The 275,122-nt window shown below is 42.1% G+C and overlaps 10 protein-coding genes, 1 long non-coding RNA gene and 2 other non-coding genes across 19 annotated transcripts; 4 read left to right on the top strand and 9 right to left on the bottom strand.

Moving 5' to 3' along the window:
* Positions 1 to 6,286: 6,286 nt before the first annotated feature.
* Positions 6,287 to 14,936, bottom strand: LOC134873247 (cytotoxic granule associated RNA binding protein TIA1-like). 2 transcript variants are annotated; one of them, XM_063896716.1, is made up of 12 exons: positions 14,691 to 14,936; positions 13,838 to 13,934; positions 13,499 to 13,597; positions 11,697 to 11,751; positions 11,375 to 11,462; positions 11,093 to 11,168; positions 10,783 to 10,891; positions 10,592 to 10,687; positions 10,341 to 10,425; positions 9,577 to 9,715; positions 9,013 to 9,167; positions 6,287 to 7,668 (listed from the first exon to the last, which is right to left on the bottom strand). In XM_063896716.1, exons 1-12 carry the CDS (start codon positions 14,714 to 14,716, stop codon positions 7,530 to 7,532), a joined length of 1,164 nt encoding a protein of 387 aa, XP_063752786.1. In that variant the 5' UTR covers positions 14,717 to 14,936; the 3' UTR covers positions 6,287 to 7,529. The 2 variants fall into 2 exon arrangements, with proteins under 2 accessions (XP_063752786.1, XP_063752787.1); XM_063896717.1 differs by having other exon boundaries at positions 9,013 to 9,164.
* Positions 14,937 to 15,516: 580 nt separating this feature from the next.
* On the bottom strand, positions 15,517 to 15,587 carry trnag-ccc (transfer RNA glycine (anticodon CCC)). Its single transcript has one exon. It is a non-coding gene; the product is annotated as a tRNA-Gly (tRNA).
* Positions 15,588 to 16,142: 555 nt separating this feature from the next.
* LOC134873469 (uncharacterized) lies at positions 16,143 to 21,645 on the top strand. The gene is made up of 3 exons (XM_063897096.1): positions 16,143 to 16,306; positions 17,175 to 17,693; positions 20,492 to 21,645. Exons 2-3 carry the CDS (start codon positions 17,235 to 17,237, stop codon positions 21,125 to 21,127), a joined length of 1,095 nt encoding a protein of 364 aa, XP_063753166.1. The 5' UTR covers positions 16,143 to 16,306; positions 17,175 to 17,234; the 3' UTR covers positions 21,128 to 21,645.
* Positions 19,404 to 19,477, bottom strand: trnai-aau (transfer RNA isoleucine (anticodon AAU)). The gene has a single exon. It is a non-coding gene; the product is annotated as a tRNA-Ile (tRNA).
* Positions 21,461 to 34,067, bottom strand: skic3 (SKI3 subunit of superkiller complex). Its single transcript, XM_063897094.1, has 40 exons — positions 33,920 to 34,067; positions 33,436 to 33,536; positions 33,154 to 33,297; positions 32,867 to 32,958; positions 32,655 to 32,730; positions 32,416 to 32,562; positions 32,164 to 32,262; positions 31,976 to 32,084; positions 31,732 to 31,872; positions 31,533 to 31,631; positions 31,278 to 31,402; positions 31,026 to 31,112; positions 30,775 to 30,878; positions 30,484 to 30,610; positions 29,731 to 30,035; positions 29,396 to 29,646; positions 29,213 to 29,315; positions 28,921 to 29,103; positions 28,607 to 28,754; positions 28,446 to 28,524; positions 27,771 to 27,832; positions 27,619 to 27,675; positions 27,466 to 27,534; positions 27,000 to 27,074; positions 26,668 to 26,809; positions 26,491 to 26,584; positions 26,084 to 26,161; positions 25,871 to 25,995; positions 25,672 to 25,795; positions 25,251 to 25,475; positions 25,071 to 25,143; positions 24,914 to 24,967; positions 24,619 to 24,730; positions 24,228 to 24,356; positions 24,022 to 24,146; positions 23,714 to 23,878; positions 22,906 to 23,058; positions 22,515 to 22,645; positions 21,969 to 22,092; positions 21,461 to 21,840 (listed from the first exon to the last, which is right to left on the bottom strand). The coding sequence occupies exons 2-40, from the start codon at positions 33,523 to 33,525 to the stop codon at positions 21,760 to 21,762; spliced, it is 4,707 nt and encodes a 1,568-aa protein (XP_063753164.1). The 5' UTR covers positions 33,526 to 33,536; positions 33,920 to 34,067; the 3' UTR covers positions 21,461 to 21,759.
* arsk (arylsulfatase family, member K) lies at positions 33,834 to 37,726 on the bottom strand. Its single transcript, XM_063897095.1, is given in 9 exon segments — positions 33,834 to 34,747; positions 34,867 to 35,082; positions 35,219 to 35,381; positions 35,383 to 35,444; positions 36,117 to 36,288; positions 36,388 to 36,670; positions 36,911 to 37,070; positions 37,173 to 37,302; positions 37,499 to 37,726. Coding segments are annotated over 9 exon segments (1,569 nt in total). The 5' UTR covers positions 37,607 to 37,726; the 3' UTR covers positions 33,834 to 34,472.
* A 1,250-nt stretch (positions 37,727 to 38,976) lies between these two features.
* arrdc3a (arrestin domain containing 3a) lies at positions 38,977 to 46,950 on the top strand. The gene is made up of 8 exons (XM_063896431.1): positions 38,977 to 39,510; positions 41,621 to 41,702; positions 41,803 to 41,950; positions 42,186 to 42,288; positions 42,442 to 42,698; positions 43,199 to 43,355; positions 43,444 to 43,586; positions 43,976 to 46,950. The coding sequence occupies exons 1-8, from the start codon at positions 39,231 to 39,233 to the stop codon at positions 44,042 to 44,044; spliced, it is 1,239 nt and encodes a 412-aa protein (XP_063752501.1). The 5' UTR covers positions 38,977 to 39,230; the 3' UTR covers positions 44,045 to 46,950.
* A 2,134-nt stretch (positions 46,951 to 49,084) lies between these two features.
* On the bottom strand, positions 49,085 to 51,390 carry LOC134873046 (uncharacterized). Its single transcript, XR_010166907.1, has 3 exons — positions 51,337 to 51,390; positions 49,640 to 49,772; positions 49,085 to 49,438 (listed from the first exon to the last, which is right to left on the bottom strand). It is a non-coding gene; the product is annotated as an uncharacterized LOC134873046 (long non-coding RNA).
* Positions 51,391 to 68,258: 16,868 nt separating this feature from the next.
* adgrv1 (adhesion G protein-coupled receptor V1) lies at positions 68,259 to 178,529 on the bottom strand. The gene is given in 95 exon segments (XM_063896298.1): positions 68,259 to 68,739; positions 73,170 to 73,347; positions 76,958 to 77,143; positions 86,893 to 87,014; positions 93,800 to 93,957; positions 96,811 to 96,989; positions 102,568 to 102,684; positions 124,052 to 124,152; positions 124,346 to 124,506; positions 126,169 to 126,308; positions 126,399 to 126,645; positions 126,761 to 126,933; positions 127,177 to 127,584; positions 129,885 to 130,127; positions 130,285 to 130,456; positions 130,541 to 130,658; positions 130,774 to 131,037; positions 131,701 to 132,269; positions 132,930 to 133,068; positions 133,247 to 133,418; positions 133,561 to 133,704; positions 133,806 to 134,085; positions 134,162 to 134,382; positions 134,650 to 134,799; positions 135,751 to 135,990; positions 136,070 to 136,289; positions 136,663 to 136,861; positions 137,273 to 137,421; positions 137,885 to 138,120; positions 138,223 to 138,408; positions 138,495 to 138,633; positions 138,722 to 138,845; positions 139,098 to 139,218; positions 139,307 to 139,471; positions 139,850 to 140,029; positions 140,113 to 140,295; positions 140,644 to 140,820; positions 140,994 to 141,196; positions 141,356 to 141,611; positions 141,728 to 141,874; positions 141,961 to 142,165; positions 142,267 to 142,489; positions 142,829 to 142,951; positions 143,993 to 144,257; positions 144,345 to 144,425; positions 144,513 to 144,659; positions 144,756 to 144,937; positions 145,067 to 145,194; positions 145,306 to 145,481; positions 145,833 to 146,098; positions 146,371 to 146,512; positions 146,774 to 146,912; positions 146,995 to 147,073; positions 147,983 to 148,070; positions 148,157 to 148,320; positions 148,410 to 148,589; positions 148,681 to 148,780; positions 148,949 to 149,079; positions 149,436 to 149,645; positions 149,726 to 150,035; positions 150,595 to 151,093; positions 151,395 to 151,576; positions 151,664 to 151,908; positions 151,995 to 152,210; positions 152,291 to 152,506; positions 152,583 to 152,826; positions 152,915 to 153,280; positions 153,437 to 153,576; positions 154,243 to 154,323; positions 154,545 to 154,674; positions 155,032 to 155,225; positions 155,745 to 155,925; positions 156,253 to 156,432; positions 157,858 to 158,087; positions 158,090 to 158,230; positions 160,238 to 160,972; positions 161,118 to 161,341; positions 161,484 to 161,610; positions 163,167 to 163,427; positions 163,675 to 163,798; positions 163,886 to 164,049; positions 164,522 to 164,702; positions 164,916 to 165,101; positions 165,475 to 165,601; positions 167,290 to 167,513; positions 167,625 to 167,801; positions 168,269 to 168,595; positions 170,916 to 171,186; positions 171,271 to 171,608; positions 171,828 to 172,058; positions 172,365 to 172,478; positions 172,627 to 172,731; positions 174,642 to 174,737; positions 177,529 to 177,678; positions 178,344 to 178,529. Coding segments are annotated over 95 exon segments (18,618 nt in total). The 3' UTR covers positions 68,259 to 68,620.
* Positions 178,530 to 192,206: 13,677 nt separating this feature from the next.
* On the top strand, positions 192,207 to 196,247 carry lysmd3 (LysM, putative peptidoglycan-binding, domain containing 3). Its single transcript, XM_063897999.1, has 3 exons — positions 192,207 to 192,364; positions 194,081 to 194,358; positions 194,562 to 196,247. The coding sequence occupies exons 2-3, from the start codon at positions 194,092 to 194,094 to the stop codon at positions 195,270 to 195,272; spliced, it is 978 nt and encodes a 325-aa protein (XP_063754069.1). The 5' UTR covers positions 192,207 to 192,364; positions 194,081 to 194,091; the 3' UTR covers positions 195,273 to 196,247.
* Positions 195,978 to 199,876, bottom strand: polr3g (polymerase (RNA) III (DNA directed) polypeptide G). Of its 2 annotated transcripts, none has more exons than XM_063898000.1 (8): positions 199,807 to 199,876; positions 199,196 to 199,330; positions 197,849 to 197,978; positions 197,190 to 197,255; positions 197,060 to 197,116; positions 196,912 to 196,976; positions 196,620 to 196,748; positions 195,978 to 196,516 (listed from the first exon to the last, which is right to left on the bottom strand). In XM_063898000.1, exons 1-8 carry the CDS (start codon positions 199,843 to 199,845, stop codon positions 196,427 to 196,429), a joined length of 711 nt encoding a protein of 236 aa, XP_063754070.1. In that variant the 5' UTR covers positions 199,846 to 199,876; the 3' UTR covers positions 195,978 to 196,426. The 2 variants fall into 2 exon arrangements, with proteins under 2 accessions (XP_063754070.1, XP_063754071.1); XM_063898001.1 differs by lacking the exon at positions 199,807 to 199,876 and adding an exon at positions 199,518 to 199,777 and having other exon boundaries at positions 195,985 to 196,516.
* Positions 199,877 to 199,945: 69 nt separating this feature from the next.
* On the top strand, positions 199,946 to 203,181 carry mblac2 (metallo-beta-lactamase domain containing 2). The gene is made up of 3 exons (XM_063897810.1): positions 199,946 to 200,494; positions 201,628 to 201,842; positions 202,518 to 203,181. The coding sequence occupies exons 1-3, from the start codon at positions 200,053 to 200,055 to the stop codon at positions 202,689 to 202,691; spliced, it is 831 nt and encodes a 276-aa protein (XP_063753880.1). The 5' UTR covers positions 199,946 to 200,052; the 3' UTR covers positions 202,692 to 203,181.
* Positions 203,182 to 203,651: 470 nt separating this feature from the next.
* Positions 203,652 to 270,248, bottom strand: rtkna (rhotekin a). 5 transcript variants are annotated; one of them, XM_063898294.1, is made up of 12 exons: positions 270,116 to 270,248; positions 269,746 to 270,009; positions 214,067 to 214,328; positions 213,483 to 213,536; positions 210,677 to 210,794; positions 210,288 to 210,512; positions 209,586 to 209,680; positions 208,899 to 209,005; positions 208,611 to 208,742; positions 207,413 to 207,578; positions 207,180 to 207,284; positions 203,652 to 205,975 (listed from the first exon to the last, which is right to left on the bottom strand). In XM_063898294.1, exons 2-12 carry the CDS (start codon positions 269,854 to 269,856, stop codon positions 205,260 to 205,262), a joined length of 2,091 nt encoding a protein of 696 aa, XP_063754364.1. In that variant the 5' UTR covers positions 269,857 to 270,009; positions 270,116 to 270,248; the 3' UTR covers positions 203,652 to 205,259. The 5 variants fall into 5 exon arrangements, with proteins under 5 accessions (XP_063754364.1, XP_063754363.1, XP_063754365.1 ...); XM_063898293.1 differs by having other exon boundaries at positions 269,746 to 270,138; XM_063898295.1 differs by lacking the exons at positions 269,746 to 270,009; positions 270,116 to 270,248 and adding an exon at positions 247,746 to 248,296.
* Positions 270,249 to 275,122: the final 4,874 nt, after the last annotated feature.

Here is a 275,122-nt window from a genome sequence, read left to right as displayed (position 1 = left end):
ATGACATCTAGTCTTTGATCCATGGAGCTCTCTGTGTGCTGGCGATGAGCGATGAGTCAAGTCAGAGGTTTTTTTCTTCATTTGGAGCGTTACAGACAGTTGTAATGGGGGGGGGGGGGTTCGCCTCAGGCTGTCTTTGTCCTACATAGGACTTCTTTAGGACTCCCACTAGAACCGTGAGCTCACAGGAAGTGGCTCGGGCTGATCTACAGCCAACCGGTGTCCTTCATCAGTGTGCCATTAATAGAATAAAAGCATTCCTTCTGATGTGTTGAACTAATTACGTAAATGTTTTGGCTAATCAGTTTTGTAAAAAGCCTGGTGTTGTTTGTGTAAGTCCTATAGGTCTGTAAGTCCTTCGTAGGTTACTTTTACAATCAGTCCAGTTTTAAGATCTTTACACTCGCCTTCTGTCGGTCAGAGAAATGAATTCAAAATACTGCTGCTGGTTTATGAAGCTCTGAATGGTTTCGGGCCAAAATACCTTTCTGCTTCTACATTTAGAACCATCCAGACTCTCAGGTCTTCTGGGACTGGTTTGCTTTCTGTCCCCAGAGTTTAAACCAACCATGGAGAAGCAGCGTTCGGTTATTATGCTCCAAATGTCTGGAATAAACTACCAGTTTTTCATTTTCTGGTAAAAGCACTTTGAATTGCCTTGTGTTGAAAGCTGCTATGAATAAACGTTCCATGCCTCACTTGTGAAATTAGATCAAAAATAGTCCCAGTGTACAGGCTTTTCTTTTTTATAATCTAAACCTGTAAGAGAAAATGTTAGCTTGGTTAAACTATGAATCCATTAGTTTGTCTTACAGTTACTAGCCAATTTCTAACTAGTGACTTACAAAAGAAGGTAGCACCGCCACAATTTAAGAAACTAAGATAGTAAATATGAAAGTGTAGTAAATAGATAGAGGAAACATACAGTATGTAGCTCGGTCCAATCTAAAGTGTAGTATCACAAGCTTTCAAATAACATTGAAAAATTCAACTTTAGGGGGTTATTCATTTGAATGTTTGTCTAAATTGAGCCAATTTTAGTTCCTTTTTTAAATACTGGGTAGAGAGAAGAGAGAGTACAATATCACGTGTTTTTATATTTCCAAAGTATGAGTGTTTAATAAAAGTAGGGGAGTAGAACGTACAATATTTGCCCCCAAAATGTAAAAGGATACTGTATTTGGCATGAAATGGTAAGGTTCAATTGAAGAACAAGTATGTCAAAAATAAAAATTAAATACAATACTTGAGTAAATGCACTTTGTCAAATTCCAATACTGCACGCCAACACGCACAAGCATTTTGCACACTGCACGGACACAAACCCTAAACACATACATTATCCACACGGTCCTGACCTGCATACAGTGTGTTTCTGTAGTGTGTGTGCATGCATGCATGTGTGTGTGCGTGTTTTCATTGGAAGCAGTCGCAGCTCGAGTGTACCCGAGAGCACAGCTTCATCTTTATTTGCCTGCTGGATTATTCAGCTTGTGTTTGACGTACTGCCTATAAATCAGTCATGACTGTCTAGCGAGCTACAAAATCACCTGCAAGTCTATTTACACATGCCAGGGATTTGACTTGCTGCTGAAGCTGTACACAAAGTACACAATAAAGCTGTCAGAGTTATGAACACAGCGGCAGAGCTCTGAACGAGGCTTGGCACAGCAAAGTTTGTGGAGTTAGTCTGATATAAAGGTTAGACATTCAAATGATTTATGAAAACAGGATCGCAGCCAGCCTGACTGTCTGTCAGACCTGGAATGACACCTGCCTTTCGTCTTCAAAAACTGCTGACCTTTCTTTCCAACTACAGTATGAAGCCATACAAAGACTTCTAATTGCACATATCCAATACCAGTCTGGCCACAAAAATGGAAGTGAACAGGATTTCATTCAAAGTATTCAACAGCGATATCATTGTGTATAAATCAGGGGCGCCCAAACGCTTTCCCCTTGGAGGGCTGAGACTAAATTTAAGGATTGGAAACAGACAAAAAGCAAAAACCTACTGCATTTGATCTTATTGCTAACATGCAAAATGGTACTGCTGTAAGTAAATTCTAACTAGAGCACCAAAAGTGTCTCAATTTGCAGTAAAAATAAAAGATCAAGCTTAAACCTCTGGGTCTGAAAAGGGAAACCAATATGAAAGTGCCTTGATCCTGCATCCTCTCTCATACCCAGCAGGGGGCAGCATCACTGGTTGCAGAAAGAAGTCATATTGTATAGAAGTGTAGGAAAAAAATACCCTTTTTCTCACTTATTATACATTTCCCTGAATGTTTATGGTCGTAATTAAGTCTTCTTCAATATAGTATGGTTGTTCCGATTAGTTGACAAATAAATCAAGGAAATTAAACTACTTTTAAAATTGCTGCTTTAATCTATTTTAAATGATGTTAGGGTGTCGGAATTGAGTATTTTACTTCAATCCTTTTAGTCGTTTTTTCAGAGAATACCTACAGACTTCCCTTACTGTAAGTAACATGATCAATGCAGGACTTTTACTTTTAGGTGGAGTATTTTCACATTGTTGTCTAAGTGTTTTAACTGAAGTAAAATATCTAATATTTAATTAGATCCTCCACTACTGATTAAATTGCATTTCTTAAAATTCTTTGCCACTATTATTACATGAAGACACAATTAAAGGAACACATGTTTCAGTTCAGAAACACTTGAAATTAAGAATAATCATCCAGTGTGACTTTTAGTCTCTTTTGGTAGTGTGTAATGTATTTCCCCTCACACACACACACACACACACACACACACACACACACACACACACACACACACACACACACACACACACACACACACACACACACACACACACACACACACACACACACACACACACACACACACACACACACACAGTGCTGAGTGCGCGGTGTGACAGAATGCCTTAATTATGGATTAATTGTGTCATTAGCAGGTTTCTGCTGTTGCCACCACATTGGGCCTGTCAAGGTTAATTACTGGAACATGTTTATTTGCTGTCAGCTGCTGCCGCAAGCTGTCACTTGCATGGAAACACAGACAAACACACACGGACGCTGCTCACTCACACAATCCACAGGGCACCTCGTTTCCCTTAAGCCCTGCAACGATTTCCTCAGCTCTTTAGTTTCTACTTCTGCACACTTTGTACAATACTCCGTCAGCCACCTGAAAAACAAACACACCGTGATCCTCCATTCAGAAGTATTATCCAGCAGTCGCAGAAAGAAGGGCTTGATCGATATGAGTTTATCAATGGGCGATGCTGTTTAGAAATCAGGCCAATATTTCTCATATAATGCTGACAAAGCATAATTAAATAATACCAACAAATGCAAAATTGCTGAATTGAAATGAACATTTATTTAACATTTGCATTGTCTCTGATGGATCTGTACTCCTGTGCACTTATATTGAACAAACAAAACTTATACATTCCCACAGGTACTAAAATAAAAACACAAGTCCAATAAATTAAAGGCACTCAAACAGTTTATCTATGCATGTGTATAATATAAGATGTACCTTTATTAATCCCTGTGGGGATAATACAATACGATTAAATACAAATAAAAAGGATGTACAGGTAAATAACTGTTAAAACAACTAACTTAAGGAATGAAATGAACATATATACATTTTGTGTGCAGATTGTTAAATATATCTACATTTATACACAGATACTGATGCAGCTAAATTCAACCCTGTGTATATGGTCTGTGTGTGTTTGTGTAACCCTTTATATATGGGTTAAATGTGTGTGTGGGTGTGTGTTTGTGTACTAAACCCTGTGTATATGAGCTATATGTGTGTGTTTAACCGATGTGCTGTATGTGTTTGTATATCATACTCAGTCTATGCGGGTTCTATGTGCGTGTACAACGACCTGTGTTTATGAGCTTCATATGACCTTTTACCCTGTGTATATGATCTGTATATAGGTTTGTGTGTGTGTGTGTGTGTGTGTGTGTGTGTGTGTGTGTGTGTGTGTGTGTGTGTGTGTGTGTGTGTGTGTGTGTGTGTGTGTGTGTGTGTGTGTGTGTGTGTGTGAGGGCTGTACTTGTGTGTCTGTGCCCTCTTCAGTCACAGTTATTGTGTCTGTCTGTCTGCAGTAACAGGCAGCACAGATGACAGGCTGATAAATGCTTTGTCTCTTCAGGGCTGCTCAGCCAGGACCGGCTGGCTTTAATGGACAGAGAATCTGTTAGAGAGAGGAGAGAGATGTCAGGAGATGAGTAAGTGAGCAGATTACAGCTCAAATCAATCAAAGCCTCCACCCAGGGTTTCTCTTTCTGTCTCCCGTGTCTCCTCTTTCTTCGTCTCCTTCTTAATATTTATGTTTCAAAGTTCAACCTTTACCTTCACAGCATTCATCTTCAATGATCTTCCTTCCTGAATGCAGGATGTGTTGTTGTTACAGAGTATTACTACACTCTGGTAATAATACTTTGACTGAGCAGCAGAGCCACCTGCTCCAGCAGCGTGCAGGAACAATGAGCGGAGGGCGCCATCTAGTGCCCACACCCACCATCACAGGTACCATCATATTTCACAAGTACCTTTAAGAATAAATTAACCTAAAACTTCAATTTTCATGCAGCTTTCGATTTCTTCTCCACAGCTTCATCTGGCAGCATTATTGACTCAAACACTTATTGCACAAAAAACCATGAAGACTTTGGCTTTAATAGCAGCATCAAATAACTGATTTTTCATAAAGAAAAAAAAATAATGCCTTCACTTAAATATTTGCAGATTTTCCATCTAATTATTTGAATATTTGGTTTGATTTTGAAGTTTGTACTTTTGACAGTGGTGGAAATAAACTGACTCTATAAAACATTTGACAGCAGATTCACAAACACATAATTATTTCTTACTTTCACTGAAGACACGATTCCAAAGCAGGCTCATTAGGTGTTCCTTTGTCTGTGAAAATAAAATGAAACTCTCTTTCTTTTTATGGAATGTGTCGGTCCAGACGATTAAATTCATAATATGGTTACACTATCAGCCAACAAAGTCTAAAAGGTGGATGCTACTAACAAAACAAACAGACAGGCTTCACGTACATGTGTATTTGTCTTAGCTTATATAAGTGTAAAGTACATTTTCATCACGTCTCATATTGTTTATTACACAGCGGTTTGTGCTGGGGTAAAGCAAAGACTCCTAAACTTCTCAGATGTATGAGTAGTATAATGGCAAATGAGGTTGCCCGCCATGTCTTCATCCTAGATGTGCATACCATAAACCAGGGGTGTCCAAACAGTTTTCACCGAGGGCCACAAACAGAAAAATGTATGGAGAGCTGGGCCACTTAGAGGTGAATGTTGCCTCAAAAGTTCAGTTATAAGTTGAACAGCCTACATCCCGTCTGTCTTTAGGGTTTCATTTATTCTCTTGGCAGCTCATTCCTTAAAACAGAAGCCTCAGATTGCTGATAACAGTAAATATGAAGGTTACATTTCAAGCTCGTTATAGAAATAAGTTATTGGGCTTTTTTTAAACTAAGATTTGTTAGAATATGTTTGAAATTCTAAATGACTGCATTTGTTTAAAATTGGGCTCATTAATATATTTGAACATATATATTTGAGAAGTACAAAATAAGACAAGCAGAAGTTTAATTTGAGGGCCGTATTGCATTATACTTTTAGAATTTGCAGAGGGCCGATTCACAATGGCCTGCGGGCCGCATTTGGCCCCGGGCCGTTGTTTGGACACCCCTACCATAAACAATGACATCTTCTAAAGGAGCTAATGTCCAGGCATACATTGGTGTAAAGTAAGAAGGCTACAGGAAAGTCGACTTAAACAATGTTGTGATTATTAAAAACGGTTGCCTCAAAACGTGTACTTCCTGTTTCAAGTTTTGAGAGCAGAAGGAAATTATTTCACCCAAACAGACTTTTTAATAAATCGAATTAGCCCTTCACACTAAAATATAATTGACCCCGTGCCAGGTTGTTTTGAACATTCATTAATCTTTAAATCCCATAAGGCATGTGTGTGATATTGTCTTAATTAGCATGAGTTATTTAGATATTTCCAAAAAGTGGTTTTGTGAGAAAGTTACATTTGTCCACTGAGATCAGTTCATCCTTGAGTGACAGAGGACAGTTTGTGTCCTATTTGAAGACATTTCCTCAAGATGTTCCTGTGATGGAGGACCAGAACACAGAGGTATGCAAATGGATTTTTACATAATTTTCTCAAAAGCAGTTTTTGATAAAAGCAACACCAACATGAGAAAAAGGAGAACACGGCGTGGTTTATGTGCATTAGCATTTTAATTTGACAAAGCAAGAAAACATTGATTACAGTAGCAGAGTCATCAGTTCTCAGGGCTAACACCTTTCTCAACAGAAGGGTCTGAAAATGTCTGTAGGCACTGCCTAATTAAAAAGAGGATCTTGTCAGCTAAAAGAAACCAGCTCTATAAGGCAACAGTTACAATGTAGGCCTCCCCATTTCTCTGGCAAAAACAGCAAGTGTAAAGGTTGAATCCACTCAGATTTTTGATATAAAATACTGGCGTCTCAATAGATATTTAAAAACCATCCAAAGGGTAAAACATGTTTGCCCTTTCACATTTGAATCGTGTTAAATTTTAAGTCTGCACTGCATGGCAATGCTGTTTAATCCCTGCATGGAAGAATCGCGTGTTGCACGGCGCCAGAGTCACTGTACGCAGCGCCACTCTGCTACGCACAATGTTGGAGTTAACTGTCAAGTTATCAAAACAAAAAAAGAAAGCAAGCACCCACAGTTAACAGTAGCATTTTACTTACATGGTTTCAAATGGATTCATGGCTATTTACATGTGGCGAAAAAAGATTTGAGGCTGTCCGAAAGATATGAAGGAGAAATGGAATGCAAAAAAAAATAAAGATAGGAAAACACTCTTGGTTGTCAAATTTGTCCCAAAGTACAAGAGAGGAAAAAACTGTGCAATATTTATCTGCTCTTACAGAGAAACAGCAGTGGCAACAATCCCTGCAAAAGATTTTAATCCAAGAGGAACAAAATTAAAACAGATTTCCATTTCTCAAATAATAACTAAGGTTCATAACTTAGACTTTTTAACAGCTTCTTTAAAAAAAGAACAAAAGAAAAGCCTCTCAGAGTCAGAGAGGAGAGATGTGAAAATGGAAGCAATTTGTAAAACCCGAAAGAAAACAAAAATCCCAAAGTTTGTCCTTTACAGTTTTATACTCATTTACAGTTAACTTAAAAATGGAAAGAGCCCTGGTTCGTGGCCAGGCTTCCCTACCACAAAGGGTGTAAATACCTGTGTGGGTCAAAAATCGCTCCTCCCTGGCTCCCATTACCCCCCTCCCCCCCAATGTAATCCCATTTACATCTCGTACAGACGCCAACCTTCCCATCAGGCTGCACGTCCCAGTAAAAGTCTTAGTCCTGCCACAGGTGGAGGCGGTGTTACACAGCCCCGCGGGGCACCGTGGAGCCAATAAGAGGCCGCGGGTTGACAAATCTCCCACCCTGCCCACTTATCAGTGTGTGGGGTATCCTGCGGCTCCCATACCGGGCTGGTTGGCTAGCATACTCCCATTCAATCCCTGTGTAGGCTCCATAACCCCACCGTTACTGATGGCGCTCATGCCAGTCCACCCAGCACTGGCCGGTAAGTGACTGCAAAAAACGAGGTAAAGAGAGAGAGAGAGAAGGGGGGAGGGGGGGAGACAGAAAGACAAAATGCCAGCAGGTTAGAAGAGACAAGGCGAAAGGGAGCCAAAGGGACGGTTTATATTAGAGCTACTAAGAATGAGAACAAGAAGGCAAACAGAGTTATCAGAGGGTGTGAGGGTGAGGCAGGCTGGGTAAAAATCAAGCTAGCGAAAAATTAAAAACAGAAAGTGGAGGGCTCTTTGGAGGGGTGTCATTTGATTAAAACATGGGTGGACAAGCAGACAAAGAGCATAGAAGCTAAGCGCAACGAGCTAAATATTCCTTCCTACCCCCCTCCCAACAGCTGTAAGCATCATTCTACATGGAGGTACTTCCACTAATTCACACGCATTCTGAGTCTTTACGATTTAATAAACCTAAGTTAGAAGTTCAGTGTGGAGATACGACAGCTTATACAGGATAAAGTATGTTCAGATTTCAAGTCAGGAGAGGCGCAGCGCCCTCCTCTGGGTATTGTGCATTTACTGTGCATTCCACGATCACACCTGTACAGAGCCTATTCATACAGCTGCTCACCAAGAACTTTAGACTGTCAACAACATATGGCCTCTCCTTTATTTTTCTTAGGTGCACAAAACGTCACAGCACATAGGCTGTCTAAATAAAAACAAAATTTGATAACAAGCTACAAAAGATATTTAACATGTCCTACCGACATTCATTTACAGATCAAATCCTCAGATATATACGTCGAAATAGATCAATGAATCCAAAGAAAAAAAAGAATGTAAAAAGCTATGACATGGATGAAGACATACAACAAAAACCAACTGAACAGCCTTAAAGAACACAGTCCTTACACAGAGTAGGGGATCGTACAAAAAGGGGAAGTTAATCTTCGTCACCAACGTCCCCGGGTCTGGACAGGAAGTGAAAAAAACTTTGTTCTGGACTGTAAGCATTTACATTGTTCATTCACTTTTAATTAATTAAATGTATTGAGGTTCAAAAAGCTTCGCGCTAATTTAAGGCAGTTGTCTTTACAATCATATTTTGGAACAGTTTAGAGCTAAGTGACGAAAACTATATGGAACAGGAACCATCAGCTGTTAGGATGGGAAACATGATGACAACATAAGTAAAGTTCAGATTGTTCTGTGTATGTCTCTGTGTGTGTGTGTGTGTGTGTGTGTGTGTGGGGTTGTGGGAGGGAGGTCTGGGCTCCTTTCTGTGGCCAATGCCGGCTCTCGCTGCCCCGGTCTTGTAGGGGTTGGGGGTGGGGGCTCTGGTGGTGCTGGAGTAGTAGGAGGCGGTGGAGGGGAGCCCTGTGCACACCGTGCTACTTACTTGAAGCCCTGCTGGTTCCAGGCCTGGCCGTAGACGCCGTAGGTGGGGACCTGCCACCCGTTGGGGACGTACTGGCTGATCTGGGGCCCGTTGCCGTACCACTGGCCCCACTGGCCGTAGGGCTGGGCGGCTGCAGGGAAGCTCATCTTGTTCTGCTGCGGGGGGGGGGGGGGGGACAGGGTTTAGGAAATGTGAGCAGGTTTTGATGTTTGTTAGAATGTTTTAACCCCTGCTTTCTTATTGTTTGTGTGGTTTAATAACATTCTATCTCCGTTTATGGTCTTATGACTATTTATACATCCATGTGACATCCCTGCAGCTTAGATCTGCTTCTAGCTTAGTTTGTCCTGAAAAGAGAAATGCCACGCAAAAACGTTGTATTTCAATATCACGATAAATCTATTAAAATGCGTACATCACAATATATGTAGTGGGGTATTACCACGTTTATAGTGTGCTTGATTTAATTTGCTTTAACGTGCTGATGTTGCCCTAAGACTACAGGAACCAGGGGCTCTCTCTAAGCATCGTGTATACATCATGTTCGGTACACGGTGTCCTCACCTGGGGGATGGGCATCTGCTGCATGGGGCTCATCATGTCCGGGGTCTCTTTACCCCAGTAGCATTTGACTATGTGGCCCTCTATTGAGGTGCCGTTCACGGACACAATGGCATGGGCTGCTGACTCATGGGAGTTAAACCTGCAGCACAAAAACACAAGCAGAGGACACGCCGAGTTCAGAGGTAAACCTTAGCATGACGCGAGACAGGAGGAAGAACATTTATTATAAGAATGTATTCAACGTATTATTATTTTTCTAAATACAGGGAAATGGACTCAAATACTTCAGAAGTATTATTTAAGTTACCAGGAAATGTTGTTGCCATGTTGACATAATTCCTGCTGCTTATTCAGGGCTGCACATTATTATTTTCATTAATGATTCATTTGTAGTAAAGAACCCCAAGGGATATCTAATGTCAGTTCATCTGATCTTGCCAGTCCACAAGGAGTAAGATATTCACTTAAATACGATATGAAGAAAACAGAGAAGAGAAGCAAAATCTGCATAATGGTAAAAGTAAAAACATGAGCTTTCTGTAGTTATTCAATTAGTTAGGGATTATTTTATCTATTTTTAATATATACATATTTTAAATAAACACATGGTACAACAGTGGTTCTGATTAAAGGTGTCGAGTTTTAAAACCAAATATAAAATGAGAAGAATGCCAGATTTCTGACACCAGGATCAAAACAATTACGTTATACTTCCCCTCGCTTTACAGAAAAGAAAAAAGGTCGGGTAATATGAATCAACTTACCTCACAAATGAATAACCTTTGTCGGGGAAAACTCTGATTTCCATGATTGGTCCAAAGGCAGAGAAAGTTTGTCTCATCAGTTGTTCTGAAACAGAAAGAGAACATATGGATATCAGATATCGCTTTCATTTGGATTGATGATTTAAAAAAAGGGATAGCTGCTTGAAAACGCTGAATACAACACCTTAGGGATGACATGAATTTAGAAGACTCGCGCTGATGCAAGCAATGGTACTGATAGTATGAATTACCTGTCAGTCCTGTGCTGACTCCACCACAATACACAGTGCAGTTACTGGGGCTGGACTGATTCACTACTTCTTCGAAGGATAGGTGCTTTGAGTTATCTGCCGGGGGAAACGGAGACATCTCTACTGTTAAAACAAGAGTCCAGCATGCTGTGTAACCAGGAAAAAAAATACACAAATTCATAACAACGCACTTTCATAGGTGGCCTTTGGGGCGGGGGGCTTTCTTGTAGCCCAATTAGTTCGAATCTGTCTGCCTCCTAACCACTGACCGCCCATCTGCTGAATGGCGTTCTCTGCATCCTGGAAACAAAGAAAAGGTCCGGTTATTTTAAAAAGCAGGAGCATCATAGCGTTACTTTATTATTAAATTACATCCCTTTAGAAACAAAGCCAGGTTAAAAGGAGTCCTACATTGGTAAAACAAGACGGACGTGGTCCTGTTTTCAGAGCCTGTTTAATTTAATACAATAGGATTTGCACATTTAACATGACTCTGCTTACCCATTTGTTGAAGAAAGACACAAAGCCGTAGCCTTTAGATTTCCCTGTAGCCATATCTTTCACAACACGAGCATCTCTGTGGACAAACACACCAACAGGACTATGATCAGACAGGAAGCACAACAGTACTACGAGTTTAACGATATATATCATTGCCCTCTATATATGGAATATACGCATGATATCTACATTTTATTATTATGAGGCGGAACAAGGGACGTCAATATTTCCTGGTCATTTTTCCCATAGAGATCTAAATCAGTCAATCCTCCTGATACTTACGATATCCTGCCGAATGGACCGAAGGCAGCTTTGACGTCATCTGTAGTAATTTCTGGGCTGAGGTCTCCAACGAAGACATGAAAGTGATCTATAAGGGAGTTAAGTATGTGAGAATACAGCCATCTTTTTCAAGCTTTTTCCAAGATTGCGACTTCCTGCAGAGGGGTGCTGATTTTTATCAGCGTTTCTTAAGAGGGGAAGGACAAAAGGAAAGACATCTCGGCAAAACCAAGACAAGGGATAAAATGACTACATAAAGACATCTAAGCAGTTACAATCGTCCTGTGTTAAAAAGACTCCATCAACGCTGACTTGTACTTACTACTTGTGTCTTTTTTCTGGCTGGTTGGCGTCGTGGCCCAGTTGACTTTGACCTCCTGCAGAGAGGGGCAGAGAGAGAACAGAACAGGTGGGGTATGTTTACATCATTCACAGAAGCAACCTCCAGGATAGAGTTTAACTTGAAAAGGTGGAGTCTGCGATTCTTATCCGATACGCTCAATCAATTTGATCGGATATTTCTCACGCGTCGAGAGCTTTCTGTTTCGTGCGAGAGCTGAAAAATATCCAGCGTTCATACAAAAACACGGGTTGATAAACTAAGTGTAATGGATCGATACAGTAGGGCTGTAGCAAAAGTTTTTTTATTCTCAAATTTGGCCATTTTCTTTGGGTTTTCAAATGACACTTCGAATGTCTGTAGTTCAGAAGGTGCGTTACTCTGATAGTGCGTACGGGGCGAAGGGAAGGTTTGTTTACGCGCATTAAAAATGTAGCTTCACTAACGTTGGAAAGTATGGATTCAAGCAGAATATTCAGCTAGATTAAAACGTAATGGGATTTGGGAAATTGAACAATCTTTTTTTATCAATCGATTTCCAAAGACAGTAAGACGAGGACGTGCACCACTGTGTGTGTTTTTGATAGAGGGGAACAAAAAGTGAACTATTGCACAATGTCTGTTTAACAGTGCAGTGCGAAAATCAAGGTTCAGAGATCATCAACTACAAACATTCAGATTTGAATTTAGAAAAATGCTTCATGGACAATCGGGATATGTCACTAATAATAATTTGAACTAAGGAGTAAATGCTTCAAGCGCAGAACTATTTGGTACAGACGCAAGTCCACAACACTTTCCCAGCAGAGGAAAGGCCATGGATGATCAAAGAGAGAAGGTTGAAGCGAAAGGGACGGTAAGTGATCAAATATCAACAATTTTTCTTCAGAATCACAGACTTCAACTTTAAAAGCGGAGTTTAAATTCCTAAAATTGCAGAATCGACTTTAAATATTATTTTATTTGGTGCCTTTGACCTAACTTTTTTTCTTTGTATGTCAGGAGACAGAAATGATCTTACATCTAACGTTTTAGCTCTCAATCTACTCAACATAAACTGCTATGGGTCTACCATTTGTGGCCAAAACTATTTTATGAACAGATGCAAGAACTACTTAGAAAAGCAAAAAGGGGGGCATCAAGGCTATTTTGAAACATTATATAGTGCGGCATTAGAAGTGCAATTTACAGAACTCCTCTGCGGTGGTTGCCAATTAAACACAACTCACCTATTGTGGTGGTTCAGTTCAGTGCATGCAAAGTAATTTAATTTTTGAGTTTATGTCCTAGCACTGAATTCATAATCCCATTACTTTAATATTCTTTCACACGGCCCCTGGGCTTTTTAGATGTTAATAATTTGCTTTGTTATTGTAGATAACACAACTTTCTCGAGCTCCTCTCAGAACTTTAGTTTTGTCATTTAGTTTTTATTGTAGCTTACAGATTTTTGAAAACTAAAAAGGACAGCACTTTTTTTCAACGAAATCCTCAATTAACTTGAAAAACTTAGGCCACAAAATGACAACATTATTCATACCTCACACACAGCTACATATCTCCCTAAACCATTGGGTTCAACGGGTCCTAATTTTACTTATAGAGATAACTTTCTGGCTCAAAAAATGCTCAAGATATGATTTTGACCCAGGCTCCAGGAGCTTCCCCTATTGCTGTGTTAGCAGTCCTGTGTTTTATTGTTTTTTATTAGAAGGCACATAATCTAAATGTCCCATACCCAAAGTCCACCCATCGCCACTCACCCTGTAGACACGATAGCTTACCTTACCCATTATTTTCCTTCCATTCATGGCTGCCAATGAGGCAGCAGCATGCCTGTGGTCATAGAACTCCACAAAGCAGTATGGATCATTCCCAGCCGTCTGTCAATGGAAAACAAAACTGATATTAAGTCCACAGCAAGGGTGACATTTTAATCACTGCAGAGGACAAGGGCCACATACTGTTAATGGGGAATTAATGCCAGATATGATACACTGGGAGAGGGAAATGAACAGCAAGTATAATGTGGATTGAGACTTTCACATGCAGCAGAACCACATTTCAGGCCCCTGATGAATGCCATTTCCCATAGTGAAATAATAGATGTGGTTAACACTCACATCTACTATCATTTTACAGCTCTTGCAAGGTCCTATCTGTGTGAAGACCTGCAGGATGAGGGGCTCGGTGACATCCCTGGACAGATTCCCAACATACCTGCAAACAAGGAAAGAGATGGGGGAAATTGAGTCTTTGTCAAACAGGAAGTAGCATGCAAACAAAGGCTAGTTAACCGGGCTAGCCACAACCCACAACAATACCTTATATTTACATTAAAAACAACAATGAAAGCAGGGGTAAATATAACTGGGGGTAGTCTAATTTCTACACAGACAACTCGGATATGATCAGGTTTATTGGGGCTGTCCCGGGCCGTTGCTCCAAGCGTTGACGTGGCTTGTCTTGCCAGCTAGCTAAAGCTAGCCAGTTAAAAGAGGGCCTCATGCTAAATGGATTGGCAACTAATGGCTATACAATATCGTCCCCTTCACAAGCTGACGCATGTGAACTCCTGATAAAACACATCTATTGAATAATTTAATATATATTTCAAGTAAAACGGGTGCATTTTAGAAGCAGTGACTGGCTATGTACGTTAGCATCTTTGGCTAACGTTACCTAGCATTAGCCTAGCATAAGCTAGCCGCTCAGTTTCATTTTCAAGCGAGCTACGGTTCCGTCTATTTATATAAACGCCTAAATCAAACGGAACCTAACGTTTAAATCAAAAAAGCAATACTGTGTTCACAAATGTGTCTATTTTGACCATGAAACTACAATGTTGAATAAAGGTGACTAAATCACAGGGTCGTTTCTTTTAAATTGAAACAACAACGTGGAAACATTTCGCCGGTATCTACACGGATCCTTCTTTTCCATTCCAGGACATAGACGGGGCCCGATGTTACTCACAAGGTTCTGGGTTGATCGTCGTCCATCGTCAATGTTTTAGTGGTCGCGTCCTGAGAACTCTTTAATCCAATGACATACAAATGGCGTGTGCTTAACTTGAGCGACCGCAAACGTCAAGAGGTATATCTACTATTTTGTGATAAATCGGCGGCCGTTTCGCTCTCACACACACACACCGCAGACAGCCCCAGTCTGATGCAAACAATAGGAAGTTGAAGATGGCGGAGGAGCAGCGTCAGCAGCGTCAACCTGCGCGCTGAAATGAAGCCAAAATCAAGCGCTCTTTCTCCCACACAAAGATGTTGCTTCATATTTTTTTGCGGCATATGCAGCAAAAACAGTGAGTTTTGTAGCTTTGCAAAATTATACAAAACTGCTTATTCGTGGTCATATAGCTTTAATGACAAGATTCCAAAATGTTAGAGAAATTAGAATTGGAAACCTCTGGAAAATAAGGTAAGATAAGATGGACCTCTATTGATCCCCGTAGGGAAATTCAGGTGTTAAAGCAACAACAGCATAAAATAGAAACACAGATAGTACACATGACAATATAAACATGTATATACACGAGATACAGCTACAGTCACCAGTTTGGGTGAACATCGTATGTGCATACAGTGCAAATATTACTTTTGTTGGGTTAACCATGCAACCTATCAAAACTAACCTGCACTGAATATTAATAATAATAATAATAAATGCACAAAATCTTGCAAGTTACACTTCAATATTATAAATCCTTTAACAGGTGATTATAGTTCATCAATTGCCGGTGCATCATTATATATGAATTTTTATCTGAAAGTTACGGAAGCAAAAGACGTGCGCCGCCCGGGAATCGAACCCGGGTCGCAAGAATGGGAATCTTGCATGATACCACTACACCAGCGGCGCAGATGCAATACGAATGGAGAGCTTTATATATAAAGTTAGTCATACGAATTGGTGCCAACTATATTATTTTATTTAACTTCCTCATCATATTTATATATCTCTCTCTTTATGCATTCATTTATGCATACTTATATCATGATCTATCTATCTGATTTCTGTATTAAGTAATGCATTTAGTTATTACAGCATTTATATATGTATTCCTGTATTTTTTTTAAATGCACTTATTTATACTAATGTAATTTTTCATTTCTTGAAATACATGCATACCTCATTGGAATACAGACACAAAAGAAAAGGTGAGTGAACGTAAATGTCAAAATACAGCAAAGATATACAATAATGTCTACTTAATAATTATTTATTTGTACATTCATTTATTTCCGTATTTCTACATACAGTTGTTTATGTATACTTGTGTATTGTTCTGGTCTTCATAGCCCTCGTCGTATTTAGATAAACACTGATTTGCAGCTATTTACTCTTTTTTAAATAGCATTTAATTTCTTTTTGGAACTTTGGTGAATTTTTACCAACTTTGAGTGAGAGAAAATATGCAGCTGGCCAATACGGGGATCGAACCCCTGAACCACGCTCTGACCAACTGAGCTAACCGGCCATGAGTGACTCCAATGGTGACGTAATCAAACTATCAAATAATAAACGAAACCCAGGGAACCGAAAGTTAAATCTTTTTGGCTGGCAACTCCATACGGACGGTAAGAGTTCATAGTTTTGACATGTTAATGCGTTTTGCTTTGCTAGACTAACAGAGGAAGTCAATAAATTAGCATTCAACAGTTTATGGCTGTCAGATTGTTAGTATTCAGGCTATGTGTTCAGGCTGACAAAAGCTTATATGTTTACTCGTCCTGTGTTCACACACACGGACTGTAGCTATAGTTGAATAAGCTATCAAGTAGTGTGCGAGTTAGTGTAAAGTTGAATGTGATTTATAAAGGCAGACGACTAACTGAATAAGAGTGCCACCAAAGCAGCAAGGTTAGCAACAATTATTACAGGCTCAAACAAGATGGATTCACTTCTGACAAGGATGCAAACACAAGTGATTTAGTTTGTAAAAATGAGGAGGAGAAACAGGGCAAAGCAAGTTAATGTGTATAAAACAAGCTGTCGTCCTTATACACAGTATATATGTCAATATACAGAAGGGATCCGAGCTAACCAAATGGTCTCATTGCTTTTGCTTGCCTCTTTTAACCCCTGTCGTGTTTTGGTCAAATCTGACCGATTTATCACGTTCATCAATCATAAATATCGTGTTTTACATTTGATTGCTTCAAGTCCTTTTATTATCCTCCACAGTAGGCATTTTAACATACCATTGCTTATCACCACCAGTGAATTTTAAGTGGTTTAGTCAACTTTGTAACACCTATGGTGTTCCCGGTCAAAAATGACCACCATAGAAAACCAGATGGTACCCAAATCGACAACCATGTCGATTTTCGAATACATTTTCTGTGTCTATTTTTTGTTTATTCACTTCAGTAATTCAGTTAAAGTAACGTCCTGATTGCTCTTAATTCTAACATAATGCCACATCTCCATTTACATTTCTTACAGAACTTCCAATCTTTACAGCACATTTACAAAATCCTCCATTAAACACATATCTGAATCAGGATGTCAGTGCAGTTTTCCGGCTGGGAGGTGTCTGACGATGGTGCTTCTTTTCCTGGTATGGAGCTGGAGTCATCCCAGAAACCCAGAAGCAGGGGCATCTACACCATGTTCCATGGGACCAGCATTACCACCGCACGAGTCATCATTGCCAATGGTTTTAAACAGTCCTCAGATGGCATGCTAGGAATGGGCGTGTATGTCAGTCGCAATATAAAAAAGGCAACGGCTTATCCTATGCGATGTAGTCCTACAGACAAAGTGGTCCTTCAGTTACATGTGCGCGTGGGCCGTGTAAAGCGCATTGACAAGGACAACCATCCTATGCAGAAAACCTGGCACTCACATGGCTACGACACTGCTTGGGTGCCCCCCAAGATTGGCCTCCTAGCAGTGCGCAGCGGCCTGGAGGAGGACTGTGTTTTTGATCCCAAAAGAGTGAAAGTGGTAGGCATCGCAAAGGCACCAAATGATTCCATCCAGAAAGAACTTCAACAGCTGCTATTAAACCCATCTGGAATAGAAAGTGATGGTGCTGCAGAGGTGTGTTCACTGTGCAAGAGAAAGACCCAGCAGGGCTCTCAACACATCAAGCAGCAGTGCTGGGAGTGTGGGAAAAACATCTGCATTCTCATGTCCAAGCATTTTTGTCCAGCCAAACCCTGACAGGGGTGAGGGAAGGGGGTATTGGTTTAGATAAAAATAAATTGTTATCAGGGTGTAATCATAATTTGGAAACAGGAATCATAACATGTATCAATATGTACTGCTCTGTGTTTTGGTGATCTTTTGTAAGTTATCTACTAGGAGTGGGGGAAATAATCGATACAGCATAGTATCGCGATACTTTGCATGGCGAAATAGTATCGATACACGGACGCCAAGTATCGTTATTTTATTATATATACTACTCATATTACAAATCCAAATTAATGTTATCATTGTGTTCCTTTCCGGTGTTTGTGCAGTAAAACACAAAGCTCTCAGATTTTTGAGTTTTTCCGAAATTCTCAGAATTTTGTCTTTATGTTCAACTTGAGACTAATTTAAAGTAAACTGTAGCTTGTTCGTATTATAGTTCTACATATTAAATATTTTATTGATTATGCTCTGTTATCGGCATACCATTTTGATTGCAAAGGACACAAAGCAAAAAGGATTTTTGACATTCAGTTTTTTGGAATATATTTTTATGTAAAACATGGGACTGAAATAATTTGCGAGAAGCCAATAAATGTTTTTGTCATTTAATCGAACCCATCATGTGTTGTTGTTTTAAATGATTCTATATTGTTAATAGCCTAAGTAAAGCCGTAGTTTTACGATTTCATACTTTTTATCTGTATGTTGTGTAGTGTGAAGAATATTAAGCAGCATTGGAAACATTTGTTTAACAAGTCCCAATAGGACATGCAAAGAAATAAGAGAGTCAAAAAGTGGTGCTGAAAAGAAACACGTTTGGAAATATTCAATTTCATTTTCTGCTCAAAGGAGACAGGCATCCCAGCTGCAGTCTGAAGTCTAACTTAAGATAAAGGAAGTAAGAAATTGAACATGGCCTTGCTCGTAGATAAGCTAAGGAGCTCCTACTGTAGGCACACAATACGTCTTCCCCTTCTCCTTCAAGTGCAGTACTTCACTGCTATAAAACTACACGATGTGGTAATATAATTGAAACAAACTAAACTTTGAATATGCACAATGCAATCAGAAAATCCTCAGATAATTTAGGCCAAATTCTTAAAGCTATAGCCATATATATATATATATATATATCGCTACTCAAAACACACCTGTTCCACTCTGCCTATAATTCTTAACCACCACTTTTCCTAATTCTGTTTTTGTTCTGTCTGACTGTTGTATTGTGCTGTTCTATTTACAATGTATCTACTTTTCTGCGTTTTCTTGTGTTTCTGTGTTTTTATGTATTTTAATTACTTATTTTTCATCTGTAAAGTGTCTTTGAGGGATTGAAAAGCGCTTACAAATAAAATGTATTATTATTATTATTATTATATAGACAACCTCATGGACTGAAGCGATGGTATCAAATCAGCAGTGACTGTAGGTCCTTTTCATTACCGAATTTTCTGTTCCTTTAAATGGTATTATCTGCCATTTTTGTATTGCCTTGGGGGACAATGATGGATGCTAACAAAAAAAGCATGTTGGCCAGTACGGGGATCGAACCCGCGACCTTGGCGTTATTAGCACCACGCTCTAACCAACTGAGCTAACCGGCCACGTTGGAGCGGCTTCAAAGTAACATTTATAATCAGAACACTCAGGCTCATCACATCGAAAGTAGAAACGCTAAGAAAAGACAACGGAAAGTGAAAGTTATTTAGTTTAGAAACGACACACCCACGGTAAGTTTTTTTCACTTACATTTAAACGTTAATTCATAAACTTATATATTAATTATAGCTCATTAGATAAAGAGAAAAACAGTTTTAGTAGCATGACGTTACAATACTTAACAATACCAAAGAAGTTGGTCCAAATCCATCGTTGTAACGTACACGACATCTTAGTATACTAGCATATGGCCTACATAACCTGAGGGCTAACTTTTCCTAGCTTAGCACGACAAACGGCATCCTGTTGTTGTAAAACTAGGTGTGAAAACTTTAACAAATTATGAGACGATATAGTATCAATAATCTACATAAACAACGTTTAGCAGCGGATGTTAACCATTATGAAAGACCATAACATTTCTGTCAGTCAAAGATATCAACAATTGTGACCCTGTTTATAATTATGTAGGCAAGTTTTGGGAACAGCTGATATCAAAGTATATTATGTGAGAGTTCAAAAAATGTCAGCAGCAAAATAGAACAACTAATTGGGACAGAATATTATGGTTGACAGAATGATGTGCAACACTGTTTAGCTACCACCTAACACAATTTCCCACTTTGTCGCATTTATTTCTATTTGTTCTTGCACTATTTTTATTTCTTTTTATGTGTTAAGTTTATTGTATTTTGCATTGCTAGAGGGGCCTGAGACATTCATTGCCAAAAGTATGCTGTAGCGTTTGTCCTGTTGTCAATAAAGCCTTTGAATCCTGTGGAAACATAGGAATCTGAGCTATATCCAAGACATTTTAAAACATGTCAGGAAAAGTCACACCCAATCTGTCAAAAATGTTACAACATTATGCCATTTTTGCTTTTATTCTCACAGAGCTTCTGGTTTTAAACAGCATCCCTTGTTAAAAAAAGATGTCGCTGCCATTCTTTGGCTGGGAGGTGACCTACGATGATGAATCTCCTCGTTTGGAGCTGGGGGCTTCTCAGCAGCCAAAAGACAAGGGAGTCTACAAAATGTACCATGGCACCAGCGTCGCCAATGCTCGGCTCATCATAACCAATGGCTTCAAGCAGTCATCAGGTGGCATGTTGGGCAAGGGCGTGTATGTCAGTCGAGATCAGAAAAAAGCGGAACGTTATCCTTTAAATAACAACCCTTCAGACAGAGTGGCCCTTGAGTTACGTGTGCATCTGGGCCGTATCAAGCGCATTGACACGGATAACCATCCCATGCAGTACACCTGGAGTTCGCAGGGCTACGACACTGCCTGGGTGCCCCCCAACTGTGGCATGAAAGCAGTGCCCAGTGGCCTAGAGGAGGACTGTGTGTTTGACCCCAAAAGAGTGAAGGTGGTAGGCATCGCAAAGGCTCCAAACACCGTGCTGGCAGAGCTACAGAAGCTTGTGGATAATAGTCTAACAAATCCCAGCGGAGGAGGTGATGGTGCTGTGGATGTGTGTTCACTTTGTAAGAGGAAGACCCAGCAGGGCTCTGCACACATCAAGCAACAGTGTTGGGGCTGTGGGCAAAACATCTGCACGCTCATGACCAAGCATGTCTGTTCAGCTACATAGTGAGAGGGTGAAACAAGTCGATCCACGTCCAAATGGCCTTGTGGAGGGGAAACCATATCTAAAATAACTAAAAGAGTAAAATTCAAAGCTCAGGGTGTGACCATACTTTTCAAACATGAATCAAAGTTTCTACTTTCCTTCCCCATGTTCAAACCTTTTTCACTTCCTCAATAAACATCTGTAACTTGCTACAATAGCTACAGCTGCACATGTCTCTAGGGGATCTCTGTGTTATTTTCAAAGTCATCTTGTATGAATTGGAGTAGTTTCTGTACTGTATTCTTGACACATCAGCAAGCATAAGGAATATGTGCAATCATGATGAGACAATCATTTAGTTTAAGCCAGATGCCTTTATTTCAATCTGAACATCAGTTACTTGAAGTGAATTTCATTTTGAAGTAATATGCAATAAAGATCATGATTTCTGCAGATTGTATTTGATATCCTGAATGCTGTATAATGTACAACCAAAGAATCATGTAAGGACAATAAACATTGTGATATGTGACACATAATATGGAGTTTGATATGATTTCATATTTATTTAACAGAAGATAAAGCTACATTTTGTAAATGAACGCTGCTCAGCTACATGATTTCATAGTGACGCATTTGTAGAATTAGACAACTCAAGCTGACGAAGAGGAAAGCAGTGAATGAAACTCCAGCAGTCTCTGATCTCTGTTCATTTTGGCATGTTGTAAAAGGACCTGTAAAAGATTAGAAAAAGTTGTGGGGAAATGAATATGTGATTAAACATGTAAGATTAGTTTCAGCTTCACACACACTTAGGGATATCAAATTAATATACATCCAGTTATAAAGTAGCTCTGCTCACATTCATTAGCTCCTGGTCGTTTTTGCTATGCAAGTGTCTGAGGAGGTACCAGCTGGCCACCTGCACCACCGTCACCGGGACGTCCTGAGAGTACGCCAGCCTCTCCAACAAACGCCTTGTTTCCCTGCAGAACACAAAGGTAAAACATGAACCTTGTTACTTGCTAACCAAAATCACTACAATAGTCTGGATTTTTTCATATACTCAAGACTACATTTAGGAGTGGAATATGTGAATGAAATGAGCAGGAAATATTGTAAAAATGCCTATGGTGCTGCTTTTGTTGTTGTAAATCACACATGCTAATTTGCTCTTAAGATATATGGAATAAGATGATGTCTGTCTCAAAAGTACCAACATCTTGAATAGACAGAAGGGAGTCATAAATCTGAAGCTTCAGGAATCCCTTTAGCAGGTATACTTCACTTACGAGCCAATGGGTTAACCTAATTTGCATATTGACGCAGAACATCCCTCGCACAGGCAACGTGCTCAGGCATTTGCACACGACCTGCTGCAGAGGATAACACCGTGAGAAGCACTGACCTAGCAGCCATCTTGGTCACAAACTGGAACAGGGCCTGGAAAAGGAGGGCCACAGAGGAGGAACCCAGCTTCAACACTTCAGTAGTGGCTTCCGCTGTCATGTTTGTCCAGTCGTTTCCAGGGACACCCGCCTGAAAGGTCATCACATGATTAAGAACAATGCTAGCAGCGACAGTCCTACACAAAGTTATGTTTTATTAATCTACTAAACCTGTAAACCTGCTCTTAACCAACTGCCTGCTGTGCAGGTAAATGCTTTCAGGAGCGATGGCTGCGATCATTGCCACAGTATCGCAGGAGAAAGATCTCAGATAGTTGTGCTGTAATAGCTGTACTTAAATCAGAGATATTCTGGCTCTAGATTGAGGTAACACATTACGCAGGAACTCACCATACAGGGTCCCAGGGCCAGCAGTGCTAGCCGAAGCAGGCTGGAAACCTGGCTGCTGTGAAGGCCGAGCTGAGAGGCGATCTGCAGACTCTGCCTGTAGGCCATGACCGCCTGCACCAGCAGACCCTGACTACAATACACCTCGGCCAGCCACTGAGAGGAGGAGAGGAAGGGAGGAGGGGAGGGTTATGAAATCAAGAATGAGTGGAGTAGAGGAGAGAATGTGTGGGACAGGTGGGAGGAGAGAGGAAGGTAGAGAAAGGATTGTTAGAATTTTAGAAGACAAAAAAAAAGGTTAAAAATTGATCTTTTTTCTTTAGTGAAGAGTTTGCATCTGATAATCACTAAAAAATAACCCTCTGCCTCTTGCTTAAAGTTAAAGCAAAAAGAGAGCCTTTTACCAGTATATTTAAGGACTTGCAGAACACCTAATCGCCTAGCATTACATTATATTATATGCCTGTAAATTCTGAAAGGACCATATGTTACATTATTGGTCAAGGATCCATCTGCCAATATATGCACGGCTTTAAAAATAAATAGCCGGTAGCATCCATTTGATGTGAGTCATATGAGGTATGAAACAAGGCACAGATGTGGTCTTCTTGGGTCTCAGTTGAAGCGATAGGCAGATATTTCTCATTATTTCGCTGACTCAACACCCACAATCGTAGGCTGAGAATATTAAAGCCTCTCTATAGACTTCAGTCTGAGTGAACAATGTCCTATTGTGTTATAAACAACTAGAGCAAAAGCTTGTCATTGAGTCAATGCGATACAAAGACTGGTATGATATGTGTCCACCTACATGCCAGCCCCCAAGGTTTGTGGGGTTCATCATCACAGTGGCGTTCAGTTGCTCCAGCACAGAGTCTGGGAGGACAGTGTCACCACCGGCCAAAAGGAGGCGCTGACACTGCACCTGCCTTAGGGACAGCGTCACAGCCGGGTGCTCTGGAGAAACACTCAGCACCTGGGAGAAAGAAGGCAGAGCATGAGGGTAAAAAGCCTCAAAAGTAACTAGTATTGCTTCATCTTTGACATATGTATTACAGGAACAAGTCTACATTGAAATAACTAATGGAAGTTGTGAAAGGAAGTGTGTTTATATGTCACCTGTGTGCAGAGGGCTTCTGCCTGCTCCAGCTGTCCTCCCAGCATGAGACCCGTCACTGCCTGTTGGAGCACCCAGCCTTCCAGAGTCTGTGCAAGCGGGCGCTCTATCTCCTCCACATTATGCACTGGGAAACACAAAGGAGTCAGTTATTCTCTCAAACAAACACAACATAGTGAAGTCTATAAAATGCACAATGCACACACACCTTTCTCTGAAACCACTGACATGAGGGTTTGCTCCAGTCCTCGTCTGCAGGGAGCAGAACCTGAGAGGTAACAGGAAGTGTTTTCTGTGTGACAGGCAGCCATTAATCCCGCCCACGTGGCAGGATCATCTGAAAGTAGAGAGAAGAGCGGAGACTCAGATCACACAAGGACATTTCCCTGTTTAATAGTAGGTGGGTAATGGTGGTACACTTAATCCCAAAATATTCACAACTGTATTTCCTGTTTCTGACAATTTTCAACACTGATTTGCTTTCAAAGACACCTTTTTTTTTCTTTCTGATGAAAACTGTGTGGTTGTTCATGTGTTAGTTTCATTTGTGTGTGTGTGTGTGTGCGTGCGTGCGTGGGTGGGTGTGTGGGTGTTTATACCAGGACAAAGCATCACAGCTCTCTGCATAGTCTTCAGTGCATTCCTGTGTTTGTCCTCTCCAGAGTGCCTCCCATTGGCCAGCTGGTTCACTCCACTGTACAGCAACGCTCTCTGCAGGACACATCAGTTTCCTTTACAAACCGCTGGGGCAAAGATACCAGCTTTGTCCGTTCAAATGTCTTTTGCATGCGGACATATCAACAGTTTTCCACGTAAAATAATTAAGCTTGAATTTATAATGCCAGTCAAGGTAAACAAAGACTTTGAAATGTAAATATATAATCAATATTTCACCTTTCCTAGCGTCATACTGGAGAGACAGGCAACGTGACCAGCCATCGCTCCGCCCTTGAATACATAGAGGAGAATAACATCACTTAAACTGTTTCCAGAGAAAAGGTTGATCAGGTTATACATGAATATAAAATGTAAGCATAATAGAGTTCCTTACGTTTGCTTTCCTCGGGTAGTATTGTGGTACCAGTCTTGACAGCAGGGCCCACAGAGACGGGTTTCCAGGATTGCTGTGAATCACATAAGCTTTGACATTTCTATCCACGATGGACCCAAAACTAAGGACAGAAGATCAAGCGATACATGCAGTAAAGATCTTCAATCTGTCACGCATTACCTGTGTACAGCCCTGGAAGCCTCTCTTTGCACGGCGCTGTAGTTCCCCTGCAGGGCGAGCAAGGAGCAGGTGAGCAGACAGCGCTGCTCTATCACACTCCCAGAGGCGGGACCTTGCTTCAGCAGCTCAGTGAGCGCGGCAGCAGCTAGCGTAGCATCGCTGTGGACCAATCCCAGGGCACATAGGCAGAGCAGGGACTCCGGGATTGGCTCCTTTAGCATCGAGCTGTGGAAGCGGAAAGCAGGACGGGTGTTTACTGGTGTATATTATGTTTCTGTTAACCAGAGAACCTATTTCAGACACCTAACCAAGAACACGTTGGAAAAAACTTTGACATCAAGACAAGGGGGACAGGAAGTGGTAAAACGCTAACTCATTTCTGCACCACTCATTCATTATCACAAAACCACAGTGGACTCACCATTTGAACAGCAGAGTCTTGGCCGAGTCCAGGTTCCCCTGCCGGTGCTGAAGCAGCGCCAGAGCTGTCAGGATGTAAGCCTTCTCCTTCTCACTGGAGGCCACAGCCAAGGCGCGTTCATAGGCTACAGAACACACACAGTAATTAAGTCACAGTCCCTCTGGCATGTAAACACTCTCAGATTTGTCCAAGTCCTCACCGCTGATGCTCTCCGGGATGAGTCCCTCCCTGCAGTAGGACAGAGCCAGGCCAGTCAGATCACTGAGCTCCTGCAGGGGAGTGGAGTTATACACACGCACCGCCTCCTCCGACTGCCCTGAGGTGCTGCAGGGGACACAGAAAATATGGAGTTTGGGGTATTTTGTCAGTCCAAGATGGTTAAGTAAATTGTAATAAGAAATCTGGTTGTTACCACAAAGCACGTCCGTAACTGCCCAGAGCAAACGCCAGCGCTTCTTCGGAGGACATGGACTGGAGAAGTTCAACAGCTCTGAGGAAAGAGAGCTCAGATTAAGTAAGGCGTAATGCACTCAATTAATTGCTTTACAGATGAAAAAGAGGTGCCAGATATTTTATTTAGCCTGGGAGACATTGGGTTTCCTCACAGTTTTTCCTCTAAGAATAAAATGAGAATGAATGTGCCATAATATATCAAATTAAATAAGATATTCCATACATTTACATAGAATGTCCAATAAAATATCAATAGAAAATGGACTTCCTGTGCTGCATCTTAGTGGAATGAGTCTTTCACTGAAGCTACTCCAGTGTGTTCCTTTTCTTGGTACAGTGCTCCATCAGTGAGAACTCTACAGCCACCTTTTGTAAGCCTGTACGGCCTGCCTCTTCAGCTGCAGATGCTCATTCAGGAAGCCGAGCATAATGAAAGCATCGGGGTCGGACTGGATCCTCTCTGGGAGGGATTCAAAAGAAACTTCATGTCAGACAATGTCCGCCTCAAAATAAACTGAGGGGTCCGAGGGTCAGACGCTGTACCTGTGTACTTGCTGAGAGACACCTGAGCAGCGGAGACGGCGTTCATTTGGACTATGTTGTAGCGGTACAGCGTTGAGTCTCTGTTGCTCTTATCCAGCAGGGTGGAACATACCCAGTAGGCATAACCTTTCACTCCCTCCATCTGCAGGAAGAGAAGCAGATAAGGAGGAGAAGAAAGCAGAGAAATGTTAGGAATACACAGATTACTTGCCGGTTGTAGCAAAGGGCTTATTCCTGGAGATTTCGTAGTAACATTTGGGGCAAATATTTGACTGCCAGAGAATGAGGTGGTATCACAAAAGAAACCACAGGGATTGTGGAAGGTCACCCACATGTGTGCTGAGCTCCGTGGTGTGTCTGAAGAGATCCATGGCGTCATAGCTTCCCACTTGCTCTGCTATCAGCGCCTGGGAGGAGATCAGAGGGGGAACACTTTCATTTCGACAGATAAACAGGATCAAAGACCAGTAAAGAGTAAGATACCTACAAGCGTATGACATTTCTATTAGACTAATCAAATCTTTTACTCTATTCAAGGCATATGCTAACAAACAGAATCAAATACAGTCAATTTAAGCCAATCAAGAACAAGGTAGTTCATTCTGTTTCTAATAAAATGATATCTAAATGTATGCTTCTCTGTACTTAGATACATTTCATCAAACACTTTATGAAGCCTTACATGTCTGTCATATTACTTACTGTTGCAAAGTAAATCTTATTATCCTTTAAATTGTTAGTTAAACAGTTTTTTCTCCTGATGATCTAAAAAAAGGTTGTTTTATGATGTCTCTGTACCTGTCCAATCCAGCAGTTGACATAAAGCGGCTCCAGGGATTGGGCGATCTTGAAGGCCTTGTGTGCAAGCTAAAAAAACAAGAGCAAACTTTCACATGGAAAAAGGCAACCAACTACGATAAACATACAAACCAAACAAATGTTTATACACACCTCTATATTGTCTTTTTTCAAATACAGCGTGCCAAGGTTGGTCCAAGCAACCACATTCTGTAACACACAGTAAAAACACATCAGAGAACATCAGAATCATTTCCGGGAACACTTTTGAATTTTCATGACCTGAAAGAGTGTTTGCTCCATACATTTGGTTCGACTTGGATGGACTTGATGAAGCAGTGTTGAGCCAGAGCGAAGTTCTCCAGACCTGATGGAACAGGAAGAAAGAGACAAGATGGCATAAGATACCAAGCCACCTTTCTACCAAACATTTTGATGATCATAGTTATTAGGGGTGGGAATCCCCAGGGTCCCCACGATACGATACTATCGCAGTATTGCGATTCTAAAGCTCCCTCTCATCCACTTTAACTAAACTGAGTACTCTGCAGCAGAACGGTACGTAGGTTTTTAGTATATTTAATGTAAGAAATGTTCTATTTCTGAACGTATCTTCTGAGTGCAACTGTGTCTCTGTTAAACAAAAGTCAAAATTGTGAGAATTTCTGAAAAAAACCCAATTCTAAGAATTTCTAAAAAAACTTCTGAAATAAATCAATGCTGTACCGGTTATTTCACCCACCCCTAATAGTTAGTTGAATCATGACAGTAGACCTGCTTTGTAAAGCAAAGCGATGACAGTAAAACTGCTCTTTAAACAAATATATATTTCAATTTTAAAATGTGTTTTATGATCAACTCAAAGAAAACAGTTGATGATAAAACATTTTCTGCACATGGAATAAAAACATTTAGAAGAAAATGTCCACCTGGTATGTCACACCTCTATTCTTCATAAGAACGTAGCAGCATATTATTACCTCTGCTCATGGAAATCACACCCAGGGCATTCCAATAGTTATGGTTCCCACTGTCCATCATGATAGCCTTTTTCAAACACTGAAAACAAACGAAAAAGTATCTTTAAAAAGACCTCCTGCTGGGAGTACACAATATAAAACTGCAGGACTGTGTGAATCACCTGCTGGGCCTTCTCTAGGAGCAGAGAAGAGGAGTTCTGGTCTTCCTCTGTGGGGCCGGGCAGGCTGGACTGGTGATAATAGTTCAGACCTAGGTCATACCAAAGGCTGGGCACCGCAGACATCAGCTGCAAAGCACGGGCGAAACACCTGCAGACAAAAACAGACATAGTTCAGTGTTTAATTTCTATGCTTGGGGGGCAGACACAGTTCATATGGCATCAAAAATACACAACACATTTATAAATGTATGCTTTGATGGAGTAGAGATGGTAAAGGCAGCTTGGAAGACATCGATGCCTGTTCATGGTCTTACCTCTCTCCCACTTTGAGTGTCTGGGCCTGGTTCAGTGTGGGGCTCTGGGTGTTGGGGTCTAAACCAGCGAGTGGGGCTGGCATTATAACTTGAGCTCTGTTTGGCGACACAGAGCTGACGGCGGTGCAAGCATCTCCCAGCAGCTTCCACAAACAGGACAGGTCTGGACGCAGCTCCACAGCTCTGAAACGTAAAATGATAGGTCAATTAAATCAGACAAAGAGTCCTTTTGGAACTTCAATGTGAGGAATCCCACACAATGCCTCATTTCATTTTGATGTGTAGTCATTACCTGAAGAGGTTCTGTATGGCTTGCTGAATGAGGTCAATGGCTCCCCCATCTCTGCAGTCTTCCATTAAACCTTTTGCAAGAGACAGCTGGCACTCCCCAAGACCTGAACATCAGATCATTTAACCATGATTACATGACTCAGAGGTATGCATCACAAAGCATAATGTGAAAGCAAACACCCACCTTTAAGAGCAGGAACATAGTCCTGCTGCGCTGTGACCTGCAGATACTCTGCGGCCGCCTCTCTGAACTTGCCCAGGGTCTGTTTGATAGCAGCAGCCTGGTACACGCTGTAGATGGAGTCGGGTTGGAGCTGGTGGGCTTTACCGAAGGCCTTCAGAGCAGCTGTGAAGCTGCGGCGGTTTAAGTAGGCCTCACCTAAACACTCCCAACACACCCAGTCCTCGGGATCTGCTCTCAGAGCTGCCTGCAGGCTGGAAACATAAATTAAATGATGTTCATATATCTATTATAATGCAGAAAACAATAAATAACGCTCTGAGATATTAAACTCTTACTCAGATACAGCTTGTTGATACTCTCCAACCTTCAGGTAGTACAGCCCTCGTCTCATCCACGCCCATTTAGCCGAGCCTGGAGTGGCTTTCTCAATCACGGACTGAAGGATCGCTAAGGCAGTGTCCATGTCGTCCTGCTCCATACTGAGGTCCACTGAGGCAGCTCCAGACTCGGCATCATCGTTGTCCATCTCAAAGGCCTTCTTATAGCAGCCTCGGGCCCGGGCATGATCCTTTGCCACCTCCCGGTAGTAATGTCCGAGGTAGCGGAAAACACAACCGAGGTTTGGGTCTAGCTTTGCAGCCTGAAATGAAAAATTAAGCTTTGAATAAATAAGCTGTAATTCAGCACAGCAATTGAATTCTGACTAGGACTGCACGATTTGGCAAAAATAACTCATTTAAATGATTTTGACTGATACTGCAGTGCAATATGACCTATAATATAAGAGGGATTGATCTTTTAAAAATATACAAAAATTATAGATTTTTTTATCTTCCAACGAAATCTTTTGTAGCACTAAAATACTTTATCCAGAATTACAGTTTCACTTATTATGCCTCTACTAGATAGTGTGCTTACTGGGATTGGGATGTTGCACCAGTCCATATTGCAATTTGGATAACATTTTGATTAATTGTACAGTTTATTTTTGTTCTTAAACGGGTGATCTTTCGTAGACTAGACCATAGTGAAAAATGATTCCCATCAACAGCAGAACATGACAATATCTGAATAATAATTGTGCTAACCTTGAGCAAGTGAGTATGGGTTTTGCGCCGGTCTTTACGGGTCTCTTCTCCCATGTCCCAATAGAGTCGTCCGAGCAAGAAATAATACTCTCCACAGTCTGGGCTCTGGCTCGCCGCCTTTAGGAAACTGAACAGAAGGGCGATAGAGAAAACTTTCACCCAGGAGAAGAAAACAGTTTTGCACTTTTAAAATTCACTGTTGGATTTTACTTTGAGTTAGGAAAGTGAAGTGCCAGAGATTTAAACCTCAGATTTAAACCTCAGACTAAACACGGTGAAATCAGTTTTTACCTCTCCTCTGCTAACTGAAGTTCACCCTGCACCAAATGGGCCTGTCCTCTCAGAACCAGCGCCTGGGTCAGGTTAGGGTTAGAGGCCAGCAGCTCTGAGGACACCTAGAGAAGACATTATCATTTCATTTGAATAGTGTTCATTTCTGTTATTTGCCCAAATTAACACATAACATAATTTCATTTGACTGTAGCCCGGTTATTCCTATGGTATCATAAATCAAATGAGACATTTTCCCAGATGTTTTGTACCTTAAGTGCTTCGTCAACTTGTCCCTTATAGAGGTATGCATGTCCTCTAAGCGCTACGAGAACAGGGTCTTTTTCAGCATCTGGAATCTAAAAAACAACAAAGATAAACATTCATTTTATGCCGACATTAATAAGCTCTTCACATGTACAGCATGGTTTAGGTTACAACCTCAAAATAGCTTCACCAACACAGATACAAATAAATAAACACTTTTAACTGCTACAATACACATTCTAAGTAAACCACATCACCTGGGAGAAGGTCTCCAAAGCCTGGTCTGCAGCCTCCTCTCCTCCACTCCTGACCAAAGCCTCTAGCTTCAGCTTTAGCAGTTTGACCCTCAGCTCTTTGTCTCCGGGAACACACAGCGTCAGTCCTAACAGAAGCAGACACACAGCAAGGTTCACTATCTGCTTCAGGGAATAAAATAGCTGTACTTTTTTCATTAGCTGGATCAGTGATTACATCCGGGTAAATCATAGTATTGCAAAGCAGACATAACATACCCTGGGTGCATGATGAAGCACTGTCTAAATATCTCTGCATTTTAAACTGCGCCTCAGCCAGACTGCACCATCCTGTGCTGGAGCTCGTTTTCTTCAACCCTAATAAAACAGAAGAAACACATTAGGTGAACTAAGCACAAACACTTTAAATCACATACATGTAACAAGAAATACAATCTTTGATGTTTCATGAACGCACCTTGAGAAAGGTCCCTGATGGCGTCTTTAAACCTTCCTTCCTGCAGTGCTTTGGTGCCCAGACCCAGGTGACCTATTCCACTGCTAGGGGCCAGATCCAGGAGCCGGGAGAAACAGCTGACTGTACCCTCATCCTGAAGACCTTCAAATTGAAATACAACATGCATAAAGAGACAAGACTGACTGTCACAACCTCATGGCATTCTGGGATTGCTGATTTATTGAGCAAGACAACAGTATGTTACCTGTTTCGAGGTAGTGAGAACAAAGCATTTCAAGAGGATAGCTTTGGTTTGGGTAGAGCGAGAGCATGGACTCACAGGCCTCTTTCATTTTGGTGTCTTCCTGTGGCAGCTACAGGAGGGGAAGATTCATGATGAGCAACAACATCCTTCATTTTCTGTGTTTCTGACTTCAGATGAGGTGAGCTTACTTTAGAAAGACATTTGACATAGTCAGCTGACATCTTCTTGTGTTCCTCCCCTGGGACAGGATCCATTAGCATCATAGCCTTTTCATATGCTGTGATTATCTGAAAAGCACAAACAAAACAGTTACAAAAAAGCTCCGATAGGTTAGAGACAGGTGGTTTTTATGTAACTCAGGGATAATATTGTGTACAGAGGTGGGCTAGTATGTAATGCAACTCTTTTATACACAAAAAGAAATTTGGGGAATATCTTACATATTGTTGAATTTCCTTGTCCTGCACTTCCCCGTTGAGGCAGTCAGAGAGGAGTTTGGTCAGCTGTTGCCATAGCTGCAGTAACTCTTTCCTGTCCACTCCTTCTTCCTCCTTCACTTGGATGAGCAGCAGCCTAACCTTTGCCAACTATATTCAAACATAAATGCATTAAAATGTGTAAAAAGAACAGAAAATATGTTTCTTCTTCAGTTGAACACATGTGTTTTAATTTAACATACCTTAGAATATTCTTTGTCAGACTGATAGATGTTGGTGAGCTTACTGATGGTCTCATAACATTTATTTTTGTCAGAGCTGTGAATGATGAGGATATTAAGAATCAATAACATCACAAATCAAATATGTAAAATTAGTCAAAAGTTGCTAAGAAATCAGAACGAGGGTACAAGCTTATAATGCAGTTTTAAGACGCATCCCGAAGAGGTGTTACCTTGTATACAGCTCAACAAGCTTCTGATAGACGTTAGGTAGCTCCACTTGGAAGTCCCACTGATCGGTCTTTTCATAAAGATTTGCCAAGCCCTAAAAAACATAGTTCATAATTACTGCACACGGGGATAGGAGTAGTATCATATGCAACACATCAGTGACATCAAAGGGGAAATGACTTGGTTTAATTAGGTGATACCCATTAAAGGTAAAAGATTGCTCATTGCAATGTGTAGTAGGATGTTTAAAGAACCAGCTAGTCCTGAACACTGAATTTTCCACCCTTACCTGCCATGCCAGCAGCTGCTCTGGCTCCAGCTCCACAGCCTTTTTATAAGCTGTCTGTGACTGCTCTGGTTGCTCGAGTTCACTAGCTGCCAACCCGATGAACACCCAGGCATTATAATTGTTCTTCTCAAGTTTCAAAACATTCTAAATAGGAGAGAAAGAAGTCTTTTATACAACGTCTCTGCTGGGAAGACACATTGCCTGCTTGAAACAGGTTAATATCAACCATCAACACCTCATTAAACTTCATTTTATCTGTAGTGTGTGTCTCAAATACTTTACCTTGCAGTGTTTTAGAGCCTCTTTGAACTCTTTGTTTTTAATGGCATCCCTGGCACTTTTAAGGCCTGCTTTCACTTCTTTACTAGACATCTTGTAAATATCTAAAGGGAGCAAAAAGACACATAAAAAAGGAACATCGTCACATCCCTAACAATAAACACAAGGTATAGGTATATGAACTTGAGACGTACGGGAAGATATTAAGAGCAAATCAATGTCAACAAATACCTACTGAGTTACGGGTGTAGCTGACAGTCAAACACACAGATAACTTAAGAGTTGAGACTTATATTAGCATTTTTGCTAGCTAAATGTAGCATCAGTTGAAAGCTTGTCATAGCATCAAAACACTGTTTAACTTTACTACTTTTAGAATGAGACATGGTTTCAAACATTCATTAAGATAACAGTTTTTTATTAATGTTTTGGTTAAGCTTTGAACTACGCAGTAATTGCAAATGTGAATAAATATTAGGGAACCCACTGTTTACGTGGAAAACTTCCTCAGCTCCTCCAGTTGGCTGACACGGAAGTGAAAGAGAAGAAGCCACGCCCCCTCTGGACTTTCAAAATAAAATGACTTGCAGCGGTTTGGGCCACTCTAAATACATCTATGGGTCCACTTAAATGTGTGTGCAAATACAAGCAAAAGAAAAAAATAACAATACAAATTGAACAAAAATATTCAGTTATTTCAGAAAAAGGAAATCGCTAAATACTGGGAGGAATTCATTAAACTTTTATGTCATTGACATGTTATGTTTGGTCCCATTAAAAGTCATTGCAAATGAACACCGATGCTACATAAGTAAAGATCCAGATTAAGTGTCAGTTTATGACATTAAATACAGCCTATTACTCTGGGATGATCCATAATCATAGCAGTTACAGTATAAATCATTAAGAGCAATATATAAAACCATTTAAGGCTCTCATTGTAAAGAATACAAGAGTCCAATTTGAATCAAAGATTGAGTCCAGCTCATCCAAAACAAAAAGATATCCTACAGTAAATATCATTTCGACAAAGCTAAATATCACAGAGAGCCATAGAGCCACTTGTCAATAGCTCTTTCATAGGCTAACGCATCTTTTTGCCAATCCACATGCCACCTGAGGTCGGCAATGACCTGGCTGTAGTTTGACCCCAAACTCTGGCGCCATGCATTAAATTCGTTTTTATTGTAGAGATGGACAGTTGTTGAGACTTCTGGATAGTTCACAATGCCACGCAAAAGCTTGTCCAGGCGCGCCTGCACATCTGGGAACTTTAGAACAACATTATGAAGTTCTTCCTTGTCCAGTGTTACATCTGCAAAACAAAGAGGACAGCACATGCAGAGGATGACAGTTTAATGATTGTTTCATTGTTCTTGAAAGCAAAAGAGGATTAAGTTACATTAGGTTTAGTGTCTGAGGCTGTGAATTCACCAAAAAGCTGTGGGGGGACAGTCAGGCCGTCTGCATAGGCAATATATTTCCATCTGCCACTTCTGAGCATGTATGTTGAGGCATTGACATTACAGCCATGATATTCACTCAGAACCCAGTCTGGATGTTGCTTCTTGAACAACACTCTGACCTTTGATAGCAGAGGAAGAAGGGATTGACCACTGAGATTTCCCACAGCTGGAACATCTGCAATGTCTGCACAAAACACACGGGTGACACATTAAGTTTGAATACTAAAATCTAAACATAACAGGGCTTTTATTCTGTTGCTTTTACAGACAGTAGGCAGACCGCTTAGATTCTAATCTATGTTTTCTGTCTACTTCCTTACCCAGCACAGTGGGATAGAGATCAACCAAGGACACAAGTTGGTTGAGCTGCAGGCCAGACTTCAGCCCAGGCCCCATGATCATCAGGGGAACATGGGAACTGCCCTCAAACATGGACATCTTGTAGAACTGCCGGTGCTCCATGGCCAGCTCTCCATGGTCAGCCTGTAAAGATCACCACAGTGTTGTTGAGCAGGTCAGTCTCTCTCAGCGCTGAAATCACCTGGCCTGGTGAGACAGAGCAAGCAGGGGAAGGATAAAGTGGCAGATAACTCAATCTCAATATCTCTTAAATATCATTGTGCCTACAAATGAAGTCAGTAATTGTTTGCATTTATTTATTCATGGGAGTTTTACTGAGAATAATTGAAGTTAAAGCAGCTCCAATATTCTTTAAGGATTCACAGAAGCAGATGTAATACTGCTAAAGAAATCCAAAAATAATTAACATGTTGTTACCAGGTACGCTACATCTTGTTTTATAGCTGGCTTTGCTGGAAACCCTTTTACCTCTCTAGCACTATTTTACTTAAGTACTGTTAGTATTTTAGTCTATGTTGAGATCCCGTAAGAATAAGACTGCTACTTGCAAGTTTATAGCTGCCTATTAGTTAACTTGGCATCAGTTTGGTTTGAACTTGTGCCATTTTGTGAGTGCAAAAGTCTGCAAACAAACAAAGCAATATCTACTTTCACAATTTAATAATGTTAATACTAGCTGCTGGATCATCACTTTGTATATGGTCACTACCTTCTATAATTCTGCTACCTACTTTGTATACAATGCATCTGTTTTTCTTAAGAAATGTGTTTGCCTGTCCCTCCACTGTAACACTGTGAAATTGTGACGGATTTCTGATTCAGATTCTTTCTCCCGGTGAATCACTGCTGTCAACTAACCCAGCATGGCATCTGCTTCAGCACACATGGCGTAATAGAAGGCCCTTATGTTTTTGATTTCCTCCACAGTGAAAACACCACTGCAGTTTTTGGTGAAAGTGGAGTAGTAGTCGACGGGGTGCATGGCATCAACAGGAAGCCATTTAGGAACAGTGATGAGCTCTGAAGACACCTGTGAGGAAAACACAGTTTAGACTAAGTTATATAAAACACATCCACTATAGTTCTGCAATAATTAGGAAAAAATGTTAAGAATCAGGGAATGAAATGCCTTTTTCAGCCAGTAGGGAGAGGTGAGGAAGGTGGATCCTCCTGCAGGGGGACCCAGGGATTCAGTTTTATAGGGGTGGGGTAAATTGAGGCCGAGATAAAGAGCAAAGGGCTTGTGTGAGGAGGCAGCTCTCTGGTGGATCCACTGTGCAGCCTTGTCGGTGTTTTCCCAGTCTTTTCTCATGATCCTCACTGTTGACGTGTTCCCGACAAGTTGTGTAACAGGCCGGCCCTCTTGGCGCAGGAGGAACTGAACATCCCGTGTCCAGGCCTCAACTCGATTACTGCAGAAATTGGACAGATGCGTAAAAGAAAATGCAGGTCTAGACAATACAATGGGAAGTGGAAAGAAACAGGAAGGACAGTCATCCAAAAATAGGATTCACACTGTTCTGAGGAATAGTTGGTAATAGCTATTACTCATATGGCAATTCCCAAACACTGCTGTTGTTCGTACGGGCATGCCTTTTTGGTAAATATGGACCAAAAATGTAAAGTAAAGGTGTTTACCTGACCCTGCTTACCTGACAGAATGACTCCCGGAGGTGTAGTCCAGCTTGCCCATCGACTTGGTAACATATCCATTCTCCTCCAGCAAGTCCATCCATGTCGTTGCATTAGCATCGAGGCATTTGTAGTTGTTCCATGACTGAGTGAGGTGAACAAACTGACCGCTCCACATTGCTGGGGAACAATTATTATACAGGTGAAATACATTACAATTCCACTTTTATTCAATAACTACGATATGATGGTCCCCAGTGTGTCTTTTAGTGGGTTAATTACCTGCTCTTGAGGGGCAGCAGATGGGGGAGTTGGTGTAAGCATTGAGAAATGTGGTACCAAGCTCCCTGAGGTACTTCACATATGGCAGCTGGACAACTTTGCTGCCAGGGTCAAAGGTCAATCGCCCGTCCTGCAGAAAGAGGAAACATTGAGGCACAAAAACATAATTAAATGTGGGGGAAAAGCCTCTCTGTACAGTGTTTCATCTTAAATAAGACTGTCCTTTCATAGAGATTAAGCATAAAACAAATACACCCAAGGCTATTCTTATTATTGCAGTTACTACATACACATTGGTAGAGCAATGTGTCATAATTCATACTCACAAATGCATCACTCATCACCATCACAATGTTGGGTCTGGTTCCATTTTGGCAAAAACTTTGGCCATAAATTTGAAACAGGAATATCAAAGATAACACTTCCTTGTTCATGTTTCAACTGCTCCAAAACCACTGGTATGCTATCGTTAGAGATATGTGTCTGCAGTTGATGCATAAAAGTGTTCCTCTTTGACAGCAAACGGGAACTTGTCGAGTCTGAGGGACTTGATATAAACTTCCCGGTTACGCTTTCAAAATAAGAGCTTTTTTTTTCCAATTTAAAATGAACACTGCTAACGTGTAAGGATTCACTTCAAACTCTAGAGGGCGACATTCACCTGTTCATCAAAACCTGTGTGCTGCACAATTTTGTTGAGCTGGCACTAATGACGCATTATGGTGACACACAGATGTACAGTATGTCAATAGGATATGACAAACTATATATATCATAGTTAAATCAAATAGAATCATTTTACTTTTTAACAGGATTGTATGAACTAATATTTACAATTCCATTTTTTTAAATTGGGTTTTAATTAACCACCATTCAATTTAAAATACCATAGATCTTGCAACCATGGACCTCTACAAATTATATCATGCACCTTCTTCCTTTGAATTGAATTGGATCAGAATTGATGATTTAATATGGCAAATACAAATTAATTATTTAGAGATGAAGGGGTGCTTTTTCTGCACGAGTTGAATGAGTTGTTATCATTGATGTTCAACAGGTGATGCTGCAGTTTATTTTAAAAGGCGTGGATGACCACCAGATGGCGTGTTGAGTTCCAGAGTTGTTTTTGTACAAACTGTGACTTGAACACAATGAGAAATCCCAACCCCCCATATGTGCAAGGATCATTTTAATCTTACAACAAAAACAATATATCTAAAATATCAATATATAGGTGGCTTTAGGAGAAGATTGTTCCCAAATTTAAATCCTAGTGCTACATTGAATCCAGGAATTTTACATGGTGTGTCAATGCAGCAAGCACCATCCAAGATGCAGCTCTGTTGTTTTCTGTTTGGTAGAGGCTCCCTGGATATATGAGACCATATGTGGATTATTTCACAGCTGAATTTTTAGGGATTTAAAGGTCTAGACATGAGGCTTGGGAGTGTAGATTTCTGAGGTGATGCACCCATTTTAAAATCTGATCAGACACTCGTGTATAATAAAAAGTAATGAGGATTTGACAGTGCATCACCAAACATGTTGATTGAATAGGTCTCAAACTACTAAAAAGTAAGGTTGAGACTGTTTTTGTTTATATCTGTAAATCCATGTAAAGAATAACCTATTAATCTGGCGTTGTGAACATTTCTTTGTGCAGTCTTTCAGCTGTTAGACCCAACTTGTCATCTGGCCCAGAGCCTTGTTCCAGAAGGCGGAAGGAGGGGGCAGTCGGAGCCCTGCGCATGCGCGGAAGGTTGTTTTTCACACAGCCGCTCGCTTAAAGTGAGCTGAGCTACGGGGGTTTCCTTGTCTTTGACTGGAGACCAACGAGCAGAGAGGAGGATGATAACAGCATCCCTTTGCTGTTATTCAGCCATCACACATCTCGATGAACTGCCCGCACAGAAACCACTGATCGTGCCTTCTGCTTTTTGCAGGGCAGAGATACTGATCAGTGTCTGAAAGACTGCATCCCTTTTTATATGAAATTATTTTTTCATATACTCCCTTTTTTTATTTCAAGGTCTCTGTAGCCTGACTCTTTCCACCATGGTGCTAGGAAAGGTAAAGAGCTTCAGAGTAAGCTACGACTGTCTGAATGACAGCAATGTCCCCGTGTTCTCCAGCGGGGACTGCGTCTCAGGGAGGGTGATCATCGAAGTCACCGGAGAAATCCGAGTCAAATCTCTCAAAATCCACGCCAAAGGATTTGCCAAAGTTCGTTGGACTGAATCGAGAAACGCTGGATCCAACACTGCCTACACGCAAAACTACACAGAAGAAGTGGAATATCTAAATCACAAAGATATCTTAATTGGGCACGAGAGAGGTAAGAGAGTTTTATTTATTATAAGACAAGTTTTATAGAAATTGATGCTCTTTGTGCTGGAGGATGCTGTTTGTCCTGAATGTCAGTAACAAAGCTAATTTTATATAATAATTGATTAGAAATGATAACCTCTTTTTAATGCGGTTGCGTACAGAGTTTGGTGACTTTGGGTACATTGAGCTCCATCGTTACTTGTTTGTGTCAAGGTGTCAGAATGAATGACAGCAGCTTGGAGCATCTGTTTTTTTCAGAGTATTTCAAGCATAAAGCGAGCAAAATGCGTACCTAATACACAGGACGATATATACATATCTTGCAGTGATGTGTGTGTATCTTTGTTAGGCGTTTTCAATGCAGAAACGCATCATATTTGGTGTTTCTTTGTAGCTTTTCTTAAGTTTCCACCCATTGTTCAAAGCGGTTCAATCCTGTTCAGAAAACTGGACCGGGAGGGGGCGGAGCTAAGACGTAAGGCCCCTCCCTCACCCGTGTGTGATAGGCTGAGGTGCTCATGTGTGGCCAATGACATCACCTTTTTTTGCAGAGAGTGACAGAACGGTCTGCAACTTTTTAATTAAGAAACACCTGCAAAATGGAAAGGCTCGATCGAAGCACCTGTAGTTTGTTTCAGATTCTATGAAACGCTGTAAATCTCTCCGCTATTTTGCATTGAATGTGTTTCTTTTGCACCCAATAGGCCTATGTTTAATTGGAAAGTAATAAGAATACTGTAGGTTGGGCTTTATTGTCGGAGGGTTTGTGCTTCAGACATATTGGCGTCACTTTATCCGCACAGGGGTTGACGTTTCTGATAGTAAAATGCATACTTTGTAAGTGCATTTGTGGGCCTTTTTTTCTTTGAATGGTTTGGGTTTGTATTTGCCCATCTGCAACATCTTTTTTTTTTTGCAATGATATATCTGCAGCAAAAACATTGAATAAACATGCTATTTTCATGGTTCATTATTATTGTGTTGATTCTCGGTATTTTTTGCTGCAGTGTTCTTAGTAAAAGCGGTTATATATTGAGGTGCATTTTCGATTTCAATTATCAGTGTTTGTCTTTGACGTTACGAAGAAATAGTTCCTCTGCAGCAGCCTTTTTTTTGTGTGCAGCAGGAGATGTTTGTCTGGCTGTCATACTGCTCGGAATTCAGTCATTTTAAGGCAAATGGCAAAGCAAATTGTTAATTAACAGACGAGCTGAAGGTTAATTAAGGAGTATGCATTGTTACAAACTAGTGCAATGCCACGCCATTCGCCAATAATGAACTCTGACCGAATACATTTCGACAAAACGTTGTTTATAAAACATTCTCTGTGATGTTTAAGTGGATAAATCGGTGAAATACTGCGGTAGTTTTTGGTAGAAACCGGCTGGTTGTTGTAGTGATGACTGCGGTGTCGCACAGTGAATGCGTAATGAGCGCAGCGGCTGTGGAGCTGCTCGCACCGGTTTAGGCCGGTCTCCTCCTGCTGGAGTCTGCCGTTTGACTGACAGCTCTGCACTTGTTTACCACACGGCGGCTGCTGCTGCTGCTGCTGCTGCTGCTGCTGGGGGAGGTACTGCTGAGCTGGCAGAAACACACCCGGCCTGTCGAACCAGCTCCTGTTGTTTTTAATTAAAACATTTTTTACAATATGTAATTTTAAAGATTCGTGACGGTTACAACATGTCCTTTCCTCCCTCTGGATGGAAACGGTGCTATGTTGTTTTTCCCGAGATAAATGACAAACTAATTGATGGGAGAGAATAATCCGTGATAGGGATTTTATTGTTGCCCCATATAGCAGAGATTCCCCAGTAATAGTCTGTATTTCCATTACATTTTCCACAATGGGATCTCTGGGACGAGTCTTCTTTGTTGACGCAAAAGCACAATCTTGCAAGCTCAGTTTCTGGCACCTTAAACAGTCTTTGGTTTGCTCTCAATAGTAGTCTCAACTCTATACACATATTTTTTTTCAGACCGATATGATAGTAAAATCCGCTATTCTCTTTTGTCTCCCCCACCCTGTGTTTTTGGTATGACTTTCAGATGCCTTCGTAGAGCATTTTGCCCAGGTATGGTATACATGTGTTTGGAATATTGTCCTCCTTGTTTTTCAGACGATGACAACTCGGAGGAAGGACTCACCACTATCCATTCAGGAAGACATGAGTATGCATTCAGCCTCGAGCTTCCACAGACGTGAGTGTCTTAATACTACCCCTGAGTCACAGAATACCAACCTCATTATTCAGCTGTAAAAATGTTAACCCTTTCGCTTCTTTTTTTGTCTTACATGTAGACCTCTGGCTACCTCTTTCGAAGGGAAGCATGGCAGTGTGCGCTATTGGGTAAAAGCAGAACTCCACAGGCCTTGGCTCCTGCCCATGAAGACCAAGAAGGAATTTACAGTCTTTGAGCACATTGACATCAACACTCCATTATTGCTGGTAAGTTAGGGTCAAAAAATCTTTGAAATTGGATGAGACTTTGTTCTTGGGGTATCTGAATTCAGTGGGGCTCAGTTCAACATGATTTTTTAGTGTCAAAGTGACATTTTTTGGCTGAGTGTCCTATGGAAACGAGGAACAGAGTAGTTTATAACTTATAATACCAAGTTTGGGGTGGGGAATATAGTGAGAAAACTCCAGAATTTTGCTAATGCATCTTCTCTTTTCGCTTCAGTCACCACAGGCCGGCACGAAAGACAAGACGCTTTGCTGTTGGTTCTGCACCTCAGGTCCTATTTCCCTAAGTGCCAAAATTGAAAGGAAGGGATACACCCCAGGTAAGAATAAGTAAAAGATTTATAATGCAACTTTGAGTCATCTATTAACCAGATACCTTGATGCTGCATTGATCGGCAATACCACAAAGATGATGACATCCATTGATAGAAAAACATCAATTGACCTCTCCTCTACCATCTCTATTTCTGTAGGAGAGTCGATCCAGATCTTTGCAGAGATTGAGAACTGCTCCTCCCGCATGGTGGTGCCAAAGGCGGCCATTTACCAGACCCAGACCTTCTATGCCAAAGGGAAGATGAAGGAGGTCAAGCAGCTGGTGGCCAACCTGCGGGGAGAGTCTCTGTCCTCGGGTAAAACGGAGACCTGGAACGGCAAGATGCTGAAGATCCCACCTGTCTCCCCCTCCATCCTGGACTGCAGCATTATCAGAGTGGAGTACTCCCTCATGGTTAGTACAGTCTTGCTATATTTGGGCTTTGTCCTACATCACATTTAGTATAGAGATCATTGGCACAACTCATGGGTCATTACTGCCTCTCCTCTGGTCCCTATTACCACCATTACTCAGCACAGAATCAATATTTCCTAGTAAGCCAATAACTCTCCTGGTGAAGGATTTGACTGACTCGCCAGGATTTCACCAGGTGTTATCTCCACATGCTGCTAAGAGCATTAGCCCAGAATATTCTTAGTAGCGCCTGTCCTGAGGGTGCTTATAACCTCTTTACCTTGCAGACAGACAGCCACCAGGCTACAGCTTTTCCTTGCATAATCAACCCTAAAGTCATTGACCCACATTTTGCAGAGCGACTGCACAACCCATTTAGCCCAGTATAGTGTTTTATCTTAAAGAAGATTGTACGGATGTCTAATTTCATGCTAAATGCTCATCTCCAAAGCCCTTTGCTTATTCTAACCTGCACTGGTGTCTTTTTTTTCTGTGCTCAGGTTTACGTTGACATACCTGGGGCGATTAACCTGTCCCTGAACCTGCCCCTGGTCATCGGCACCATCCCCCTCCACCCCTTTGGCTCCCGTACCTCCAGCGTCAGCAGCCAGTGCAGCATGAGCTGGCTTGGCATGGGGCTCCCAGAGAGACCGGAAGGTAGGTTGGATCTCAAGGTCTTGATGCAGATTTCATAACTTATTTTTTAGCTAGGATGCTAACATGTGGTTTTGCGCCTCCTCTGCAGCTCCTCCAAGCTATGCAGAGATTGTGACAGAAGAGCAGAGGCAGAGCAGTCTGGACGTCCCTGCAGCCCGCGAGGACCTGAATGGACCGCTCTTCGCCTACATTCACGAGTTCCGCTTCCAGCCTCCTCCTCTGTACTCTGAGGTAAGCACCAAATTAACCTCGATCATGTTAAAAATCCCAATGTTATAGAGAACACACGACTTGTCTACAAAACGTATGCATTTAATAGTGATTGCAATTTATCAGAACAAAGAAAAAACAACAATTAGCTGTAAATAAGCCTGAAGGGAAATTCAGGTGTCTTTGCAGCAACAGAAAAAGCACTGTTTAGAGTTCGTCATGGATAACTGGAATAACAAATTACAAATCTAAGTGACAGTATTGATTAGAATCAAACGGGAGCGCTGCCAAAACAGGCTGCCACTCACAGCGGTGCCGCTCTGTACTAAATAACATCAAGCAGAGCTTTTTGTATTTGTATTTTAAGTTCATTTCAAACAAAACATTTTTCCGTCCTCTCTCCACTCCAGATCGATCCCAACCCAGAACACGCCAGACGCACGGAGGAGCGCAGACTGGACGCCTGCCCGTCACGTTGAAGGGTTTCTCTGAAATTCCCCTGAGCGACTCGGGGATCCCTAAGAAAGAAACCGGCTTGCAAGGCTCAGCTTTGTTTATTTTTCTCCAACAACAACGTTCCCACAACGCTGTTGACGTCGGAGGAAAAACAAAGTGTCCAACCAACCGACAAAGACTTGGACCTATGTCCACAGTCGAGTTGGACAAATCTGTTCCTGCCTTCCCCCAGCGAGAGAAACGGGAGCCACTAGTTTGGGGCATCGCTTCCTTCCTGTCAGCCTGCTGAGGGGGGGGATGTATACAGGTGAACACATATTCAGTCTGTATGATAAAACACCCCACTGGTAGCCAGAGCCCCGGTGATAGTATTGACGATGAAGACGAGGCTCGGCCTGCTGAAGCTCCTCTTTAACCTTTTGATTCTTCTGTACTCATGGCACATAAGGACATGGCTCCTCACACAAAGGGCGAGACTAATCATGTCCCGACTTCAGCAGAATCAACCTAAAGAAAACGGGGCAAAGAGAGCAACACCGCAGTCCGTATGAATGAGAGCGCTCAGCGGCAGCAGTCAGTACCAGAGCAAAGACTAATTCCTCCTGCCTCATTTTGGATTTCTGTTTTGCACATTTTATTCTTTACTTGAGTTGTGTGGCTCTGTTTAATGAAAAAAGAAAAAAATCACTAATAGTTTGGTTCCAGCCTTGTAACGCGCCAGACTACAAATATAAGACTGCAAGGCTTACATTTTTTTCCTCTTCATCACTTCGAGCAATGCTGAGAACAGGATTTGCTTTTTGTTTGTTTAAAAAAAAAAGAAGAAGATTGACAAGGACAAGAACAATGCACTGAATTAGAGAAGATATTTCTTTTTCTCCCTATGACTTTTCCCTCAGTGACTTATAACAACTAGACTGGACTTTTTTCGAAAACTGCAGCACATTATTTCCATCTGGAAGCTCTTTACGATGTTGCCGCTTCAGCTTGGATCCATGTGTGGCTTCCCTCCGCTTTTACTTCAGTTCTGTTAGTTTGTATTTCGACTCCAATCCTAGAATGGCTTCTTTTTGTGTTGAGGTTGCTCTGAATTTGGACTAGGAGGGTTGCAGACCTTGCATTTGCCACTCAAATTGTAGCTGAAAAGTGTGTATCTGTGTGTGTGTGTGTGTGTGTGTGAGTGAAACAGAGAGCGTGGTGTATTGTGGAGGGACTCGCCTCACCCTTATTACCTGCAGCCCCTCTACTCCTAATCTCAGGGCTAACCAGGCTTGCATAACTGCCCAAAAAGCACTGTCTCAGGTGGTCGTCTCACATGCCAAATGTTTGGTGGAGAAAGAAAAAAGGTAAAGAAAATGTTTTAAGTTTTTAAATGCGCTGCTAATAATAATAATGAATACTTTTCCAAAAACTAGAGAGTAGACCCGCAGTGACGCAAGCTTTCTGAGATGAATCACATTCCCTTTATTTTTGTCCTGCTGCACTTGCCCAGTTCATCCAACCAGACCAGTGAAACCAGAATGCTAGCTATTAAAAAAAAAAAAAAAATGGAGAAAGAGGAGTGACCCTGCTTCTGTGTTTTTAAAGAAGCAAACCCAGCACAAATAAATATAAAAAAAAAGAAAAGCTGGGGACGTTGCGAAACCTTTGTTCAGTTTGGTCAGAACAAGTAGTAGTAGGCTGACATGAGTAATACATTGGTTTTCTAACTCATTCAGCACAAAAGACCAGCTGCAACAGAGGTTTGGCATAGTCAGGAAGAAAAGAAAAGCAGCACTTTTTTTTGATAAGAAAATAGAAATAATACAAAAAAAAAAGCATTCAATGGTGAAGGTTTGGAGAAATTGGTAGTTATTACCATGTTAGGACTTTTTCAGTAAAGCACTGCTTTGTAGGACGTTTTTTGTTAAGATTACCAACTTTTCTTTAAAGTTTACATCTTTAACGTAGCTGACACAGGTTTGTATGCGTGTGTGTGTGTGTGTGTGTGTGTGAATGTGTGTGCACGCTCTTACGGAGATCCAGTTGGCAACTAACTAAACCGCTTCAGAGAGTAATCGACAGACTGCAGATTATAAAAGTGATCTTATCTTAGTGGCCTTGACACAGAAAAGACCTGATCATGACTCTTCATTTTTCAGCGTCTACGTTAACTCTTGTTTATTTTGTCCGTACACACCTGTATTTGTTTTAGACCTTTCCATGTTTCAAGGACAAAAAGGGAAGAGGATTAAAAAAAAAAAAAAAGTCCTTTTTTAGAAGCAAGATCCTGGACAGGCCTCTGAAGATGATGAGGGTTTTTTTTGTATGTATTTCTGGGCATTAATATAGTTTGCTTCCTAGTTTAAAAAGCAGCCTTCCTGAGTTAGTCTCCCTGACCTCTCCGATCCCCCTCAGGTGTGGGGGTGGCAGCTGTTGATCAGCACCCCTTCCCTCGTATCATTCAAACATTTCGATAGCCTGGGATAGCAGACACAACTTCTTCCACAGTAGGCTATCCTTTTTTTGAAGTTTCTTTGTTTGGGTTTTATCTTAGGGATCGAGCTACACACTAATGAATAAGCTTACATATTTGTTTCAGGTTGGTCAATTCCATAGTCCATTTGCTCGGGTCGCAGAGTAGTCCAGTGTCAAAACTAAGCTAAACTCCTGACCTGATTTAAAAGGCAGGAACTGAAATGTTCACAGATATAAAAAAACAAAACAGCAACCTGGGAGACAGGATCTGAAACATTTTAGAAACAAAGTGCAATATCACTCACTGAATTTTCCTCATTCTCCATTTGTATGTTTTGTTTTTGATCTTTTGTTTTGGTCTTTTGAACATGACGATGTATAGATATTCTATGAATATGCTATGTTCTGAATGGTTTAACCTTTTGTCTAGTTCTTCCTTTGATTTGAATAAACATTTTGTTCTAAATTACAATGGACTGTGACTTGAATTTCTTGGAACACCATCATACAAGTTCACCCTACACGCTTTTATTGTATGAATTCGTGACGATAAACTACATTTTGTTTATCCGAGCAGCAGTGTTGAAATAACTACGACCCGTCCAAAGCACACAGAGTCAAAGCTGCAACTAAATTAATCATTTACCCACGCTTTACCCCCAAATCTACTTTATTTGGGTCATTCCAGTTTCAGATTAGAAGCAAACAGGTCTCCACTCTGCTGGATACAGATTATCCTTTTCAAAAGTGGAACAACACTGCCCCTGGAGGCGGTTTAAACAACTGCACCTGGCCTCTGCAGGCAGGAAGTTGGACTGGATTGAATACGTTTTAAAATGAATTGAAAAACAAAACCTACTTATAATTAAAGACTATTTATTGGGTTTTTGTCACACTTTTAATGTCAGAAACAGATTTTACCGTCACAAAAGACTGGCAAAGACAAGGGGAGTTTAGCAGCATTCAACAAGGCATTTCAAAGTGCTTTACCAAAACATGAAAAGCATTAAGACAGAGTAAACAAGAAACATACAATATCTCATTCAAATACCTTTTAAAAATAAATCCCAAGAGGATGTTTCCTGATGACTTTGGATACACTGGACCATCCTTAACCAAAGGAAAGGAGTTAACGCTGTCCCACAATTCCTTGCAGCCGCACCTGACCCATCCTCCGACTGTTCAGTAATGGAAATCATCAAACATAGATCAGAAGTAACAATCCTTATCAAGCATTTTATAAAGCCAAGAGGATAGATATTTAAAAAAGAGCCAAAATTGAATAAGACTGGATATAAAATACATGAATAGTGCATGAGATATGAATAGTTATTTGATTCAATAAAAGGCAGCAGCAGACGGAAAAATCTCCAGCCTGGATTTACAAGCCATGATTTGCAGCAGCAGTTTTCTGATAGTTTGTTCCAGATATATGGAGCATAATAAAACTAAATGCTGCTTGTCCATGTTGAGTCTTGACTCTGAAGCAGACCTGGATGATTAGTAATGAAGCAGGAGATCAGAAATGTAATTTCCCCCTAAACGCCATCAGTAGTACTTCAAAGTCATACGGCTCAGGACTTTTTTCTCTCTGTCTGAACATGTCCACCATGGTCTTTAACAAAAGGAGTTCCATGGGTTTACTGTGACGATCCCTCGGGTCAGAAAAGGAGAAGCAAAGCTTAGAAAAGCTGCACTTTCCTATTGGCGTAAGTACCACTTGTGTGAATTATGTGACTGCTTCAGGCCAAATCATTTACACTGCCTTTCTACCTTTTATTATCGGCTCAGTTTGGCTTTATTGGTAGAGAAAAAATGTTCCTCATAGGTGAGATGTTCCTTGTATAAGAAAATAGCTTGTTCTCAAATAGTCCATTTTAAAGGGGCCCTATTATGCTTTTCAGGGTTTTCCCTTTCCTGTAGTGTGTTATATATGTTTGTGTGCATGTCAATGGTCTTCAAAGGCTAAAATCCCAAAGTTACTCTCCCTCGCAATCTCGCCCCTGCCTGAAACGCCTCCATTGAACTCCTTTGTTTACCTCTGTTACATAATGACACCACTGTGTTACACTTGAGCTTCTATTGGATATTGCTTCAACACATTGTACATGACAGGCTAAGGGGCGGGACATCTCTTAGAGTTGATCAATCACAACAGAGCTAACCAATCAGAGCAGACTGGGCTCTGGTTTCCGACAGAGGGTGGAAAGAGGTGCTGCAGCACAGGCAGTATGAAAACAATAAAGAGCTTTTTGAACATTAAAGCATGGAGACATGTCCCAGGAGAGACACTACATACAAACATTGACCTAGATGTAATTATGATCCATATGATGTTCGTCAAAAATCATAATGTTGAATCATTTCTGAGCTGTTGCCCCCTTTGAAAAGTAAAGAGCTCGAGGATGAGTCACCGCTCCCCTCTCGAGGAACCTCAGTGAAACCTGAGAGGAGTCCATGGCTTCAAGTCAAGTGAACTACAGTCACCGGTCCCCATAAAACAAAACCCATGATTTATTGATCCCTGCTGAAAGATGCATGCACAAGAGCGGACACGGCGGCCTGCATCAAAGGCTAATACACAATGTTCAACCATCAGACTTTTATTAACTGTTTTTTTAACTTCTACAAATGAAATGCCTTTCCAAAGTTTCATTTTTGTGTTGGCAAGTAATAATATTTAACGTGCTCTATCTTTAAACAGGGTTGTTTGTCTATACTACACACAATGTTCAACAGTGTGTTTCGTGAGAAGTCAATCAATTTAACTCGTACCCCATCGGCTTATGTGTGACGTCCTCCCGGCTTTACACTGATTGATTTTCTTGGAGAATACGAGCATGTATGCACAAATGAGCTCGGCAAATTCGATCAGGCAGGATGTGAATGAATGCACTGTGTTGCTGCATGTCTGGTGTAGACCTATAGGTCAAGCTGGAACAAAATGCCCAGTGTGATCTCTGAAAAAAAAGAAAAGAAAGGACGAATGTCAGAGCTCTTGCATAAGTGAACTTGACAGATTTTGATGTCTAAATGTCCTCTGTGACGCACGACTCTGCATTAACGGTAGTGTGAAGAAGAAAGGAAAAAGCAGCCTCCAAAGCGTTAGCCCAGACACGGACATGTTGAATACAAAGTGACCGCTCATCAAACTTACTCACAATTTCTGCAAATTATCAGTTTGAGCCAGCATCAGTGATGACTCAGCAGCCCTGTCAGCTTTGACCAAGCACTTCAGTTTGCCTTTGTCCCCCCCCTCTCCGGCTTTTGTGGGCCTTTGTGGGTGCCTGACCCCTGTGAAAAAAAGGAGGAGGGGATTATTGAGGGAGAGCATAGATTGGGGCGGCGTGCATGTGTGTGGAGGGAGCGTTGATTAGCAAGTGCTGACGCTACACAGGCCTCAGCTGTTTCCTCTCACCAGCTAATCCCACTACCCAGAAGCCCCCTGTGATCCAGAGGTTCTCACCAGCCTGCTGTGACCAGGCACGTTCAGCATGGATGGGAATGGGCGGGGTTTGGACAGAGGCCCCTGAACGCTTGCCTGCCAGTGCATCATCATCATTGTGACATAATAGAAATAATAGAAACACACACACACACACACACACACACACACACACACACACACACACACACACACACACACACACACACACACACACACACACACACACACACACACACACACACACACACACACACACAGATCTCCACATTGAGGCCTGGAGCGCAGCATCGATGCAAGCCCACATATTCCTCAAAATAAAGGAACACCCTATATTACTACAGGTCTGAAAATATTTAGCATGAACTGATCCAGAGATACGGATGTGACTTGATGAAAGCATCTGAGAAATTTCAATATTTTAATGTTTGCATTTGTTAAATATTTCTTAAAATTATAAGTGATTTTGATGTTTTGGAGACACATCCAGGTCATGGCCGGCCTCTGCGGCTCATTACTTTTAATATTTGGCAGAGTTAAGCTTCTGTTTGTTTGTCATTAACACGCTGCTTCCTTCCCTGTAAATCTCAGAGCTTTGTGTCAGACATTAATTGGTTCTTACTTATTTACTAAGCTGCAGGAAACGTTCAAAAGGAAGGTCACACACTGTATTTCTCCAGGAATCTAATATTCAGATTTTTTCTGTGTTTATTCCTGAACAAATGTGTATATTTTCAATCATTTCTGATCAATCCTATGTAACGAAACAAGGAACTCTTACTCTTTGCATCTAATCAGTCGATTCTTTTCCTTCTCAAAAGATATTGTCACCCTGCAAAAAAAAGTCTAAAACACTCTATTGGCTATCCTCATTAGCTCATCATAGCCTGTCTATTCTCCTCCTACCTAGCACCCTAACCAGCAACCCTTTCCTTGACTAGCTGAACACCCTTAACTTATTAAACTTCAAATATTTAAGCCAATTGAAGAAATTATGATCAATCATTGAATATCTTTAGCTTCAGTATTTGCCCTCAAGGCTTTGATTTTACATCAAGTCTACATTACACTTGTATAAATTGCATGTTTGATCCCGATTCAATATGCAAACAACTCCTGATGTGATGTCAAAAGCATGTGATGTCAAAGTCACGCACGCCACGTTTTAAACAGAGAAAACGTTCCTCTTTCAGTAGATGAGTGTGCAAACAGCCTGCACACACACCATCCTGCACAGTGAAGGTCAGGCCAACTGAAGTAACAATATGACACATTTTTCCATGAGTGCTGAGGGAAATCACCGATGCTTCAAAAAGATCTGAGTTTGCAAGCATTAGTTTAATCATATAAGAAAGTACATCAAGGACCATAGTCACTGGACTTCTTTATCAGCCCTTCATAACAAACACTCACACACAGCAGCAGCCAGCTCTCCATCTGTCCATCTGAGCCCACACTCGCTCTGTGTTTCTCCACAGGCACAAAGAAAGGCAAAGAGATAGAGCTTCAGATAGACTGTACAGAGCGGCGGAGGGGGGACTTTTTTTTTTCTTTCAAGGGCTTCTCTTCATGATCTTTCTCGGCAGCTGGTTCATTCCAGTTCGGAGCACTTCTGCACGGAGAGGCTGACAGCGGAGGCTGCTGCTTTTTCGTCACTGAAAGCCGGGCTGTTTTTCGACCTTGCCAGGAACAAGTTGTTTACGTTCCCTGAATGCACCACATTGGACAGCTGAGAGAATATCTCACCCTGACACAAAGCAAGACCTTTCACTTTGTTTACCCTGCTGTAATTTCACATTAGATTAACCTTGGCGATGCCTTTTGTCCCTGGATATTGTCTCTATACACACACAAGTCTTAACTTTGAATAATTAATACAGTGCACACAAGTAGTGTCTATTGCTTGTGAGTTTTGAGACTGACAGTAAATAAGTCCTTCCATGAAATATCCGATTCCTCTTTTAAATCACTGCCTTAACGCTTCAAAAACTCTTCTAAATTTCTATGAATCAACATAACTATTAATATCGTATATATAGGTTACACTGGAACCTTTATTCTTGTATTATATACCTGTCTTCACTTTGTATTCTGTTTGCTTTTTATGTTTTTCATTGTCATTTTATGATGTGTTTCTGTTGCACTACATCTCAATGTTTTTTGTAAAGCACCTTGAATTTCCTCAGGTTGAAATGTGCTATATGAGTACACGTGCCTTGCCATGCATATGTGTTACTGTGCTAAAACAATTTTTTAAAAGTAAAGAAATGGGACAGTCTGTGACCAACAGTAGCAATAGCACACCAGTCTTCATACATTGACTGAGTGTGATTTATAACGATGGTGTTAATAGAAAATCCCTTTTCGAAATCCCCAGTAAAGCTCTAGGCTGTAGTAGGCCCTCCATATTTAGTACGAACAGGAACCTGCAGTGAGTGACACTCAGCGTGCTATGTTCACATGCCAGGACTCCCATCCCTGCCATACCAAAGTCCCAGCATGGTCAGCATTCCACCTCCAACCATCCTTCAATCACAAACACTGCACTCCACTGGCATGTTTGCAGCTCTTTCGCAGCACCACAAGTTCAAGACCTTGCCATTACTACGGCCGGGCAGCGTCCTGCACAGTTTGCATCAGCCAAAATAGAAGGAAGAGGGTCAGGTTCAAGGGACTGCAGCTAATATTAGGGGAGGTTTTTTAGTTATTGAAAGACAATTACTGTATGTCCTGAGCCGGGCAATCTTTATCTCCAAATGCACTTGTGGGACATAAGATGAGAGGTTGAGTAAATCCAGCCCCACGGGGGATCATTGTAACTGAGCCACATGCAGAAAAACAAGCCTGACGGAGAATGACGTCAGGTTGATTTCTGTTTTTCATGCTGCAGAGGGATTAAGCCTACAGCTATGTACTGTTGCGTAGGTAGGATGTCTGCCATGCTCCACTGCTTATACTGTCATCACAGCCAGAACAGGGACAGTAAACAGAACAGTTTGTCAGGTTTGCTTATAATACTCACCACGATGAGCAACGGCGTGTGCTCTCTCCGCTCTATTCTGAGCGTTAGAGGGGAGGAATGTGAGATATTTTAACCAGTGGTACTCTCTCACACTCTCTCTGTTATATCATAGAGGATTCAGCTCCAAAACATAGCGTGGGTGTTGCCTACATATAGACCACGTAGATGTTGCAGTTAATACCTTTTAAAGTGGTGATGTGCATTAATTAGACTGTTTAAATATAGTATCTTTTTCACCACTTCATTAAATAACATCTATCTGAGAACATCGAAGCAGGTGATGGACAACAAATTGTTAACACATCTTGAAAAATTGAGACCCCAGGTGATTTAGTTACGTTAAAGTCCCTTGTTTTTCAGACCTATTTGTGGCGTACAAAATATGATATCTGCAGGCGAGCTACCGGGTCAAACCACCGGGTTACACAATGTGAAACCTGATGTGTTTTTTATGCAACACCCTGCCCAAAGTCCTTGGTCAGTTTCTGTTCTGAGGGGCCGAGCTAAGGAGTGCTGCTTCACCACTTATCTTATTTTACCCTGCCGGTCCCCCGATGAAGTCGCTTAGTTTCCTTTTTTAGCAATGGCTGACTCATAGCATAGCTCCCATTGCCCCCCTCTCTGCTCCCTCCCAATGTCCCTGCTCAGCTTTAACTCTCCCTCTCAGTGCCTGCTCAGATTCTCCTGAGTCACAGGGAGCAAAAGACACCCCCTCCTTCCCACTCAGACCCCCCGGCCCACCCCATCGGTGCGTCTCATTGCTGAAAAACAACAGGTGCAGCGGGGCCTGAGGGGGCGGGCTGTCTGGTGGGCAGCGTGTCCAGGCCTTCCTGTACCTTCTCACTGTTATATCATACATCCAATCTGTCGTCTCCTTCCCAATCCTCAACCCAATCTCGCTAAACCCTTTCACCCTATCTGTCCGTGCCCCCCACCTCTATATTTGATCTTGTTCCACCTCTGCCTCTCCTCCAAAGTCAAACTCCAGCTCCTCTCCCCTAGACTGGTTGCACATTCTCTCCAGGAAAATGATGCTCAAAGTTCTGAGGGTCACTTTAAGAAAGTGATTATAATGTCTCAGATGTGGGGGTGTGTAATGCAGATGTTTTCTACAGTGTCCATGCTTCTCCGTGTGGCCTCACATTATCAAACAGTCACCTGTTTTGTGGGACATAAATATATGCTCTTTGTATGCAGCCTAAAGGTTTCTAGGCCATCATTGCGCTGACATTAGCATCCAGATATCACACGGGCCTTCTTCTCTAACCCAGATCCCTTTGTGTAACACCCTCCGAGTGATATCCCTCCCAAAATAGCACACAGTCCTTATCTACACAGTGAAATTGGGCAAGTTGTACAATGCAGCATGACAGGGGAAAGTACACTTTAACACACCTGAAAAGGCTTTGATAGTGATCTTAGTTTTTCTTCATTTCTAAATAAAGGATGCATGCTGCGTGGGGAACTCTGCTCCCGTGCTATTTCGGGTTTAAACTCTCGTGTAGACTTTAGATCTGCTGTGGCATCGTCGTGACATAAACCCTCTTTACTGCAACCGGGAACTCGTAAAAAGTTCTCTTCGGCCTTGCTCAAAATAGGACTGGGACACAGTTGATTAGTCTATATATGAGCTGACATTAAAAACGACCCTGCAGCAGCATCGTGCATTCAAAGAGCCGAGGTGAGGGATATGATTCATACAATTTAGACCCCCTGCAGCATTGAGCTGTTCCTCTTTGAAGTTTTATTATAGATTTGAAACGGGAAACAGGGCAAAAAGGACCTTTCCAGAGATGTGTTTTGCTCTCTCTGACATATCCGGTCTTCATTAGCATCGAAAGCTAGAGTTTAAAAGTCAAAATGCCTTCAATAAGACACAAGCAAAATGCTAATCTTTAAAAGCTATTAATGGAGCACAATATCATAAAACACTCCACTTATCTAACATTTAATCAACATCTCAGGTGTAAGCATGGCCCATTTCTGACACCACTTAAGTTTCCGCTCCTAAATGTGTTGTCAGATATCTCAGGACTGCAGCTCATGTTCCTGAAGTTTCCACCCAGTCGTCTGCTCTGGACCGGACTGGACCGGTGGGCATTTCCCCCAAGTTCGCCTCTTAGGTTCAGACTGACACGTAAACAACATGGTCGCTCACCCCTGATGGAGCATGTACAGCAGAATGGACAGGAATGACCAGGTGTAAGCACACTCACACACTCACACACTCACACACATTCGCATCTTTAAAAAGCTGAGTTGTGCATCCTATTTGTCCCCCGGCTACACTCTTGGTTGTGTACAAAAGACAATTTGATGAAAGCCACAAAAGATGTTAATCACAACAGAGTGGGAGCTGCTGAAATGTTGATGGGATGTGCGTTGGCTCGGTGACAACGGAGAGCATAACAGAGTGGAGTTACACAACACAGAAATGACTCTTGACAAATTATATATTATTATAATTTTCCAGTTGCATGAAATAGCTCTTACGTGATGCTTACTCTGCATTGCTTTCGAGACGTATTGACATCATGAATTTTTTTCCACTAGTTTCAGTGCCAGACTGATAGAAAGTCAAAGCCAATGTTTTTATATAAAATTCATGCTTGAAATTATGATTTGGAAATACCGTAAGAGGATTCTGAGTGATGCTCAGCCAAACAGTTTTGCCAAACGTCTCTCAGGAGTGCAGACAGAGGGATATTAGAGATTGCTTACTCAGGGAGAGGCTTAACTACTTTCTGGAACTTTCTGAGACTCAACCAAATTCATATTTTCCTTTTGGATTAATCTGACAATCTGGTGATGTTGTGGAATGTCATGTCTATTCAATTTCCCTTTCAGTTCAGTTTTTCCGTTTTTCATAAAAACGTTTTGGTTTTGGTTCCTTGTTTCCCTTTACCATTCCTCTCTTTGTTGTTAGAGCAATTGCAGTTTTACAAGTCGTGCTATGGGACAAATAGGATTCCTCATTTCGGATTTTCTGATATCCCCTCCCCTTCTTTCCTCTCAGAGCATTGAATCCCCCTCTCTCCTGTGCCGGGCTATGGTTAACTGTAAGCTGTCAGAAATCAGCCAATAGGAAAATAGGGATGGACCACACCCGCACTAATTCCTCCCATGCATGGCTACTCCAACATCTGACTGCACACACACACACACACACACACACACACACACACACACACACACACACACACACACACACACACACACACACACACACACACACACACACACACACACACACACACACACACACACACATGGTTTCCCCTCCACGTGGTACCAGTCAGCAAAGGTTTGCTCTCTGCTTTCAAAGTAGCAGCCTCACTAACACCCCCCCACCCCCCCCTGTTGTTTTATAAATATTTCCAGTCACTTCTTTTGTTCTGTATTTTATCTTACGTGCAAAGACCTTACCAGATAATATATGTATCACTGGTTGGTCTTGCCACTCTGTCCACAGCTTTTTGCAAGTGACGTACACACATGTGAGTCACTTCAGGACAAGGGCAGCCCGGTCCGGTCTGCTCCAGTTCTTTGACTCGTATTAATCATTTGGAGGAGTTAGTAAAAGGCTTCTCTCATTTCATCTAACTGATTCAGTTTTTGGCAGCCTGTCTCTTTTCCCTCCAAATAAGCGTCAGTGAGCTGCGGCACTGAGAGCTGAGCAGACAGGCAGGAATGTGTGACACATTTCAGCGTTATCGTCCTCTGACCGGTTCACCATGTGCTCGGGTGGTCTGGGTTCACAGGAACTTTTCACAGCAAACTGGGTGACATGTGACGTCAAAGGTTTATGATAAAGTTTTGAAACACTGTATTACAGTTTTTCACATTTTGGACATCCATGAGAAAATCAGCTCTGAACTTGTTTTATGAGCTCATAGGTTTGGTTTGCAGACTGGGAAATAGTCAACATTTTAAAGAGGTGAGCGGTATGAGGTGATCTCGATGTCAAGGCTGTTTCAGGGAGACTTAGTTCCCACACACTTCATGTTTCTTATTCAGTAAACCTCTTTGAGCATTGTTGCATTTTGTCAACTTGAGTCCAAATCTGAAGTAGTATGGGATGGGAGGTCGTAAGGAATGTAGCCTGAATACTTTCCTTTACTTAAGATTACCTCAATATCAGATGCAATGCAAATACGTGCCAGAGAATGTGTAATATTTAGGACTTTCAAGATTCTAGAGAACACTGTAACATTAGAAAAGAACCAAGATACTTAGTTTTAAAAATGTGTCCTCTGTACAGTTTGGGGGTTTTGTACTTTTTTATTAAGCATATAAGGCCAGTAGTCTATAGACTAACAGATAATGTTATGTTAAAAAAGCAAAAACTAAATCTGAGCAAACAGAAAATGCTGCGTTTCAGTTTTATACAGAAGATGAAGAAATGTTCCATCAGTGAAAACATCCTTTAAACTACAGTCCATGTGAAAGAACAGGAAGATAAGCTATGGTTTCACTCGAGTCTCTTTCCTCTTTGAGACTCGTTTAGTGTTGTTATGTGTAATCCGTTACTCTCGAATCCTGAGTATTTAACAAGCTGAGTCCAGGAGTGTTTGAGGGTGAAGCAGGATTGATTCACTCAGGCCAAACAACATAAACCTCTAAAAATGATAACAGAATTAAATCATGATGGAAAGGGAAATGTATTCATTTGTTAAGCCATTAATGAAGTGTGATTTACAGGAAAAAACAACACAACCAGTTCCTTATTGTGGTCAGTTACAGATCCCCTGCATGTGCTTCTCACTGGTGTTCTCCAGGCATGCCGATAACAGGTGGGCCACTTCAAACAATATGACCAGCAAAGCATGCAACGTATTAAAAGGTCACATTAACTCTGAATAAACGCTTCCGGGTAAAGACATTCAAAGTACTATAAACAGCATGGCATTGATGTGAATGATCTGCTTTAAAGGATGCACTGGATTAGATTTTGGGGGTGAAATAAGGTTGAAATTGCTCTTAAGTCCTCCTCCTTTTTATTTAGATTTGGACTTAGAGCACATTGCTGAAGAGGAGTCATGGGAATGGTGGAAAAGGAATGAAACCTCAAATTAAAACACATTATCTTAATGAAAGAACTTGTGCTTTTGTTCATATCTGACGTGTTCTTCGCCTCGTCACAGTGACTCCATTGTTGGGCAGCGACCCTCAGGTCTGTCTGCGTTGCATTAGACATTTCATCAGGGACACACAACAATAACTGATATTGTTCCTGGTTGCAGTCGGAGCCTGATCGGGCCGGCTGACTCTGCCTCTTCTCGTGCTGCTGCTGTTGAACTGCTGGATGAAACCAGCTGGGTCTGGCTGACTGCACACAGAGGAACCAGTGTGAGATGATGACTCGCTCCCTCTGATGTGTCGCTTCCTTTGCTTTAGAAAGGTCACGCGTCCCTCCACTGAGGTCACCACCATCGGTTTCCCTCTGTATCGTTTCACTCCAGAAACTTTCTCCACACTCCCTTTCTCTTTTTTCTTTGTTGTTGTCCTTTTTCCGGCCGTCTGTCAGGCTAACAGACGTGCTGTGAGTGATATCCAGCCCACATTTCCACTTATTGTGTTAAGATTGTGGTATTTATGGAGTACTTCCTTTGCTACTGAGGTCAGAAAGTGCTCTTCTCACCAGGCAAACAACATTTACTCACTCGAGTGGCAAGGCAATGTGTCTACAGGAAGTTAAACGTATAGGAACTCATTTGACCGGTAACAATGTACCATATTTTGTTCACTGGAAATTCTGTTTCCTATTGTCCTAACAATGAAGATGGAATTTTACAATTCTGAGAATAGTGCTTGTGTTGATCCTGTGGATGAATATAAGGATGATGTTGATGATGATGATGATGATGATGGCCATAAGAGGTTGTGGAGGGCAGCTATCTGCCAGAGCATAAGCGGCTGTTGGGTGATAAGCCCAAACTGGTCAGATCCTGCTTGACTGAGAGAGAGGGTGGGGGGGAGTGTGTTACCGACTTTACTCCTTGCCACAGATAGCTGGCGACTCTGAAATACTTTATCAACACTCTGCTTGTCATCAGTTCCACTGCATGGTCAACAGAGTAGGAACACACATTTACTTCACACTAATGAACACAAAAAAACCAAAGGATTTGCGGTGAATTCCCTCTTTAGAAAGTATTGAAAAAGCCACACACACACACACACACACACACACACACACACACACACACACACACACACACACACACACACACACACACACACACACACACACACACACACACACACACACACACACACGCTTGATGAACACAACATACAAATTAAAATTGGAGGTAAGGTTTTTGTTGAGCACTAACTCTTAGTGGCTTTAAGCGAGGTCTTTATGTCCAGCGAAAAAACTCATCTGTCCAAACCTGATGACTATTTCAGGCAATAAATATATACATATGGCAACCAGCCGCTTTAAAGCTCCAGTGTCAACGTTCATATACTTAAAGGAACATTATGTCGTGAGACACCTTTACACACATGTGCTAATCACCACATGCCGGCTACACACACATATAAGACAAGCTTATACACAGCCGTATTTTATAGCACATATAGTACAGATAAGCACATGCCTCAGAGGGATCTTGCTTTTCATGCCAACCAGACAACATAGTGAGAACAAGATTTGCAGACATGATATATCTACTCTTCTGGCCTTTGGTCAGCCATGTTGGCAAGGCCACCACTGACAGTGTTGCCTTTCACTTTGCAGAATCACATTTCATAGAGCAGCCTTCAGCTACCACACACGGGTATTAAAGAAAGACCAGAGAGAAAGTGTGTGTTTCTTTTCTTCATTACATTTTAATTTGCCGTTGAGGCTTCACTGCTAGACTCCTCTGTCAACTTCAATCAATAATCGGCTCATTTCAATTCACATGCTGCATTGATCTGTGCAGTGTATGTGGCTCAAGACATCCTGTTTGCTCTCCTGCTCCTGGCTGCAACTCCACAAGGCTCTCTTTTAATCTGCCTGACCTTTGTAGTCAGCGGACGGAAAGAGTCAAAAGGTCAGGTTATCTGACCCACGTGTCAGCAGCTTCAAATAAAAAACAAACTGTCAGACTCCCGGAGAATATGAGCAGCGTTCAGCGGCTCAAAAAGTGCATTTCATCTATTGTAATTAAATTAATACAGAGCCAGGGACATTCATTTCAACAGGGTATAACGTTTGCAAACATGAGACTGGAATGACGTTGCTAGTCAACAACTTTTAGTAGTTTCAGAGGCAGTGGTGGCCCAAGGGGTAAATAAGCATCTACCAATCAGAGGGTCAGTCAACACGTCCTTGGGCAAGATACAAAAAAGCTACTGAGTAGTTGTGGTTTTATGGGAGACAGCTTGCCAAACTAGTCTTAAAAAAGAAATAACTGTGACTTTAAACCTTAGGATCTTTTTCTAACTGCACTGGAGGTCCTATCCTCCCAACTACTTTCAGTCACTGTATTCCCCTATCCATGTAGAGACTGGACCCTCAAGTCGTTGGTTTATCAAACAAGATAACAGCTAGAGAAAAAAACACAAGTTAGTTTAGCTTTGGCTTTAGCTAAGGCTTTCCATTTTACTTTAACTTGGCCTAGGGTTAGCTCTCTTGCTTTACAGTAAGTTGGCTGTCTATCTGATGGTGGTATAGACATTATAAAGCCATGCAGACTAAGAAAAACAAAACCACACAGCCAGAATGTGAGTTGTGTGTTCCGTTTTGTGGTAAATCTATAATAATAATAATGATATTTCTCGTAGAATAACTGATGTAAATGGTAAATGGACTGCTTCTATACAGCACTCCCAGTCAGAGGTTGCCATACAAGGCGCCACCTGCTCAGGGAAACCAAAATTCACACACGGTTGGCCATTAGGAGCAACTCAGTGTTAAGTATCCTGCCTAAGGACATATCAACATGTTGATCGGAGTGGCTGAAGGTCAAACCAATTACTTTCAGACTGGAGGACGAACATACACCTCCTGGAAAGAAAATACCTCAATTTTGACCAAATATGTAGGGTGGTACTGTTCTTTTGAAATACATATGAAATATATTTGTTTACTTAGGTTTTTCTGATTATTACAACTTACTAATCAACTGACGTACAACAATAACAACAAGGTTGGTTTTAGACGGGCAAAGTCTTCATCCAATCACCCACGAAAACTAACATCTACTCAAGTTTTCTAGCAGTGTCACGCCACTGGTGCTGCTGGAGCCACCGGACACCCTGCAGGAGTCGCCACTGATGTCAGACACGGTGCGGCGGCGATGAGTGCGATGTAACGGACCTCCGATGACAAGATCACTTTGGCACATGGAAGCGTAGAAAGAGGAGCACACACTGATCTCATTATAGAAAGGTCATCATGATTAGGGACTATAAATGTGGACATACTGTGAGCTTGATCACACACACACACACACACACACACACACACTCACACACACACACACATTATTGTATGTTTGTTCCCACAGATGTGAGGAAAGATGGGGAGATAGCTTGTATGCAAACACGTGCACAAAAGCACACTCTCCTCAGCACCATCATCAAACACGCTTCCTGTGATGCGTGGGTTAGAGACAGTGAGAGGGGACATAGGCCTTGTGTTCCTACACATAAAAGAGACATTTTTTTTAAAGGATTTCGTGGCGGGAAGCACCTTTTTGGAGCTGGACGAGGAGGGAGAGATAAAACTGAACTTTGACAAAAATGGACACTGAGACACAACATGTTTATTGTTTTGTTTCTTTCAGTTGTTTTTGTTGTGTTGTTGTTTGTTGGTTTTTCGATATTTGAGTGTTTGTTTTATTTGAATGTTTTTTTTTATTTTCCTTGAATTTGAAAGTAAGTAATATGATTTAAAACATGATATTTGCTTGTATGTGTTCATTTTGTAAATAGGTGTGATAAAATGTAAATACTTTTCATCATAAGAGATACGTGGGTTAGACACTCTCTCCTGACATTATGACCACTTTGCATAGCGATGGTGAATTGTGCCGACTCGGCATCCTACCTTAGTCTCCTCTGTGGTGTGTTACAGGAAAGACTGATGGGTGCATGAGGAATGTGGTGGAAGTACATGTGCGTAGTTCAGAGATTCACAAATGAGCACAAATCATTTGGAACTGAGCAGATTCTGAGCCGGTAGTGCTTGTTCAGCTTTCTCTGTGGGGTGTTTGCGTCTCTTGCATGCTTTGGAAAGAGAAGTTATGTTTTCTGTAAGTCAAGATCTTTCCATGCCTGTCAAGCATTCCTTACTTTATTTAAGATATGCACGCAAGACGGTGTAACGTATCTGTTGCATAACTGCTCCTCAACTAGACTTTATCTTGGATGCCCTATAGTAATCTCTATACTGAGTTTAACCCCGAAAATCAGCTTCCATACCCTTCAAATTAGCGAGTTATTGATTATCAGACAGACGTCACAGCAGGCTGATTGGTTGATCAGATTAAACCTACACTGAAAAGAGTGATTAGATTCAGTCTGCTCAACTTTAAACTCTGAGTGCACAGAATACACATGAGCCGCTAAAACCGTATTCAATAAGAGGGGCAAAACGAAATGCGGGAAGAAAATCTAACATAATTAGATTACAAAAAAGGAACTGTATTCAATTAAAAGCTACGTTAAAAAATGGAGATAACTAGCATGGCTACAGTGGAGAAATACACTGAAACAATATTTTAGAGGCAATATTTGCTTTTTAAATGCTGTAGGTGGACACATGATTTAATTAAAGGAATACTGTTTGCTTTTTCCATGTAGTAACTAAAAGAGCATCTGTAAACGACACTATTCTCTCAGCCTAAATGGCATCATTAGGTTTGTATATTGCCTTATTTGCTACACCTAATACTGCAGGGGCTCATAATGCATATACTGTCCTGATTTTAGTTTTTTTGTTTGGTTTCCTGTTTGATTTGGACATTTATTTTCTCCTGGTCTTCTTACTCCCTGTGTTTTTCCTCCTGTGCCTGATTGACTCATTGGGTACATGACAAGTGGATTAACTTGCATCCCTGCTTCCCTCACTTGCGTCTGTTTCTTGCATCTTAGTCCCTCCCACCAGGGATGCACGGAGAGAAACCACGCAAAGGGAGAGGAAGCAAAAGAAATCGCACCTTGCTCCTCGGTTCTCGGTCCTGCGGCACAAATCAGAGCCATGGACACTCCTTAAGATGGCCCAAAAAAAACAACTCCCAGTCAGAGTGAGGATCGAGGAGCAAAGAAATTAAAAACAAGAGACATGGCTTCCAGCTGGGCCTGTGTTCACCTGCTGCCCCTGAGTTTCACCTCCCCTCCCCAGCTGTGTCTGGTCTTGTGATTATTCTTGTGTGTATTTAGTCTTGTCTTCCCTCTCTGTCGGTTTGTTGTCCCTGTCGGGTTTCCCTTTGCTCCTGATTTTGTTCCTCGTGGTTTTTCCATCTTTAGTTTTTCTTTGTTGATCAGCTTTTTGGTAAATAAAAGGCTCACTTTCAGTTATCTACTGAAATCTACTGCCATTTCATCTTTTTACTGCACTTGGGTCCCCCTTGCTGCCAAACACTGACATATCCTGAAGTTTGAGGTTATTCTTGCTATATTTATGCTTGTAAAATGAGCATGAATTCCTGTCAACTAAATTGCTCTGTAGGCCCAAACTTCAATCTGTACGCCCACTGAATGAATTTGCTTTATGGTGGATAATTTAGTAAGTATTACTTTTATATTGTCATACTTTAGTTACTGTTTATTTCATTTTGTACAGGTATTACATTTCTAAAGTAACTCCCTCCCAACCCTGGGCACAGATCCTGTAAATGGATATTAGTTGAGCCAGCAGGTAGCACACGTTCATTCTGCAGGCTGTTACTCCTCTGCCTTCTTCTTTTACACATCCCTCAGCACCTCAGTGACTCTCCGTCTGGCTCTATTGATTTAACCAACACAGACTGTTGCCGCCAGGCTTATATGTGTGGATCTGGGTCACTCTCTTTAATCTGAGACTGGAGGTTGGGTGTGCCATCCACCCGCCTGACTGGTTCATATTCACATTAACTGTATAGCTTTTTCACAGCAGGCGTGTTTTCTTACATTTATGATGCTGTAGAGAAAAGAGCAAGGGAAACTGGTGGCATTATCAGCTTTCAGATATCACGCCCGCTCCTTTGAATTTAAAGAATGAAGTAATCCATGGGGATTTCTGTTGTCTGTTGAAGGTATATAGGCTACGGTAAATAAGCACATGTCATGTCTCTTTGTTTGAAAGTGTAATTTTATATCCTGCATCTTTTTCTGAACAGAAGCAAGGTGAATAGAGACAATTGTGAGTAGCTAAAATAAGACATAAGTGATGCAAATCTGTGCTTTTTTCTCCACGCTGCATTTGCTGTTTCCTTTTTATTGTCCGGCTACATTGAAAACCTAACACGTGCTGATTCACTGAAAGCTTAAAGTGCAGAGTCATCATGCGAGTACATCCATTCACACGGTCTGTAAATAAGTGTGTATCAGCTGTTGACTGGTTGTCTGCCGTCTTATCTCAGTCATTCCCCTGGAGGCACAGAGAGATAGAGAGGGCACACAGACGAGAGGAGGGGGTGAGGACTTCAACGTAAACATGTTTGCCTGCAGTCTGGCGTCTCTGGGACCGGGGCGGGTGGGTTGGGACTCCAAGCTGTTTGCTGTGGCTGTTTAATTGCTTTTCCTGTGCACGGCTGAGAAAGATGATTAGGGTAGTTTTAGCCTTCTTTACTGCAGCTCTGAGCAGCTCATCTGTGACTGTGAGGTGCAGAAAAACTTAGATTACTTATAAATCAGCCACCAAATCTCATCTGAAAGTGTCCAAACAGGAGGAACCAAATCCACTCTCACATTAGATATTTTACAGTCTTCAATCATAAAGGTTTGTTATTGACCTTCAAATGAAAGTTTATCAGGCGTTTCTTATCATATGCTCCAAGCAATTCCTTTGTCTCTAAACTTAAGTTTTTGTTAGAATAATAGATCAAATGTTAAGTGTTAATACTGAGCTTTTAGGTAGATTTTCTTACCTTTTTAGAAAGCTAAGCTGTTTCCAGTAATTGTGCTAAGCTAAGCTAACTCTTGCATGGCCACAGCATCATATTTAGTGTAGAGTCAGCACTTACATCTTAAAATCACTGTCGGTTCACCCAAAGAAAGGACACCCCCTGAGATATGTGGTGTATCACCTCATTATGACATAACACCTGACAGCTGGGGGGGTGGGGGGGTGGGGTCAAAGGTCATTAACAAGTGGCCAGTCAGAGGTTATGGGTCTAACATTTTCCCCTTTCACAGCTATCTGATATAATGAATTAATTATACTCTCAAAAGAACCTGACTGTTTTAAGGATAAAAAAAAGGAACTTTAGAGATGCCAGTAAGGTCATCAAAGGTCATCGATAAGTGACCACTCAGAGGTAAGCTAGTACCTTCTTTCTCTACTCTCAACCATCTGAGATAAAGCTGAATTACATCGAACAATAGTTCCTTTTTATTAGCGGTTGTTATGCTTTAAATCCACAGATTCATTCCCTTTATCTACGCCTGCTGTCTAACTCTTGACCTCCAATATTAGATAAGATTGTGGCGCACACTGCAGTTTGATTACATAACAAACACACGTTATGAAATATGCCCTGTGCACTGGGTTTACTGGTAGTCAGCTGTTTTTATGTAGCAGAACATTTATCAAAGCAAAGGTCTGAGAAGCTTTTGTGTTTGTTTTTTTTCTTCTGTACTCTTGTAGTTTCAGAAATGACCGTTTTCCCCGTGTCTCATTACCATTAACGGAAGAAAACACTCTAATGGATACACAATGGGAATATGTTGGAGCTGTTATGTCGTTGAAGGCTCTAATCAAACACGGAAATGAATTGCTTGTCTTAATCGCTCTTCTTAGAAGGAGGTAAACAATAAATCAGGCCTCTAGGAAATCCTAGCGTACAACTAGAGGTTGTAAACGCACTATAACGGGCTCATTTGCTGCTGGAGAAAAACAAACCCAGTGGAGTTATCTTGTTAAATGGACTCATAACTTCTTTTCTCTCCTATGCTCATTACAGCAATGTTTTCCTACAAATCCCTGGGGAAAGACTCCTGTTGACTCTTAGAGAATGAGATCCAAATGTGGCGTAATCGTATTGCAGGAAACAGAAGAGAAGCCAATCCAAAATGTTTTTTTGTTTTCACGGATATTAGATGATTTATCTCCAGACTGCGTAGTGGAAAAAGTTTGCTTGCTGCTTGCCTTATGGGGTGAAAAATGGCCACAGAAATGGAAAGGAAAAACAAAAACAGGGGGAAAGATTTCTCCACTTCAGCTGTTTCTCCCACTACAGCGAGTAAGGACAGAAGGATCAATACTGGTATTGATTGCAGAGCTATGAAACACTGGCTTTGATTCACTCCCTGAATAAAAATAAACTACTTCAAGTGTGAAGAAGAAAACTCTGTCTTTCTTCCGTACTTATATTCTTCTTCCGAAAGTCTCACCTCTATTTCCCTGCAGGACAGAATGAAGCCAGTGGGAGGGAAGTACAGTATATCCAAAGACAACAATTTCTATCTTTCTTTGAATCAAACATCTTTAAAGAGGCCTTATTATGCTTTTGAGGGGTTTCCCTTTCCTATAGTGTGTAATATAGGTGCATGTAAATGGTCTGCAAAGGCTAAAATCCCCATTGGACTCCTTTGTTTATTTCCATCACTATGTAACACCCATGCTCCTATTGGCTAATACTCCAACATATTTGAAATGATAGGCTAAGGGGCGGGACATCTCTGAATGGGTGACCAATGACAGCTAACCAATCGGAGCAGACTAGGCTCTGGTTTCAGACAGAGGGTGAAAAGAGGTGCTGCAGGACAGACAGTATGAGAAAAATAAAGAGCTTTTTGAAGATCAAAGCATGTACAAAATACAAAAATGAGCCTGTAAAGGAGCATAATACGTAGCAAACTCATTTCTTGCTGCTGCTGCTCTCTCATTGTGTCTTGGGATCTTGACCTTAACTACTTAAAATGAACCTGGGAGGGTAGCTGTCAGCAAGCAATGCAACACATTGATGGATGCGTCTCTTTTTTCCTTTGCTTCCTCGGGCAAATTCTTGTTTGTTTCTTGAGTGGTAGAAACCAAAATCCAAAGTCCTGTTGACGACAGACAGAGGTTGAGAGTTCAGTGCAAAGGTCAAGTGGACTTTGGACAAGGTTTAAAGCTGCAGTAAAAGTTAAAAGAGGAATATGTGCATGTACATTCACACCCATTGGTTATTCATGGTGGATCAAAGACAAGACATCGCTCCAACAGCTGTATGCTGTAAAATGAAATTGGTTAAAAGAAAGCTAAGGGTCTCGTAAACTGCAGTTGAACTTTTGCTGTATTTTAGATGTTCTCCATCGCTCTGATCTGAATTGCTAACATTTCTTACTTGCCAATTTGTTGCAGACCCTGACAGACTCTTCTTTGTGTAGAACCAGCTTGTGAAGTTCCTGTGAGGCAAGGATCACTCATACAGACCTTCCTCCTTATTGGCAGTATTAAAACTAACCTTGTTCTATTTTCCATCGACAGTACATAGTATATTTATTCCTTATTTCTTACTTGACTGCTTGCTTCACTGTTGGAACAGGTGGGACCATTACTGACCCACAATTGAACTTTGAAGCCAATTGTGAGATGTGCAAAAAGGGGAACCAGTTTAGTTTGAGTCTCATTTCAACATTTACAAAACCGTTATGGTCGTGTTTTATTGTGCTTTTATTGAGTCCTGTCTGTCCTTTTTTTCCGTGTCATGGTTTGGTAACCTGTCTTTAAGAGCAGAAAGTCTCTCAGTCAGGTTATAAAGAGGACTGAGAGGTGAGTCACAGCTAAAACCTGGAGACCCTGTACCTCAGACAGTTATCCAGCTTAATGTTAAATGATGACTCCCAGCGTCTGCACACCGAATGTCAACATCTCCCTTCAGGGTAAGCAGTCACACGGTGTAGAGAAAAGTGGTATTATAAACAGCTCTGTTTTTCCAGCAGCTGTTGCAAAAATGAACAAGTTGTAACATCTGTTTTATTTATTTACTTTGTGTTTTTTAAAATGTGAATGAGCATGGAGCACTCTTTTTAAAGATGTGCGTGTTGTATTATGACCTGTCTCATAATGGATCCCTTGTCTTTCAACTGCAAACCAGATCAATAACCTGAAGCTGAACCATGCTGAAAATATTGTGTGTAATGAAGCCTTTAAATCTGACTTGAATAAAAAAAGAACCACCACAACCAAATGTAAAATATATGGTAAATCATTTATTAACAATGTTACACAGTTTCCCTCCCCAGCAGCAGCTGTTCTGCAGAGGCCACATCTGGCTATATCTCATTCGCTATGTCTCGACAGAAAAGAAAATCCAAATATACATTCAGAAAACCATAAAAAAATTCATTTTGTTCATGTATAGCTTCATATATATATATAAAAAAACAGATGTACAGTAAAAATCACATATGGTATCAAACGTCTATATGAAAATGTTCTATTCAAGTTTTAGTGCAAAAGAATTTTAAAATATAAAAATACTGTGGTGTAATTTCTCTCTTGTATGAAGACATGGGGTGTGTGTGTGTGTGTGTATGTGTGAGGTGAGCAGGTTAGAGGTGTGTGTCTGCGATGGGGATTCGTCTCAGCTCCACTATCTGGGAGTTTGATATGCTCCCTCCGTCGTGGCTCCCAGGGATGGAGTCGTTGTCGCTCACATTAAGGCCGGTCCCTGAAATGAGACAGAAGCATGTAATTACACCTCCATTCAAACTCATGCTTACTTTCTAGGTAATGCAATACTGGGGCAGCACAATGTGGGACTTGATGTTATCATTGAAAAACAGAAAGCTAACGGTGTGATTTTTTCAAAGAGGATTTTTACCAAACAAGGACTCTTTATTAAGTCTGTAGAATAATGTTTGTAGGCTGGGACTTTTTACTTCATTCAGATATTTCCACGTTCTGCCTTAAACCAAATATTGCACTTCCTGCGATTTGGATATTGCACAAGTCCATATTGGGATTGCGACAACATGTCAACGAATTGAGCAGCCCTATGCAACGCCGTGTTTCTTTATTTCAGGGGAACAAATTCACACAACTAACCCTTAGCCGTGCTGATTATCTGTTGCATTTCATCCACTGGGTGTTAAGCAGCCTAAAAACTAACTTCTTATGAGTGGAACGGAACATCTCCACATGCATATATATTTTAATTACAAGGTATGTGGACCATCTGCTGTGGGTGTTCAACAAGAAGGTCATTGTACATATTCAGTGTTGTTTCCATGTACATTTGTATGCAGGACATCCATATCATTTGGGTTCAATTAATCATATAAATTGGAGGAGAATTACTCAAACAAGAGATAGGCTTTTGTGTCGGTCAGCAACTGTTGAATGGATTTCTGAACATGCTCAGTGTATGTGCATGATCAGACTTGAAGGGCAAAAAAGCAACTATGATATTTTGTCAGGATTCTGGATTCACGTACACGTTTGAAAAAAAATAAATTGTATAACAATGCAACCAGGGTTGGATCTATTCATCAGGTATTCACAGTATTGTCTTTGTTTTGATTGGTGGTTTATTAACTTTTATAGTGGTTAAGTTCCTATTTTAGAATATGTATTAATGTCAGACACTGAGTTCCTGTCTAGATTGCTGCTACTTGTCCTCGGTTGAATCCCCTGCATTATGCAATACACGTAAAGAATAACTAAAGTCCGACTCGTTAATGATCAGCTCTCAGTATGTAGAGTACACGTGTCCTCAGGAGTGCGTTAATGGTTTCACGACCAAATGGAGTGTGAAGACGACCCATTACGGCACTACCTGCTGACCCTCGGAAGGAGGTGGACTATTATATAAGTCTCATCAGAGAATTTTCTTCACTGCTGACGGACTGGGAAGTTCAGTGTCATGCACACGGGCAAGGAGAAGGTCAGAGGTCACCAGGGGAAGTGAGAAATGGAGGAAAGTTCTTGTGACTGGCGGAGCGAAAAGTTGAAAATTCGACAGACGATTGTTCTTCACCCAAATCTAGTTTCCAAACGGAACAGACTATATATTTTCTGGAGGCAGCGAGAGTAGGGTCTCATTTGACTTAATTAAATCTTGCAAGCTTGCCCTTTTGCTACGCTGAATAATAAAACATGCTGCTGAGTTTGCAGACGAGAGGAGCAATAAATTCTCCGACTTGTTCTTCTGCAGCCCAGAGGCTATTTAAGGTGGAACACCCCACCAGCTCAGGACAGCGGGGTCATGAGGAAAGCAGGTCAGAAACAACAACTGTCGCTTTACTTGAGACGACACACACACGCACACACACACACACACACAACATTCACGCTGTCACCACACAATTAATACAAAGGTTACAGGTTGGGGTTTTTTTGTACAAAGTGTAACACTATCCTAATCCACATTCATTAACACCTGCAAGTCCTTTCAACTCACACCTGCTAGTAGGGACTTTTAATGTGTCTATCTCCATGGTTACAGGTTTTGTTTTTCCGGGACGCACGCTAGCAGGTCTCAAGAGCTGCTGCATGTAGGCCGACAATACGCCGAGGTTACACAAACAGAATCTGAGGCTTTAGAAAAGTGAAGTTTGATGTGGATTTTTCTGCCATCAAAATCCCAGCAGTGCTCAATAATGTGTATCAAATCCTTTATTTTCCTTCAAAGTCATTTCTTGTCTCCAGGATCCCGAGACTTAATGTGACCTGACATAATTCCATTACATTTACGGTCCTATCAGGTCGGTATGTCTATTTTAACTATGCATCTACTTGTTCTTTCCCAGAGCGATCACTATATTGAGAACCAGACTATTGCTTTTTCCATGATGCAGGACCAAAGCTGACCGGGATATACTTAAATCTGAGATGAGTGACAGTTTAATTGGTAAGCAGTACTTCAGCAGGAGCACAGAGTGTGAGTAAGATGGAACTGACAAAGATCTGTAAAGCAAGATATGGCCATCAAATCCAGAGACGACAGTGATTTCAATTACGAAACCAGCCTTGCCAAAGCTGTGACGGCGTACATGCATGTAACCATTCATGGTCAATCGACTTTTCCAGTCTTTATGAAGCACTTTACATTTATTCCCCCATTAAACCAGTCAATGAGCAGAGGCTGCCATACAAGGTGCCAACCAGCATTCATTCACACACACACAGAACCTCACAATCACTTGACCTCCATGCCCAATTTCAGCCTCCTTGGACCAGCTGTTAAAAATGCATTGATTTCTGTTTTCTCATGAATTTTCTTGACATTATGTCTCCATGTTAGTATTTAGCAATTGTTTTGCCTTGCATTTAAATCTGTTTGTTAAATCCAGACACCTTTCTTGATATTTTCCCCTTCCCTGAGTTCAACTTGAAGGATCCTCTAGCGATAAGACATCACAGTCCTCTGAAGCTGAAGCTACAACATCAAAAACCATGTTGATTTTCACTGAAACCCCAAGGAAATCTCCACCCAGGATGACTTTTCCCCCCACTTCATTGATTATTCATCATCATGTTGCAATGTGACCCTTTAAGCTGATCACTGATTTCATGCCAGCAAATTCACCGGCATCTCCGTCAAAAAATGTCAAAATGTCTTTTTACCTGTTGCAGAAATCATATGCACATAATTTGCAGGAATAAAAGGCTCCCACTTTGCAATGCATGAACCGGAGTTGGCACAGCTCCAAAGTTAATAAGACGTGGGATCTTAAATCGAGGCTTCAGCAGATTCTCAAATTGGATTTATGTAAGCCTCACTGCACCACTGTCTTTCTCCCATTCGGTTTTTAAAGTGGGTTCTTTTTTTTCTCAGGTGTGTGTTTGAAAATGTGCACTTCTCCTCGTGGTAATGTCTCACATTAGCGGCAGAAAAGTGTCCCGCAGTACTGAGGCTGCTGCTGGCCGCCGTCCAGCTGCTTCTCATTCGGACACTGTTAAGCTATCAAACAGGGAGGAGAGGACTGTGTGTGCGTGTGTGTGTGTGTGTGTGTGATATATCAGCGAGTAGTTTGGGCCCTCAGCTCATTAAACATTGATGGCAACCGAGGAAGAATAGTTTCCATGGCAGCAGAGAGATTTAGGGGTAAGCAGGGGAATAACTAAGCAGGGCTGATGTTAATAGATGTTATAGATAGGGTCTGTATGCTGGCTTTGAAATAATAACACACACACACACACACACACACACACACACACACACACACACACACACACACACACACACATACACACTATATCTGCAAAGGCAAAAGTTTGTCATCGCTCTCTTCTCCCCCCCCCCCAACTGATTTTACAGGTTTTTTTTTAAAGCATGCTGTACTTTTCCCTAAATGTTCAAAGCAGTACTGTGTTGACCTTTGCCTCATTACCTTTATTTGTATATTTCATGGAAAAGTACTGGACTTGAAGCGTTCATAGGATGAGTTTGACTGAAGTAATGTTGAATTAACCTTGAAGAAATGAATTCAAACCCCGGAGGTGAAGGAGTTAGAGACCCGCAAACATTTAATTATAGGACAATAGATGAGCAAGAGGAAACTCTAAATAATAATGTGTTCCCGCCATTTCATTATACTGCTGTGTAATGAGCAGGAACGGTTCGCTCCCTGTTAGCCTCTATTAATATTCTTGTGCTGCATTTAAAACTTATTGGTAAAGCTGGACACATTTTATTTACCTGTTAACGTGATGTAGGATCAGTTCAGGCATCTCAGCAGTTGTTTATAAGACAAATAAACATGTTGTCCTATGCTGGAGTAGTGCTCTTATGTTGTATAATTGTCTGTGCTGATTAGCTTTTATTTATGCTTTTGTGTCTAGTATGTGTTTATGTGTTTGTATTATTGTGCTTTAACATGTGCTGTTTTTGTGCTTCACTTAGTTTTGTTGCCATCAAACTGCAAGGGACTGCAGATGAAAATTAGCCCCTAAATCTGGCACATTTACATGATGGATAAGTGCTAATGTTAATCAAATGATTAGATATTAAATACTAAATGTAAAGGAGAATCAAAAGCACAGGGAGATTTGAGCTTGTTGCAGGTAGAATAGAGACAGACTTCAAACACATAATGATGTAGTGTAATAGAAACCGTACGACAGTGTGAGGGTTCAGTATGGTTGCGGGGTCCTCACCGGTTTTTAAGGCAAATATAAGGTCGTCAAACTCCTGCGACTCCTCGTCTTCGGTGACGAGGTTGGTGTTGATGAAGCCTCCCTCGGTGGAGTACGTCCCAATCACTGGACTGGGTTTGAACACACTGCTGGGCTGACTGCCGGGCCGCAGCGACGAGCGCTCCCAGTCCGCCGACACCTGACACACACAGGAACACATTTACAGACGTATGAGCTCAGGCAAAACACAATATCAGTGTGTGTTTGTGAAGATTCACTGAGAAGTTTTATTGAACCCTTTACGTTTAAAGTTTCATCCCAGCTGCGCATTTTTTTTGTGGTAGGAGTACATTTTTGAATCCCCGCTTAATGATAACTCATACAAAATGAATAATTGCAAAAAAAAGAAAGTCCCTGATATTTTAAAAATATGTTTGAAATGTGAGATTATTCCTTAAAAGCTGCAAAAAGAAAACAAATAGAACATTTAATTTGACCTCACTCGGAGTTTTATTGAGCTTTAAATGATTACTTCATTTAATTATGTACATTTTCATTCAATGTTATTCTTTATTATATCTTTTATTGACATTATTTTGGTATAATTCCTACAATTATATATCTTATTATTATTAATAATTATTATTTTTATTTATTGTATTTTAAATCTTTTTTTGTTCAAATTCTTAATTATGTTTTTATAAATATTTCATTTAATATATATTTTTTTAATGTAATTTTCAAATGGAATAACTGCCACTAAACCTGATTTCCCCCGGGGTTAAATAAAGTGTTTCTGATACTGAGTCTGGTTATCATAAATAACACATAAAGCAGATTAATATGCTGAGAGTAAATGTATGTACACATTAAATCAGCTGTGTTCATGCCTAATTGATAAAGATTAGTTCCAACCCAAAAACATTAACTCCACATGAACGCAGGGCAAAATCAGGTCGACCATTCACACACACACACACACACACACACACACGCACGCACACACACACACACTTAATTCAGAGGCTTGCTGTGTCTGTCAGCCGTGTGATCATGTCTGTGATGAGGTAGGGTCAGGCAGAGTGCATGTTGTCCAAGCACCCCAAAGGGTTAAGGCCAGAACACAGGGTCACGGCAGGTTCACGGGGTGAGAGCAAGGTCAGTGGGTCTAGGATTTCACACCGCTTCAGACCAACATCATGGACGAGATGCTGTCAGAGGCATGAGATAGATCACCGCCTTTTATTTAGAGTCCAAAAGTAGCAGAGAGAGATTTGGGGTAGGGACGATTTACTCATGCATCCATAAAGCGCCTGTGAAGCAGGGGGAGCACAAGCGTCTCAGAGGGTCAGCGGTTTGATCCAACCTCCTGCAGTCAACATGTCAAAGTGTCCGTGGGCAAGATACTTAACCCCAAATTGCTCCCAAAAGCACGTCTACGGTATTGAAGTGTATGCAGGAAGCTAAGCCTGTAGGAACAATGTATACGTACAGAGAGTCGAGTCAATGAAGTGGCTTCTTCTTTAAAGTCACTTTGGAAAAGAGCATTTGCCTAATAAAGGTAATGTGATGTATGAACGAGTGAATGGCAGAGAGTGGAATAAAAAGAGGAACCTGACAAAAGGGAACAAAAATAATATCACATAATGTGTCTCAAACTGTTCTCCACAACGACCAGATGAATCCATCTTGTTTTCCACTGTGCTCATTTATAATGAATGCTTCAGCTGTCCATGTTAATGCATACGCGTGTGTGTGTGTGTGTGTGTGTGTGTGTGTGTGTGTGTGTGTGTGTGTGTGTGTGTGTGTGTGTGTGTGTGTTGCACAAGCTTGAGAGGCGAGCTGGGCTGTATCGGGTACAGAGCGTTCCGGTTGAGGTGAACTGAGCGCCACCAGGCACCTCAGATCTGTCATTTCCACTCTGAGGGGGGGGGGGGGAGCGAACATTCAGAGCTGTTCAACCCCAAAAATGATCCTCTCCCAACCCTTTACTCATCAGTTCCTTTACTTGAGTAAATAGTATGGTCTTAAAATACTACAATAGAAGTGAAAGTGCTGGATTTAAATATAAAAGTAAAACATCGGCTAAATGTTCTTAAAGTATACAAAGTAAAACTCCATATTTTCACAATGTTGAGTCTGTCATTGTTGAGCAAATTTGAGTTACTTTTTAAAAATAATGTGTGGATTAGAAATACACTATAAAGGGGTTTTATGTATGTGTTTTTTTTTAGGTTTATTGAAAGTAGGTTTAAAGACAGAAGGATTTTCTTGGGCGTATAAAGAAATTAATTTAAAGAAAAGTGGCAAATATTACACGTATGAAAAGTACTTAAATATTACAACATTAAAACATAGAGAGAAATATTAACAGGAAATATAAATACACTGGTGTTAAATAATTAAAGAGTAACAAGTATGATATTTGCTTCTGAAATGTAATTGAGCAGAAATATAAAGGAGCCTTTAAGGTAAAAACTCAGGTAAGGTTAATTTAGGTCAAAGTAATACTCCGGTACACACCTGTTATTTGACTTACATCCCCACGCTTAGCGCTCTCTATCCGCTCTTTTATTTTTCTCACAGTCAAATCTCAGGGAGGTAAGTGTGCTCTCATGAATAAAACAAGATTACTGGATTCCTGTGTGTGGAGAGGGAAACAGAGAGAGGGAAGGGGGGAGTTCCCAGGAGAAACGAAGTTAAACCTGCCCCATTTCTTCTCTTCTTCCTCTCACCGGCTCACTCCTTGTAGGGAATTCTCCAGGGATAAACTGGCTTAGGACACAAAGTATGGCACGGGAGTGTTTGTAGTGTGTTTTTAGTGTGTGCTGCTCTGTTCTGACAGGAAAGGGTGCAAGTGGGGGTTGATGGGGTTGTTAGTGGGGGTTACTCAAGTACTATTTTGACATAGTTGTACTTGAGTTTTTCCATTTTATGTTATTTTATACTTCTATTTTACTTAATTTAGAGGCAAATATAAAAACATAATAAAAAAACTAACTAGTATTTTTTGTAAATATGAAGAATGTGCTCCATAATTGACAAAACTACATCAAACCTGTAATATTTTATAATACCTAAGACCTAAGTACCTTTTCCACCTCTCGTTACACACACATAATGAGAATCAGTCTTGTGTCAGTGTGTGTGTGTGTGTGTGTGTGTGTAAATGTGAATGTGAATGTGAATGTTCCCGGTGGAGTCACGCACAGCTGATGTGAGAAAAGTGTGAAGGAGTACCAGGAATGGGCAAACACAGCCATGGGAATGAGGGCATGGGAAGAAAAAGGGAGAGGGAAAGTAAGCCACGGTAAGGCTGGAATATATTTCTTAAAGATTCCAATTATAAGGTCTAACTTTTATAGCTTTCAATCCTATAAACCATGAGAGTAATTTACTCAACTTCGCGGCATCGGGTCTCCAAAAGAAGAAGATCGGATGATTACACACTTTGGGCACGGATCCTAGATTATCTAAATGACTGGCAGTGAATCTTAATGATTAAGATGTAAAACAAAAAGTGAGTGCAACTAAAATGTCAGTTTTAATCCCACAACGCATAGAAAAACTACACGTGCTATGGTAGGTACTGTAAATTGAATCAGGAGGTGAATTTGGGATTGGTTCTGCATCCTAAAATTTGAGCAAAGACGATGAAATGGGATGGATACGATGACTTTTCCATCCTGTTATAAGATAAATACAAGTTAGAAATGAAGTGCACTGTAACTCACACAACACTTTTAAGCCTAATGTGTGGGACATGTGTGTGTGGGAGTGAGTGTGTGTGTGTGTGTGTGTGTTCGTACCTCCTCCATGGCGCTGATGAGGTTTTGTGTTGACTTGTTGATGTCGCCCCCCACAGTGGTCGGCCCTCCTCCCTGGTAGGTGGCGTCGGGACCGTTGTGGCCGCTCATCTCCACCGTGTAACTGGCCTTCGTCGGCCAACACAGCTGGTTGTGCATGACGAAGTACACGGCAAACACATACAGGCCCTGCAGAAGGAAGAGGGAGGGGGAATAAATCAGACTTTAACATCAGCTGGGTTTATCTCTTTGGTGTATGATGTCTCTAAGTCTGCAGGCGTCATGCTGGTTTGTAATGCAAGGAATCAAAGCCATAAAAGCTTTAAATGTTAAGTGTTTAAATCTTAAAATTGTAAAAAATAAAGATACCTTTCGTTAAATCAAGTCAATTATTAAAAAATGATAAGCTTCAGCAACCCTCAGTCTGTCATGACTCAGGAGTGAGTGGATGACTTCATCACTGGAGCGATGACGTCATTGGCTCTCTGGTATTTCTGCTCCCTCCACTTCCTCATCATTACCACATCCTCTAACGTCAACAGCACCGAGCTGAGAATTACCCCAAAACACCGGGGTGTCAGATACCACAGGGCCGCACCGCATTTCACAACACCCATCAGCGAGCGATGACGGCAGACAGACATGGAACCCACGAGGCACAATTGTGTGTGTGCATACAGGTGCACGCAAGCACACAAGCTACCCTCACACACAACAATTTACAAATAGTGTTGTTCAGTCGTATTTAAAGTGACAAGAAGTGTGCATAATTAAGTCAGGGTCAAATACATTTTGAAACTTGGTTTGAAGAGCAATCCCAAAGGACATGCATGCTCTAAATCTATAGAACTGATCTTTGATTGACTTGTTCGTGATAGGAAAAGGCAAGGCAAGTGCATTTATATAGCACTTTACAACACAAGACAATTCAAGGTGCATTAAGCATTTAGATTACATTAAAAACAATCAAGTTTAATCAAATGTTTTCATTTAAAAAGCCAAACAAACACAAAAAACAAAGCTAAAATAGAACAAGACACGTATAAAGTACAAGAAGACATATAACAGTGTATTCCAATCATCACTACCCATGTCAGCGTGGGATATTGACATAGAAAACAGGACTATAAACAGCGCGGACGGTGACAATCAATATTAAGAGGAAGAGAGCCAAATCTGTGTCTGGATAGTGCCTGTGTTTATGGGCGTCTGTAAAACAGGAACATCCAGCTTGTAAAAAAGGTAAAAAAGGGGTTGTGAATAAATACGACACATGGAGACACCTCTCAGGTCATTAGTGGTGTTTTATAGCTCGATGTTACTTGAAGAGTGAACGTAAATGTCTCTGTGTGTCCGTGTATGGACAAGAGATAGAAATGTACACTATGTCAATCAGGAAATGGCACATTAAAGTGTTGAAAGCCAGTTTAGTGTTGTTGATTAGATGAACTTCAATGATTCCTAATTGGATGTATAGTAAAATATAAAAAGTCAATATTGAAATACTAAAGAGGACATATTACACTTATTTCAGGTTTAATGATTGTATTTTCTTCTTCTCCTGGGACATGCTTTAATGTTCAGAAAGCTCTTTATTTTTCTCATACTGCCTGTGCTGCAGCACCTCTTTTCACCCTCTGTCTGAAACCAGAGCCCAGTCTACTCTGATTGGTTAGCTGGCCGGCTCTGTTGTGACTGGTCAACCGCTTTGAGATGTCCCGCCCCCTTAGCCTATCACGTACAATCTGCTGGAGCGCTAGCCAATAGAAGTACAAGTTTTACATAGTGATGTCACTATGTTCCGTAAGTGAACAAAGGATTCCAATGGAGACGTTTCAGGCAGGGGGGGAGGACACTAGAGAAACTATAAAAACAGGAGATATATACTTTGAGGCACGCAAAAGCAGATGCAGCTTTTAAATTAAAATAAAATGCAGTTAGGCAAAGTGTCACTATCCGTACAAATTGTTTTGCAACACAAAAACAAAGTGTAGTCCGGTTAAAAATAACAGCTGGGAGTTCTCTGAGGGTTATTGCTATTAGCCGAAACAAGGAACAAATGAACTTCCCCTTGCGTGCTAAAATGAAACACAAAGCAGCCGGGTATGTGTTCATGTGCGGGTGTGTGTGTGTGTGTGTTGCCATATATGACTGGGACTCCATCACAACAGCGCTGTGGGTGATTAGCACAGATCATTGTGTGCAGCCGGGGGGACAGGCTTTACTACCGCAGCTCTGTTATGTAAGTGTTCCCTGTTCAGTGGAGAGGCCACGTCTTTAGCGATGGAAAGCTCAGAGCAGAAGGAGAGCAGGAAGGTCAGGGAGGGCTGAAGAAAGTACAGAAGAGGGACCGTGAGGAATAACGTGCTGTGTGAGTGCAGGAATGAGAAAAAGAACATTGGAGGAGGAGCCCCACTTCTGACTGTAACACCACTTTTGTTAGTAGAGGAATAAATGGCCAAAGCACTTCTATGTGTTTCCACTATGTTCTTATGTATAGTTAAAAAAAAGGAATGGTGGTTTGAAAATATTTTACTGCAAAATTTGATCCTGGATATTCCCTCAAATTTTAAATATTTGGTCTTCTTTAATGTCCACCTTATGTACGTATTGCTGGAAATAATGATCACAATATCTCTAAAATTGGTCTAGATCAGGGATCCCCAAAGTGTGGTGCCCTTGGGGGTGCGCAAGCTGCCACCAGGGGGTGCGCGAGATGAAAAATGTAATGGTGGTCTGGTGTAAAAACATTACACAGTCTTGTTTGGGATTTTTCGATTTTTCCGTATGCTACAATAAAAAAGCGGCAGTCTTCTTCTACGTTTCACTGTAGCCTAAGATATATGCGCGCCAACTCGTTTCCTTCATTCTTTCAAATATGATTAACTGGCTGAAATCAGGGAAACTGTCAAGTGGAACGTCTCATGACAAAGTTCTTTATATGGCGATAAAACAAAGCTTTGTTGCGTTTTTTTGGGGGTGCGTCAACCCGGTTGGGACGTAGAAGGGGCTGCGCCGCCAAAAAAGTTTGGGAACCGCTGGTCTAGATGTCCGAAGAGATGTATTCTATACAGTAAAGCAAATATTGAATCAACATCTATGTCCTATATCTTTGTAATATATACACTTAAACACCCATGAGTTATAGGCAAAAAACAGAATAGGCCCTATAGCACTAATTTCACCCTCTGTGTGAAACCAGAACCCAGACTGCTCTGTTGTGATTGGTCAACCACTTAGAGATGTCCCGCCCCTTTGCTTATCACGTGCAGTGTGTGGGAGTGCTAGCCAATAGAAGCGGGAGTATAACATAGTGATGTCACTACGTTATTTTATGTAAAAAATACTCGTATAAAATGTTAAAAATGTATTGATTGTCTGCTATGTTTCTTTTCATGCTGATACTCATTTTTTTTTACCCCAGCTGTGACTTAATTCTAAGAAAATAAAGCCTAAAAAGCCTAACTCATGTCTGTGTTTGCTGTTGTCTGGAAATCATTTTCTATAGGCTTATTAACTAAATCTACTTCCCCTAAACACTAACCATTAGCAGGCTTCACACAGCTGATGTGTGTGGACACATGGGTCTTATTTTCCATAGTAAAACACAGATATCCGGTGCCCTATTTATAGGCCCTTTCAAAGGTTGAATGAGGAAGCTGGCGGTGGAATTGGATTGTAATGGAGCGTGGTGCCGCCTCACTGTTGTGGATGTCTCCGACTGTGAGTTTGCCAGCAGAGGGGGCGCCACAGGAGGAGATAATGAGGCGTGGCGCAGCTGGGATTCGATTATTCTCGTCTAATTCAGCATGATGTAGCACAGATGCTGATCCAGAGTGGAAAAAGGTAGGTGGAAGGAATATGAAAAGAAAGAATCTGTGGTCTAAAAGATGATGAGTCTTGAATACCCTTCTCGTGACTGCAGGCTGCTTTCTACGAACACAGCGATCAATAACCAATCCTTCCTCTGCAACACTAACACTGTTGTGCACAGCTAACATCTGCAGCTGTTTAATGGTGTTCACTAACCAGCTGTAGAACCACATCAATAACAACACCAAGGTGAGCATGGAAAAATCTCCTAATGGAAAATTCTCTGCAAGAAGGAAACAACAACAACAACAACAACAACAAAAGCAGCTTGACTATACTTTGAAGCAGAGCTCTGCAGTATAATGACTTCCAACCTTAAGGCAAAGAACAAAATGGAAAATATAAGTGTGGAAGACCTGAATAAAGGATGAGATGGAGTGTTTGAAGGAGCAGTTTCTGGAAAAATAACCAGAAACAGCCAGTAATAATATTACAGGATAATACTTCTATTTACAGTTGTGCAACACACTCCATTTTGACCATTAAAGGGGCCCTATCATGCTCGTTTCCAGGTTCAAATCTGTATTTTGTGCTTCTTCTGAGCCTTGTCTTTGTCCAGCAGTGGCTCAGTCAGTAGGGGCTTGGACTGGGAACCGTAGGGTCGCCGGTTCAAGTCCCCAAACAGACTTGAAATATGGAAAGTGGACTGCTACTTGGAGAGGTCCCAGTTCACCTCCTAGGCCCTCGAGCAAGGCACCGGACACCTCCAATCCCCCCTCCCCGTTGCTCCCCGGGCGCTGCACAATAGCTGCCCACTGCTCCTAGTACTAGGATGGGTTAAATGTGCTCTGCTGTGTGCATGTATGTGATTAATAAAGAGGGTTTCATCCTCCGATTCTATCTTCTATCCATGTCTCCATGCTTTAACGTTCAAAAAAGCTCTTAATTTTTGCTGCAGCACCTCTTTTCGCCCTCAGTCTGAAACCACAGCCCAGTCTGCTCTGATTGGTTAGCTGTTGCGATTGGTCAGCCGTTTAGAGATGTCCTGCCCCCTAGCCTATCACAATATGTTGGAGCGCTAGCCAATAGAAGAGTGAGAGTAACGTTGTGATGTCACTATGTTGCAGAAGTGAACAAAGGAGTCCAATGTAGGCGCTTCAGTCCGGGGGAGAGTGTCTGGGAGAGAAACTTTGAAGATTTTAGCCTTGTAGATTATTCACATGCACACAAACCTATAAAACAAACTACAGGAAAGGAAAGCCCCACAAAAAGAATAATAAAGCATCTTTAAAATCGTGTGAAGCGTTTCTTTTTGAACCTTATTTCTTAGATTCCTGAATTTTCAGCTTTTATTTTATGTCAGTTTTTCTTTCACTTTTCTTTTCACTGAGGGGAAATTCCCCCTAAATCCTGTGTTTCCTTCCTTTAAAGCATTAAAGCAAAAAACGTAGTCAGAACTTCCTGTAAATGGCTACAGAAGACATTACCACAGAAATGAACTGATTTCATATCTTTGAGACCGGCACCTGTAATCAATCATGATATAAAGTGATTACTGTTCAAGGTGTACAGATGAGAAGTGCGTTTTTCAAATTCGTTTTCAGGATCCCATTTGCTTTCATTAAACTTTAATTATAATACAACTGCCACAATAACATACCAGATCTGCTCTTTTACTGCTTTCCTTTTCTCATTCACAGCTAAATAAATTAGGTTTGCCTCGTAAAACACACACACACACACACACACACACACACACACACACACACACACACACACACACACACACACACACACACACACACACACACACACACACACACACACACACACACACACACACACACACACACACACACACACACACACACCTAATTGAAACCATGCTTGGACCATGGAGTATCCAGGCAAAATGGTGCTTTGTGAAAACTGGGTCAGACGAGTTTGTTTACTTCTAATCAATGTCCTTGGACACGCTTTAGCCTTGGGGCTCTTTACCTGTCCTTTCCACTCGGATGAATCCATCATTATTCCCAAAAACCAAACCCCAGAGGCTCCCCTTTCAGTCTGAGCTTTGACGCTGCAGTGTAGGAGCTAGGAATAAAAATCGATTCTCAAAGTAGTTTTTTTTCTCCCAGTGAACGCTGAGATTGAAAACTTGGCTGCGAGGGTCAACTTGTCGCCATATTCGTTTCGCCTGAAGCCAAGGGCAAACTGTAATGGGAGGCAATCTATTAGGCTGGCGTGGGGTGCTTTTATGTTGTGTTTTCTCCTCACAGGATAAGGGTAGCTGATGGGCGTTTTAGGTGTGATTGTGTGTATACCCGCATGTTATTTGTGTGAAAGCAGACTTTGGAGAACTGGAGGCTGAAAACTCTGAGGCCTCATGGGATGTAATAAAAGACCAGAACACATCAATCTCTATAAATGGAATTAAAAGAGTTCAATCTGGAGTTTAGCTCTTGGCGAAAGGCTGGTTTTTTTTTTTGTCTCAGTCCAAAGAAAAAGAAAAGTAAAAGACAAGATGATGAAATAAAACATGTTTTTTTAGGGAATAGTCTCTCACGACAAAACTGGGTTGACCTTCTGGGACCAAATCAAACAAATTCAAGTCACTACAAAAGGAACAAAGTAAGTTTAAAATCTGAACATTTGGTGCAGAATTTTCACCTGAAAAGAGAAAACAATTAAATAAAAATGAAATTAAATAAAAGTGTAAAAAAAAAAATGGAGGAATTTAAGAAACTAATGGTATAACAGGAATAAAAAGGGCCGCACAACGGAATATTTTAAAAAAAAATTGCTTCTACTGGATTAAGGCTGTTTATTCACATTAGCCAAAAACTGGAGTTGTTCCTTGGAAAAAACATCACGTAAAAAGTACAAAAAAAAATCGGGAATCGAAGAAATGGGTGGTCACAATCAGGACAAAATGAGTGTGTTGCAGATTGGTAAATAGAAGTGAAATCCTGAAATGGTGGTATAACCAATGACCACTGACGTTAAAGAGCACCTCCACACGATTGGTCGGCTGAAGAAACTGACCACCTGATGTCACAGACCGAGACAAACTCTATTGGAGCTCATAAACAGGTGTGAAGTGCGACATCGACCGTCGGCATTGACATCCCTTCTCTTCATTAGTCACTACACCAACGGGAGACGTTTGCTTTAGTGCAACACTGTTGTCTTTGCCATGTGGATGCCACATATCACCACCGGTTAGCACAGAGCTGTTACGACACACTTTACAGGCATACGGTGTCTCCCTGAGGAAGACTGAAGAGACCGCAGCATTTATAGAGGAGGCACGAAAGACAAAGACTCCATGGTACCAAAGAGAGTTGGCGAGTAAACAGATTCTTCTTCTGTCTTTTAAATCTGTGCTTTACAGGATGGTAATAGGCTACTACATTGTAAAAAGTGTTTGTCCAGTCAGAACTTGGTTGTAAGTGAGAAACTCCATGAATAAAGCTTCCGTAATACCATATTCACATTGTCTTTGACCCAACCATGTCCTGTCCTTGCCATCAAATCAGAGATACAGGGTCCTACGATTTAATAAAGGTAGACAGAAGCACTCTTTCACTTACAAGTCAATCCTCAAATTAAGTTAAATCTCAGGTCAAATGGACTTTAAAGCAATGATTCTCAACTGGTCAAGCCTCAGGACCCACATTTTCCTTGGTCAATGAATCACGAGCCAAAGTTTTGAACCACTGCAGTAATATATATATATATATAGCACATATTTTTTGTATGAAATAAAAAGACAGACTTGGAGCCAATCCTTGATCAATACGTGACAGCAGTGTTCAAAACCGTTTTTGGTCTTCGACATTTCCAGTAGAGCGGCTACAGCACAGTATTAGACATTTTAGCCTTCAAAATAAAAGTTTGACTTTTTTCTCATCTTTTTTTTCCACTTGCATAACTGCGACCCACAAAATGGGGTCCGCGAGCCACTTTGGTCGGCCCACCAGTTGAGAACCACTGCTTTAAAGAGTCTTGAGCACATTGTCTTTGTGATCTTAATGTAATGTTAAATGTCTCTTTCCTTGTTGTCTTAATATTTGTCCTTGTTGGTGTTGCAAATGGAGCTTCTGAGATGCAAGAAAAAATGGCCGACTTGATCTGAACACAAAGCCTTATCCTATCGCACCGTATCATATCCTATGTCTACCGAGCGCCCTGCATATCTTTGCACAAAAAACATAACTGATTTGCTTTAGATTCAAGACATTTTTGTGCCACTCTATCCTGTGCATTGAATTCACACAGTGATAACTAGTGTTGAATTCAAGCCTTAATGGCAGAATATTTGGGAGGATAGTGCTTAACTTAAAAATGTATTAAGACAAGGAGAGCTCAAGGGTGATTTTAGACATTGATTTTGATCAAATCTTTCTTTTTCTGCAACAAAAGTGCATTTCAGTTGCTAGAATAAAGATGATTTAGCATTCATTTATATTATTTGCTTCCTATAAGTGTGTCTGAGAGCATGACGTACCATTGATGTCTTTCAGTCATGCCCCATATGGTCGTCTTTCCTGTACCATATGGAGCTCACGTTATCACACGGTAAAAGGTTTGCAAAATAGGATGAATCAAATATATAACATAACAGATGGAATTCAAGGCGACGTCTTCATCAGACAGACGAACAATTCCAGATGACAGAGTTGAGTCAGCCTGCATCCTGCTGCTTTCGATTTTCTCAAGCCCCAACACATATTTTGAATAAAAGCTGTCACTGTTTAAGTCATGCTAGCATTTCCAGATGCAATAAACCAGCATTAAAACCATTAAAGTCATGTGACACTCTACATTACTGTATAAATGCACATGTTCAGATGGCTCGTCTGCTTTTTTATGTTGGGAACAGACAGCAGGCTCTAAAGGTAAATCAGTATAGTGAAACTCAACACAGTATTTTTTATGTTGATACTGCATTGCAAATATATCATACAACAAATATTGATGACATGAGCCATTTCAATTTGAGTTGTACCACTAAAATCAAGATGAAACTAACATAATCTGATATTTATTATGAGGCACACTTTTTTCCTTTGTATATCAAAGCAGTGAGTCCTCTTTATATTACAGATTTGACCATGAAAACATCTTTTCTCTGACAGTTATTGAAATCAAAACTGAAACCAAAGGAGTGCAACCTGTAATCATTAACGATTGTGTGTTTTGTTATGGTAGATTTTACCGTAAGCAGTTTAAATGTGCGGGAGTTTCCAGTTGTTGAGGGATATATTTGGTGAAAGAATGATCTTTTGGCCCATTTACACTTTTAACTCCTCTGATAAAAACAGGGGGCAGCAAATGAAGGGAGAGGCGAACAAAGAGACAACAAACAGACAGACGGAAAGAGGAGAGAGAGGGAGAGGCTTCAGAGAGATGTGACACAGTGATAACCCTGCCTCTCTCTCTCTCTCCTCTCTCTCCGCTCCTGAGGCTATTCTTTTGCCTCAGCCAACACATCAAAGCAGGGCTTCAAAGTGGGATAAAGAAGCCTTCATCACTCTCGCGCTAACCGAGTCAACAAGACATCCACAGATGTATATATAACCGCACACGCACCAGTCTGTAAGCCTAGATCATCAATACTTGATTTGTTGTGACTTGCAGGAAGCACCATGTTTTAACTTTCCATAGAATGAAATCTTTGTTGAACAGCACAAACACTGATATTGTTACTGTGGCACCAGCAGCCTCATATACCCATGTGAGCACAGCTTTAAAACATTTGGCTGGGAGGTAAAAACCTTTTAAAAAATAAGCTTTAAATGCAAAAACGAACATAATAAAAGCATGAAGGGTGCATTTCAAAACACTTTTGACTAGTTTCATCAATAACTCTGCACTCAGGACAAGATCACAGCTTAAATTTGTGATTATGGTAATGATAAACACTATTAATCAGATTAAAAAGGACGCTTAACAAAATTAAGCTTTTTGACTTCACATAGAAGGAAATGTAATACAAAGTGCAAGATGCTGCTGTTGATTAAGTGTCTAAATAAAATAACTGGATAAATAAACCCATAAATAGGTAGGAAAGTAAGCAAACATGTCAACAAACACACAGAAAAACAAGTGAATGAGCTCACCAGCAGGCAGTTGAAGATGACGTAGAGGATGAGCATCCACAGGGACCTGTAGCTCATGTGAAGTCCCGCCCAGAGCCACACCAGGGAGATGAGCAGGAACAGGTAGAGGACCAGCGGCACCTCTGGAGCACAACATAATAACAGCAGAGGTTTTAGAAAACATGTTATGCACAAGTATGTCATCCACTTACTAGACGCTTAACCCTGCGCATACACATTCACCTGGACAGTTTGTACATTTCTGTCCTGTTTTATATCTGCACAGCTCTGCCACTTTAAATCCTGATATACAGCATATTTGAAAGCATAGAACAACTACCATCTAAAGTTAGCCCACATTTAAACTGTATACTTTAAGGAGTGCTATTGGTGGGAGTAGTTTATGAACATTCAAACCTTTTTTCCTTTTGATTTTCTTTCAGATTTCTTTTTCCAAATTTTGACATTTTTGAATTTCCAACTATTTCTTCAAACTTATCACTTTTTTTCCCTAAAAAAATCAGATTTCTTTTTCAAATTTCAGACTTTTTTTATTGCGATTTAAAAAAAGATCCCACTATTTTCTCATTATTGTAACTCTGTCTTCGTGTGGCCCTAATCATCTTATTTTAAGAAAATTCACACTTTTTTGTCTCCCAATTTGTTTTCCTTTTATTTATTTTCAAACATCCGATTTTTTTTAACCAAATTTCGACTTTTTTGATTTTCCGACTGTTTGTTTAAAATGATCATTTTTGTCCTAAAACATCAGATTTTTCAGGATTTCTTTCTAAATGTCGACGTTTAAGTGAATTACATTTTTAAAATTGTATTATCACCTAAAAAAAAACCCCCGATACTGGACACACACAGCTCGGCACACAGGATGCAGAAAAATGCTGAAAGACATCAGCTGTATCTAGACCGGGTCCAGTGATTCTTAAATAAGTATGACCACAATCATGACCATGACCTCCTTAATCGTTTCTAAACTGAGGACAGATACATATTCCATTTAGCTGTTTCCCCTCCTGTTCTGCGAATGATCCATGATGTGAGCCTTCGAGAGAACACCTCACACTGATGTGGAGACTCAATTAGGGCCTCTGACATATTTTTAAACCTTATCCATATCAGGTTGTAGTGTTCCTCTTGAAAAATCGTTTCCTCACCTATTGTAAGAACGGCTAATTAGAGGACAAACACAATGATCAGTGCCAATCAGGAGACGGCTGAGTCACTTCAATCAGTGAGTCATCACCACAGAGGGAGAGCGTGTCTCTTTCAGGAGGAAATTATCGAGGCGAACATGACGGAAAACTGAATATCCTTTTAATGAATGGGGTTGGATGCTGTTGTTTAATAAACTCAATAGCCTACTTCAGTTCAGGTTAGCAAAGAACCCACTTCACAAAAGAGAGGAAGAGATTAGAACAGAAAATCATGAACACCTCATCCATTGTGGCTTCAGTGTGCAGTGCTGATGGTAGATCCTGCGGGAACACCCTGCAGGGACGTAATCACGGACCAATTGTTTGCACATTTATGCAAAAATACTCTCAAACTACCAAGAAGGTTTTCAGGCTATCACATTTAAAACAAAGTTCCATTTACTATGATTTGTTAGCATTAGCCCTGGTTTTATAAGCTGATCAAATGAGGCCTTAATGGCGGAATATTTGGGATGATAGGACAAGGAGAGCTCAAGGGTGATTTTAGATCATTGATTTTGATCAATGTTTCTTTTTCTGCAACAAAACTGCATTTCAGTTGCTAGAATAAAGATTATTTAGCATTCATTTATATTATTTGCTTCCTATAAGTGTGTCTGAGAGCGTGACGTACCATTGAAGATAGAATCGGAGGATGAAACCCTCTTTATTTGTCACATACATGCACACAGCAGAGCACACACAGTGAAATTGGTCCTCTGCATTTAACCCATCCTAGTACTAGGAGCAGTGGGCAGCTATTGTGCAGCGCCCGGGGAGCAATGGGGAGGGGGGATTGGAAGTGTCCGGTGCCTTGCTCAAGGGCACCACAGCAGGGCCTAGGAGGTGAACTGGGACCTCTCCAAGTAGCAGTCCACTTTCCATATTTCAAGTCTGTTCGGGGACTTGAACCAGCGACCCTACGATTCCCAGTCCAAGCCCCTACTGACTGAGCCACTGCTGGACAAACCATTGATGTCTTTTAGTCATGCTCCATATGGTTGACTTTTCTGTACCCTATGGAGCTCACGTTATCACACGGAAAAGGATTGCAAAATAGATGAATCAAATTTATAACATAACAGATGGAATTCAAGGCGACGTCTTCATCATCACTCGTAGACAGACAGACACAAATGCTTGTGTGAGTCAGCCTGCGTCCTGCTGCTTGCTGTTATGTAGGACAGACTGTACGGTTCACTTCACAAGTAGGGTGGAAACACAGGGCACTGGTCCCAGCTTTGTACAGAAAGCCCTCATATAGGTGGCACTTCCACCACCCTGTGAGTCCCACCCTGCTCCCTGTTCTGCTCCTTATCTCACTGACGCTTTCCCCGGGCTGAACCCAGTTGTATTTTCTCAGTCTTGTCCATTGAGTCTAATTTCCTGTAAGACTTTATTCATTTAGTAAATACTCTGGTTATTGTTTTCTAAAGCTTTAGCCATTATTTCACACCTAATCTCGTTGTGCTTTCTCTCACTGTTTTGGTTTAAGGTTCAGCATAAATATGGCAGTTAATCTGTTGCTTTTCAATGTTTTTCCCCCACCTTCCTTCCACCTACTCTTTCTAGTCAGAAAACAGTGACTTTTTCTTTCTCTTTTTATTCTATTTTGCACATCTGTCTCTTTCTGCTCCCTCCTTGGTTTGAGTTTTCCAACCATGGAAGCACATTCCAGTCTGTGGACAGGGAGGAGCTCCCACAATAAGAACAGCTTCCCAGAGCCAAATGCTGACTGACTGTTTGATACCACGAAGAAGGAGCAGAGGGAAGCAGAGCAGACACACATTTTCCACGGTCACTGTATTGGTGCAAGTACTTGTATGCGTGTGAACGTGCATGAATGCATCTGTAAGCCTTTGCACAGACACGCAAGAAAGGTTTCTCTGCTAAAGATGTGATGGACATCTTTCTGTCTGGCGATACTGAAAAGTAAACAAGCTGATCAAAGTGATTTTCTTTGGACATGAGGGAGCTTCTCCTCTCCACAGGAGCAAAGGCCCCAGTTTACATATGAGCAGATTCAGTTCCCGGTGTGAGAAGAGAAACTGAGAGGAGAAAGAGGGTTCAACAAAAACAGCTGGAGCAGAAACACAAGACAGTGCTGACATCACAGAGAGGCCACAGCTGTAATAACAGGCTGTCATAAGTGTGCATAGAGGAGACACACACACACACATTAAGTATGTGGACTAAGTGTGAACATTTAGGGAGGGTATAAGCTGCTGTTTTTTTATTGTTTAAATGCAGAAAGTATTCTGATAAGCCCTATCATGCTTGTTTTGGAGATTCCTGTAGTGTGTTATTTAGGTTTGTGTGCATGTAAATGGTCTGCAAAGATTAAAATCACTGTGTTCCCTATGATGACATCACTATATAACACTCACGCTCCTATTGGCTACTGCTCCATAACATTGTACGTGATAGGCTAAGGGGCGGGACCTCTCTAAGTTGTTGACCAATCACAACAGAGCCGGCCAGCTAACCAATCAGAGCAGACTGGGCTCTGTTTTCAGACAGAGGGGGGAAAAGAGGTGCTGCAGCTCAGGCAGTATGAGAAAAATAAAGAGCTTTGAGCACCAATGATACACTCCCACATTACGCCCCTCGTCACACTTGCAACCAACCAAACATAGTCTCCTAATCTGGCGCTCTATTTAAGCTGTTGGATCCGCCTACCTCTGCCTCGCTAATGCAGCTGCTGCTACTACTGCTGTTTCCATGCTGCTAATGTGTTCACCTCAACTCACTGCTGCTGCTGCTGCTGCTGCGTTCACGTTGGAGATGCTCGCCTGCCTCACCAACACCCACGCTTCCTCCCCGGCTTCCACCTGTAGGCTCGGGGCTTATTATCATCACTCAATGTTCTATGTAAACCTGTGGAGTGATGAGGCCCGAGCCTAGACGCCAAACTCAAACTATATACTGTTTCTAATAAACGTATTAATGAAACACGCGAGTTGTCTGACTGAAATATTAGTTGTAAAATATCTAAATGCTGTATGGTCAAAAGCACAAGATTTTTCTGAGTTTGAGGGTAGTGGGGGATACAGTTGTAGGTCATCCCTCTGACCATTGTCACCCTCTGACCAAGTTTCATGATTATCTTGCTAAGATTTATTTTCCATAATTGCTCTACAAACCAAACAAAAAAACACATCTTGCATCAAACAACAACAACAACAACAACAACTGCAAAGCCTCAAACAACAGAAGGTCAGACTCGTCACACTAAAAGAAATATTTCCACATTCCTCATCAATTAAAAATCATAACGCAGTCAGGGAAAGGCTGCTCCCTTCTCTATCAAAAGAACATCATGTTACTTCAGATCAGCTCTGATAAGGGCTCGGTGAATTAAACGGTCCTCAGTTCACTTCACTTTGTTTATGTTTCTTTGTGGGCATGCTTGACATTGGCCACAGTGGAGTTCCAGTATCTGCTGAGGTGCAGGTACATGCCTTGCACGTGAACATGCAAACACACACTTCAGAAGGCCTGATATATATCTTGCAGGCCCTCGTGTTATCAGTCGTTTCCTGCAGTAAGGTATTTGAATTTGAGGCCAATCTAAATGTTTATCGTCTAAATGGCATCATCTCCAAAACAAATTCTGCACGAATGATTGGCAGGCGTCTTGATAAACATCTCAAGACGAATTTGGTTTTCCATCTGACCACGACACTTGAAGGACTGAAACATATCAGGGTTGTTGTCAAAGTGCCTGTGGCTTTAAAGCCCGTAGAGCCCATAGAATAAGCCGAGGCGTTGCCCGTGTTCAGAGAAATAAAATATGGCAGGCCTGTCCCTCCCTACCACTTTGGTTTTATTCCCCTTTGTTCTCTGGACATGTTAAAACAAAGCCTGGATATATTGCATAGACCTGTACACTGCGTGCTGCCAAAAGCCACAATAAAAGCCAAGAGAAATGAAACGCTTGTGTACATGTTGAGGTCATACTCATACATCTGTATTGTGTCGTTATAAACACTGAACGTTAAACCGGCACCGATCTATCACTGCATGAACTCTGGCAAAGATTGTTAGAGTCCAATTTGTTTTAAATGATTTTGTCTTCCCTTTCATGTGCAGCCTTTCCACACTGCAGCTGTTCAACACAAACCTGGACAAACATATTCACACCTCAAGGGCCGCTCTGTCCTCTGTGCCGCTGCCAAACACACTCAGTCAGCACTTTACGCTGCTGGTTGAATAGCGTGTGCTGTGCTTACCTTTCCCGGCATTTGCGCTCTCGTTCCCTCTCTGTGTAAATAAGGAGTTTTAGAAGCAGCCTGTTCTGCTTCCTCTCTGTTTTTTCTCCACAGTACAGTACCATATTCACAGTTTTCTTACCCCTGAACTCACCCTAAACCCATCCTGTCTGCTCTTCATCTCTGCGCTGTCCCCCAGTTCTCCTGGCAGGCAACAATCCTACAGTCTGACCTTTACCCTCAGCCTGCTGTGCTCTCTTGTTATTAATGCACACGTACTGTACCTGCAGCTCAGCAAAGCTCTGTTTTGGTTTCCCACACAACTTCAGAGGCCACACACAGTGTGTCGGGCAAACCCTGCTCGCCAGCCACAGGACTGGCACTAATTCAGGCTTTGCTTTGTCATTGGAGGGCCTTGACTGAGCAAAACAAGCTAAAGCCGGCTGATTCTCACCAATGGCCACTGATTGCGCCCGTGGTACTGAGGGGCTTGGATCTCCATGTGTGGGCGAAGTGACCGCCTGCACTTAATAAGAGCTTCTCATTCATTCTGACCATAACTCTACGAGGTTTTTTCATTTATTTTTTTACATAAAGTACAAGTCTGAGGTTGTTCCACACATCTTGCTGCGCTGCCTTTAGGGAATTTAGAGCTTTAAAGAGGACATATTTGGTCATTTTCAGGTTCATATTTGCATTGCGTGCCACACTTGTGACATGTCTCCGTGCTTTAATGTTCAGAAAGCTCTTTATTTTTCTCATACTGCCTGTGCTGTAGCACCTCTTTTCACCCTCTGTCTGAAACCAGAGACCAGTCTGCTCTGATTGGTTAACTGGCCGCCTCTTAGCCTATCACGTACAATGTGGTGAAGCCAACAGAAGCAAGCGTTACATAATGATGTCACTATGTTACAGCAATAAACAAAGGAGTCCAATGGAGGTGTTTCAGGCAGCGGGGGGAGTGTGTGGTATGGAACTTTGGATTTAAGCCTTAGCAGACCATTTAACTTGCACACAAACCTATATTACAAACTACAGGAAAGGAAACCCCCCCCACCGCCAAAAAAAAAGCAGAAGAATGCCTCTTTAAATTACCATTAATGTAGTTTCAGAAAAGTTTTAGAGTCACTGGAAGAACAAAAAGAGTGTTTTGAATCCGTTTCAACATATTTCCACGTCTGAATGCGTGACTGTCAGCAACTTTTCATTTAGAAAAGCAGGTATTGTTTGCTCTTGTATAATAAATCCCTTAGGTACACACACGGCAGACAGACACAGAGCCTGTAAGCTGAGCAAAATACAGGCTTAAACTTTCAGCCAAAAATAAGGGTGGAAGTCGTCTGGTTCAATGAGGGCGTCCTGGCAGCTGGTTCCTTGTTTTTCAGGTGTGTGTTTGTGTGCAGAGGGATTGTGTGAGACTTGAGAAATGTTATCTTGAGTTCTTATCTTTTTATAAACATATTCTGAAATCTACGTCATGTATTTGTGAACACACGTCTCTGTTACCTGTGCTGTTGGTCCGTCCGCGGTACATGTCGTCGTAGGCCTTCCACTGCGGGGTGACCTGGTAGACGTGGATGAACACCACCATGACTGCCACCAGACAGATGAGAGGAACAAGCACCGCCGTGCACAGCGCTGCATAGATGTTTGGGATGAAGCACCTAGAGAGGAGAAGGACAAAGTGTGAGCAGAAAGAAGCAGAATGTGCATGAATCAAAAGGAAATGAAAGAGAGAAGGGTGGGGGGGAAGGAGTAAATAAAGCGCCTTACTCAAAGTAAGCTCTGGAGATCGTAAACATATTACATGCCTATATTGCTCTTTACCTACTCAAGTTAAACACTTTGTTTTTTTTCAAGTTTCACAAACAGGATCTGTACCGCCGGGACCTCTGAGCCGGCTTAAGACCCGAGCATTATTGCTTAACAGCAGCTTTTACCTTAAAACAGCAAAATACGGATGTTCTTTAAAACTTCAGAGGCCCCAGGTCACCACCCTGCAGCTACAGCGGGATAATATCTAAGACCAAAGACGCTTAAAAGGGTTTTTTTCTATTTAAAGGAAGAAAGAACATTTCAAAGAACAAACAACACGACACATGGGTCTCCTGCTTTGAAAGGGAGATGAATATGTGAGTTTATCTGATGATCCTGAACAAAAGTGAAAAGGATTTCTCGAATTGTGGAATTATTTTTAAAAGCCAAGTGTGGTTTCATTACAATAAGCTACTTATCAATTGGTCGGAAACAGTATGACTTGTTTTCCTAGAAAATCTCACAGGTTCTTTCCCAGATTTTGTATTTTTCTCTGGGAGAATAATCATCCTCATACAAACTGCAACCGCCAAACAACTATCAAACCCTCGTGTGACTGTGTCCTTTTTCACAAAACAAGCTCGGGACAGGGTTCGGTGGGAGCCTGAAAAGCAGATAGGACCTCACAGCAGGCCTGAGGAATCGCATAGGAGTTATTGGAGATATGCTAGCCATAACATAATGCGAGGTATGCCAAATTAAGCATTGAATCAACCTCTGCCAGCGATACAGTCAGACTATGAGAGTGCGGACTGGAATATGGACATTTGTGCTGCTGTGGCCTTGTGAGAGCATGAGATCCTACATTACAACATTACCCACGGGCCCATTTCACCAGCTTTAGAGTATGGGAGACAAAGAGTAAATAGAGTAGTGCCTTTTATGGGGGATTTTATTAGATGGACTGTAGGGACTTTCTATAGTGTAAGGGGGACTTAAGGACAGGACCTTGTTAGGTACACCTAATATAAAGTTAAAGAGACATGCACGCTCCTTTGCTAGCCTTTGTCTCCCATAATGTGATGGTAAGACATCAAAGTACATTAATATTTACACAGGTAAAACAGCAGCTACTTCAATTACTTTTGGAAATCAGTCCATAACTCACGGATTTAAGATTTACGGCACTGGCAAAAGCCAATCAGGTGATTTATCTGTGAGGACATTTTTATGATCTCTTCTGCAGCAGTGCATCGGTAATGAGTAATATAAGTGAGAGAGGACAACATTCAGTGAGAAATTAACAAGGCTCAGTATGGATTTAGAGTTAAGTATTGACTTTGCAGTAGGTAATCATTATACCAGTTTATACTTTGTCATAAAACATCAAAACCACTCCGTTTTTTTAGGCACCTGGGAGATTTCTGACATCCTCCTGCATCCATATGTTTAAATGAAAAGTCTACTTGTCCAAAAACTATCTTTTATAGTCTTCACACACACCATCTAATGCATGCATGTCAGAAGGGCCCCTCCTCTGTTGCTCTTCTCAAGGGGTTTTCCCGTTCTTTTCCCCAGTAATTGTTGGGTTTCTTTGGGAGATTTTCCTTGAACACTGCAGAGGTTTAAGAAAAGAGGGCGAGGTATTCTGTAGAAACTGTAAAGCCCCATGAGACAAATTCATTTCTGGTTTTGGATTCAATTCGATTGATTGACGGTTAAAGCCAACAACCGTTGATATTGAATATGACACAAATACGGTATGGGATAACAAGCTCACTTTTGAAAGGCCTCAGATTGGCCGTGTTTGTTCGCAGTCAGAGTGAAACTGAGATAAGTTGAGTTGTTGACGGCTACCGGTTTACACTCAAGAGGAGAGAAAGAGGGAAGGAAAGAGGGAGAGAATTGGATGGCTGTCTCATTCCCTGAAAGAGGAAGGTACACTTCCAGGGGAACTGAATACCCCTCTGTATCCTTGGATCTCTCATGTATACACTCACTGTCTCTCTCACACCCACCCACAGGAAACATACACACACACACACACACACACACACACACACACACACACACACACACACACACACACACACACACACACACACACACACACACACACACACACACACACACACACACACACACACACACACACACACACACTCGATCCCAAGGATAACAGTCACACCTAAAACCTCTTATTTTTAGATGTGATTTCAGTATTCGTCTTTGCCTGTCACACGGGCTTGATCACACACAAGACGACCCCTGAAGCAATTACCCTGCTAGAGTTTACTTTGGCATTTACTGTACACACACACACTCAGGCGCAGACACACCTGACATTGTGTGTGTTTTTAAAAAGTGATCTCATCTGTTGTGTTAAAGGACTCGGGTTCTATACATAGATGGCAACCGGTTATTTTTAGCCAACACACAAAGCCTGACAGTATATGGGTTATTTCGGGTTCCTCCCTGCTTTCCTACACCCTGCTGTGGGAAAGCCTCCACCTCTTAGGGGCGAAGAATCAAGTTTCTATGTGGGGAGACGCGTTTGATTGGCTAAGCTACCTCCTCACATGATGTCACAGGATCAGGTGTTTTTTGTTTGCTCTTCTCTAGCCTGAAGTGGAATTTACCTAACCCTAAAAAAGAAAGTGAAGTCACTCAGATTGATTCAGGCGAGCTTTAAAAACTTCTCCACTCATGAAAACAGATTACGGCACTTGTGTGTGCGTGTGTGTTTTGCAATGTCCACTCACACATCTCCTTGCACCAGTCCGTACACGCTGTGTATCGTCCATCCGAAGCCGCCGAGCAGGACGATGACCAGGATGATGATGACCATGGCAGGAAGTCCCCAGCCCAGCAGGAAGTAGAGCAGGTGTCTGCGCTCCGTGTGCTCGTCATTCATCACCAGAACCTGCCAGAAGTTTACCGCCTGGGTGCAGAGTTTAAGAAAACAATATGAGTGTGAGCGGTGAAGCAGATATGTGCCAACACAAGAAACACCTTTAATAAAATATAATATTTATCGTTTATTTTATTGTATATTTTCATTTCATTATGGGTTCAAAAATACTACGTTCAATATTTCAAGATTAATTCATTTCTTCTAAAAAGGCAAAAAATACTATTAAAGAATAAAGAAAAAGATGAAAACAAAAAGAGACATTTGGAGTTTATGGCTCTGCTCCGTCTGCAAATCATCAGAAATTGTGTTCCATATTATCTTAAATTGTGACACCATCTTCTGACACGAGTCTCTCAATGTTTAACTAACTATTATATAAATGATTGACCACAAAAATGGACAAAAAAGATAAATTAATTTAGCTTGTGTATCTCATTTTCCAAGTATTCCGAAAGGAGCAGATCATTGGAGAACAATCTATTATACAACATAATATTTTAACAAGTTCTTAAAATCCTTCTTTTGATGTCCTTTTTTATTCTACATTAAAGCCAAAGGGCCTCTATTAGGGAGTGACTCTGAGTGCAGCATTTTCAACTTTTATACAATATTACAATCATCATGAGGGGACATTTGGTCTTCATTGTGAGAGAAACATGCATGTGTTATTACACCCACAACAGCTATATTTGCTTTGTAATCTAGCAGGCTTTGATGGTCTCATCCAAGTGATACACTGAGCCCCGCATTGTTGGGTAAGCAGCTTATCTGAACACCTGTTGGTTGCAACACAATGTCTTATTACTGTTTCAACAGACAATTACATATCCTCAGAAGTTTTCAAAACACTGCAGAGCAAAGGGCAAAGGTTTCAAAGTTAGGCTCAGGGGAAAAACAAAGCAGCTCTATTGAATATAGATGTCCTTTACTGCGGCTAGCCTCATGAAAAATCCTTGAAAAAATAGGCCTTATTTACTCCACAGTTCCTTCTTTTGTTCAGAGTGATACACACTTAGAGCTAACGAACAACAGCTGACGATGTGTGTGACCGTCCATCCGTCCGGCTGCCACACTGTGATGTAACTATGTAATGAGGTTAACGGACGCTGACCCCCCCTTAGGTAACCTCTGCCACATAACCATATCCTGCTGATAAAGCAAACATGGCTGCGCATGCACACAACATGAGAGTAAACACGCTCATAACGAAGCTCTACTTCAGTTGTGTAACAGCGGGATTGTTTTGACACAAAGCTGTGATGTCGGTCACACAAGAACTGCCTCTCCTTATAGGTACGGCTAATGGATTATGGGTCACTCAGCTGTTGCCTGTGTACCCCTGACCTACTAAATAATGAAGCAATGTGTTACCAGGCTAAATGACTGGCCTACAGATCGATGAGCTTGCTAACTAGGTGGTTTGATAATGCTTCTGTCTTATCAACCGGGGTCGGTTCAACCAAGATACATTTGCTCATGTTTAGGGTAACTCTACCCCTAACACACTTATTATTCATACAACTGTAGGCAGTGTGAGGGCTTTAGCAGGTCTTTCACTACAGTATCGTTATGTAATATTATGCAGTCTCTCAATAAGCTGCCTCTGCGGTTTAGAAAAAGCTGGTCTGGATAGTGATTCAATTATTGGCGTTTTTATGGCATCGTGTCAGCACATATTCCTCTGACCAACCATTGCATGCATAGCAACTCACACACACACACACACACACACACACACACACACACACACACACACACACACACACACACACACACACACACACACACACACACACACACACACACACACACACACACACACACACACACACACACACACACACACACACACACACACACACACACACACACACACACACACACACACTACAGTTATTGATTTTAGTCTGACATGGGTTTCTGGCTCCAACTCATATCAGCTACTTAACTGAAAGCAGCTACCTGATAGGGGGAGCAAAAGGAGCTGTGAGACATCAGCGGGATCGATACTGAAACAAGGAGCAGGACAGAAATGTCTTAAAGTCACACGTCAACCAAAGCTAGAGAGGAAGGTATACTTTCATTATCAGGTGATGTAATTAGTTTCCTTTATGACTTAAATCAAACAAGGACTCTTGTGCTTTATACTAGATTTACCTATTGGCACATTTTCACCTGTAGTCCCTGGGCAGGTACACACAGAACAATCGACCAACACTTTAGACAGACTCAACATAAATACTGTATGGTATACTGGTTGCTCAAAATCTGTTTTTTGTATAGGACAAAGAGTCTGTGGTGTTTGTAGTTCAGCTGGAAGCAAATTCCAATAGTTGCTAACACTTAAAGCAGCCCTAATATACTTTCTCCAGGTTATCCCTTTCTTGTAGTTAAACAGGTTTTAGTGCATGTAAATGGTCTGCAAAGGGTAAAATCACAGCGGGAACTTCTCTCTCACTGTGAGCAGGATCGCTCAGGTTGAATATAAGAGACAGAAGGGGTCGGGGTTGGGCAAAAATAATAGCGTTTATTCCATAAGAAAAATGCAAACAAAAGACTGCTCCCCGGCACTTCCAGGACGGGCAAGGCCAGGACGGTGTGTGTCGGCTGTGATAACCTCCCAGGACCCAGCCTACTGCAAAAACAGACCAGAACCAGGTTACCAACATGCTTTATATTAAATGACTGATTACCTGATTCTGATCAGCTGTCTGGTCTCCGGCCGAGCCACTCCCCTCACCCCAGCAGCCGGCGCTCTAACCACACCCGGCTGCCACACTCCCCCAATGCCTGAAACACCTCCATTGTAGTCGTAAGTGTAGTAGTACGTAACACTCACACTCCTATTGGTTAGTGCTTTCTAAGTGGTTGACAACATATATCCAATCAGAGCAGCTCTGGTTTCAGACAGAGGGTGAAAAGAGGAGCTGCAGCACAGGCAGTATGAGAAAAATAAAGAGCTCTTTGAACATTAAAGCATGGAGACATGTCACAGGAGAGTAACCAAATACAAATATGAACCTGAAAAGTAGCATAATAGGGCCCTTTGATGTCCTGGGATGTTTGAGCCATTTTTTGTAAATCTTGAGTCAGTTTTTTCCCGAAAGCAGAACTTTTTCTCCCCATTTGAACTCTGTCTCGGGTGAGTCACAGTTTATGTTTGTCCACTAGATTGTATCAGCTTTAAAAGCATAATAAACACAACCATGTGTTTCCAAACCCGCTTTTTACGTCAAAACCTATTTCATCTCACAACCAATTCCCGTCACTAAAATGTTAACACTTCTTAAGCCACATGAAAGCCTTTGGTCTGAGCGCTGATCCCTTATGATATCTCGCAGGTCGTCTGGTGAACACTCTTATAATTCTCGATCTATAGTAGAGTATGTGCCAGGGGAGATTATATCTGCTACATAAACAATAATTATGTTCCCTTACAAACGTCACACATCGGCTTAGACTGAGGATTGATGTAAACAAAACCACAGCGAGTTACGCAAGAGGGGGAGGGTTTAACTGGGGACAGCTCTTGTGGTCTGGTGCAACAACTACAGTTACTGGTAAATTGCGTGTCTTGTGGTAGGACTCATTTAAACCCAGCCTCAATGACTCGTATACACTCTTGTTATCTGGTTTATTGTTGGACAGAGAACAATGGTTTTAAGGGATTTTGAGTTGTGATGCAATGGATTAGACTATTTATTTGCGCCTGAGCTTTCATTACAGTTTTCACAACATGTTCAGCCGACACCCAGTTGCTGGTTTGAAGTCAGTTGTTTAATATATGTGTAAACGACAAGCCGTAAATATAAACTGTGAAATATAATAAAAGTTAATGGCTAGTTAAGTTCAGGGGATTATATTTAAAGTGAAATGTATTCTTCTTCTTTAGGCAGGATTTCATAGTTGTCTAACCTCTATTGGTTAACGCTCCAACACATCGTACGTGATAGGCTAAGGGGCGGGACATCTCTAAGTGGTTGCCCAATCGATAAAATAGCCAGCCAGCTAACCAATCAGAGAAGATTGGGCTCTGGTTTCAGACAGAGGGTGAACAATGTAATGTGCATAATAGGTTTTTTCAAATCTATTTTAACCAGGTTATATTCTTTTTGTTTTTAAAATCCTAATCAAATAAACTGAAGAAAAATTATTATATTTAAAGTAATTTGTTTTGCTTCTCCACATTCCAGTAATCTAAAATATAAGCAGGTCACAGATAATGTATAGTTTCTCTAAAGTTTTGGCCTTGGCGAGATTTACGCAGGCAGCTTCATATCATACTCATTTTGGGCTTTATTTATGGGATGTATTCAAAACAACAAACAAAAAATAGGGGTGGAATTGTTGTTGAAGTAGTATTTAAATAATCCTTGGCAAACGTTTTGAAGTCAGTCTCTGATCGCATAAACCCAGGCATTAATAACTTGTTCAGGATAAGCTGGGACTTTGCCTGCCTTTGTTCTTGGCCATTATGTCACAAATGAAAGAAATAGAGGGCAGATGGTAAAAAAAACAGGGGGTTTAGGAGCCGCGAGGGGGAGGTGTTACTAAGTGGTACCAGTCTAGGGTCAAAGATCATGTCAAGCAGCAGTCTGGTACCTCGTCTCACCCCCTAATCAAAACCTGTCTGAGCCCACACGGTGGAGGAATGAAGTTTGACTAGTTATTAAGTAAAAACTCATGCTTCTTCAAAGAATGGGAACCCTGTTCAAGTCACGAGGAGAATGAGCAGGAGTAGGGGAGATTTAACATACAGTACAGAAGCCCTTCAATACTAATATTTTAAATACATAAATGAGGTCCTGAATAACTGCAGGAAACTACAGTAGAAAATGGGTGTAATTAATATCCTATGAAAGTTCATCTGCTGGATCTTTTATTGAAAGACTGAGTTTCTTGACCCTTTGAGTTTACAGCTCAACACTTTGCTCATTTGTCTTGTTGAAGGCTGAGTGAAAAGACAGATTGTTGAGGCTTGCAGAAAAAGTTTTACTAGGTTATAAGGTATACAGCCTCCAAACCTCAGCACTTTATCCAACACAGAAAGAGATCAAATACCTCTGTTTGGAATAATGAAAATAATGTGTCATCTATATCTACATGCATGACAACAATTACAGCAAAATCAGGAGTATGTCCAGTGCTGTGACCATTTCCTCTCACCTACCAAAAAAGGATATTATGAAGGGTAAAATGTGCTCCCTGTGTTTTGCAGACATCCACAGGCTTGGACTGAGATTTACAATCCTATAAAACGGTATTTATCTTTGTCTGTCTTTAAAAAGTGCTCTAGTCAGACATTATTAAACAGATATATCAGAGCTTGAACTTTCTAAGTGGCTGTACTTTACTCTAAAATGCAACCCTAACTCTAATTTGTACAATTATTTTCCCTTTGTCCTATATATCTGTTTATCATATCTACTTTAAACCAATGTTTCGACTGATATAGTTAATCTTATAGGACCATTTAGTAGCAAGGGTTATTTAAGGATATTTGGTAAGTTTTTTGTGTGCGCAATGTTTCTGTCTAACACTCTAAAGGGCGCTTTTTAGTTGCAAGGTAAAGGCAATTGTGTCTTGATTTTGAACCTGCTGTTACCTGTATGAGCATCCAAAAGAACTGACTGAGGTGGAAATAGTGAGAGAAGAGCGCCAGAGCAGCACAGCTGTCCTCGGAAAACATCCGGCCACGGAAAGCTGACACCAGGAAACAGATCTGAGGAGAAAAAGAGGGAAAAAAAGACTGCTTCAGAATCAGTTCACATTGCGGGTAAATGAACCTTTCGTCCTTTAGCCTGTCAAGCATGGCAATTACTGTATGCACATAATTTGCTCTGTTAGGATGACACATTGTCATTTTGGCTCCCACTGACACACAGGTGCCGTCCTCTCTGCAGTGTCAGCGGGTCATATTGCGCAGGAGGCGATTCATTTCCTTTTTTTATGTAGTCTATACATTTTTAAAAAGGAGACAGCAGGATTCAGATGGCCCTCCTCCCAAACAGAGACATCCTATCCTGCAGACCTGTTACATCACCTTGCAGCAAGCTATGCAGGATGCAGGCAGGCAGGCAGGAGTCAAAATAATACATAAACAACTCTGACAAATATGTTTCAAACCATCCCACACACACAGATTTGTACAAAGGTGTGGGTATAAGACTCCAAAGAGCTGAATAAAGGGCAAAATCACAGCAGAAAACAAGAGACAGAGAAGTTATTCGAAGGAGGGAACATATCAGGGCCAACATTGAATTAGTAACATTGGAAGCAGGGCCGTGTAAAGCCATGAGGGCAGCAAAATATACCGCCCTGCTGTCCAGCTGAGAGCTTCATTACCCTCAGGTCTGACAGAGCGTGGTGCCAGCGCAGCCGGGCGTGTGTCGCATAACCCTGCAGCCTGTGGGCCCGCGGCCAGAGCCATGGACAGAAAGACGGTGAATAGAAGAGAACTTGGTGTCAAATGTCATCTAGATTATATTAATTTCACTCAGCAGTCAGGGACATAAAGTAGCAGGGAGACCTTCAGGTGAAACTAGACTTTGCCATGATTCCCGAGCAACATTTAATTTCAATTCAATTTGATCCAAAGCAACTTATAGTAAGTGCATTCAACCTCCAGGATGAAACCAGGAATCCTGCATTAGCTATCAATCAGCCATTGTTAGGGCTACTGCAGTGGCTTCGAATAAGCCAGACCTACACTACAAAAACTCCTAATCTAGCCAAGTATATTTGTCTAATATCAAGTCAAAATATGTCTTTGAACTCAATATAAGACCAAATAACTTAAGAGGTAACAAAGCACGTTCAGGGGTGTTTGATTTAATCATCTCCCGGATTACGGAAAGACCATCTCCATTCACAGCCCTGCAGGCCAGTACCATGAAGCGAATTCAGGCAGCTACTACCAGCCAGTGACGGGAGTGGAGACGAGGTGTTAGTGTGTCACAACTTGGGGTTAGTTTGAAGACGGGTCCGGCAGCATCTTAACCACACACAACACATACAGTAATTATGTGTGTTACCGCAACAGTCATTTTGATTTCATTTAACAAAGCCCAGCTCATGAGGACAGACACGTTGAGCTCTTTATATATCCAAAACAAGCTAATGTATACTGCTGGCACCGGTTAGTTTGCGTAGCTACACAGTCTCTATGGTAACCAGGTAAACAAGCACATGGAGCAGTGACATCAGCTGTTTTCAACACTCAAATACTGGCACACACACCTTGTTTTGAGGTAACTCCAAATTAAGGATGACAAACTCTTTGGATGAAAACAATGTTTGAGTGATTTCGACATCCCTCAAATGTCTTTTTCTTGTTCAGTGTGTATGGGTATTTGCTTTTTTCATAAATAAGAAAGCCCTAAATAACCATTCCTGGATTTTCCATCCATTACTTACCAGGTCTACATCCTCCTGTTGAGTAAGGGGAATAATCAGGGTTTTCCGACTTGTTTTCCACACTCAAAAAGGCACACAAAGCCCATATTTAATTTTGCTTTGAGGTTACTCCTAATATAGAGTGATATAAAGTGGTGTGGTGTCAACGTAACCAATGTGTTTTTCCCTTCCTCTTCTTACAGTATGTTTGTTTTTCTTATATCCTTTGATGCCCACTAGGGAAAACCCCAAATGATCCATCCCGGATTTTCCACCTCTTACTAACCAGGTCTGCATCCCCCCTGTTGAGTAAAAGTGGAAAAGTCAGGGTCGTTTTTTTTTTAAATAAGCAAAAGAACCATGAGTCAGTTTCCCATCCATGTTCGCAGCCCTGCATGCAGTGAGTGAGAGGGAGGGATGGCACAGGAAGGAAACTCGTGCCTGTGCTGCCTGGAATCGTGCCTGAGCGGAGAAGCTGTTCAGGTAGCTTATGGGAACAAAGATTATGCGGCGGGGTTGTGTTTTTGGCAGCCAGTTACCCTCATTCGGCCAAAGGCACAGTATGACACACCATCGATCCTCTCGAAAGCAAAACAATGGGGGACTACCGAGCGAGAAATGCTAAATAAACCGCGGGACGCTAGTCACATAATCATAGGCAAACATGCAGTACAAACAGGCATGTGGGTTCAACACAAAAGGCTCTAATTTTGTTAAATCAAGCGTGGGGCACAGTCAAGTGTGGCTCGCACAAAAAGGGTGGCGATGCATTTTTTTGTGGCTGTGTGCACCAAACTGTACAGAGGCCCTATTCCAAGCCGACCCACACGGCCTCTCCCTTCCGACTTCCACTGCGTTTGTGTGTTCGCGTGGAGGGTCCGCGACATTTAGTGCCATCTAAAACAAACTAGTGGAGAGAGGATGTTATTTGACCCTCCAACAGGAAGTCTGCATCTGTCTTTTCTTAACCACCGGCCTCACCGTGTACAACACTCTTTATGTCTGCAATAAAACAAACTGTGTACAAATAATTTCAAACATCAAACTGCGCAAAATAGAAGACATTTAATATTGTCATACAGGTGTTCACAACTTCAACTTCTATGGATTAAATGTGTCTAGAAAACGGTATCCTATGCTATAATTGTAACGTGACTGTTGCTAAAACCAAGCAGCTCACAAACAGATTTGAAAACTAAAAGAGGTTTACAAATAAAGAAACACTACTGAAGATCATTGGAGCCTTATTATAATTTGAAGATATTATTTTCTGCCCACATCGGTTACGAAAAGTCACAAAACTTCTTGTTTTTGATGGAGAGAGGCAAGTTCGTCCCTCCACCTTAGAGAAGGGAGCCTCATGAAGCTGAAAGTGTGACTGCAGTGGGTATCACCTCTGTCATTGAGTTGGATTGGTCAGTTTAGAAGTGGGGGAAAAAGACCAATGTGTGTGTTAGGGGCTGCTCATAATCACTGCCAATCACCTTGTGTCAGATCATCCTTTCTGAATGATAATGTGTCTGGATATAAATCACATTAGCTTGTAATTTAAACACTTTGTCTTTACATGGCACATCTGTGCACCCATCCTTTTTACTGCAGCCTTCCGTGACAAACCATAACAGCCACAGGGAGAACTATTGAACGACTGACTCCACTGACCTTTGGGGAAACAATGACATAACAGGTAGGCTACAGAGAAGTGGCCTCGTACAGCAACGGGCTGGAAAGAGCGTTGGTGTGCAGTGGTGTGAACAGACACCATCACAGATCAGGGACAGACAGCAGGTAAACAGGTATGTCAGTCTGGTGATTCAACAGGTCTCTAAAATAAGTAGTCACACACACACAAGCTCTGACAGGAACTGGAGCTGTGTTTTTATTACTTTTGTGGCTATTACCTAACACCCTATTGTTGCAGCCAACTGTGATGAGGCTAATATATCACACTTCATGACATGTTGCTCAAATAGAAAGACTGGGAAATAATAGCTTAGGATTTCCATACGGCTTCACTTTCATGTGACATTAGAGCGGAGGCTGTTGGGTGAACACACACACACACACACACACACACACACACACACACACACACACACACACACACACACACACACACACACACACACACACACACACACACACACACACACACACACACACACACACACACACACACACACACACACACACACACACACACACACACACACACACACACGCACACACACACGTGAAGGTCCAATGAGGTTTCAATTAAACCAGGCCATCAAGTTTTCAGACATGTTTTGCTGCTTTTTGCCAAGGGCTGTGCAGAGCAGAAACACTCTTACTGTCATGGAAAGCTAGAACTAAGCCTGCAAATACACACAGGAAACTAATTTAACTAACTGAGTTTTGCATCGAGGCGGAAATCTTCATCATTTACATGATCACCGGCTGGTTGCCACAGAAGCTCTCAAAGAATAGTTGTTTGTACTGCAGCATTCAGAGTGGGTGGTTGCTTGATAGGAATCAATAAGCCTTCAAAGGAAGCTCTAGAATACATCTTGGAGAGAGAAATCATCCTGAACTTCATGTAGTTTAAGCATAAAATGGATCCTGATATTGAAACTACAACATTAACGCCCTTTTATTTTCTGAAATGAGTGTGAGATTCGGGGTGTTACCCATCCTCCCTAGAGCTAATAACACTAATTATACTCATGGGAACTGAACAACGAACCCACACACAAAGAGACCATAAATTAGCCTTTGATTAAAAAGTACATTGTTAAGGTCAAGCTTTGTGGTTCTGAAAGGAATCTAAAGTCAGTAGTAAACTAAGTTACAGGGCTGGGATTGACAGGGCTTTTGTGGAGAACCATTAGCTGAGATTAGCCTCGTACCAATGGAGGTCACGGTCATACCTGTGGTCATTGTGAATGTAACACAGGGACATGTCAGCACTGCAGTGATGAGGACCGATGTTAGTAAGCTGGGGAGGTAACAGGTGTGGATGTGGAGCTTATCAGGGCCCTATCTGACGCGGCGCCCCTTTGTCCCCGGGCCTCCTTCTCCTTTGTTTAAGACACCAGGAGTCGACCCGTCTAGACCCTCGGGCTACAGATTTATCCACAGCAGAGACCGGGTGACTCCTAATACAAGTCATGTCAGTGCGGTGTGTGTTATGTGTGGGTTGGACTGGAACCACAGAAGCTGAAGTGCCTTACACAACGCAATTATTAACAAAGATTATACGTAAGCATTCACATGTTTTAAATCAGTTATTGAAATATCTTCCTGGAGGAAATGAAAGAAAGCAAGACAGTCCGTATCTGCGTGACACAACATGATGAGGGTGTTACATAAACTACTCAATCTACACCAGGCCTCACATCTCACATCGCTTTCTCCTCTTTTTACTGGTGTATTATATGCATATATTATCGGTTTTATCCTGTACAATATTTCAAGTATATGATATCTGGTGCTCTTTTTCGTTGCTGTTACTTTAAGGGGTTAAATATGGTCTGTTCATGTTCAAAAGTGAACAAGAAAAACAACTTGTTCTGCTTTTGTATGTATATAAACACATCCATATCATCCGAATGTGTATGAAAGCATGTACAGTGTAGATGCAGAATGTCATTGTGGTCATGCCGATAAAAAGCTATCTGAATTTAATTGACCATGAAAAGTTCTTGAGGTTACATAAAGAAGTAGAAAACAAAGTGGCTCCTCATTTCTTTTGGCTTTGTCATCAGGCCTGAACGATTGGCCCATGTCCAATCACAGAGCTCCTCATTGTTTTATGGCCGTGAAGCACCAAGGAGGATCTACTGCTGCCTTGGGAAGGCCTCTACTTATCTTTAGACAAGACTGAACCTCAAGTTTGATGTGATAAGCATGTCTGAAAAAACGTTTCCTAACGTTAGCTCTGCTAGTGGTTAATGACGAAGAAGCTGAGAGGAAACGACCTCGTAAGAAACAAAACAATCACAAGACAAAAATAGATAGTTAAAGACCATAGCGTAAAACAACGAAGAAGTTAGCTCTATCATAAAACCTGCAAGGCCTAGCAAAAGAGGCACTGCTGCACACAGGAAACATGATATTTCTCTGCTACGTTGTGCTGCTGCAGGTTGCATGGTTACTCCTCCGATTGAGCCGTGCAGCTGATCAATAGTGCTGTGTGCGTATGCTAGTGCAGCTAAGTGTATCAGTGATGCTAAAAATAGCCTCTGCCTGATGCATTACATCACTGAGGGAGCGGGGCCTGAGCTGTCTGCCTGCCAGACTATCCATCTACACTTGTGCCTAAAATCACTTAACCTCCACTTCTCCCCTCCAACAGCCTCCCTTACCCATCCTCTTTACTCTATACCCCCCCATCTCCCTCTCCATCCTCTGCTTCAACCTTCATCTCATCTCCCCCCCCCCCCTCCTCCTCCTCCTCTTCCTCCTGCTTCACCTCCCCCTTCTCTCTAACAGCTACCGGTCTGATCTAGCTGGTTCCAGCCTCAGCCTGCACCCTGGGTGTTTCCTCTTATGCCTTTGTTCAGGAAGAGATAAAGCTAAAAATGAAATACGATTTTATCATTCAACCCTTTTCTCACGACGCAATCCCTCCCTGTTACGCAACTTCAATCCTTTACACTATCAATCGCACCCTCTCCTCATTCAAATCTGACACATTTCTATTGTAACCTAAGCTAATTATAAAATGTTTCACTCAGTCAAATTATAACTGCTTCCAATTGTGCATGGCAGTAGGTATTTCACTGCCAACCACTGTCATTGTTTCCCTTGTTTTTCACTATCAAGTGTGTGCAGGCATTTTCAGTCTCCTCACGTGCCGCAGCTCAGTTCAAGTGTGTGTTATTTATGTGATGAAGCGCATGGGACAGCCAGTTGTAAGAAGCAGGTCACATGGGGATGGATGGCTGATAGCTGGGTTAGTGGGCCAGTGTGTAAGGAGAAGGAGGAAAGATAAAGATTCATTTGCTGACACGAAAAAAAGGGCTGTTAAAAAATAAATGCAGACAAAAACAGGAGTGTGAATCAGTGCTGAGACGGAGGGTGATTAAATCCTACTGCTGTGTCTTGTGTCACATTTGGAGAGAAGCAGAGCCGCTGTTGCTGTACATGTCCTCTTCAACACAGCCATGCGTGCTAATGCTAAGCTACCTTAAGTGTTGTTGCGCAGCTTGCCCGGTTCCTTAAGGTCAGAGAGCAGAAGTAAAGTTCACAGGTGTTTTGTGTTGAACCTCAGGCTGAGGCTTTCTTGCTGAGCCAGCTGTTGCCAAATAAACACACACTCCCCTTCAGGCTGTTTCACATTCAAACAACCACAACACTGCATCTACATATACACTGTTTAGCGCGTATTCTGGGAATGACTGCTATATTCTCAATATAAAAGATAAAGTGAGAGCCTGCAGGTTATTGAGTTTGGATGTGATCCGGGGTGACACAGCAATAAGAGCCTGTCAGCACTTGGAAGAGTGCGAGGCAGCTTAAACCAATGTTGACAGTGTCATTGTTAAAAAGCGAGGGAATGCGGAAAGTAAGAATATCCCAGACTTGCTGCATGTGCTCTACAGCTTTGAAGGGAGGAAGTGCAATCGAATAGGTGATAGAATATCCTGTACTATGTGTATGTCTGTTGTATTACAATACAGTACATGTTATTAATCTGACAGTTGTATTCAAAGCGGCTTGCATACAATTTACCATACTATTCGACCAATTTGGGGTAAAGGATCTTGTCCAAAGACACTTCTACATGTCTTACCCCCTGGGCTATGGTCGCCAAAGGAAGCCAAACGGGTGCATTATTTAAAAAAGCATTACAATACATTTAATTTCTGATGATTTTATCCAGCACAACTTAAAGGGGCCCTATTCTGCTCATTTTCAGGATCATATTAGTATTTAGTTCCTCTACTGGGACATGTCTCCATGCTTTAATGGTCAGAAAGCTCTTTATGTTTCTCATACTGCCTGTGCTACAGCACGTCTTTTCAACCTCTGTCTGAAACCAGAGCCCAGTCTGCTCTGATTGGTTAGCTGGCCGTCTCTGTTGTGATTGGTCCACTCCTTAGCTTATCACGTACTATGTGTTGAAGCGCTAGCCCATAGAAGTGCGAGTGTTACATAGTGATGTCACACATAGCGATGCAGACCATTTTCATACACAAAAACAAAAACCAACACACTAAAGGAAAGCGATAGCATGAAAAGGCCCCTATAAAAAAAATGCATTCAACCATGAGGAAATAAGAGCTTTGAATAAACTGAACCATTGTGCTTTCTTTATTGGCCAATGTTGGCGTCCTAAATCGTGATTTGTTTAAATTTGTTTTTTCTCAAATAATCAGTCGAAGTACATTCAGGCAGGCCTCCTCTCTTTCTCCCTTCACACTTCAGTCAGAGAGCGTCTGCAGCTGCTCTCTGTCACGGCGGGGCTGCTTTCAAGGAGCCCTCTTGAATTTCCTTTCTCAACATCTGGTGAGAACTACAGAGACCTCTTTGGGCTGCAAGGCACGAGACATACGCACATGTGTGATTCATGCGTACACACACACACACACACACACACACAGCTATAAAAACACTGTAGCCAGCTGCTCAAGGTCAGCTCCCTAAACACACACACTCAATGGGTCTACTTTGCTCTGTCACAGACCTCTATGTGTGTGTGTGTGTGTGTGTGTGTGTGTGTGTGTGTGTGCATAAGTGGTGTGCAGCAAGCCACAAATAGACTTATTTGGTCTACTTCAATGCTGTGTCTATTACACACGACACCTTTCTATCTCGGTCAAAAGATAAAATGCCGCACAGCAAAAAATCATGAACAGCTGTATACAAGAATGTAGCTGTGAAAGGACTTTTCTTTGGTTCATGACGGCTTCGAAAGCTGTTCAGTCTCAGTGAAATGCTGATATAATGACAGTGCAATCAGATGTTTTAATATATGTATTTGTATTCAGCTTATTCCATTTGAAAACAAACAGAAAAGTTAGTTAGTTAGTTAGTTGAAGAGGAAGTGTAAAAGGAAAGCCTTGCATCATTGTTGGTCCAAACCTCAAATCTTATGGCGACATAACGACAACTTTGCATCATAAATACGTTTCAAAATGTACAAAAAAACTATTATTTGAAGTCTCGAGGCAACCTGCGTCCCTGGATTTGCAAGAAAGCACACACAGATCTTTGCATGGAGACCTGTTGCATGACTTCCAGATGATAAGAAGGACGGTTAATCATATCGATCAGAAAGCCAACACAGAGCCGCCTCATCCACTGCTGTCCAACAGGCCATCGATCCGGGACACATCCTTTCTCTGCAAATTGAGTGATCTGCAGCAGCTCTTAGTGTCTGTCAATGGGTGGCTCTAAAGTCGATCAATGATCAGTGAAGACTCTGATCAGATTAAATACAGTATGCTGCTCCTTCACATAAAGCCAATACACACTGTGCTCCGATTCCTCACTGTTTAATTTAGACTTAATGAAAGCCACAGCTGTCCTATCATGCACCGTATAACGTGTCAGTCCACTCACAAACCCAAAACTAGCACAGCCTTTACGACAGTTGTAATTTAAAGGTCATTTGTCGTATCAAGATGAATCAGAACAGAGCTTTAAGTTCTGCTCACTACCGTAAACTAAATGGTGTTTACAGTATCTGTACAGATGGATATCAGTGCAGCAATGTCTTCATCAGAAGCTCCAGCCACCAAAAGGGAGAAGAGCTCAGGGGAGTCATTGATGAGGCCCTTTATTCACATCTGCTGGTGGTCCCGGCTGTGGAGCTACAGTGACCCCTACAGGAGCTGAGAGCTGGGGCTGTGTGTGTGTGTGTGTGTGTGTGTGTGTGTGGGTTTAAGTGAGCGGGCAGAGATGGAATAAATACTCACAAATACTATGTTACGAGTAAAAGTCCTGCATTAGTAAAATAAATATGATACATAATGTATTACTGGATTATAACCAGTATTCATGTGTAAATCATCTTCATTTTGCAGCCTGTGAAGGTAGAGCTAATATAATGATGTTTCACACTGCCAGGTATCTTAATTCATATTAATACCTCATCATTCATTTGTCAAATCATATATATTTCATAATATGAACCTGCAATATCCACCTGGGCGGTGGTGGCGTAGTCCGGGTTGTGGTGGCGTAGTCCATAGGGGCCTGGGAACTGGAAGGTCACCAGTTCAAGTCCCCGAAAGACCAAGTGCCACCGTGGTGTCCCTGAGCAAGACACTGGTTACCTACACTGCTCCCCGGGCGCCGTACATAATGGCAGCCCACTGCTCCTAACACTAGGATGGGTCAAATGCAGAGACCGCATTTCGTTGTCCTAGTACTTGTACTCTGTGCAATGACAATAAAGTTGAATCTTCTTCATCTTCATCTTCAATATCCACCTGGGCGGTGGTGGCGTAGTCCGGGTTGTGGTGGCGTAGTCCATAGGGGCCTGGGAACTGGAAGGTCACCAGTTCAAGTCCCCGAAAGACCAAGTGCCACCGTGGTGTCCCTGAGCAAGACACTGGTTACCTACACTGCTCCCCGGGCGCCGTACATAATGGCAGCCCACTGCTCCTAACACTAGGATGGGTCAAATGCAGAGACCGCATTTCGTTGTCCTAGTACTTGTACTCTGTGCAATGACAATAAAGTTGAATCTTCTTCATCTTCATCTTCAATGAAACTAGTAACTGATGTAGAGGAGTACAATATCTGCTTCCAAGTTGTAGAGGGGTAGTATAAAAAGGATAAAGTGGAAATACTAAAGTTAAGTAAGTGGGAATGTGCACATATGAGCATTACTGCAAGCATATTTGTTTTATACCTATGGAAGTACTGAGGCAGCTCGTCTTTTGACAATATTGTGATGATTTATCTGCATATTTGTGCATGTATTCACACAAATGAAGTGTGTGTTTCCTTGTGTGTTTAATTATTATCTCAGATATGTTTTGTTTGTGAGCCGATGCCCTCTCCATCAGCCCCGCGCCTGCTGTTGTCATCATCTCAGACTCTAATTATTACATTATACTCAGGATGAGAGCGATTCCAGATTCGAACAAGGTTAAAAACAGTCTGACAAAGAAGACTGATTGCAATCGGCTGATAAACCAAGAACAAAGAGCTTATAATAGATTCGGTTATATTTGATTAGCGCTCGTCACTTCCTTCCTCCGTTCAACATTTCCTGATTCTGCGAGGAAGTTAGGCGACTCAGATTTTCTATTTCAGGACATTTAGCTGGCATCAAGAGGCTGGATCTAATCCTCTGTCTTCAATTTTGTTTGCCAGGCAATGGCTTTCATTTCTTTCAACAGAATCCTCACAAATGATAAATTATTGTCAATATAAAGTGTACAATATCGGTAAAAGGCGATAGTATTAATGTGAAAATGTCCGTAGCGATAATTGGTAAACATCCTGTTGAACCCAACCTAGAAAAACCAGAGCAAACATCAAGTCTACATGGCATCACTGACCTCAACTGTTTCAGGGTAACGTGTTTTACTTCACTCAACCTTCAAAGTTCACGCTAAAACACACACACAATGCAAACACACGCACGCACACACGCACGCACGCACGCACACACACACACACACACACACACACACACACACACACACACACACACACACACACACACCACACACAGTTTTGCCAAGACAAACTGTCAAACTAAAATAGAGCAGGATACTGGGGACTTTGACAAGTACAGGCTCCCACTTTGTTTATCATTCACAGCCTGTTTGATAAAGTCCTTGATGACCGACTGAATCGCTCCACCAAAGTAGGTAAAAGGTGGCTGCTGCTCCCGGGAAGCTTGGAGAGGAAAAACAATCTCATATTTTAAGCATTTATCTTTATATCCTGGCATGAAATTGTTAAGTTACAGTATGAGCCTGTCTAAATAATTTGAGATACCAGCACATGATTAATGATACAAGCCCCTCACTTGTCTTGCCACAAGTGATTTTATGCCCAGATATCTATCTGCTGATTGTATTTTCTTTATCCACTGAAGCAGGTAATGAATGGGAAGTCAATGTGTTACAGCTCAGGGGAAGTAATTGGTCATATCTGCTGGATGTAGATTAGTCCATTCTGCGATTAATTGCCCAGCCTTTGAAACGTTTCATGTAAAAGTATCTTACTAAATTATGCCTCTTTCTTTTCTCATCTGAAAAGCTATTTATGGGCCTAAAATTATATCACAAGGTCTGTTATTCTGAAATACCCCAAAATCTCTACCCAGAATGAGTCCTAAAAGCTGGAAATGAGTCAGTATTTTACCTAATTTGGTTCCCTCGTCTTGAAGTCAACTGTTGACTTTAGTGGTTAGATGCCTAAAATAATATGTGTGGTTAACACCAGCTAACAGGATTTTCACGTTTTATTCTACGAGATAGAATATGTCACTACGTTTCTTTGTGTCACAACAATGGCGGTTACTAACAAGGGACTAAAACAGACTTCTAAACATCGTCACGCCGAATGTTAGCCACCTTTAGCTTAGCATTGATGATATAAAGTCTTGTAAATGTGATGTAATATTTTTAGCTTTAGCTTAAGCTTTTTACTTCTGGTGCTTACAATTACGGTTCAACAATCATCATCGATATATATTCAAAAAAAGGGGGGGATTTTACTCCCCATTGTTTTTTGTGGAGAGATCCCTTGTGATGCTTGCTTCTGAGTCAACCTACAAAAATACGTCATCACTGCACCACTGTTAAGACAGCTTGTACGATGTTTGTTGTCCAGGCCTGAGCTAACAGACAGGAGCTAACTGCAGAACCCTGGTGACCTAACGGCTGCTGTGACCTCCCGTTGCCGTTAGCTGTGCTGTTTCGGGAATCAAGTTCAGTGATTCAAGGGTCACTAGCTGTTAGGACAACACACATTTGGCCAGAATCAGAGAGAAACTTCTAGAGAGTCCAGAGAGTCAAAAGACTGCGTAGCACAATGCATGGTAGGAAAAAACCATTAGCATTCTTTACCAGTAATCCTATTTACATTGTACAGGTGCAGAAATGCATATAATAAATGCTGCAAATACAGCACAGATACAGTAAATAGCATTATGTCCTTTTCATCCATGATAATATATCCAAGTTAATAAACAAACATAACCAGTTTGGATTATTGGCTTGTATCCTGATGACTACACAATGATATAATCAAGATAAAGCTAATGTGTGACCACCCGAGTAGATGAATTACTTAAGCAAGTCGAGGTAATGATGGCGGCCTTCAAGTTCTTTTTACAACAGTATGTGGGTAAAGGCGACAGAAGTTACATTTCCATTACAACAAAAGGGAAATTGGTGTTTGCAAATGTTCTATAGAGTATAGTGTGTCAGGAAGAAGCTTAGTTTAACAGAGAATAGTCAGAAATAGCTTTATATCCTCATGAAAGTGAAGACATCTCTAATCAGTGTCCAGGCTCCATATGACAAAGAGGTCAGTATGTCTACTGTATGAAACTGGCTTCCCTTTCATTGCGTTTTACAGATTTAATGGGTGTATAATAACCATAGTGTACAGTTGATGAGTCCTACATAATTAGAACATGATTACGCAGTCAGTCTACTTCGGCAGGTGTAGCCAGTTAAGTATCCCTTTTAATAGACTCAATTTCTTTTATGGAATGAGCCTCAAGGATAGGCATAATGTGTGGTTGTGAGAGAATCTGAACGTTAACATGACTGTACGTGCAATAAACTCAACAGAGCACCTGTAAGGACTAAAGATGAGTCCAGTGGTGAAAGATTTTGTGACACTTTGACTTTGACATTTTATTGGCAGACACCCGAATGTTTGGTGAGTCTATGAAAGCAAGTGGAGTGTCTGTAACCAGTTCAGGGACAAGCAACATGTGAAAATGGCATCATTGTTCAAACTGATGAGTCATGCAGGATGTGCCCAGCCACTTATCCACACACACACACACACACACACACACACACACACACACACACACACACACACACACACACACACACACACACACACACACACACACACACACACACACACACACACACACACACACACACAGAGAGAGAGAGAGAGAGAGGGAGAGATTCTTTCTGTAGCTCATAAAGTCACTGCACCCAGCTGAGCCCAGCAGCAGCAGCAGCAGCCACAATGATAAAGAGGGCAGAATAAAAGAAGCAGGGATTACTCATCACTTTTCAGGAGCAAAAAGGGGTAGAAAGAGGCATGAACGTAACTCAGGAAAGTCTAGATGTGAAAGGGAATTAACGATCAATTAATTAGCCAATTGTACGGTATATTGTAGCTTTCATTTTACATGTAGACTCCTGCATTTACTTGGTCACTTACTCGGAAACATTTAGCTTATTTTTTGGGACATGTATATAGTTTACTTCATCAGTTTACAATCTGCATGATAATATTGCAAAATGTTATTCTACTCTGTGTCTTCTTGCATTCTTTTATTGATTTTTAAATGTGTTATATTGTTTTAGGTCTTCTATATATTATGTTGTAGTGTTGGAGGAGCCTGATCCTTAAGATTTTCATTGCCATATCTTCACTGTAGCTGCTGTGCACATGACAATAAAGCCTCTTTGAATCTTGAATCAAGGACACAGTGATTGCAGTATAGAAGAAGAATGCTGCTGATAAATCTGATAGAGAGGAGAGGAGTCCGAACAGACTGGACACAAGGTGTTGGATCAGCTACTAGGGTGTAATGTGAGTCTCCCAAGAGGCTGTCTTCACCTCTCCACTGTCCTACACACACACACACACACACACACACACACACACACACACACACACACACACACACACACACACACACACAGTATCAAAGGCCCCGACTGCTGACACTTTATACCCATCACTTATCTGCCATTAGCTCAGGCTGACAGACAGTAAAGAGGTTAGAATTGCATTAAAATCTTATCAAGGGCATGCCGTATACTTTAGCTTTGCAAGCAAAACTGAAATCCATCTCAATCTGAGTTAAATGTACTTGGGAAATCGATCATCTCAGAGGGGAAACGAGGAGGATTTAGATAATAATATGTTTTCTTCTTGTTCTTCCCCTCTTTCTCATTTTGTTTCCAAACTCTTGTGGGAGTGAGCGTAGAACACAATAATATAACTCATATTCTGTGACGTCCAAAACTCTGTGTTTGTTGATTTAACGATGGATTGGTCGCGATGGGAAAAGATAAACTTCCTCAGGAAAGGCACTCACTTGATTTACAAAGACTTGTGTTGATCTTACGTTCTAAGGCCAAGGAAACGCTTAGGGTCTTGGATGTCGCAATACATACACCCTCTTTCCTTGAGAGCTGAGAAACCGCATGCACACTCGACAAAAACATAACCACCCCCCCCACACACACACACGCACACATGCACACTGATGACAAACAGGAACTTTAAGGAATCCTGACAGTAATCAGACAGCTTCTTTAGTCTGCTCGGAGACCGGAAGATGGGCTGGTGGGTGGTGAAGACAGGGGATAAAAGTTAGTGTTTATTCCTGTGTGTGTGTGTGTGTGTGTGTGTGTGTGTGTGTGTGTGTGTGTGTGTGTGTGTGTGTGTGTGTGTGTGTGTGTGTGTGTGTGTGTGTGTGTGTGTGTGGATTGAGGTAGAGCCATCCAAATGCTGGATCAAGTCCCAGAGCTAACAGGAAATCCTTTATAACCACAGCTAGGAGTCACCTAAACACGTCCCAGATACTGGAACACAGCACCAGGACCCCTGGGTATACACTCCAGTCAGTGTGTGGGAATGGCTGTCTGGGACGTGGAGGGATGTTTAATTACAATGGATGAGAAATGAATTGTGTTTAGTGTGCAATAGTGACGGAGATTAGATGTTGTTTTCCCACAATAAAATCATATGTTGGTGAAATACTGGGTCAACAGTTGTCAAAGTTGTACAATTTAAAGTTTAACTAACAAACGAGTGGACAAATGAGTTTATGAACGAGTGAACTACTAACTAACAAACTAAAAAACGACTAACTTACCAACCAAGAAACAAACTCTCTTCCTGCATACTTTCCTACCTCATCACCTAGTCAACAAACTCACAAACTAACTAACTTACTGACCGACGACCGACCGACTGACCGATCTAAGGTCCTGCTAAAACATTTAAGTTCATCCTCTTGCTGTTCTCTTTTTTTGGGACATTTCTCAGTGCTTTGTTCTGACAGATCCGACAGATTAAGCACACTAAACAAAGTGCTTAATGTGTCAGAACTGGCTGGGGGGGGGGAAAGAGGAGGAGAAGACTTTATGAGAGGGTTGCAATTATTGGGATTAATTGAAGACTTCAATAATACAATATAAATCAATATTGTTGTTGAGGATCCTGACAGATGGAACATATTAGCATGGCAAGAGATGAACTGTTTCATGAGAGGGGATGGATGAAGTGATGTGTCTACTATGAATAAAATGTGGTCTTGCATGCTACCTCTCAGTAATCCTTAGGAAAAAGTGACCGATCAAAAGCAGCAGCAGTAGGATCCTCACAGGCTGGGACGGGGCTATGAAGCACACAGCCTATTTTTATTGGGGTAACCATCAGTTGTGGCGAAAAGCAATTCAAATTTGGAATCAGCTTTCCTGTTACGATGCAAACCACCATTTCTTAAATACTGTACAATGAAGAAGTGCCCCACAGGAGCTGAAGGAGTAGAGGAGCGCGCAGATGAAAAGAGAAATGAAAGCATCAGCCGTCTAGTTGTCTTTAAGGCCTCTCATCCATCAGTTTTGTGACCCTGCATTCCTTATTGTCATTGATTTATGTTTTGGTAAAAATGTATGCAGAACGATGCCGGCAGGGATCTGTCGCCGGGAGTCAGAGTAAAACCACATGAATACTGATCAAAGACTTCACAATGCGTCTCAGACCGCATGTGACTGACTGGTCCAAAACCCTGCTTACAATAGATTTCACAAGCACGATACACTGGGAAAAAGTGGTGAAATGTGTTTGATTTTGATCGATTTACAAAGTTCTGTCTGTCAGTCAAATAGATGTATGGTTTTTGCTTAATCTTATGGCGGAATAAAATCCTATTGTGTCTGTTTATGTATTTGTATGACATTTCCTATCTGTTTCTTTACATTTTCTGGAACTATATTATATTCAAAAGCCCTGTGCATGACTATTTTATACCTATCGAAACCTTTTTAACAAATAAGTTGGTAGTTATTACACCACTGGGTTTGAGGATTGATGGATTTGACCAAAACCATGTCATTGGGTAACTCACAGCCGGCCATTTTTAATAACAGGCTATGATTTCTGCATCAACTATTGATGCTTTCTTGTTTCTTTTACCTTGTGTATATTGAATTAGTTGATCAAAACCTGCTTAATTATCAGTTCTATTTGTAAAATACTGGTATGTGGATGGAAAAAAGGAGAAACCCTCACACATGTGCAGGTACATTTGCACATATACAGATTACATACTTTAAGTCCCATGCACGTTACCAGACACACACACGATACCACAGGCTCACGTACACAGAACATATACACCGGGTAAATTTCCACTGTACACACACAATCTTCAGTTGTCTTGCTGAGGGCTGAGAACAGACCGACCGTCACACACACACACACACACACACACACACACACACACACACACACACACACACACACACACACACACACACACACACACACACACACACACACACACACACACACACACACACACACACACACACACACACACACACACACACACACACACACACACACACACACACACACACACACACACACACACACACACTTTCCCCATTCTTTAAAACAAAAATCCCAGATTAGGATTAGGAGGTAAATATTAGGGTTTTGAAGACATCATTGCTAAAAGACTTCCTTCATGCTGCTGTTTAATGACATTTGATGTACATTTTCGACTCTAATTGAGCTGTAAAAACTCTAACAGGAACAGAAACTGTTATGATTGAACGACAGCAACTATCTGCGTTCTAATTTTGCAATGATTACCTAGTAAAGACATTTTGTTTTTTCAAAAATACCGCCCAGATTTGATGTAACATTTCCCTTTCACAATCTCTTTTTGACAATCAAAGCCAACCTGAGGATGAAAAATGATATCCTTACATAAACGTCTTGATCTTTGTCCGTGACAATATTAGAAGAGAAACTAAATGCATCATATCAACAGCTATTTTCATATTCCTATTGTACAGGTAGATGCCAAATGTTCTTTTTCCATTCCTTCTCAAAGCTCACCCATCCTCCTCACCTTGATTGACTTTGTGTAATGGTTAAACATCTACAAGATAAACTGCCTTCAGGTTAATTATATTGAGATATAAAAAGCATGGCAGCCAGAATACCGAGAAAGTAATTAGAATAAAAACACATGCATTAAACCACAAGCCTCCAACTGCTCTCACTCTCAGAGGCGTGGGATATTCCTCTCATATTTATAGCTGACTGTAGCTGTTGAGGGAGAATAAATCTGACCATCAGCTTCATTTTTCTCCCCACCGAGGGCAGTGACTAATCCCAGCCCACCACCACAGATGGAGAGCCCTCTCCGTCAGCGGTGGCTGGTGCTGGACCCGACAGTTCAGATCGATGGTGAGGCACGAGCAAGGCTGGGATGTCACTAATTACAGCTGATCTATCAAAGATCCAGGATCTCTGGCCTCCTTAATACATACATTTAACAGTAATCGCTTCCTAATGCCAACCTATGGCTGTAGATATAACGCTGGGATGCATTTCAACTTAAAAAAAAGACCTAATATACAGAAGGATTAGCTTTGAATGACATGTTAATTTACCGACCAACAGAGAGACGCTTAGATTAAAAGATGCATTCACATGTATCCCTACAGAGATTTCATGTATTTGGTTTTGTGGTTAGACAAACCCTCTAAATCCATGCTTATTAAATGCAAACTGCAACTACATATAAATTAATGATGCTTTTAACAAGTGCTGTTTGTATGGGAAATGAGGAGTGCATCAATATTATGTATCCTGAGGGCAACACTTTCTGTGTTTGCTTTCATTATTTATTCATATGGTTTATTTTATCCTACGATGAGGCCAAATATTCTCAAGCCTCTAAATCTTTTGTCTCAGCTTTAATTGGTTAAGATATTACATTGACTCAAGTATGTCCAGTACTCCAGAGTTTTGGCATGACCCTAAAGTCACTAAACATGGGAAAACAGGAAAAGAAAGTGAAATGTTTGAACCCCATCTTTATGTTTTCTCAATTTTAATGATGCCTCTTCATTTCATTCCTAAATTATAGCTCTTCCCTCCCTAGAGGAACAGCATTTCCAGAGAGGAAGCAGTTTGTTTTTTTCCAGGACAAAACATTGGATCATACTCAAACTCATTACATGCTTTAGATTTAAGTCCACATGCATCACTTTGAAGTCACTAAATAACGTACATTCAGTAATGGAAAGAACGAATCAGCTCGCATGCATTTGTACAATAAAAGTCATGTTTCTTTTCCTTATTTCTAGCAAGCAATTTCAGATCTAGGACATATTTAAGTGAAGACGCTGACGTCAGTAGGTCTATTTTAACTCGGCACATCCTGCACTGTGAGCCCGTCACTACCTCCAAAATATTCCCACCAGCACCAGACGAGCACTCAGAGGGCACATCTTAAAACCAGAGAGCACATCCAGTCCGGCCTTTAGTTTGAAATTCATCCAGAGACACACACACACTTGTGTTGGATAAACTATAAGCTCACACTCATCCAAGGAGAAGGCCTTTGCCCGCAGTACAGTACCGACACAGGAACAGAACAGGACGGAAATTTCCATCCGAAACCCTTTCAGGTTCAGGGGCTCTGCCGGGGCCATAAACAGGTCGAGCCCCCAACAACAGTCTGCTTTAGTAGGGGCTCGTGTTTGTCAACCAAAGAGAGGGGGGGACCAGTGGAAAATTACCAGTCCCGCACTGGCTCACGCACACACACATGCACACACATACACACATACATGGTGACCAGATGAGAGACTAACATATCTATCTCGCTCATTGCTTACTTGACAGCTTGCGTTTTTAATGGGCCGGGCTGCGGGGGGGCATGGTTGCGTTGTCAGGACGCAGCGGCCCGCAAACGACGCAACCGATGACATTCGGTGATGTGTGTGTGTTCACATCCATGCACATTTCCAAGAAAATACCTGAGACCTGTCGAGTAAGATGGGTCAGAATCATGCAGTGTGTGTGTGTGCGTGTGTCGCCGAGGTGGAGGAAGAACTCAGATCTTTTACTTTAAGTCCTGCATTCAATATCTTTCTGAGGTAAAAGTACAGGTATGGACATCAACATATAGTCAAAGTAGAACTTGTTATGTGCTGTGGAACATTTCATAATCATATTGAAACCTTGAAACCGTGAAACTTTAAACACTGGATTTTTGCTTTACTGGATTTTTGGTGCATTATTTCGTTGTATGTATACTGCTGCTGGATTGCTTCACCCATATATACTGTATATTCCAATGTTTATATATAAGTTAATTTACATTTTTTATTAGCTAATGATCTGAAAGCATTACAAATGATCAAACAAATGTATAAAGTATCAAAAAATTGTACTGAAAAGCAATAATTGAGTAAATGTACTTTCACCACTGTGTGTGTTTCCTCAATAAAGCCCTAAAATAAAACTTTATATTAATTTCTGTGTCTTTCATGTTTCTGTCAGTATAAAAGCAAAGGTGTGTGTGAGGGTGTGTGTTGCACTTGTGACATTACTAATGTGTGTGAGCCACTGATCCATACAGCAACGAGAGAGATGAATGGTTCGCTATCCATCTACATTTAAGGCATAATAGAGAATCTGCAGATGCTATGGGATGAGACTAATGCAGATGCTTGGTAGAACGAAGAATCCATCAGCTGGGAATTGTCGGTGTTCAGTGGCCCTTTATTTATTTAAATATTTAAGAAAACATGTCTCTGACGTGTTTTGCTCAAAATACCAAACAGATCATGCATTTTAGCATTTCCGCTATCCCTCTGTTTCAGCCCCGTTTTTGAAAAGTGCTGATTCTGTGACTTTCCCTTGCATGCAAATGAGCTGAAGCTGGCCACGCTCCTTTGGAGCGTCATGATCTCTCTGTCTGAAGAGAGAAGTTTCTAACAGAGAAACTCAGCTAAACACTGCCGTGATTAAATGCCATATTATGTTCCAAACCACATCCAGCATTATTTCCGATACAGTTCTCAGTGTTTACCACAGACACATTATATGTATTATATAACAACAACTCTAAGTCCCTCCTGCAGACATCCTGCACAGAGAGACAGAGGTGCTGCGGAGGGGATTCAGCTCGACTGTATATTGCGGACGATAGGTTGAGACGTGTCACGTGGGGGGGACGTTGCCAGGAGTTCACCGTAAAGCCAGCCAACATTTCAGATATGACATCATATCGGCCGCAAATCTGGATCAGCTCATTTGTACCCCAGTTTTTAGAGATGTGGATAAGGAGGAAAAAAGAGAGGGTAGTATTTTCTGACACTTTGTGAGTCTCCTTACACACCGGGGACATATATTTATGTATGCAAGACAGCAATAAGTGCATTTTGCATAACAGGGGACCTTTAAAGGACTGTAGTATTAGAGCAGAGCTGTATTACCTGGGTCCCGAGGCAGCTGAGCATCATGTGAGTGAGCAGTTTGGCAGCAAACATGGGGAAACGGGAGCACAGAATGTGGGATATGATGGCCAACGCAAAGCCTGTGGGGGGAGAACACATTCAACCAACATTAGAGTTATATTAACAAATGAATGACATGAATCAACAGCGGCTATTTATAACAACGTGGGAGGAATATGGGAATAAACACACCATAGAGAAAGCTGAAAAGTGTGCAGTGCGCATGCAGAAAAACACGGGAAAACTACATGAAGAAGAGAGTGTGTTTTGTACCCGAGATGCAGATGAATCCCGAGGCGTAGAAGGCCTCGTTGTAGGAAGCAAGCGTGGCAAACTCTGCATAGGCGCTGTAGATGGACAAGTGGGAGCAGGCACACTCCACATAGTTCCCACTCTCCTTCACAACCCTGCAGTACTGACCATCTGACGACCAGCTAGAGGAAAGAGGAGAGGAGACAGGAAGAGAAGTGAAGACTTATGTTAGAGTTTAAGAACAGGCAGGTGAGACAAATCCCAATGCATTGCAATGAGCCTGAAATACATGTTTTTGAGTAAGTCCAATATCCGGAGACAGTGGTTTGAAATTTGCTCCCAATGGGCATAGCCATATTTATCATGCTCCATATTTCTGGAACAAACTTCCCAAAAAGTCGGCTGCTACTCTTTTAAAGGGGCCGGCTGCTGCTGTACTTTATACGATTGTCTACTTTCTTTTTGGGGAGAATGCTGCTACTTATTTCTGTTCCATGGATTGTCGTAACTGACGTGTGCTTTCCTGTTTTTATTCTGTCACTTTTTTGCCTTTTTGTGGCGATCCCTTTGCTGTAACATTGTACATTTCCCCACTGTGTCGAATAAAGGACTTCTGATCCAGATAATATGTTCCTTTTGCATGTCCCAATGCTTTGTAACGCACTTTGAATTTCCTTGTGTTGAAATGTGCTTTATAAATAAACGTCTTGTGTTGTGTTTACTGTTCTTTATCTGTTGTCACCTTCAAAGATACATTGCAACAAACCATAACAATATAAACATGTTTGTGCTGGATATGTTTACACAACCAACCCACAGGAATTGAGAAAGCCGGATTTGACCTTGCATTTACAGCAAGAAGGTCACTCTGCAACATTGACCTTTCCCTGTTAAGGACTTTGCTGCTCCCTCCTTATCAGTCTGTCATCTGTTTTCCTTTCCGCGATGCATCTCGTCCAAGCAGTCGTTACGCCCAAACCCAAACCTGCCAATTCAGGACTCACACAGTGTTCCAGCCAAGTCCCATTCCCCGCCCCAGGAATGTCCTCGACAAACCCAGAGGGAAGATTCAGCGTGTGGAAGACTGGATGTGCAGATAATAAACACAATGATGTGACCCCCTCCTCCCCCATGGCCACTGAGTTTTCCCTTCTCTAAGCAAACTGGTTTCAGACCATCCAAAAAGGGTGAAGGTGAGCCCAGGGTATTATACTTTATACTTTAACTCCACTTGCTTTTGGAGGCAAAACTTTTTCCTCCACTATTTTAGAGCTTTAGTTACTGGCTGATTTGCAGGATTTTACGCAGCATAAAAGTGATGAACACATAAATGCATAAATAAATATAACAATGTGCAATGTGGTATTTTTACTTTTGGTACTTTAAGAATATATGGATGCTGAATCATTTGTGCGTTTTTTAAGGCAGGATTTTTATCTGTAACTGTGTATTTTTATACTGTAGCGTTACTACTTTTACTTCAGTGAAATATCTGAGTACTTCTTTCACCGCTGGTCAGACAGAGGTTGTAAATAATGTAGGTGAGATGATGACCAGGTAACGCTCAAGCAATAGCCTTGTCCTTAAGGAAAGAAACATTTTGAGGGTCAATTTGCGGTTTAAAGTTCATTTAGAATATCTGAGCTTCTGTGGCTTATGGAGAAATCCTCGGTTTGGTGGTTTGTGGTTTGACCCTGAGTACCAGCAGTCAACATGTCGAAGTGTCTGTGGGCACGATATTTAAATCCCATATTGCTCTCATAATTATGTCTCTGTCTGGATAAATGCATCAGCTAAATGACATGTAATGTAAAATCTGAACTGGTGTGTCTGTGGTGGGTTACCTTGCGGTGGTCTGGTTCCAGAGCAGGCACACAGACCGGCCTGGTTTGACTTGTTGACCGGGGGTGTGGATACGATACACCACCTCTTTGCCGTCTTCCAGAGGTCGGGACCTTCTGTCCTGCAGGCTGGCTGAGAAAACCTGGATATGAACAGAGGAAAAGAAGAGGGTTCATAAATGGGTAATTAATACTGGAGCAATACTGCCATCTGCTGCTCCCAGCTTCCATACCTTCCCACTGAGAGCAGGGATTGTGTCATTCCTGAGGAACCAGTGTTCGGTTCTGAACTCGGTCAGCTGGATCCGGCTGAGGTTTCCACAGTCAGCTGTCAAGGCTGCGGGTACAGCCAGCAGGGTGTCAGGAAGCTGGAAGAAGTCTGCATTACGGCCCCGGAATCTGTGTCCGTTGATCTGGGTGGGGTACCACTGGAAAGCAGAGATGGTCATATGGGGACATGTTTCCAGGATGGTGCCCCTTCTGGAGAAATCACACAAAGAAAAACATTTATGAAAGCAAACATGAAAACGTTGCACATTTATAAAATCCCTCATATGGATATCTCCTTTCCACTCGCTTTAAATGGGACACTCACATCTCACATTGACTCTGCGTGAGGAGGGAGAAAGCGAATCGCTCGGCAACCTCAGCAAGGTGGCTGAGGCCTCGGGTGTCATCTCTGCTGGGGTTGGCCAACGCACAGAGCAGGTCGTAGGTCAGGTTGCGGCTAGTCACCTGGAGAGGAGTCCTGTTAGCCTCGGCAAGCACCTGATCAGAGAGATGGATGGAGAAATTCAGCGAAAACTTATTGAGAAACGCTTGGATTTCCAATTGTTTGATCTGTTGATCTGCATGAGTGGTCCTTATTTGGTTTCTGTGTCTCTTTTTTAATGATACACTGTTTTATCTGCAGCTCTAGCTACAAATAGACTAAATACAATTAGATTTCAATAAAGTTTAGCTATCAGTATAAAGGAAATGCTTTTCTCCACAGGCTTTGATCCCTCTTACCTTCTCCAGAGCTTCGAGCACAGCGACCATCTGCTCCCGAGACAGAGGCGTTGAGACCTTATTGATCAGTTCCTGCAGCACCTGGTTCAATATAACGGAGTCGAGGGGCTGGTGTAATGGTTCCAGTAGGAGCCATACAGCTTCACTGGCTGAATTCGACACCAGAGTCACGTTAGCCAGCCCGAACTCAGGGTGCACTCTGGCTCCACCTGAAGCGTTGTAGAGCTCCACCTGGAAGCGTTTGGGTGTGGGTGGGGAGGAAGCGAAGTCGGGTGTGAGGTAGATCTCCAGTGATGTGTTACGCTGGCCCACAGCGAAGGTGAGCAGACCCTGCTGCTGAGGGAAGTCCATCCCAGCCTTAGCAGGACGGATTACAGAGGGGCCCACAGCCTCCTCTCTGGGCAGTTCCTGGAGGACAAACAGAGGAGTTAGGATAACCAGCTAACCAGATTTGAATGTTAGAGCCAGGTTTTTGTTTTGTGTAAAAGGTTAAATTATATCTTCAATTGAACTAGAAAGACTGCAATTCCCCCGGCGATGTTCAATCACAAACACAGATGTGTAGAAGAAGCCGACAAGACACACTTCTTAACCATTTTGATATACAGCCCCGGAAAAAATCAAGAGACCACTTCAGCAATATCATTTTCTCTTGTTCTATTATTTATAAGTTTGTCTTTGAGTTTAATGTTATTATTCTTATTATTTTTTGTATTGTAATCTATGAACTACTGACAATGTTTCTCTGTGTTGAAATCCAACAGACACTGGAATGGCTGCCACACATGTAGAGATAAAGATTTGAGAAAAATTTGGAGTGGTCTCTTCATTTTTTAAAACAATTTAATTTGGGATATGCTTCGATCTGCTTTGGTGTAGAATCTTATGAAGAAAAAAAACACCTGCATAACATCAAGCTAGCGTCACGAGTCCTGAACACTTCGAGTAAACTAAGAACTTGAAAGATATCTAATTGTGATTTGAAAGGCGTCCGTAGTAGGTGCACATGAGAGGAGTTGAATGTGTTGTTTGGTAGCATTATGAACACAAAAGAAGGCTGGGTTTCATACTGCGCCAAACCTTTGTCTCACAGTATTTCAGAGAGATGAAAGCAGATGACCCGGCCGTGTGTCTCGGTTGTTTCTCTGTTTGAGTGCACTACTCTGACTTTGATCTCCAATATCAAGATGTGTAAGTGTGAGTGAGTACTTCATGCTCCCGAACTGACTGTGCTGTAGCATCTTTTATCACGATGCCTCGCACAGGTGAAGGAGGAGGAAGGCAGTGAGATCAAAGAGGCGAGGAGAGGACGAAACATTTGTCATCGACATCAAATAAACCATGTTTGTTATTAACATATCTATAGTGGCAGTATACCTCTATCAAATAAAAAGAAAGATCACTACTAAATGCAATTAAATTGATTGCGTTTCATTTTGAAAGACCTTTGTGTATCAGGATTATATCATGTAACATCTGTGTTAAATTAGATTGAACTATGTTTACATTTTACACTAAACCTCTCTGAAGTACAGTCCCAATTTAGAATAAGGGAACACAAAAATCACCCCCCACCATCCCTCTAATAAAAAATAAAAAGCAAGAACATATTATGACACATAACATAACTTATAGAGATACGATACTACATTTTTCTAACTGGTATAAGTAATGAGAGTGTTACAAAAAAGACGAATAAGATCAGTAAATTATTCAGTTTGTGTTAAAAAAAATGTGGAAAATCAGGTCAACAAAACCAGGTCAGACAGAGAGAGATGAACATCTTTCAGGTGAAATGATTGGGGGGAAACGTTATATCTTCCAGTAAATACTTTGAATAACATTGGCCTGGATTCAAAATTAGATATCCGTCAACACAGAGTGACATAAATAAAGATTGCCTCTAGGACATACATTTAGGTTTAATCTCAGAACAATTACAAATACTATTTCAAGCATTTGCATTTCTTCAGTGCACTCAAAAGTGTCAATAATGGTCTAAAGCAGTGGTTCTCAACTGGTCAAGCCTCAGGACCCACCTTTACCTTCGTCAATAAATCACGTCCCAAAGTTTTAAACCATTGCAGTAATATATATATAGCACATATTTGTTTGTATGAAATAAAAACACAGACTTGGAGCCAATCCTTGATCACTACAAAACAGCATTTTTCAAAACCGTTTCTGGTCTCTCACATTTCCAGTAGAACGGCTACTGCACGCAGCATTAGACATTTTAGCCTTCAAAATAAAGGTGGCCTTCAAAATAAAAGTTTGACTTTTTTCTGTGATTTCTTTTTTTTCTCTTCACTTGCATAACTGCGACCCGCTCAAAATGGGTCCGCAACCCACTTTTGGGTCGCGACCCACCAGTTGATCTAAAGTGGTCTAAAGTGTTTTATATAATACTATCTTTTCCCCTTCTAGCTCTATAGATATTCATACTGCTGTTCATATTGTTTATACCCATAAGTAGTGTTCATTCTGTACATACTTAAGCCTTTTGTCATATTTATGTGCTTATATGTAAACATGACTCTGCACTTCCCTGCCTCTTTTGCACTTCTGCTTGGATGCTAATTTCATTGCCCATGCATTTGTACCCTACGGAATAAAAGCAAGGTTTAATCTAATCTAATTATACGTCTGTATGACCGTCATTTATAATGTATGCTTGTGCGTGACTTCTACACATGTTTGTTACCCACCAGTGTTCGGTATTGCACGGTCATGGCGGAGGCGGTGCTGGCTCGTCGCTGGACCTGCAGACTGAGCCTGGTGGTGGTCAGGGTGGCGATGGGCAGTCTGTGACCCACAGAGAAGAACATGACGCCTCGGGGGTCGTCGCTCTCCACCAGGGTGATGTTGGCGAAGCGGGTGGTCTCATTGATGGTAGCTCCAGCCCCCACCTGATAAATCTCCACCAGGAACCAGGTCTGCAGCTCCGGCTCCTGCAGCAACACAGAAGGAGGGATGGGTTTAATTTGTGCACCACTGAATTCTTTATGAATACTCTGGAAGTCCTGGGGGGAAGCATGACACTGAGGAGGTGGTGGGAGAAAAATGTCTAAGCTGTTATCAAACTTGTAGCCCACTCTTTTCTCTCACCTCATCATCATGGACCTCCAGAGCCAGAGCGCAGAGTGTCTCTCCTCTCCGACACAGCGCTGCTCCTGAGGTCTGCACCAGCTCTCTGCTCAGGTTCACTCCATTGTTGACCAGACTTAAAGCTGCTTTGGTGAAGGTGACTCTCCAGAAGACTTGCAGATCCTCAAAGGCTCTGAACACAGGGAGAAGGAACACACTTACAAACAAGAGACAAGAAAAACCGTTGAAGATAAGACAAAGTGAGTTGTTTATTTACCTGTTTTCCTGTCTCTGCAGATAGAGGAGGGCAGTTCTGTTCTCTGAATCCTCCTCCAGGACTTGGCCCATCAGAGAATCAAGACTGAACCCTAAGATACCGTTATGGAAGTCACTCCCTGGTGTGGATAGAGGGAAGGATAACATTTAAAACTCAGAAAAAGAGAAACAGAGAAGAAGAGTACAAATAAATATAACATAACACAAACAAATGTCTTTTTAAAATTATTTTACCGAGGATAGTGATCTTGGCATAAGCACCGAAGCCCTGGTGAGGACTGTCTGTGATTTGCGCTCCCCCCTCCGGGTCACTGAGGTAAATGTAGAACACTTCCTGTCCCTCGGGCTCCGAGTCGTCCAGAATGAGGAGGACCACTTCTGTCTCATTCTGACCGGCCTGAAGAGACACCATGCTGGACTCTAGGCGGAAGTCCTGCTCCTCCTTTGCCAGGGTCCCAGCTGGGTCAACGGTGAAGGGGAGAGGTGTGGTACTCCCATCTAAAATAAAAAGCAACAACTGTTAGAATCAGCAGCTTAGAATATAATATACTATTGTTAAGGCAAAACTCAAAATAAAAGACATTGCTTTAATAAATAAATAAATTTCTACAATTTTTAATATATATTTTCATTTCTAATTGTTTTATAATACGTATAAGTATAAACTGAACTAGACGTGCATTTTTCTAATGTTGTTAAATTTGGTATAATATTTGTATGTATAATAATTAATTAATGATGTATTCATTTATTTTATATTAATGCTTTTAATCTTTTATTTTAATAAATGTTTCTTTTTGTCAATAAAAATTAAATTAATACTTTTCATAATTTATCAAATCGTTGATAATTCCTCTAAAAATTGTAGATTATTTAAAATGTTTTTTATAATTAAAATGTTTAATTCTGATAAACAGGACATTCTTTTACATTTTCATTGTAGTTATTTCTTTGTATAGATTCTAATTTAAAGTTAACATTTAAACATTGTATCTCTATTTTTATCTAATGATATTGTTTTAATACATTTTAAACTGTTTTTATTTTTACTCAATTCCTCTTACTGTGTTCATGTATACACCACTACACATCAAATCAACTTTCTTGAATCTGTAAACCTACTTGGCACCACACCTGGTTTTGATTCTGACAAACACTCACCTCCATATGCCTGGACTCGGACCCTCACATCCTGGGCCATGCTGTCGGACCTACGCACCCTCAGCACCACCCTCCTCTCCCGCTGCGTCTCCTCGTCCCGGTCCTCAGGAGTCTGCACCAGCCCGGGTCCGATGCTCAGCACTCCTCCCGTCACATCGCTGGCTAGGATGGTGACGGAGGCCACACTGTGCTGAGGGTTGAGGCGTGGAGCGGAATCCGCCAAAGCTACGTCTGGATTCAAGACTTGAACGTCTGTTAAATTAACTTGGAAGTGCTCGTCGGCCTCGGACAGGGAGTCGTCCAGAATGGAGAGGCTGAAGGAGGTGTTGGTTTGGCGAGGGGAGTCAAAGACCAAGCGTCCGTCTGGCACTGCGATGAAGTCCTCTCCGGCTGCGGCGCTGCCTGGTACTGTGGTGTAGGAGAGGCCGGTGCTGTTGCTGCGAGAGCCGTACAGCCTCTGAACGTAGAGCGTTATGGTCTGGATGTCCTCTGCGATCACCAGCTGCCGGGAATCAGGAGCAAACTGGTAGATTCCCAGCGGCTCCACTTCAGCGACAGTAAACCCTGACCTGTGCAGGGAGAGGGAAAGCAGAGGGGTTACATTTGACATAAATACTTATGTACATTTTATTATCTAAAACTTTAGGAAAATGTCTCGTAGGGGTTGGAATAATAAGAGAAAATAGAATGGGGACATAAAATAAAATGGGGTAAAAGAGAGGATTTTATTTATATGAATTTGAATTTATTTGCAATGTATTAGTTTAATGTTTATGTAGAATCAGAATACCTTTATTCTAATAATTATTTGGGCTGTTTTTAAATAACATTATTATTATTTATTTTATTTATATTTTTTATTTCATTGACCGCTTTCGGATTTAAGTCATATAAGTATTGCTTGTAAGGTTTTAATTTATATATATATTTTTCATGTATGGACAAACCAATAAATAGATTTTTTTTTAATGAACAAGGATGAACCGTAAAAAAGATCCATGAATAATATGCTCTCATCTTTAACTAGTTATAGTAACATGCAGTATGTTCCTGAGCTTTTGTACTACTTTATTGCACTTTTATATATTTTACTCTGTGATAAATATATTGTATGTTGCGTTGATGAACATATAAGATGTTAAATTCCCAAAACGATGCTGTGCTTTGAATCTTTAAATCATAAAATGTATTAACTCCATCATAACTTCAGACCACTGTGAAGCCGTTACCTGAGCCTGACAGGACTCCCTGCAGCGGGGCTGGAGGCAGCAGTGAGGTGAACAGTGTAGGAAGATGGTTCAGATGCATCATCAACAGCTGTCAGAGAAATGGACTTAGTCTTCTCTCCATGGGCCAGGGTCACTGAGCCTGAATATGAGGAGAGGAGCATATTATCAACACCATGAAAGCATCTGTCATCAGAGCCTGTTAGAGCTCAGATTGGTTCACTGAATAACATGTATGATATATCAAATGATAAGACGTCTAAATGACACCTTATATTTTAGTTAAAGAAGGCAAAATCATCTGTCTATGGGTGCTTTACCTGAGCTTGGCGTAATTGCTCCCACTCTGAGCCCGGGTGGAGTCTGTCCTGCAGGATACCCAGCTGTCCACTCCACCCTGACGTCCCCAAACAGACCAGTTCTAATCACCTTTGCTTCACACGTCCCCATTTCTATATTTGAAACCTGCAGAGCCAAGGAGGCGAAACCAACCTACACAACACATGTCAGAGAAGACAGGAAATATTACTCCTTTACAATAAAAGACTGTCAGTGATTACATTAATATGCTTAACGATTATGTCTCTTACAGCACTGAGGTGTAGATGAATATAATTGGAGAGATGAGACTTACCTCTGAGCTGGCAGCTTCTTCGGGGACAGTCATCGTAGCGACACTAGCCTCATGAAGGAGGCGAGGTGGAGGTGCGAGGAGAGGACCAACTAGCCTCACATCAGTCAGCTCTGCAGTGAAGCTGTCACCCACTGTCAAAAACACCTACAGGGAGAGAGGCAAGACAAAGTGTTGAGAGAACTGAGCTTAAAAAACTAAATTACTTTGGTATTCTAGGGTTTCTGCACATGCATGCTCATCCTCACCTGGTTGCTGATGGGCAGAGTGATGGTACTGAAGCGCTGTCCCTCTCTGAAGGACAGCCTCCCTTCAGCCTGTCCTCCCAGGATCTCCTGGATGTCCATCACTGCATTGATCCCTCCACTGACCCTATAGCCCACACTCGTGTTTCCAAACAGCCCCTGATGCCGGGTGACATTCATCACCAGAGCTCTGCTCACCTCAGAGTCTGACACTGAAATCATTATGGACACTTCCTCTGGGTTCAGGGCAAACACACCGTAGGGCTCATCGTTAGCACGCACCCTGTGGAGGAGAGAGGAAGATTCATAAAGAGTTCACTCAATGTTAGACTTTTCACCTGGAGGTCAATTTGACAAACCTGATGCGTGTCCTGGTGAGGTTTGGGTTTGCATCCAGAGTAGCCCCACCCTCCACAGCAGTCAGCTGGACGGTGTAGAGCTCCTCCAGCTCCGGCACTGTGTCCGGCAACAGGCTGAGGACAATCTCCGCCTCCCTTTGGCCCTCTGGGATCATCACAGAGCCGGATAAGACGAGGAAGTCCCCCGCTGAATCTGAGTCGCTCTGGATCTGCCAATGCACCTGAGGAGAGAGAGAAAGTAGGGTTCTGTTTTACTGAGTAATTATGGATTACAGGAATCCAAATAAAGGGTCAAACATTCAGACAGAATACAATTTACAATGCAAGACACAGACATAAAAACAAGTAGTGTAGTATGAAGTGTGTGTATGTATGTGTGTGTGTGTGTGTGTGTGTGTGTGTGTGTGTGTGTGTGTGTGTGTGTGTGTGTGTGTGTGTGTGTGTGTGTGTGTGTGTGTGTGTGCGTGTGTGTATAGATGTGGTCTCACCGTGATGTTACCCATGACTCCCTCTCTGCGTGTGATGAGCAGGGTAATGACTAACGGACCCTCTGCTTCGGTGGACTCGTTGTAGAGGCGCTCCCGGAGAGCATCCTCAGTAAACTGGACAATTCCATTCGGGTCTCCAAACTTCTCTATCTGGGGGACACAAACAGGAGAGAGCAGGGGTGAGGACGGAGACTCCCGTTAGATTTGATATCCATGTGTCTGTGTTTTATTGGCTTATTTGTTTTGCTTTCCTTCACTTATACATTACTATTGCTTAGGAGTCAATGCAGGTGTATGAACCAATACCCCCCTCACAAACACACACATACAGTATACACACATACACACACTTTCAACAATCCCATTTTCTTCCTTTTTTTACATTTAGTTGTTATTTTATTGTGTCATGATCCTTGTTTCGTGTCTGTCATGTCCTTGTGTTGTGTTTTATTTTGAAGTGTTTTCCCCTCTTGTGTCACTCGTAAAGCTTCACTTCCTGTCTGCGTTTCCCTCCTGGGCCTGATTGTGTCATTGTGTTCACCTGTTGCCCCTGTGTTTCTCCTCCCCTCTCCAGCTGTCTCTTGTCTTGTGATTACCCATGTGTATTTAGTCCCTGTTTCCCTTTTGTCTGTTGTTCGGTCATCGTCATTTCTTCCCTGATCCTTCTATGTTACCTGCCTGTTCCTGTCTCCCTTCATGTCTGGAGCTAAGTGTTTTTCATGTCCTGTGTTCTCCTTGCTTCGTGCTTTCATCAACAGCTTTTGAATAAAGCTCGCTTTTTGTGTTGGACCCTTACCTGCTTCACCCAGATTTACTGCACTTGGGTCCTGTTTCCCCAACCCTGACATATTGTTGATTTTATTATATGCTGTCTATTGGTGTGCCATCACTATCAAAGTCATTTTCATTTTTTAATATTAAGATAAGACAGGAAGTACTTTATTGATCCCAATTTGGGAATTTGTTTCGTTGCAGCAGCATAAAAACAAGGCAATGTAATTACAATAAAATACCATTTAAAAAGAAAGTAAAAAAGATACAAAATGTTTGCGTGTTGCATGTTATGTGTTATTATATGTTCTGTGTACAATAAACCAGTACCTTGAGCGTGATGGAACCAGCCTGAGGATCGACATCCAGCTCTCCAGACAGAACGCTGAGCTCTATAACGAACGTCTCCTCCACCTCCACTTCCCCGTGAGGGAGGATCCTCAGCTCTATGGCCTGTGTACCCTCCTGTCCATCACTGAAGAAGAAGGAGCCGCTCACAGGCTCTCTAATGTCTGTGTTGAATGGAGGGAGGACCTCTCTGCTGTTAGGCCCTCGGATGATCCAAGCAACCTGTGAGAAGATGATGAAGAAGCTTCAGTAAATGCCTAGCAACTGTTGCTTAGAGAACTGAAGATAGTGTTCGTCGTACCGTTGCATTGCCCACTAGGCCTCCTGCCCGCTCCACAACCAGAGTGAGTTTGAGAGTGGAGTTCGGGTTCCCCACGGTGATCAGGCTCTCGTTCAGGAAGCGGATCACCCCGCTGAGAGAGTCACTTTTGGAGATGGTTACCCTGGCAACCTGCTGAGAGCCGAGCACTGCTCCTCCCGTAGCTCCAACCAGCAGGACCTCAAAAACCTCTGCAGATTCACTGGGGAGGATCATTTAGGGGTTAAGTTAGAATTAGATAATGACCTCACTCATTATATTCTTGAATAATACAGTATGTAGTTCTTGAGGCTTTACTTTACATTCTGTTTTGATTTGAATTTTTCTTTTAAAAAAAAATTAAGACTGTTATTGCGCAATATTGTGTATAAGACAATAAAACCTTTAAATCTTAGATTCAGTTTCTACTGAGATTTCAAATTATGTGACCTGCTGAGGATTTACCTGCTAATTTTACCCTCTTAGATTTAACTAAATGTCTCTCCAAGTTAGGATTTAGCTAGCACAGATAATGTGTAAGTGTGCTCAACATAGAAAAATAAGTAAGACATGTATTTCACTGTTTCCTCTCTCACCTGTCCAGGTCGTCTATAATAGTGACATTGATGTAGCTGATGTTCTGTCCGTTGAGGAATGTCACTGAGCCGTTGTTCAGGATGAAGTCGAGGCCAGGCGTCGCGCTCAGGCCTCTCGAAGTGAACTGAGCTGAGACCAGTCCATAAGAGCCCACTCTCCTCACCACCGGGATCATCACAGAGCCCACATCCTCCTCAACTGTGAGAAAGAAAACCAGAAGACACATGGATTTTACATATAGTAAATAATTACCGTTAGCACATTTTGTCATACAATATTCTGTAGGATGATTATGATAATATTAACTCGCAGAAAAACAAAAAAGGAGAGTAAATAGGATCCCTTTAACATTTCAAATAACAAGTTCAGCTAACCCATGAACCAGGAACATATATTGTTCCCTTTTGAATAAACTCTACAATATAGTTTATTCTGTCCCTTTTCATGCCTTATTCTGCCACTATGTAAGAGTTTATGGTAACATTTGTATCAAAAAATATTCGAAAGTTTAACATTAAAGTCAATATTGAGTGGCTTTGTTTGTGTGTTTGCAACAATTGAATATTGTACGTGATGTATTTCAAATTGCCGTGATGAATTTAGACTCACCTGTGACGTTGACGAAGTCCTGCCTGATCTCGAGGACCCCCTCAGCGTTGTCGTTCTTCAGGATGACCACAGAGAGAGAAGAGATGTTGCCTACAGCTGGAGGCTGATCCAGCTGGAGACCGGACTCCCTCACTGTGTAGTCCACACCACTGACCACCAGAGGGAGACACAGGATCAAGAGTCACTGACAGGAGAGTCTACACAGTAACATGAACACTAATTGAAGGCTCCACATTGCATATTTTAGGAATAACTATGACAGATATATACTAATAACTTGTAACGCATCACCTGTTCAAGCTATTACGGACATTAGAACAAATAAAAGTGCTCTTCTACTCCAATATATCTGTATTAATTGACAACTTTGCCCTTAAACTTGATTAAATTAGATATACTTTATTGATTTTTTAATCTAATTAATATATAGGGTATCTCTATCCCCAGCACTCTGCAATAAACACTTTTTACAATATATTTAGGTTGTTACTTACTAAATCCTTACTTATTTCTCATCAACTATTCTTATTCTTGTCATTTTTCTGTACTCTCTCTCTCTGCTGTAACATTGTCCCCGTGGTGGGATAAATAAAGTATTTCCGATTCTGATACCTGACATTGACCAGCTCCACGTCGGTGATGTTGAGCTGGAATGTCTCATGGTCCTCTGGAAGATCATCGTCCTGGATCTGCAGTGTGAGCTGCTGGGAGATTTGTCCTGGGGTGAAGAGGAGTCGTCCTGAAGCCGGAGCGAAGTCCACTCCACTGAGCGCTGTGTCTGCTGAGGTCTGATAGCTCACCCACACACTGCCCACACTGCCTAAAGAGCGAGTAACTGTTACATTCACCTAAAGAGAGAACAACGTGGGTTAGGTTTGTGTACGCAACCCCTTTAAGCTTTTTCCACCATGTAGCAGATCTCATAATCAGTCTCATGCTGTCGATCTCACCATTCCCTCCTCTTCCGACGCCATGATTTTGTGCTGGGTGAAGGAGAACAGGCCATAGGGGTTGTCGCTGGCTGCCATTATAATCTTGGCATGCTTTGCTATGGGACTGATCTCCAGTCCCGAGGTGGCGGAGGTCAGAATGAGCTGGAACTCACGGCGCTCTTCAGGGAGTTCATCATCCAGGGCCTGCAGAATTATTATGAAAGACGTTATAATCAAGGCTGATACAGACATCTCAATTACTGTTGTAATTGATCTATTCCATGCAGTACCTTCAGGATGATGGTGGTAGCAGACTGTCTGTCTCTCATAGTCACGGTGCCAGAGATCGCTTCAAACTCAGACACCGCAGCTGGAGTGATGTTCCAGTACACCAGCACCTCTCCAAACACACCTGGCCCTCGCACCAGGCTGGGGGAAACACACAGATTTTAAACATGACATTATAGATTAATAAACCCCCTTTTCTTATTTGTTCTCCCAGTATAGTTTATCTCACCTGACCACTGCACTGCCATTGTAGTCTCCCTGAGGTTCTCCAATGAGGATGTTCCTGGAGGCCTCTTCTATCCCAATAATCCCAAGCGCAGCTTTGTCCGCCCTGATAGTGATGGTGGCATCGCCTAGAGGAGCAAAGAAGAGAACAGGGACGTCAAGATGGATGGGGGAATTGGTGAAGTAGTGAGCTTTCTTCATAGAAGTGTGTTGTGTTTGTATATCCAGGCAACTTTTTCAAATATGTCAAGAGATAACCAATTAAATTCTAATTCTTCTTTCTTTAAATGCTCCTTTTAAGTGTTTTTCCCAGTTTTCAGATCCTATTCTTCATCAACTAATGCCCAGTCGGTAGGTGATGTTTTTTGATAAATACTGACCGTTTAAGGGGTCTATGACGGCACCACTGCCAGCAGGAAACAGGCCGACAGTGAAGTGCTCATCTCCTTCCAGGGTGGTGTCAGCGAGGGCTCTGATCACAAACGTCTTCATAGACTCGCTCTGGAAGGTGGAGCAGACTTTATGAAGCAGCATGTATAGATCAAATCTCAATGTTATCATGACTATAAATAGTGATGTTTTACTGTACCTCAGAGAAGACTAGAGTTCCATTAAAGGGTGAGAGGTCTCCTGAAGCTTCGTCTTCAAGCTGCCACCTCAGAGTCACCGAGCCCTCGCCTCCCGCACTGCGCAGCACGGTGAGTGTCGCAACGGCAGAAGGATCATCCACAAACTCTGGCTCACTGACAGTGACCTAAGAGGGGATTGAGGAGGATGGTTATTTGTAATATTGAAATAGGACAAATGGTGAACTCTGTAGAGAAGGTAGTTATAGATAAGTTAGGGATCACTGTATAGCACCCAAGCACTCTCAGGTGGATACTAGGTGGCTACTAAATAAAGAAACTAGCTATTTTAATCTTGGTTCTATTAGTTTCCTATGATTGGTTTTAAATAACTGACCCAGAATCGCATCTCAATTGAAGAAACATAATTTTACTAAACCAAAAAACACAGAAACCAAACAAAAAAATGAATTTTAAATGGGTTCGGTATGTAAAACATGTACGTTTTGGAAGTCCTGTTGATGGAGAAAATGTATTTATGTACACAGTGAGGAATTAAGACTCACCTCCACTTCCTGAAATCCGAATCGTCCAAGAGGCGAGTCGTTGGGTGGGATGCTGACGGTTACAGAGGTCGCTTTTCCCAGTCGGGCTCCACCAATCACACGCAGCAAATTCACTCTGAAGGTTTCCAGAGTCTCCACAAGTTCGTCATCAACGACGGTGATGGCAATTGTGGCTTCTCTCTGAAAATAACAATGAGAAAAAGCTGGATGAAATAACCTGTGTTCATGTTTTGCTGTGATAGAAAAGTAATTTACTTATATACCTGTCCGTCTTGGAAGGTGATGTTCCCAGATGTGGGGCTGAAATCGCTCAGGTCAGCAGTGATTGGCTGAGCCTCCCAGTACACCACCAGTCTCCCAGTTGTTCCAGCGAGACGCACCACTGAGAGATGGAGGATGTTGTCTGGTGGAGGAATTTCATAGGCCAGCACGCTTCCAGCTATATCCTGAGCAAAGTATGTTGAAATAATGTTTAATTAGGATTTAATATTAGCAGTGTCAGTATTGCACCAGAGGAGAAATTACCAGAAAAGGTTTACAAACTGCATGAGGTATATAATTATTCTTAAATATTCGTATAACACAAATAAGATTGACTGTCTAATATTATCATTTTTGGGCTTGCACAATTATTTTACGTTTTATTGCAACTATAAAATCTCTGATATTGCATCATCAGCCCTAATCATGATCAAGTCACAGTGTCTGCCTCTTCCTTCACTGTGGATCACTTGTTTGTGTATTTTAATACTTAATATAATACACTACAGTCACAGAGGCGACCCTATGCTCACCTCAGACACATTGAACTGCAGGATCCCTCGGGGGTCATCGTTCTCCTGGATGGTGACCTCTGCTACTTCCAGACCCGGCCTCTTCACAGTGGGCTGCCCGGCTCCGACTGAGCCTCCTATGAGCTCCACGGAGGTGATGTTTACCAGGAAACTCTCTGCCAGCTCTGGGATGTCATCCTAACAAACACACACACACACACACACACACAGACACACACACACACACACACACACACACACACACACACACACACACACACACACACACACACACACTCTTTACTCTCTATCTCACAATAATTTATAGTGCAAAAATGAAAAAATGATCTCCTCCATCACTCTCTGCTTACCGGTAGGATTGTGACAGTGACCAGGGCCACTGTAGCCCCATTGATCATGATGATGGTGTTGTCTCTGGGGGTGTAGTCCTCTCTTGCAGTGGCCTGGTTGGAGGGGGGCTGGTACAGCGCCGGCCTGGTCTGGTAGTGGATCTCCACCTCGCCTGAAGAGCCCTGCTCCCTCACTATAGAGAGAGTCACATTGACTGGAACCCCTGTGGGTGAAACAAAAGAAAACAATAAATAATTTTAAAAAAGCAGAATCAATTGAGGGATATCTTTGAGGTTAGAAAGAATGTAAACTACACTGTGATCCAGTAAAAACACACTTATTGACAGTCCATTACTCATCCATCAACATTAATCACTCCTACTCTCTGGTTCTTGTGTCAGAGCAAACTGGGAGTCCAGATGCCATCCGATCACCCCATAGGGAGAGCCGTTTGGCAGGATGGTGAGCAGAGCTCGCGCTCGCTGCTGGTCGATGGTGGCGGCCTGACGCAGGTCCTGCAGCCCCACAGTGGTGACGTCCATCAGGGTGATGGTGACGCTCTCCGTCAGCTCAGGAACACCGTCTGCTATCACGGTCAACGCGATGATGGCCACCGACTGGCCATCAGAAAACGTCACCTACGATATCAAAAGAACTTTTAACCTTACTGAGCATAGTTGGGACGTCATATTGAGATTTTATTTTATTTACAGTGATGTGTATTATGTATTAAGAAGGAGAAAGGTTTACTCACCACTCCTGAAGTCGGGTAAATGTCCGCCAGACTTCCGCTGGCCGCCCAGTGAACGGTCAGTCTACCAAACGCCCCTCTCTTCCTCTCCACGCTCAGAGAAATCTGATTATTTTGCTCCAGCTCCTCCACCTCCACAGACAGAGAATTCTGAAGAGAGGGAATACAAAATATACTTTGTACAAAAACATACTGGCTTTGCAATGTACTTTTTAGAAACATGTTTATCTGTTTACCTGAGAAAAGCCGATGACTCCATGTGCATCGTCGTTGGTTGGGACGATGACGGTCACCTGACCTCCAAACCCAATCTCCGCCCCGCCCTTTGGATTCTTCAGGCTGACCTGGAAGTACTCCTGCTCCTCAGGGATGTCATCATCCACGACGTTCACTGCAATCTCCAGCTCGCTGTCCCCTGGGGCAAAGTACAACTCCCCAAAACTGAATGTGAGGAACAAAGAAAAACAAAGCATGCATTATTAAACTTTTATTTAACTGGATTTGTTTTTTAAAATGAGCCTGTACAAAAACAATGTGGTCACCTGGGTATGAAATCAGACTGATTTGAGACAGAAGTGAATTCATAAACAGTGGAGCTGTTCTCCTCAGAAGAAGCCAGCATGGTCTTGGTGGTGTTGAGGGACGGGACCATGAGAGAGAGGAAGCTGTCGGCTGGAGGCGCCCTCAGGATCATGGCGAACAGGTTGACATCAGACCTCCAGGAGTAGAGCGATGAGCCATTTCTTCCAGCCAGCAGGACATAAGCTTTGAGGAAGATAATATTTAATCAGGGATACTGGTCATTATTTCAAATTACAAACACAACTGGATTTTTTAGTTTTTTTATATATATATTTATTTTTTAGTTTTATTATAAATATTTTTGATTTATTTATTTATTTTATTTTATTCAGTAATTTTTCTTCTTTTTTAAAATATTTTTTTATAAAATATTACTATTATTACTTAATTTCATATTTGTTTTCATTTTGGTTTGTGAAGCACTTTGTGGTACCCTTTGTCTACGAAGAGTGCTGTATAAATAAAGTTTGATTGACTGATTGACTATAAATAGAACAGTTTATGACATAAGAGTGCACTTACTGGTCCCAGTCGAAGCAGTGAAGGGGTGAATGGAGGTGAGGCCTGGGTGAGGAATGGACTGATAAAGCTGTGGTGAAGGCTGCCCTGAGCTCCACTGTAACACCTCACAGGATGGAAAGGAACCTGGACATAAGAATGCACAGACACACACAAACACAGACTGATAATGCTGGAATTGCATGTTTGTGTAAAGTAAGGACTGGTTTGACTGACACACCCAAGACTGACAAATTACAACCTCTGAGTCCCACTGCGGCTCTCCACACTGAGGCCTTTCCCGTAAACCCACAACAGGTCCGAACCAAGCAGACTCACCACTTTTGCAGACTCAGAGAGATTAAGTCTGATGAAAATATACAGAGTGTAGTATAAATACACGGTGTGGCCTGCGTAGTGAATTCTGTCGTCTTAGTTGAGAAAACAGAACTGTAATAGACATATAGTTACTGAGCGCCTTCTCCAGCATCACCAATTTGTTTGTACTATCCTAACCAACATCTCACCACTGCCAAATCCACTAGAAAGTACACTGAGAGAACAACCACACCAAATAGCATCTCATTATTGCAAAAATACACAACAGTCCTGTAAGCACTGTGCACACTAAGTGACTCCAATCTCAGGCCACTTTGGGATTTGCAAACCCTGCACCACAGTCTTTCCATAAAAACAGAAATCTGTTATGTTCAGTGCTAGAAGAAGTATCCAGATCTTAACTTAAGTAGGAGTACTGTGTTACAAGTACAAGTCTGGCATTCCAATTGTAACTTAAGTGCAAATGTATACGCATTAAAATAAACTTTAAAGTATAGTAAGTGCAGATTTAAAAGGTGGAGATACCTTTTATTTACTTTTCATCCTCCCAGGTATCCTAATCCATAATAATACATCAGTTATTAGTAAATATAGTTTGGTAATAAAAATATGAACCTTCAAAGTAACGACTCTTGTCAAATAAATGTAGAGAGTAAAATATACAATATTTTAAATGGAAGTGAAGTAGAATCATAAAACTGACTAAAAGGGAAAAACTCTATAACCTAAGATAATGCACGGTACCTGAGGAAGTGTACTTAGTTGTTTACCACTACTGGTTATGTTTGAATACAAAAATATTGGTTATTCAAATGTTTACGCTAAAAATAAATCAAGTAAAACGGTCACCTTCAGTAGCCACCATCAGGAGCGTGTCCTCTGCTCTTGTGTTGATCGTCTCCACCTGGATGACTCTGCCGGGGATCTGAAGAGGCTGTGGATCCTGAAATCTTCCGTTGGTCCATGGAAGCAGCAGACAGGCGTCCGTTTGTCTGTCTAAGCACACTAAGAGGTGGGCAACAGCTGCTCGGGTGAAGGGAGTTACACTGAGGATGCTCTCCTTGAAGTCCAGAGTCTGGAAGAGGGTGAAGGAGCCTCCGGTCCAAATGAAAATCTGTGGCAAGGGGCAAAAAAAAGATTGAGTTCAGCAAGATAAGGTAGGAGAAGTTACGATAGGATTCGATAAGACAGCAGTACTCACCTGGCTTGATGCGATCAGATACTCTCTGCCCTCAGAGGAGAAGTGTTTCACATCCAGAGCTTCAACTCCTAACGTTTGTTCCTAAAGACATCAGATAACCCCAAACAATTGAGTTATAAAATGTAGAAAAACAAGATAGTGATGTTCCATGATTGGATTTGTTCTTACCAGTGTGATATTAAGGTCCATCTGCAGCCTGAAGATGCTGAGGTTGGCAGCAGGGGAGAAGGGAGGGCCACTGTGTGTAATACCTATGTAGGAGGAGCCATTCACTGCAAACCCCACACAAGAGCTCGGGTCCTGGATCCTAACAGACTGGAATGGAACCAGATTCCCACCATAGGTTACAATTTAATATATATAAGTACAGTATCATCTGCATATTGAGACACAGAGATGTTGATAGCCTACCTCCACTGGCACAAAAACCCCCTGCCATCGGTAGAGAGTGGCTAAGGAGTAGGAGGATCCACCACTGGGCCTCCTGTCCAGCCTCATGGCCAGGAAGGACGGCCCTTCAGGCAGAGAGCACCAAGAGGAGGTGGGGTAATCATCAAAGCTCTGGTACACACCCATCACTGGGAGGAGACCCTCTGTAGGGGAGGGAGGAAAGATAAGAACAATGATTGCACAGCTCGTTGAATGAAAATCTGGATTACAAAAACAGCAGATGATATGAGGGGGATTTTTGAGTGTTCATTGGGACTTTGTTTTGGTCTCACCAGAGCCAGTAGCTGTGTCGGACTGCGTCTCCCATTCCACACTGACGGCTGACTCCAGACCATTACTGCGAGACACAGTGAGGAAGACTGCCCTGCCACCTTCTTCAGCCACTACTTCTGTGTTCGTTCTGAACAGATAACACACATTTATTAAGACACTTAAAAACAATTCTGCATGAAATTTGAACCCTATTTTTTGTTTCGAAGTCTCAGAGCCTTTGTTAGAAGTGTATTGAGACCTGTTGATAGTTGGTCCGATGCGAAATAGGCCAGAAGGAGCCAAGTTCTCCAGGACGGTGATGAGTATTTGGAGTTTTTCCCCCATCCGAGCCCCTCCTGTTGGGCTGGACAGAGTCACTGTGAAGGTTTCATTTGCTTCAGGCTCAGCGTCCAGTAGTGCCCAGATCTCCAGCATCTGAAATATTAGATCGATTAATCCATCAAACTTTATTTAATTAGACCAATATAACAAATCACACATGTATATGGAGCTTTACAGCATCCAACACCTTCTGTCCTTAGACCCACGCAACATAAAGACTCCCAAATAAATTCAATCAAGGGAACAAATGTAAGAAACTTTTGGGATAGCAACAGAGGAGGGGTCTTTTATCAAGCATGGAGAGACATGCAATAGATGTCTTATGTATAGATACAAAAAATTGATCCAGTTGCATGTCAACAATCTTCCAGGTGCCGCCAAAAATAATAAACTATACACTCCACATGTGTTTGAAAGCCTCTAAAAATCTACTCTTCCCCTCACCTTAAACCTGACTCCATCCTCCAGCACCACAAACCCCTGTGCTGGCATCAGGTCTCCCTCTGCCAGGCTGCCGTTGGCGTCGGTGATGGTGAACTGAACCGTCACGGTGCCAAACGTGCCCTCCGCTGGGTTCCTGATCACGTACAGGGTGGCCACGCTCTCACTCAGCCCGGACACAGACGTGGGCTCCTTCAACAGGAAGTGCTCGCTGGTGTTGAAGGAAAGGACACCGTGTCCGTCGTCACTGGCCAGGATATTCACGGTGGCTAAAAGAAAACAGAAAACGACTTAGTTAAGAGTAGTTACATACAGCTGTTCATTTTCCCTGATATAGGGTGTTAAAAAACCTAAATATTCTATAAAACCGTACCTATACTCTCACATATTCATAATGTATTTACCTCCTTACTCTCTTAACCCAAATTTTGATCATTAATCGAAAGTATGAGTAGTATATTTGAACTAAATTAGCTCTGTTTGATGCTGCTTTACTCATGTTTCAGAGACGATACTGCACTGAATCCTGCCCCTCCTGTACCTGTGGTGTTGGTGCCCAGCTCCAGCCCGGGGGAGGGCTGCGACAGGATGAGCTGGAATCTCTCGGCTCCCTCCGGGACGGCGTCGTCAATGATCTGCACTTCTACAAACTTGTGCCTTTCACCGTCGACAAAGTGGAGCATCTGTGTGGACAGAGGGGTTTCAGTTCAAACACTTTGTGAAGACTCTCATTCATCCAGGTGATATTTAGAGGTGCTAATTCAAAGGGAATGTGACTTTATTTAGATCCAAAAGACTTGTTCGGTTCGTCTGTCTTTTGGATGAGAGGTGAAACCACTTCAAGTTTAGCTTTCTTGACTAAGCCCATCTGGATATTCATGATGTGCTGTGTATGTATGTGTGTGAGATTTGTGGGTTTTGTTTAAATACTGTGCATGGCAGACCGTTTCACTGGTGTTGTAGTCCAATCCCTGTTGAGCTTCCAGGTTCTGAGCATAAAAGAAGAGCGAGACATTCCCATACGTCCCCTTGTTCCTGAAGGCCACAAGGGTCACTACTCCTATCGTTTCATTCACTTGAAACCTGGAAATAAGCACATATTTTAAAGTAAAGAACATTAGATCATCAAAAAGAGTAGTGTATTATGTGATGGTGTTTAACTTACATGGTGTTTGTCCATTCAATGATTCCTCTAATTCCATCATTAGCAGCGATGCTAACCTCTGCTATCAAACCCTGAGTGTCTGCGGAAAAGAGAAATGACAACTCTTAAATATTATTACAGTAAAACTTTCAGTATTAGCATCAGCGCTTTCTTTAGGGCTGTAACTACTAAGAGCAAGATGTGCTGGAGGAAATTCTAGAGGAACTAACTTCCGTCATGGCACATTGGAGCGAAGGATTACATCTAAGAAGCGTCTCCTGTAAGTGGCTTGGAAAGCTACCAAGTCTTTAGGGTGGACTGATTTATGACCCCCTGAATAGTCTTCTTACAGTCACTCTATGGCCAAGACACTGGGAGGCCAGCGCCGGGTTTAGTTTGGCTCTCTCCCTCCTCACCACACAGTGCTACTCGGCTCCCACCAAATCCCTCGGCTTCCTCAATCATGGAAAGCATCAATCCCACCGTTCCAAGCCACATAATGAGTGCTGCCAGGAGAGCGGCCGTGTGTTTACCGGGTGTCTCTACGCAGAGGGCTGATAGTATTCTGGGATCCTGCTGCTGTATTCTGTCCACTCATCACTTTCTGGAGTAACTGATTCATATTGTGGAGTGTGGTTTGGATTGTGCAGAAGCAGTAGGAGAAACTACAAAGCTCTTTACGGGTGTAATGTGACATTTAACTAAAATATTGCAGTTTAATAAACCCTAGCGGAATATTATACTTAAAACTACATGAGACTTAAGGCAAATTCAAACAGTGTTTTACCTGGCAATGTGCAATATACAACCTCTAATCATCAAACAGAGCAAATGGAGAGAAATTGAGAACAGAAAAGAAGGAAATTGATGATAAAAAAGTGTCAAATACATCAGAAAAAATCAGAAAAAGAATATAACATGTATTTTCACACCGTAATAACACAACTGCTGCAGACAAAGGTAATAAAAGCAACGTATTAATGACTAAAGTAGCTAAATTGCTACATACCTAGTTGGGGAACAGTAGCTAGAGTGGTGATGAGTACTGCTGAGGTTATGTTCACCAGGAAGAACTCCTGCAGCTCAGGGATGTCGTCCTAGAAAAAAACCTTTTTAAATTCCACATTCAAACAAATCTGCCTGAAGGAAATAGTGCTTGGATCAGAGAGAATCAGAGCTCTACCTCCAGTATGGTGACAGGGATGGCGACAGAAGTCTGTCCGTCCTGAAGAATTACAGAACCAGCACCAGAGACAAAGTCCTGTCCCGGCTCAGCGAGAGCACCCTCAACCTGGGACAAGTCCTGTAGAGAACCTCTGAGAACTTCATAGCTGATATTCACAGCTCCTATAATAATGTAGGTATGATATTAGTAACAAAGTAAGGAATTGAATCAAGTATTTCATCCATTAATTTTCACGCTTTGCTCCACTGACCTGAGGCTCCAAACTCTCTGTTGACGTAGATGTTTATAGTCCAGTCCCGCTCCTCTGTGATCACCCTCAGGGATGAAGGGGCGATGGTCAGCAGACCGTAGGGCTCGTCGCTTGTGTCCACAGTGAGCACCGCCTCGCTGCCCTGAACATCCAGAGCTGCGTGGCCTGTCACCACAACACCTGTGTGGAGGTCAGGGGTATGTTCATTTGCTAATTGGGTGTTTTCATGCAAAAGTATCATGCAGAAAGATTTAAATGGAGGACGCGTTACCGAACGTTTGGATGTTAGACAAGACCACTTTGTATTCGTCTTTGTCCTCTGGTGTGGCGTCATCCAGAAGCTGCAGGGCTATGGTGTTATTTAGTTCTGCCTGTAGGAGACATACATCATTAATCCTGGATACAACAAATGATAGCTTTACTGTTTTAAACTCTCACACCACCCTCACACAAAAAAGGCAATAACAACTTGCTGATTGTTGCAATAAATGTGTTCCACTATAATGCCACATTCAAATATCTCTCTCTTTAATATTTACCTGTGTAAAGAAAAGTGTCCCTGAGGTCTGGGGGAAGGTCCGTTGCACACGAGGCCCTTGTACAGTCCAGTCCACAGTGACGTTACCCAGACCTGGAGCCGTTCTCAACACCAATAAGGACAGCCTCTCACCTGTAATGTGAAACACAAGTTTAAATATTTGTAAATATGTATACATTTATGGATTATGGATTAAAGTGAATTTCTATTCTCATAATGTAGGTACCAGGGTTCAAGTTCTCTCATTGTATGGATTACACTCAGGGAGACTTCAACTGCTCATGCATAAATCATCTTAAGATGATGACAGACGACTACAGAGCCCACCTGTTGCTACAAGCTGCCACTACTATGAGAGTGTTCCCTTACGTTAGCACTAATTAGGACACATCTCTAGTGACAGTGACAGTGGAGAGGGTCTCTCAAATGTAGAGTGCTCGTAAATAGTAGCGAAACACACATGCAAATCACATTAAATAGCTTCCCACCTTCTCTGGCGATGACAGAACGCGAGGCTGGATGAAATCCCACTATCCCGGCCACGTTATCGTTAGCCAGTATCACTATGGTTACGGTGTCGGAGCTGGGCAGGATGCGACTTCCTCCTTCCGTATTCACAAGACCGATCAGGAGGCTCTCGTTGTCCTCTGGCTCGATATCGTCTCTGATTATTATCTGTATTGTCTTCTTCACGTCACCTGTGGGCAGAGACAGTCAATAAGATTCTAAAAGGTGTTGGCTTTTATATTATTCTTGAATCAGTGTTTGATCCACACACCGTCAAAGACCAGAGTCCCTCCAGGCCCGGTGAAGTCAGCATCTGGTGTGGCCTCTCCTCCCACGAACCTCCACTCGACGGTGACCGTGCCCAGGTTCCCTCCTCTCCTCTCGATAACCAGGGGCACCACAACCCCAGGCTCTTCTCGGACCTCTAAGTAGAGCCCATCGTTGGTGGTGTTGGGACTGAGGCTGTATATCAAAAATACGCCGAACGCATCTCCATTCATCCCTATGGTGACCACCGCCTGGTCCGGCTGGCCAATGGAGGGCAGGTTCTTCTGAGCCACGGTCAGATTGATCAACTCTACCTTTAAAAGAACACATGACAAAATAAAGTTTAATGTAATAATGAATGGGTGGTGCAGGAATGAGTCCTAAAACCAGGAAATTCGTTAGCATTTGCATTGAAGTTAACGTTTTTTTCGAACTTATTTTGGGTATATATACCTGAAATTATTGCTTAATTGATGCACATTTGCACATGACATAATGGATCTGTCTGTAGCTTTTATGTGTGCTAACAACTTGCTAATAAGTGACTAAATAAGACATTAGCCACCTTTAGCTTAGCGGCAGTTACCCTAATGTAGCTTGTTTTACAGCCTAAAGTTATGTTTTTACTTCTAATGATTGCATTTACTTATCATAATACTCACTCAAATCATAACAATTGGTGTTAATATGTAGAGATTAAGTATCATACATGTTTCTTTGTCGAATGGGCATTTTATTTTCTGCAATATTTCAGAATCCAATAGAAAATTCGTATTGCTTTTTGTCTCTTGAGATGCTAGTTTTAGGTTTAGCCTACAAAAATACACCATCACTGCACCCCTCTATATATATTAAAAAAAGATAGTTTTTTACCTTTAAGATCTGTATGAGAAAGCTTTCATCCATTTCTGGGAATTTATCAGTCAGGATTGGGACGGTGAGGTTGGCGATCCCCAACCCGTCTTCCATGAAGGCACTTTGAGCGGTCACAGGGGTGTAATCACCCCCGGCCACAGCCTGAGCACTGAACAGCACCGCAGCTGCAGTGATGTTTTTTACATACGTCAAAACCTGAGGGTTAGAGGTCAGCAGGTCAAACCCTGAAGTCACCCAGGTGCAGGAGGGCGGGGTTCCCCCTGAAGACAGAGAGAAGGCCTGGCAGGCAGCCTCTCTCAGACAGGCGGCGGCACATGCTGCCAGCGGGTCTGTCTGACCCGTGATGTTAACGGTCCTGAGGGGGGCGGAGGATGGAGCTCCAGGTTTTGGGACGTCATAGTACGTGAGCAGATCCTGACCGTCAGCCAGAGCCAAGCCAACGATGTCGATCGCAGAGGTGCTGTACACGATCTCCAGGCGGCCAAAGTGACCACCACTGGAATAAAGGCAAAGAGGATGATAGAGAAAAGATGGTTCAATGTGAGTGAAAAATCACAGAATACACCCTTTATTTTTACCTTAAAAAAAAGCAATACCCTCTGAATCATACAATCAAATACATACAATTCTCTTTTATATTTGTCTACTTTTTAATGTATTTTTTGATTGATTATTGTTTTTATTTTGTCTCCTTTTATATTTTGTATAGACTATATTGATTAAACTGTAGAAAAAAGAGCAAGCTAAAGTGTAAATATGTTGGTATAAGTTGCTGAAACTGAAATAAAAGACAGTACCTCCTCCGGACAGTGACATTGGCATTATAAACTCCCTCCAGCGGCTCCTGAAGGCGGTATCCAGACTGTGCGAAGTACACCGTCCCGTACGGGTTGTCATTTTCAGGCACTATTATGTCAACAGTTGTATCGGCTCCAAGGCTTCCTCCGTTACTGGCACCAGTCAGCTTCACCTTAATTATCTACAAAAGAGAGAAAGAGTTTAATAAAGATTGCTCCTCAAAATTGCCATAGGTATTTTTCTAATGAATTCACTGTCAGATTCTCACCTCAGTGATTTCCGGTACATCGTCCGCTAACACCTCCACCCTGAGCGTCTTCATGGTCTCTCCTGGAGCAAAGGTCACCTCTCCGGATGTGGGTCTGATGTCCCCCACTGCTAGTTTACCATTGACAGTGGCCTGCCATTGGACTACCACTGTTCCAATAGTACCAGCGTTACGCACTATAGGCAACGTGACCACAATGGAGTTAGACCCTGGTTCCTCGATGGTCACTGGAACTGCTTGGAACACTGGGCAGAAATAAAATCAAAGAATTTAGAAGAAGTCAAGTATGAGATGATGATATAGAAACATGTACCGGATAATGCAGACTAACCAAAGGCACCAAAAGGGTCGTCAGAAGGCAGTATGGTGATGATGGCACGTGTGAGCTCCCCCAGCAGAGCCCCTCCGGTGGTCTGGTTGAGCAGCTCGATGAGAAAGGTCTCCTCCAGCTCAGGAACCATGTCATTGATGACATAGATGGGGACCGATTTACTGGACTCCCCTTCTAGGAGGACCACATCAGTAGAGGCTACGCTGTAGTCCTCACCTAAAGGGTTACACACTTATGAACATGCCTGATAACACACACATTAAAGGGAATTGAATTAAATCCACGCTGACACTTACTGACTCTGGCGGTCAAAGGCACGGCTCGGAACTTGACTGATACGTCAGCGAAAATCCCCCCAACTCGTGTGACGTTTATTATGGGCCCAACGTAGTGCTCAGCCACACTGACAGCAGAAGCCGACAGCTGCAGGACTCCAAACGCATCGTCGCTGGCCTCCACTATCACCTGGGCCACGATGTCAGCCTTGGATCCCAGAGAAGGGGAGTTGGGAACTGGAAAGAACAGTATCAGTTTAGTGTGGTATGGTTTAAGTTTAATTCAATCTGAAATGAATCGTCAGCTTCTTACTGAGCCTCTCCTGCTCTCCTTCGATGAGTTGAACGCTGATCAACCTCACAAACACGGACTCGTCTCGTTCTGGATCCTCATCATCCAGCACTCGGAGGGTTATGTTTGCTTCACTCTGATTGGGTAAGAACACAACGGAATCCAGGAGGAGAACAAAATCCCGCCCCTCAGTGGCTCGACCAATCCCGGGGGTCCGGTAAGGTTCTGGATCCGTCTCTTTTAGAGTCCCATACGTAACTCGCACCTTGAAGAAAATAAAAATCAAAGATAAGGATATGTAGGCGTCCTTCAATGTGGTTTATTTATGTATTAAAAGCCAAAGATTTCTGTACCTGTCCCATAAGACCTCTCTGTCGCAGGATGGTGAGACGGACAGTTGTGTCAGCTTCAGGAATTCGGACCGATCTTGTTACATTGGCGAAAACAAAAACACCGTACGGGTCATCGCTGGCTAGCACGGTCAGAGTGGCAGACGTCTGGACCCCCAGGCGACCGTGGGAGACGTTAACCAAGGACACGTTGAAACTCTTGTCCAGCTCAGGGGTCTGATCCTGGGCCACGTCGATGATGATGTCCTCCGTCGTCTGACCTATGCCAAAGGTGATGTTTCCAGACCTGCTGAGCAGCTCCCCCTCAGAGCTGGGATCAGCCTCCCAGTACACAGTCACATTGGAGAGGTCTCCAAAGGACCGATCCACCTGGGAGAGAACACACAGAAACGGCATGATGATTAAACTAAATGTGACTAAGAGCCATATTAGAATCTTGACGTGCTAATGCAAATGCAATAAAACTTCTATCTTTTCGAGCCTTTACTGGACACTTCCACATGTATACATTTTCATGACACTGACCTGCAGGACCACAGAGCTGCGTCCGTCCTCAGGCTCTGTCCCGTTCACAGACAGGGAGTCAGGACTAAACTGAAACACTCCATGTGCGTCATCAGAAGCAGCGATGGTCACCGTGATGTGGGACGCCGCTCCCAAGTTGGCTACACACAAAACACCAGATAAAACCCTGTGTTACTTTTTTGTGATAAATTCTGAGTACAAGTAATATGTTAATTGCAAAGGAATGGATGAGCGGGAATGAAAACACACGTTTTTGACACCAAATAACTTAAATAAAGCCATAATATGGGCAGAAAATGCTACAGCAGCCCAACCTGGGCGTTACACACTGGGGTCTCTGACAACTTATGTCCACCACTTACCCTTTCTGCCTCTGAAAGGCTGTTTGCTTTTCCCACAGGGCACTCCTCACAGGGTCACAGTATTATGTAAATACCACCTCAGATTTAACACACATGCACCCACATACCTGCATGTGAGCACTTAGAGATAAAGTGCTAAAGTGTTAAGGACTTTTTAAATTAATAACGAGTACAATAAAGTTGTTCTTTCCCATCATTTCCTTTCCTTTGTCCTCCCCTTTGTCTTGGTATTTTTTTTATTGTATGTTTGAACATAAAAAGGTCAAATTGAAAAGAATTAGGTATCTGACCAAAATATTGCTTGTCAGCAGCGACATGTTACTCGATCACTAATAAAACTGGACTTGGAGTAATGCAGCCTTAGGGAGGGAGAAATTATGTGGTTGCGGGGTCAATGAATGGAGACTTGAAGCAGTTTAGGGAGAAAAGGAGGGGGATACTCACCACGGTGGAGATAGGACGGAAGCAGGAAGTCAGAGTCACTCTCCCCACTACCACTTCCTTCACTATGCAGAAACTGACCCACTGATGGATCACACAGGAGGATCAAACAAGGTTCACACCAGGAGAGAATCACACCGAAGAGCGGAGGGCAAATGGGAAGGAGGGTCGAGTGGGTAGGTGGGTGTAGGGAAGCACACAGGAGCACAGCACACAGGAACAGCAGGGCACATCACACGGGTCGGTTAGAAGATCTAAGGCTCAAAACACGACTCACTAAACAGTTCTGTCACAACGTCTCTCACCTCCTTCATCAGCGTTGTACAGCTCCACTCTAAAGATCTTGTCCAGCTCAGGGACAGGATTGTCTACGATGGTCACGGTGATGAACTTTAACCTCTCTCCTGGAAGAAAGTCCAGCACGCCGTCTGAGTCCTGGAATGTAGAGGAAGAGGTAACCAACCAAGCGGGAGAAAAGGAATTCCATCTACACCTGCTTGTTATTGCCGTGTTTCCTTCAGAAGGATTAAAGACTTTACTGGACACACCTCGAAATAATAAATACAATTATTCTGTTGGGTAAAGAACTACTTTTAAAAGCTCAAACCCTTACAAGGTGGCACAACACAAGATGAAATCGGACAAAATTAGCTTAAGTGTGGAGTGGGATTAAATGGGACTCTATTAACACTGTTTTCTTACTGTGCGAGCTGGTATTGGCATCTTACCCTACTGTTGTGTACTTGAGTGTATCTCTTCCCTTTACTATTAAAGTCCTAAATAATGAAATACCTCGTAGTCCTCGGGGCTGGATGCTGTGAAGGGGGTTGTCCTGTATCCCACCATGACCCTTCCCAGAAGGCCTTGAGCTCTGGCCACCAGCAGACTGACTTCTCCATCTTCCTCTCTGACCGTAATGTGGGCCGGTTCAAACAATGGAGAGATCAGTCCCTCTCCTGGGGGGCTGGGCTGAAACTGCAGCAGGCCTGGATTAAGAGAAGGATGTGTTTATGGGTTGTATTACATCTTTAGTAAACACGGAGCACGCACAAAAAAACTTTAAAAGAGGAGAGGTGATTCCAGCCAGATTTAGCTACTAGCTCATTTCCTTCTGCAGACCCAGGTCAGGAACACACATGAACAATCAACAAAACATGTAATAATATAAATACCAGGTCATTTATCAGTACAACTATAAAGTTAGAATGAATTGCAACTAAAAACTTACATTATAGTCAAGTTTATTTTAAAAAGACGGTTAAAATAATGGTGAAAAGAAAGGAAATTGGGAAAAATGTATTAAAAAGCATGGGAAAGCTTTGCTGGAGGGCAGGGAGTCTAGAGTAATGCACATAAGGAGGAGAGAGAACATGGTAATTATATTTAGTCGACCCACTAAGCCACCTGTCTCAACATAATCTTATAAACAGGGATCTCTTATGGCTAAAAATATCAGCATTTAAAGTACAACAATATTGTTTTTTGGGCATGCGAGTGAACATTACCATATGGGTGGTCACTGGCTGTCACAGTGACAGTGTTCACAGAGCTGTTTGGGTCGATGCTGGCTCCACTTGTGGGGGTGGAGCCCATCTTCCCATCACCGGACTCTGCTGACACCAGGGCGACCTGAAAGGACTCTGCCAGCTCTGGGAGGTTATCATCCAGCACCAACAGGTTCAGCACCTAACAGAGGGATGTGCAAATATTAGTTGTTGTTTTTTTCCAAACAAGGCTGTACCCTTAAAATAGAAGTTATTATTTCAGCAGTCAGAGTAGGAGCTTCATTATCTGCTGGCACCTGTTGACTCATGAGGAAACTCACAAACAACCAACCACTAGGTGGGGTTGGTTGTCTATTGGGACGTAAATCCTGCTGCTAGACTAGATAATACTATGATGTTTAAATACAGTGAACACCAAATAACACCTGTTTCTGCCCACTTTGCACATTGTGTTACCCTGGATAAACTCAGAACCCTTGAGTCAAACACACACACACAGTACACACACCTCAGAGCGCTGTCCTGGCATGAAAACCACCGCTCCAGTGGCGTTTCCAAAGTCTTGATGGGCTGGCGTCTCACTGTCCGAGCTGTCCAGTTGGGTGACGGTGTAGTTGACATAAACGCGGTCCAGAGATCCCCGCATACGCTCGATCACACAGGAGATAGTGGAGCCCTCCTCAGTGGTCTGATCGGACAAACAGAGGCCTCAACATGTCAATTAATTCAGTACAGCAGATTAGCTAAGTGATGAGGGCATCGGAGGGTCCCTGGTTCAAGTCCCAGAACAGACCAAGTATAGTGTGTGGACTGAGAGCACTAATGAGGTGCTTTTGAGTAAGGCAACAGCTGTAGCAAAGAAGGATTTTTTCTTAAGTCTGGAGGATATCAGGACTTTTCTGTAGCCCCACAATGCTTCATTCAGACATTTTCACTTACACACATTTTGTCTGTACTGTGAGTTGGATATTGCACTTCTACACAATAACATATAATTGTGCTGCCCTAGTGTGCTTGCTCTGCTCATACACATAAGTAAATTCCTTTGAATTATCCATTTCCAGGTGACCAAGCACCCACATGCCTCCACGTCTATTTATCCCCAGAGGACATAAAGAGGATCCTCTGGTTCTGATGGAATGCCTTTCCCCGGCCTGCCACCTGTCGTCCTGGTGGAAACGGGGAACCAGATCTCCCGTTTCCAGTGCTGGAACTCCTGATCCGCTCGTACAGGAATGCCCTGACTGACAGACCTGCTGAAGCCGCGCCAGCTGTCGCTCTACCTGAGACACCAACACGAGAGAGCACGCGTCCAATCCAACTAAAAACAGAGAGCACGCTCCCCCTGCAGCCGGGCATGCAGCCTGATGAAATATGCAGAAGGACAGGAACCGACAAACCAGCCGGGTTTAAATTACATGTGTTTCTATGCATATGTTTACTGTGAAGATACAACGGAGTGACGAATAGAGATGCATAATTAATTTAAATGTTATGGAAATCGCATTATGGACTCATGCAGTATTCAAGTTTTACTCAATATTTCGTGTTTGAATTTTTGTATATATCTGAAGTATTAACAGAAACAGAAATTAACTAATCATAGGAGCGTCACACAGATGCCTATTTATTTATTTACGAATTTTGAACGCCCATGTTTGTAGTAGTGCTCTTTAAAAAAAAAATGTATTTAAATGTTTGGAGATTTGACGGAGCAGTGTGTACTTTTATTGGACTTTTATGAGAGATGTGTCTGTGTTTGTTTTTAGAGTGTGTCAGGATGGATCCCTTGTCTTTGTATCTGCAAACTAAATCTACCTACGGGTACAAATAAAGAACCTGAACCTAAAAGTATTATGTGCTGCAGAGAAGTTCACTACAGACTTATAAAAAATGCTTGTTTGGTACAGATTGTTTAAGTAAAATTGCCAATCATATAACAATTGCAATATCATAAAAAAATTAAGAAATCGCAGACCTATCGATGCCTTCAAATGCCTTTAGAGTAATAGTGAAGCTTTGGCTTATCTGGAGTTGAGTGTTGTGAGTGCTTAAAGATGGACACAGCTGTAAATGATCCACTTAATGCAGCAAACTAAACATGTGAACTCACATCAGGTATGCAGGCACCGGTGAATCCAAACAGCCCGTTGGCATTGTCACTCTTCATGACCCGCAGAGTAGCGATAGGTCTGGGGAGAGGAAGGCGCGCCCCACCCTGAACCGCCACCAGCAGCAGGTAGAACAGCTCCTCTCCCTCCTCCTCTTCATCATCCCGGACCTCCACCACAAACGACTTCTGCCTCTCCTCCTGCCGGTACCGCAGGTAACCGGAGATGTTCGCAGGTCTGTTTTGGCGGGCTGGGTGTGCAGCTCGTGGATGTGGCTGCGGTTCAGTTTGGTTCTGTAAAGGCGGACGTCCTGCAGGAGGCCTGTGTACCGCTGCTCTCCATCAGGGTCCGACCCAATGAACACTGACGCGGGGCCTGGAGTGGAAAGTCACAGAAACACCATGCATGAGGTTTCACACAGCAAAACGTCAAACAGTAAAGCAATATAAGTAATTCATGGCTGGAAACAGAAGAACAAATCATTATCATTGCCTCAAGCACAATGCACAGGATAATACATTTAGATCTATCGTATAAAATAAGGAAACAGTTTAGGAGATTAGTCTGTGAAGCTTCGTCAAATATACACATGCACAGAGAAACACACACACACACACACACACACACACACACACACACACACACACACACACACACACACACACACACACACACATCCTAATTCATAAAGTATGGATGTATCACTTTATAGAAATCATTTTTAAAAAGCAATAAACGTCACAAAAAATGTTCCCCATTCCATTTCGTAGTTTGAAACAATAGTTAAACTCAAAACGTTGTAAAAACGTCCATGTCTGAAACATGGTTATACTGTACACCTGATCTCATCTTTTGTATGCTTTAAATAACAGATTGACTTTGAAGAATGATACTAGTATGAGGACATTTCATATGATATGGTATGATTCATACCTGAGATCTGGAGATTAAAGCAACTTAATACATTCAGTTATTATATTAATTAATCATTTCATACTAACCTTAGAGACATGTTTCAAAGGCTGTTTTTTTGGGGGGCGGTTTGTATGTTTTGTCCTAAGTCTAGGTTTAGTTACTGTATCATGTTATGACTGATGAGAATAAACATGAAAAGTGTAATTTAATGTTATCAATGTTTTTGGAATACATGTGGTTGCTATGTTGGAGTGTATTGGGACCACAAACAGAACCTTGATTACGGCTGCCAAAGGGCCTGCTCTGGCTCTTTCTCATTACTCATTTATATAAACCTACACCTCTGCTGCCTATCGCTGTCTTTACTCACACAGAATGTGACAAACACAGGAAATGTGCCACACTGAGCGAGTATAAAGCCCCAACACAAACCCACTCCTGAGCTGTTTGAGCCACCAGCAGCAGACAATAACTCGTAACATGATTGATGATTCTGTACACATGTCCTGTGATTGAAGCTAGCCAAAGAACCATCAGAATATTTCCCCTCTGGGAGATTTTGCTCCACTAGAGGCTCTGACTATTGTCTCCGTTAATTAGAGAGAATAGAAAGAGAAGAAGATGCCGACTGATTCCCTTTAGCGGTAACAATATCCAGCAGTGCCGAGGCTAAGTGGTCACTCAAGCATAGCAGAGTCCCAGTAGTCCTGAACAATGTGTGTGTGTGTGTGTGTGTGTGTGTGTGTGTGTGTGTGTGTGTGTGTGTGTGTGTGTGTGTGTGTGTGTGTGTGTGTGTGTGTGTGTGTGTGTGTGTGTGAGAGGGTGGCCATGCATTATGTTTGTAGGAAGTTAAGACTTGACATTCCATATGTGAACAAAGAGAGAGAAGAGAAGCTTGAAGTTTTCTGCCTAGTCACACACACACACACACACACACACACACACACACACACACACACACACACACACACATATATATATGATATAATAAGTCATATTTTGACATGAAGAGGTTTTTGCTTTTTAGGTGAAATTAAGAGTGTAATTTAAAAAAGAAAATACTAAAATTGCAAGAATTAAAGACTTATTTCATCATCAAATTGATAATAATTCATGTCCAATTCATCTTAACACTACATGCATCATAATTTGATATTAGTGGGGTTTTTTTTTTCGGGCCAACAGGATCTTTACTGATTGTTGAATGGGGAGGACAGAGGTGATGACACGTGGCAAATGGGTGACAAGCTGGATTTTAAACTGGATCCTCCACACAGGAACCTAGCCCAGGTATAAGGACAGTGAGCTCTATAAGTGGTTGACCAATCAGAGCAGACTGGGCTCTGGTTTCAGACCGAGGGTGAAAAGAGGTGCTGCAGCACTAGCAGTGTACATTAAAGCATGGACATGTCACAGTAGAGGAACAAAATACAAATATAAATCTGAAAGTCTAACGCAATAGCTCACCATCAGTGATGCCCTCTCCTTTGATGCTCCTCAGTCCTCCAGGAATAGGAACCCCATCCAGGAAGAACTCAATAATCCCATCATCGACAGTAACGATCACATGTAACCAGGCGTTACTCTCTAGAAATTTCTCAGCACTGGCCCGGGCCACCTGGGGAGTATTTGATCCGATCACTGTGTAATACAGCATCACCGTGACGTGAGACTCATTGGTGTGGACTTTAACTCCGTAATACAAGGTCCCATTGCCGTTTCCTTTGCTGACGATGAACCCGTCAGTGTCTGGTTCGGGCACCAGCCAGGCAGAGAAGGTGAAATTCCCGACAGCAGCAGGCCCGTCTTCAGGGGAGATGGTCCCGTAAGCTCCGGGAAGGCCAGAGAAAAACCACGTGTCTGTGGCTGAGTGGTGTCGCCTGGCATGAGGCCGTAGCTCTACCTCGTCTGGGAAGGAGGCTAGCAGGAGCAGGTCATCCATCAGGGGAAGGCCCTCTGGGAAGCGGCCAGAAACGATCTCCCAGGCAACCCGCACATCACCAAAAGTACCCTGCTGTCGGAGGATGGTGAAGGAAGTGACGTCAGCCATGTCGTCCACTGAGAGTACATCTTCGGCTACTTCTTGGTCCAGGTTGCTGTCAGAGATGGCAAATACACCGAAGGGGTCATCGTTGAAAGGGATGAGAACCGAGGCATTCAGGGAAGTCTTAGCTAGTTGTCCACCTTCACCGGGGTAACCACCTATAAGAGATTATGGACAACAGTTGCAGAGTTTCCAACAAAAAAAAATAAACCTTTACCCACATTGACAGTAATATGCTATGGTAGTTGCCACTTTTCCTTAGTGAAGAATTTATTTAGATGATCTGTTAAATCTTGATCTCACCTGAGATATTAACGAGCCTGAGGAGGAAGAACTCATTGAACTCTGGGAGCTTATCAGAGAGGGCCTCCAGGACTATAGGCCTGGTCTCTTCCCCTGTGGTGAAGGTGATGGAGCCAGATGTGTTGGTAAACTCCTGGTTTTCCTCCAGAGGAGTCACTGAGTCATTGGCAAACAGCTGCCAGAAGACTGTAACGTTACCAAAGTGTCCCCTTGCACGAAGCACACTGGGAGAGAAGAGAGTAAGGATTTCAGATAAAGAATACAAGGTCTGTTCAAAACATAGAAACAACTTCTACATTGAAATAATTATTCAAAGGAAGTGTAAATAAGCATGAATCCAAAACAAAAACAAGGACTGTTCCTCACTTAAAGTCATTGGTCTTGCCCTCTTCGACAGGTTTCTCCGTGGCTTCCAGGGAGAAAATCCCGTTGGCGTCATCATTGGCGTCAATCACAACAGTAGCTGTGTCTGCTCCATACACAACTGCATCACCTGTGTACACAATCATATAATCTGGTCAATCAGGACTTACATATGGTGTGTTATTTAGTCTGTTTCCTCAAGTTGCAAATGCTTTGTTTGGATGGGTAAATGATTGATAGATAGATAGATAATGAAATGTTCTTCAAGCCAATGAGATAAAGCAAATAAAAACAAGGATCTACACTCAGTAAACCACATATATTTAAAAAAAGGGGAAGGAATAAAAACTACAGGGTATATTTCTTTGCATTCCCACAACTGCAATGACTTCTCGAAAGCAGATACGTTAAACTGCTGGACCAAAACCATGCAAATCTGCTCTTAATTAAACAAAAAAGGTGAAGAGTGAAGTCATAGAAAGAGTTTGATTGACCTCTAACATGAGGGTTATTGACTTCTAACAGAATCCCTGTAAAGCACCATTGCCTGGCGCAAACTAACCCTGACTCGACTCCACTCTGTGTCACTCAGCAGACAGAGAGATGCCGGCGGAGTGGCCGCTCTTTGTGTCTTAGAAAGTCTGGAGTCTAGTAATTAAGGTCCTGTTGGGGCCCACTGCTCTTTCATTCCCATCCCTGACACACAATACTGGGATTAGGAGGAGCAGCATTAGCGCAGACAATGCTAAATAACCTCCCTGTGCATAAACAACTGGCTTTAAGACGAGAAAATGAACAAATAGGAAGGGGAGGAGTTGTTTTTAACGAGGTGTGATTGCATGGTTTGTCGACTATAAAGCACATTGAAAAAGTGAGAAAAATCAGTGACTTTCAGATGCTTTAATCCCTGGAGGCAAAACAGATTCAACATTTTTAGAGGACATGGGGAGAAGTTGACATGAGACTATGTGATTGCATGATTCTCCAAATAAGAAATTAGAAACCCAACTGTCCTCAAGTGGGGGGGATATACATAATATTATTTGGTAAACCTGATACACAGAAGATATTAGGGGGGGTAATATCCAGGGTCCCTGTGATATACTATTGCGATACTTCTACAATATGCTAAGTATTGCGATACGATATATTGCGATATGGCACATTTCTGTATCGATTTATTTCCCCACCCCTAATAACCAGCAACATAAAGACAAAGAAACCAGCAGTAAAACAGAATAAATAACTTGTTGTTGTTATTTATGTCAGCTTAGTATCAGCAGTCCCCACATCTGTACACAAAGTTGCCTTTCATCCACTTTAACTAAACTGAGTACTCTAGAGCAGATACTGTACAGAGGTTTTAGTATATCCAGATTTAATGTAAATAATGTTCTATTTATGAACGTATATTCAGTGTTCAACTATGTCTCTGTAAAAGAAAGTCTGAGACAATTCAAAATTATGAGAATTTCTGAAAAAAAACTAAATTCTGAGAATTCCTGTAAAAAAAAAATTTAATATGAAAAGTTTATATAATAAGGTATCGATACTTGGCCTCCGTTTACCGATACAATATTTCCAAGCAAAGTATCGCCATATGATGCTGTATCGATTATTTCCCCCACCCCTAGAAGATATCCTTCACTGTGCTAACGTCTTGTTTAATAAGAAACCCACACCCACCAGTAGCATTGTAGAGAACAATGTAAAAGGGTTCGTCAGTCTCCGGGATGTCGTCATCTTCCACGGCAACAGAGATGTTCTTCATCCATTCCCCCACATCATACACCAGCAGAGTGTCATTACTCAGCACCGTGAGGTCACCTGGAGACGCATCCCCGTACTCCACACGGTACATCACTGTGGCAACAAAGTCCGCCCGCCCTGCCCTGAGAACGGTGAAGTTGGCCACGCCCCCTTCCCGAACACGCGCGACCACAGGTTCTGAGGAGAGATAGATAGATAGATAGATAGATAGATAGATAGATAGATAGATAGATAGATAGATAGATAGATAGATAGATAGATAGATAGATAGATAGATAGATAGATAGATAGATAGATAGATAGATAGATAGATAGATAGAGAGGATGAGGCGTGGGAAGAAAGACAGGGAGGTGGACGACAAAGGAGTCAAGACTGTAGCTATAATATTATCACCTTCATAAACTGTATCCAAAAAACACTTACCAGAGAAGTAAATGGGGTCATCGTTCTTATGAATCTGTAAAGTGGCAGTGAGTATGTTTCCCAGTCTTGCACCACCAGTAGCATCTAACACTGTGATGGTGAAGTTCTCCATGTCCTCTGGGATCTTGAATAAACAACATATGAAAATTACTGAGGGGAATCTAACTCCAATTTGGATTGCATGAATCAATGAGTTCATTTAGAATTTTACCTCATCAGGAACAGAGAAGAGAGTGAGGTGTTTGAGGTACTCCCCCTCCATGAAGGTGATGTTTCCCTGGATCGGGCTCACGTCTCCGGACAAAGCTGGCTCCAAGACCCAGGACACCGACACTTCTCCAAAGTAACCCCTGTTCCTCACCACAGGGTACACCGCTTAAGAAAAATCAGAAGAACAAAGTGTCTAAATGTTCAAACATTTTACAGTCAAAAACTCTTTTGGATGATCTTTTATATTTATTTTTTACTTCCTGTCAAGGATTTTATTTTAGGTTAGAGCACAATAATAATGTGGGTTTGCTGCAAATATTGGGGATGCATTCATTAAAGGCTGGGTGACTTTGCTTCTTAATATTCTAAGGACCAGATTAATAATTGGACTGCATCATCCAATCAGGAAGGGGGGTACAAATTGACTGAAGTACTGATTTTTCTGCTTTAACACTGTCTTATCCATTACAAAAACATAATTAGTTTTAAATACAAACTTAAACCATGTCCAGCTCATCCCCCGCGCAGAAAACTGGTCTGTGTTTCACTCCAATAGGGTCTCTTTTAAGTGTCAATGAGATACTGCTTGACATTGGGAAGTGTCCTTCTGATCTGAAGGATTGCTACTCTGAAGTACCTCGGTGAATCTCGTCCCCTTTGCTCTCATTGATGGCCACCACCAGTCCTGATTGGATGAACTCAATGACCCCAAAGGGGTCGTCGTTCCTCCGCACTGTGATGTTGACCTCCCTGCGGTTGCCTAAGCGACTGGGTGGAGTGCTGTGGCTACTCAGAACCACAGAGAAAGTCTCGTCCAGCTGTATGCACACACACGCACGCGCACACACACACACACACACACACACACACACACACACACACACACACACACACACACACACACACACACATACACACACACACACACACACACACAAACTTGGTGTTTAGTGGAGAAAACACAGGTTTAAGAAAAAAGAAAGCTAATAAATAAATGTGAGAGGTCATTATTGACTCGAGCATATTCCTACCTCAGGCACCCCATCAGGCCTCGCCACCAGAGCCACCACCACCTCTCTCTCCCCGGGTTTAAACTCCAGGATGCCCGTGGCGCCGTAAAACTCAGTGTTGTCTGAAGGCATGACGGCGTATCGCACCAGCTGTTTCAGCAGCTGACCCTGGGCTCTGACCACGTGCAGCTCCACCGCTTCACCCTCCTAGGTAGATTTACAGATGTGACAAGAAGCAGAGACAAGACACAAAATGATATGATGAGTAAATGTAATAACCACCTCACAGTAGCTGTTTAAATTAAATTAGCTTAGAGTCAAATGAATTGTCATTGCACAGAGAACAAGTACTGGTCAGAATCTAACCAGAGGTGCACAAAAAAAAGTGAAAGTATATAGATTATTAAGAGTACCTTTTCTAATACAAATCTAGAATACACTTTAGAGCTGGTAGAAATAAAGACAGTATAATATAGAGACTCTAGACTGAATAATCACTATAGACCGTTACTGGAACTTTTATAATAATTATTGTGAAATATATGAGCAGGCTATAGGAGGTTGAGCTGTTTGGACTCACATTAATAAACCATGGGCCTCTTGACAGTGAGGAGAACTCAAAGACCCCCCCAGGGTCGTCGTTCTCCATGATGACAATCTCTCTGCTTGTGAAGCCAGCCTTCAGGATCTGATTCTCAACATTAGTCCTAAAACACATACACACAAATACACACATAAACAGCATGAAATCATAATACAGTTGTGAGAGAATAGAGAAAGAATAACTCTTATCTTTGACTTCACAAAGTGTGTGTCATTTGTTCACACAGATAGAAAAGTCAAAAAGAGAACCAGTGAAACACCATCTTTCCAAAATAACACAATGACAATGTTTAGCTGTTACTGTGTTAGTGTGAAGGTCAAACATCCCAGAAGAGATGCACAAGTTGATTGCTAGTGTTCAACCACATATCTTATCTTTGAAGGCGTTAGCACCTACATTGCGCAGACATAAACAATTGTTGGACTGGTGTTTTGAGCTTCTGAAACATCAGTTTATAGCAAATACGGATAAGCTAAGCTCTTTAACTTTAAGTGTGTCATGCATTCCTTACTCTGTGTGATAACCCATTATTATTGGCCCCATATGATGAGGTCTTGCTGTTTAAACCACTTTTAATAACAATGTCCATCTACGCCGTGCCTGGCTCTTTATTGCTCGATGGGGGTGTGTGCATGTGTGTGTATGTTGAGAAAATTGAAGCCAAGCAAGCATCACATAACGGGTAAATTAGAGACGAAGACATGACAGAATGCAGCACTCCAAACAAACGGCCACAGCCGAGGCGCTGCATGCATACAAACACTGACGTCTTTAAAGCGCTGCACAATCAGGCCCGGGTAAATCAGAGCCAAACACAAAAAGAAGATTCTCTATTTACTCCCAACAACCACTCTCCTTTGGGTTCCCTTTTTTCACACCATCACTAAACCCTCCCCCCCCCAGCCTAAACCCTGAGCCCCTCATCCCCACGTCAACCAAAGGCCCCAGAAATCCTGAAGTGGGCCCTTCTCTGAAAAACAAAGTCTTGATTCACGCCACACAAAAGGCCCAGGTTCAATCCACTCTCTACTTACCCGAAGTACACTATAAAGCGTGTAGTCTCCACCCTGCGGGGGAGGAGTGGGAGGGAGAGAGAGCTGCCGTTCTCATCAGAGCAACAGATATGAACCCCCTCCAAAACCACTAACACGCACATATCTCCAGAAAACCAACGCAGGGATGGGATGAGATAGCAGCCACACATCCTTTCCAAACAGTTGGTTTTAAAACATTACAGTAGCTTCAGACTCTGAGCCAAGTTGTGTTTATAAGCAAAAGCAGTAAGTAAAGTATTATGATAGTTAGAGATAACCTTGGTCATGATCTTAGTTTCCAGTTTATCTGTTTTGTGATTTATTTTGAAGTTTTTCCTGCATGTACTTCCTGTGTTTTTTCAAAAAGTTCTTTATTTTTTTCATACTGCACTTCTTTTCACCCTCCGTCTAAAACCAGAGCTAAGTCTGCTCTAATTGGTTAGCTGGCTGGCTCTGTTGTGATTGGTCAACCTTTTAGAGATGCCCCGCCCCTTACCCTTTTAACATACAGTGTATTCGAGAGCCAGCCAATAATGTTACATAGTGATGTCACTAAGGAGTCACAAAGGAGTCCTATAGAGGCGTTCTGGAGGTCGTATCATTGCATTTTGTTGTTTGTCATTCATTGGGAAATTCTGTTCTGTTTTATTTTTCCTGCCTGGATTATCTCAAATGAAAGTTATTTTCCGCCTCATGCGTTTGGGTCCACCTTGCTCCACTTTCTGTGACAATTTTTCCTGGAGTTAAATATCCATACCTGTCCAGAGAGAGCAGTAAGGTCTCGTTGACTTCTGGGATGTTGTCGGCCATGATGGTGAAGTTGATGGAGGCATCACTCTGCCCGGAGAGGAAGACCACAGAGCCGCTCAGAGGCTCCAAGTCTTTCACAGTGATATCCGCACGATTGTCACCGATCGGCTGAAGACTCCAGAAGACTTCAGCCTGACCGTCCGTCCCGTCACGCCGCAGGGGGAGGCTGACCTGCAGACACGGTCACCAAGGATATTATGGGAAAGGTTTTTCGTCACATTTTAGTCATATGCAGTTTTAGGGTTAGGGTTAGGGACAGAACTGATAGGGGTCATATCTTACTGTGCTGGTATTGCTGTCCTCTGGTTCGTAGACCACCACCGTGGTGTTACTTGTAAAGCCGATTTCCCCGTTAGCGATGTCAGGGGTGACCGTCAGCGTCAGGTTTAGAGGTCCCCCAAACCTCGGGCTGTTTGAGTGAACCGTAGGTTTGATATCAACCAGCTCCAGAGCATTCAACTAGCAGAAACAGATCAAATTATTAGAAGACTCAAATCCGTAGCATGTCCCTATAATAATTGCAGCTACTTCTGAACCAGGGTCATTTATGTCCCGTCGCTTTTAAACAAGTAGTTCTTGTTCCATTCACGTAGGTGTGTGTCTAAGGGTTTGATTGACAGTCGGCGATGTTATTATGGTTCAGAATGTGAAAGAGGCTTTCTTGTTCTTTTTTTTTGCCTGCTTGAGGAGCTAGGTGGTGTTGTTAGTTTGGACAGTTGTGCAAATCCCATAGCAACATGCCAGATTTGAGTGCCAGTGTCAAACCATTCTCACATGCAAATGAGGCCCTTACAGCTTGGATGGCCCTGATTTAGCCATCAAGTGGAAAAACAAACATAAGGAGCACATCTTTGCCTGGATTACAATAATAAATGATGTAATAATAAAGAGAAAATATATGCAAATATTTCGTCCAGCATTGTTACCTGTATGAGGAAATGAGCTCCATTCTGCAGGAAGGCATCGTTCCTGATCGGCAGTATGACGTACACCATCCGTTCGAGGGAAAACAGGACGTTAACGGTTTTGCTAACATTCAGAACCTGGTCCCGGGCCAATGCTGGGTCTAACGGGCCTGCAGGAATGTAGAGGGCGGTGAGGGTCATCGACACGTTACCCAGTGTACCACCGTCTCGCAGCAAATAAAGAGACAGGAAGCGGCCCTCAGGTTGGCTCTGGATGCTTTGCTCTTTGGCCAGGTCGAACCGAAAGAGCCCGTAGACATCGTCACTGTCTTGCATGTAGAACACCATCTGTTGGGCAGAGCGGAGGAAGATCAGACGAAGTGTAGAAAGGAAATGAACAAATTCGCAAAAGAAAAAAGGGCACCACTTTACAATAAGACTACCGAATAGTTTGTAATTCATTTATTAATTAGGTTGTGAACACAGCTTTTACAAGACAAGAGATAAACAGGGCAACTGTGACCGGTTGCCTGCCAAATAGTGAATGCATGCTGGGATTGAAGCCAATTTTGAGTAAAAAACAAATAAGTTCATGTTTAAATTGAGCTAAATTTAGCTTCATACACTCCACATGTTTTCTAAGCTGCGCTGCAGAGAGGAGGAAGGTGATTGCTCTTTAGGATGTCAGGGGATAATTGCTATGAAGCCCACATTTACCATCAATTACTCTGGATGATTTTTGTTGTGCATCCTGTTTTTGTGTAACCAAGACTGTATCACCAGAAGAAGAAAGTAGAGGTGAGGAACAGAGAGAGGAAAGAAAATAAGTGAGACTGTACGTAGTAAAAATAAAGAGCCCTGAGCTAACTTTAGAGAGGCATCCTCTTTAATTAACTCTGCTAAGACGGATAGAGTAGTTTTTATGAGCATTTAAACTCAGGCTCATTCATTTCCCTGCAACCTACACTTGACTGATGCATTGCCTGGCGTGCATACAATAGCCGATTAACAGCTCAGTGTAATGTCTGTTAAATATGTTGAGAGTTAATTTCAATTAACACTGATTAACTTGTCCCACTGTTAAAGTGCTTTATGTGTTCCTGAAGGATTTATTCTGCTGGGCCAACTGTTTTCTGCACAGATGGTCAACAGACTCCACAACTTCCCAACGTGAGGTGGTGATCTGGTGTGTGTTTGCATGTGACTGATGCAGCGTTTGTGCACGTCTCATCTCATGCCTTCAATATAAACACGGCTTAGATCTGCCCACGGCTTTAACACATGGCGAAGAGGCTTGGACAAAGATGGAAGCCACTTCGCTCACGCTTTCTAAAAAAAGAACACACACACACACACACACACACACACACACACACACACACACACACACACACACACACACACACACACACACACACACACACACACACACACACACACACACACAGAGGGTCTGCTGTTTCCTCTTTGTTTTGCTTCAGCCACATTAAGGGAACACCCACCGAGCAAAGTGACACACTGAGCGTTTGACTTTTGAAGAATGTGCCAAGTTTGCCACTGTACTTACAGTAGGTCACACACAAGCTTTCACACATGCACAACATATGGAGGATGTGTTCGTCAACAAGTGCAGCATTATGTGTCTGCCTGTTGCAAACACATTAGTAACACACTAAATAAATAGGCTTGGGGAGTAAGGGATTGCATGTAATGGGATTAGATAATCAGAATATAAAAGAGGTCACTTTAGATGAAGATTCAACTTTATTGTCATTGCACAGAGTACAAGTACTAGGACAACGAAATGCGGTCTCTGCATTTGACCAATCCTAGTGTTAGGAGCAGTGGGCTGCCATTATGTACGGCGCCCGGGGAGCAGTGTAGGTAACCAGTGTCTTGCTCAGGGACACCACGGTGGCACTAGGTCTTTCGGGGACTTGAACTGGTGACCTTCCAGTTCCCAGGCCAAGCCCCTATGGACTTTGCCACCACCGCCCTCAGTACCTTAGTACCTTACAGTAAAATTAAAAACAATAGGATTACAATTATTTATTTAATAACCACAGGTATAAATCACAGAATGATATATAATTAAGGACATGCTCACAAATGATTTTTTTTTTTATTAAAGCAGTAGTTCTACACTGATTTGATAAGAGAAAATGCTGTGTATGCTTTTAGATGAATTATCAAACTAAAACAGCATTGGTAAATCTGCGGTCAGACACCTGATTCGTTTAGTGTTGAAGCTCTTAATCCATAAATTATAGCAGGAGCATATTGTGTTTCTTGGAAAAGCAGGACACAAAGAACACATGTTTTTAATTAAATATCTTGGTGTCTTCTTTTTTTCGCATAGCATTTGATATTGAGGTGATCCAAAAGGCACAGGGAGTACTCAGGTTGCATTATTTTTGTATTTTCCTCCTCAGAATGGGCTACTGATTACATTTTGTTTACAGGTAAGTAGTTATTGTAATGGAATACATTTTTAAAGCAACGCTGCAAACAAATAAATACAAATTGGCCCCTGTATCTGGCGGGTTTTTGCAGCTGACTTGGAGACCATCTAGGCATGTCATCACCTCTGTCTCTCTTTCAGCTCTGTCCCTCTAATAAAGACACTGGTTGCCAGACATTTTTGGGAAAAGATCACTTCCATACTGACCTCCATTGGTTCGTCAACTTCCACATTTCCAGTTGTAGTATTGGGCAGCAGCTTGAGGAGGAAAGCTTCTGCTTCTTCAGGCAGATCATCGGCGACGATGTTCAGTGGAACCACAGCTGTCACCTGGCCGGCAGCGAATCTCACCGTCCCCGCTGCAGGCGTCAAATCATCCGAAACTGGGGAGGGGTCACTGGAGTTTCTGGAGATGGACCAGTTTGCAGACACGGCCCCATAGCTGCCTCCATTTCTGACAATAATGATCCCTTCAAATCTAGAGGGAATGATAGGAGATGGTTAAAGATGGATGTTTTTTCTATATGATACAACACATATGTCGTCACAGTAAGGTATCCACCTCTGAGTCAGGTCTTCATTGATGGTGATTGGCTGAATGACTGCGCTGCTGCTGATCGACAGGACACCGTTAGGCTTGTCATTGGGCTCGATGGTCACCAGCACAGCATTGGGTGACACCAGCACAGCGTCTCCTCTGACGGTCTCCTCCAGCAACACCAGATGGAAGGACTCTGCGATTTCTGGCACGGCGTCATCGGTGATTTTGAACAGCAGGCTGGTCGTGTAGGCAAACGGCGGGAATTTCACCGTTCTGACGGGCTGCAGGTCCAGGAAATCCACATCTGGCGTAGCGCTGCCCTGTCCTCCACCGCTCACCACCATGTAATCCACAGAAACCTTAAGACAGAGTAGTCCAAAGGATTTATATATGGTACATTGTATACTAAGGATGCGTCAAAAAACAACATTTTATTGAAATCACAATAGGGAGTAGGGCAATATTATCATGATAGCAAAAATCATTGCAATTATCCTTTTTTCCTAATCCTGCAGCCTCATTTTAAACTATTTGAGTATGATTTCGGTAAGTGGAATAATATATTGAGAGAAAGGAACCTCGGTATCATCGGAGCCAATGAACGGTCCGTCCTCAGTCAACCGACCGCGGGTCACGTTGAGGAAAATGACTCCAGCGGACTCCTGTACTGCCATGACAGAGTGGGAGAATCGCAGCGGGCTGTCGTTACGCCGGATCCTCAGCTGGACACTGCTGGCGTTGGGCCTGAGGAGAGCTCCACCTGCCACGCCCGTTAGCCTGACTGAAAACACCTCATCGTCCTCTGGAATCTGGGCAACAAAGATAAGGAAACACATTCACATACAGCTGTAAATAGTATGCAGATTATTCAATACTCTTGAGTTAGTCGCTTACAAAAACCTTCTTGATCGTATCAGATTTTTACACTTGACCTTCGCTATTCAGAATCCCCTTCCTCACACTTACTCCGTTTCACTTTTCTAGTTCAACCAACCAGATTTGCCAAGCTTCCACCCAATCATCGCACTACTGTCAACACTTGGCAATCAATTCTGTCCTGATTGAAATATAATGAAATCTATAGTTGGGCTTTAAATGAGGAGTCTGTTCAGTACCTGGTCATCCTTAATGAGGATACTGAAGTGCACCACAGCGTGTCCCACAGGAATGGTGATGTTCCCTCTGTCTGGACTGAGGTCCTCAATGGCGGGGTTTGGACCTTCAGAGATCTGAACAGGAAGTGTGATGGTGATGTTAACACAGCAGCATGCCAATGTGCTCTATGTGAGACCCATAGTAATGTTTGGCATCTTGTTGGTTAGTATACTTAGAGTATAACCACTTTGTGTATGTAGAGTCAGTGCAAGGCCCCCTCACCTCATAGTTGACAGTCACAGTCCCAAATGTTCCCTTTTCTCTAATGAGGGTGAAAGGCACATAATGGCTCCTTCCTCTTGGTTCATCGACTACAATCTCCTCAGTCTGAGAGGAAAAGGGTGGGACAGTGGAACAAACATAACCGATAAGTCACATTTAATGAACTGCAGCACAGTTTTCCATTCACTATAAGAACAAACACAACCATGAAACAAACAAAATTAAACACAAAGTACATTTGAGCTGCAAAAGGAGCTGAACAGGTAGAAAAAGTAAGCAAATGATCTCTTTACTGAAATCTAAATCAAACCCTTTATAGATGAATAATTGATTTAATTTGACTTTTGTGTTCAGTTTTTTCACTTTTGTACCGTCAACACATAAATATAAATGCTTCTCATTCCAAATAATATTAAAAACAGTTCATTTCTAATGTTAATATGGATAAATGACTTAGATATTTAATGTGTTAAATGTACAACCTTGGCAGCAGTACTTAAGATAAAAAACGGTACCAATAAAATGAAAGTGAAGTTGAACTGAAAGAGACAAAGGAGCGTTTTCGGAGCTGAATATGCTGCACACAAAACTATATCCCATGGCAACATAGAGTAAATACAACATTCAGTCTCACTTGTTTTTGAAGTCTTTATCGTGGTTTTTAAATTTGAAGGTTAAAATCCCCTTTTCTTTTTAAACATAATTCCAGTTGAATTTTCCAAAACCAAAGAAACTCAGAAGGAAAACAAAAGAATAAGAAAAGAATCGGCATAAAGGAATTAATTTAGTGCTCTAACATAAACACTTCTCCCGATGCCAGGAGGCCTTTATTGATTCTGAGCAAAGCCAAATCATTATCCAGCATCTGAGACCATCTGGGGGTGGCAGGGCATACTGTTATACCACCGCTGCCATGGAAACGCTAAAAACTTCCCCTGATAAGTGAATCCAGGGAGTTCTGTGGGTTTAATTATCCCCAGGATCCCACAACCACGGGATGGTCAATTCTCCCACAACCACAACGAGAGCATGAGTAAACCCAATACTGCAGCAGTGGTTCCAAATAACTCCACCCACAACCCTTCACTTACTACTACTTACTCACATGGTAATTACCCACCAATACAAGTGCATGCTTATGGTGCATGTGCAGGTTAATGTGGCCAGCTGCGTATTTTTTATTTTTGATGACGACACATCCGATACCCCTCAAAAATTGGTCCAGCAGTGGCTCAGTCAGGGCTGGGAATCGTAGGGTCGCCGGTTCAAGACCCCGAACAGACTTGAAATAAGGAAAGTGGACTGCTACTTGGAGAGGTCCCAGTTCACCTCCTAGGCCCTGCTGTGGTGCCCTTGAGCAAGGCACCGGACACCTCCAATCCCCCCTCCCCATTGCTCCCCGGGCGCTGCACAATAGCTGCCCACTGCTCCTAGTACTAGGATGGGTTAAATGCAGAGGACCAATTTCACTGTGTGTGCTCTGCTGTGTGCATGTATGTGACTAATAAAGAGGGTTTCATCCTCCCATTCTATCTTCTAAAATTGACATTAAAAATAATAATAATAATTACATTTCCGTGGGTATAATAAAAAAAGTGCTAGAAATATTCAACATATTATAATAATGGTTATTTTTATTATTAATAATAACATTAATATGATAATAACATATAATTATTGTTGAGAAGCACTCTATATATTTAATGTATAATATATATTTTATCACTATAATAAATGATACTTATTATTATTATTATGATTATTTGTACTAGTGTTTGGATTAATATTATTCCAGAGATCTCCTATACTCAAAATAATTTGCAGTAATAAATAAATACAGACTTTTCAAAGCTGCTGTGGTTGACATATTTGCAATAAAACAACTTGTAATTAAGAATAGTAAAAGATGATGGATTCATTTTACATATAGGTTAAAAATGATAGGATGAGAACAAAGTGAAGAATCAAATAAAACACATAACAAATAATGCATGTGGAATAAAGGGGTTTCCTACTGAGTTGAAGGCAATTATTCCAAAGGCGTTGTCGTTGGACAGGATGGTAATGGTTGCCTTGTTTGGTGTTCCCACTGTCACACCATTAGAGGAGCTCTGGAAAGCAGGGAGGATTGAAAAGGTTAGATAAAACCAATCATTACAGTATGTACCTGAAGGCATCTTAGCCTCCCACTGACACTCTGGGTCATGTGAAAAACCAGAACGCCAGCCTTATCCGTTGTCTTCACTTAATTTCTGTGCTCCCACTGAGGGTCCCCGGTGAGAGGGCACAAAGACAGGAAGTGCTGCTCTCAGCCTGCTTGATTTGTCAGTTTAGCTCACAGCGGGACGCCTCTTCAGGGCCTGTACTGTGCTCTGTAATTCAGCACTAAGACCTGAGAAACTTCACCAGGCTTAAAAATCACACAGCGACTTCGTCAGGCTCACTATGTTAGTTTTTAACTCAACAAAAAGAACCAAATACGTGCAAAGAGGGTTTCCATTTTTCTGAAGACCAATAAAAGAAAAACCACAGCCTTGTTATTTGGTGTAACTTCCCAAGATTTCCATCGTTGAGCAACATTTTTACAAGCATTGCATGGCTAAACTGTCCTAACATCGGAGCTGAATACTTTCACCAAACCTTTGAAATCCATTTGCAACAAACCAACATACGTGCCTCGGCTAATTAGCATATGTGCTACAATGAGACGTATGACTTAGTGTGATACACATAAAAACAAAACAACATTATGCAAGTGATGGGCATGCTAAGGTGAGAGAAGACAAAGGAGAAAACGAATAACAAGAAAGTGATTAGGCCTCTCGCGTTTCTCCTCTATTCAAACAGAGCTGTAACAGAGCTTTCTTTAGCGGCTCAGCTGTTGTATCACAGACACTGAATCCACACGCTGCCACATAGCCAAGACACTGACTGAGACAGGAAGCTGCTCACACACTTACCTTCCCCCGATTAAGACATCATATTCAAATCAGGAGCGATTCAAACAGACAATTCAGCTACTTAAAAGCCGGGATTGTAACACACGTGTAACATATCATAAACTCTGCAGCCACTGATCTTATATGCTCTGACCCACTGTGTGTTTTTACCTTCTGCACCTGCTCTGGTACACACCAATTCTGCACTATTATATAAAGTATATATAGTATATATTTGGGGCGAGTAGAGAAATTCTTGTATTGTTTTTACCTTTTTGATTGCAATGCTACTTGGTCAAAGTGTTCGTCCAAAGTTAAAACTGCTTCGCCAAATGAAAATCTGCTCAAGCGTCGTAGGTCTTTTGAGAAACTCTATGAAACAAGCTACCATATAACATATTGAGGCTGGCTAAAACGTTTTTGTTCTGACCCCAACCAGAGACAAAGAGTTCCACGATTTAAAGAGGTTCGACTGAAGCACACAATCTTGAACATATTGTGATTAAATGATGTTACATGTCTTTTTGTTTCCTGGTTTTAATATTTCTCCTTGCTGATGTTGTAAATGCAGCTGCTGTGAAGGGAAAGAAATGTCAGACCTAAACTGAAAGTAAAGTATTGTATCATTTATATCGAGTCATTTTCTATCCTATTCCCTTGTGGCAAGATTAGTATATCTTAATTAAAGCACATATAGCAGGTTTAACTGTCAGGCATGATAAATGAACCCTGATCAACCCTCTATTTCTCACTTGTGCTTGATGTACGACACCCCTTGTAGTGCACATCCATCCTCCAGACAGGCCTTCAGTAAGCCGATAGGGTAGCATTTGGCCAAAGCTTTGTTTCCGCTGTAGTGTAAACAGAAGGGCTAAGTGGGCCTCATCTGGTCTTTCACTTTGGTAGCATGCAAAATACGGGGCCTGCGCTACTGGATTTTAACCAGATGTCAGAAGAAATGCAGCGTCAATTTGAAAATGTTGTGAAGAAAGTCGCTCTCGCTGACAGCTGTGCAGAGTTTTTGCTGTTTTGTAGACTTAAATCGCTGACTCACATCGACCTTTGTCTTTGGTCTTTTAGTGAGGGGTTGGACAGGCAGACAGCAGGACCAGCTCCCAGCTCATCAATCAACCTTGACAGCTAAAGGCTACGTGAAACCATGGAGACAGTCTCTAGGTGTGAGGCATCCTGGGATGGGATGGTGATTCAATTGACAAGAATTTCCAATGTTTACTTATTAAAAAACATGTTCAAACATTCAAAGGTCTAAATCTGTTATATGAAAGTACCCTAACGCCAACGCAAATGCTAACCAGCCAAAATGACAGCCATCTGTTCTTCTCTTTTTTACATAAACTGGACTAAATGAAAGAGGTTAGTGTGTTTCAAAAGTCTCAAAATGCATGACAAGATAAATGGGGTTGTAAATCCATTGATTCATTGTAGCAGGCTGAGCTTTCATCAACAATAGTGTGTCAATTGCAACGGTGAACACACGACACGTACAGAAATGAAATCCTCGGAACGGACATGCCCATCGAAGTGAATGGGGACGGTGAATAAGGGGATCACTTTAATCTACTGTGTGGTGGGGCTGTGGCTGTGGCTGTCAAAGTTAGTTTCTGCTCACAAAGGTGTCTTTTAGTGGGGAACCTCAACATTCAACCCCACCCAGACCAGCCCAGGAGAAGCCCTTTATAGCACACACATCAAAAGACCCTGCAGCTCAGACGCTCCCAGGCTTACTGTGGCCCCCACTCTCTATTGCTAAGGAGATGGGGTGAGGGTTAAAGACGGTCAGGCAGGGGCAGAATTAAAACACTTTGTGGGAAGTAGGAGTGGATTTCCAGAGAGTAAAGAGAAAGGAATGATCGAGAAAGGGAGTCATTGACAGAAAGACCAAAATACAATCCAAAGACTTTGAAGGAAAGAGTAAACTGGCGCACAAACAATACGCACTTACCTGCAGTCTAAGGTTAAAGGTAAAAGTCTCATCGGCTTCTGGCAAGTTGTCATCTTTCACAGCAATAAAGATGGTCTTACTGGACTCAGTGGACAGCAGGAACGCTGCAGCGTTAATGGACTCAAAGTCTCCCGTGTCAACTCCCTCCAGCTGAGTGAAACAAGAAACATATCCAAATGCATAAATTGCTATTTAACTCAAATAAGATTCTATGTGTGTTTTCTGCACATTTGCATCCATTTGAAAGTGTGAAATGAAGACAGGAAAGGCACGTGAAAGATGGAAACAACTCGGCACGATAGATTAAAGACGGGTATGAATTTAGGATGCTGCAGGTACATGACTTGTATAAAAATAGGACGCCCTGGGCAGGATGTTTTATCTCTTCCCAACAAAAGATAAAAGTTTCTGCTTGATCTTCAGTTGCACATGTGTCTATGCCCATTCGATTCTGGGAAGGAAGCCTGATATTACACTCTCACATCAACTACTCTGGCAGCTCAAGTGTAATAATTAATGGCAGAAATCTGGTAAAGATATCCAGAAGTAAGGAAACCCCCCCACCCCCCCAACCCCTCTCCACTGCCCGGTCAGCTTTCCTTACCGGACACCAGCTGTGAGCAGCTGACACCTCATGTGGAGGTTGTAAAGCCTAAACCAACAGAGTGATTTCAGAAGACACTCTGCTTACACCCTGTGTGATGAAGGTAAAAAGGTCACTGATTCCCTTCTTCATTAGACATAAAAAGGTGGAAGCTCAGCAACACGGCAAGGTGGTTAAAAGTGCAGTGAGTGTGAGTGTGTAGATGTCCTACCAGAACCAAAGCAGTCACATTGACCGGGTCTCCCACTCTCTCCACGACCAGCCGGACCACAGCTTCCTCGCTCTCGTTGACAACAAAGTCAGTCTGCCCCAGAAACCGCAGCGTAGCTGACTCAGACGATGTGCCAGGGACGGACAGCGCCAGAATCCATCCAGCAAGCAGGAGGACAGGGAGCATTCCTACGAAAAAGAGAGAACCATGAGCCTTTGTATCATCCTATTTCATTTTGAATCTGTTAACATGTGCTTGCCTCTTCATTTAATATGTTAGTCTACTGATCTTGATTGTGCCGTTAGTCTGCATGGTTCCCTTTGTTGTTGCATTGTACATTTCCCAGCTGTGTGACGCATGAAGGATTTCAATTTCTGATTTTTGAAGAACAAATAGACATATATTGAATCGAAGCAAAGGCTAATATTGGTATACTTTGAGAAGTTATATAAACTCGAAAGGCAAAAAAAAGCTAGAATTTTAATCATTCAGTGTCTAGTGTCACATATAAATACACTCCGGATTAAGAGATGTGTTCCAATACTGCACATATTCTGTCAGAAATGCATACAAACACTACAAACACTGACATTCGAAATACAAAGTCAGTGTGGATCAAAATGAATGTGATCTACGGGCAGTATTGAGTGGCCAGATGTTCACATGGCCTGACTTTTGCTGGTCATTGTGGTCTGAATGATTCATAACATTATTCCATCATTTCAACAGCTGTTGTCCACATGTTGCCATAACTGTTAAAGCAGTTGTTGTTGAATGTATCTCTTCAGTGATCACATGTATTATACATACATGTGATCACTGAAGTTAGATTCAGTATTTCAGCACCAGCCTCCCGTACACTGCAAACACTCTCGTCTTTCTAATTATCTTCCTCCAATCATCCTCTCATCTCTTCTACACCCCTCTGCCCTCCTCTTCTCATCTGCCCTCTGCTTTCCCTCACCCGGAATAATCTTAAAGCTGGATGGAGCCACTAAGACAGTTGTCATGGTTAACACAACAAAACAACACAGCATGACAGAGGGGTGGAGCCAGCCTTTAGCCAAATTCTACCACGATGTCCTGTCTTTCCCCTCCATGCTTCCTCTTACCCATTCCATTCATAACTCGCACCACACACTTCTGCCAACAGTATGAACACGTAAGATCTTTTTTTCTTCTAAATTGCTCTTAATTACAAGGTTTAAAAAGAGCATCAGCAGCTACGGCGGATGAAGTCATGCTGTTTGGTTCTTTTTTTTCAAAAGCAGAAATCGTTTGGGGAAAGTTGGACATTGAAAATAAACCATTTTTCATATGTTCCATTACTGTTATATCAATCTAGAGTTATTCTCAGTAGTGGCGGGTGCTTAAATAGCAACTATCCATCAATCAGTGTGTCAGCACAGAGGGCAGAACAAGACACTGTGTCACCATTAGAGGTTCTAGGTTGACAGTTACAGTCGGAATCAATCGAGGAAAAGTGTGTTTGAGAGTTTGTGTAGAGGCGGTGTGAAGTGTGTGTGGATGTGTAACACACAGGCACAGCAATGGAGGGATTCCTGGGAAATCCATCAAAAAGGATTTAGACCTGGTGGGGAGGCTGGACAGTGGGGAACAGAGGGTGAGGTTAAAGGGGGAAAGAGAGGTGAGTGTGTCGCTGGACAAAGAGAATAAATCCTGTTATTCGTCCTCCTGGGGTTGGGAACTTCTTGCACCGCTGACCAAGAGCTTGCTTTTTAACCCTCTCCCTGGAGCTGCCTTACACACTTAAAGTCTACACTAGTCTAGAACACACTCTACTGGGAAATGGTGTACCTGGGGGTGTGAAAATGTATAGCATGTGGACACCTGCTAGTGAAGCTGATTGGACAATTAAGGCCAACAAAATTCTATTTCAGTCATGCCAATAACTCATTGACCATATCATGCAAAGCTGAAGAAGTTGTATGAATTGTAAAGCTGTGAAGGTGCTGCTGAGGAAAGGGAAGGTTAATATCAACCAACATACTTATTTAAACTCCACAGAAGATGGTATTATGTTAAAACAGCAATTAAATGCACCTACTGACGCACAGTAAAGGAGCTAGAAAGGAAGGGATTGTAGGTGTTAAATAATTTTGACAAAATAACCAACTAAAACTTACCAGGCTGCATAAAAACAAATGCCTTTAAGGATGGTAATGCAGAGCCAGCAAACATTACCATGCTAACAAACATACACACTGCTAACTGCGGCCTGAGGCAAACGGGACGTGACAGAACTTCAGCAGTAGCACATGTTGAGCTTTCACTAACTGACAGTAAATATTCAGCTTATGGGACAAGTTGTTGTTTCTGAACCAGAGCGGTTTGTTTTGAGTAGGCTACCACCGCACACAAAATGCTGCCACAGCTGGTTCTTTGAGCCTCCCTCTGCTAATTCTGGCATAATTCATAAATCCTTAGCACTTCTTATGAATAACCTGATTAATAATTGCATTTGGTGACTATAAAACCTTATATTACAGGCTGATATTTTGAGGGACCAACAATCTAGGGTAGCCTTAGCCTTCTCCAGCCTTTATGTCCTGCTGCCCTTGCTCTTAATCACCACCATGTCCTTGCCAGTTTAATTTCTTTCAACAGCAGACCGAATAAAGCGTACTCCTGTTTCTTGCCTTTCTTTTCATTGGTGCCTTTATCAGCTTGACCTTGACTAACAAGTCTCTTTTAAGCTTTTCATTTTCGGGAAGGAAGGTTGATATAACACATAATTCTTTTTCTCAGGCTCTTTGTCATGTTTGGCTTCTTTTTCAGAACAAAAAGTCAGACTTCTCTATTTCTTCAGTTAATCTGCCTCAAAACCTCACTTCCAAACTCCCAAAGCATTGCCTAACATCATGTGGACCACAATCTTTTAGATGGATGATATGGTTGCAAGTATCCCACCCTCTTAGCTCCCCAACCCCCTCCTTAAAAACAGAAGGGTGGTCCCTTCAGCATCCACTGACCACGATGCCGCACTCTTCCAAAGAGGATAACACAAAGCAGATGCTGTGTGGATGGCACGGGTCGCTTTTACAAGCAGCAGGCCAGTTTTTGTGCTGGCATCGTGCGTTGTGCCAACCCTGACCCCGGGGGTTAGGTGACCAATGGTCTGTCTGTCACAGCAAAAGGCGGCATGGAGCGCCTGGCGCAGACCTCTGACATTGATAAGGCTGGGAGTCAGAGTCCATGTAGAGAGGTGCACAGCGGCACAGTTGCATGCATACAAACATTCACATACAAGGATGCATTGGAGCAACTAAACTGTAGGATCTCAAGGCTCAGAGAGACAGCTGGGTGACAGGCCAGGACACTGGAGAGCTCTGAAATGTCCATCAAAAATATTGCGAGGCCAAAGGAACATAAAATGATGCTTTGGGCCAGGACTCTGGGACCAGGCGCTCCAATAAACCACAGACAGCACCACAACTGAAGAGACTTCACATTCTGAACATTTAAAACAGCTTTTATTGACATCGTCTGTGACTCTAACCTCAGACAGCTGACTATTCTTTTATGTTACATGACTTTATTTCCTGGAACTCACATACCATACAATAAAATATGTATTTATAGTACAGACTAAATATATGGTACATATTTATCCACAACAATGAGTCATCGAATGTACGTGAACATACGTCAACCAGCTCCAATGAAAATCAAGCCTTGGCGTGTATCCTGCATCGTTATAAACAAACACTAGGTTACAAAAACCTCATTAATGTATCATTAGACCATGACATTGAACCTGCTTTCACCGTAACATTTTTTTGTTAATACTTCCATCAAACTTCTTTCTTCTTTTCAACATGCCAAGTCATGTCAGATGTTGGTCCTCTGGCACAAGCAGGCTTTGTGTTTGCCAGGAAAGTTTATTAGCGCCTGGCATTGTGTTACAACAGAAGTGCCACTAAGTCCACTCGTTTCACCGGCTAAGCTCAGATCAAAGCAGAAGGGAACTATGCAAAAGCAGAAACACACACATGCACACATGCACGCACTTACACATATGTACTTCATGAAGAGGATTCCTTCAGTATGTGCTTGTAATCACTCCTCTGCCTCCCTTAATAATTCACATAGTGTATGTTAACCGTTTTACCTTATTCTATTTTTGCTATTTTAACTCATACGGTTACTTACTTTTGTTATTTCCTAATCCTATTAACCTGTTAATGTGTAATCCTACCTGTCTCTCATTCCTGTTTCTGCAAAACCTGAATTTCCCTATGGGGAATAAAGTGGGGATTTCCCTTTCATGTAGTGAGTTACATAGGTTTTAATGCATGTAAATGATCTGCAAATGCTAAATTCCCAACGTTCCTTGCCTGAAACGCCTCCATTTGACTCCTTTGTTTACTTCAGTAACATAGTGACATCATCACTAGGTAACACTCGCGCTTCTATTGGCTAGCACTCCAACACATTGTACGTGAAAGGCTAAGAGGCGGGACATCTCTAAGCGGTTTATCAATCACAACCAGCTAACCAACCAGAGCAGACTGGGCTCTGGTTTCAGACAAAGGGTGAAAAGAGGTGCTGCAGCACAGGCAGTATGAGAAAAATAAAGAGGTTTTTGAACATTAAAGCATGGAGACGTGTCCCAGTAGAGGCACAACAAACAAATATCAACCTGAAATTAAGCACGGCCACTTTAATAAAGGGTAATCTTATCCTAGATAGCTCCTCTTCCTGTATCTCTGTGATGGATAGCTCATCAACAGAGAGATTTCCCAGCAGGCTGAAACATGACAAGAACCATGACCAGTCACCGATGATAACATCAGCACTGGTCATCGGTGGTTTGACCCCATCACCTGTCAGCCCTTTTTAAAGCAGTCTATAGGTGTTAGGAGCCTGGTTTTAAAAAAAAAACATTACATTGGATCCCTTGCAGTCACTCACACACACTCATACACACACACTCCCTGATCTATGTGATATCCCTGTCGGAGGTGCTGAGGAGGTGTCTGGTTGCGGGGCTGCTCCTGGGGTCAGCCGCTGATGCCTCTTGGGTTTCTGCTGACAGTGGCCTCTGTGTCGCAATCTTTAGCGTGAATTATTCAATGAAAGTCTAAGACTTAAAGGAAGGTAGTAAGCGTGACAATGCAGGATTCACTGTAAAGCATGTGCGGAAATTGTCATCGGGATGTTGACATACTGTCAATTTCTGTCAGTTAGTAAAAATATGGCTTCAATTTCCATCCAGTTTTGCTACTTTGGCTCCCTGAGAGAATCCCAAGGTAAAGTACCAGCCTCTATAATCATAGGCAATGACTTTCACTGAGAATACTCTATATGGAAGCTTTAAAAGAGGAAAGCAATACTCTTACTTCCTTTCTGGTAGCGGGCATGTGGGATAACAGTCTGGAGAGTTTTAATCAAGGGCTTTCCCATGAGGCACCCCTGCCTTGAGGCTTCCCTGGTCCTGAGACGCCCTTGGTGAAAAGCTTGTGGTTATATCTGGCAGTAAGTGACATGCACACATAGACACACACACACACACACACACACACACACACACACACACACACACACACACACACACACACACACACACACACACACACACACACACACACACACACACACACACACACACACACACACACACACACACACACACACACACACACACACACACACACACACACACACACACACACACACACAGTGATCTCAAGTCTTCTGACACTGGGAGGCCTTCAGTGGGATCTCATTCATCAATCTTACAGCTCTGGTCGGTGATATGGAGTCAGTCTGGCCACAAAAAGAAACTACTCTGTCATTAACATCAACTAATATAACAGTGTTCCTGGAACGCTTGCGTGTTTCCTCAGGACAAATTCACACTAAAAAAACCAAGCAGTATGACGGGTACGGAGAGAGAAACAGAAAAGTAAACAGCAACACAGAGCCAGACGGTGTGGGAGGCAGATAACATACAAAAAGAGCTGATGATATGCCGCCGTATATCAATCTTATGTATAATGTATAGGATGACGGCTAAGCCAATTCTTTGGGGATATTAAAATGGGAAATGGAAGTGCCTTGTGGTCGGAAGGCTGGGTTATTATTATCCAGAGGGCACACTTAATATTAAAAAATCCTAATATAGGCAGGCGGAGGGCAGGGTGCAAGAAAAATATTTATTCAAACCAATGATACCACAACACAAAACTAATCAGAATCCCTTTATTCGTCCCACAGAGGGGAGATTTTCATTTGTACAGCAGAAAGAGCCAAACACAGCTTGATACTATACCCAATTAAATCAAACCAAATAATGAAGCAATTGTGCCGTTTAATACATACAATAAATGCTGCTGGTTGTGTAGAAATGCTGCTGTATTAAAAATGCTTTCTTTATTGGATTGTTTTCTGTTTGAGCTGCACTTCATGTTAAGCGGGGCCACCAGCTCAGTGTGTGTTGGGCCCCGCCGCACAAACCACCCACCGTCCGTTCTCAGACCGACCTGGCTGCGGCTGCCATACCCGGTCAACTCACGAGCCCATAATTGCACTTCACGTGCAGTTTCTCCCTCTGGTATTTTTAGATCAGTGAATGTTCTCGTCGTACTGAGAAGATTGGGGGAAGAAATTAAGAAACTTAATAAGCGAGTAGGGCAAAAACATACATCATTACATCTGACAAAAGCTCTGTGTTACTCGTTTATTTTGTAGAGCAAGGCCCTAAAACAGAATTCTATTTATTTTGAGGAGGAAAACCTACCATTAGTCCGACAAGAAGGGGGGGAAAGAGGATGGCAGTGTGCTGAATTGCAGCCAAATTATGCCATTCTGCATAAGAGGGAGAAAACACTTGAATGAGACCTCTCTAAAGAACAAATATGCATGAGGTCAGCCTCGCAGCTATTGTCAGAGGATACTTTTCAACCAGGCATTTCTCCTTCAGGGGCAAGAGGCTGCCAATCAAGTGTGCATTTTGCTGTGAAAAGGAAACAGAGAGAGGGAGAGTTTCTCCGAGGTATTGTCCACACGGCCGTGGTCGGCTGCTCTTAAGTTGAGCCAATGGCATCTCGCATCCTTACCTAAAAACAAGACTTTTTTTCTTCTCTAGCAGTGCTATAGAATAAATACAGAAAAAGGAAAGTAGTTCCTATTGAGTAGTAACCAGTGCGTGAACCATTTGGAGAGTTCCAGTTGGAGCATTGGCTGACTGATTAGCCCATATGACACACAGTGATGGAGGCAGACAGAAAAGCACTTTCAGGGGATTAAACAAGGTTGTGCTCTCCACAGCCTCGCAGACCAAAGGGGCCAAATTAGAAAAAGAATTACTTCATTGCATGTAACTGGTTGGGCCTGGATGAAATGCTAATTGCATTTCAAAAGAGTTCCTAAAACCGAGAGGCAAACCAGAACGGGGCGGTGTTTTCATTGGAGAAGAAGCTGCACTTTACGATTCACTGACCAGAGAACAATTTTAAGTAGCATGCTTTTGTTCGCTCATGCTCCTTTTTGTGTTTTGGGTGCATTTCTAAAATTGCCACAGTACTCTTTTTCTTTTGTTTCTCCCACGGTTTGGCACGCTGTTCGACTCCAAACCATCCTATTCAGAAGCACTCCTTTTCTCACCGCTCTAGTCTATCACTCCTGAACAAGGACCCACGCAACACACACATTTTCAGTACAGTAAGTATGGGAGCCTCGTTTTGAGTCATTGGACGACTGAAGGGCCAGATGGCAGGACTGAGGAGGAAGCACATCACTGAACAAGGCCGGTCAACAAACCCTGATGAACATACAGAAAACCGTTGTAGTGAACATTGGTTTGATTGAGCAGATGGTGGTACTCACAGGTGCTCACTCTGAACAGGACATGCATGTTTGCTGTCATACACCTATCATAAACACAGATATTCATATCTTATGTTGCACTGAATGACATTTAGCTGTAATCTAATATAAATCTCTTTTTAGTGCTTCAAATAATAAAGATGCAAGTACGCCTTTTCTATATGTCATCAAGTTATCCTGATCTCACAAAGCTATAATCTATAATGAAAGGCATCCAGAGAAAGTGGATAAATACATCTTTTACAACAATAAACACACCCCGCCACCTCTCCCGACATGCTCTGATCTCCCACCCCCACCACCTACTCGAGGAATTCCTTTGCCATGACCAACTACAGTACAATGAGGGGAGTGAGAGATAAACAGAGAAAGACAAGAAAAGAAAGGAAGGAAAGAAAGAGGGGCTGGAGTAAGGGGGACAGGGCAGATAAGGGGGTGCGCAGATTAGTGTGTGTGTGTGTGTGTGTGTGTGTGTGTGTGTGTGTGTGTGTGTGTGTGTGTGTGTGTGTGTGTGTGTGTGTGTGTGTGTGTGTGTGTGTGTGTGTGTGTGTGTGTGTTTGTGTGTGTGTGTGTGTATGAAATACCATGCTAGGTTGAAGGGTAATGGAGAGAACTTAGGGTCGGGCAAGATTGATCTAAGAGTCTTAGACCTCCATCAACAGGTTTGTGTTTTACATGGGCTGACAACTCTCTCTGACACACACACACACACACACACACACACACACACACACACACACATACACGAGAGGCAGTGGTGGTATTAACAAAAAAGGAGGGGTATAAGGATGGATGGCCATGATCTCCTTCTCGCTAAACACACAGTGTGAACCACTCAACCTGAGCTGTTAAAAGGACAGGAAGCAGGGGCCACCATGGGATGTGTTCCACGTGTCTCCCCCAAACACATATTGGTGAGGGTTAGAACTCATGGGGATTCATGTCCGAGAAGAGGGACCCATGTGGGGATCTGTGTGTTTAAATAATGGGATCAGTGAAGAGCAACCAAAGAGTGTTTTCATTTATCAAACAAGGCTGCAGGGCAGGTTTATTGCTTTGGGATAATAATTGAATGATCAAAATAAAGATTTCCTGCTTTCAACAGACCTCGGGACTTAATTCAATTTGTACAAAGTCTAGCCAAGCTAATGCGAGTCAGAGGAAAGAGACTTCAAAAATGTTCTTGTACTCCTCACTGTCTTTTGACACTTGCGGAAAGGATGTTGCTCCGTGTGGTTCCTGATTTTCCATCCAGTTTACATAAAACAAAGCAGCTTTAGTTTAACTGGATTTAAATGCAATTACAATGTTATGTAGTGCACATTAAATCAAATGGATGTTTTGACTGTTAAAGATTAATTAAAATATCTCTGCTGTTCCTTTCAGGGATCATTGTTCAACATAATGGAGGAACTGCTCATGCATTACTCTCGGCGCAGCGGGGAGAGTCTGGCGGTATATGAGGCCACCGGCTTCTCTAACATCACAAGAGGTCAGAGTTCGACTTAAATACTCGAGTGGAGATGCTGGGCAGCTGTGGGAGGGCATCTCATCGCCTCAACAAGATATAACAATAAGTGTGTGTGTGTGTGCATGTATACGTGTGTGTGTGTGTACAATTATGAGAGTTGACAGCGAGGTCATGGCCGAGGGTTTGCTGCAGGGGCCGAAACTCTCATCCTCTCACCGGGGATAATACGCGTTGGATCAGACCCGCTGAGGAAACCGCAGGATTGTTGGACATCGCTGAGGGCCCACCATTTTCCTGTCCCTCCAATCCAACGACAACAGCTACTAAAACTTAATACTGCCTCCTGTGCATTAGCATGAGCTGTGAAATGATTTAAGAAAACAAAGGATTCAAATCCCAAAGAACTTTCTAAAAGACATATTTACAGCTCGAATATATGTCCACGCTCTAAATCTAAAGGCAACTTTATCAAAGGTCTCCAGACATAATGGCAGGTAGGTGATGTGTTTTATACGTCTTTGGGGAGCAACCTGAATGTGCATTAGAAATTAGCTAATGCAACATGAGCTTCATCAGGTCTTAGCACTTAAATGAATTATTTAGGTATAGGACAGTGCCAGGGCGATCATCTTTAAATCTGAGATGATGATTCCTCCACTGCCTTCAATACTGTTGTGCAATTTATACTGCCGTACTGTTTATAATCCTGATGCTACCTCAGTCACCTTTTAAGCTGTATTAATGCTTATTGTTTGTGCCTTTTAATCTGCACTGAAGATGCACCTTTTCTGCTCTAACACTGTAAAGTTATGTGCAATGGGACGAATAAAGGACTCCATATTTCTACCTAACACCTAACAGAGGAAGCATGTCCAGCTTAAAAGACTGTTACATAAAAAATAGAAATATACTCATGACTGAGAGCTACAGTGCAAACATGTCTCTCTTTAACCCAAATGGGTCTGTTTCAATGTAAATACATGGGGTAATATTCAATTAAAGTATTTGAGCTGTTGTTATATGTTGTGCAGAGCATCCCACTACAACCTAAGATATATTTTTTATATTTCATACTCCGGTTATATTTGGAAGTTATATTTTATACGGAAGATACATTTTAGGTGTTGTAAAAGTGCATGCACAAATGTATTGCTAATGATCTATTGCTCAAAACTTCCCGGAGCGGCAAAATGGCTTGTTAATGTCCAAATTGTACCACCCACTCAAAAGATTCCCATTGTGTTATCTGGATGGTGAGGTGTGCAAATTGCTATAGCCACTGGCACATTTTTACCTCCATTCGGCTGGTAAACGGTGCTAATGTTGTACCCTGGCTATGGTTCATAAACCCAAATGAGCATTGAGTGAGTGCAGTCAGCTCCCAGCACCGTGTGGAGGCAGCTTTAGAGTATACATCTGTTTTGCACCAAAGGATTATGATTTGTTCTACTGCATGGTACATCTTAGGAGAAATGGTAATTTGAGGGAGTATAATGGGAACGTAGGTGCAACATTTTATCCTCTCAAGGTGTGGAAATGAAAACCAGACCATAACTAATACAAGCTGTATAGTGTGAAGGTCTGTTGGTCTTCTCATCTCACATAATAAAAAATTCAAACGCAGAACACTCACCAGACAAGAATAAGCTTCTGCATAAAAATAAAACGTGATACTCAGCACTGATTCTATTTGTTATTTTTAAGAGGACATGGTAAGCAACAGAAAACATGTAAGAAAGCAACCAATTAAGTTGTGTTGCGATGTGTGATGAATATCCAGAGAGTATCTACAAGGCCATTCAATTGAAGCATATAAATGTCCTTCATTCAACAGATAAAGACATTCTTAACAACTATTGCCCCCAACAGTGATCCATGGTGCACATATGAGCGTTGGCGGGCACAGCCTGTTGCCGGGTGGTTTAATGTATGTAGAGTTGAGCCTTCATCTTCTATTCCCCTCTATCCCCACACACTGGGAACGCAAGCCCTTCTCTTCGCCAGCTAACATCAATCTCACCACGTCAGCCATGTGCAACACTTCAGCACCTTTCATCAATGAACAGGCTCTGTTTATGGCACTGTCCCCCTTTTGTAACGTGCAGCCATTAGGGGGGTGAGACAGAAGGAAAGAGAGGCAAGCAGTAAAACAGTTTCCGCCCAGTGAATCACATTCAGACCCTCACACAGGCGGCTGGGGGCTGACCCCTGCCAGGCGATGACATAAACACTGACAAACAAAGGACCTGAGCTCTGAGTGTGGATCTTATAGGACCTACATCTACAAGATCACACCAACAGTGTGACCCACGGGTTTGGCATGATGGAAATAGACATTGTGGGCGGGAGAGAACTGAAAATGTGAACATTTAAGGCAGATTTTGATGTTTCTATCCAAACAAAGGGGCACGAATGTCCAACAGATTGAACAATGTCATCCTTCTATACAATGATACATACAAGAAACAGTGTAGAGTGAGGGCTGGCGTTGAGGAAGAGCAGGTGTAAGTGCTGAATGGATACAGAAGCAGCTCCCTCCCTCCCTCCCCAGTGAGAAAAAAGGATTTAAGTCTGCTGGGGCTCCACAGAGGAGGCAACAAAAGGGATTTGCAAGAGACGCACCAAGATGACATCATGTCAAATCAATTAAGAGATAAGGTGGACATATTTAATTATTCAAGGATGGAACATTTTTGTAAAATAGGAAGCTTGCACATCTTATACGCAAAGAATCAGCAGCACAATGAGGCTCAACTCGTTGGTTTAACAGTAGCAGCACATGTGCGCAACTTTATGTGTGCCAAGATTACTTATGGCCCGAGTAAGCCTATAGATTAGCCATCGGGGCCAATATGAGAGGGTCTCCAGCTCACCATGTGTGGCAGTTGTTGTTTTATTTCCGAGGGAGAGAGAAACCCCACACAAAGCGCAGTAATCACACTGGAGATCCTGGATGTAACCATGGAAGCGTTTGTCTTCTCCTCAATGGGCTGCCCGGCCATTCATTTACTGATCGCGCTGAATCAATATTTAGGCTTTTCAATTTTATTAGCTGCTCTGAGGGGGATTCTTGGCACGATGCGAAAAGAAATTAGCAGTGGCCAACCACTTTTAATCGTTTTCTTATAGTGTTATACAATATGTCTGCTTGAGCTGTCTGGCATAATTGATGAGGAGTATCGCTACTCATGTGTTTGCTTTATACTCTGCGCTATTAATCTAACGCCTGGAGTCACCAATCATTACTGACTAAATACATCTGTTTTGTTTTATAACCATGCGTCACAAAGCAATATCATCTCTCTTACAAGTCTTAATTAAATAGCCCAGCAAAGTTTTACTCATCGCCACACATTTGTATTATTAACCGGCACATATAATGACAAAGAGAAGCATGTTTAAAAAAGACATCAGATGAATAGTTCCCACTTACCTGACACCTTGCTTGGACTCCTAGTCCAAAATTAAACACTATAATGTTATTGTTGAGGGTAACATCGATGAGTCCTCTTCTTCTCAAACAGCAGCCAATAACAACATCACGTTGTAGTGTTTACTTTAAACAAAAAACCTCGCTGTTTCACTACAGCAGCTTTGAGATCCCGGTGAACAACATGGGATAAAGCGTGTGTGTGTCATCTAACGGGACCGGGAGAAATAACGGAGACGGAGCGACCTGTTCCTCTCTCTACACACACTGCTCCGTGCTTCTGCAGCCATGTGAGAGCTACTGCTACTGTACACACACACACACGACCCACAGCTCCAACACAAAGATTAGTTTGCAGCTACTCAGACACTCCTGCTCGTCTCTCGGTCTCTGCGTAATGAGACAAGATGTTTTAATCCCATTTGTCTGTGTCTCTCTCGGTGTGGTGGAGGACAGCGCCACCCTGTGTGCAGAACAGCCATCTGCCCTCTTTTGTTGTCACTTAACTTTGCAACTGTGTTCTTCTTCATGAGTTTATTTGCTTTATGTCTTAGATGAATTTAAATTGCATTGTTGGAGGGATGCTCCCTGACTACACTGTAGCTACTGTGCATACGACAATAAAGCCTTTGAGTCTTGAAACCTGGCATATCCTGTATTTCAATATTCCTGTTGCTGCTTAACACCTGCATTTCCCTACATAGAGATCCATACAGTTTTATCTTTATCTTAATCATATCTTGTCTCGATTACATGTTAAGAGGATCAGTGTTTTAAATATATATATATACTTTAAAATACATTTGCATTTATGATATTAATTAGTTAAACTAGTTGAGTAAACTATGCATACGTCATTCTACTGGATTGAGACGTTGATTTAACATGACAGTTCGTATAATAAGTTAAAAGCAAGCAATCAGCCAATACTTAAAAGACAACACACATCTTGGGGGGGGGGAAAAGATCCTATCCTGACTTCAATCCAACATCGTGGTGCATGTTATGGTATCCTCGTGGCCCGGGTAAAGTCACCAGCAATTAGCTGTCCATTTAGCGCCATCTCTCGATAATAATTGAAGACGTCCTCTCAGTGGTTACGTCATTACGTCATTACGTAAACATTCTGTCGACGTGGCGTGAGTAGTTGCAGTAACAACTCAACGGTAGCTAGCTAGCAGGTAGGACGGTAAGCAAAGGTGAGACCGAAGAGAAGGGAATTATGGATATTATCCAGATCAACTGAATGATTGGGGTTCATCTTTTCAGGTAAAGATTATTGTTGACGACTTCCTACAAATATATCCTAGACCAGCTGTGACAACGGCTGATAGAAAGGTCCAAACGGTTGCAATCACAAAGCAGAAGGCTAGGCTAGTTAGCAATAGCGTAGCCTGTGTAAATGGTAGTTACTTTTCTATCTTTTCCCCAACCTGACATTTGTTTTAGACGTTATTTGGTGGCTTTAACGCGTGTCTTGGGTTTTCCTGCTGGAAAATATACTTCCTATATATATTTGTGAAAGGCATTGAAGAGTAGCATTAGCTCTGTTTCATATACTCATTCTTATTTGAATAGTTGCTGGCCAGTGATCTTGGTCACATCAGTCTTGCAAGCTTAGCTTTAATTAAACCCCTGCGTGTTTTAAAAGAAGATAATTGAAGTTGTGCATATAGTCAACATTTAAGAGTGCAAGCGGCTCAGCAGAGGTGGGAGAACTGCTCGCATATTATACTTAAGTAAAGGTAGAAGTACCAAAGAGCAGCAATACTCTGTTACACGTAAACGTCCTGTATTCGAAATATTACTCAAGTTAAAGTACAACAGTATTAGCATCAAAATATACTGAAGTTCCAAAAGTAAAAGTATTCCTTGGGCAGATTGGCCAATTTCACAATAATATATGTCTTGATTATAACTAATGATGAGTTTATCAAGCTGGGAAAGGTGAAACTAATTTGAACTCATTTTGAATTTGATCCAGGTGTATCCACAGGTTATTTTAAGAATTGATCATATTGTTAATGATTAATCTTTATCTGCAAGGTAACCAAATGTACTACATAAATGTAGTGGAGTTAAAAATACAATATTTACCTGTGTACTGTAGTGGAGTACAAGTACAAAGTAGCATAACATTGAAATACTCAAGCCAAGCACACATATCTCAAAGTGTACTTAGTAACTTAACACCACTGCTGCTAACTTAGCTAGCATCACTTATCGCCAGGAAAGTGACATTTGGTTTAAAGTGCTTTTCTCATCGCAGTTATGTCACAACATCAAACGGGGAACAGTTAGGTAACATTTTCTGACAGATATCACATTATCCACTGCTGTTCCTATGATCATAATCAGACATGTTTTTAAAACAGAGGACAAAGACATCTACAAGATTCAACGTACTGCCTTTAGCGTCTCTTATCAAACTAATGGAACACCAATCTTATCTCGTCAAGCTGTAACTTGGATGTCCTCGACTGTTAGAGAGATGGACTTCAGTCTTCAGTTTGGGGAACAGCCTCAGAAATGTATCATTGCTGTTGTGAACTTCTGAATCAGATAATTGCTGGTTTCAGAGACAGGGATAATATATATTGTTATATATGTATGGTTTGATTGGTTATATTTGTTAGTGTATCTGAAACAGGAAGAGGTTAGTGATGTTTATTGTTGTAATAGTACAAAGAGAGATCCCTATTAATACTCACTGGTACCATGATATTTTCTAACAAGTAAACAATGACCTCAGAGTCACCTGTATGTATGGAGAATGTTTTAATGCTCTACCTGTCAAGCTCGCAGTAGCCCAATTGTGCTTGTGTGCCTTGCACGACTGCACTTTAACATTAAAATAACTTCCTCCTTTTAACTTGAGAAAAACACCCTGTTAAAAAAAGCATTTAGTCTGACTCAAGGAAACACAAATGTTTTCCTTGGTATCGTTTTTGTTACTCAATCTTGTCTCTTCTCTTCCTGATACAGTGTAGAAAAAAATGTCCGGTATAAGCCAGCACTATGGATTCCAGTCCGCCACCATGGTGCAGCCGGCCAATGGCGGTCACTCCTACCTGTTTGGAAACAATGGCTCAGAGAATGACATGTCAGAAGAGGATGGGGAGAGCTATGAGCTGCGGCCTCGTGGCAGAGAGAGGCTGCGAAGGAGCACCTCCAGAGAGAGGATGGATGATATCATCTACCTGACCAAAGACATCCAGGAGGGGGACACCCTGAACAGCATCGCCCTGCAGTACCACTGCTCAGTATGTTTGTCACATGGACACTATCTATTAGTTTGGGCTAGCCTTGCTTTTGTTTAATAAGTTTTGTATTTAATACCTGGTTTGTTATTCTCTGGAGACCAGAATATTAATACCCTGTTTTAAAAAAAAATCTTTCAATTGTGTCTTGTAAGCAGAATTGTAAGCAGAATTGTAAATAGATATTTCTTCTGTGTGTTTCTCAGGTGGCTGATATAAAGCGTGCTAACAACCTCCTGACAGAGCAGCATTTCTTTGCCCTGCGTTCAGTCAAGATTCCTGTAAGGCGCTTCAGTGTCCTCACTGAGACTCACAGCACTGCGCCTCTCAAGTCTGCCTCCCCCTCGGGCTCCAGGCACCTGGCCCAGATATCACCCATAACCTCTCTCCCGTCGGAATCCTGCACAGACTCTTCTTCTTCCTCCTCCACCGACAGCGTAGAAGGATTCCTCCTGGAGAAGGACAAGGACATCGAGCGGCTGGTGAAATCCACGGGTCCGTCTCGCAGCAGCCTGAATGAGGTGGTTTCCTCCTTAACACTACAGCAACAGCAGCCACTACTAGGAGAGGCGGAGTATAAACCGGTGCAGAGAAAGGACCCTTATTACGGGGCAGACTGGGGCATGAGATGGTGGACGGCTGTGGCCATCATGCTGGTGGTCGGCATCGTCACACCAGTGTTTTATCTGCTGTACTACGAGGTTCTCATGAAAGCTGAAGTCAGCCATCACGGCATTCCTACACCGGCTCATGGCGACAGGCCTCATGGACCTCTCGACGGCAATAATGTAAACATTCCTGCGGGTAAGGACCACCATGCTGTGGAACATGCTGGAAAAGTTTTGAACGGAGATCCAAAGGGAGCAGGTGGCGATAAAGCAGGCGACGGTGAACACGGAGGACATGAGAAAACATAAGGAATTAGATCTTTTCATAATAGAAAAATGCCAACTCTAATAAAACCTAATAGAACTGGGTGAATGATCCCATTGTTGAGTAGTTTTTAAAGACTTAATGCAATCTGTCTGACGTGGACGCTCTTTATAGTGCGAACAGTCACTTTTGTAGGGTTAAAAGACATTCCTGGTGTCTTGTCAATTTACAGATATGTGCTTTTCGAAAAAGGAATATCAATGGCCTAAAAACAACACGTTTTGTGCTTTGCTGAACATTTTTTGAAATGGATCATTTTCAGAGTTTATATCAGGATACCCAATAGATTTCAGGGTATCACAAATGTTTGGGTTGAAGCTTAAAGCCGACTCGACTCAAAGCTAAAGAATCTAGGTGATGTTTTTGTTATCTGCATTCTCTCTAAGCTACCCTCAAACTGTATCAGACACAGCAGCACTTGGCAATTCCTGTTTGAACAGTGATGGAAAAGTATCTTTAATTCTCCAGGTTTCGATTAAATGCTGTTTATTTCTTGCCATGTATGAAATATTGTATTTTCTAATGCTGTGTGTTAGGGAAAGTATGGCTGCTGCCATTAAGTTTAATATAGAGCTAATTTATTTTAAGACTATTGTGCATTAGCCTTTACTTACAATATCAGTATTGGAAGGTACCAGTTAAACTATTTTTCAGAATTTCAATGAAAATCGCTTGAATTGTTTTTGCTTGCAGGGAGACATTTCTTTTCCATTTAAAAACCTCAGAGCGCATGGTGAGGAGAATGGGAAATGCACATTATTCCCACAGTGACTCAACTTGTATGATGTGAGATTTTAGACTTTGTTATATAGCCCTTTTTATTTTATCTACATGTCCACTTGATACTTTATGAAAAAGCATTACATGTTGTTGACAGTATGTGCCTTTCAACCTGTGGAAGTGTGCCACAGGCTGGAAAATAAATACATCTATTTTGAATAAATTATTGCCAGCGTCCACATCGTTTGGCATTTCTTATTTACACAAGTCTTTACAGAAAAGTTCCTCACTCAGGATCGCACAAAACAAAACAATCACTCTGCTACACGTTAGTTTCAACCTATCTACAATATTTAACTAAAACAATCACTCAATGATTGTTTACTTTAACGCAGTCTGCGTGGTTGAGCCTCTTCCTTCAGTATGTTCCCTCGCCATCGATGTTTTCGTCACTCCCGGCACCAAAATCTTCGCCATTGTCAAAATAGCTGTCAATGTAGTCGTTTTCCTACAGAGGAACAAAGATAGCATTATTACGTTTTCTAACATTGACCAGACATTTGGAGTCAACACTTTGGTAAAAGATTTCAGGTTATTGTTTGTTATATTACCTCTTCAACATCTTCTTCATCATATTCTTCCGCTTCAATTTCTTCCTCCTCCTCTCCCTCATTCCCTTTCTTCTTTTCGGCCTCATCATCTGATTTCTCAGGGTTCCCGTCATCTTTCTTTTCCAGTTCCTGAAATATAGACGACAACATTAAATTATTTACGTAAAACATTTGCTAGCTCGGAAGTACATCAGCTGTACTTGATGCCTACATAAAGGGGTACTTTATAAAGAGAACATAATAGTTCATGCAATATTTGGTAGCTGAAACAAACAAACGAAGACAAACTTACATCTAGTTTAGTCAGCATAGCATCTGATTCTTTGCGTGATATCTTCACAGCTTTCTTCTTTTTGACTGTTGGATTAAGGCATTATGTTATTGCTGTTCTAGCCGTCACACAGAAGTCCTATTATTTATTCATCGTATTTTTTCTTTACCTGGTTTAACAACTTTTTTCTTTTGGGGCATCAATTCTTTTGGCAGGAAGTTCCAGTCTAAAACATCAAGAATATTATCACCACTCTGTTTTTTGCTATATTTGCTGTAATGACCTGACAATGTATGTACCTGGAATCCAGTTGGTATCGTCTAACTGTTTTTGCTTCAGGTATCTCTCCGTGTATCGCTCCACTTCTGTTTCATGTAAACAAGGGACATTTCTGCTTCAGTAACTCTCACATCACACTCAGCTGTTTATCACAACCATGATTGCATCAACACAAACCACTGTGTGCTACTCCTGAGCAACAACAATATTTCATAGTCGGATTCAAAGGTCAGCAATTATCGTCTCCGTAAATATAAACAATTGAATTCGAAACAAAAGTGATTTGGACCTGATCGATCCTATTCCATTGTGGTTAAAAGGGACATCATTCTGTCATTACAAAACACTTACATTAGGTATCTGATAACATTTAGACAAGACATTCTGAAAACATAATGTACTTTTTTGGATACATTGAGCTCATTGCTGAATAAGGGAACTCGTAAAGGCCCTATCAGCACAGATCATAGAAATCATATTAAAGCCGACCGGATGAGCCAGCAACTGTAACTCAATATTCTGCAAAATATCTGCGTCTGTCTTTCCCTTTCCCCGATATAACCGTAATGAAATGCCTCAGTTCCTAAGTGCTGCATTATCTTCCCTCACAGCAGCCGATTGTCTTGCCATAGCATTTCTAACAGCCGTCAGGTTTCTAATGCACCGCTCCCCTCCTCACCTGCTTTATTGGCATGAGCCTTGATGTTGTGAGGTAGCCGTTGCATCGTTCCCCTCATTTCCTGTTTTAAGGCCAGCATGTAGTCCTCTTCCTCGCCATCTTTCAGCGGAACCGGCTTAAATTCTGTGTTCTGGAGAAGGAAAGATAGTACAAGGGAGATAATAGCCTTCCATATGACAGTAAAGTTACCTTTCACAGGTAGATTTGTTTGCCTCACGTAAACTTCTCAGCTGATGTGACAGATTGACAACCGTGTATCTCTTCAACAGTGATGCCATTTATTCTAATTTAACACGATATATCTTAGTTTTAAGGAATGTTTTAGCCATAAATATATTACAGTAAAGGGATGTATGGTAATAGGTTACAAATTGATCCTACATTGAAGTGAAAATGAATGATGAATTTCACCCTGCTCAATAAAAGGTGCAAAGACATTTCGTTATTAATGAGATAAAGTTACCACCCTTTTTCCCCCTGATTAAGCAAACACACACACAAACTCTCAGTGAAGCTTAAGGTGTGAGTGTGTTGGAGCTTGAAAAATGTCACATATACACTGCAAATATTATGTTAAGAAAAAAGTCCGGAAGAAAAAGCCTCGGGTGTTGTAATGTAGTCTCACACACTCTCTGGTCAGGAGTTGATACGCACCCAGAATGTTATCCAGATGTTATTACAGAACAAAGTTAAGCAAATTAAATGACGCTCACCATCTCTTGAGTTGTTCATCATAATGCAAGACACACACATAAATAACCACACTATAATCTTCTGCGGGTTTGGTAATATATATATATACCACCAAATTAAAATGGTCATGGTTAGTCTCTGTGAGCAAGATATACACACACATGTCATATATATCGTGTGCTGGATGTAATGTCCTTGAAGAACACCTAAATGCATAAGGGACATATGCACTATTGACAGAAGTTATGAGGAACAGGAACCAGTGAGGACCATAAAGATATCTGTGCCCGCCCCTATGGCTTTCTATTGCTTGCGTCATGCAGAAAATAACATAAGCATCCTAGAGCAACTCATACAGAAGATTGTCTGTTAGTATGAGAACAAACTTAACTTTAATATACATACAGACACAACATTGTTTTCTAATATATCATAATGGAAGTTATGTTTTCTTTTCACGAGTCTACTCTGTAAATGTCATGCATACGACTTTCTGATTTGTCAACTAATACCTTGAATTACATCATCCCTGAAAACTTCTGCCATACAAGACTTTGAGGTCTTATAGGAGAATTTGATATATTGCAATGTGATATGTCATCCGGGCATCTCTGCATTTCTGTGTGTGTGTCTGTGTGTGTGTATGGTACTTACTGGAAACAACGGCGTGGGCCCCGCCCTGGCTTCTGGCATGCTGCCCCTGCCGATGCCCAGAGCCTCGATGTTAAAGGTAAAGGCCCCCACTCCACGACCCTTGCCTGCCATGGCTGTATGGCTCCTTCTCTGTTCCTGCAACACAGCGTCCACATGCCTTTAGTCAACGTCACTGTCAAACACGTGTGGACACAATAACTTCATGTAACGATACCACAGCTTTATCGCATTTGGCCTGACTTTGCTTACTATGAGGCGATGGTCAGCATTGAAATAGTACACTGAAGACACATTGAGTCGTACAATAAGTTGTTATACTCACTATGGGACTGTTTGTAAATTTCTCCTAATGTGGAAACGTATCTCAGTGGCTTTTTAGTGGCATTTAGCCTTTTAGCCTCTACTAACTCTCCATGGTTTCACTTATTCAGTCTGATTTTCAATAACATTCAGCTACTCCGTTGTATCTATTGTTCGGCACTCAAAATAACTCCTTAAATTCACAGAATGTATAGTTAAACGTAATAAAGATGCAGGCTTTTCTACAACCAGCGTGGAAACCTGTGCATGGACTACACTCAGCAGTATGCGTAAATGTGGCGTTTACTCACCCCGCCCCTGAATGACGTAGAAGAAGGCGGGGATTGCATACAGCCAATAGAATAGCGCGCTTAATGTTGCCGTCACTCATCCGCTCGTCCAATGGGAACGCTCTCCTCGTACAAGGGTGTGTCCGCGGCCACCATCACATTAACCTCAATGAAAACACATCACCTCTAGCTTACACCTCTCCTCCGCAAAATCACCTGACAATACAACACCCGCAGCCGGTTACTTCGACCAGTGCATGAACTGGGATGTCTGCAGCCGACTGGTACGCTCACAAATCGCTCGGAGACGGACTCTTCTGGATCCAGGAGCGATTCTACCAGTCGGAAAACCGGGCCAACATCTGGCTGCTGCGCGGCTCGCACCAGGACGTGGTGATAGACACTGGTCTGGGCTTGAGGAGCTTACCTGACTACATCGAAGGCAATGGGCTGCTGGGTGAAGACCCGCAGAGGAAGAACCCGCTGCTGGCCATCGCCACCCACGCCCACTTCGACCATTCGGGCGGTCTGCATCAGTTCCAACAGGTGGGCGTCCACAGCGCCGAGGTCGATGCCTTGGCTAACGGAGACAACTTCGAGACGGCGACCTGGCTCAGCGACAGAGAGATAGCCGAAGCTCCCAGTCCGGGATGGAGGGCAAGGAACTACAAAGTGAAGGCTGTGCAGCCCACACACATCCTGCAGGAGGGTAGGTAGGAGATGCAAGCTTCACATATATTATTGACTGTACCTGCATGGACCTGTAATCAAAGGCTATAGGTCATAAAGTCTTATCGCAGTTGCTTAGGGATATGCATCACGGTCGATACCATTAGACGCGATTTAATAGGTGCGCCTGGAGTAGCAATGCTCTGCACATTATGCTCCATACAGAACCCTATTTCCCCCCTCTGGAGGATTACACTGCACAATGCATTTGGCAGAACATCAAATTGTCTTGCTAAATGAATGCAGACACGTGCATTTTTGCACATTCATGCATACATCCAACCAGGAACCATATGAGGTGTGCAGCATTGCTACCTCTCTTAAAAGGATGGTGCACATTTTGTATTTGCTTTAGCAGGAGTGCAATATGAGGTGAGATGTAACACTTATCCAGGTCTTATTAACTTATAACAAAACCTAACTGTGTTGATAGGTATGTGAGAAGACGAAATCTGTTTTTTTGTTGGCACCTGCTTTGCTCATTCTTCTTCTGTCAGTGCAGAGCAGCTCTATTTTAAGCTGCTGACTCTGGTACTTCCAAGAATGAAAGAAGAACAGAATGCAGAGATGTGCCATGCTCATGGAAAGCATCCCACTCAGTATGAATAACATCCCAAGATTGATTAATCCATCACTAACTGTGCTTTATGCAGATACACAACACAACCAAACACAAATATATACTCTACACATAACTCACACTCTGGCACATTTCTCTGCAACTTCGCATTAACTTCATTATACATGAAGCTGATATTCTTAAGGATTTCACATTTGTTTTTGTGTAATTAATGCACATCAGTCAATGCACCGACTTGTTCTGCTGTGTCAGAGCCACTGCTGCAGTGCAGTTGGAATATCTCATTGCTGTGTTTCAGTTTCACCTTTCCGTAAGACTGTGCAACTTCCTGACCAAATCAATGAGTTACTGAATGTCCTGGACTGCAAAACATGGTGATATGTGGTAACAAACACAAACAAAACCCTGGCTTGTTTCCAGTCAGCCAATTTATGAGGAACATCAGATTTGGATACAAACCGGGGAGAGGGATTCATTTGTGTTTGTATGTTTCAATGATTTTAAAAACATGCATCCATCTCTCTCTCCCCCAGGTGATGTCATTAACCTGGGCGACAGACAGCTGAACGTGCTCCACATGCCCGGTCACTCGCGGGGCAGTATCTGCCTCCACGACCGAGACAATAAGATGCTTTTCAGTGGAGATGTAGTGTATGACGGCGCCATGATTGACTGGCTGCCTTACAGCCATGTCAGTGACTACATCAGCAGCTGTGAGCGTCTGGTGGGGCTGGTGGACAGCGAACAGGTAACACTCGAACACAGCTGGGGTTAGACGGACTGTTTCAGCTAGTTCAGTTTATAGTCTGTCTTGGGTCTGATTCATTGAGCATGTTTTATTGTTTTTAAAGAATTGCATAAAATGGTGAAAAGTGGTGATTAGTGTTCGCAAAAGAAGGAAGATTCATCCTATTTTTTTTATTTTGTCCACCATGCAAGGATATTAAGTTCACTATGATAGAGGAGTCATTGATCCAGAACACTTTTCACAATTGTTCTTTGAATAATGACTCAAACCAATGGCTCGCTAATCAAAGTGGTTCATTATATATAGGAAAACAATTCATCTTTGTAGCTGTACTTACATGCATAAGGTATCCAATCCCATTGTTTAAAACATATTTGATTGTTTTATTAAAATGTAATGCTCCTCTTATGATGCTTTTAACAGAGGTGTCAATTGTATGTACATTTTAGGAGATGTGTATCCACTAACCGCAGTAGTAATGTGATTTTCGTAATTAAAATACACTCTACATTTATCTAGGAATATTTTTGTTTTAGAGCTATGTTTAATAATCATCAGAGCTATGTTGCGATGGATACCGCTTTGTACCCAAAACAATTTTGCTTGAGTACTTGTGTAGGATGTGATTTAGATGATTTAAAAAAGTGTTTAACAACTGGCCCGTTCATTTTACAGGTGGACCAAGTCCTCCCAGGACACTACAACACATTCGGTGCGAAGCGGCTGCACCGGATAGCAACCTCATACATCAGCAGAGCTGGAACCTGCCCTGCTAAGTTCTCCACGTTCGCCTGGGGGACTCTGGCCGGGGTGGCGCTGCGGGCGTTTAACCCACGCTGTGCCTGCTGATGAGAGGAGATCATGGAGCTGGAGGAAGCACAAGTGCACAAAGAAAGATGTTTAAATGTGGAGGGCAGACACCATCATTTATCCGTATCTTGATGTTACATTGTTCATTTACTTATGTAATCCAACATATATCATTGAATTGCCAAACTTTGTGTTGAATGCCCCTTTTGGGTTACATAAGTCAATAATCAGCATCATATGAAGCATACAATATAAAGTATTTATGTGATTCTGTATACTAATAGATATGTATTTGTTAAATATGATTTTTTATACTTTGAGCAGTTGTTCAATTATTGCACAACAATGGTAAATCTCTGCACTGCAAACAGGAAGCAGAGTCCGTATGGCCATAGTATTTCTCTATGCATTTTACAATGCTGAGTGAAGACTCGCTGTCGACTACCTCGAACGTTTGTAACAGTGCTTTGTACTACTGACAGATCTGAGGCTTTGGTATCTAAACTATGACAATAAAGCCTCTGTTCTACCTGCCTTTCTTTTTGAATCTGCACATGGTATTTTATCTGGAGTCTCACATAAGCAGGGTTCTCCTTGGGGATTATTTGGTGGAGGTAGATAGAAAAACAACTACTCAGAATATGGTCCATCATCTGCCCGATGTGCAGAGCTCTTAAATTACTAATTGACTTAAAGGGGCCTATTACGCTTTATTGGAGTTTTCCCTTTCCTTTAGTATGTTATATAGGTTTTTGTGCATGTAAATGGTCTGCAAAGGCTAAAATCCCAAAGTTCCCTCCAGGCGGAGTTTCTCTCCCACACCATAATAGCATAGTAGGACCCTGAGGAAGTTTTCTGACTGCAATAACAGGTGTATGTCTCGGAAAAGGAGAAAAAAAAAAAACCTGAGCTGAGCCAACTTTTCTAGTACAATAATAAAAAATAAACAAAATGTAGAGCATATTTTACGTCGCTGCGTGAAAAAAAGAGTCAGTCTGGTATTGATAAAACATTTATTATAATTAATGTTATATTATTTAAACAGGAGATTTCCACATTTCTCATTTTATGTCCGCCTACTAAGACGGCGTACATGCAGAACACAAAGCCTGCTAACAGGAGAAACTCTTGCAAGGTTATAACATTCAATGTTACCTATGCATTAACAGTTATAAATCTGCACATCATCTGTTAACATTGTGATAATCAGGTATCAATATAGCTGCATTTATAACAAAATCAATTATGTAACAAAAGAGAAAAAAAGGAGGTTTATTTGTTAATTTATAAAAATTAATTTACAGTAACAAATGCTGCTCTTCTAACATTTGACAGTTTCTATTTCTTATAGTCACCCGAGTTCTGAGCCCCAAGATGGAAACTGTTAAAGTAAAATGAACAGTAAAAGAAAGAGAATTGGTTTTACTGCACAAACAGAGACACAGACTCTCCTATAAGATGTGTTTTCACACGGACACCTTGAGTCAGAGGACTGTTTTCTTACATAAATTACAATTAAATACTCAAAAGGCAGGGTAAACCATTAGCTTACTTTTACTCTGACCCATTGATTGGCTATAGTTTCACGTAAGAATCCACTGCTTAAAAAGTAGTTGTATAACATGTGATTTGTGGATGTTTCACATTTATTGAAATGTCCAAGGAACCGGAAAGCTTAATAAAACCCACAATACTGCATTAAAGTAAAATGACCAGAATGGCTTTTGTTTTTTAATAAGATTTTAAATAAGTTTGTGTTGAGTAATTTCATTTTAATCTAGTGTTTTCCTATGTATAGAGAGATATGTTACCTACATCTGCCTGTGGATTGTGTGCAGATAAATGTGTGGGAGTTGAGACCAGAGATCACAGTATTAACCAGTACAGTGTGTATGAGCATTTGCATAAGCTTTCACCAGATTCGTTGTTGAAATCATGCAGAAAAAAAATGGTGCATAGTCATTTTAGGAGAACCACGTATGAATAATGAGACGCGTACACTGAAGTAGATATCACAGTTCAGACGGACAGATAACCAACCCTTCCTTCCACGCTGTAACATTGGAAAACTCTTGGCCCATCTTGCCTGACTCATGCTCACTGATTTTGTTTATAGCATAATCACTGCAAACCTTTATTTTTTTAGAAGATTTTCATGGGTAACATCAAAACACTGCAGGTGGATTCCTAGAGATGATGCTGAGTTACTGTTTGAGTGTGTTGTAGTTTCAGGGCGGACAGTAGATCCCAGTGTGGCGAGTTAATCTGAAGTCCTTAGCTCTTAACATCGCTTTCTCCCAAGCAGCATGACCATAATCATTTTTCAAAGCAAGCAGAGTACCTCCCATTTAGTTTTGGACCATCTTTAAGCAACGTTCCGCCCTTCAGTGATTGTCACCTGTCCTTTGTGTTAGAAGACATTCCAGTTTGCCCCAGGAGGGTCTTCCATGATCCGAGGACGCAGGCAAAAGGCAGCTTATCCTCCTCAGGGCTGTGCATGTTGCCCAGCAGTCTGCCTGAGGTCGATTCACATATGTTAAGCCGTGTTTTAATGAGAACTGTTGCCTTTAGGTCAGTGTTAACAATGTCTGTCTGGTAGCACAAGCTTCACACCTGACTCTGGAGCCAGTTGCGAGGATCAAGTCTGGCCCTGAGGTTCCTGAGGCTGCGTCGGGCCGGGGAGGGCCGTGAGAAGGGGGCCCCCTCAGAAGACTCGGGGCTGTGGCTGCCTTCGCTGTTGCTGGAGCTGTTGCTGGAGGTGGAGCTGGAGCAGGAGAGCGTGGTCTGTGTGCTGCGCTGGGACAGAGGGGAACGAGAGGAGATCGGGGTGAGCGGCGAGGAGGAAGGAGGCTGGCAGGAGCACTGGAAGGTTCCTCCACCTCTGAACCCCCTCCCTCGCAGGGTGCTGAGCTTAGCATCCAGGGAGAGAGTGCGTGGCCTCATGCGGGAGGGGGAGGACGAGGACAGGAGGGAGAAGTTTGAAGACGGATCAGGCCAGCCGTGGCGGTGGGAGCAGGGGCTGGTGCTGCAGTGACTGTCGCTGTCCGAGGTCAGGCTCGCATCTGAGGAGAGCAGGCTGAGCTGGGGGCAGCGGTGGGGGCTCGCAGGGCTGCGCGGTGGGCGATGAGGTGTGCAGGGGCTGTGTCCGGAGAAGCGGGAAGTACAGGGGCGAGGGCGGCCAGCGCCTTTGGGGTTGTTCTCCTCAAACAGAGACGACATCCAGGTCGGGGAGGTGCCCAGCTGGCTGCGGAGCTCCAGCTCCCGCATCCTCCGAGCCAGGATGTCGGACACCGTGCTGCTGAGGTCATCGGATGACTCAATAACTGCAGGAGATACGCAGACAAACTAATCATTATACAGCTGTTTATAGGCAGGAGGATAGTGTTTTATTAAAAGTTCTTACCATTTGAACTGGTAATGCAGCCATGACATGAAATCATTTAAATATTGTTTCTTAATATTGTTTCATACTTCAGGCAGGGATTAGGATCGTTTTAATTCCAAAGTAATGAACATTTTGATCTCCCTGGAAGTATGGATTATGAATGGATTAAGAGGCTTATTTGCACTATATTAAATGTTATCATGAAATGTACTTTTGAGTTAAGAACAAGAAGAAGAAGAAGAAGACGCAGAAGAAGAATAAGCGGAAGAACAAGAAGAAAAAGAAGAACAAGAAGCAGAAGAAAATGTCCAGTATAGTAAATGCATTTTAGATTTGTGCAGGGTAATTAAGAGCACATCTGGTTTTGCAGCGTCGTTGACTGCAACATTTACCACAACATAATGCACATGGAGCCCTACTCCTGTTACTTCACCTGTCGTTGTAATAGGACGAGAGCAGAGCGCGAATCTCAGCAGACACAGCGTTATCCTGCAGCAGAAGACCCTCAGAGGAGGGCGTGGCAAGAGGGGCTGCCGGGGGTAGGGGGGGTGGGGGTTAGGAAAACCGAGAGGGAGGAGGGCAAAAGAGAAAGGGTGGAGAGGATAGGAGTTGTGCAACAGGTGGAGTAAAGTGTGTGTTTGGATGGTGGCGAAAGAAGGGTTTATTGTTGATTAAGGAAATGAATGTTATGGCACGATGAGAGAAGGGAAAAGGATTCACTCAAGGATAAAAATGAATGATAAAAGTTGATGAAAAAAGGGACGTTGATTATAAATATTAATGAGGACACAGGGAAATAATAAAAAGGACAAAAGAGCGATGGATTCAGGACACACGAGGAAAATTGAAAAGAGGAACAGAGAGAGAGAAGACAGAGTCAGCGTGTCAGAGATAAGATTCGATTCTACAGAAGTCAAGCAGCAGAGTGTGAGTTTGAGATATCGGAGAGGAACATTTTATTGTGACAGCGTCTCACGTGCACATAGAGTGAAAGGAATCAAAGCTTCACACAGTCACACGCAATGCAGGCGCAGTGCTGTCTCTCCCTGCCTTCGCTTTTATGTTTTTTAACTTGTTTCTTCGACTAAAATGGTATTTTTTGATTGCATATCCACCATGATATTATCACAGTGAAGTCTTACCCATTTCGTGATAGAGTGAGCCTTGTTTGGGTGTGACGGGGGTCGGTTTCCTTGGCGATGGCAGTTCAATTTTCATTAAATCATCACAGCACTGTTTCCATTGGCCTGTAATTTGGAGGAAAAAAATCACTTAATGCACAAAGGAGCGGCAAAGCATAGAAACTTCTATTGATTTATGGTAGTTTATGTGAGTGAGAGTATTCATCCCATCCTGTGTTAGAGCAAGCACTTACTCATGTCGTAGAAATGTTGCCAGAAGGCCTCCATCCACCGGTGTGTGTCATCGCGGCTGTCTGTCGTCAGGGTGTGTGTGACCTCCTCACCCCCGTACTGATTACTGATACAGATATTCTGAACTTTACTTTGAGGGTCTTTCTCTGAAGCACGTATTCTGGTCTCCTGAAACAAGAAGAGCAACAAAGAATACAATCATCTGCTACAAAATGACTACAATCACTAATGAATGCCAGCACTCGTGAATGAACAAAATTATGCGCTGCAACAAGTGATCATTACGGAAATTGTAGTTGTGAGTCTCCACTGAAAATAAGCCCCTGACTAATAAGCCGCTAATTAGCCCTCTTCCAATCCATTTCTCTTCTGCAATTATCCAACAAAAGGTGCAGACTCCCAATTCCCACATCCTCGTTCTATTCCAAGTGTGCCTCGGTCTGTTTATGACCACTAGATGGCAGTGTTGTTCCATTCCTCACCCTGAGCTCCCTCTTCCTCACTATTAATATGAGACAACTGACTAACAAAAGGATCATAGAGACTCACTCTGATGTGTCTGACTTGGCTTTAGGTCAACTGTGAGATCAGGGTCAGAAAAAGACTGAATGAGTCACCACGGGAGGAATGAGAAGCCCCAGAGGCATCAACTCAGACAGACACAGGAAATAAGATGATCAAGAACCCATGTTCTTCATATTTTTGCCTGGAAAAACGGGACGAGGGATGAAAGGAATATGATTGGTAGTTGGCTGAGCTGAAAACTGTGTCTTACTGTGTTTGCAAAGACTGGAGAACAGCCCTGAACAGATCTCATTTTGAAATCTTCAATACCTTTTATCCAGAGATGCCTGCTCTTTTCGAGCCTTACTGAACATTTTACACAATAACACCTGAAAGCTGAGAACCAGTTTCCTCCTCTTGGCTTTCAAGCAGCTCAACATGGAGTAACTGGGGGATAAGTACCTTGCTGAAAGGCACTTTAATAGTAGTTACTGAGAGAAGAGCTCATTTCTTCTTGGCTCATGGTCTACTAGCTGGCATGAGATTGAAATTGGCAGCAAATCACAAGTCCACTACCTTTCCATCTATGCTACTGATGCCTGAAGCGTAAAACAAAACAACTCTTTTGGTTCTGTAAGTCAGGATCATCCTCTTGTGTTTTTTTCAGGTATTTATTTTAGTGATTCCTCTGCTGACCTTGTTGATGGCGATGGTGAAAGCTGGCTCCACGTTAGCCTCCACGTCTTCTTGCCGGTGGTAGCAGAAAAGGCTTGTTCCTTTAAGCACACCGTACACTTTTGTCCAACTTTGAGGGTCACCTCCCAACTGCTGCAAGGTGGAGACAAAAGATCAGTCAATTGTGGAGTAAAACACGTGGCAAGAATCACCAAGAGAGGAAATAAAGACAGGAATAAAACAGGACTAAAGCCAAAAACTATTCAAACCCTGAGAGGGATAGCTTCCCCGTAACACCTGCCAACTTACCTTCACTTTCAAACATCCACTCATCATCTGTTGGGTCATACAGTGAGGCTGAGCTGCGAGGCGGCAACACATACTACCATAGAGCGGCAGCCAATAGGAGCACTCCTCTACAGGGAGAGAAGAGACGGGCAAAAATAAAACACCATGAATAAATAAAATATGATACAAACACACAAACACGTACACTCACATGCATCCACACACACACTTCCTCTCAACATACTGCCCCCCCTATAGCACACAAAAGGTGTAACAGACTGGCAGCTGCATGGAGTGTCATGAAGTGCAGCAATGAAACTTTACTGCAAGCTGAAGGGCCAATGAATAAAACACTAGGGGCCTGTCTGTCTGAGGGATCCGGGCCCTTGTTAGCCCACATCATTACAGCTTTACACAGCAGACACCTCACTACAGCAGTCTTTATAGCTGTGACCTTGACAATGCCTGTGTGTTAGAGAATATGGGAGGACAGAGAGGAAGAGGAAGAACAAGAAGAAGAAGAAAGAAGAAGAGGAAGAAGAAGAAGGGGGAGGAGGGGGAGGAGGGAGTGTACGCTTGGTTTAAAGGAAATGATAAGAAGTGAGACGGTGATGAGTGAGGGAAGCACAAAAAAGAGACAGATGGCGGGTTTGGCAGAGAAGAGAGAAAAGATGGAGAGGCGACAGATTGATAGAGGCTGCCACTCACCGTTGCCTGAGATGGTGAGGTCATGTGTGCGAAAACTGTCCTGGATGTGTGTCAGTGACATGGTGGTATGAGCTAAAAGGTGGTACTTAGGACCCCTGTCAACACAAGAGAGGGAATACAACGTTATTCTGGGTTTGAGCATCCATTTTCACAAAAACACTGCATAAAGTATTCTTGTACTCTCTGAAATATGCATCATTTCACTCTTAGTTCTCCCTCTGCTCTTCTTCTATTGAGTTTAACGGCAGCTTGCAGTCTTAATGTTGCATAACGACCACCTTTACAGTATGTAGTTTTTACATTTTACAAAAAATTTTCTCCCTGCTCCACTTTCCCACTCAGTCGAGTATGTCCGTTGCTTTCCTTATGATCACACTTATCCTCTTCATTCCCTCCATCATGTCTATTATCTTAGGTGCATATTTCCTGCAGTCCAAATGGATAATTCCCGTATAATTTCCAGCGTCCAGCTTAGGTTACTTTGACATATTCTAGGTCTGGATTTGACCACATCCTCTCTCCTTTTTCCTCACCTTCTTCTCCTTTCTTTCCTGAATTGCATTACAGTTTTTCCTCTTCTCTCCCCGTCCCAAATGTGTTACTACTCTTTAATGACTACCCTTTCTCTCAGATTTAATGTTGTCTATTATTTCTCTTCATAGAGCTTCATCCTCAACAGTATGTGAAATATTTTAAACTCACGGTACAGAGGGAACTGGCAGAAGAAGAGGAGTTGCCCCCCCGTTGCTGACAGGACTACACGGCCCAGGATCCATGGCCGCCCGGAGCTTCTTCCCCGCCGATCGGCCCAGCGACGAGCTCAGTTTACTGGCTAGCTTCCTGGGCGTGTTCCCTGCTGAGTAGTCGTCTTCCGAGCAGCAGCTATACAGCTCTACGCGCATCTCAAAACCAGGGTTGGCTTCACTACTGCGAAAGGATTCACACATGGGGAACATTATGTTTATTACGACAATTATTCCACTGTACTTGTACTTGTCTTTATATGTGAGATGTATATTGCCAACACTATGCTGTAGCTATTATTAATATGAGAAATAAAGCCTTTGCATCCTTTGAGATTGATGACTTACAATACGATGGTGTTGTCGAAGCAGATATCGGTGAGTGTCCGGTCCACTATCACCATGTCTGTGTCAAAGATCTCTCCTCCGAGCTGCAGCAGGCAGAACACTGCACACCGATGAAGCTCTACGAAGGGGTTAGAAAACAAATCTGTGATTCATGTGACATGTCAGGAGATTTCATTCAGTTGCATCACTTGAAAAACCATCTTTCAGCTCCAAAAAAACCATCACCTCGTAGCTCTAAGTAAGCAACATTTTTACCCCTAAGGCTAGAGAGGGCTTATGACCCGAGCAGTTAAGGGTTGAAACAGGTCCAGCTCCTCCACCTGGCTGACAAACACTTCCACTGTTGTTAGTTTCACTTCAGTGATCTCAATGACCAGCTGTGCAAAGAATTCCCATGAGGCATTGTATGCTTGTTTTGAAGTTAAAACTGAGTCATCTGATCTTAAGTGTAACAGAAGCTAATGAGAGCTGGATGACATCATCATTTGTCTTCTATATACATTGTGAAGAAACCACCTCTATCGAAAGGCATTATAAAAAGCTGTAATAGACTTTTTGGGCATGCTTCACTGAGATTATGGAGAATGCCTGTGCCGAAATACCATCATATTCAGACAGAAATATTTCCTTGAAATATCAGATTGTATGGTAAACAGTGTGACACCTGATGGACTTCAATCTGTATTTAATAGTCTAATTGTTGTTAATTGATTTTCTTCTTGTTATACAGAGCAAAATGTATCAACTTTGCATCAAATTTCAAGTTTATATCTGAAAATACTCCTACTTATATGCTAATGGTTTTGAAGCGTTATTTTATGTCATAGACTAAAACATGAACATCTCTTAAGCTTGAATTAACCACATTATATTAGGCATGTATCCAAACACACGTTTAAAAAACTGGATTGACGTCCAGCCAATGGGACATGGTAAAATGCTAACTCATTTCAGGGTTATAGGACTCATTCCTGCACTGCCCTATAATGGCCCAGTTTAACGCTTGTATGCTTCCCTGTTTACGGCACAATGAAACTTAATATTCACAGTTGTTATTCAAACATTGTAAAGACACTCTCAGGATATAGGTATTTTAAAAAGCTGTAAAACCCCTTTTTGGGCAAGCTTCACTAGGACAATGATCAATCCCTGTGCAGAATCCATGACATTCGTAACAACAGTGAGACATGTATGCAAGAAATCATGCTGTAAAGTGAATAAATGTGCCACCTGTTAGTCTATTATCACTAATTCCTTTGCCTCAGATTTAAGGCTTCAACTGAAAATGCTCCTTCTTATACGCTTCCTTGTGTATGGCACATTGACACTTAAGACTCACACTTGTTATTCCGAGTATGTGCTCAATGCTCGGTTTAAAATGTGATTGAACACGTGGCAAATGGCGTGCTTTACTCCTCCTCACCTCCTGGGCTCAGTTAACGTCTCGGTGTGCTTAATGACCTTGACTAACAGCCTCATTAAGCTTTGTTAAGAGTCTACTACCTGTCTCTTGAGTTCATTTACATGCACAGGTCATGCAGATTAATCCCGTTCTAGTTGCCAGGGGAGAGAATGAGCTCAGGGACGGTTATAATGACTGCATGGGGGTTAACCCACATTGACTCCACTGGGAGGGGATGGGAAAGCAAATAATCAATCTAAATATCACCATTTGTTTAATGTCAGTGCACTGTGTCATTCTGAAATGCCATTAAAAAAACATTTACAGCAGTAATATTACACGGAAGAAAAGGAGTTCCTGAAATGCATCACAGATCTTTTATCAAATGCCTTACTAACAGAGGGGTGCAGCGCTGATGTATTTTAGGCTAACCCAGAAGTCAGCATTGCAAGGGCTTCCTTTGACAAAAAGCAATGGGATTTTGGGTTATTGCAGAAAATAAGGTTGTTACAAACCCATGTGTGATACTTATAGATGTTGTACAGCAGCGTAATCTCTACATATTAACAACGCTTTATGATGTTTTAACCCTAAATGCTTTGCCAGAAGTAAAGCGCTAACGTCAACATCGCTAAAGGTGGCCAATGTCCGGCATGATGAGGTTTGGTGGTCTCATTAAGTCTCTTGTTAGCAACCACTGTTTGTATGACTCATGGAAGCTTCAGACATTTACAAGTAAGGTATTTACTGATGTAATTTATGTGGTATACAAAATGTAAATGTCTCTTACGCTTGTGCTGACCGCAGATCCTTCTGTCAGGCATCTGAACAAAAATGTGTTAAAAAAACTGTTGACTTTGAGACAAGGGTATCAGACCATGGTGAAAAAGCTAACTAATTTCCGGGATTTAGGACTCATTCCTGCGTGCCCCTTTAATGACCCAGTTCAGCACCTGTGTGCTGCTATTTCTCAGAGCCAAGAGACAAAGCCAGCCGCCGGTGCTGAGGGCCAGGTCGTGCTGCCAGGAGTTTCTCATAGCTAGAAAAATCTGAAAATACGGAGATATGTGGTAAAGCTGCAACAGATTGAAATGATCAGCTCCAGGAATTGTGCTGCATAGAATAGAGAAAAAGTCTTACTGTATGGTCTTTTTGCTCAGCTTAAAATCTATATCAGTGTTTAACCCTCTAGCCGATGATAAAATGTCATTCTTGATCTTTAGTTACGAGAAATCCCACACTTACCTCTGTGATTATTCAAAGCTCTTACACATCTTTGATTTAGCCATTTCATAATGTGTAAAGCTACATCAGTTCCCCCTGAAGCAAGTCATTAATAAATCCTGCTTGCATTAATCATTAATACTCTATCAATGAATCTCTTCACACACAGTGGCTGCTCACCTCCTTTGTTCTTGAAGTACTCCGTGTCTTTCCACATGAGTGGGATACGAAGATCTGTAACGACGAGAGACAAGAGATTAGACCACAAAAATGTTAATCACCCTCACTGTCTTACTCGTATGTGTGCTGCTTTCAGTCACTGGCTAAAGTATCCGCAGCTAATTACTGTGTGTGTGTGTGTGTGGGGGGGGGGGGGGTGGTTGCTCTCCAGCTGGGGTACTACACATGCAGCGGTGGCCCCATGAACCTACACCCACTGTCTCACAGCTCATTATTATGTATTTTTTTACATTCTCATGATGTTCTAAAAACAAACAAAACAAAAACAACTTAAAAAACCCAGTCTTGGTCATGGTGTGAATTATCTCTCTGCAGTGCGTCAGTGATGCAAACAGAGCAGCTCCATAATCAGTCAACCGACGGCCCGCTGTCATTTTGCAAAGCACAGCATCTTAAGTCAGCCTGCGCTCGACAAGAGGAGCTCTGCATTGAATTGTAACACTAAAGGGATCACAACGATCTTAATAACAGCTGGTCCATGCCAAAATCTACACAATGAATACATTATGTGAGGTTTTACTTGCCTGAGATGGCTACTTTTCCCTTGCACGGGCGCCTGTCGTCCATCGGCCCTGCATCCGATGACCTCCGCGGGACCTTCTTCATAACCTGCGCCTCCTTCATCCTCTGCAGCTCCGACATGTAGGCCATGATGCGAGTGCTGCAGGTCTGCAGGCTTTTCGACGCCTCCAAGGCCTGGTCCTTCTGAGAGCAGGCGGCCAGCAGCTTGCAGGCCCCATCCCGCATTCGGATCTCATGGTCGATCTTCTTCTGGATGTCACTGTCCTGCAAGGAAGAGGGAAGGTGGAGAAGGGAGAAAGAAATTAGGTTTAATTTCAGTTACATACACACTCAAATGTCACAAAGCACAACCATTGAAACTGAGAGTAAGGAAGCAAAGACCAATCCCAAAGCGAGGCACACTTTTTGCAAAATAACAAACACAATCGTAAAGAAATGTAAATTGTGTTTGGCAAACCCAGAAAGACATAATAAGAGAAGTGCATGGGGAGAATAGGCATGACTTATTGCTCTTTCTGTACAGATAGCGATACAAAGAAGGGCATTTTTGCCAGGATGTGAGACATAAAGGAGAGGAAAAGACATCGAGAGTGAGTGTGGAGTACATTACAGGTTTCTTGGGGATACATTAGTGTGGTGTGTCTCGGAAAGCACTCAGCAGTCTGTGGTGTGTGTGTGTGTGTGTGTGTGTGTGTGTGTGCGTGTGTGTGTAGTAGTCAGTAGTGGCATTGACAGTATTCAAACACATGGCCTTTTGCCCTCTTACCCAGGAGCCCACCCACGCCGAGCAGACTCATAGATGCTGAATCATTTATTGCAAACTTAATTCACACACACACACACACACACACACACACACACACACACACACACACACACACACACACACACACACACACACACACACACACACACACACACACACACACACACACACACACACAGAGCAAAGGAGCTGTCAGCACGGTCCAGCATCATGCAGCAGGTCTGGGAGTGACCTGCTATGAGGAGGTCTGGTATTTATAGCAGCTAAATTAACAGGCTTCTCCTTCTGGGGAATCTCAGAATAGAAGACGAGCAGCCTAAATCTGACTCTAATCCACACGTCAGTGTCGGGTTAACGGAGCACACACAAAGTGACATAACCACTCACAGGCAGCAAGGGAAAAGATGAATACATCGAACACCAAGCAAGAATAAGCATGTCTAAAGTCAGTACATATTCCTTCATTATCTTTCTCTATGCGTACACACACACACACACACACACACACACACACACACACACACACACACACACACACACACACACACACACACACACACACACACACACACACACACACACACACACACACATTTAAAGTGCGAGAATAAAAAATGAAGCTGTAGAACAAGACCGTCTGCAGCCCAAATGAGAGACCCCAGGCACACACATCTAGCCGTGGTTCTTTTTTCTCGAGCAAAGAGACAGATACAATATTATTAAACTAAATCTGACCTGGCTAATATGGGGCACATTACACTCTGCTGTAGTGCACACACATTGTGGACACATGCACACACACTCACAAACCTAAACACATGCAGATTGTAAAGGTTCCTCAATCTGTCTGGCTCTGCCTCTGGGAACTGTCCAGAGTTTAAACAAATCTCTAAGCCCCTCTTCAGTCTGTCAGCAGAGCAAAAACACTGCATGCATGAACTTAAAACAGTAGACGGTGAAGGGAAGAACATGAGCGCTGAGAGGGATGAGAGAGCACGAAAGGGATCCAATAATCAAACAAAGACCAAGCAAAAGCAGAGCCGCGTTGACCTTGAGTGTTGGTGCCGGCGCTCTTTTTCAAGCTTTTGAATCGTTCATTTGCACATCCATTGCCTCAAGCACAGGGATATTGATCGGTTAGGTCTTTAAAGAACAAAATCAGGACTGTTACTTTGTGATTATAATGAGCAAATGATCAAATCCCAAAAAAGCATCTGCCCTACCGCTGGAGTGTGTGTGCTCCTCCTCTTCAGTGATACGTTAACAAGCTCACATTTTCCCCACAAATTATTCCTAATGCTCCCTTTGCCCTTCTATTCCCGCCCTCTCTGCCTGATAAATGCACATTCTCCTCCTCTAATCTCTCGCTCTCTCCTCTAACTCTCTGTCTTGTTGATTCTTATGAATTTTTTATTCTTTTGATTTAAGCTTTTACACTTTAACTTTAACACTCATTTCTCTCCCGCCTTCTCTCTCTCACTCCATCCGTTCCACTTCACTGTCCTTGATCGGCTTTTTTTTCCGTCTCCACCAGACCCCCTTTCTCCTTTCTACCTGTCCCTTTGTTAGCGCCAGTCCACCTCTTTTGTTCGACAGAGGCGCAGTGGGAGAGAAATGAATGCAGTTTGGACATAAAAGTCCACATTCGGAAGCAGATTTTCGCCTCGAAACAGTACTCTTCACTTGTGTTGCCTCTGATTAACCACACTGTTGGAACTTGCTTCTTGGAATATAACCACACTCTGCATGGTGGTGAACGCTAAGAGCAGAAAATCACTCATTAAAGAGGCCCTGTTGTGCTTTCTGGGGTTTTCCCTTTCCTGTAGTGTGTTGTAAAGGTTTGTGTGCATGTAAATGGTATGCAAAGGCTCCGATCTGTTAGTGACGACACTATGTAACTCTGGCGCTTCTACTGTATTAACTAGCGCTCCAAGCTCTAAGCTGTTGACCAATCACAACAGAGCCGGCCAGCTAACCAATCAGAGCAGACTGGGCTCTGGTTTCAGACAGAGAGTGAAAAGAGGTGCTACAGCAGAATATGTCCTCTTTAAATCTAAGTATTCTTTCAAACCCCAACCTAAACATGCTGTAAGTAATATATCTGGAATGTATACAACATCTACGAGCAGATTTCTCCACAGAAACACAGCCAGAGTGATTATCAGACCAAATGAGAGCATGATTGAGGGTACTTGTACTGATGAAGATAATGATCGGTCTAGAGTCGTGTAAAATGTAAACTGTGTCTGTTGAACACAATGTAGCTACACAAATAAGCCTGCCATTAAAATAAAACCTTTCACTGACTGAAAAACCAATTACAGTCTTGACTGCGGGACAAAGGAGACTGAATCACAGCATCTGTATAGAGATAGATAACTGCTGGATGTCTGCAAAGTGGGGAATTATCTTAAGGGTCAAGTGTTTGTTTATGAGAGTTTATTGGCCGAGTTGTTTTTCATTCATTCAAGTGTCTGTTTCCAGGAGAGAGAAGTCATTCACATTCAAAGATGTGATTTGTATGTAGTGAAAACTTAACTGATATTCAAAGAGAGCCTTAAAGTGAGCAGAATATTTTCTAGATTTCTAGTTTTTAAGTATAGTGTAATTTATGGATTACAAATTGGGAATTAGCTTTGTATGTATAACAGATATAAACACATGAGTGTGCAAAATGGCAATGCATGATTATATTTCTACTACTACTGCTATTACTTTTTTGATGAGTTGATTGATTGGCAATAATAATGAGAATAAATGAATAGCTGAAATGAATTACTATGCCATAAAATATCTAACATTTGTTGGAAAAATGGATCTCAAATGTCAAGGTCAGCTGTTTTTTATTCTTTCATGAACTGTATTGCTGTATATTTTAACAAAGCTCTCAGTAAAAAAGGAATAAACATGAAGAGAGAGGTGGAAAAAAGACATTTAAATCAAGGATAAAGAAAGAGATGAGAAAGCCAGCTCTGGCTATGTCCAAATGTCATTGTCACTGGTGGCCCTTAAAGCCATGCTCCGTGCACCGCTGAGCTGGAGGCTAGCCAGCCCACTTTGAAGAAAATGAACACACTTATATGCCACACACACACACACACACACACACACACACACACACACACACACACACACACACACACACACACACACACACACACACACACACACACACACACACACACACACACACACACACACACACACACACACACACACACACACACACACACACACACACAGAGCAAAGGAGCTGTCAGCACGGTCCAGCATCATGCAGCAGGTCTGGGAGTGACCTGCTATGAGGAGGTCTGGTATTTATAGCAGCTAAATTAACAGGCTTCTCCTTCTGGGGAATCTCAGAATAGAAGACGAGCAGCCTAAATCTGACTCTAATCCACACGTCAGTGTCGGGTTAACAGAGCACACACAAAGTGACATAACCACTCACAGGCAGCAAGGGAAAAGATGAATACATCGAACACCAAGCAAGAATAAGCATGTCTAAAGTCAGTACATATTCCTTCATTATCTTTCTCTATGCGTCTATAACCCTGCAGATGTCGTCACATTGATTTCCTCAGTGTGCACAGAGGGGCAGGTGTGACCAGTGGGCATTGTCAGAAGGGCTGTTTTTTTCTAAGTGTGGACAGCAGCCAGAGACAGGGTGAAGGAAGGGTGGATTGGTGACGGGGCTGCAGTGCATGTTGGGTATCAAGCAGCAACACAGAGGGGAGGCGGTGCTGGCTTAGAAAACAAGAGGAGACTCGAGGAAAAGAGAGGAGTAGGAAGAGATATGGGCTGACAGAGGTGAAAGGTCTGAGTGTGAGAGGCAGCTGGGAGACAAAACAGGAAGTGGGAGAAAAGGAAGAAAGCATAGTGTATGGTGCAAGGTGCCGGACTTGCAAGATAATGGTGGGAAAATAAAGAAAGCGTTTGCAAAAGGGAGGAGGCCATCATGAATTGAAGAGAAAGAGAGGCGATGGGTTCATTATCAGGGAATCTGCTGCTGAGGTAACGAAGCTTGAAGCAAATGTAAATGAGCAGGCGTGGAAATAATTGGGAGAGAGATCGGGACTTTCCAAGAACGTCACAGTTGCTCTAACGACTAAAGACAGAAAACTTCTTAATGACTTGCCGGCAATTAACTTTGAAAGATGGGGATGACAGAATATAGATTCCTAGCGTGATGTTAAAGGACAGTAAGCACATACTCAGACCTATTGTTGTTCTTGTGAAGTTTAGTAATTAGATAAATAAGACGGCAGAGGGGGTCGGTCAATAATCGCAGAGCAATCGATGTCCACATGATGAGGTGTCTTCAAGCAAGAAAACAAATGGAAACATACTATAATGAAAAATAGAGATGCAGCAATAGTAATGTCTGCTTTAGGGTTGAGCAATTATTCAATATAAATATCATATCCTGATGAAATCGCACATCAAGACGCTATGATACGAAATTACGAGCAGATATTAACTTGAAACTCTCAGGAAATCTAATTAAAAATATATATTTGAAGGCCATCTTTATTTTATCATTAGTCATGTGATAAACACACTATAACTGGCAACCTTTCAGTCACACACTCAATGGAGAATAATGCGTATATCGTCCTCATTTGGAATCCAAATGTTTGATAAAATAAAGTGTGAGTATCTTCAACAGCAGTGTGCAGGATTTCCTTCATATATTCAGCAAATGTGTTCAGTTTCTGCGTGCCTTCATCCAAGAAAAGTGTAGTAAAATCAAAACTGTTTTCTGAATCTGATTTCTTTTTATGTGGTTGCATAAAAATATTGCTGGAAATTTGTATTTATCTCTATTTATTTATTTGGTTCATTTTGCAAGGAGGAGAAAGTATCCAGTACTTTATTTTATAGTATTTTATTCACATACAAGTATAAAAATGGGTGTTAAACTGTGGGTAATTCATAAAATACACAATTTATTTAACAAACTACCAGAAAACCTACAAGATTTCAGGTAATATGTGTTCAAATCCCCTCTGTATGACACACAGTGCATGCATAATGCCAGTGTAACCTTTCAGCAGGTAATTTGATGCCTCAGTAGAGACCAGATGGTCACTTCCCCTGTCACCTCTCCTGTTCCCGTCTGGCCGTGTGTGTTGATCCTCATTTGTGTGTCTTTGGGTGTGATCTCAGTGACACCACCAACACACACAGCTACACAAACACCAACACACACACACACACACACTGGTTTGGGGATTTGACGCCGCTGCAGATGGTGTGTAATGGCTTGTTTACGATGTGTTGTTCTGCATGAGTAGGCTTTCCTGTACTGAGCACTGACCCATCGACCTCTGACCCCGATGCCTGGGCAGACCAGACGGCTGCAGCTACAGCACAGGGTCGGTCCGTGGGGTGAGGTTTAACACACGAATGAGCATGTTAGCCGGCTTTGTACAATAGGGTGGTGCAGGGATGAGCATCGCAAGGGTTCACTAGACAAAAGCAATAAGATTTGTCCGTTGGATTTTAGAATATTGCAGAAAATAAGCCCTCTATCAAACATGTTCTCTTATAATCTCCACAGACTAACTGTTGTTTTAAGCGTCAATGCAATCACCAGGAGTTAAAGCTAGCATTATGCTACAAAAGAACGTCTTCACAGTCACATGACTTCACCACCGCTAAGCTAAAAGTGGCCAATGTTTGGCACGATGACGTTAAGTAGTCTCATTAAGACACCTTTTAGAAAACGGACGCCTAGAGGCTGCAGATGGGGCAGTCGTATTGCCCACCGAGTAGAGATGCCAGCTCACACACTGGGGCTCAATCCTGTGCGCAGAACCGAGGTTTGAATCTGGCTTTGGACCATTTACGCGGGTCATTCCCCTTTCAACTTTATCTCTTCAATAAAGGCACTGATGGACCAAAGCATATCCTAAAGAAAAGGAAGCTTCAGATCTTACCAGTGGGGTATTTTATGTCGTAGAGCGAAACATGTAAATCTCCTCAGCGTGTGTAACAGCTGACCTTTTTTAGGCCTCTAAACAGAAACATGTTAAAAAATGGTTGAGTTTCAAGACAATGGAACAGGAAAAGGTAAAATGCTAACTTATTTCCAGGTTGTGGGTGTATTCCTCTATAGTATGCTACACCTTAAAACATATCCACATCAGACATTAAACATGTTGATAGAAAAACAGTCCTTCTGCATTTGCACCGAATATGCACCCTTCAGCTAAAGGCTAGTTCCTCTAACCACTCTAAAACCATGCCACCTTTTTCTTGTTTGCTGAATCTGAGGTTGTTTTTCTTTGTGAACAGGCTGCAGCGGACTGGCTTGGACAGAAGCTTGTTGGACAGATGGAGTGATAGAGGTTGACAGAAAGAGGTTATTAGAAAAAAGGAGAGAACAGCAACAGCACGACTGCAACACACCCTGACAAAGACGAAAAAGTCTTGCCAAATCACACACACACACACAATCTCAATCATCATGACCACAGCTCTTAGGATCGACACAAATGTTTTCCGTCTCTATTACACACACACACACACACACACACACACACACACACACACACACACGACCATGAACTGCAAATTCCTGACCACTCCCATGCGTCGGGACTTCACTGACCAAACTGCCGGCTTTCAATTAGCCAACCACAACTATGTGCCTCGCCTTCCTCTCCAACCTCTTCCGCTACTTTCCCTCCCTCCCTCCCTCCCTCACACACCCAGAGGATGGGGCAAGAGGTTGAGAGTGCAAGAAAGAGTTCGAGATAAATGGAGAGAGAAAGGAAAAATCAATGGCAAATAAGCTGAGGGTTAGAGGATGAGGGAAAATGAAAACTGAGAATGAAAATACAAATAGAGGAATGGGGGGGGGGGGGGTGGATGCAATATACGCGAGTAGATGAAGTTGTGAGATATTTCCTGAGATGCGAGGGGAGAATGTCAGTTTCTATCACACTCATGGTCACAGACATATAAAAAAGCACACACTTAAAGCAATTGGTGGACAGTATCTCAATTTCATTTTTGAGATACATATTTTACGTTCCAAAACTGAAGTGTTTATTATTTTTTACTATAATATATTTAGCATAAAACTATGAACAAATGAATGCATCTGTAATTATAAATCAATTATATAATTAATAGTATTTCAAAAATGTCCATTCGTTAAAATAATTACCATGTTTTTGGTACTTTCAGTTTATTTTGATGCCAGTACTTTTTTTGTAATTACTGGTAACAGATTATTTCTGCCTTGTGGTATTGGGACATTTATGAAAGTAAAAAAGCTGAAATACTTCTTCCAATGACCTAGCCTGAGGGATCCAACACATAGCCTGAATATTAGGAGAAAACAGGCAAGAACCCAACCCAAACCACTCTAAAACAATGATCTAATTCACCAAACAACGTCCCTACAGTGTCTGGGTCTCCAGCTGCTGCTGGGCACAACAACAGTGAAGGGAACTGGTTTGGTACTGGTCAGAGAAGACAGAGAGAGAGGAGGAAGGGAATGGGGAGAAACAGTCACTGGGTGGAGTGTTTGCTTCGCCTTTTACGACAGCAAGTCTGGCTACAAAGCAGTCCAAGTGAGTTCAGTGCCAGGACAGAATTAACACACACTCTCTGAGGGCCCTCTCTCATGGCAGAATGTGCCTGTGTGCGCCGGTGTAGGTGCCAACATGCTGATGTCATCATTGAGGTGTTCCTCTGGAGTTTCAGCAATGGTCTTACTCTCCTTTATCGCTAGAACACCGTGAACTCTCACCGCCTTTCCGACAGCTTATGCATTCAATTATTCGCTGACAATAGACACTGTTTCGGCTCTGCTCGCCTGGAAAACTGTGTGAGTGCTTGTGCACATGTGCTTGTGTGTGCGAGCGTGTGTCCAAATGACTTTGCAGCCAGCTGTTCTCGCACAAAGCCAGAGTGTTTAAATGCAGCTGGGTCCCAGCGCACACAGGGCGGAGTGAGAGCATGAAGTGCTAAACAAGGAAATAATATGCAAGTGTCCTGAATCATGTTTTATGTACAAACAGGAGGTGACAGAATATGCATGCAAACAAGTGCATGCAAAGGAATCTGCGTGTGTGCGTTTTTGAGTTGCAAGTGCATTGTTTTTTTGTTCTCTGGCGGAAAGCTCTAAGGACAGGAACAGAGGAGTGAATTTTAGGCTATAAAACAAATTGTTTAGAGCTACGAGGGAGCACAGGGAGCTTAGAGTCTGCCAAGTAGTGATCACTTCAGCAATTTATAGGCACACTAAAGCTTGATGGCTCTTACACAGCTCTGCACACTCAGCCTAATACACCGGGTTGGCATTATCATATAGTAGCAGAGTGGGACCTGGGAGACGCAGCAGATCATTTAAAGGCGATGTATAGGTGATAATAACAGGAAGTGTGTGAGCACCTGCGTGTGAGTATACCTCCTGCTTGACTGTGTGTGGTCTCAGTGAATAACTAACATGTCTGGAGTGTATAGATTTATGAAATGCTGCACACAGGTTCCAGAGCACACTCATAAATAACTGTGGGTTGGAGGAAAAGAAAGAGTATACATTTAAACTTCAGGGTAGTTTATTATGAGTAACAACAGCACAAACACACCCTTAACAGCAGGACCCCCTCCTGTTCCTCTTCCATCTCACCTCTTAAGGAACAAACTGGGCTGCATTCAAGATATCAACTCCAAAAACCTGGATAGTAAATCCTCCCTGACTTGTAGAGTTCAAGTACAACGAAACATATTATTCTTCAGGAACCAAAAACAGCATAATAGGCAGGAAAAGGCATTTTTGAGCCGTTCTGGCATTTTTTTGGTGCAGAAATGTACGACTTCTGATGCGAAAGGAGACAGAGAAGGGATAAGAGTGGTCTCAAGCTGCTTCCTTTTCCAATCAAACCGTAATGGAGAATCCCTAATGAGAGTAATTGGCCGACTGGACTGTCTGGAGCTGAACGAGGCATTTAATCACACGCACGCGCACACGCGCACACACACACACACACACACACACACACACACACACACACACACACACACACACACACACACACACACACACACACACACACACACACACACACACACACACACACACACACACACACACACACACACACACACACACACACACACACACACACACACACACACACACACACACACACACACACACACACACACACGGCATACGGTAACTTCATCAGTGAACTTTACTGGCAGGGTGTTGTGCACTGCAGGCCTCTGGCACAGCCACAGACTACTATACCAGTCAATGCTGTATTATTAACTGATTGAGTAAAGTGGATTGACTGATATTAAAAGATACACATGAAGCAAAAAAGGAACTGATGTGGCATGGTAATCTACTCATGTCTTTTTCTAGCGCTGGTCTGAAGAGACGTGTTAGTTTGGGAAGGGAAGTTGGCTGTGTCACTCATTGCTGTGAGGGACTGGGCGGAGTACGTGGCGCAACACTTTTTTAATAAATAAAGTAATTCGACTCTTCCAAGAGCCTCTCTGTGTGCGTATGTGTCATGTTGACTGACAGCTCTCTGTATGACAAGCTACCTCACACCTCTGGTGGCTGTGGGGGAGGAAGGGAGGCGAGAGGAGGGGTGGGACACGACAGGCTTCAGATTCGATCTCCGCCATGTGTGCATACTGGCCAGCCCACATGTTCGCAGGCTTGTTCACATCTTTGACAGTGACTGGCTATTATTACCTAATGACTTGCTGCATTCATTTGTACTTAAACTCAAAACAAAAACACCAAAACACACAAAGCAAACGACTATTGAGGCAACAGGTTGCAGGAATAACATTATAACATTTTATTCCGACATCGTCTTTCATGAAACCCGGCAGAACACACACTGCATTTTGACAGAACCGGCGAATTGCTGTGGGAAGATTTTGATGGACAAATGGCAGAAGAGGAAAAGCTTAAGGTACAAAAGGGAGGTCAAGAGGTCACGGCGCCACAGTGTCCCCGATAGAGAGTAGCATCCCTGCTGGGCTCCGTACAATTAAGCTCCCTTTCATCCTCAGTGGGGTGAGGGGAGGCTACAGTTATCTCACTACAACAAGCCCTTCCTCACTGGTACACATTTGCAAAGCTCTTGTTAGTTGACTTCTTCGAATAGAGGCACCCCCCCCCCCCTGCTGAGGAACAGTTTCAGCAGCCTGACACAATTTCAATGGCACACAGAAAATGTTCGTCACAGTAATCCGAGGCTTTCCTCCCTGTCTGAACCGGGATGAGGAAATCGGGGCTAATTAGCTCAGCCGGCCTAACTAGCATTAAAGCTGTTGTTCCCCCCCACTCTCTGTGCCACCCTACATACACACAGAGAGGTGAAGATAAGTGCAGGGCATGTGGGGTTAAGACCCTATTTATGCGGATCAAGCTGAAAGTGCAATATTCTTCTCAGTTTTATCCTTTGTTTCAAATTCAAGATGCTCTTTAAAGCAGGGACTTCTCTTGTAGCGTAGCGTTCAGGGACAAAACTGACATTTTATAAAATCTTTAAATGAGTTTGTCATGTGATCTAACTTGTAGCCTACAATCCTCCATGGTTTGCTGTTCGCCTGCACCACAAATCAGAAGTGTATTTAAATCATAAAATGGACTGGTGCGATATCTAAATCACAATGATTGTGAAAGGCAAAATATCTGTGGTGCTGGAGAAAAAAATCCATAAGTTTTAATATATTTTCTAAATGATATCAGAATATAATTCATCATGATAATTTCCTCTTTCACCAATATGAACCAAAATAATCAAAATTTCAGTATTTTTTCCAATTTTTGGCAGCCCTACTTGCCAGCTGCCATACAACTTGTAAGAAGGCGGAAAAGATTCAAAATGTGTGTTGTTGTTGTTGTTGTTGTTGTTGTTGTTGTTGCCTGTCTTGGCATTTACATTTGGAGTCATACATTATCTGGAAATGTTAGATGAAATATAAAACCCATATCAAAGCGTCAGGCTTGTCGTGCCAATATGTTTCTGACTGGTAGCTGCCAGAATCCGCTTCAAGACCCTGGTACTGTCCTACCGAGCTGTGAGGGGATCAGCCCCTTCCTACATCCAGACCTGGTTTAAACCATACAATTGAGCAAGTGCACTTTGCTCGACGTCTCTGCGGGTGGGAACCAGGTACCCCTCAAAAACACGCCTGTTGATATCCTGGCTCCTGATCGGTGGAATGAGCTCCCCATTGACATCAGGACAGCAGAAACTCTGCAGATCTCGCGTCGTAAACTGAAAAGCATCTGTTTCGATTGCATCTTGGCAATTCAATTCTTGCAAAAAAGAAGCACTTTAAAATGGTTAGCTTACACCTTGTAACAAATTCACCAGCACAAATTCACCAGAAGTGAATATATCTGCACTTTCCTTGTTGTTCAGAGTTTGATTCTCTAAGTTTTTTGCACTTATTGTTAGTCGCTTTGGATAAAAGCCCAATGAAATGAAATGTAATGTAATATGTATGCCTTGTAAGTACACAGCTAGTCAGTATTTTTAGTGTTTGTGTCGACCTCTCTGTGTCTTCCACAATTCAATTATGTTTATTGCAACTTGGGCCCTGTAGAGGTAAAAGCAATCAGACAAAGTTGTTTACAGCTTCTATTGTCTTAATCAATTCCTGCAATCCATGTAAATGTTGCAACCGTCTCCGTCTGGCTCTCTCTTTATATCCACTGTGCTCTTTTAGGCTCATTCCTAGCCAAAAGCTCAGCAGTTGAAGCTGCTTTTATCGCTCTCTATTATTCATTACTGTTGCCTTATTTAGAATATATGGCCACATGTGTATATATATAAGCACATGTGCTGCCCCCACGTGAGACCCGTTGGTGGAGGGGAGGTGCGGCAGATCCTCCTCGGTGAAGCGGAGTGTATCTGTGTCCTTGAATAACTATCGACCAGCGAGAGAATGCGGGTAATTATAATATTCATGAAGCGGCAGGTCTTCTGAGCTGAGTTGAAGCAACGGCGGATATGACTGAGCTGACCTCAGCCCTCTGCCCTCAGGACAGAACCACAAGACATAAACAGATGAGGCCCGGCCAGAGGGTGTGTCATCTGTACAAACGCTAGGGGAGTAATGGATTACATGTCCTGGGACTGCATTCCCTTACAGTCACAGGGAATACGTAATAAGATAACTGGTGTATGTATTAAAGATTGGGAATATGAGCAGGATTGCAACACATTTTAAAATGATCTTATTTTATTATATCTCTTTATAAGTCTCACAAATGGAAGTGAAACGAGTCTTGAGTGTAAGTTATAATGATGGTCTCTAGTTCAAGAGTAGGTGGAATTAGCTTTATGGTTTTAAGTGTCTTTAGTTCATGTATTCTTTCTTTTTATTCAGAAGGTGATTCCTTACATTCATAAAATAGTTTGTGTGTGTGTGTGTGTGTGTGTGTGTGTGTGTGTGTGTGTGTGTGTGTGTGTGTGTGTGTGAGCTTAACTAAACTAAAATGGAGCATTTCCAGTTAGCTCAGTTTATTGTGGCTTTTTTAAACCGTTTTAAGTGTGTGGTCCTGTGTTTCATTACTGCACTATAGACTACTGCTTGAACATGCTTAATAAAAAGGGAGGTTTTATTTTGATTTTGATTCTAAATCGCTTCGCAAATGTCAAATTTTCGAGCTTTTTACTTTCAAATAGCTCTTCTGTCTTATACAAAACACTCTTGTAGTTATTTTCATTGGATTTGATTTCAAGATGATCAAAAGTAACAGAAATGATCAGGTTGTATAGCTTTTTAAAAAAAAGATAATTGCAATGGATTACATTTAGAAACTCACCCTCCAAATCAGTGTGGGTGAGTTGGGGGATTCTACTTCACGTGCTGATGAAAGTCACTTATTTTTCAATTGTAACCCCAAAAAGAAGGTACTCCTAACCTCACTCTGACAGAAACAAGATCAAACAACGTCTTGAAAGTGGATCTGTAATGTAAGACCGCACAGTGCTTTATCTGAGGGCAGCTTTATAGCCTTGGTATGAATTAATGTCTGCCATTAATTAAAAGCTGAGATATAAAACAGCAGTGTTTGTTTCAATGCGCTGATTAATGACAGTCATATTATTGTCATAGGAAACACATGTAAGGTGAGATCTTCTCGCAGTCCCTGAATCTGTCACTTTGGTTACACCCTTCTGGCACTTTAAAGCACTTACAGGCTGCTCTAGTTACTAATGGTTCACATTAACCCTTGGAACCTCCGTGTGTGTGTGTGTGTGTGTGTGTGTGTGTGTGTGTTTTACACTTATGAAACTGTGTGTACAAGCATGGGTGAGAGAGACAGTGAGGAGATGAGTTAGGGGGAGCAAGGGCAAGTGAGTTTGGGAAGCAAACAGAAGAGAGGGAATGTAATTAATTGCAGAAAATGTGTGCTGTGTGTGTGTGTGTGTGTGTGTGTGTGTGTGTGTGTGTGTGTGTGTGTGTGTGTGTGTGAGTGTGTGTGTGTGTGTGGGGGGGGGGTCTTATCTCTGCCCGCCAGAACAACTTGGGGAGCCACATTTACATACACACAACCTCCTGTCATTCACAAACCCATGACATATCCACACACTGATACCGCACAGATAAACAGACACTAGGTCGACATATTTATTCACCTCCAGCAGAACAATGTGCTTCTATCTGTCCACAGTGAATGTACCATAAACAGAACATGAACACACATTGTCTTACACACAATTGCAATTAAACACCATTTGTCTTTCCTGAACCGCGAGGGAATTAGAAACATTCACAGGAAATGAAAGCTAAAAACCTGCATCACTTTGCGACCATTACACAGCCAATTCAGAAGCATGTTTTAAATCAAGGTGAAATTGATAAATTATTGGAAATAATGGATATTCATTGGACATTCAATTAGCTGTTTTCTTTGAGCTGTAGTTTTTTTATTATTTTGATCATGTTCATTTGATCCTGGATCTTAATTCACTGTCCCCCGTGGGTTAAAAAGCTGCTTCAAACAGCCATGAAATACATTAAAAAAAGTAGGTCAAAATAGTCAATTATAATATTGTCTTTGAAAATTCTGATTAAAATAAATATGAATACATTTTCAATCCACAAAAAAAAGCTGGGTATACAAATCCCTGATTGTCAGCTGTAAGACGGATATTTAAAAATGTGTGTTTGCAAACTATTTTTTTATTTACAAATCTATTTTCTACATTTGCTCAGTCGGTCTAAAAATATCAGAACCGGCCCCATGTCGGTCAAGTTTTTCCAGAGCGGAACAAATGCAGGACGAAGGTCTGACAGTCACGGCTCGGTGTGGAGGTATTTATGGAGGCTCTACTTCAGTCATTCAACACACACACACACAAACACAAACACACACACGTGGAGATAAATACCCAAGTAAATGTGTATCATTGTGAACAGCAGCAGACCATATTGGAGTGAAAATGGATTGGCACCGCGCCCCTTTCACATTCTCTTACTAAGCAAAATCCATGAGCCATACTGTGTCCTCCCTCACACACAACCCTCTCCTCTTACCCCAACCCACAGCGAGGTGTCATGTGAGCAGCATCATGTGATCGTGGACTGATGTGTGTGTGTGAGGGAGTTTGAAAGCTATGGTATTATTAATGTCGATACTACCCAGCATTGTCAGCTTTTAATCACAGGGGTCATGGGAGGAGGATAGATGGGTTATCCAGTGTGTGATATTTCCACAGATGTAGGTAAATGTGGACAAATGTTGAGGCTTCAAGAGAGAAATCCCACTAAAAAAACCTTACCTAATCATAATTGGCAGTGTGGTTGCATTCAGGGGAAACTTGCCCACTTACACACAACAGGTAGCAGCAGCCTGTCGAGCTGCCCAGTATAAATGAGTGACAGCTCAGCATCTGCTGCCTGGGATAGACATGACAGATAGACGTGGAGCGGCTCTGGCGGTGATCGGCTGCCAGCAGCTCTGCATTAGCCGCTTGTCTGATTATCCGTCTGCGGGACAGAGCGCTCTCCTCCATCACCATCAATCCCTGCACAATCTTCCTCTGCATCGCCAGGTCATCACTCCTCTCTGTCTGTCTGTTTATACCTGTCCTCTGTTTGTGCATCAAACTCCTGTCACCATCCAGTTAATTCAGCATTATTACGATACACCATGAAACTTCTGCTGCATACTATACACTACAATTCGATAGGATAATACTTAATTGTAAGATCAAGTCTGACATTTTCCCTGCATTAAAGGAGCACAAGGACAAACAAATATGACAGGATACAAGGGAAGAGACATGCCTGAACCGTCTCCATTGGACTTTGTTGCTTACTTCTACAACATAGTGACAGCTCTACATAACACTCACGCTTCTATTGGCTGGCACTCCAACATATTGTACGTGATAGGCTAAGGGGCGGGACATCTTTAAGTGGTTGACCGATCACAACCGAGCCGCTCAGCTACACAATCAGAGCAGACTGGGCTCTGGTTTCGGACAGAGGGTGAAAAGAGGAGCTGCAGCACAGGCAGTATGAGAACAATAAACAGCTTTTTGAACATTAAAGCATGGAGACATGTCCCAGTGGAGGCAGAAAAGACAAATATGATGCCGAAAAGGAGCAAAAAATGTCCTCTTTAACATAACATTACGATATGTTCAAGACTATTTAACATACAATTGGACTTTGATTCATCTCTCTATATAATTTTGGGATTGACTGGTGCACAGAAGAGTGCTTCAGTCCAACTTTATTAACTTATGGGACCCTGTACCTTCTATGTTGATGTCCACAATTGATATTCGCTGGTCAGAACAAGGTTAGGGTTTTGAGACAATGTAGTCAGACGCCCTCAATATGTTATTGGAGGTTGATTAATAGAGTAAAGCATGCATAAAAACACATTCATTCCCATTAACACATAGATTTGTCCTCTCTCTGCCATACACTTGCTCTCTTTCCTTTCAGTTTTTAGCCACTCATGCCAGAACAAATCCATCGAGAACTCAGCCTGCCACAACACTAGCTTCTAAAAGGAGAGTAATAGGCAGAGCATTACTGAGAGAGCTCTGCCATGGCATGTTGGGACGAGATTTGAACTGGCTTTGTGTAGTTGAGTCATGGAGCTAGAAGCCAAAAGAAGAAGAGGAGGACTAAAGCTGGAAGGGTGTTTGACATATTTAGAAAACCCCCAATGAGGAGAAGAGAGTGAATGAATAATTGTGACTTAAAGGATCTATAATTGGGTGGGCGATAAGGCTATACTCAGGCGGTGCAAGGTATAAGTGGCTCATTTTTCACACTAGTCCTAAGACAACTGGTTCAAGGACACACACACAAAACAAAGTCCAATTCCCTCCTCCTGCACAGCTGCTGTCATGGCGTACGGTACTCGGAGTAATGACTTCCAGTTCCTCCTGTGTTTCCTAGGCTGAGGAAGCCCGACCTATCTCAGTCCCAGCAGCAGGCTCCGGAGCAAAAGAAATGGACAATATCAGCAGAGCAAAGAGAAGGACCTCTGCTGCAGACACACAGCGGCAAAGAGCAGGGGCAGAGCGAAGGGGAAAACACACGTGACTGCAGAGGTGAACGAAGGCTGAGGAGGGAAGTGGAGGAGGAGACGAATACGAGCAGAGAGGACACTCGAGATGCCTCTCCAGATAGATATGTGGAGCAAGACAGGAATCTAGGTGGACGGACAGAGACTTGACTGCAGAAAGCATCTCTGCAGTAAATGCTTATTGATTGCTAGACACGTGCCGGAGGATTCCTTGGCCAGCGAACTGACACAGGATGCTGACTCTACTCCCCACTTGAGTAATTGCAAATGCAATGAAAAGCACAAGCGGAAATGCATTTACCATAAAACAAGACCGGTTTAACTACAGCACATTATGGATAGAGTAAAAGCTGCATTAAAAAGCATCGGGAAGACCATATTGAGGATGATATTGTCCCATTGAGGAGGATTGTTACAGCGGTGACCTTTTCACTACTAATGATCAGCTGTGGTTGTCACAGTGGTAGGGCCAACATGAACACACACACTTTCTGAGATCTCCATGAACCACACACACACACACACGAAGAAGTGCAGGAAAGGAAAGATCACATCTGTCTTGCTCATTCAAACTCTGACTGATGCTGATGCAGGTGACCTTTTAAATCAACATGAGGCTTAAATCTCAGCCCGAGCTCTCTCTCTCTCTCATCAGGAAGCAGCCTGTCATTAAGGAAAGTGAAGGCAATCAACAGACAGAGTTTAGCCCAGTTAAGCTAATCTGCGCATGGCTAGAGTTTCAAAGATTTTATAAAGTTGATTATAGGAAGTGGTCAGTGCTGCCCGTCTGTCGGACAAATGTGATCAAACTGAGAAAAGGAACTGCTTGTCACACACACTCAGGATATCTAACCACTGCTCTTAAGGGTTTAGTGTGTTGAGGTAAATATGTTTTGGTAGCTGTGATTTCTTTTCAGCACTTTTCTGTGGTTTGGCATGCATGGGTTTTTGTGGAAAGCAATGCAAACTGCTTCCTAAAAAACAAGCATGACTGCTCTGATATGTGGAGCAAAACATTTGGAAACCAATCTGTGGGAAAAATGCAATTAAATGCATAATATTCTCACATTTCAAGGGCTCCTCTTCTGCAGTCTTCTGTTTAGCTGTCTTCTGGTGTAGCTATTTTTGTGCTGCCCATTTAAGGCATTTAGGAAATATGTATTCACAAGAGAGGGGACAGGGGGGTGGCTGGGAGATGTAAGTCATTATTGCAGCAATATCCCACAGTGTCACATTGTTCCAACCCTGACAGGCTGGGTGATATGACACAGTGCAAACATCTGCCTCTAGTAATGCAACCAGGAATCCACAGGCACAGCACACAGAGTGAGTAAGTTAAGGTGGCAGACCAAAAGGAACATAATCATTAGGTGCCATTATTGAAGTGGATCATTGGTCCCACAGGAAGGTGCCTGTCCCCTGATGGGAAAGGGCACACCTGCCAATCAGGGACAATGTGGGGCAACCAGACTCCATTGAAAAATCATGCATTTTAAAACTAATCTGATTATCAGCCCACATCCCTAACTTGCAGAATATTAAATGACATAGTTTACAAATCTGTGGGCACCACTCTGCAATTCGGCACATATATTACGCAACAATTAAACAATTTTAGCCTCGTAATTACACATTTTAAAACAGGTTAATCCATTATTGCATCCACCTTCCTCCACGTAAGACAACAGATGGTGAGCGGTGTGAACAGATTCTAAAAGTTGGAACTGTATTTATAAAATTGTCTGCTTAATTTAGATGTAAGACAAATTAATCAGCATACTCTATGGATTTAAAACACGTCCTAATTAGGTCAAACCAAGAATGCACATCGGAGATAAACAAGTCAACTTAAGAATGTCGGAGCTTTCAATATCGTCTTTCCAAACAACAGTAAACAAGATGTTACCGGAGTAGACTTGCATCAGTCAATAGAAGATCCAATGGGATGTCTCCAAATCTGTCAGCCTGCGTGATCTGACGGTGACAAATTAACCCGAAGTACTCGGTTACAGCTGACTTTCATTTTCCATTTCATCTAAAACATAAACTCCATTAAATCTTTTTGGAAACAAAATCTTACCATTTGGTTCTTTGAGTTGTTCATCCTCTCCAAAGAGGAGCCCTTCGCTTTCCAACTCTCCAAAACTGGCAGCACGAGAGCCTTTACGCAACACCAAGGTCCGTTAAACGACTCACTCATACACACACCCCGTTACACCTTAACTCAGATTTTCCCTTTGAGGAACATCCATTTATAGGCTAAATGAAAAAAATCTGCGGAAAATACGAGAATAGCTGCCGTCTATTAACCTCGGAAGTTGTTACGGATCTGCGCAGAAAAAAACATAACCCACACTCCTGGTGATCTGGGATCGATAGCGGTCATGTGTCTCAGCCCCTCTGTGTGTCTTCATTGTCGTCTTCCTAATAGCTCCAATACGGATTCACACACACACAACCAGCACACGGGAGCATAAAGACTGACCGACTGCTGGACCAACCGAGAGCCGATTCTGAGGAGGAGGAGGAGGAGGAGGAGGAGGAGACGAGGAGGGTGTGTGCGCGCGTGTGTGTACTGTAGCCAGTGTGTGTGTGTGGTTGTGATCAAGCAGAGCAAAGGGAACTGTCATTTACGCAGTTGGCTTTCAGCTGTGTCCAGGGTCCTTGAGAAAATTCCCAGGAGTGTTGGCATGCAGGGATTTTATGAAGTGTCACCCCAGTGCCATTCAGTACAGTGAATTATGCTGGGAGAAGTACTACTCAGAACCTTTATATAGTACAAATACCATGGTCAAAAATAAAACCCATAAGCTAAAGTCCTAACCTAGAAGAAAATAAGTAATATCAGCTAAGTAACTATAAAGGGTTAAAGAAATAAAGTGTGGTAATAAGTATATCATTTGCCTTTGATTACAAAGTAGCATACAATGAAAATACTCGAGTAAAGTACAACTATGTCAAAATCGTACTTGAGTTTATGTTACTCTCACCACGACTCCTACTAAGTAGATATTTTTATCTCAGGCGTTTGTTGCTGTCAGACCAGACATGCATTTCAGTGTTCACTGTCCCGTGGAGTTATCGTTTCCCTCCTAAATCTCACAACATGGCAATGCATTGTGGGAAAAACTGACATAGGAAGGTTTTGGCAGTCCTGGGTTTGGCATTAGTTTGAAGTGGGTTGCAAGTGTGTCAGTAAAAATCCACTGTGGTCGCTCTGTGCCTACACCGCCCACAGTGGAAAGAAGGCATTTTTCTTTTTGTAATACATGACTCAACTTTGTTTTTCTTTTACTGGTCAATATGTGGTTTGCGATGTGTGCAGTACAGGCAACATATTCCCCTTTTTCCCACGAGTCATTGCTCACCTCATGGTTCAAAGAAAGCAGCTGAAATCATGCAAGTTTATACACATTTTTAAAAAGATCTAATTTTCTGTTCTTTTTCAAATACATGAAACTAATTAGATACACAAGACAGTCGTAGCAAACTCTCCACGCAATTCAGAAAAAAGAGGCTAATAATGCAGCAAATTCAGGTGAGACATCTGCATTTTAAAGTGTTCATGTGGAAGACTAAACTATAACAAGTCATATCTTTTAGGTATCAGTGAATAAGTAAGTAAGTATGTTCACTATATGAAATGTGTATTCCCTCGATAGTAATATGCATTTATTATACTCATTTGTTGGCAATTAAACTTCAATGATACTTGGAATTGGACTGTAGATGAAATCCTAATCTGCATATGAGAAAATGATGTTTCTAAATCAAAAACCTCACAGTGTGATGAAGCCTGCAGTTTCTACATTTATCTGTAATTCTACCAACAGATTAATGTATCATTCCCTCTCTCTCTCTCTCTCTCAGTGCCTGCCTCTTATTGGCCGGCCCCTGTGAGCACGCTGGAAGTTGCCGTGCAGCAGAGTGCATCGCCCTGTCGGCCGGTGATGTATGAGAGTGATTTGTGGGCAGGTGGAAACGGAAAACACAGATGAGTCCGGCTAGAATTACGTGTGAGGAATAAACCGGGGTTAGGGGAAATCAGCTGACAGAGAGTTTTGCTCTGCGCAATTAATAATTGGAGTGGAGTGCAAATAAGGAGAATGCTTTAGAAATAAAAGCATCGAACAACCTCATTGTTTTAACTAGGGACTACACTATTGTGTTTCCGGTCATATGTTATCCCTGTAGACACAAGTGATGACTGTGCAATGCACTATTAATCAAAACTGTATTACAATTGCAATATCGACTACTGTTAATGGCAAAATATGGGAACATATCTGAATGAAGTACTTTGGTGCTTCAGAGAAGTCTAAGCCTGTAAAAAAAGGTAATAAAAATCCTTGTTTGGTACAGATCTTCCTAAAAATCATACCATAATGATCTGTATTAGAGGCAATTCCCTCTAATACCGCAAATCATACCGCATTCGCAATATCGGTCAAAAATAACAGCAGTAGCTCACCATTTTCTTAAATATTAGCAGAGCAAAATGGATACAATCTCTGCAAGGGAAGACCGAAAGCACAACACTTGTTTTGTTGCGTGTTTGTGGGCTGAGAAGTGGAATGGTACACAGTCCGGAGATGCAGCAGATGACATGTGGGAGGAGCAGGGTGTGGGAGGAGAGTCTGTCTGTGGGCCGCTCGGCTAATGGCAACAGAACAACAGAGTCCATCTCAATGGTGCAATAACACATCTGTGCATGTGGATGGGTGAAGCTCAAAGGACAACAGAGGGGGGGGGGGGGGGGGGGTGGGGGGGATTCAATTAAAAGATTCAAAAGGCTCTACTGTCATATGCACAATATCTACAGCATATTAGTTTGTATTGGCATCTGGAGTCCCAGGTTCTTCCAAAAGTGCAACATACAATGAAAATAAAGAGGCCTTATTATGCTGTACGGGGTTTCCCTTTCCTGTAGTGTGTTTTAGGTGCATATAAATGGTCTGCAAAGGCTAAAATCCCAAATAGATATTAACAGATGAATGTGAAGACACTGCTTATCCCTCCGTAGAAAGACATGTGCCACGAAAATAAGATGAGCCTTGATAACTCAGGACTTAGAGCTGTAAATGTCCTACAGTTAATCAGATTACGGTTTCATCAGCAGGTAGCTGTGCCGGAGAAGAGCTGTCTGAGACACAATCACGCTCATAGTTCACCAGAGGGTTCAGGGAACAACACGAAGGATAGCAGCATGTACAGACGCACAAACACAGTGGTGACCTGTTAAATAGGAATATGGTATTGACCTAACAACAAAACATATCCGGACATAAGATAAGCCACAGACTTCCACAGGCATCTTCAGTTTCCCCATGCTGAATGACTCAGAGGGACCAGCTGATGAATGATAACCATCCTCCCCAGTGTCATTACTCTGCATTTAACAGGATGAGAGGACATTCCTTCAGCTGCATTAACCTTCCCTCTGAGAGTCAAGCATTTCCTATTGACAAGTTGTTTTCCTAAACATGCGTTTCCTTTCCTCTCTGCTGCTACTGTATATCCTGAAAATCCCTTCCTCGCTTAGACAGAAGAGCCATGTGTGTAATTATAGGATATATTTCAATGTCTGTTAAATTTCAAATCTTTTCATTATATTAAATCCGAATGAAATCTTAATTATATCACAGCCTGGAGGAGTCAATAGCTTAGCCAGATTCACACCTTTGAGTCTTTGTTGGCAGAGGTTGTTAAGGGACCGGTCTGGGCTTCTTTTTCACATATTTCTCCCTCTTTTTCACAGCTCTTTGTTTGAATAAAGGTCTCTGGGCAATTTCACATAAACTGACCCAAAGGAAGCGCTGGAGCACATGGACAAGCTTCAGTTGCTTTATTGCAAGTGCGAAAAAACAAGAGTGTGAAGCTTTCTCTTCCCCTTACCGCCATCATTTTAGATTGATTTTACGGCGGCACGCTTCTGAAAACTAATGCAATCAAAATGAATAGGGCAGTGCATGAAGACAACACCAAAAGTGCTCTGGGGCAAACGATATTCTTATAAATAAACTGCAATTCTTATTTATTAATATATAACAATTTGCATCTTACTATTTATTGTCTCTTTTATTTTTGTCAGATGATTTACAACAACATCTCAAATATTTTAATTGAATTGGCCCTATTATGCAAAACATGTTAGGTGAATTTTTGTAATGTATTTTATGTAGAATGTGTTGGAAATCCAGCCAATAGAAGTGAGAGTGTAACATAGTGATGTCACTGTGTTACACAAATAAACAAAGGAGTCCAATGGAGGCGTTTCAGGCAGGGGGGAATTGTTGGGAACTTTGGAATTTAAGCCTTTGCAGACCATTTACATGCACCAAAACCCCATAAAGCACAATAGGGCCCCTTTAAGTAATGTAGCCTATACCAGCCACCTATTGGGCATAAGAGGGCATTGCATCATCTGAAACTGCTGAACTCTGCCTCAAATTTGAGGAACTGCGTTGTTATGTTCCTCTGGTGTTTTTCTTTTCAAATGCAAAGACCAGGAAGCATGTAGAGACGTGTTTACCTTTAAGTGTGAGGCAGGTTGAGGGGCCTAAAAAGGTCATGTACTTCAAGCATGCTGCGGGAAGACAAAAGCATGACACCAAACAGAAAGCATATCAACATCCTCCAGGGTTAATTCAAAGCTCCAAGCAGTCAGCAGACCACAGAGCTTAACTAGCGTGTTAATCTAGATAACAAAATCCTCATTATCGCTACAGCAGTATGAACATCTGCATAGTGAGAAGCCTGACTTACATCACGGGATACTTATTCCATCAGTGATACACAGCTGATGTAACATACACCTTAGTATAGTTGAGTAAACAGTGATCATATTCAAAGCTATATATAATAGCTGTCAATCATGAACGATTACACAGTGACAGCTGTGGTTAAAGACCCAGGAGCTGTGTGTGTGTGTGTGTGTGTGTGTGTGTGTGTGTGTGTGTGTGTGTGTGTGTGTGTGTGTGTGTGTGTGTGTGTGTGTGTGTGTGTGTATGTGTGTGTGTGTGTGTGTTTCAAAGCCCAAAATAGTGGCTCAATAAACTTACATATGCAGTTACATCACAACCAACCCCCAGTCTGTTTTCAGTGACTCACTGACCAATGACACAGCGTTTTAGAGGGGCTTGCTTTAGTGGGAGTCTCAGTTCGGTTAGCTGTCTCTCAGCCAATCACATCGAGCTAGGCGTCCCCCAACAACCAATAGGAGTCTTCTTCTAGTTCATTACCCAATGATAAAACGGATTAACCTTTTCCTCTCCTAACGATGACAAGATTAGACACCCATACACCGGCAGATGGAGTCCCTTCGACTCTGACAACATGCAGAGGCTCTGTTGTGTGTGTGTTTGTGTATGCAAGCAGACGACACAAAATACAAGGATTATGGCGCTAATACAACAGCCTTTGGACAATTCTCTAAGGGTATTACACGCCCACGCCCAGCCCCCCCGAAACACACACAAACACACACACACACACACACACATCTTTCCCTAATGTGACCCTGAGATTTTGACCCCAAGTCCCAAACATGACATCATCCAGCTGGAGACTTTGTTCCACTGATCTCATCGCGGTGAGGTGGTTTTTTTGGGGGAAAAAGGGAGTGTTTTGGGGGTGGAACAGCTCAGCTACGGCTCTCAACACCTCGCACCACAACAAGAGGCCTCCTTTTCAGCAGCCTCGGCCCCAGGTCTACCTCAGCCTAAAGCCCCGGCTCTCACTGACCCGCCTCTAAACCCTGGAAAATTCCCTCATGACAGTTTGCCCTTGGCGTTCGGTTTCTACTTAACAGCACAACCATCAATCTTAAAAAGGCACCCAGCCACAGAAGTCACATAAAACTAGAACTTGTCTCTAGTTGCAGAGATAAGCCTTCTGGGGGATGCTGGGAGGCCATCTGCTCAGCTTTCTCTGTGTCACTTTACTCTTGTGTGACTCAAATTAATAAAAGCACCCAAACTGCTATTCATGTGATGTGGGTGTCACACAGACTCTGAGAAAATTAGAGATGGAGACAGAGGCAATAACGGCATTACATCAAGAAAGAAAGAAATAAAGAGGGAAAAGATAATCTGTTGTTCTTAATGAAAGCAGAAAAGACTCTGTGATGGTCGGATGGCATCCTTCCAAATGCTGACACGCCCACCAGTAACACACACATTCACACAAGGGCCGCATGTTGGGAAACTGAACTAAAAATACTGAAAAAAACAAACCCAATTGTGATCATTTGAACTGATATTGCAATATAGTGATAGGGTTCACAAGACTGGAGGGACATTGGTGCTTCATTGTCTTCATGATCATTGAAACTTATAAAATGAATGATCATGGTGTGATTATTTTTATATTTAATATGTCAAAATATTGTCTTACAATTTGTACACCAGCATATCTTTGCATCCAAAATAGAAGTTTAACACATATTTTGACTTTAAAGAGGCCTTTTGCCTTTCCTGTAGTGTGTTCTATAGGTTTTGGTGCATGTAAATGGTCTGCAAAGGCTAAAATCCCAAAGTCCCCTGCCTGAAACTCCTCCCTTGTACTCCTTTGAGTACTCCTGTAACACAATCACATCACTATGTAACACTCGCACTTCTACTGGCTAGCGCTTCAACACATTGTAGTGCTAGGCTAAGGAGGCGGGACATCCTCAAGTGGTAGACCAATCACAACAGAGCCGGCCAGCTTTAATAAATATTTGGCTCCCTGTGATACCTTGTACTAGTCCTGAGTCCTAATTGAGCAGCTTTAATATACACAAACAAGTTTCCCAAATCATCAATTTGACACTTTGGCTCATGCTAGAATACACTGGCCTATAAAATACACAATCTGTTGAGTCATAATGATGTTTTTCACTTCACTGGGCAGTGGATTGTTTTAATGGTGGTAATTGTTTGTTTAGACAGCCCTCCCTTCACACTCATCCTCCGCCTCTCTGACTTCCCCCTACCCTCTCGGTTGCGGGGCACGAACACGGTGTTGAGAGTGATACAGAGATCACACATACAGCAATAGACTGCATTTATTCACAAACACTTAAAAACGCCCACCACAAGCTGTACAAAAACCTCACCAAAGACACATGACTATAAAGTCACGGCATAAACTTGCACAGAATCATGTACACAGTTTTCCTCACAGGCTGGATAACACACAACACACAGACGACAGTGTAAATTGCATCCATATGGACAAACACAAAAAGCAACATCTACAGGCTCAATTAAGCACATCACCAAACGTTCGTTTTAACACAATGTGCAGTTGCACACATTTACAAAGAGGACCATCTGATTAAACAGCCTGCGCCGCCAGCTGCGTCTCCAGAACAAGTCCTCACGTTCCTTTAATTGCATGTTCTACAAAGGAATACAGATTTTTAATATCTCCGCCTCAAAACAGTGATGTCTGAGATGTTGACACGATAAGTCAAACACGGCTTTAAATCCAGTATCGACTGATTTGAATAATGCCAGCGGTCTCAATTCTAACAGCTTAAGTGAGTCCAATTTTCTTTGCAGCTTCAAAAAATAATCTTTTTACCGGTAAAGCCTGTGTGCGTGCCTGGGTGAAAGCCTAAAGAATGGAGGAGAAGGATTAAAGAAAGGTGAGGCTGAAGGGTGAGATAAAAAGAGTGCGGGAAAGGGCTGGGAGCTGAGATACAGGCAGACAGACAGACAGACAGACAGACAGACAGACAGGAGAACAGAGGGGGAAATTAACGAATGGATCCAGACGGAGATAACGCGGAGGGGAAAGGGAATGAGAAAAAGGAAACAGGCTGGGAGTTAGGCTGATGTTCCAATACCCAGGGTTGGGGAGTAACAGATTACATGTAAAATGACTCAAAAGAAGGTAACTGCTCTCCCTTACAGTCACATAAAAAAGATGTCTTCAGATTACTGGTGAGTTTATAAAAAGAATAGAGATGACTAGTTTTTAAATACGATATACAAACCTGCAACCACATGCTTTCACATTACAACACTTAATGAGGCTCAAAACAACAAGTAAACACGTGCTCATTTCATCCGTTGTTAATTGTACTGTAGGTGGAGACCTGATCCATTAAAATATAAAAACACTGTGTGTGCTTAAAATGTGTTTATGAAGCTATACTGCTCTGTCTATTCTTTAATTGAATCTGAAATATCTAGGTGTGTATATTGCCTATGTGTTTCTTCTTTTTGACAGTCCATTAGGTAGAGTAATACAAATACTGTGGGTGCTCTTAATCCAGATACTGCAATTCAAAAATACATGTTCTGTTGTACAAAGACACAGAGGACACAAAATATATTGGTTTCTTCATTTCTGAGGTTACACTGTTGTACATAATACAGCTGGTGGGGTGACTGTGGCTGTGAGGGAGTGTGGTCAACTAACAATTGGAAGTTTTGGGGATTTGATCCGCTGTATTCATCATCGTTGGCATGACCAATGGGGTGTCATTCACTTGAGCAGGCAGCACCTTGCATGGCAGCCCCTATCTCTGTATGAATGTGTGTGAATGGGTAAATAATGACTCGTATGTAAAGGACTTTGAGGGGGCATGAAGACAAGGAAAGCGCTGTTTAAAAGGCAGTCCTTTTACCGGTTAGGGATGGATACTTCTTTCTTGTATTTAATTAAGGTATTCCAATAGTAACAGTAAATAATCATTACTTTACTATTGTGAAACTTAGATTGGGTTCTAGAAGGAGGTAATTAGTAAAAAACTGAATATATTTTGAAAGTTTCCCTCCCATCCCTGCCAATAACAGCCCCTCTCAGGAGGTGTTCTCTGCTGCTCACTCCGCGGGCTCGTGCTCGTTGTTTTTCAAAGGAAGCTTGGCTCAGACGGCAGCATCTAACTGGTTCCTGTCCACACAGAGCGCCCATTCAGACCTGCGCTGCTCCTCCTAAACCGCTGCACCAGCAACGTCTGGGGAGAGGACCGATGTACGCTGGGGTACAGCACTGTAGATATGGGGGGCTGGAGGGTTGGGGTGCAGAGGTGAGGTGGTTTGAAGAGGGCTTAGGAGATATGCCGTTTGCAAGCAGGAGAGTAAGGCTAGGTAGGGAGCGCAGGGTGTATGTGTGATGTGATACAAAGCACTCTTTCTACTCTACCTCAAACACACTGTGCCTGCTTTGGGCATACAGCACAGGAAGAACTGTAAGCCACTGTAGCTATTTGCGATACAGATGCCTGCCACACACACACACACACACACACACACACACACACACACACACACACACACACACACACACACACACACACACACACACACACACACACACACACACACACACACACACACACACACACACACACACACACACACACACACACACACACACACACACACACACACACAGCAAACAGAACCAGGATATTTATTCGAGGCTAAGGAACTCTTCCGTCTAATTCAAAGAAAATTAAGTAAACTCACATTCACGGTGAAATTAAGAGCCTGGTGTCTCTAAACAAATCAAAGCACTCCACTTGATTACACAGCTTACAGTATGAAGTACTGCTCTTTGCAAATATTTACCCACACACACTCTCAGCGCCGCGCTCCGCAGGTTAGCGGTGTGCGATGAAGTCGTCCGTTGTGCAGGAATGTGTCTTGGCTCAGATGTGAGTGTGTATCCTGTATCAGCAGAGCGAGCCGCTGGTAGCTTTAGCACACCTTCCACTAAAGCAAGCAGGTCTGGTGTAACTTAGGCTACCTAAACAACCGTGCAGCTGAACTAACACACACACACACACACACACACACACACACACACACACACACACACACACACACACACACACACACACACACACACACACACACACACACACACACACACACACACACACACACACACACACACACACACACACACACACACACACACACACACACACACACACACACACACACAAACTGCTGACTGTGTCTTCATGGAAGGCAATATTATACTTTGTTGGATTTAAATGTAAAGGTTGGTCCAATATCTAACTTCTACTCTTCTATTCTGTATATTTATATTGTGTATTCAATAAAAAATACACTTTAGAAATATATATATATGTTGCACTGTTGATTTTATACATTTACTTTTAGGTTTATTGTCAATTTTATCTTGTGTTTTATTCATGGCGTGTTTACATGCTGCTACAAAACTAAATCAAACTGGGATCAATAGAGAACATTTAATCTAATTAATTTGATCTAATATTCATATTGTCTGCAATGGCAAAATGATAATATCGTTAGAGGACAGAGAGGGCCAGGAAAAGAAGATTGAACAAATGAAAGCTAAGAAGAATGACAATGGAAAAGCTTCTAGTCTAGGCTCAGGTCAGGGGAGGAATGGAAGCCAAACCCTACATGTACTGTTTTGCTGTCCGAGTATAAATAAGATTAACCTCTGCTGTTTCTACAAATCAATCATCCAGGGTGAGATTCATAAGTCTGGCTCCAGTGCACAAGAAAATACTGCTTAACCGTCCCAGAACAGGCAGGGATTAACTGCTGTCAATTTGGCCTTTGGCCTCCAGGACCTCCTACATTTAGAAAGCATCTGCGCGGCTGAAATACCTGTCACCGGGACTGAAGGGAGGCTTTATATACAGTATGGAAACAGCAGAAAAAGCCCCAGTGTATGAATCAAACACATGACAAGAGAGTACAAACCGAATCATAAGAAAATATGTTTTGAAAACACGGATTCGGGACCAGAGGACGCATTGATCTAGATGGAGAAGCTAAATCGTACTGAATCAAACGTTCACGGCAACTCAAGAACAGATTAAGAGACGCTGAATGGATACCAGCCAGCGGGTATTTAACGCCTGCCTGTGGTGTCCAGAATTCACAAAACTATCTGGCATGGCCACAGCTAAGTTTAGGGATGGGGAGCGTGTGAGAGGTCAAACAAGAGTCCCTAGTGAGGCAGCAAGAAACTCCAGCCTGACCCCCCCACCATAGATCAGCGTCAACGAGGGTCAGAGACAGAGCTCCCGTTACGTCATGTTACGGTGTCTGTTTGCTTAAGGACATCTAACTGGAGATGAATAATAAAATAAACTGTGTTATTCATCAGAATTATTTAGTAGAGGCGTAATATTTGTTAGAGATTTGATTCAGATCCTTTTAAAGGAATCACACCATGTTCATTTTAAATATATCTTTCGTGATAATAAGAATATTGATGTCAAAAAAGATCATTCCCTCCAACAATCAGTCAAAACTAAATACATCCTATCAGTCATTTATTCCCATATCAAGCAGGCCTAATTTCTAGCATTGTAAGGGATCCAAAAGCATATAAGGAAATTATGTTTGACTTGAAAATCTGAAGGGACTGAAAACTGTTTGATAAACAAAAAAGATTACAGACTCAAAGTTTGAACTTGTACTATTTCAGTGCAGATAATACGGGGAGTTTCTAACCACAATTGCTCTATATCATTTCGTTTTCATGTAGCTACACCTCCCAGTGTTCGACATTCAATGACTCAAAGGCTTTATTGTCATATGCACAATAGCTGCAGCATAGTTTTGCAAATGAAAATGCTAGGCTCTTCAAACAATGCAACATAAATACACTTGAGACATAAAACAGTCCAAAATATAAAATAAAATAGTGCAACAGTTGGTGTTTTCCACATGTGACCAACTAGGTCAATTCTGGGTCTTAATACCTCACAGAATACAACAACTCTCTCAAATCTGTAATCAGATGATATCATTGGTATGATCCGGAGCTGGAGCAGCCTATCGACTCAGGCTGCACCCCTCCTGAGGAGACCCAGTGAGGTCAACACACATAGAGAAAGTATTGTACTTTCTCCAACAATGACTGACTAGCAGAGGGAACACAACACACAGATCCTGCGTTTATATCTTGACCTCACAAACCCTTTAACAAATATCCACATTTAAATCTGGCGAAGCCACGATCCATGTATTCATGGCCAGACTGCAAGCTAAAATTAGACCGGGGGGGAAAGTGTCCATCTATGGCACTCGGGCTACAAACAGGACAGGCCTGGGGGGTGAAAATGTCTGAAAACCAGGATAGGAAAAGGAACGCTGTATCCGGGTATAGGGTCACAGGAAGTAATGTGTCTAATAATGGCAGTGGGATCAATGACATCATGTTGTTTTTCCCGCTGGGAAACAGTAATTACACCAGACCATTTCCTGTTTCCCATCAGGCACCTCTGATGTGTATTCTGTGGGCACAATGTTTGTTACACGTTGCTTGTGATTAAAGAAAAAACACTTGTGTCTTACAGGGCCTCACAAGTGAAGAGGGTAAGAAAACAGTGCAATGGAGCCAAGAATGCAGCCATTCTTATTATAAGAGACTTGTTAAAACCTGAGGAGCAGAAAGGTTTCTTCCTACTGAGCTTGCAAATACACAATGGCTGCCCTCGCTCCCCTCCTGACACAGCAATTATATAAGCCTAAGGAATGCAGGGACCTCAAGACATGCATGATCTTTACACTTTTTAATGTTACTTTTAGACGATCTTATCTGTGCATAAACTAACAAACGTGCACTTCAGATATGAATGTATACATTTACAGTATGTGTGTGCATGGGATGGGAGTGGCAGATGTATGTCGCCTCAGGGTAAAACAAAAGGAGTCGAAAGGAGCTTAGTGTGTAATAATTGCACGTCTTGATGACCCAGCAGGACGTTTTATGAAACCCTGGAGCGTAAAGCATCCATAGCTAGCTGAAATTACAGTTAAACCGTGGGCTGTGCAGCTCAGACACATACAAAGAATCCCTGTCTCATAAACCCACCCAGGCATAGGAGACATGGAGGGGGGAGGAGAGGGTGAGCAAACATGTGAGTGTTTACCAGCAAAAAGTCTCATATGAGTTGAAGAAAAAGCATTACTTTTTTCTGTGCAGCAATCTGAAATTCTCGCTGGTTATTGCTGAGTAATGCGTCTCCGCAGCCGACCCTGACCTCTGAACTCCCTGTGAAGGGGGGGCAGTTTTCCCACAAGGCTAAAAAAAGGCTCATCATCTCATTATTTATACATTCCTACACTCGCAATTGCATTTACAGAACGACAACTGGAACAGAGACGACGAAATACTTAAAAATCCTCAAGATAGAAATTCCTACATTCCACGTTAATGCCCTTAATTCAATATTCAGTTGCACTTTCAAGTCCGAGCTGTAAACAAGTGTCTTCATCAAAGGACAGTCTGTGACAGGAACCAATAAACTGATTAAGCTCGATCAACATGTTGGGGGAAAACACCTCGTGACAGCTGGTGTGTACCAGTGCATTTCAGTGCATTCTCCGAAAAAAACTCTAAAGTCAAATGAGAGATTTGATGACAGAGCTACAGTTTTGGGAATCATGACATCACAGAAAGAGAAAACACTGCACAAGCTGAAGCTGGCATGAGTTTTTATGTATCTATGTAATAAAAAGTCGGGACACCTGGCAGACTCTGTGGCATTTGGCGCAGGTAGATAAACACAACAAAACTTCCCACTTGAAAATGATTCCAAACTGCTTGCAGGAACAACACATTAGTGTGTGATACCACCTCTCATGCTGCCCTTGTGTCATACAGCTGAAGGCTTTTTGGACTCGATTGATGAAGTGAGAACTGCTTTTTTTTAAACCTCTAAACAGCTGCAGCACAGACAGCACATATCTTTTCAGATTATGGGGCCAAAAAATAAAGTATCTGAGAATTCCCCCTTGAAATGTTTGTAACGCGTCCAATGGCCGTATCTCCACTTACTTTAAACTGAAAAAAGACACTTTGTTCAGCCTTTTCCTCCAAAAAGAAGCGATTGTGGATAGGTTAGTTATGGTTTTAATGGTAAACCAATGCCATGTTATATGAAATGATTAGTTTCTGTTACTAGCACACACATCTCTTACTTATGAGGCACAGCTGTGGACTGTGTGTGAACCCCAGTTGGATGGGGAGACAGAGAGATGGATGGCATGCAGTGTTGTTTTCTGTTTGCTGTCAGTGTTAAGATTTGCCATCTGTGACAGGGGGAGACTTGTTTGTCCCATAGACAGATTATTCAACAAACCCCTCAGAAAACTTTAAAGCACAGAGCCACAGCTGCAGAGATCACACATTATATACTTCAGAAAGATTGCAGTGTTTGTTTGTATTCAGTTCAAATAAATCAATCAAGAAAAAGAAAGTAAAGGTGTCAGGGACATGATCACACATGCATTTCTACCACTGACACACCCCACAGCTTTGAGATTGTGTTACAACACCCCCCAAAAAACCGCAGCAAAAACGTGTTTAGAGGATCAGAAACAAGTGGTGAATTGAAACATGTGTTTACCTGTAAACTGAGTGCAATCTGACGGATGTACATCATATTGAGGTCCTCCAAAATCCACAGTTTCTCCTCCATGTTCGCGAATTTATCAACTGGCATCTTTTCGGCTGATATCCACAAAACGACTCCTTCTTGAAGTTAATGATCCGGCTCAAACTTCTACTCTGCAGGTACCGAGGGGAGACCGTTCATTATCACAGTGTCTGGTGCGTAAAAACAATGCGTAAAAGTTCATCCAAAACGAAACACCGGGAGAGAAAACATAGGTGATCTGCAGAGTGGATGATCCGCTGCACTGACCATAAAAATCCCCCAGCCCGTTCACGGCGCGTACCCTTCCTCTCTACTTTCTCCACAAAGATCCTCTCAAACACCCACAGTCAACACCCAGCGGTTGCGCAGAAAGAATGGAGCCTTTTAAAAAGCAGTTCTTCTCTTTGTGTCACTGTGTCCCCACTGTGAATGCCGTCTGTCCTCTGTGACAAGAGACCTCTCCACAAAAGGGCATCGCCTCTGCGGGAGTGTTCGACACAACTACTCCACTGTGTGCGCGCTGTCGCTCCCCAACCCGGCGCTAGATTAACCCCTACCAGGCGCCTCTAGTGATGGTAATGAACTTTAAAAAAAGAAGAAGAAAAGAGGGGGGAGATTACTGTAGCAGCCTCTACGCCCCTTTACACAAACAAATAGCGAATACCACACCACCACACAAGCATGGCGGGGTGGGGAGCTTTGTTCTTTTTTTACTGGCTTGATAATAACTGGCGAAATTATAACCGTGTCAGCTGGTGTTCATCAGGCAAGAGTAAAAATGAACACCCAGAGATGTTATCTAGCAGAAAACAAAGAAAAAGTCCAACTATGATTCATTTTTAGGCAAATTAAACCTTTTTTCAAATAACAGGTTCGTTTTTAAATCAAAATGTGTGTGGTTGTTTTACTGGTTATCTCAATGGGATATTTGAAGAAAATAAATACATATGTAACTTAGTAGGTCACCGGGTCACCATCATTTGACAAATTCAAATACATATTTTATAGCGCAGATCCACAGGGTGACATATCTTTTTAATAATTTATAGTGTTTCCCTTAAAATATGAATACAGGTCTATCCTTGCAATCGTATCCAAAAAAAGCATCGCCTCCCAAAAGAAGCTCAGTCAGTTTTGGATTCTACAAAAATATGAGAAAGTTGATTTTATAGAAAGACATTTTTCCTTTAAGTTAATGTCACTCCAGGGCGAGGACAGTCTCCTCTCCCATGAATCCAGCTGTTTGTTGGCCAGCTTCCTCTGTTCTCAAAACAAGACAATCTCAAGGTTTATTTAAAGCGACTTTCAAACATAAACTGTGCTGATGGTTTCGCTTCTGTTCTCTGGGAAAACTGGTTCACAGCCAATCTGCCATCACTTTTCAGAGAAGTCGCGCCAAAAGAAGAACAGAGAGCCCCAAACAGAGTCCTCTCCAGAGCCCTGGACCTGAACCAGCTGTTGTGAGATGTGTTTCTATCCTTGTTCGAGAGACAACGCTGCGCCAAACCACATGGAGACCCACTCAACAGGACGCCGGCGTCACATTACGCACGGCACACAGAGGCAGACTAATTAAAACACACACATTTATATGTTATTCACCAACACCAGAGCAGGGTAGTGACGATTTCTTCTGACTAAGGAAGGGAACTTGAGGAAGATACAGTATTTTTATGATCTTAGTATCTTTGACGTGACTTTTGGGACCATCCCTCTCCAAACACATGCCCATACTGTGAACCATGCCCTCCAAACTCTTTAAGGCAAACAGTGAAAACAAAAAGGAGCTGTAAAAGCCCTTTCACACCCAAGGGTGCCAGTAGCAAGCCGGGTCATTTCCCCAAGAAAAAGCCTCCACCCTCAGCCTTAGGAGTTTAAATCATGCTAATCTGTGACAGACACCCAGTAAGAGGGGAGATTTATTGTTCCAAGGGTGGAAAGAGAAATAGTTGAGGTGAATGCACAAAGGGAGGGTTATAGGTGCACAAAACACATTCTGGGACGTTGTGTGTGTGCGTGTGTGTGCATGGATTCACAATTAAATGTGTGTAGATTCAAGCAATCCCCTCTGAAAGTCGATCTGGCATGCTGCTGAACTGGGAAAATATTAACTTAACAAGAACTCATACACCTTTAACAGTACTGAATAGTGTCAAACAGGCCTTTAAAGAATTGCTTAGCTTTTTTTGCAGCTGTTTCACATGATGTTGCTTAATAAAGAGGACATGTTACGCTCATTTACAGGTTCATATTTGTGTTTTGTGCCTCTACTGGGACATGTCTCCATGCTTTAATGTTCAGAAAGCTCTTTACGTTCTCATACTGCCTGTGCTGCAGCACCTCTTTTCACCCCGTCTGAAACCAGAGCCCTGTCGGCTCTGATTGGTTAGCTGGTGTGATTGGCCAACAGCTTAAAAGATGTCCTGACCCTTAGCCTATCATGTACAATTTGTTGTGAGTCATTAAGTTACAGAAGTTAACTAAGGGAATTTGGGATTTTAGCCTTTGCAGAGACCATTTACATGCACACAAACCTATACAACACACTACAGGCAAGAGGAAAGCCTGAAAAGCATAATAGGGACGAACAGGCAACAGGATAGCAGTGTATTATTGCGTCACAATCCATTTAGTCTCACTTTACACCGGCAGCAGTTCCTTGAAGCTGAACATGCTGCAGGTAAATCTCCCTGCAGTAAAACACAAAGACCGACACCTTGTGACAAAAGCCCAGAGGCTGAACAAAAACAGACAGAAAACAGTCATTATTTCAATGACAGGGCACGCTGGCTGGCAGGCAGGCGACTAGCTCCAACATCGCTGCTTCTTGGCCCGGCGCCACTGAGGACAGAGCTAACTCAGGTATTCACAGTCAGTAGATTAGCATTTAGCGCTGAGTCCTGACAGCTTTAGGCCTGATTGGGAATTTGGGGTGTTTAACGGTGATTACCTACTGATAGGAGGGTGAATTAGCAGTTTTGGTCTGACTGCAGCGGGGCCAGATGTGCTAATGCTCTGCAACGAGGGACGAGGAGGAGGAGGAGGAGGAGGAGGAGGAGGAGGAGGAGTGAAACCGATATATTACACAATCAGTTAATCCAACACTAACTCCAAGGTTTGATCGAAACAGGGGGGATTAGGTAAATAGAACACTAACAGGAATCACTTGTTCCATGAAAAGATAAGAACATTTCGATGAAATCCCCTCTCCAAAAAACACACACACACGCAGACGCTGCAATGCACACACATGCACTGAGAGGGTTGGACTACTTTCAAGACAATAGCCGGTGTGTTCCTTGTTTCTGAAAGGATGTGAGGAGAAATACTGAAAACTTCCTGTCCGTACACCTAATCAGCTGGAGGAAAACATGCTGGAGTCAGGGCTGAAGGGTCGCTCACAAGGTAGATTTATGATGCTGGTCAAAGATATTTTAGAAAAGAAGTGGATGAAGCTTTCCGGTCTAAAAGTGAAATCAGGGGCGACGTTACTGATTGCAAAAATAATTCAAATTGTATAGAAGTCTATGAGAAAAACAAGCTTTTCACTTCAGTAAACATTTCCTAAAGAGTTTATGGTTTCAATTATTCAAGTCATTTTTAAAACAGCACAATGTTCATTACATGGAGATGAAATACTTGTTGTATATTGTATTACGTTGCAATTAGCTGATGCTTTTTCCCTCCCTAAGTGACTTGCAAAAAGTGCAATAAACCATAAAGATTCAAACTCAGAGCGACAAAGAAAAGTGCTGACATTTCACTTCAAACAAGCCATACCATTGTGTGTGCTGGAGCTAAAGTTAAAGTACAGTATGACTACTGAAAAGGTCACATTTGAAATAGAAAACAGGTCCATAAACTCTCCCAATTATATTCATACTGAACATTTTCTGCAGCAATGTGCCTTTATTTTGTCTTCGAAGTAAGTTTATGTTTCAGAAACTGCAATTAACTTGATATATTGAACGTCAGTAGCAAGGCAAACACTATCAAAATAAGACCCTTGTTGTAATAAATCACAATTATGTTTGTTATCATCAGGCCCCCTTTGCTTCAGAATACACAGTATGCACATGTTTTGACAGGCAATCTGCAGAAAACAAAAAAACAGCCCTGAGGAGATCCACGTGATACTCTGGAGAGTGTAAGAAAACAAACCCACCGATGAATATCAAATAAATGTATTTTTTGATCTTCCAATCAGCACTGTCTCATAACCACAGATAGCACCGCAATCCTTTATCTTCATTACTGTAGGGGCCGTGCTGAAGGTTAAAATCTGTCAAACTCACAGCGTATCAGGGAAACAGGAGAGGGCCCCAGGCCAGCCGGGGCCCCAAACCACAACAAAGAACCCTGAATGTCGTAGACCCAAATCTGAAAACTGAACCCCACCCACACCATGACGCCCACACGCCAACTGGGACATACGTAAACCTACACTTACATACACAAATACACACCCAGGCATAAACAAACCCCCTTTAAGCCTTGTGAACATCGTACGCACAAAGAACCTGTGGCAGAAGCGTCTTAAAATTCACACTGATCAAGGTTATTGTGTCTTGATTATGGCCTGCCAAGCACACATCCTCCCATGTTGTTTCCCACAGAGGGCAAAGACGTAAAATAAGACGGATTATTACAGAGCTTTGTCTCACTGTGTTTGTACACTCAGACGGTTGATTGCACAAGGACAGCGGGATAATAAGAGATGTTTCTCGAGAGATTAATAGTCACACACTGAAAATTGAGCTCTGCCAAAGCACCAGGTTACAAATGCGTTCCTGTAAAAAAGCGTGCGTTGCAGCAGGCTCCACAGGTCTGCATGTCACAGGCCTGGAGTTTCACGGCTGTGTTACGGCAGGGTCACATCTGGTTGACTCGATGACAGCAGCGCGTGACGAGCTGTGAAAGCAGACGTATCATGTAGAAATCCCCCTCGAGGTCAGTTCTCAGTTATAGAGGCTGGAAAACCTGCGCTGACAGACACAGTCATAACTCAGAGACGGAGTAATGACATTGTAAATCTCATCCACAGTCTGCCTTGTTATTAGCTGCATACGTTTGTGTCGGTGATCTCTGACTGATCTTACTTTTTTTGTGAGAATAGATACCGGGGATGTTATGTCGGTGTCGTAAATAACTTTCTACTCTGAATCCGTGATGAACATTTGAGTAATACTGCAAATGAAATGTCGGGCGAGGACCGGTGTTCTTCTCTCACAGGAAATCCAATATCGGGGGGAAAAAAAGGATGTATGTGTCACAGGTCGTGGATTAGCTCAGAAGAGAAGCTGGAGGAGTCGCTCGCCTCATCACACAGAGTAATAACAGAACAGGGAGTCTTTTTAGCACCGGGTTTGAGGAGCCATCTTATTTCACAACATTGCTCTAGGTACTGAAGGATAAACAGGCTCGAGTGTTAGTCACACACTAGGGATGCAGCAATCGGATTGTTTTTCCCCTGATACTGATACCTGGGCTTCAGCGTATCGGCTGATACTGGTATTAATAATAACCTGTACGCTAACTGTGTGAAAGAGACTGGGAACGTGTGTAAGGAAACATTAAGCTTGACAAAAACATTACTTTTGTAACTTTGTAAAACAAATTAGAATCAGAAACCGGATCGTAATCAGGTTTACGGCCAAGAGGTATAGTTCACCTATAATGAATTTGCTTTAATGGTGCAAACATAAAACATAGTACGGGAAATTAAGTTGCAAAAAAGAAGCAAAGATATAATTATTATCAAAAGAATATATATATATATAGGAAACAAATAATAATGAAAAAAACAAATACTTATAATAATAAAAAATACGAAAATTGATAAAAGACAAAATAAAATATATAACAGAAATATGTATATACAATACAAATATGAGCCTTCACTATATTCAGAGTATACTTTATATACTGTGCAGTTTTCAAAAGAGGGAGCGTTGACCTACGAGTGCAAAATATACCAAGCACTGTGCCAAAATACACATACATGTGTACATATTAAAGGAATTCAATTGTCATTTATTAACATAATCATATCCTAATGTCACCGATCCAGCTATTTGAGTCAGTTCACACACACACACACACACACACACACACACACACACACACACACACACACACACACACACACACACACACACACACACACACACACACACACACACACACACACACACACACACACACACACACACACACACACACACACACACACACACACACACACACACACACACACACACACACACACACACACACACACACAGGGCTGTGCTCTGGCTGCTGCCCAGATTCATTGATGACGTTCAGGATTGCCACCTCAGCCAGTCACAGGAGACTGCAGCATCTCATCACCTCTGAAGAAGTGCGCAGCTCAGTGAGAGAGAAAGTTACTCGTTAGGCGATTCATCTCCATTGATTTCTGCCCTCAGGGGCGCCGGCTGTGCAATATCAGAGACAGATATGTGTGGATTTAAGAGGAAGTGTACACAGAGGCAATCCATTTAGCGTTTAATCATACAAATGTTTTTCATAAATGACCGTTTATAAATGTAATGCGAGTATGAGGGGAGTGTCAATTCTGTAAAGGGAAGATGATCAAGACTGGGTGAGGCTTTGCTCTGAGGCTGCTGCAGGATCTAGAATAGAGCAATGGCTCCCTCTGCAGGACAGAAAGAGAAGTGCAGTAAAAAGTGCCTCAAGATGAACAGTCGAGGAGAATGCACCCTACTTCACTAGTTAATAATATTAATAACGATCATAGTACTTTACTTTGAGATGAGTGCATTCACAAATATGCTAAATAATCGTTGACTTATAGACTGCAACAAAGGACCTGTGCTTGTTTTCCAATCGTTTCCAAGTCGCACTAGACATAATAGAGATGAGTGAGCAAAAAGAGAATGTATAAAACTCATTGTTCCATGTATAATTAGAGAAGCGCAGTTGAGCTTAAAAAACATGAAAGTACTGCGCTTTTATTTGCTGTGCAGTCACTTCTGCCAGACCATCATACATATTTATAGTAGAGCCAGAAGCTGCTGTTTGTAGTACAAGACTGTCTGTGTAACATGTCACACAGGAGCCACACAGGTAAACATCTACAGAAGCAATAAAACAAAACACAAAGAACATCTGCAGAAACTGTAGAAGAATGTAAACCTCTGTAAAAACTATGTAAGAATGTAAACATTAGGGAGAACATCTCTCAAACAGACAAGCACAACATCTTTAAGGGTTACCGATCCTCAGGTAGGAGTGAGGTAGAAGAAGGTCTAAGGAGGCAAGGTCATTCTGGATATTTAGTTTGAATTAATTGAGATCTTTTTTGTATCCAGGCAACAACTTGGGAATTAAGGCTTGTGTTCAGTTTGGACTTGGTTCCAGTGTGAGATTTACATTTATTTAAAGGGTTTTTTGTGGTATTTTAATTCTCTTTCTATCAAGAACAGTCATTTCACTGCTATTTACAGGAGCAAACTTCCCTTAGCCAGGTGGTTTTCTCGTCTGGCTAGTCACCACTTTGGGGAATTCCCCGGCAAGTGTCTGTATAACATTTACAGACAGTACACAGTGTATTTGTGTGTGTAGTGTCTGTACAATGTGCCTTACATACTGTGTATTTACAGGACTCATCACATGGTCTATCCATATACCCTTGACTTCTTTGATGAACTGATTTTTATTAATTTAGTCTATTAAATAATATGACGTAACATCACATTTATTTTGAAATCCACTAATTGTTTGAGCTCTAATTAGGTTGAATGTCATATGTGTGGTATGGAAACTCGTCACAACACCACAACAAACAGGTGCGACGAAACACTAATAAACCAATGCAAATACAACTGGATTTATTTCCTCTCGTCAGCGCAGTGTGGTGTTGGATTTTCTGAGACTGTTTCCAATCACACACTGATTCCCCTCATCTGAACACAGATGATTTGTCTTCCGCTGCAATCACATCGGAAAGTCCTGATTGCCAGACCTCTTTTAGTAGCTGACAAATTGCGCTAAGCAGCATTCAATCTGGCCCACCCAATGAGCACATTTCTGCTAATACGACTGTTAATTCAACATTTAAATCCTTTTCAAATATTAATTGTCTACCCATTATGGTACACTCGTATAGGCATCCACATAATCATTCACACCTTCAGGACGGGCAATTAAGCGTCCAAAATCCACCTGAGTGAACATCCAGACAAGCTGATCTCTTTCTTTTTCTTGAGGTAGGCAATATGCGAGAAACCTAGAGACAGACTCGATAAAAGTAATTGCTGAGACAGCAGGAACAACACGGCGATACAACAAGATCTGACACCACACCTTCTGCCACTGGGCCCAGTAAACAAACACATTAAAACACGGGCACGCTGGCAGGGACTACAATATGCAGCATGCAGGGGAGGCAGACATGCATAATAGACCCATCTGCTCCCATAAAGTCAAACACCTGCTCGGCATCATCAAAACAAAGAGCAACATCATTTGTGGCTGTGCCCCTTTGCCCTTTCCTTCTCTCCCCTAAGATATTTTTGATTTAGTCTCAATGCTTTTAAACAGTACAAACAAAAACGAACAAAACCAGGATTCAATAAACTACATACAGCTGGTTATAACACACAGTTCACAGAGAGAATTTAGATGAATTTGCTTGCACTTTGTAACTCAAAATGATCGCACAGAATGAAAACATTACATCCAATCAGTGCGGCAACAGGCATGCTCAACACAACCACCCACCCACACATACACACCTCTACACATTCCTCCGTATCGATTCCTCTCACAGTGCATTCCTCTGTATGAAAGAGGTTGCGTTTCACAACAACGTCAGGTAGTTATGGGATGTATAGGAGGATAAAGAGCCTCTTTGTCCTCTTTCAAACAAATGAAAAGAAGAGACTGGAATAAAGAGGAGAGCAGAAAAGATGTAGGATAGTAACCTCCATATTATCCAGTCTTAATGGACATGAGGAAGGTTAATGACATGTCCCTGTTGGAGCTACAGGCTAACCTTACAGCATGCAGTAAAGGATGGAGTGCTAAGTGACTTTATGTCAATTAATCTGGGTTTGAACTACCGTTTTCTGTTAACTGTGTTCTTTTTTTTCAAAGTCTAAAGACGTGAAATCATTCATTTTGATTAAATTAATTGATATAGATTTCTTTTAAGGACCCAAAAGTTTGAGAAAGTATCCTCGTGTTCAGATTGTAAATGGTTTTGAGCATGGGATTAACATTTTCTAGTATATTTCCATCCTTTTCTAAGTCAAAAGAAACATATCATAGAAGCCTGAGCGGTGGAAAAACAGAGAGAGAATACATTTAATTGTTCCTTTTATAGTCAAGCTTAAAAAAATATGAAAGTACTGCCCTTTAATTTGCTGTGAGGTCCCTTTTGCCAGACAATAATTCTTATTTTCAGAAGAGCTCACAGCCAGACGCTGAGGTTTGTAGTAAAAGTCGGTCTGTGTAAAATGTCACACAGGAGCCACAAATCTAAACATCTGCAGAAGCAGTAAAACAAAGAGAACATCTGCAGAAACTGTAGAGGAATGTAAACATCTGTAGAAGCAACGTAAGGATGTAAACACCAGGGAGAACATCTCTCAAACAGACAAGCATAACATCTGCAGAGGTCACTGATCTGTGGTCAGGTAGAAGAAAGTCTAATGAGGCAAGATCCTTCTGGAGATTTATTTTATTAAATCATTCAAGATATACAGTGGGGCAAAAAAGTATTTAGTCAGCCACAAATTGAGCAAGTTCTCCCATTTAAAAAGATGAGAGAGGTCTGTAATTTTCATCATAGGTATACCTCAACTATGAGAGACAGAATGAGAAAAAAAATCCAGAAAATCACATTGTAGGATTTTTAAAGAATTTATTTTCAAATGATTGTGGAAAATAAGTATTTGGTCAATAACAAAAGTTCACCTCAATACTTTCTTATATACCCTTTGTTGGCAATGACAGAGGTCAAATGTTTTCTGTAAGTCTTCACAAGGTTTTCACACACTGTTGCTGGTATTTTGGCCCATTCCTCCATGCAGATCTCCTCTAAAGCAGTGATGTTTTGGGGCTGTCGCTGGGCAACACGGACTTTCAACTCCCTCCAAAGATTTTCTATGGGGTTGAGATCTGGAGACTGGCTAGGCCACTCCAGGACCTTGAAATGCTTCTTACGAAGCCACTCCTTCGTTGCCCTGGCGGTGTGTTTGGGATCATTGTCATGCTGAAAGACCCAGCCGCGCTTCATCTTCAGTGCCCTTGCTGATGGAAGGAGGTTTTCACTCAAAATCTCACGATACATGGCCCCATTCATTCTTTCCTTTACACGGGTCAGTCGTCCTGGTCCCTTTGCAGAAAAACAGCCCCAAAGCATGATGTTTCCACCCCCATGCTTCACAGTAGGTATGGTGTTCTTTGGATGCAACTCTGCATTCTTTCTCCTCCAAACACGACGAGTTGAGTTTTTACCAAAAAGTTCTATTTTGGTTTCATCTGACCATATGACATTCTCCCAATCCTCTTCTGGATCATCCAAATGCCCTCTAGCAAACTTCAGACGGGCCTGGACATGTACTGGCTTAAGCAGGGGGACACGTCTGGAACTGCAGGATGTAAGTCCCTGGCGGCGTAGTGTGTTACTGATGGTAGCCTCTGTTACTTTGGTCCCAGCTCTCTGCAGGTCATTCACTAGGTCCCCCCGTGTGGTTCTGGGATTTTTGCTCACCGTTCTTGTGATCATTTTGACCCCACGGGGTGAGATCTTGCGTGGAGCCCCAGATGGAGGGAGATTAGCAGTGGTCTTGTATGTCTTCCATTTTCTAATAATTGCTCCCACAGTTGATTTCTTCACACCAAGCTGCTTACCTATTGCAGATTCAGTTTTCCCAGCCTGGTGCAGGTCTACAATTTTGTCTCTGGTCTCCTTTGACAGCTCTTTGGTCTTGGCCATAGTGGAGTTTGGAGTATGACTGTTTGAGGTTGTGGACAGGTGTCTTTTATACTGATAACGAGTTCAAAAAGGTGCCATTAATACAGGTAACGACTGGAGGACAGAGGAGCCTCTTAAAGAAGAAGTTACAGGTCTGTGAGAGCCAGAAATCTTGCTTGTTTGTAGGTGACCAAATACTTATTTTACCGAGGAATTTACCAATTAATTCATTAAAAATCCTACAATGTGATTTCCTGGATTTTTTTTTCTCATTCTGTCTCTCATAGTTGAGGTATACCTATGATAAAAATTACAGGCCTCTCTCATCTTTTTAAATGGGAGAACTTGCACAATTGGTGGCTGACTAAATACTTTTTTGCCCCACTGTATTTTATTTATCAAACCTACAACATGTGTTCAGACAGGCTTGTTTTGAGAATGGGATTTGCATTCATTAATTTACATTTATTGGTTTGTGGTATTTTTACTATCTTTCTTTCAAGAACACACATTTCACTGCTACTTATGACTTTGTTTGTTGATCATATTTGGAAAATTACAGCCGCAAACTTAACTTAGTCAGCTGGTTTTCTCGTCTGGTATAAAGTCACATCTTTGGGGAATTCCCTAGATAGAGGCTAGATTAAATTTAGACAAACCAAATAACTGTACTATAAAAAACACATATTATATTGAAACACTTAGTTTAATGTTCCATACATAGTGGATAATTACAGGACTTATTACTTAGTCAATTAATCTTTTTTTGATGAATCAATTATTGTTCATTTAATGCTTTTATTCAAAGCGACTTACATAGATGCAATACTGTGGGCAATCCAAGTGTCTCACCCAGGGACACAACGACATGCTGGCTGCAGTGGGGATTGAACTAGTGCTCCCACGATCCGAAGATCAACTGATTCCACTGAGCCACAGCCAAAAACAAGCCATCAAAATAGCTTTTTTAAAATCATGTTTCAGCTCTGACTACTACAATAAAAAAATGTGGTAAGTTAGTAACAGAAAGTAAAAATGCATCTTGATATTTCAACTCTTGTCAGTGATGGATCTGCTTTGTGTGTTCAAATGTCTTAACAGGGGGGTAAATAAGAGCACAGCCTAACTCCACTAAGATTCACCAGGAAACACTTTTTAAAACCTGAAAGAAATCTGTGTCATGAGCCTGACTATTGAAACTCCGTCTCAAAGTCTTCAGCGCAGCGATGATTTCAGAGGATCGCATTTTTCCACATAGATACAAAGCCTCTCATCTTCGTATCTAAGCCCTCTGTGATAAGTCAAAGGGGGGCTGACATCAAGTGTCCTGGACTGTAAATGAAACCTCGCATAGGAATCTGTGTGTGTGTGTGTGTGTGTGTTGGTGGGTGTCTTTTTGTCAATGTTTAACAGAGGAGTACACAGTGGGGGTCTTGTGTTCACAGGAGGAAGAAACCTTTGGCATTAGGCAGGCAACTTCTGCTTTACAGTCTGTAAGTGCCGAGCTGGATAGGTTCAGGTGAGGGTCTCTGGTGGGGAACATCCAAACACAAACAGTGAGGGTAGATTGACAGATAAAAGAGACATAAAACAATCTTCTGTGGTTGTCTAGAGGTAAAGACAAAAGGATGAGTTCCTTTGTGTAAAGTGGATCAGGAAAGTGGGTTAGCCCCAAAAAAAGTCCCATTTTCTTGCTGTATCAGGGGACCAACGCCTCAAAGAAGTAGTGTGGCCCATATAATGTGGCTCTCCTGGGAAAGGGAGGCATGAGGGTGATAGATGGGGAAGGAGGGAACAGTGGAAGAGCTGCAGTATGTTTATATAAGGTCAACCATTTTCATAATCCAGAGGAAACAACTCATAGACCTTACAGTATTACATCAGTTAAACTTTATTTTATACCTTAGTGAGAGAGATTCTCACAACAGAAGCTAAACCCAAATCCTTCCATTGTGATATTTCCTTTCGGTATTGCGTTGTAGAAAAAAAAAAAGACATGAAGGGACTCGCATGGCAACATTACTGGCATTATCCACTTCACTAGCCGAAGTGGTAACTGTATGGGACGGGTTTGATGATGCATGGAGGAAGTTTCCCATCTGGGCGAGTGGGAAAGTATCCAGTGATTACGCCACCTCCATCTACCTCTCCATCTGTCTGTTAGCCGAGTCACTGCCAGTGATAGCCCCGCTCAGGACAGCGCACACCGTGTGAACAAAGCCCGTCTATGTCTGATTATATGCAATGGACCTTGCTCAAGGAGACACTGCTGCTTAGTCACTGTCTGAATGTGTGTGTGTGTGTGTGTGTGTGTGTGTGTGTGTACTGCAGAATGACTAATGAAGCGCTCCAAACAGCAGCTTTCATTCAGAACACAAAACAGTAAGGGGGGTTATAAATGTGTGGGCATATATGGAGATGATGTGGACTGGATACTGACAATGTGTGTGACTCACTTCCTGTGTGTGTGCACATACATGCTTTTTATCTCTCTCGCTATCGGCTCCTGCTGCAAAGTTAAGTCCTATGACATACTGTACCCGTGTCTGGGTGGGGTTCACTTGCAACATCAGCAGCAGACCCTCAGCTGTTAAACTGCACCCTGACAGCAGATGCCACATAGAGACGCAGGCCACAAACCACATTCCACGGCCAAACACTTTGAAAACATGCACAGCCCTCACACAGAGGCGGGCTACTGTGGGTAAAATGTGTAGCATGTGAACCTGGACATAGATCATTGAATGGTGTCAATCAATCAAAGTGTATTTATAGAGCCCGATATCACAAACTATACATCTGTCTCAGAGTGGATGAACAGTTTGTACACATTACGACACTCTCCATCCTCAGACTCTAAAAGAAGCCCTACAATTCACAGAGGGAAGACGGATAAACCTCGGGGAGACTGACAGAGGAGGGATCCCTCTCCCATGACGGACAGACGTGCAGAAGGTGTTGTCTTGCGGCAAATGAGGCTAAAATTAAAAGGACATCTGCTACAACATCTTTGAATACAGGCCGCCGTGTGGTTGGTGTAGAGTTGAGCCCATTTACTGGAGCTCAGTCCCCGCTACGGAGGACCCTGGTTTGAATCCGACCCTGGGAACATTTAGGCGTGTCATCCATGGATGTATAAAGAGAACTGGATACAGCGTTGGAGGCGGGGCCCCGTTTATTCCTACGAAAGTTGCTCGGTGGCACAAGACTCAAAATCAAAAATACTTTCAACAATCTTCCTTGAGCCCTGCCTCCCAACTGCTGCAGTAAATCAGGCCCACGTGACATCCAGTCGCAGCTCATTTGAAAGAATGAGGGGGAAGTAAGTCTGGATTAAGTCTGGATTAATCAATATGCAACTTTTTGGACGTAATGATTTCAATAGGGGCTATTACATTGTCAGACTATGAAAAGGATTTACCTTGAATATATATACGCTGATTTACAGATGTCCTTTTCCCATTGTACTGGAATGTCATGAGAAAAGTTGTGACTGACTAACACCAAAGTTGTATAACCACCGTTACGTCATTATCAAAACTTGCTGCAATGCTCGGCGCACCCCCTGAAGGCTCGGTGTCGTTACTCTGTCTCCTCCTTTCAACACTGTCCCTCCAATAAAGGCACATTTTACTTTTAAAATGCCAATTTTTACTCATTAAGCAGAGCATTCAAAGGTCTCGCCATCATGTCCAGTCAGTGGGAGGATGAGATAAGGCAGTGAAAGAGAGTTCTGTCCTAGCAGGGCCACGCAACGCAGGAGGACGTCCGCTAACTACAACACTGATGCCGTGTGCATGTGTGTGTAATATGGAGAAGAGAGCAACGGAGGAAGGGCTTAGGAGGCCAAGTGAACAAACCTACAGTGTGACCGTTAGCTAAGGTTCAGATGAAAAATGAACAAATTAAAATACTGAAAAAGATTATCCCTGCCTCAGAGCGAGGACATGAATTATATTTAATAAATGACATTTCCCTCCGAACAATACGCTTATTGTGTTCAGTAAAGAAACACAAAATAACTAGTTGCATTTAAAGATAATAAATATGTGATTTCAATAGAGAAGGAAGTCATAATCTTTATTAAATACCCTCTTTGAACAATAAAGCCTTGTTCTGTCTTTTCTTAACTTTATTAGGAAAACAGACCATCATTACCATGGGAGCAATAGCAGGATATTTGATGATTTTTTAAAGAAAGAGAATAAATAATCGTTCTTTTTGTGCACTCCGAGGCTGAGTGGGAACATTGCTCAACAATGATGTTCACACAAAGCCTGTGTAATGAAAAAAAGTTAAACATTTGCCAGTTAAAATATCCCTCAGCATACCAAGAAGGCCTCGGAGCAGAAAGCTCCAGTGGTCGGGCTTTGTCTGAGAGGAAAGGTCTTTGGAAGGGTAAAACTTTCCCTGGCATCTATTATGCACCCCTGCAGTGTTTGACATGCCAGAAAACCCTCAGGCTGCAAACTAACACTTAATAGTAGCATGAAATCCCACACTAATTTGGAAGATTGGGCTTCACACGACATATGATAACTCTCTCAAAAAACATTCTTCCTTGTAAAAAGAGTAAAGATAATTAAACAAATTACAACACTTCAAATGGAGCAATCTTGGAATGAGAAATAAGACTATCAAATCTTTGCAATAGATGGGAAAGTTGGGTTTGAAACATGAAACATTACTGACATCCTTCTGGTTAGATGTGGCAATTATACGCATGATAATTAATGATGTAGCTGTTGTGTTAAAGGGGTCCTATTCTGCTCATTTTCCAGGTTCATATTTGTATTTTGTGCCTCTGCTGTGACAAAAAAGCTCTTATTTCTCTACTGCTCTTTCACCCTCTGCCTGAAACCAGAACCCAGTCTGCTCTGATTGGTGAGTTTCTTGTTTCTGGTCAATCGCTTACAAATGTCCTGGCCCCTTAGCCTATCACGTACAATGTGTTGGAGCACTGGCCAATAGAAGCCTGAGAGTTACATAGTGATGTCACTATGGTATGGAAGAAAAGTCCAATGGAGGTGTTTCAGGCGGGGGGAAGAGACTCCGTCTGGATGGATTTTAGCCTTAGCAAACCATTTACATGCACACAAAACCTATACACCACACTACAGGAAAGGGAAAACCCCAAAAAGCATAACAGGGCCCTTTAACTTTATCCTATAAATTATTGTCTATCATTCATTTGTTTCCTGCCTTTTTTTTATCTTCTCAAATTTGTTGATTTAGTTTGTTTGTTTTTTTGTATGTCATTTCATTAGAACTGTATTTCATTTTTATGTATGCCCTCTAACCATATCATTTTTTTAAATGCTCATTTAAATTAAATTAGAAGCCATCTTTGGCCACTTGGACACTGTAGTGGGTGAAGAAATCTAGTAGAAAGCCTCCACTCTTCAAAACCCCCAGGCATCTGAGCCCCTTTTCCTGGCTTTTCATACCCAGGCACAGTGCTCGGTTTTGGGCTATGAGAAGCGATGGCTCATTGTTCTCTTGGTACACAGGGCTTCCTGAGAGAGAGACTCCGGGGGGAAGTTTTGGCATTCCTTGAAAGCGACTATTTCCTCAATGGGTTCATGGTCTGAGGTGCTTCCTCTTGCTGGCTAAAGTGTCGTCCTGGCAACATCTATATGACCTCTCTCCTTCGATGTATGTGTGGAGGCAAACATATGCTTACATAAGCAGGCTTTGTTCATTTGCAGTTGTTTTTTTTGGAGCAGGCCACATTAAACGCTAGCAGAAGCCACACTGAGAGGCTGCTGAAAATGAGGCTGCCTACAGTGTTTGGTTTGCCTCTGTGAACTATAAACCATACATACAAAACATCTGGAGGAAACATACAAGAGAGAAAACATCTCAGATTTGGGAGAAACAACAAGGACACATCCGGTCCAGAGAGAAAAGACAAGTATTTCACTTCCAGGAAAGATCAGCTGCTTCTTTTGCTAAGGGATGCCTTAAAAACAAAATCACTGCAAGACAGGAGTCCCCGCACTTCTGGTGTGACATTCTCTCTAGGGTGCATATGCTGAGCCTGGGAAACACCCATGGTATCCAACATTTCTCTCCAGCCACTAGTATGTTCAGTGTGGATACTTGCTGGTGAGAGTGTGTGGATCTACAGGGTGGAGAAGGGCAGAGCACCAAAAACCAAGCGAACCGCAGCCCAAAGCTGTTAAAGCTTTTATTTAACACAAGCGGCAGACTCCCAGTATTTGCCATACACTCCTGCAGGCTGGGAGAGAGTGTGGGTGGATGGGTGTGTCATCATCACCCACACATCTAACCACTTCCTGGCCTTGCTGGTGGTACCCACAGTGTGGACTCGTCTCCTAAGAGCATTCTTGGAGGAAGGGAACAAGCTTGGGAGTTATTTTAGATTCTGACTTAAGTTTCAAGTCACAAAAAAAGCAAGGTAACCAAAATAACTTTCTTCCACCTAAGCAATATCCCCAATGTGCGACAGTTCACGCATTCATCTCGAGCAGGTTGGACTTCTACGATCGTTAACTTCCGCCAATTCAGAACTCCTCTTCCAGGCTTTTAACAAAAACAAAAAAAAGACCAAATTACTCCCATATTGGCTTCACTGCATTGACTTCCTGGATCTTTTAGAACTGATTTAAAAATCATTCTTTAGCTTTTTATGCTCTGGCACCCTCTTATATTTACAATTCTCTATAGTTGTATGTCCTTCAGCCAGCCCTACGGTCCCCAACAGGAGGCTTTTAAAATATTTAGAAAGTCCCCAAAGTAAAATAGGGGACGCAGCTTTTATCCGTTACACTCCCAAACTGTTGAACACCTTACCAGGAAATATAAGAGGCAAACTCAGTAGAGATTTTTTAAACCACAGCTGAAAACATACTTTTTAAACTCAGCTTTTTATTAGAAATATTCCCCTTCTATTGGTGTTCTTTAAAATGTATTTATTATTTTTGTACAAATGTTTTGTTGTGTATCTCTAATTCTAACTAATTGTTACCATTGGATTATTCATTGTATTTATCATCTTTCACCTTCTTGTTTTCCCTGGAGTCATATTGATCATGTACTGTATGCTACATTTGTGCTATTGGTTTAAAAATGTGACTTGAATTGAGAGTCTTATTTTCTGATCGTCTTATGTTGTGTGTCAATTTTTTAAAGCACTGTGAGCTGCAGAAAAGCACTGTTGAAATAAGGCATGGGGACCATCCTTTAGTTAAACATAAGTCATTGAAATACAGGACATGCCATCCCCAACTTCATCATAATAACCACTGCACAAGCCCGGGCTCCCGCTGCAGGCCTGGGTGGCTTCAGCTGAAACAGCAGAGACACATTGGTGGCCTTGTGGATCAGAGAGGAGGGATGTAGAAAGCAGATGTATTCCCCGCTCCCACTGAGAGCAGCAGGCAGAGGATCGACTGCAGAATAGATTTCTGGACATATGCTGTATGAGCACGTAATCTTTTTGCTTCAGTTTCCAATTCTCCCTCCACTCTCTGGCCATAATGACCCATTCAATTTGTGATGCGCACACAGCAGAGTGATTCAGGACCCAGAGGAGACGAGAGCAGCACGACTGTCAGGACTTCTGCAGATAAAGCTAGACATGCAATTATATTAGAAACAATAACTAACCGAGAATATACTTTACCTCAAATTGACACCTGGCAACATTTTTATCTTTTAAAAACAGAACTGATTGTCATAATTAGGCACATAGTCAATAAAAATCCCCAAAGTCTGTTCGTGCTGTCTCTACATTAATAACAGCAGTTTTGGCTTCATTTGCCTCTCGCCTTCGGGCATGTTACACAGAAACACACAAGCACACTCATAGTGATGATATGAAGTATTTGTATGTTGTTTTTTTTAACCATCTGGCTGTATTTGAATGATCCCTTTAACAAGAAACATATAAACTGCTTAATTCTTTAAAATAAACACAGTCCGCTGCAGTGAAAATGGTCTATTGCAAACCTTCATAGATAGTCCTTAACGGTATCCTTTTCCCTACTGATTACACTTTGTAATTGCCACATACAAAGGAGTTTCACTTCACCAAGGTGGAGCTGTTTGTACATTTCACTCTCTGATAACATGTCAATGACCTACAGGAATTCCAGAGAAACACGGTTACACAAGAGGTTCAAATGTTGGCACAAATAAGCGAACAAACACAAATGTGATATCCACTGGCAGGGTGTAAAGAGGCTGCTCTCACACAGAGGTATAAGCAGCTTCATTTAAATGCCAGGGACGGGCTCCACAGTGGCATTGAGAGAGCCCTAACACACAGAGCCGGAGGAGAGTCCCTGAAAGAGGATCATTAGCATTGGCAACAAAGCCACAGACACAAATTAATCTTGTATGAGAACCAGCGGAGAGCCGATTACACAGCTAAGGAAGCCATGATTATGAATAGAAGGGAAGTCTTTACCCTGATAAATACAGAGGCTAAACAGGGGAAAGTAATACGAGATAGGGGTGGAATAATTGTAAAGTTTGTATTAGGATCAGGCTTAGGGAGTAAGGGGATACATGTATTGGGGGCGAATTATCAGGATACAAAAAATGACATGATCAGATTACTGATACGTTTAAAAAAGAAAAGGGGAATTTATAGCAGGTTTACAATGTTACAATACATTTTAAAATACAATGTTACAATACATAATATCACACTTTACAGCATTCAAAAATTGTGCTGCTCTTTAGAACTCGTTTATATTCTTTTAGACGTCTGCCTGAATATTATTAATGAAAGGCATGTTTTTAAAAAATGTATTTACAAAATGAACGATTTTGTGCTTTACATGCTTTAATGTTCAAAAACCTCTTTATTTTTCTCATACTGCCTGTGCTGCAGCACCTCTTTTCACCCTCCGTCTGAAACCAGAGCCCAGTCTGCTCTTATTGGTTAGCTGGCCGGCTCTGTTGTGATGGTTCAACCGCTTAAAGAAGTCCCGCCCCCTTATAGCCTATCCTATGTGTTGCTGCGCTAGCCAATAGAAGCGAGTGTTACATAGGGATGCCACTATGTTACGGAAGTAAACAGGGAGGGGACTTTTTTTCAGCCATTGCAGACCATTGACATGCACAACAAAAAGACATAACACTGCAGGAAAGGGAACACCACATAAAAAGCATAACAGGGTCTCTTTAAGATGAATGTGATGGTTCACCAGGTCAGTTTCTTTTCATATACGTATTTCTTTTCTCTTTCCACCTCTGCTCCCTCATCATTTAACCCTCACCTGACCTATCTGGCCAAACAGATACAGAAATAAACATTATAAAAGATAAGTCATGAATGCCTGCACTGCCTTTAAAAGCCAGGGCCACTGCTCATCTCTCTTATCACAATGCCTCTGAGGAAAATTGCTGTCTGTACACCCCAGAGGCATGCATCAACTCAACCCCATCTGAAAATAAAACACACAGGACTATTCACTCCTGCCTGAATCACTGTATAGATAACCACATGAACACTATTGAACCTCCAGGAGATGTTAGGTATTATTGGCCTTTATGTGCGTGTGTGTAAGATATGAACTTGTGCTGCTCAGACACCATCAGGGTAAATTCTAAGGCCACATCAATACGATACGAGTGCGCCTGACTCTCCCGGGGTTAGGGGTGTTTTCCTGTGACATTAATCACAAACAACTGGTACACATAAGCTGACAGTGTCTATGCCTGCACACACACATGGGCAGGGTGAGAGAAGGAGAGAGACAGAATCAATACCCTATCTTTTCCATTTGCTGTATTGCACCATTAACAGTCCTTAAATATCCTCTTAGAATCCAATCCACCACATCTTCTCTTTCACTGATACTCCCTTCAACACACACACACACACACACACACACACACACACACACACACACACACACACACACACACACACACACACACACACACACACACACACACACACACACACACACACACACACACACACACACACACCTTTTTTCTGTCGATCATCAGCAAAACAATTATCTGTCCTTTCACAACAGTTTACAGGTCAAATGTGGGTTTAATTTCACTTTAAAGCACACAAAAGCCCCTAAAACGGGTACATATTTCTGACTGAATTACCAAATAAGTGAAAGTAATATGCAAACTGGCTGTGGCTGCCAGAAAAGTGTTTGTTTGTGTGTGTGTGTGTGAAAGAGGATGCAGACAGAGGGAGGACTTTCCATCAGAACAATATTAAAGGCGCATGTGAGTGAAAAATGCCTGTCTACTTTGCCGACAAACGGTGGCTAATATGAAGCAGATGTTTACATGGCAGCTTTGCAGGGAGGAAGAGGAAGACAGGTATTGAAGAGTACCAGTTTAATCCAGTGCTAAACAGCTGAGAGGGGTGCAGGCTCTGACCTAGTTCTCAACTTTTGGATGAAGACTTTTCTGACTGCTCCCTTGAGGGTGACTGTCCACATTCTGCAGTCAAAACTGAAGCAGTTAAAAGACACACAAGTGGGCCAATGTGCTTCACAATAAAGCATTGAAGCAGACATCTCCTGGGGACAGAATGACTAGAGCAGGTATAATGCCTTTTTAATAAAAAATGAGCCATAATGAAAAACAAATTTCATGCATAACCATTTGAAGGTGCCAGCATCACAACAAAACAACACAATACCTATTAAGCTGAATATTAAAACAATACCATGGGAGATGGAAGAGAACATAAAGCACCTTTTATTTACTATCAACCCATTAGTGAGTACCACAGGCACACTGTTAAGTCTCAGTAGGGATATTATTGTTTTTGTTTAGAGTCGAGTAAAATGCAAAGTAGTTTGGAGATGCTGCAATTAACAGAGGACGTGAAGGCAGCAGCTCTCCAGTGCAGTTTAATTAAAATATAGCACTCCTCAAAAGACTTCATAACGAGATTAAAAGTGTGCCAAATGAGTTAGTTTGCAGAGGGAGAAAGATCACTCAAAGTTGTAAACAGAGAATCCCCCGTTGTGTGTGTGCGTGTGTGTGTCCTACCTGTGATGTGTCCAGGAAAACGCTCTTTCTGAACTTCCCTCGCCGTATCTCCATTTCAAGGGCAGAGCCTCGGGCAACGGTTGCTCTGGTTGTTTGATTTCGGCAAAACATCGCCTCTGCTTTCTTCCAACTTCACACACAGTCCTTTACGCAGCGTATTAGGTGGACTTAAAGTATGCGCAAACGGAGGAATCGCTTCGAAAAACTGCCAAAAACAGCACCGGCGGGGATCCAGGTGGTACGAAAACGGTCCCACCGGGAAACCTAAGAGATTAAGAAAAAAAAAAACCCGAATCAAACACTGACGCTTCTTCAAATGTGAGACTGAAGCAAGTCCACACGCAGGAAGAAGAAAGTAAAACTGATTTACCGAGTCTCCTCTCACAGCTGACTTTTCACTTTTCCAAACACTGCCCCTTGTGAGGCAACTGTGACACGGTGACACCCCATGTGGAGGACTGGAGACCGGGACCCAACTTTGCCCTGTCCTGCAGCCTATCCAGAGACCCCTACCGGTCAGGAATGTAGAGATTTACTTTTGCAATATCTCAGATGCCTGTTGCAGGCCTGTTTTTTGCAAGTCATTCAGCAGAGAAGGATGAAGCATGGAAACAGATGTGCGCACGAGACTTACTATTTTACCAGTTGTAGTGTGAAGGATGTCATGCTTTTAAAATACAGCCTACATTAGGGGGGGGGAATGGCATCATCAACATTAGGCTGCTAATTTCGATGATTACTTCTAAAAATCTAAAAATTTGCACTTTTTTGCTATTTAGTTTAATAAATTAATTTAATTAATGTTTTACTTGCATACTAATCATGCAAAAGTAGCCTGGATTCTATTTGATTTCATTAAACATTTTTGGGGAGTTTAATTGTACTGATGTCTAGTTATTTTGCCACAACATCAATTAATACAGGCACGCCAAAGATTCACATTTAAGTTATTAAAGTATGTTCAAAGTGAGAGCATTTCACCAAACTTAAGTGTGCATCCTGCCTACTTGCACATGTGTTTGTTATCTTATGTTCAAATCGTCTACAGGTACGAAAGATACCGTACACATCCAAGTTATCAGGACAAGGTTTATTGCCAAGTATGTTTTTACCTACTAGAACTTTGCCTTGGTGCACACAATATACCGGGAAAGTACTGCAGAAGTAAAAATATAGAATACAAAACAACTAAAATACAATAAATAAGCAAAAGATGCTTTAAAAATTAAGACAGTTCAGTACAGGATGAGCAAAACTTCATAGAAGATGTGCAAAATGTGCTTTAATGTAATGCACCTTGTTAATGAAGCCTCCTGCATCTTTATATATAACCTTGGCTGACACATTCATATATTCATAATTATTTTAGGGCTGTACCTTTCCTAACCTTATATGTTTGATATGATTGGAAAGCTCAAGGATTTCATTAGAATTCATATGGATGCAAGAGATGTTTGACTGAGTAATGTGCCTTAGAATATTGAACCCCCCTGGGGTGTGGGGGAGTCAGCTATTCATGAGGAGGTTAAAACCACTTGACCAAGCGTATCACATAATAAGCATGCAGATAAAACAATTCCCTCAACCTGTCAAAGCAGCGGGAGCTTTTTAATATGCTCCAGGTGATGTTCATTTGCTACTCTTTGGCCTCTGAGAACAAGTGTTTCATTCATACCAACAATGCAGCGTACTTAGAGTCCTGTAAAGCGGTATAAAGGGGTATAGGTGTTGCCTTCATCTTATGAAATGTTATTAATGAGCCTCTGCAGCAGGGCTTGAACATCCTGCAGGAATGTGAATCCTGATCTTTAGCGGCACCAGGTCTTTCTGGACCTGCTGTGAGGGGGAAAGGTCAGAAGGTCCTTGAGGTGAAATCCACATTTACAGAAATCCGCTTGGAAGTCCCAGACTTCATGACCCAAAGTGATACCTCAACATTGCTTAAAGGGGTCTTATTACACTAATTATCAGGTTCATATTTGTATTTTACCTCTACTGTGTCATGTCTCCATGCTTTAATGTTCAAAAAGCTCTTTATTTTTCTCATACTGCCTGTGCTGCAGCACCTCTTTTCACCCTCTGTCTAAAACCAGAGCCCAGTCTGCTCTGATTTTTTAGCTTAACTCTGTTGTGATTACTCAACTGCTTAGAGATGTCCCACCCCTTAGCATATCTAATGTGTAAGAGTGCTAGCCAACAGAAACTTGAGTGCTACGTGGTGATGTCACTATGTTCAGGAAGTAAACAAAGGAGGATCCAGGCAGGGGGGGAGGGAGTGTGTGGGAGAGAAACTCCAATACAGGGATTTTAGCCTTTAGCATGAACAAAAACCTATATAACACACTACAGGAATGGGGAAACCCAGAAAAGCACAATAGGGCCTCTTTAATTTAGTCCCAAGAAGGCACATTTTACCCGGATAGGGACTAACATCCAATTCAGGATCCTCAGACACATGAACTGTCCACTCTTGTTGTAATAGATGTGTGTTTTGCTTTTAATTTGTTAAGGTTTAAGTACCAGATCCTCACACACAGCCTTGGGCGACGGATACTTTGTACATCTTGCTGTAAATGCTTCAACGTAAAGAAAAACTCCTATCCTCTCAGATCAGTGATATACAAGAAGTGCTCGGTAGCTAGAAGCCCATTTTCAAAGCTCTATTTATCTATTTTTTCCCGTCGATTCACACACTACCTAACCCCAACCATGACCCAATGTATTACCAGAAATGATCCAAGTGAAGAGTGTTAAAGAGAGAGGCAGCAGAGGCTACAAAAAGACCAAATCATAAAAATAAAGAAACGTTAGTGAGGCCGGGCTGGAGATACAGTGGGGCAAAAAAGTATTTAGTCAGCCACCAATTGTGCAAGTTCTCCTATTTAAAAAGATGAGAGAGGCCTGTAATTTTTATCATAGGTACACTTCAACTATGAGAGACAGAATGAGAAAAAAAATCCAGGAAATCACATTGTAGGATTTTTAATGAATTAATTGGTAAATTCCTCGGTAAAATAAGTATTTGGTCACCTACAAACAAGCAAGATTTCTGGCTCTCACAGACCTGTAACTTCTTCTTTAAGAGGCTCCTCTGTCCTCCACTCGTTACCTGTATTAATGGCACCTTTTTGAACTCGTTATCAGTTTAAAAGACACCTGTCCACAACCTCAAACAGTCATACTCCAAACTCCACTATGGCCAAGACCAAAGAGCTGTCAAAGGAGACCAGAACCTAAATTGTAGACCTGCACCAGGCTGGGAAAACTGAATCTGCAATAGGTAAGCAGCTTGGTGTGAAGAAATCAACTGTGGGAGCAATTATTAGAAAATGGAAGACATACAAGACCACTGCTAATCTCCCTCGATCTGGGGCTCCACGCAAGATCTCACCCCATGGGGTCAAAATGATCACAAGAACGGTGAGCAAAAATCCCAGAACCACACGGGGGGACCTAGTGAATGACCTGCAGAGAGCTGGGACCAAAGTAACAGAGGCTACCATCAGTAACACACTACGCCGCCAGGGACTTAAATCCTGCTGTTCTAGACGTGTCCCCCTGCTTAAGCCAGTACATGTCCAGGCCCGTCTGGAGTTTGCTAGAGGGCATTTGGATGATCCAGAAGAGGATTGGGAGAATGTCATATGGTCAGATGAAACCAAAATAGAACTTTTTGGTAAAAACTCAACTCGTCGTGTTTGGAGGAGAAAGAATGCAGAGTTGCATCCAAAGAACACCATACCTACTGTGAAGCATGGGGGTGGAAACCTCATGCTTTGGGGCTGTTTTTCTGCAAAGGGACCAGGACGACTGATCCGTGTAAAGGAAAGAATGAATGGGGCCATGTATCGTGAGATTTTGAGTGAAAACTTCCTTGCATCAGCAAGGGCACTGAAGATGAAGCGTGGCTGGGTCTTTCAGCATGACAATGATCCCAAACACACCGCCAGGGCAATGAAGGAGTGGCTTCGTAAGAAGCATTTCAAGGTCCTGGAGTGGCCTAGCCAGTCTCCAGATCTCAACCCCATAGAAAATCTTTGGAGGGAGTTGAAAGTCTGTGTTGCCCAGCGACAGCCCCAAAACATCACTGCTGTAGAGGAGATCTGCATGGAGGAATGGGCCAAAATACCAGCAACAGTGTGTGGAAACCTTGTGAAGACTTACAGAAAACGTTTGACCTCTGTCATTGCCAACAAAGGGTATATAACAAAGTATTGAGATGAACTTTTGTTATTGACCAAATACTTATTTTCCACAATCATTTGAAAATTAATTCATTAAAAATCCTACAATGTGATTTCCTGGATTTTTTTTTCTCATTCTGTCTCTCATAGTTGAGGTATACCTATGATAAAAATTACAGGCCTCTCTCATCTTTTTAAATGGGAGAACTTGCACAATTGGTGACTGACTAAATACTTTTTTGCCCCACTGTACGTCAGGGTGTGTGTTATTGTCAGTAATTGTAAACTGTGATTGTCCAACTATTCACAAAATAACTGCTTTATTTAACAGTGGGGAGGCAATTAACTCTGAAAATCCACCGTATGGCATTATGGTAATATGTCGTGGTGGTGTTTTGTTTATTGAATTATAAACACGACTTAATACGGCAATCTGTTGTTAGACTAACACTCATTGGATTCTGTTCTTTCAAATAGGAGAATATATTGTTGTATTTCCATTGCTAGAGTTTAAATGTGATTTTTTTTAATACTTTGGGTGCTCTATGCTCTCTGTAAAACAAAGTCTGGCATGCACCAACATCTGGTGATAAAGCAAAGACTCGTCTGTTAATGAAGGTGTTAATATAACGAATGTTTCTGCAACGAGTGTTTAGTGCTCGGTCTCCATGGAAAAGGGAAAGGGGGCTTGTGTTCCTCTAATCTCCCCCCAAGTATCTTATTTAAAAGCAGGATGTTTGTTGACGTCGGGAGCTTGAGTAAATAGCTGAAGGCGCTGTAACTCATGCAGCAATGTGATCTCTCTTGGATGTGTGTCTGTTTCCTAGAAGGGACAATGTGAAATGCAGATTATGTTTACACGCCTCATGCCGCTCTGGTCAGTAGGGGGTAGACAGTCACAGAGGGGAGCAGCACTTTCCCAAGCTAGGTCTGACCCCCTTTTAACTCCTCACTGGGCTCCATCGGGCCCTTTGGGCAGCTCAGTTTGCCGCAGAGTCAGGCAGGCAAGGGGCTTATGTGCTGGCTTTGCCGTGGCAGATTTTAAATCCGTCTGTGGGGAAAAGATAGGTCTGGTTTATCAGCCTCCGTTTATAGTGCATATTCTATTTGTAAATCCCCCAAACTAAAAATGTTCCCTTTTTTTGCCCACACAAACAGGCAGAAACAAAAGTGACTGCCACAGTTAGAATCAG

Source organism: Eleginops maclovinus, chromosome 12 (genome assembly GCF_036324505.1).
Source record: "Eleginops maclovinus isolate JMC-PN-2008 ecotype Puerto Natales chromosome 12, JC_Emac_rtc_rv5, whole genome shotgun sequence".
NCBI classification, from domain to species: domain Eukaryota; kingdom Metazoa; phylum Chordata; class Actinopteri; order Perciformes; family Eleginopidae; genus Eleginops; species Eleginops maclovinus.
The sequence above is the reverse complement of the archived record's forward strand: the minus strand, read 5'-3'. Positions and strand labels throughout refer to the sequence as shown.

What these genes read in the sequence shown, in the direction of transcription:
- LOC134873247 (XM_063896716.1), bottom strand. Translation starts at nt 14,716, where the DNA reads ATGGACGACGATCAACCCAGAACCTT. An exon ending in GACGATCAACCCAGAACCTT is followed by an intron (nt 13,935 to 14,690) that starts GTGAGTAACATC and finishes CCTTGTTTGCAG; the next exon opens with GTATGTTGGGAATCTGTCCA. An exon ending in GCTGTAAAATGATAGTAGAT is followed by an intron (nt 13,598 to 13,837) that starts GTGAGTGTTAAC and finishes TTCCATTGACAG; the next exon opens with ACGGCTGGGAATGATCCATA.
- LOC134873469 (XM_063897096.1), top strand. Translation starts at nt 17,235, where the DNA reads ATGTCAGTGCAGTTTTCCGGCTGGGAGGTGTCTGACGATGGTGCTTCT. An exon ending in AAGTGGTAGGCATCGCAAAG is followed by an intron (nt 17,694 to 20,491) that starts GCACCAAATGAT and finishes TTTGGCTGGGAG; the next exon opens with GTGACCTACGATGATGAATC.
- skic3 (XM_063897094.1), bottom strand. Translation starts at nt 33,525, where the DNA reads ATGTCTAGTAAAGAAGTGAAAGCAGGCCTTAAAAGTGCCAGGGATGCC. An exon ending in AGTTACGGACGTGCTTTGTG is followed by an intron (nt 25,996 to 26,083) that starts GTAACAACCAGA and finishes TGTCCCCTGCAG; the next exon opens with CACCTCAGGGCAGTCGGAGG. An exon ending in ACTACCCGAGGAAAGCAAAC is followed by an intron (nt 24,968 to 25,070) that starts GTAAGGAACTCT and finishes TATGTATTCAAG; the next exon opens with GGCGGAGCGATGGCTGGTCA.
- arrdc3a (XM_063896431.1), top strand. Translation starts at nt 39,231, where the DNA reads ATGGTGCTAGGAAAGGTAAAGAGCTTCAGAGTAAGCTACGACTGTCTG. An exon ending in TCAACACTCCATTATTGCTG is followed by an intron (nt 41,951 to 42,185) that starts GTAAGTTAGGGT and finishes TTTTCGCTTCAG; the next exon opens with TCACCACAGGCCGGCACGAA. An exon ending in GAGTGGAGTACTCCCTCATG is followed by an intron (nt 42,699 to 43,198) that starts GTTAGTACAGTC and finishes TTCTGTGCTCAG; the next exon opens with GTTTACGTTGACATACCTGG.
- lysmd3 (XM_063897999.1), top strand. Translation starts at nt 194,092, where the DNA reads ATGTCCGGTATAAGCCAGCACTATGGATTCCAGTCCGCCACCATGGTG. An exon ending in CCCTGCAGTACCACTGCTCA is followed by an intron (nt 194,359 to 194,561) that starts GTATGTTTGTCA and finishes TGTGTTTCTCAG; the next exon opens with GTGGCTGATATAAAGCGTGC.
- polr3g (XM_063898000.1), bottom strand. Translation starts at nt 199,845, where the DNA reads ATGCAATCCCCGCCTTCTTCTACGTCATTCAGGGGCGGG. An exon ending in CTACGTCATTCAGGGGCGGG is followed by an intron (nt 199,331 to 199,806) that starts GTGAGTAAACGC and finishes GCTGTGTTGCAG; the next exon opens with GAACAGAGAAGGAGCCATAC. An exon ending in ATGAAGAAGATGTTGAAGAG is followed by an intron (nt 196,517 to 196,619) that starts GTAATATAACAA and finishes GTTCCTCTGTAG; the next exon opens with GAAAACGACTACATTGACAG.
- mblac2 (XM_063897810.1), top strand. Translation starts at nt 200,053, where the DNA reads ATGTCTGCAGCCGACTGGTACGCTCACAAATCGCTCGGAGACGGACTC. An exon ending in CACACACATCCTGCAGGAGG is followed by an intron (nt 200,495 to 201,627) that starts GTAGGTAGGAGA and finishes TCTCTCCCCCAG; the next exon opens with GTGATGTCATTAACCTGGGC. An exon ending in GGCTGGTGGACAGCGAACAG is followed by an intron (nt 201,843 to 202,517) that starts GTAACACTCGAA and finishes TTCATTTTACAG; the next exon opens with GTGGACCAAGTCCTCCCAGG.
- rtkna (XM_063898292.1), bottom strand. Translation starts at nt 233,585, where the DNA reads ATGAGTGAGTCGTTTAACGGACCTTGGTGTTGCGTAAAGGCTCTCGTG. An exon ending in ACAACTCAAAGAACCAAATG is followed by an intron (nt 214,329 to 233,465) that starts GTAAGATTTTGT and finishes TCTTCCTTGCAG; the next exon opens with GACAGTGACATCCAGAAGAA. An exon ending in GTGGATGTTTGAAAGTGAAG is followed by an intron (nt 208,743 to 208,898) that starts GTAAGTTGGCAG and finishes TCCACCTTGCAG; the next exon opens with CAGTTGGGAGGTGACCCTCA.